This window comes from Drosophila erecta, unplaced genomic scaffold (genome assembly GCF_003286155.1).
Source record: "Drosophila erecta strain 14021-0224.00,06,07 unplaced genomic scaffold, DereRS2 tig00000055-arrow-pilon, whole genome shotgun sequence".
In the NCBI taxonomy this organism is placed as follows: domain Eukaryota; kingdom Metazoa; phylum Arthropoda; class Insecta; order Diptera; family Drosophilidae; genus Drosophila; species Drosophila erecta.
In genome coordinates, this window is record NW_020825200.1 from 15,587,903 (window position 1) to 15,829,359 (window position 241,457).

At 45.8% G+C, this 241,457-nt stretch overlaps 37 protein-coding genes across 50 annotated transcripts; 15 read left to right on the forward strand and 22 right to left on the reverse strand.

Annotated features, from left to right (window-relative positions):
* Positions 1-402: 402 nt before the first annotated feature.
* Positions 403-2,871, reverse strand: LOC6541526. Its single transcript, XM_001969966.3, has 4 exons — positions 2,314-2,871; positions 1,614-2,241; positions 1,383-1,551; positions 403-1,319 (listed from the first exon to the last, which is right to left on the reverse strand). The coding sequence occupies exons 2-4, from the start codon at positions 1,985-1,987 to the stop codon at positions 588-590; spliced, it is 1,275 nt and encodes a 424-aa protein (XP_001970002.1). The 5' UTR covers positions 1,988-2,241; positions 2,314-2,871; the 3' UTR covers positions 403-587.
* A 569-nt stretch (positions 2,872-3,440) lies between these two features.
* LOC6542416 (pickpocket protein 19) lies at positions 3,441-5,491 on the reverse strand. The gene is made up of 5 exons (XM_001969967.1): positions 4,502-5,491; positions 4,305-4,437; positions 4,185-4,238; positions 3,891-4,133; positions 3,441-3,754 (listed from the first exon to the last, which is right to left on the reverse strand). Exons 1-5 carry the CDS (start codon positions 5,489-5,491, stop codon positions 3,441-3,443), a joined length of 1,734 nt encoding a protein of 577 aa, XP_001970003.1.
* Positions 5,492-6,111: 620 nt separating this feature from the next.
* LOC6542037 (pickpocket protein 19) lies at positions 6,112-7,762 on the forward strand. Its single transcript, XM_001969968.3, has 4 exons — positions 6,112-6,290; positions 6,344-6,932; positions 6,989-7,577; positions 7,629-7,762. Exons 1-4 carry the CDS (start codon positions 6,112-6,114, stop codon positions 7,760-7,762), a joined length of 1,491 nt encoding a protein of 496 aa, XP_001970004.3.
* Positions 7,763-8,380: 618 nt separating this feature from the next.
* Positions 8,381-9,311, reverse strand: LOC6543212 (techylectin-5B; the record flags this gene model as incomplete). Its single annotated transcript, XM_026978522.1, has 3 exons — positions 8,381-8,525; positions 8,576-9,204; positions 9,273-9,311. Coding segments are annotated over 3 exons (813 nt in total), but the record flags the coding sequence as incomplete, so codon positions are not given.
* Positions 9,312-16,291: 6,980 nt separating this feature from the next.
* Positions 16,292-18,606, forward strand: LOC6541517 (neprilysin-1). Its single transcript, XM_001969970.3, has one exon. The coding sequence runs from the start codon at positions 16,552-16,554 to the stop codon at positions 18,508-18,510; it is 1,959 nt and encodes a 652-aa protein (XP_001970006.1). The 5' UTR covers positions 16,292-16,551; the 3' UTR covers positions 18,511-18,606.
* Positions 18,607-20,778: 2,172 nt separating this feature from the next.
* On the forward strand, positions 20,779-25,567 carry LOC6541708. The gene is made up of 3 exons (XM_001969971.3): positions 20,779-20,944; positions 21,599-23,585; positions 23,652-25,567. Exons 2-3 carry the CDS (start codon positions 21,786-21,788, stop codon positions 25,446-25,448), a joined length of 3,597 nt encoding a protein of 1,198 aa, XP_001970007.2. The 5' UTR covers positions 20,779-20,944; positions 21,599-21,785; the 3' UTR covers positions 25,449-25,567.
* A 609-nt stretch (positions 25,568-26,176) lies between these two features.
* On the reverse strand, positions 26,177-60,019 carry LOC6540932 (neurotrimin). Its single transcript, XM_001969972.3, has 10 exons — positions 59,517-60,019; positions 56,793-57,098; positions 43,092-43,198; positions 39,366-39,582; positions 34,330-34,488; positions 34,144-34,272; positions 33,929-34,079; positions 28,895-29,037; positions 27,464-27,634; positions 26,177-27,378 (listed from the first exon to the last, which is right to left on the reverse strand). The coding sequence occupies exons 2-10, from the start codon at positions 56,929-56,931 to the stop codon at positions 27,182-27,184; spliced, it is 1,413 nt and encodes a 470-aa protein (XP_001970008.2). The 5' UTR covers positions 56,932-57,098; positions 59,517-60,019; the 3' UTR covers positions 26,177-27,181.
* On the forward strand, positions 29,514-31,718 carry LOC6541373 (membrane metallo-endopeptidase-like 1). Its single transcript, XM_001969973.3, has one exon. It carries the CDS (start codon positions 29,545-29,547, stop codon positions 31,621-31,623), a length of 2,079 nt encoding a protein of 692 aa, XP_001970009.1. The 5' UTR covers positions 29,514-29,544; the 3' UTR covers positions 31,624-31,718.
* LOC26526635 (membrane metallo-endopeptidase-like 1) lies at positions 31,722-33,783 on the reverse strand. Its single transcript, XM_015160056.2, has one exon. The coding sequence runs from the start codon at positions 33,763-33,765 to the stop codon at positions 31,798-31,800; it is 1,968 nt and encodes a 655-aa protein (XP_015015542.1). The 5' UTR covers positions 33,766-33,783; the 3' UTR covers positions 31,722-31,797.
* Positions 44,092-45,501, reverse strand: LOC6543448. Its single transcript, XM_001969974.3, has one exon. The coding sequence runs from the start codon at positions 45,355-45,357 to the stop codon at positions 44,152-44,154; it is 1,206 nt and encodes a 401-aa protein (XP_001970010.1). The 5' UTR covers positions 45,358-45,501; the 3' UTR covers positions 44,092-44,151.
* Positions 60,020-60,949: 930 nt separating the features above from the next.
* Positions 60,950-63,119, forward strand: LOC6541423. Its single transcript, XM_001969975.3, has 3 exons — positions 60,950-61,517; positions 61,862-62,047; positions 62,104-63,119. Exons 1-3 carry the CDS (start codon positions 61,363-61,365, stop codon positions 62,750-62,752), a joined length of 990 nt encoding a protein of 329 aa, XP_001970011.1. The 5' UTR covers positions 60,950-61,362; the 3' UTR covers positions 62,753-63,119.
* A 948-nt stretch (positions 63,120-64,067) lies between these two features.
* On the reverse strand, positions 64,068-72,201 carry LOC6542154 (tiggrin). The gene is made up of 6 exons (XM_026978795.1): positions 71,992-72,201; positions 71,123-71,390; positions 67,496-70,752; positions 66,463-67,422; positions 64,361-66,385; positions 64,068-64,302 (listed from the first exon to the last, which is right to left on the reverse strand). Exons 2-6 carry the CDS (start codon positions 71,370-71,372, stop codon positions 64,240-64,242), a joined length of 6,555 nt encoding a protein of 2,184 aa, XP_026834596.1. The 5' UTR covers positions 71,373-71,390; positions 71,992-72,201; the 3' UTR covers positions 64,068-64,239.
* A 1,269-nt stretch (positions 72,202-73,470) lies between these two features.
* On the forward strand, positions 73,471-75,862 carry LOC6541728 (adenosine monophosphate-protein transferase Fic). The gene is made up of 3 exons (XM_001969977.3): positions 73,471-74,548; positions 74,611-74,814; positions 74,872-75,862. The coding sequence occupies exons 1-3, from the start codon at positions 73,659-73,661 to the stop codon at positions 75,263-75,265; spliced, it is 1,488 nt and encodes a 495-aa protein (XP_001970013.1). The 5' UTR covers positions 73,471-73,658; the 3' UTR covers positions 75,266-75,862.
* Positions 75,863-75,915: 53 nt separating this feature from the next.
* LOC6541467 (peroxisomal acyl-coenzyme A oxidase 3) lies at positions 75,916-79,390 on the reverse strand. Of its 3 annotated transcripts, none has more exons than XM_026978958.1 (9): positions 79,163-79,390; positions 78,540-79,098; positions 78,249-78,383; positions 77,699-78,189; positions 77,144-77,621; positions 76,806-77,076; positions 76,587-76,741; positions 76,230-76,520; positions 75,916-76,171 (listed from the first exon to the last, which is right to left on the reverse strand). In XM_026978958.1, the coding sequence occupies exons 2-9, from the start codon at positions 78,774-78,776 to the stop codon at positions 76,061-76,063; spliced, it is 2,169 nt and encodes a 722-aa protein (XP_026834759.1). In that variant the 5' UTR covers positions 78,777-79,098; positions 79,163-79,390; the 3' UTR covers positions 75,916-76,060. The 3 variants fall into 3 exon arrangements, with proteins under 3 accessions (XP_026834759.1, XP_001970014.1, XP_015014894.1); XM_001969978.3 differs by having other exon boundaries at positions 78,540-78,699; positions 78,880-79,390; XM_015159408.2 differs by having other exon boundaries at positions 78,540-79,390.
* Positions 79,391-79,558: 168 nt separating this feature from the next.
* Positions 79,559-86,783, reverse strand: LOC6541242 (protein real-time). Of its 3 annotated transcripts, XM_026978984.1 has the most exons (7): positions 86,358-86,783; positions 82,911-83,846; positions 82,588-82,846; positions 82,401-82,519; positions 82,149-82,229; positions 81,479-81,800; positions 79,559-80,892 (listed from the first exon to the last, which is right to left on the reverse strand). In XM_026978984.1, exons 1-7 carry the CDS (start codon positions 86,418-86,420, stop codon positions 80,612-80,614), a joined length of 2,061 nt encoding a protein of 686 aa, XP_026834785.1. In that variant the 5' UTR covers positions 86,421-86,783; the 3' UTR covers positions 79,559-80,611. The 3 variants fall into 3 exon arrangements, with proteins under 3 accessions (XP_026834785.1, XP_001970015.3, XP_026834786.1); XM_001969979.3 differs by lacking the exon at positions 82,149-82,229; XM_026978985.1 differs by lacking the exons at positions 79,559-80,892; positions 81,479-81,800 and having other exon boundaries at positions 81,832-82,229.
* A 73-nt stretch (positions 86,784-86,856) lies between these two features.
* On the forward strand, positions 86,857-89,830 carry LOC6540958 (lysophospholipid acyltransferase 7). The gene is made up of 6 exons (XM_001969980.3): positions 86,857-87,501; positions 87,561-87,681; positions 87,742-87,934; positions 88,155-88,306; positions 88,357-88,733; positions 88,990-89,830. The coding sequence occupies exons 1-6, from the start codon at positions 87,290-87,292 to the stop codon at positions 89,390-89,392; spliced, it is 1,458 nt and encodes a 485-aa protein (XP_001970016.1). The 5' UTR covers positions 86,857-87,289; the 3' UTR covers positions 89,393-89,830.
* Positions 89,822-96,636, reverse strand: LOC6540952 (RING finger and CHY zinc finger domain-containing protein 1). 2 transcript variants are annotated; one of them, XM_026978390.1, is made up of 6 exons: positions 96,463-96,636; positions 93,999-94,918; positions 91,354-91,515; positions 91,115-91,273; positions 90,488-90,766; positions 89,822-90,430 (listed from the first exon to the last, which is right to left on the reverse strand). In XM_026978390.1, the coding sequence occupies exons 2-6, from the start codon at positions 94,617-94,619 to the stop codon at positions 90,311-90,313; spliced, it is 1,341 nt and encodes a 446-aa protein (XP_026834191.1). In that variant the 5' UTR covers positions 94,620-94,918; positions 96,463-96,636; the 3' UTR covers positions 89,822-90,310. The 2 variants fall into 2 exon arrangements, with proteins under 2 accessions (XP_026834191.1, XP_001970017.1); XM_001969981.3 differs by having other exon boundaries at positions 96,378-96,565.
* Positions 96,637-97,212: 576 nt separating this feature from the next.
* Positions 97,213-98,596, reverse strand: LOC6541641 (hemK methyltransferase family member 1). The gene is made up of 3 exons (XM_001969982.3): positions 98,256-98,596; positions 97,676-98,196; positions 97,213-97,620 (listed from the first exon to the last, which is right to left on the reverse strand). Exons 1-3 carry the CDS (start codon positions 98,463-98,465, stop codon positions 97,380-97,382), a joined length of 972 nt encoding a protein of 323 aa, XP_001970018.1. The 5' UTR covers positions 98,466-98,596; the 3' UTR covers positions 97,213-97,379.
* Positions 98,597-99,351: 755 nt separating this feature from the next.
* On the reverse strand, positions 99,352-105,105 carry LOC6542455 (UDP-N-acetylhexosamine pyrophosphorylase). 3 transcript variants are annotated; one of them, XM_001969983.3, is made up of 3 exons: positions 104,758-105,105; positions 102,191-102,577; positions 99,352-100,765 (listed from the first exon to the last, which is right to left on the reverse strand). In XM_001969983.3, the coding sequence occupies exons 1-3, from the start codon at positions 104,816-104,818 to the stop codon at positions 99,651-99,653; spliced, it is 1,563 nt and encodes a 520-aa protein (XP_001970019.1). In that variant the 5' UTR covers positions 104,819-105,105; the 3' UTR covers positions 99,352-99,650. The 3 variants fall into 3 exon arrangements, with proteins under 3 accessions (XP_001970019.1, XP_015014893.1, XP_026834767.1); XM_015159407.2 differs by lacking the exon at positions 104,758-105,105 and adding an exon at positions 102,918-103,160; XM_026978966.1 differs by lacking the exon at positions 104,758-105,105 and adding an exon at positions 102,688-102,706.
* Positions 105,106-105,311: 206 nt separating this feature from the next.
* On the reverse strand, positions 105,312-108,221 carry LOC6540950 (transmembrane protein 115). Of its 2 annotated transcripts, XR_001448633.2 has the most exons (4): positions 107,432-108,221; positions 106,645-107,001; positions 105,871-106,424; positions 105,312-105,816 (listed from the first exon to the last, which is right to left on the reverse strand). XR_001448633.2 is itself a non-coding variant. In XM_001969984.3 (3 exons), exons 1-3 carry the CDS (start codon positions 107,953-107,955, stop codon positions 105,962-105,964), a joined length of 1,344 nt encoding a protein of 447 aa, XP_001970020.1. In that variant the 5' UTR covers positions 107,956-108,221; the 3' UTR covers positions 105,312-105,961. The 2 variants fall into 2 exon arrangements, 1 of the variants encoding a protein (XP_001970020.1); XM_001969984.3 differs by having other exon boundaries at positions 105,312-106,424.
* A 198-nt stretch (positions 108,222-108,419) lies between these two features.
* Positions 108,420-111,847, reverse strand: LOC6540948 (protein transport protein Sec61 subunit alpha). Its single transcript, XM_001969985.3, has 4 exons — positions 111,601-111,847; positions 111,315-111,382; positions 109,206-110,297; positions 108,420-109,136 (listed from the first exon to the last, which is right to left on the reverse strand). Exons 1-4 carry the CDS (start codon positions 111,605-111,607, stop codon positions 108,873-108,875), a joined length of 1,431 nt encoding a protein of 476 aa, XP_001970021.1. The 5' UTR covers positions 111,608-111,847; the 3' UTR covers positions 108,420-108,872.
* Positions 111,848-112,151: 304 nt separating this feature from the next.
* Positions 112,152-118,602, forward strand: LOC6540936 (histone-lysine N-methyltransferase 2D). 2 transcript variants are annotated; one of them, XM_001969986.3, is made up of 4 exons: positions 112,152-112,561; positions 113,233-117,100; positions 117,159-117,339; positions 117,481-118,602. In XM_001969986.3, the coding sequence occupies exons 1-4, from the start codon at positions 112,511-112,513 to the stop codon at positions 118,091-118,093; spliced, it is 4,713 nt and encodes a 1,570-aa protein (XP_001970022.1). In that variant the 5' UTR covers positions 112,152-112,510; the 3' UTR covers positions 118,094-118,602. The 2 variants fall into 2 exon arrangements, with proteins under 2 accessions (XP_001970022.1, XP_026835250.1); XM_026979449.1 differs by lacking the exon at positions 112,152-112,561 and adding an exon at positions 112,623-112,914.
* LOC6540930 (kynurenine formamidase) lies at positions 118,421-119,790 on the reverse strand. The gene is made up of 2 exons (XM_026979450.1): positions 119,447-119,790; positions 118,421-119,394 (listed from the first exon to the last, which is right to left on the reverse strand). The coding sequence occupies exons 1-2, from the start codon at positions 119,571-119,573 to the stop codon at positions 118,619-118,621; spliced, it is 903 nt and encodes a 300-aa protein (XP_026835251.1). The 5' UTR covers positions 119,574-119,790; the 3' UTR covers positions 118,421-118,618.
* A 264-nt stretch (positions 119,791-120,054) lies between these two features.
* LOC6540927 (coatomer subunit epsilon) lies at positions 120,055-121,188 on the forward strand. The gene has a single exon (XM_001969988.3). It carries the CDS (start codon positions 120,185-120,187, stop codon positions 121,103-121,105), a length of 921 nt encoding a protein of 306 aa, XP_001970024.1. The 5' UTR covers positions 120,055-120,184; the 3' UTR covers positions 121,106-121,188.
* On the reverse strand, positions 121,128-121,846 carry LOC6542284 (PHD finger-like domain-containing protein 5A). Its single transcript, XM_001969989.3, has 4 exons — positions 121,694-121,846; positions 121,426-121,616; positions 121,278-121,363; positions 121,128-121,214 (listed from the first exon to the last, which is right to left on the reverse strand). Exons 1-4 carry the CDS (start codon positions 121,743-121,745, stop codon positions 121,208-121,210), a joined length of 336 nt encoding a protein of 111 aa, XP_001970025.1. The 5' UTR covers positions 121,746-121,846; the 3' UTR covers positions 121,128-121,207.
* A 184-nt stretch (positions 121,847-122,030) lies between these two features.
* LOC6540916 (coiled-coil domain-containing protein 102A) lies at positions 122,031-127,962 on the forward strand. Of its 2 annotated transcripts, XM_001969990.3 has the most exons (9): positions 122,031-122,359; positions 122,428-122,498; positions 122,560-122,599; positions 122,676-123,196; positions 123,260-123,463; positions 123,518-123,854; positions 125,931-126,097; positions 126,232-126,856; positions 127,033-127,962. In XM_001969990.3, exons 1-9 carry the CDS (start codon positions 122,219-122,221, stop codon positions 127,039-127,041), a joined length of 2,115 nt encoding a protein of 704 aa, XP_001970026.2. In that variant the 5' UTR covers positions 122,031-122,218; the 3' UTR covers positions 127,042-127,962. The 2 variants fall into 2 exon arrangements, with proteins under 2 accessions (XP_001970026.2, XP_015014489.1); XM_015159003.2 differs by lacking the exon at positions 126,232-126,856.
* On the reverse strand, positions 123,965-125,792 carry LOC6540908 (glutaryl-CoA dehydrogenase, mitochondrial). Its single transcript, XM_001969991.3, has 2 exons — positions 124,972-125,792; positions 123,965-124,847 (listed from the first exon to the last, which is right to left on the reverse strand). The coding sequence occupies exons 1-2, from the start codon at positions 125,435-125,437 to the stop codon at positions 124,054-124,056; spliced, it is 1,260 nt and encodes a 419-aa protein (XP_001970027.1). The 5' UTR covers positions 125,438-125,792; the 3' UTR covers positions 123,965-124,053.
* A 44-nt stretch (positions 127,963-128,006) lies between the features above and the next one.
* On the forward strand, positions 128,007-129,321 carry LOC6540899 (carbohydrate sulfotransferase 5). Its single transcript, XM_001969992.3, has 3 exons — positions 128,007-128,695; positions 128,756-128,932; positions 128,988-129,321. The coding sequence occupies exons 1-3, from the start codon at positions 128,106-128,108 to the stop codon at positions 129,307-129,309; spliced, it is 1,089 nt and encodes a 362-aa protein (XP_001970028.3). The 5' UTR covers positions 128,007-128,105; the 3' UTR covers positions 129,310-129,321.
* A 271-nt stretch (positions 129,322-129,592) lies between these two features.
* LOC6540894 (carbohydrate sulfotransferase 4) lies at positions 129,593-156,454 on the forward strand. 2 transcript variants are annotated; one of them, XM_001969993.3, is made up of 4 exons: positions 129,595-130,797; positions 154,830-155,012; positions 155,081-155,282; positions 155,347-156,454. In XM_001969993.3, exons 1-4 carry the CDS (start codon positions 129,848-129,850, stop codon positions 155,476-155,478), a joined length of 1,467 nt encoding a protein of 488 aa, XP_001970029.1. In that variant the 5' UTR covers positions 129,595-129,847; the 3' UTR covers positions 155,479-156,454. The 2 variants fall into 2 exon arrangements, with proteins under 2 accessions (XP_026835253.1, XP_001970029.1); XM_026979452.1 differs by lacking the exons at positions 154,830-155,012; positions 155,081-155,282; positions 155,347-156,454 and adding an exon at positions 146,115-146,154 and having other exon boundaries at positions 129,593-130,797.
* A 652-nt stretch (positions 156,455-157,106) lies between these two features.
* On the reverse strand, positions 157,107-177,192 carry LOC6540880 (developmental protein eyes absent). Of its 2 annotated transcripts, none has more exons than XM_015159405.2 (5): positions 176,670-177,192; positions 162,630-162,676; positions 158,296-160,035; positions 157,919-158,163; positions 157,107-157,837 (listed from the first exon to the last, which is right to left on the reverse strand). In XM_015159405.2, exons 1-5 carry the CDS (start codon positions 176,721-176,723, stop codon positions 157,656-157,658), a joined length of 2,268 nt encoding a protein of 755 aa, XP_015014891.1. In that variant the 5' UTR covers positions 176,724-177,192; the 3' UTR covers positions 157,107-157,655. The 2 variants fall into 2 exon arrangements, with proteins under 2 accessions (XP_015014891.1, XP_001970030.1); XM_001969994.3 differs by lacking the exon at positions 176,670-177,192 and adding an exon at positions 165,470-165,905.
* Positions 177,193-186,095: 8,903 nt separating this feature from the next.
* On the reverse strand, positions 186,096-187,786 carry LOC6540879 (intraflagellar transport protein 52 homolog). The gene is made up of 3 exons (XM_001969995.3): positions 187,656-187,786; positions 186,755-187,400; positions 186,096-186,697 (listed from the first exon to the last, which is right to left on the reverse strand). The coding sequence occupies exons 1-3, from the start codon at positions 187,766-187,768 to the stop codon at positions 186,152-186,154; spliced, it is 1,305 nt and encodes a 434-aa protein (XP_001970031.2). The 5' UTR covers positions 187,769-187,786; the 3' UTR covers positions 186,096-186,151.
* A 76-nt stretch (positions 187,787-187,862) lies between these two features.
* Positions 187,863-192,061, reverse strand: LOC6540860 (tRNA (adenine(58)-N(1))-methyltransferase non-catalytic subunit TRM6). The gene is made up of 3 exons (XM_001969998.3): positions 190,948-192,061; positions 190,520-190,887; positions 187,863-187,924 (listed from the first exon to the last, which is right to left on the reverse strand). The coding sequence occupies exons 1-2, from the start codon at positions 191,936-191,938 to the stop codon at positions 190,544-190,546; spliced, it is 1,335 nt and encodes a 444-aa protein (XP_001970034.1). The 5' UTR covers positions 191,939-192,061; the 3' UTR covers positions 187,863-187,924; positions 190,520-190,543.
* On the forward strand, positions 188,118-189,522 carry LOC6540878 (cytochrome c oxidase subunit 5B, mitochondrial). Its single transcript, XM_001969996.3, has 3 exons — positions 188,118-188,321; positions 188,755-188,928; positions 189,306-189,522. Exons 1-3 carry the CDS (start codon positions 188,240-188,242, stop codon positions 189,410-189,412), a joined length of 363 nt encoding a protein of 120 aa, XP_001970032.1. The 5' UTR covers positions 188,118-188,239; the 3' UTR covers positions 189,413-189,522.
* Positions 189,740-190,512, forward strand: LOC6540867 (cytochrome c oxidase subunit 5B, mitochondrial). The gene is made up of 2 exons (XM_001969997.3): positions 189,740-190,082; positions 190,139-190,512. The coding sequence occupies exons 1-2, from the start codon at positions 189,899-189,901 to the stop codon at positions 190,420-190,422; spliced, it is 468 nt and encodes a 155-aa protein (XP_001970033.1). The 5' UTR covers positions 189,740-189,898; the 3' UTR covers positions 190,423-190,512.
* An 884-nt stretch (positions 192,062-192,945) lies between the features above and the next one.
* On the forward strand, positions 192,946-195,128 carry LOC6540859 (equilibrative nucleoside transporter 1). Its single transcript, XM_001969999.3, has one exon. It carries the CDS (start codon positions 193,349-193,351, stop codon positions 194,720-194,722), a length of 1,374 nt encoding a protein of 457 aa, XP_001970035.1. The 5' UTR covers positions 192,946-193,348; the 3' UTR covers positions 194,723-195,128.
* A 71-nt stretch (positions 195,129-195,199) lies between these two features.
* Positions 195,200-196,888, reverse strand: LOC6540851. The gene has a single exon (XM_001970000.3). The coding sequence runs from the start codon at positions 196,821-196,823 to the stop codon at positions 195,870-195,872; it is 954 nt and encodes a 317-aa protein (XP_001970036.1). The 5' UTR covers positions 196,824-196,888; the 3' UTR covers positions 195,200-195,869.
* A 5,760-nt stretch (positions 196,889-202,648) lies between these two features.
* On the reverse strand, positions 202,649-232,497 carry LOC6540848. Of its 2 annotated transcripts, XM_026979307.1 has the most exons (16): positions 231,931-232,497; positions 217,288-217,996; positions 210,995-211,090; positions 209,834-209,948; positions 209,475-209,569; positions 208,277-208,404; positions 208,002-208,213; positions 207,433-207,676; positions 206,843-206,956; positions 206,618-206,741; positions 206,439-206,553; positions 206,237-206,351; positions 204,998-206,055; positions 204,546-204,850; positions 204,237-204,343; positions 203,024-203,108 (listed from the first exon to the last, which is right to left on the reverse strand). In XM_026979307.1, exons 2-15 carry the CDS (start codon positions 217,315-217,317, stop codon positions 204,272-204,274), a joined length of 2,823 nt encoding a protein of 940 aa, XP_026835108.1. In that variant the 5' UTR covers positions 217,318-217,996; positions 231,931-232,497; the 3' UTR covers positions 203,024-203,108; positions 204,237-204,271. The 2 variants fall into 2 exon arrangements, with proteins under 2 accessions (XP_026835109.1, XP_026835108.1); XM_026979308.1 differs by lacking the exon at positions 204,237-204,343 and having other exon boundaries at positions 202,649-203,108.
* Positions 232,498-241,457: the final 8,960 nt, after the last annotated feature.

Genomic DNA, 241,457 nt, shown 5'->3' on the forward strand with positions numbered 1-241,457 from the left:
TATCTAACAAAATGTTCCCAGGCTGCAGAAACTGACTGAGAATGTTTAGGGGAAACAACCATGAAATCATCAAATTCTGAATGCACTTGAAGGCTTACGCTACTATTATCTAATACGTACGTTGTCATTGAAGATGATTGTACTCTCTAGTAGGAGTGCGTAATATATAATGTGCAATTTTCCAATCCGAGCTGCCTGTGCTTTCCTCCCCCTCCGTGTCCATCCTAAACTCTATTGTTTTACTGGCACTTTCGGAACTCAAACCATTCGACGGATACGTTCCTAGTTGCACGCGACAATGTAATCTTAATATTTAATTTTCTGAAGCATCAGATATCAGCGTACACTTATCGAATAATTGATACTAAATCGACTATGAATAGATATTTTCCAAATAAAACATAAATTGCGATAGCCCAACACTTTCAGGCTAAGTACTTTAATCAATTAAAAAGCCCACCATTTGCACTTTACATTCTCAGGCGAGAAGCTAATATAGCTGTATTAAGGATGTGTGCCTTGGAAGAGCCTCCATTTTTATCACAAAGGCAGAGGAACCCCAACCTCCAGAATACTCATGCCACTTTTCAGTAGTCCCCGAAGACGCCAAGGGCATCCGCCCGCTGCAGTGCCCACTTTTGGTGGTCGTTCAGGAACTTTTGCGAGAAGATGGCATCCATCTTGCGCTGCTTGAAAGCCTCGTCCTGCATGTTCTCAATGCTGTTGTCCTGGGCCAGCTCCTTGGGCATGGTGATCATGGGCAGGAAGGCGAACATGCCGAAGAGCCCATAGGTTTCGCGGCTGCGCAGCTCGTACAGCAGGTCCTCGTAGGTGGGAATGTCCTCGAAGCGGGCGTACTCCAGGGCGTCCTTGAAGGCCGCGTAGTACACCTTGATGAGCTCCTCGCGGCGCTCCTGCAGCAGCTGCAACTTGATGCTGGTGTTTAGGAAGAAGTTCAGGTCGCACGCCGGACTGCCATAGAAGCTCAGCTGGAAGTCCACGAAGATGGCGCGCGTGGGAACGTCCGGCTGGGCAGCGTTATCGTATCCGTACATGAAGTTGTTGGTCCACATGTCTCCGTGGTTGAGCACCACGTAGCGATCCCCCTTCCTTGGCTTGCACGCATCCACGCACACGGTCCGAAAGTTGTCCATGAGCCGCTGCAGGTGCTTGTTAATCTTCTCGTAGCCGGGCCAGCCCGCAGAGCTCTTGATGAGGCCCTTCAGGAAGCCGCCGAACATGTGCTCGAAGGTGTCGCTCTTCATCAGGATGTCCTCGCTGAGCATGCCACGTGTGTACTGCTTCACAATGGCGGGATCCTGTGGAAGTGCCAAATGGAGGTCAGCACGAGGTGCCAGGATCGTACAGAGAATCACTGTTACCTTCTTGGCCAGCACCATGGAGGTGGCATGGAACTTTCCCAGCTGCTGAAGAATGAGGGAGGCGTGGTTCCAGTCCAGGCCAGCTTCCCGCGAGGCCACTTTGAATCCCTCCACCTTGAGGTCGCTGAACACGATCGTCTGCACCGGAGTCTTCACGGAGTGATAGTATCTGATGTGGGATTGAGATGCTAGTAGCACTGTGTAGTTCGCCAAAAGCTTTCAGCCACTTACTTTGCTCCGAATGTGTCGCCATGGCTGAGGATGTCCAGTCGCGGCAAGACATCGGTGTAGGTCTGCTTCTCCTTGATGAACACGCAGACGTCATCCAGAAACTGGGTGGCCTCGGTGATCGGGATGGTCTTCACAATCAGCGAAAGCTGCTCCGTCGCCGGGGATTCCCCACCATCGACCCACCTGGCGAACGTGACTCCGACTTGATAGATAGCCGAGCAGTAGTTGTCGCCCGGATTGCTGCCCCACGCAAAGTGGATCTCCTTCAGGGTCACCTTCGACTCCCGCAGACCCTCCTCGAGGGTCTCTGTGAAGAACTGCTCGTTGAGATACGCGGGCACCGAGATATTCTGCTCGTTCCTTATAACCACCATGTCGAAATCCAACTAAACAGGGCAACTTGCGATCGAAACCTTTACGCGTGCCTTTCGCAACCAACTGATTTTGCGGCCGTGTAGAACTCAGCGTTTTATATTTGCCGCAATGGTGTTAGTTTTTGGGGAAATGTTTAACGACAATTGCGAGCTTTTCATATGAATGTGGTGTCATCGTAAAACTAAACTAATTGGGTGGTAAAGGTACAGTGGGTTGCAGTGTATTTCTATTTTAAAGGCTGTTCTATTAGCTACTTTAATAGTGAATAATAAATAGATAGATAGATTAGTTACCGCAGCTTCCCTGCACTATCTGGTTGACTTACCCTATATATTCTCAAATAAATTTTTATAGTATTTTCCACTTGGCCAACTCAACTGCGACCCACTGTCCCAGCGTAATAGACCGCTCGCCTTGAGCTTTCTTAGAGCCAAAAGCCTCAGTCTAGTGTCACTCTAAGCGTTTTGCACAGTCATCCACATTCAACGAAATACACACGCTTGTGGGTTGATGAAACCCTAATTAATTTTCAGCTCTTGTGCTTCGTTTTGTTTTGATAGAACCAACCTGTTGAACGCAGTCATTCGACCACGTCACAGGTGCTCTGTGCAGAGATTGAGATTCGATGCTTGATAGCAGGCGGTGCTTCGCTGCTGGAACAACACCCGTCAGTGGGTCAACACACCTGGTATTTGCTCCGGGTGTTATCAACTCTGCTTGAGGTGTCCGCATCGGAATATACGAGAAACGAGAATCGTAGAAACGTGCCGGCCAGTTCAGATCGCTGTGCTCATGTAGGTGAGCTTTTTACTCTCGTCAACGGGTTCAGGGAAGGATTTGGACAGCGCGGGGTTTTGGACCACCTACTTTGCCACTTCGTGCTGGGAATGATCTCTCAATACGATCAATATTTTATATTACATACGAATTAACCAACTCTAAAAGGAATTATGTGATTGAATCACTTTTTTATGTCTAGATTTCTGCCTCTCTACATTTAAAATATACGAGTCAAATAACCTGCATTGCATTATAACTACGAACTTAATTGTAAAGAAATCAAAGGCTTATTTAATGCAAGCTGTTCTTAAACATCTTTCACTGCTAATGAAAATTGCCTCAGAAATAGAAGCCCAGCCCATCACCTTATCATGCACACGCTTACAATAAACTAAATCATTTGCCAGAGCTTTTGTGTTATCACAAGTATTCAGTGTGATTCAAAACACTTTAAAACACTACAAAAAATACTACAAAACTAAGCTAAATAATAAAGTTTTGAATGAATTTATAAAGTCCAATATATGTGTGCCAACAATTTTATAAATGCACTTTATTAGCTAGCGTGAAAGTGAAATTCCCTCGAATTTATTGGCGAGTCGAATTTGATAGATTTTCCACTGATTGTCAAGCAATCATTTATTAAATACGTATTTAATTCGTTCATACGATTCACTTGCCAATAAAAGGCTTTTGCGCAAACGTTAGGCGGTGCCAGTTTTGAAAGTTAGCCTTCTGCTGTTGCGCCCTTTCGGCCTTAAGTTGCATGATGTAGTTCTCCATCAGCTGACTGGGCGTGGTTTGTCGGAAGTTCAAGGTGGGCGTGGTCGCGGTTACGCCCAGATCCATCTGCCGCCGAGCCTTCCACCTCCGACGCAGTCCATCCACTCCAAAGGCCGGCACTTCAATGCACAGGAAGTAGGCCAATTCCATGCCACTTATTAAGGAGCAGCCCAGAAACAGACCGGCAATTCCGCCAAAACTAACTGGAAGAAGGGCAATGATATCATCTTTATAGGATTAATACATCGGAAAGGAACTAAGGCAAGCAACTTAGTCAGGTGGGGATGTAAAAGAGCTGTGTCTCGGAGCTCCATAGAGCCTCTGTGATTCTGTACTGACCCATTAAGTCCACCCAGCCGAAGACGAGGCTGGTGCGATAGACCATAATAGTCTCGAAGCGGAAGTGCACATCCAGATCCACGTAGGAGTTGTTCGCGTAGACATCCGGGGGCAGGAAGGCGGGCCGGACATCGTTGATGTAGTTGAGGGAGTAGCAGTTGCGGAAGCACTTGCAGGACATGCCCTTGAACTGGTTGCGCACAAAGTCCTTCTCGCCGGGATTATGGGAGTAGACGAGCAGGTCTGCGGGTGAGGGTTTGGGTTTATAAAAGGATTGGATAGGCTCCTACTAACCATTGTGCTCAGCGAGGCACAGCAAATCCTGCGCCCGACACGACCGATATTGACCTGGCCAATGGAACCAATGAAACCAATGAACCGTTGGTTGGGAAACGTTTCTGATGCCGTGCTTACCCGGTGGAAACAGCAGGTCCATTGTGCAGTTACAGTAGCGCACCAAGTACTCCTGTTGGCACTCGGACTGGCAGTTCTCAATCATGTAAACATATCCTTGCAGCGACTTGAAGTCCTTGCTGTTGTGCTCATCCTTGGGGCATCCAAGTGCAGGATTAGTAATAACCTTGTGGGAACTTAAATAGATAGCCACTCACATCGAAAACGCACTCCCGCTGGTCGGAGCGAACGCCCCGGGTGTCGTTGTCATAGAAGTAGATGACGGGCTCGATCTCCAGGGTCGTCTCCGTGTTCGCGGGAACGAAGAACGGATTGTTGTGCCACACGAAGGGCTCGGTTACCATGACATCGATGCCCTTCATGGCACCCGTCTCCCTGCTGCCCGGCCAGTGCATCGACGGCTGGATGAGGACCCGCACGGAGAGGGCGCTCATGGGACCTGCCGACCCTGTGCGCCAGGGCCACATGGGATCGAGCAGCTGCATCCGCCTGCCCTCTTCCGTCTCCAGCGAGTTGAACGCCCAGCACAGGCCGTTCTTGCTGCGCCGCTTCGAGAAGATCTCGCAGCAGTTGTAGCTGTGGTGCCGCCACAGGCAGTCCGAGAGCAGCTCGTTGCAGCGCCAGGTCATGAAGTCCACCACCTGGCTGAAGTTGACGTAGTTGAGCAGCTCCGTCGGCCGGTTGCGCAACCGCTCGAAGGACTGAAAGTGCCCAAAGTAGACGTCGTCGTAGCTGCCCACAATCAGCTCGAAGAGCTCCAGCTGGGCGGCGTCGCTGCCATTGGCCAGGAACCTGGACTTCGCCTGCGCCAGGCGCTGCCAGTTGAGGCGATTCCGGTTGCAGATGGTTATGACCGGAAAGGGTATGCGGTAAACCGGAAACCGCGTGCTATCCACCACGGTCTGGAAGTGGGCGGCGTTGTAGCGCGCCGAGAGGATCAGGCACACGTACACCGCCCCCAGGAAGGCACTCACAAAGGTGCACAGCCAGACGAACCGCTCCCACCGGCTGGCCTTGGCACTGAGCAGCCTGTCCAGGCCGTGGATGGTGGTGCGTGTGCCGAAGCGCAGGGCCAGCTGCCAGGCGGACTGGGCCAACTGCTGGGCCAGGCGACTGGATCTCAGTGGCTGTTGCTGCTGCTGCTGCTGCGGCTGCAGCTTTGGCGGCGGAAAGTAAACCAGTGTCATGTCGGCCAGGACTCACTGAGCCTGGTTGAACGGCACGCCAGGTTTTTATACCGCCAATGTGCCGTGAAGGGAATGCGTGCTGAACTGCAGTGGTAATTATATGCCGTTTAGCGCGTTGACAACTCACAAAATGCGGCTGACATGCCGGCGCCTTATTAGCCCAATAGCTGACTAACCCGGCTGTCACCCAAAGGTCGGGTCAATCGATTGCCTGCTCCCATGAGATCTGACCTGATTCGCAGCCAATGGTCATGGCTAGGGCTAATGAGCATCGAAATAAATTCAATTGAATGCAATCAATCGCAATTGATTTGCAAACAGTGATAAAAAATCCACCGCAACGGATTACTGTGGAGGTGCGACCTTTGAATACCCTATAGAACAGTTCAGTCTGGTTTATCTAAGCTTGGTCTATGAGCAAAGAAACTTTAGAATCGTTACTTACCTGTCACTCGAAGTTAAAGTCGATCTTTTGCACTGCATAGCTAATTGGCATCGAAATCAGAGGGAATGGATTATTTTATGCGCAAACTGACTGACATATTCCATACCCTACAATAATCAAAACTTTTCGAGCTCGCTTATAAATACCATGATGCGGCAAAAGGACCCATATCAAAATGTTCGTTCGCTCAGCTGGAAAGGAATCGCGAGCTGTGGCGGCTGGGATTAGGCGACGGGACCAAAATCCTTGGACGCCAGCCAATGCCTGGACTTCACTGCTCGATAGCTACATATCCAGATCGCACATCCATGGCTTGTACTTGCTCTTCTTACCCTCGATGCGACGCCGCATGCGGTGAGATTGGCAAGTCCACATGGAACTCGGAAATAACAATATTTCTTTGGTAGAGTCTTGTGGGCCCTGGCCTTGATCTGCGCCTGCACCGTGCTGTTCCACGTGAGCTATTTGTTGGGGGAGCGATACCACAACAAGCAGTTCCAGACCATCGTAGCCCACTCGCATGCCTCGATCCACCACATCGCCTTTCCAGTGGTCATCATCTGCAACAAGAACCGACTGAACTGGTCCCGACTGCCCGAGACCAAGTCGCTATACAACATCACGCCGGCGCAGGAGGAACTCTTCGAGCGCATCCTCACTGCCTACGATGGCTTCAGTTTCCACAACTTCAACGTGTTCGATACGCTCCTGGGAGAGTCCTTGGATGAACTCAATCACCTGAACTTCACGCAAATCGCGATTGAGATGTCCTGGAGATGCGACGAAATCCTGAAGGACTGTTACTGGCAGACAGCTCGAAGAGATTGCTGTAAGCTCTTCCGACCCCGCCGCCTGCCACTCGGCTATTGCCTGGCCTTCAACGAGCTGGAAAAGCGACGCGGCACGGAGACGGGCATCAACACGGGGCTACTGCTGAGGCTACTGCTACGGCAGGCGCATCATGCTCCGGGGAATCCAGGGCTGAAGGGCTTCTGGGTGGGTAAAAGTCGCAGCTTTGGAAGGCTAAATCGGGAACTTCGCTTATTTTCCAGCTGACAGTGGTAGAGTCTTCCGTGTGGTTCGGTTTTCCCATCGACGTGTTGCCCCACAGCCGCACCAATGTGGCCGTCACAGCGGTGTACCACTACTACGACGAGAGCACCTTGAGCCTGCCCTCCAGCTGGCGGCACTGCGTCATGGACTACGAGAAGCAGAGCGAGCACTTTCACACCCTGGAGGGCCAGAAGTATATGCTGGAGAACTGCCAGGCGGAGTGCCAGCAGCGCTACCTGCTGCGCTACTGCAACTGCACCGTGGACCTGTTCTACCCGCCATCCGGCTACCCCGCCTGCCGGCTGAAGGATCTGCCCTGCCTGGCCTCCCACAACCACTTGCTCCAAAACTTCGAGCAGCCCGAGGAGCATCCCTATGTGCACCGGGAGGAGTCCGGCCTGGTCTGCGAGTGCCTGCACAACTGCAAGTCCCTCACCCTGCTCACCGACATGCGGAAGAGTGTCCTGCAACCCTGGCTGCAGCCCAATGCCAGCGCGGTCGAGAGCATGTGGCTCAACGTGTTCTTCAAGAAACCATCCATGCTGGTCTACAAGACCAACCTGATTTACACCTGGGTGGACCTGATTGGTATGCTATTATGATGAGTCCATGTGTATATTTCCCATCCATCCATTTCAGTTTCATTTGGAGGCATTTGTCAGCTTTGCTTGGGCTGTTCCATTATCAGCCTCATCGAGTTCGCATTCTTTGCGCTGTACAAAGTACCCCAATTTTATTGGAAGCGCTTGATGAACGGAAAACGAATTATGTGAATTTATTTATTAAGTTCACTTACATTGCCACTGGCGTCTCTTGAAATTTATATTTATTTATACTATTAGATGTTTTCAGCACGAATCCAGGAATAAATTTTTCATAATATTCCCAAAGGTCGTTGTTTCAAAATTTACTTATTTTATTTATATTTTACATTACACGTGTGTTTTGTGTCAGCAAAGACTCGAACCTCGTTTAGTTGCACAACATTTGGAAAATATCATAGAACATCGATGACTACATTATTCTTCGAAATTAATTTCGATGTTATTTATTTTACTTACATCATGGATACTGACATAATTTACTTATATTCTACGAGTATTCTACATTGCACATTAGAACCGTTCACTGTTCATACAAACATAGAATCTCAGAGCACTTCGACATCGAAATGATGTTTCGACAGTATTTTCGAAGTGCGTTATTTTACTTATATCATAAGTGAAATGCAAATACATACTATGTAGAATTCTTCCAAGTTTGCTATAAAGTTATTTTAAGCTACCAGAAGGCAGATGGACCTTTGGTGCCACTGAATCTGACCATTTATTTATTAAACATTACAATTAGTCGCTGGAACATCCAGTATAATTACAAAATGTAACCCTTTCCTATCTGGAGCAATAGCATTTGGGTCGAACCATCATTTGCATCACTTTGTAGGAATAACTCTCAGAGCGCCAAGATTGCCAGACGATCCCCTTCCACTGAAAGTACTGGCCGTCATGTCCTTTCACATAAACGCCGAACAGATTACTGGAATTATAAAATGCTTGAGATCTGCAATGGCCGTACAAGAGAATTACCTTAGAGTGCAGTTCACATGCCACCAAGCACCCATATACTCCTCGGCACAGTTTTTGTGCCACCCATCATTGTCCCTATCGAAAGTGGAAAAGTTCTGGTTCCTGTTGTGCATCATGGAATCCCCTGCGTCGCCGGTAAACCCGCCCAGCTTGGTCAATGCATAGAACTTGTTTTCGCTTTCGACAAAGAATTCGTCGTAGTGCGCATATCGTGTCTGTCCTTCAAAGTCCTCAAGGTGTATGTATAACTCATGGGGCTGTGACTTAGTAATGACGTGCAGTTTGTCCAAGCCAATGAAAAAGTCTCCATTCAGCTGCCCGAAGCCCTTTTTGTACTCCTTCCAGCTGCGGACGAAATTCAACTTGTTGCTGGTGCGCCGGGCAATCACAGTCCATCCAGATCCGGCAATCTCGGCATCGCAGGACACCTGAAAGGGTTCCAGTCCCAACACCTGAATGGTGTAGATTCCGCGAGCAGCCGGATAGGTGGGGCAGTGGGAGCGATGTCTTCCCGACCATCCGGTGCTATTCAAATCTGAACTAATCTCTTGCACGCTTTCGGTACTGGCACTATGCTGGTTCTCCTCGAGCAGGGCCAGTACCACTTTGTACAACGCTTCTAGTGCAGGCTTACTTCTGCAAAATGGATGCTTGTTTCATATAACATGGAAGTGGAACTCCAAACTTACCGGATTGCTTCACTATGGATGGCGGTAGCATTTCGAAAACTCTGTGGGTGGATTTAAATGTTAGGTAATTAAGAGGTAGCAGCTCAAAGGCAACTGACTTACCTCAATATCCATGGACTCGGTTGGGTGAGAGAAGAGACCCAAAAGCGCCGCATATATCCACACTGATCGCATCGCAGCGCGTTCATAACTGAATCAACTTTACCGTCACTCCATTTATTTTATTACTAATTGCGACTCCTAATCACATAGCCAATTATCATAAATATTACTAATCAAATCACATGGCCACATTCACAGGTCACAGTATTGCAGTCAGTGTGGCTAAATAAATCATTGATGGTGTAAATAGTTCGATTGGCTGACAAAAATGCTCTTATCAATGCTGCTGGTGTATTGCACATGTTTCTTAACTTTAGGACCGTCATTTTTGTTCTCCTACCACTTGCTCATTAGCCTAAAACCAAACACAAGTTCCCGGAATTCCCTTGCCGTATTTTAATCACTGAGTTGATGATCACACATTGATTGAGGAGAGTCCAGGAAAAAGCTAATTTGAAAATTTCCAATAATTTTTAAAGCACTTGCAGACGTATGGCACTAAAGTGGCTGAGCAGACTTCCAAATATATCTGTTTGGGGTCTTCCATCCTAGTGAGTTTTTAACGGCTTATTGAATGCCGGCGGGCGGTGTCTTAACTGCTGCAATGTCGTGTTCGCCGCTTAACAAGCGTCCTCCGGATGCGAATGTGGATGGGAATGGGGATGGGGATGGGGATGGGGCCATGCCCGATGCTCCGTGCAGCTGGGGGCGATTGCGGCTCCGTCTGGCGGATCGGGTCGGGTCGGGATTGGAAGGGGTCTTGTCGAAATTACGCTCATAAACGTGACTTGACATAATAATCTGGCTGGAGCGCTCTGACTTCGTTCGCTTTGTCTTTGGCACTTGCCTTCCGACTCCCGACTCCCGACCCTTTGCAGTGGCCATCTTCGCCTCGGATTTCTTTACCTTGCCCGCTCTCAAGGTGGCGTCGGTTTTTTGCGTTCTCCTTTTAATTTTTTGCGGTCAGATTTTATGTTTTTATGCTTTGGGGTCAGCCACCGCCCGGCGAATATGGCAAAAATTTCATTAGTTTTGCAAACAAGCAACCAAACAAACCCAGAAACAAATATTTGTGCCTGCATTTTTTAACAGTTTAGTGCCAGTGGTTGTTCTTATTGTAGGCGCCCCACCAGCTTTTTTTTTTTATCTTGAACTGGAGAAAAGGAGCTGCTAGCAGCACCAGCTGGGGTTATGTTCAGGTGAAGGCGCTTTCCTCCGGGGATATCAACTGAACAAACAGCGTAGGTATCAGAGAAATGGCATTTCTTGGATTCCTTTTAAAATAAACATTTTATGAACTTTGTTTGTTCCTACCCTCGTAGATAGCCAGTTAAAATAAAGCCGAATGTGTCTAACGGAGGCAGCTGACTGCACCTAAAACTTTCAACACTTAACATGTTTGATGTATGATTTGGGCACATTCATCAAATCAATCCCAACAGAACCCCTAAGCTAGGGATTCCCCAATCACACGCCTACAGGGGTGCGCTTCGTCACTACGTGCATGGTCATTGCTTGCTCACTAGTAGAAACAAGGAAAGCTAAGAAACGCATTAAAATAAGTAACTTTTTGAACGAGCCAAATTATTAAATGCAAATTAAATGAAGAATGCGCCAATTTAGAGCAACCAATCTCTTTCTTGGCTGAAAGAGATTTCTGTGACACCGTCGGTTCTGACTGCTTTTGCTTTCTAGCTACCTGCAATGGCTTTCAATGGTAACTTACGGACTAGCTTGCCTTAAACGGACAGACTGGCGGGCAAATGGGTGGGGGAAAAATGCATGTACATACATATGTACATATATTCTCCATAGGGTCCAATGTGAACCAGGACTACGGTTGTGCCGGGCGGCGGCAGGTCCAACCAGACCTGGACTCGCCTCACCCTATCACCTTGCCACATAAATTATGGCAAGGTTACTTTGTAATCAGCAAATTAACTTTATCGCCGAAAGCGCTGTGTGCACACACGTGTGTGCGTGGGGCGCCACCTCCAATGTACGAAGGGTTGACTCGGTTCAGATTTTGAGTGGACATGGCCTGACCTCTGTCCATAGAATAATGAGTGATTTTATGCTCGACTTTTTTATAGGCAGCTATCAAAAATTAAATCGGGGGGCGTTATTTTTCCGCGATAATCAAAATGCAATATTTGCACTGTGTGTGGAGCGCCTAACTCACGAGCTCCCCTTCGTGGGCGACTTTGGCGGTGTGTCGCGGTTTTCGTGGTCCTGGCTGCAAATACGGGCGAGTTATGGGATCCGTGCTCTCGGTGGGGTAACCGCCGAGCGCTGTAAATTATCTAATTTTCAATGTCGGTTCCCAGCCGCCCCCATTGGGGTGCTGATTGGATTTCAGTACTGTTCCTAATCTCCGCCCCACGCGGTATGCGCACGAGTTAATCGAATCCGCCTTTTATGTTAACGCATTTTCATATCGGAGCAGCCTGCCACCCAATTTGGTTGTTTGCATTCGATTTGTTTCCCGCCAGGGTGTTTCGTTATCTCTTATTATACTAATTTCTGGCCATATTGCAAACAGTTTTCAGGCTAAAGGTAATTTTGTTTAATTTAAGCCACGAGCTAAGTACTGTGGGCATCGTAAACCCAAGAAAATGACACATCCGTCTTGCAGGGCCCAAAAAGTGGACACTTTACGTGAGCCAAGGATGCCTGATAAGCAAAAGGTAAGAAATTGAAAATCTAACGCCTGTCAACGCGTCGCAGCAATAGATTTACATTAAGTTCTGGGCCCACAGACCCATTGGAGCACATGTGTGAGCCCATATCCCAGACACCTGCCAGACCCAAATCCTGCAGTGACTGAGGAGCCGATGTGAGGAGCGTTTAATAAGGCACGGATTATCGCCCGGCATTATTTCAATCACATACCAAGTGTCGAGTATTTAGCAGACAAGGAGCACGCGCTCGCCTCCACTGCCCGCTCCTTTTCCAGGACCATCCCTGTCAGGCTGAGGCGTCAGTTGACGTTGGACGGGCGCAGGGCTTCCTAAAAAGCCAATAAAAATACTTTGTTTGACAAATAAAAGCCACAGTGAGAGGGGCTTTTGCGATAAAGCGCTCCAAGATATCGGAGGTTCGTTCGCCACCGCCTGCCAGCTCGCACATGTGTTGGGCTCTGGGATCTGGGCTCTGCAGTTTGTGCAGGCTCTTCACATCGTTTGGCTTTAAGGGCCCGTTAAAGTGCCCGTGACCGTTCTGCGTCTGTCTCTGCTCCGGCGGCTCATCCGGACAGCAGGAACGTATGCCACATTCGGGGGTATCTAGAAAATCAGCTGCCATATGGGCGAGTAGGGTCCAGCACACCTGCAGCTCACTGAGAGTAGTAATGTTGCTGATACCCAGCAGAGTGGTTAACCGCTTCTCTATTTAATTCTATTCAAAGTTTTTTTAGAAAGCAAAAGGCTGTTCTCGCTAGCATCTGATTTCCACCTGATGCATTCCATTTCAAGCCTGTACAGGGTATTGTCTAGCCCGCAGCTGGCGCCCTTTGACTTTTGGACACCAAGACTAGCGACCCAAGCAGATCTTGTTGTTGATGCTGTCGACAACTGTCCTTCGTTTTTCTTCGCCCTCTGTTTGACAATAATCAACGCTGACGACGTAGCCGTTTCACATGTTTGCCCACATGGAGCGGCCATCACGGATATGTTTATGCCTGGGCGTTGGGTTTGTGCTGCCGAGTATTGGCCGAGTATTGGTTCATGTTGTTTTTCCTGCACATATTTGCCCTGAGATAGACGACCCCGTGGCACGGCGCCTTCGATGCCCCTGATGGCACTGATGCCACTGATGCCACTGATTCCTCCGGCATTCGACATCCAACATCCAACATCCGACATCCGCCATGCGGCCCTCAGCGGAATTTTAAAGTTGTGCGTCGAGACATTATCATCAGCAGGCTGCGTGACTTTGGTCGCTGCTGTCGGCTTCTTTTATTTTTGGCGCTGGTTAAAACTAATTAAAATTGTGGCGCGTTATTTGGGCCCAGAGAAAATATGCAAACGAGCAGAAGGCGAGTGCCGAGAATAAAAAATATCCCGGGACAGCCTTTTGGGCGGCAATTAAAACGGCTGCAGCTTGAGCTGCTCTCGAGCACGCTCCGAAATATTGAAATATTTGCCACGCATCCAGTCTGGCTTGCCACTGATGTTTGCTCATATCCTGCAATCAGTGCACACAAGCGCAGCCTAGTCAATCGCAGGCACCCACACACCCACGCACCCACACACCCACGCACACACACACACTCAGAGGAGTCCTGATTACAGCTGCCATATTAATCAACTGACCAAAACAAACAAATCGCCGATAGCACATCGTTTATGAATCGCCACAGCACTGCGTTCGAAAATTGTCATGCCCAACGTTTGCGTGTGTGGGTTAATTGCAGATCCTCGTCCTTACAGGACTATTGCGTTTGCCAGCCAAAATCGTCGCTTGACTGCTACAAATTTCAATAAATGATTGCTTACTTTCGGATGCTGACTTATTTGTGTCACTCTAGTCGGAAAATTTCGATTTCGATTCCGATTTCTTGATGTGCGCTGATTTCCAAAGCAATATAATATTATACTCTATTTTTCACAAAACGCTGAGCTTCCTGCAAAATATATATGCAATCTTTCCTTACAAACAGCAATGTTTGATTTATAAATATATATACACTGTAAGTCATATGTAAAAAACATTTTAGTAAGATATTAATAAGATAAGACAATAATATAGTAATATAATCAGTAAGATAATAATATAGTAATATAATCAGTAAGATATAGCAAGTAAGATAATTTAGACATTTAGTAAATTGATCGATGAGTTTAATAAATTATAACCATTGACTATAAATTAAATGAAATTATATTAAATTCCCTATAAAAGTGACAAACTCCAAGATCAAAGGAAGCCTTTTTAAAAAATTCTGACTCTTATCTCCACAAAGAGCGATACGAGTATATGTAAATACAGCTTTTCTGGCCAGCGCTCTTGAAAAATGAAACCTGTAATTCATCGAGGCGCCACTGTGGTCCGTCCTCCGACTTTTGCGGCGATGCAGTGAAGCGGTCACAGCCGCCACTGGGATTCTGGGGGGATGGGGCTGCAGTTGGAAGTGGGATGCGGATGGGGATGTGTGTGCCGTTGGAGCTGCGGAAGTGCTGCGTTGCCATTGAACCGTTAACGACTGGCATTCTTTTCGAGTCTCTTTGGCGTGGAGGAGGGGTGTGGCGGGGGACGGAGAGATTAATTTTCGTTTGGCGCGCTTGTTAATAAATTAATAAATTAAATTGCATATTTCGCTTTATACTTTATGACGCTTTGGCCGCACTCTCTCTTGTTTTCGTAGGTTTGCCATATGCGTATGTATGTAGGAGTATGTGTGCCAAAAACGTAAAATTTTTAATATAAATAATTTCGCCTGATTTTCGCTTTGACACACACGCCCTGCCAACGACCGATACCTCCTCTCAATATCATTATCTTTGGCGCTAGCTGCATAAACAAATTTAAAGCATTTCCAATAAATTTGCATTCGGTCGCCCGATTAATAACAAGCGTTTTCACCTGTTTAAGTGTGGCAGGCATTAAATTTATTAATCAATTTTGTGAAATTTTTACTGAGCCGCTAATGGATTTATAAACGAGCGTTCCATCGTTCCTTTATGCCTAATTAAAATTTAATTATTTTTAATTAATCAATACAAAGTGAGTGAGGGATTTCAATGCAGTGATTAGGTATGTGCAACACAAGTACTAAATACAAACATATGTATTAAATTAGGTAATCACTTTAAAAGCTTAAAAAAAAAAAACAAAAATGCGATACAAATTAAATGATGTTTTATTAACACCAATTTAAACAAAGGGCCCGAAAAAAGGCAATTGTTGCCAAACAAAAAGCGCAGCATACTTTTAGGGTTGCCATGCCATTTTGGCAGGAAAGAAACTTAGAACCGAAATCGGTAAACGAAATTAACCGGTTCAGTACTTGTAAACGAACCGGTACGGAAATAAACATACGCGTTAGTTCCTTTACCGAATCAGTAAACCGGACCGGTTCGAACCCATTTATTTACATTTTTAGCAATACAATTACATACGTCTTGCTCGGTCACGCCTATTTCTTCTATTTCCTGTTTCTTTACGAAAGTCCGCTACTTACCGTTTCAAGTTCCTATACGAAAATCGGAAACATAATTAGGTTCTTAATATGTACGTGAAATTTGCGGCACAGCTTCCCAAAAGATAACAATTTTTGCGAAAAATTTTGCCGCCTCTTTTTAACGGGCCTATAGACTCGACTTGATTAGGATCCCCGAATTCCGTCTGCCTGTTAGACTTTGATCAGGTCGGAAGCGTTTTCTTCAACCAATTAGATGCTTCTCAAAGATTACAATGTTACTGATGTAAGCATGTGCTTCATTTGATTAAACTGTGTTGCGTTAAGGAATCAATCATGCTTTTTCGTTGTAGTAGATATAAATATGGCCGGATTTTTGCTAATAAATCTAAGTCATGGTAAACCATATATTATTGTGGTGATAAGCGTATAAGCAACACCTATTGAAATTATCTTTGCTTATGCCGAAAACGGGACTACGAAATTAAGTTTACAAAATGAATTAGTATACTTCGTTTGAACTTTGTAGATTTCGCTGTAGACTTTGTAGATAAGCCCCACTCAAAAGCCGAAAAGAAAATACGTATTTAGCCGCTGATAAGCTAACCAAGCAAAAAGAGCCGAGCTGCAAGAATTCTACAAGCACAGTCGTCGGAAGAAACCCCGCAAGTGAGGTAGTGTGGGTAATATTCGGTGTAGTGGCGGTGAGAGCGCACAAATGCAAATACGGCAAACGGCATACGGCATACGGAATATATGTACATAAAATCGAAACCGCGTGAAACGAGATTTTAGTTGAATTTGAGCAAGCGGCAAACGCGCAACAGCCGTCCTGAAGCATCGATAAATCGGATTCGGAATCGCCAAACTCGTCGGGTTAGAATACAATCAGCAGCTTTACTTTGAAATGATCGTATCTAAGCAGCAGAGAAAAGAACTTCTTAAAGCGCCGCAGTACAGGTGCAGCTTATGAATCTCGGCGAAGTGAAACAAACGCGCGGAAAGATCACCCATCATCCATTGACCGATAGAAATCCAAAGGAGCAATGGTGCGAAATCTGTGGACTGCCCTCCTCCTGCTGGGCAGTGCCAGCTGCGGTTCAAGTGTGCCGTTCAAGGCAAATGATCCCGATCAGAGTTGTCCGTACCTCGGAGAGTGCAACTCCACAATCAATGAGCAGCACATCGATACCCTGATGTCCTACGTGGACAGCGAAAAGAATCCCTGCGAGGATTTCTATGCCTACGCCTGCGGAAAGTGGAGTGCGAAGCACGGAAGCCACATCACAGCCACGATGATCAGCGAATCGCAGATCAACCGGCAGTACGAGGACCTGTTCCTCCAACTGCTGAGGAATCCCAGTGCCCCGGAGTACGGGCACCCCATGTACGCCAAGGTGCTGGCCCATTACCAGTCATGCATCGGCCTGGAACAGCCCGACCTGAGGCGTTACATCGACCTACTGGACCGCGATCTGCTCGCGTCCTTGAACTCCACGCACTGGATGCACCTGCTGGCGGCTCTTGGCCGGTACGGCTACCACGGCCACTTCGTCCAACTGGAGGTACGTTGGTACAACGCCACCCATCACATGATCTTCCTGCTGCCGCACAACCGCCACTCGAGCCTTAATCTCACGGAGGCCATATATGATGCGCTGAGCCAGGATGGCTCCTCCTGGCCCACGCTCCACCAGCTGCAGGAGCAGTTCAAAAGGCTGGAGCAGCACTTGGTCCGACTGGCCAAGTCCCATTCGGCGGACGATACCTTCCGGAACTACAGTCTGGAGCAGATTCGGACGGAGGTGCCGGGTCTGCAGTGGGACGAGGCGCTGAGGACGCAGCTGGGCAGAACGGTGGCTGCGGATCACGCCTTCCAGGTGGACGACTTGGAGGCCATCGGGGCGCTCGTGGAGTACCTCAATACGGCAGACGCTCTGCTGCTCAATCGGTACAGTCTGGCCAGGTTCCTCAGCCACCTGCTGGAGCTCCCGCACAACCCGCTGGCCACCTGGGAGAACGGCCAGAGTTCCCGGGGAAGGAGCTGCATTCGTCACATGCGCCGCTCCGTTTACCTGCCGATGAACTACGTTTACGAGAGAAGTTTCTACTCCCGGCGGCGTCACGCGGACGAGCTGGTCATCCACAGCGTCTTCCATCAGCTGCAGAGTCAGCTGGAGCTGCGGGTGCAGCACAACGCTTTCAATCTGAGCCCGGAGCTGGTGAAATCACTGCAGGCGAAAGTGCACCAGATGCGCATCAACGTCGGCAACCTGCCGCCCAATGTCTCGGAGCAGTTCTACTGGGACATCGACCGGCGGTGGAGCGTGGGTCGCGACTTCTACGTGAACCACCTGAACAGCCTGCTGTACTACTACACGCTCGTCGCCGATCTGGAAGGCAGCTCGGACCAGGAGGACCGGGGCATCTGGTACAGCTTCAATATGCACACGCCCGAGTTTCCCGACAACATCGATGCCACGCCGTACTTCTACTGCCTGGGCAACATCATCTTCGTGCCGTACTCCTACGTGAAGCGCCCCTTCTTCGACGCCAACTTCTGGCCAGCGCTGCTCTACGGCGACCTGGCCAACACCCTGGGCCACGAGATTATGCACGCCCTCGACACGGACCTGGTGGACTACGATGCCCAGGGTAATCTGCGTAACTTCAGTGACCAGTTGGGCCAAGTGGAGCTCTACAACGAGGCGGTGGGATGCCTGAACAGCAGCGCCGTAATACTGAACGAGCGCACCTCGGACGTCAGCGGCTCCCGGCTGGCCCTGCAGACCTACGGCGGCGACTGGCTGACCCGGTCCGGCAACGGGCGGCTCTACTTCCTCCAGTTCGCCCACTTCTTCTGCGGCGATGAGGGCGACCAGTACCACGACTCCGGCAGGCTGCGGCTGAACTACGCCCTCGGCCAGGTGCCGCAGTTCGCAGAGGTGTTCCGGTGCCACGTGGGCTCTGGAATGACCAGCGCGGAGCAGTGCCTCTTCTGGTGAGGGATGAGCGATACCACAGAGCCAGGGTCGGAGGGATACCACTGCTAGTCGGTGTATAGCTTTAATTAGGAACCCAAGTATTGTGAATAAACTTCTATGCTTAGCAATTGCGTATGCGGCTCACATCTGCCGGGCGGATTTTCCGACACGGACTGAGTTAATTTTCAATTACGTGTGCAACGTGATAGACTAGACATCGGAGGGCAGTAGATGCCCTTCCAGGATGTTTCGCTGTCAGGCAGCGATACCTACCCCCACACGGAGAAAAACAAAGCTTTCTAAATTGGACGCTTCAGTTCAAATACACAACAGTGTGTGCCAAATCCTTTTGGAAGGTACAAAATGTTTCCAACTTGTGCTGCTTTCCTCTGTAGAGCAGCTCACGTGTGCTTTTGCTTGCTAGCCCACGGTGCGTATGCGTTACCCGGCGTGCTCTTATTTATTTGCTAATTAACACCCATCCTGCCGGGGAGGGAAGCCAAGACTGAGTCCACAATCCGACTTCGACTGCGATTCCCAGGCCCAGGAGCAGACCAAGTCGGTCGCCGCAAGTTGTTGCACTGTGCAACTTGTTGAAGGTCGTCGCGCAAATCGCTCATACGCCGCGTGGGTCTAGAAGGCGCGTGGCAAGCAGTCGGGTTCGCCCGGCAACCGCATTAATGGGCCATTAGCAACCTGCCGGGCAGATAGTGCGTGAGCCGCGTGTCAAGCAGCGGTCAGCCCCGAATCGTGGCTTTTCCGATGAATGACCGACCATCCGCTTGGCTTTGCCTGGAATCGGGGGCTTGAATTGATTCCGCGATAGAGAATCTGCGAATGCCTCGAGGCGCAAACTACTACTACGCAAATACAAATAGGGTATGTCATGGATCCGAATAGGAATGATGCCTCTTCAGACATCGCCTTCAATATGCTGCCGTTCTAATTGCGTATGTTTCAGATTATTTTATCGTTTTTCCCCAGTCAGCACAATGGATGGGAAGACACATTGTTAGCAGTCTGGATGCCAGAGCTCATCCAACTGAGTTGCATTATGCTGAGTGCGGCATACTGCGATATAGTCGGCCCAGGCCGTCTTTCCATCGGCAGGCTTATCAGTGCCGGGTTTCATTCATTCATGTAATTCCAAGCGACTGTGCATTATATTTGGTGTGCCTTATAATTAGTTTTAAAATAAACCGCTTGGCCAGCGGAACGCGGAACGCGGAAAGCCGAGTGACGCAATCGGAGCGCGAATTGCGCATGTTGTGGTGTGGGTCGGAAGCCAGCAACAAACTCGCTGGTTCTGATCGCCACGCTGCGCTCGGCTCGGCTGAGGTCCGTTCCTTGACCCCCGGAATCCGGCGGTCTCGGCCGGCACTCGGGGTTCCATGTCACGTGTGCCGGCTCGGCGGAGCAAGTATGTGGGTCTGCGGAATTGATTGATTCGCCAGCGAAGGTGGCGCACTGGAACCAGACAGCGGGACAGACCGATTGGGCTGATGAAATTACAAGTCGCGCACCGTCATTCAGGGCGATTGTGGGCATGTTTTGCGAGTAAACGGATTTCGCGGCTATGAAATAATTGCCAGCATAACAGAACTGGCAGTGTCTAATTAACCCGCACTGATAAAGCCATGCCCCCCGCTCAGATTTCCAAAATTGCATGCCCCGAATCGAGTGCCCCAATACCTGAAACCAAATATTCGCGTTCCGGTGTCGCCGACAGATGCGGTGGCTACTTAGCAAGTGGAACCGCTGTGTCCGTCCATCCCAGTTGGCCATGGACGCCCTGGACCGCCAGCCACATGAGTTTATCATAAAGCACCCACCGAATTTTTGCCGCTGCCGGCGACCACAATGTTTGTAAATGTTTTTCCACGCCGAGCGGAATTTCGGGCTCGCTTTGTTTGTCATTTGGGGTATTTGCCAGCTGACCAACTACTGTCTGTCTGAATGATTTTGTTGTGCCTCTTTTGGCGTAAATAGCCTATATATATTCGGACACCAAAAAGGTACATCTGATCCATTTGTTGTTATCGAAATAAGTCCGTGGGCCATTGAGCTGCAGGCAATATACTCATCAGTTCAGTAACATTTCATACTTTCTTGTCTTAGCCTACTTACCTCTAATCAATTTTCTTCGCCCATCTTCTTAGCCCATTAAGTCAAGATTATGTGTTTACGGTTTAAGAAGCACTGAGCTTTGATGCTGAACTCCTGAATTCCCAGCTGATTCCGGATTCGTGGTGATTGGCGCTACTATCAGCTGTGGAATTCCGTAAAGCCGGCCAGAACTGATCTAAATGTATTTTATTTGGCGCAAATAACCACGCTCTTCCGTGGTCGTTCTTTACAAAAATAATTTGTAGTTTGTTGTGCATGCTAAACTCTGTCTCATGTGTGCAGTTCTGCCTAAACTTAATTGTAATCCTATATGGAAAGCCCTAACTAAGTAAGTGTATTGCTGCTGTATATGTATATATCCATAAGGCATAAAAAAGGGTTAGGAAACGGTGTTGTCTCGCTAATTCTGCAATTTGGGAAGTTGCCCTTTGCCAGGGCAAGTGAAAACTGTGAATTAAAGGAAAAATCGTTCGATATGCTGCAGTTCCTTCAAGGATCTCATCATCTAGTTGAGCACCTCATCAGCTCCACTCGGCCACCTGAGCCCCACAAATCGGAGCCCCTGATTTCATTTTACTGCTCCGTCGGTGTGAAAGTCACCTTGTGGCAAACTGCAGGCAAAGTTGTGCTTATCCCCGGGGTCCTGCACTCGGTTCGTTTTTGCCTCCAAATTTTGGCAATAGTCAGATGAAGAATTTTCAGTGTGTGATTTTTATTGTGGCTGCAACTCGCCTGGGTCTTGTTAACATTCGCATTTTCCGGGGAAATTCGTTCGGCTGCAGCATGATGATGATGCTGGGAGTTGATTTCGCTGAGTTACTGCACTAATAATTGGAATTTAAATTTTAAGGACTTTCTGCCAGCTGTCGTTCGAGTGAATCCTGGGCTAGACCTTTTTTCTAGAACTTTACATTTCCCAAGTCAAGAGGGAGAGGAATCTATTGCACAGCCCTAATATTACCTACCTGTTTTTCTTGCTCAGGTCACCTGGATATATTTATAGTGGAAAAGTTCGCGAAAATAATTAAATAACGGTTAGCGCGAGGAAAATCCACCGATCCGACAGCTGTGGCTGTTAATCCTACCTGATCGCTGGTGGGCGGATTAAGGAAAATCTGAGGCACCCAGTCCATATTTTACCTGATCATTGTATATAAACCATTAGCCAGATGCCAGAAAACCACAGTTACAAACTGAAACGTCTAACGTCAACAACCAGACAGCGAACTAATCCAGAAATGGTCCTGAGCAATTCCACGCCAAACAACACATCCAAGCACAGCCAGATGGTGGTGGACACGGCGGCCATGAACAGTGAGGATCTCAGCGAGCTGCTGCAGCTGAACGCGGAGATCGAGGAACGTCGTCGCTCCTGCCGCTACGGAGACGCCAGCAACGCCTGTGGCCTGCTCCGGGCTACGATGACCAGGGAGGAGCTCTTCGAGATTTCCTCGCTGGACGACGATCGCTTCCTGACAGCCCTGGAGCACCAGAACTCGTTTGCGACGCCGCGCCGAGTGCAGGTTACCGACCTGGACCTGTCCAGCATCGAGAATCTGATGAAGTACTTCGACGAAGACGTACCTGTGACGCCGACAAAGACACTGGGCAACACCAAGGCAGGCGCAACAACGGGTAAGGTGGCCAGCACCATCGCCAAGTTGGCCCTCCAGACGGATCCGGTCACGCCGCCCAAGCCAAAGGTTGGTGGCGGCCACCTGAAGATCAGCGAGCTCAAGCAGAAGTACGAGCAGCTGCCGGAGATGGAGACGCCACGCTCTGCTTACCTGGCTTCCAGAAAGGCATCCGCCTCGCTGCCCATGAAGGTCAAGGAGATGGCTCAGCTGTTTAACTCGAAGATCAGCCAGGTAATGCGACGCACAGAGGAACCGCAGTATGTTCAGCTGCAAAATGAGATGTCGCCGGAGGCTAGGGTCCCGAACCGCCTGGTGTCGCCCATGGAGTCCCCAGCTCAAGGACCCTGCCTGGTGGCCGAGGAAGTGTTCCGTGAGCTGAGCGTCAAGGACAAGGCGCTGCTGTTCAACAAGTTCATCGGCGACATGGCAGCCAAGCATCCCAAGTTCAACGCACATGCCGCGGATCTCAAGGAGAAGGTGAACAAGCAGGTGGCCCGAGGCGAGGTGGTGGCCGAAAGGCAGGCAAGCGTCAAGCATCTCGCCCAGGAACTGGAGGCGAAGTGTATCCTGGAGCCGGGATCGCCACCGCGGCCAGGTGCGGGCTCTCCCCCAAAGACGGCTGGGAGCAAAACGGAGGCATGCACCTCCCAGCTCCATGTGAGCACACTGACTGTGATCCTCAAGCCAAGTCCGGAGCGCAGAGCTCCACAGGCACGGCCCCGCCGTTGCCTGGACCGCCAGAGCGATGAGCATGCCCGGGAGCCATCCCAAAAGCGGAACCTCGCCGCGATTCGCACCCTTATGCCAACGGAGGCCTATGCGCCACCCAAGAAGATTCGACGCACTCGTCAGGAGCGCACCGGCGCGGATAACCAAATGTTTTTTCAGAACGAGCACCTCGAGACCCTTTTCTACAGTTGGCTCAGCTCGGAGAACGGTGTCCAGTTCGACATTACGAGTGTGTCTAACGGTCAGCAGACCATTGAGATAGCCACCGAGGAGGGTGAGCTTCTGGAGCAGCCGCTGCTCGAGCCGAGCACCGCGGCGCTGGAGGATGTGAGCCAAAAGTCGGCGGTCGAGCGGCTTCTGGAGGAGGCCATAGCCAAATTGGAGCTGGATAACGAGTTCAAGAAGGAGGCACAAGTCGAGGAAAGCAAGGAGATTGTTACGGCTGAGGATCCGGTCGTCCAAGTCACTCCGAGACGCATCAAGCGCCAGGCACCGCCAGTGCCGGCCCCACGACCCAGTCTAAGTCAGATTCCATCCAGTGCATCCAGCTGCAAGCAATCCGAGGCTGAGGAAAGTGAATCCGGGTTATCTACTCTGCCCAAGGTAAGTGATATCTCTAGTAAGTGGACACCAGAATGTGGACTCATTGGTCTAAACTCTCCATCACAGATAACCAGCGACGAGTCCCAGCCGGAGACGCCCAAGGATGACTTGCAGACGTGTGAGTTTGATTTCGCCAAGCCCCAGCGTCCGCCGCGCAAGAAGAAGATGCGCCGCACTCTCACCTGGAAGAAGGAGAACTCCATTGTCGAGGCAACTGCAGTAACGTCAACGGACTCAGACTCCGACTACAAGCCGCCGCTCTCAGGGGCAGGCAAAAAGAAGTCCGGAGCTACCAGTAACCCACTTCCACACCCACTGCCCGAGCAAAGTTTCATTGAGCTGGACAAGTCACTGATGCGCCACTTGAACTCGCCCCGGAAGATCAAGTCGGCATACACCCTCACAGTGATGTCATCGCCCTCGCCGAATGCAGACAGCGATCAGTCTCCTAGTCAGACACCCAGGCAGTCCCTGGTGCAAGCCATGCGGGACAGCTTCGTGGATCAGGGCTTCGAGACGTGCTCGAACGATCCCATGGACAACAGTCCGATACGCCGATCCTCGGTAGGAGGCACGGCTTCAAAGCCATCCGGTTTTTCCACGCCCGTTAAAGGACGCCACGCCTCCAGTCCGGCGCAACAGCAGCTGTTCAGTCCGATTCTCATCCAGGAGCGCCCTCGCCGCAGTTCCCTGGCCATGCAAGTCATTCGGGAGGATCATCCGCTTGACCTGGACGCCACCTCCAGCTCACCCTCCACGCCGTGCAGCGAGCGGGAGTTCTTCGCCAATGCACCGACAGTCGAGATTGACAACTCCCAGGATGAAAGTCCGACCAGCAAGCCGCACTCAGTGTTCTGGATCACCGCGGGCGACTTCACTGTCTCGCTGGAAATCTTCAAGAACAGCCCGGAACGCCTGCGCCTGCTTTACGAGATCTTCACGCAGAAAAGCTGGGAGACTCGTGACCTGGCCTTCGGAATCGACGGCCACAAGTTCATTCGCGGAGCTGCTGGCTCCGAGTCCCTCCGTCAGTCGCTGCCCGAGCGTCCGCCCAGTGTGAAGGGCTGCTCCCACTACTGGTTCGCCAGCGGAGATCTCGCAGTGCCCTTCAGCGGAAAGCTGATGCCCGGCGAGAAGATCGAGCGGCTGTTCGCGTTCCTCAACGAAGAGCAGTCGGAGTTGCGCTTCGGCGTGGACCACATCGAATTCAGCAGCGTGCCGGAGTTCTGGCCCACCACCCAGAAGTATTCGATCGAGAGCAGCTACAGCATGCTGGTGGGTCTGCAGACGGGTGCCAGCAATGGCCTGGAGGGGCGCAGCAAGTACTCCTGGCCCAACAGCAGCCTCAGTGCCAACCAGGCGATCAAGACCAGCGACCTGGACCAGACGGAGTTCGAGTCGGATAGCTTCGGCAACAACAGTGGCAGGCTGTCCTTCTCGCCTGACCTCTTCTCCCTGGACTACGAGGCTGTTCCCCTGGACGAGCTGTTCGCCAAGGCTCCTCCGTCCTCCGCCGCACCAGTCATGTCCGTGCCGCAAATGATGCAGACGCTCAAGCAGCAGCAGTCCAAACTTCGCAGTGTGGAGCAGCGCATTCGCGGCTACGCCAAGCCCGCCAATCTGGCCGACTCCTCGCTGGAGCACTGCCGCAATACGCCGCAGTATGTCCACAAGCTGCGCTCCGTCATCCGGGCCATCGACAACATCGGACGGGAGGATGGCTTCCGCGGCTGCTCGATGGAGCAGCTCGAGAGCTTCATGTACTTCCTCAGCGAGTATGCGGATGTGTGCCTGGCCAACTGCAGCGAGCACATGGACAAGATTCTCGACACACTGATGGACCGGAGGGCCGTGGAGGTCTGAGCGAGCTACCTCATCAGGATCTGATGTTACTTTAAGATTTTATAACCAATTAGTTCCTAGACATTAACATATAATGTTACAAAGATATTAGATAATAAACTTTAAAGAGAAAAGTTAAAGCCATTCACTATTTTTCTTTGGGCACTGTGGCAATGCATAGCCCAACAAATCTGGAGTCCTGGAAGGCATAGCTCCTTGCTATCCTGCAGACACGTACGAGTCTGGCAAGCATCACGTTTCCGACAAGCTCATGAGTCCTTCTCCTTGCTCTCATCAAGCAAATGCTCCTGTTGCATCAACTTCAGACGTTCCTGGCCAAGGAAACCATGTGCATTTCCAGTGGCCAAGGGAATCCGTTTAGGGCCAAAAGGCGGAACTGAGTCGGGTTCCATAACAATTTCATGTGCAAAAGTGCTGTGCCAGCTCGGTATCAAATAAAACTGCTAACTATTAATGCAATAAATGGTTACTTGTTCTCCGCAAGATTAAATTCCTTTGGACAGCCCTTCATCCTTCATTGCCAATCTCGTATCAAGCTAACGTTTTATCCTGGGAATAATAGCCATACTTGTGCAGTAGTCATATTTATTCATTTGATTTTAGAGCTCAGAAAGTTATATCCACTGTTCAGGAACCACTGCAGCAAATTAAAATTTTTCCAATGTGCAGTGAATTGTTTAATTATCGAGAATCATAATGAGATCACTGAAATAAAAGGCGTCTTGCACTTAAGAAGCAATCCCAAATACATAGATATTTTATTTGTTTCTTTCGCAGTGCCTGTTTGTTCCACTCGGGGAGCAAGTTAATAAATATACATTATCACTCTTATCGTTAAGAAACACAAACTAAGGCCTATGATATATGTAGGTATTTAAATATATATTTCTGTATGAATAGTTTAGAACTTACATATTTGGATTGGCTTTATGGCAACTCGATTATTTCTCAAATGTAAACCCTGCCTAACTGATCAGCTAACTAAATTATGTATCAACAGTTGTCGCTTCAATCGTGAATATTCATAATTCATATTATCTTATTTACTTATTTAGGTTAATGGTTTTGATTAATGCATTTTAGGTGCCTGTTTTCAGAGTATTTAAGCCTTTTTTCCTGTTAAATATCTACTTTTGAAATGGTTTGATGCCTAATCTCGTACAAATGAACGTCCATTTCTAATGCCTATAACGAGTACATAATTTACAATTGCATATGGGGCTTGTATATTTACAGTTTGCTTGGGGTGAGTGCTCTCTTTTCAACAATTTGGCATCATTTGAGGGGTATATTTTTCCACTTGCTTATGTAAATTAATTGATTTTTTAGCTAACTAACCAGGATTTATGTGCTTTGGTTTGCTTCGGGCCTGCCAACATTATTCGCATACCCTCACCGATAGGGTTACACTGAGACTCGCAGTAGTTTTGAACCAAATGTGTGGAAATATTTAAGAGTGCTTCCGAACGGGTTGTAAACAAAAAAGGTTAATTAGTGCGGTGACTTTGTTTGCCTAAAAACGTGCTGTGGCTTTCGGCACCGAACGCAATCAAATATTAATGGGCAGAGGGAGTTTAGGTGAAACCAAAGCCTGGCTTCGTTAACGTTTGCAAATGGCAATTCGCTTAATTAATTACACAGTTGTTATGGCTAATCGTATGCATCGGCTTCGTACAACTTTCCCTTCGACTGTTCGTAATGGCACTTTATTAAAATGGAGTCGCGCATAATTCTCAAGCACAGCAGTGCGTCGCCAGCAGCGCGAGGAGCGCCAGGATCCAGCAGGTGTGGGGCCAACTGGACGCCACCAGGATGCCATGACTGCCACTGCTCTTGCCCTTGGACCAGTCGAATCCCTTGGGGCTGCTGCCCGTCAGCTTCTGCTTCGACTTGTCAATCTCGTTCAGATTCGATAGGTATTTAATGCTCGCTGCAACAGATAACCAAAAGGTGCAACGTTTTCATTCCGCATGCATCAACCTCCTCTGCATCCTCTGCATTGGGGCACTACTCACATTTGCCGGACGCAATCACCGAATTGGTGGGTCCTTCGCCCACAATGCCAATGCCAATCCCATTCAGCGGCGTGTTGATGTAGCCGTCCAGCGCGATTTCCGCCGCGGTTGTTGTTGTCCGCCGCAGCGTTGTGGTTGTGGGTGGCGGTTGTGTGGTCGGCGGACTGGACACTACACGGAGAGAAATGTGGGGCACATAGGCGTTAGAAATTAGAAGCTGTCCATTAGCAGAAACGAAAATAAAAAAAGAAACTGAAAACTGAAACTTCGAAAAGCTTAAACTAAATAAGCGCACTATATTCTGAATGGCAGCATTTGAGCAGATTTCTGCCAGTGTAGTAATTAAAATATGGGGTAAAAGCTCCCGGACAAAAGTGGATTGCTCAATCGGAAACAATCCATAAACAACTTAAATTAACAGTGAGTTATAAGCCAGTCCTGCCCCATCAGTGCCGAAGTCCTGCTCGATTTCTAAGCAGATATTTTCGGTTTCCCAGCCGAATTGTCTTCACTTATCAGCCATCGTAAATTCAGTGGAATCCCTTGCCCCTACCCCGCCCGACTCTTTTCAATTTCTTGGCCTTCTCCCCGGGGAATCCCGGCTCTCGCTTCTTTTCTCGGCTGGCTGCCCTCCGCTGGCATTATTGAAGACAATTTGTAGGGCAAATTTATTGGGCTTGACACTTGGCCTTGCCTCGGCTGGGAATCACGAAACTATACCCCACTATACCCCACTATACCGCCTGGTTGACGGCGCCTTTCTGCGACTGTATCTGCTCCTGACCACTCAATAAAATTGTCACAGGTTCATTGTTCTCATTGTGGGAGCTGCCCCTTCTATTATCGATGCGGCCATTGTTACCTTTAATTGGTAGAACGACGCCCACTTTTCGCTGGGCTCCAGCCCATTGTTGTGGCAGCAGAATGAAAACCGTGTATATATAAATTAAGTTGTCTTTTCACATTCGCCAGTCTTGGTGGCAGTGGGCTTTTGTGTCCTCACCACCAACGGGCGGGCATTTTATTTTGTTTTATGAACTGTTGTAATCGGAATCGCCGCTGCCGAGCTGGGCTTTAATGGCCCAAACAGTGACTGGGGAGTAATTTAGCAAATTGACACAATATTGACACTTTATTGACCCTGCATGGGCTCTAATTGCCGGTTGTGCGGATTGCGCATACGCCCCGTTAACGGCAGCAAGGACAAGAAGAAAAACGCCTGTGAAAAAAATAGAGGCGTCATTTCCTAATCCTGCTATGTTTCAAAGAGTATTTGGCAATTATAATTACGTACGGCTCCAAAAAACGTGCCATTTAACCTTACGAACTGAGTTTCAACTGTCGGAGTTTCGAGATTTAAGGTTCCCCCAAAAAACTGCTGCCCATACAATATCAAAGGGCATAAATAACGCATGTAGCCTAGTCACTTACTGTAGAGCTTTATGTTGCCGTCCATGTCGCCCCGAGGATTTTTGGCGACGCACTTGTAGTTGCCGTAATCGCTGCTCTGCACGTTGGTAATCGTGAGCCGCATGGTCGCCTTGTACGATGGATGACCGGGAATGGTTTCGGTTCTGAAAGTGGAGAGGCGGAGGCATCAGCGTGAGGCAAGTTCAATGACAGCCATTGTGCTCATTGTGGGTTGCTCCCACAACAGCCCACAATCGGGTATCAAGGCCAAGGTGAAACTGATAAGCGCGCACTTATGTCTAATCAAAATGCGACCTAGCCGACACAGTACAGTGGCTTCAGGTGCTGAAGATCCCACCGAAAGTTTAGTAATATTATATCCTATGTGCTTTTAAAACCCCACAGAATGTGCCACCAAGTGGTACAAAGTGCTCTTTAGGATCTCATCCATCGCACTTCGGAAACCTTTTTAAATGCATTTCAGTTAGTTATCAGGAAAACGAGGCGAGCGAGGAAAGGTCCAGTGCTGGTTAGCTATGTACATATAGCTAGGAGCCACTGCTCCTCCCACGATGATGACTGACAGGCGATGGCCTGCTCTAGTCCGCAGTCTCCGCGATCCGGGCGAATCGTAGTCCGGCCAGTTGCAATTTGTCACAGTCGAAACCATCATGCTGAAGCTCAGCCTGGTGGCCTGGCTCATATTTTCGCTAGCCTGGCGGACCACGCCCACCGCCTGCCGCCAGACCAACGCGCCCCAGAGCGTCCAGGAAATGCTGGCCGAGCTGCTGCAGAGCTACATGGACACGAAGGCGCGTCCCTGCGAGAACTTCTACCAGTACGCCTGCGGCAACTGGCAGATCCAGCAGCAGGAACAGCAGGAGCAGCAGGAGCAGCACTCCCTGCGCGACAGGGATTGGACCAGGGATCGGCAGCGGTACCAGGGCCAGCTGCTGCCTACCGATACCCTGGGACTGATAGACCACTCCGTGAACCGGAAGCTGGAGCTGCTGCTGCGGCGAAGGAACGAGAGCTCCTCCGAGTGGGACTCCTCTGGGACTATTCTGGAGCAGATGCGACTCTACTACCGTTCGTGCAAGCGCCTTAAGCCATACAACCTGAAGAAGTACCTGCAGCTCCTGCCGCCCAGCAACTCCACACAGTGGCCCTCGGTGGGTCGGGGCTGGCGTCCGGAGCGGTTCGACTGGATAACGACCCTGGGGCGACTGCGTCTGCACGGACTGAACGGAGTGCTGGTGAGGGAGGAGGTCCTGCCCCGATGGGATGACTCGCGCAACTACAGCATCTATGTGAACAAGCCGAGTCGCCAGGAGACGCAGCCCACGGGAGAAGGAGCCATGATCGAACTGCTTCTGGACATCGGGCAGACCAAGCGCACGGCCAACGCCTTGGCGCGCCAGGTGGACGACTTCGAGCGGAAACTGCACCGCCTGCAGGAGCTGGAGGACGACGAGGGACCGCGCGAAATGCAGCTGGGCTACTTGGACTCGTACCTGCCTCAGCTACGGTGGCTGTCCTTTATGCGCCAGGTGCGCATCGACTCCGAGCTGGACCTGCGCTCCACATTGATCATCGAGAATATTCCGTACCTCAGGGCCCTCAGCGACCTGGTGGAATCGGAGAGCCCGGACACCGTCTGCAGCTACATCATGCTCAAGTGGTTGGCCTTCCTCAAGCAACAGGGTCCCGCGGACATCTCACGGGGTGAGTGCGTGGCCGCCCTCAGGAGGTCCATGCCGCTGGCCAGTAGCTGGTTGGTGGGCCAGCAGTTCTCCGACCCGGAATCCGAAGCCTACGTCCGCTCACTGTTCCAGCGCTTGAAGGTGCGATTTGGCCAGATCTTGGCTGAGAACCGCATGAGACTATCGCCGCCTCTGGTGCACATCCTGCAGCAGAAGCTTCGGGCAGCGCATCTGCAGATGGGCTTCTTGCAGCCGGACGCAGTGGAGGACGTCGAGCAGTACTACGTCCGCGTCGACCTGAGCGGGCACTCCTTCTATGGCAACCAGCTGGTCCTGCTGCGCCAACGAGTAGAGGCGAACCACGATCTGCTCTACATGAACGCGACAAGCTTCCCAAACTCCACGGGCAGCAACTTGAGCTACCTGTCAGAGAGCTGGGAGGCCAGCAACTCGTCGCCCCTGTATGTGAGACCCCGCAATCTGGTCCTGGTGCCGCACGGTCTGCTCCAGCTGCCCATCTGGCACCGAAACATCAGCGCCCTGCAGCAGCACGCCGTTATGGGATTCGTCCTGGCCCACGAACTGGCGCACGGATTCGACATGTCGGGAATGGACTACGACGCCCTGGGCAATATCATGGGGCCTGTGGAGGAGATCGGCGCTAGCCGTCAGTTCCGCCAGGGGCTGCAGTGTCTGCAGCAGCAGATGGCCACCGGCTCCAAGTGGATCGACGAAAAGCTGGCCGACTTTGTGGCCCTGCGGCTGGCGTATGAGACCTTCTTCGGGGTGCGGGACAAGCGGGAGCCGCGGGATCCGCTGATGCCGCAATTCAGCCAGCGGCAGCTGTTCTTCATCAGCTTCGCCCAGTTCTTCTGCGGCCGGACGCCCGTGCTCAGTCCGCGGTCCCAGTCGGAGGCACATTTGAAGCACGCCGCGGATGAGTTGCGTGTGATGCAGACGCTGGCCAACTTTGAGGAGTTCTCTAGGGAGTTCGGGTGCGATAAGAAGGCCAAGATGCAGGCCAGCCAGCGGTGCCGCATCTGGTAATGGTTCTCTTTGTATCTCTCTCTTTCTCAGGACATCGCAGCATCCAGTTATGAACAAATAAAGTCTCACCTAACCAAGTGGGTTTTGAATTTCGATTCGATTTATTCGATTTTAATATTCAAATTCAGATTGCCTGCCATGTCCAACGGCTATAAGGAGATCCGCTCGGATGCGTTACCACAGCTGACACTTTTCGGGCTGATTGCCCATTGCCGGACAGCCAAAAGCCTGGTGGAACGGAGCGAACCCATTGAGCATTTGCTGCAGACGCATTTGGTCGTTGTCGTGCTCAACAAAGTTCATTGGATCAACATTTCCGCAGAAGAACTGTGCCAGATTGAGGAAGAAGATCTGTTGGGGCGTAATGGTGGTGAAATCGGTTTGACTCCGCTGCGAGTTGTTCTGGAAATAGGTGGAGTAGGCCAGGTCCAGTCCTGCAATGTCTGCAATGCGCTCGTTCAGAAACTCAGTAGTGTTCCGGTTCAGGCACTGCACTCCCGCCTCGAACCGCGGCGAACTGGAGATCTGCTGGTCGTTTTCGAGTAGGTTACCGTGTCTGTCAAACTGAAGACCTGTGGTGTCGACTGAGTGCATCAACTCATGGGCAAGGACGAATCCCAGCAGGCTGTACTTGAATATGTCGTGACTATCCGCTGCAAATAATGGCTCCTGCAGAAATCCGTGTGGCACAACGATGACGTTTTGTCGGATTAAGTAGTAGGGACTGGAGCTCATAGCCGAATTAGGATCCGCCATGTAAAAGAACTCCTCGGGACTCAGAGCACCTTGGTCAAGTTGTACCACCTTCTTCCTGGTGCGGAACTCCAGCAGGGTAAGATGTTCCCGTGCGTAGTCAAAATCAGCGAGCGGAAAGACAAGATCCTCATAGTGCTGGCTGACGAAGCTACGATGATCACGTCCTCTTGGCATGTTTCCAATGTTGAGGACGACATGCTGAACCTTTGTGGCCACCATTCTTTTCTCTTCACTGGTCAGCCCAAGGCGATTCTTGCCGATTTGCAATAGAAATTGGCGGCGCAACTGATTAAAGACTTCCGTAACTTCCTGGGTGTAGTTCTGCAGTGTCGCCGGGTCCAGGAAGCGCTCCTCGTAGAGCAGATTCGTTGCCAGGTGCATGGTGCGGCGCACATCCTTGGCGCAATCGATGGGCTCACTGCTGTCCATGGAGTCCTCCATGAGGTAGAGCACGAATCGGGCCATGATGTAGTTGGCCACCACCTCGGGATCTGTGGAGTCCATCAGCCGCTTAAGGACCGTGAAGTACTTTGCATGTTGGGCCTGCACCACGTACTGATGTGAGAGACTGTGGCCAACTATGGACTCGGCGAAATCCTGCCATGCGTAGCCGGTTTTGTACTCCCACTGGCGCAGAGTCCAAGTCTCGCTATTATCATCGTCGTACCCTTCGGTTAGGACCTTTACGGCGGCCTCCAGCCTTCTGATCTTCCGCGCAAGGGGTAATACGCTTTTCTTCGGCACACCCATGGAATGTAGAATGGCGAGGGTATTTAGAAAGTTGCCCAAGCGCTGCGAGTCTTCTTTAAAACTGGGCATGCTGAGATACAGTAGGAGGTGGTTCTTGTTCTCAAAGCTCTCCAAGACCAACACGTTCACCAGAACATTGGTAAAGCCGTAGCGGTATAGGTGCCCCAAGGCCTTCATCCACTTGAAGTTAGCCTTGGGCCAGGGCACACCACGTGGCTTGAACTGGGGCCATGTGATTCCTTCGCCGGGAGAAGTTAGTCTAAGGTAGTGCACCATCTTGCGTGTACTCTGCGGACCTTCGAGGCAGGTTCGGTAAAAACGCAGGGCCTTGGCCTCCACACTGGACTCGTTGAAGCCAGATGACTGGGAGCGCTGCTGCAGTTCGTCCATCAGTTGGACGAGGTGTTCGTTCACCTTGTGGTCCAACATTTGGGTGATCTCCGTGAAGGGATCGTCGATGTGGCGCATCGAGTACTTGCCGCAGGCATGTTGGAAGTAGTTGTCGCACGCACTGGAATCCTCCGCCACGTAGCTGAGGATGTTGCTCATCAGCCGTGAGTTGGGCAGCGCCTCGGCATTCTGGGCTGTGGCAGCAGCGCAAATAGGAACAGTCAGCAGGCAAGCAATCCAAAACATCGCAGTTCGCAAACTGAGCCGAGATCGAAGATTGCTGGGAGCGACTGCCCCTTAATGTCGGCAAATCAGCGGACTATATTGTGCATAAAGCTAACCCAAGAGATAACCCACAAGTTCCTCAATCGAGAGCTGAATATGTGACAGCACGATGACTTAAACTTACTTGTACTTTGATGACTCAGTGATCATTTGTTCGTTTTCACGCGTCCAGTAGTTGAGCGAGGTCGGATTCGCCTCGATGAAGCACTCCAGGGTAATGTTGAATCCAATGGGAATGCCCACCAACTGATGTGGTATCCAGACCATTGGCGAAACTGGGGGGAAATAGAAATGCCATTATAATCAAGCCTAATTAGGCCCGGATGTTAAGGGACTCACAGTCCACGCTGACTTTAATCCGCTTGGACACACTGGGCGGCACTCCATTCGAGGCGATGCACAGATAGGCGCCCATGTGCAGTCGCGAAATCCGCTCCAGCTCCAGGGAGTCCGTCTCCAAGTCGTGCACTGCAAGAACTTCAGGATTACTGGCATCCCAGAGGCTGGCCTAAGGCCTGGACTCACCCTCGAGCGTCTTGTTGACAACGATTTTATTGCCGTCATCGCGTTTCCACTTGATGGTCGGCTCCGGACTACCTTTCGCTTTGCATCGCAGGGTAACGTTATCTCCCTCGCGCACGATGATGTCACTGGAGGTCAGGGCGTCGTCTATATTGGGCGGCACTGTGGAGAGCGAGAGGCGGACATTATGGGTGTGTTTTACCCAAAAGTACATGGAACCGTGCAAAGCTCGATTTAAATGCAAAGGACAGCAGTGAAAAGTTCCGCTTTCATGGAAATGTCGTTGCCAAGAAAGCGGAAACCGATGGAACAGACTCGTAGCACTACAGAGACCTGGGAATACCCTTTCAACGAGCAGCACTCGCAATGCGCATAAGTGGGTGGTGGAAGATGCCCAGACATGTCGGACTTCCCCAAGGTAGTAGGAAAGTGGAAAAAGGAACATTTCACGCATTGTTGACTCCAATGCGCTCACTCCCCAGTGAGTTCTTGTTCTTGTTCTACTCACAGTCAGTGCGTAACTTTAAGCCTAATTAGCTTTGCATCCAGATTCAGAGTCGAAATCCATTGCTGCTGGCGCAATAAGGAGTCATTCTGTTAATTCAAAAATCGATGCGGCAACCTTCATCAAGTTGTCATCAGTTTCACTTCCCTTGCCATTCACTTTGTTTGCGGGATTTTTTCAATCGCCCGAGAAACTCTTTTGTATTTGTTCGAAAATCCCTGAAAATCTTTAATGAAAAATCTATGCAAATCAGAACGAAGCGTGGAAAGGGTCGTGGAATGCTGTCCATTCCACCGTAGTGGCTTAATATCTGGCAATGCACACTGATTAGCTTTGACAGTGATTGAAACTTCAAATTCTACATTTCTGAGGCTGCCCAAAATGTTTGAATTTTTCCATTTTCCTTTCGAGCCATACATTTGATGCGCCGCCAGTAATTCGAACTGCAGAGCTGTTTACCGGGGGTCAAGGCCAGGTTTTCAATGGGAGGTCACGTATTTGCAGTGACCTGTCGCCATTCATTCTAAATGCGACAGCTGATCAATGCCAATCCGTCAGCAAATGACTGGTTTTCGACACACGTTTTTAATTGATGGAACTGGAGGCCGTGGGGCAATAAATATATATTGTCCGCGTATCATTGCATCGTCGGGATTAACATTAATAGCCAGGTTATCTGGTCGACATAAAAAGTTGCCCGCCATAAGAAATACCCCTGTTTCAACTTTTCTCATCCGAGAACTATGGTAACCGTAGGGGAAAAAGCGTAATTAAAAGAAGAAACTTTTCAAAAGTTTCGCCCTTTTACCTTTCTTTTCTTATGCCCAATAATGACCAAAAACTTTTTGCCCAAGCTTTATTTCATGCTATTAATAAGCGCTTGATGTGCTAATCGCCGGACAAACCAGGACAGAACCAGGATGAAAAAAGTGGCCCAACTTGGTGACCCAGCAGATGTTGTTCCCTTGTTTTTGACATATTAGTTTCTTATTGATATTTTTAGCAGCTGCCGACATTGCGGAAACTTTGGACCCTAAACCAAGAAAGTTTTTCCTCGAGATACATAAGTGCATGTGAAATTTAATTAGTATTGCAATAGTGTACATCGCAGTGTGGACACGAATTTCTTTCGCTTATTACATAATGCGTCAATTGGTGTTTTTGGCTTAGCACTTTGACGACCATCACATGCTGCAAAATCTTTACAAACTTTTTAATTGATGTGTTCGGCTTAAAAGTTTTTATCTATGTGTTTTTGCTGGTTTTAAACAGTAATGACATTAGTAGCAATATTTATTGTTCATTTACGTTTTTTATCTGGAATTGTAAAGCTTTATTGTAGTAATTAGTATATTGTTTCATTTTCACTTTGCTACTTTTATTTCAGTTTTTAACTAACAAGTGTCGCGGTAATTGTTTTTAACCATTGGAATGTGAAGTTAACACATCTTTGGAGAGCACTGTACAGTGCAACTTCAAATAGACACCGCATGTGCTTATGACCAGGTTAAGTCAATGTCCATTAGAGACCGTTGCCTCTTTTTTGACGCACAATTTAGCGGCTATTCCCATTATTTGTTGCCTTAGCACATTGTATTATTGCTTCCGTACCGCAGGCACACAATGTCAACAAAATAATTGAATTTAATAAATGGCCTCATTATGTGAACATAAATGAGAATATATGTATGCGGCAGCCGCGCAGAGCACACCCAGTATCCCCATCCCCATCCCCATCCTCGTCCACGTCCACATCCTCGTCCTCATTCTCGTGCAGCTCGTAATTGTTGGTGTTTGTTATTTCGCTTCGGTTACAAGCTGCATTTGCTGCTACTTTCGCAACGTGCGGTAATTTGGCGGGCAAAAGGGGAGCAGCCATGGTGTCCTGGTTCTGGTCCTGGTCCTGGAACTGGACCTGGTCCTGGTGCTGCTCCTTCTCCCGCTGCTCCGTGCCCAGCTTGCACCAGGCGGCACAGCATCAGAGGATGGACAACAGCAGGCTGCCATCGGCATCGCCATCGCCATCGCCATTGCCGGCGCATTTAAATGCATTCTGTGTGCATGGGCCATAAATTCGGACGCATTTAATGTTTGTTTTTGCATGCTCAAGCCACAAATTTCTGCGTAGCCTCCATGATGTCTGTGGATTTTATTCCGCGCATTGCATTCGAGTCAGCAAATTAAATTCACAAATGTTGCGCTACCAAAAATAAATTTATTTATTTACTCATTTGCCCGGCAACGTTTTCAGGTTTGTTTCCCATCTACGCACGACAAATGCAACATTTTAATTTCGTTTTATGTTTGTCGCTAAATGTAATTAAGAGTATGTTATGTTTTTATGGTGTTTTTCTTTCGCATTTGTACCTGTTACTAGCGGGAGTATGTTGCATTTTTACATGGCCAAACAAGCTTTTCCAAATCAATACAATAAAGCGTTTAAAAGAAGTTGCCAAAGTCACAGAACAACACGGAAATTCGGTTAATAATTGGATCTGAAACAAAAACAAATTCCTACGAACGCAGTTTGTAGAGTAGCAGGTATCTGGTAGTCGAGCTGCTGAAACCAACACGTTCCCCTTGTTTAGTGTTGTTAAATCGAGGTGCGCTCTGTGCTATTTCCGATTTTTCCTATTTTTATTTAGACCAGTGCGCACCATTTAGTTTTGTAGCAATTAATTCGATTTGTTATGTAAATTAAAATTGTTTGATTTCATTTGAATGGCGCAATATGAGATCTTTTATGGGCGCATTTTTAGGCAATTGGCGGCATAATATTGGCCCCATTTAAGCTGGCTTCAGGAAGTACGGCTTATAAAGCAAAAGGCCCAAACCTGTATATTAAACTGGCCTGAAAAGCTCTGAAATGACAATTGTTTCTGCTATACTTGCGGTTTTATGCCCTATGCCTTTTAAAAAGTCGTTAAGCAGGCGTCGGTGCTGCAAAATGCTCATATAACACGCAGCACGCGTCTTGGCCATTTGATGCGGCGTGACCAGAGCGACTGTAACTGTTAACAATTTTTTCCGGTTAACCCTTTTCGGCCAACGCTGTCGTTGTCGCAATTTTGTGTGCCTTTTTTCCGCACTCACACTCACGCACGTTATCGTCCACACAGATACAGGCACACACATATGTATCCTTGCCACACGCTGATGTGGCAAAAGTTCTGGGCCGGCAAAAATGCAAGGCAAATTTACCAGGACCAAAAAACACACACACACACACACAAAAATGCAACTATGACAGCTCTGGTCGCTCTGGACAGAGCCAACAAAACGAGCCACAAATGTGTAAGGCATGAGAAAAAAATGCTTGAAATATGCCGCAGCCATTTTTATACCTGCAAAAGTTTAAGGACGTACGCCGCATGAACTCCAATATGCGATTTAAATTGGCCTGGGAAATTAGGCTTAACAAAGTTTCATTACTTTGCCCATGCAAAAAGTGCGATCAACTGGAATGTGGCCTCTACCCGCTGCTGCGCTTTTAATTTGTCAACGCGATTCAGCAAAATTGAAAAAGTATTACTGTCTTACGTGTTTTTAAAAAAGGGAACTCTTTGGTAACATTTTTATAGCTCTTAATTAATGGCTGAACAGATAAATATCTATAATAATGGTTCATTTTTGACGGCGGGTATACTATATAAAATAAAAGAAAAAAAATACTACAAATATGATATTTACTTAGGGTCACCTAATGGGCTCCTACTTAATCATTTTAAAGGGCAGTCCTTCTGTTTAGCTGTGAAAATTTGGAGTAGCAGAACGTACTGCATACGGTTAATAGAATGATACCTCTTTTACGTTAAGGGAATAAATACAAAGAGGAATCAGAAGCATTCATTAAGTTTCAGTCTTCTCCTTCGAAAAGGACCTAAGCCCAAATCCTACTATGTGCAGCATATGTGTCCTTGCATTTCCATGCGATGTCTGTGTCGCTTGTGTCAGTGTGTGTTGCCACTGTGGCACTCTGGGCCCAAACTGTTGCACGGACTGCCTGCTGAGCTGATTCTCCCCGTCCATTTCACTTCATCGTCCGTTGCCATTTGTTTGCGCACATATTTTTCAAGTTTTGCCACAAAAACTGATTTATGCGAATGGACCGAGGCACGCCCAGTTCCCATTGCCCACCGCCCATGCCCATTCGACCCTGCAGGAGGCAATGAAGGCTTCTGTGGAATAGGATGTGGATGTGGACGTGGACTGTGCCAGTGCCAGTGCCGTTCGGTAGCCGGATGATGTTGATTTGTCAGCTTGAAAGGCGGAACTTGTTCGAAAATTCCAGCACTTCCTTGTAGTTTGTCCATTCTTTCCAAAGATCTCAATTTCTTTATTGGTTTTAAATAATAGTTGTTAAGTAATTGTTTACTACTACTGCGAGTCATGGATGCAAGCATCATAAATCAGCATATCCATGTAGTTCTCAAAAGTAGCGTGGGTTCGGAATGAGACAGGTAAACTAATATCCTCCGACAGATTGGGCAAATGAAATGAAGAATGCAAGGGACGTGGCCAGTCAAAGACTTACCCACTACTTTGACAAATCCATACTGGGTCTTGGCCGTAACCGTATTGATTTGGCACATGTATCGGCCCCTGTCCTCCTCCTGGACATTGTTGATATGCAGGAACCAGGTGCGGTGCTTGTCGTGCTTATCGTGGGTGACACTAATCCTCGGATTACGCGTTATCACGTGGTTGTGAACTGTGAGGATGGCCGACTGCTCGAAGTGCATCCACGCGACCTGGAAAACAGAATACCTCAATTATTCAAGGCGTTGATATCGGCCAAGTTATGATGGATGTCAGCCAACTGCGGCATCCTTATGTGTGGGTCATTTGACGACAAGCTGTCAGCGCTTTTATTGGCCAAACTTTGGGCCATCATCATCAATTTCAATGAAGGATTAACGACCGCATTCGGTTCTAAGCTTTTTCCACATGTCACAGCCGCTGCGAGACCATCGTGAACCTCTAGCGAGGGATGCTAGGCTAAGCATCCCCCACCTTCACCCACACGCTTATGCAACACCAATAGTTTGCCTTTCCGTCCAACAGATGGCGGGGCAGGAGCCGAGAACAACAAGCAATTTATGCAAATATAAGCACCCAACGCATTGGCTGAGACATGCCGAGCGCGGGTAACAAAGAAGGTCGATGCCATTTCAATGATAAATTCCGAGGAAGTGTCAGGGAATCCATGGTAATGGTGGGCGCTGCTCGCCCAGTGGCGTCGCCGAAAGGGGATTGCATGAAATATCCCGAAACGCTGCACTACTATCAACATCCCCCGCAGGCGCCGCAGCAGGAGCCAAGAAGGATTGTGACTGGCAAACGTGGACTGATATCGGTTAATTTTTCAACGTCTGCTAGGGAAACGTGCAGCCCGGCCCGATAGACGATGAGCAGGATTCGGAGCGGAGACAAGGCGGCGAGGCGGCAGGGCGGCGCGGCGACGAGGAAGTCGCCATCAAATTTGCTTATTTTACATTTCGGCGCCGTTGACTTTGGCATATTAAAAGTCAGGACTGCAAATGCTAGTTTTGCGATGCTGTTGCTCAAAGTAGAATCGAATGGAAGAATTAATGTAGCCACGTTTATCAGCCGGGCGGTAAGATAGTGGACTTAAAATCAATAGAAATGAATTGCTGAGTAGATTTAAGTTATTAGAAAGTTTGCTTTAAGTTGCAGCCAGCCAAAGCTGCTTGAGTTTGCAAGTATATCCAAAATTTTGCTTATGCTTAAAGGCCATTTCAACAAATTTAATTAGACGCCATGTTAGGCCATCAAAAGTTCCCTTCCATCCTCCAAGAGGAAGGCGCTGCCACAGTGCGACTCTTGACCAAATTATTTTACGATTTTCGACTAAAAGTCAAGGCAATGTAGACTCTTGGTCGGTTGTGTAACAGTGCGACTTTTAAAAGTCTTCCCCGCAGGCCGAGCACCAGCTGCCATTAAAATTTCACGCATATTTTAGTCCATTTATGGCTACCAAATGGCATGAGCTGTGCCCAGAAGATTACCATTAGTGGCACCACCACTTATGCTGCTCCCAATTTGTAAGTTTTGCTAATTTGACTTACACGGTCATTGCCATATGTATGCAAAATAGTGCAAGTGAGATTAAAGATGATGAGTACTAAAGATTCGTACACCTGCGTGTGTTGGCATCACTTGAGTATTCCATATACGGACGTGCTAACAGACTTGCGGACAGACGGACGGACAGCTTACGGACAAGCTTACGGACAAGCTTGCGGACAAGCTTACGGACAAGCTTGCGGACAGAAAGACGGACAGTCAGACGGGCGGACAAACGGACATTTTAGGAAACTAAAATACCCTCCACCCTTTGTGAAAGGTGATAGTTTGGGAAAGGTATATTTGGCTTACTCAGCAAGCCCGTCTTAAGTGAATCTTCGCAGCCACTGTGAAACCACATGTTTCACTTAAAGCAGAGCGAGCTTCATTAAAGCAGTTTTTATTTCGGAAAGAGCTGCAAGCTCTTTAGTGTTTATCTTCATTTTCAGGGAGCAGGAGCTTCCACTTGTCCCAGACACATGCTGATGGCTCGATTCGATAGAAGCCGACAAACAAAATGACCAATTTGCAATTTGCGTAATGGCACAACTCTTGCCAGCCCCCCAAAGTTCCGGGCCGCTGGCCGACGACGGCTGCCATAGAAAATACTAAATGAAGTCATAAAATTTTAAGTAAAAACTAAAAAAGAAAACGAGTAGAAAAACTTGTAGCCGAAGCAAAAATAAACAAACTTTATTATGCCTGAAAATGTTTATGTTCTGTGGGGGCGGAGTGGGCGTATCGGGTGGAAAGTGGGGCCAAGCAGCAACATAAACAAAGTAAACTTATGCTCATGTTACTGGCATTGTTGTTAGTTCGGCTCTGTGTGCGAGTTTTCGACTGTTTGTGTAGGCGTTTAAAATTGAAATGCAAACAAGGACAATACGGAGTGCTGTGGGTAGTGGGAAAATGGGAAAATGGGGAAATGGGTGGCTAAAGGGTTTCAGCTAATAAAAACCTACTTGCTCGACATTAACAATTTGGGAGTAAACGTGTGAAAAAAGAGCTTATGAACTACGCGAGTTAATTTCCACGCAGCTCAAATATTTGGCAGCACAAGAAGCACTGAAAGTTTGTGAAACACGAGGGACAACGAAGTGCGTATGCCCTTTCCGATATGCTGCTGAAATTCCAAATGAAATATGTAAAATAATTCTGTGCAGCACAATTACAAACAACTACACAAAAACTGCGACTTTGAGCCAATATTGAAGCACTGAAAACTATAATTAATGCACTTTCTTTGCTGCACACCTGAATTATTCCGAAAGCCACTTGCACAACCATATTTTTTCACTGCATCGATGAACAACTTCCATCGGAACATTAAACTGCTTGTTTGCAGTTAATACATGTTCTTTTTTGGTTGGACACATATGTGGAGAAGCGGTTATACCCGCCAAGGGCGTAAAATCAATTCCCGGCAACCTGTCTGTTTGTGCTAAAGCCAATGTGCCGTTGCGAGGGGCGGAAGGGTGGGTGGCACCCAACCCACGGCTAGGCAACTATTTTGCATGCAAAGTCACGTTTTATTGCAGCTACAAGCGGTCCTCGCTGGTTAACTTTTGAGCTTACCTGAGGCCAATGAGGATAGCACCTGGAGATGAATGGCTGGGCGGGGCCGGGTGGTTGTGGGTGGTTAGGGTGACTAGGGTGGTTAGGGGCGGCGGGAACGAGGGTCGCACATGCCGAACTTAAGAGACATCAAAATTATTACAAGCCGAGTGTCGAGCGAAAGTCGAGAATGAAATTTATGCACGTTTTGGTCGCACGCACATTATGGAAATTCAATTGGATGCAAATTTAAATTGTCGCCTGAGCCACCAGACAGAGCGATGCGATGCGCTGCGCTGGATTCTTCTAGGCACGCCGAGCGCCGCCCAAAAGTGTGCACCACACAATGAATATTGATCAGTTGGACGGAGCGGTGTCCACTTCGCATTAGTCCCACAACCACAACCTCGTCCGCACCCACGCCCACGCCCACCGCTCCAATCGATTGGCGGTGGAGCATTTAATTCAGCTCAAACGAAGAGTCGCTGCAAAAGTTAACTTCGTTCCCTGTCCTTCTTGGCCAGAAAGTTGGCTCCCTGCATTTTGGTTGGCAAAGCCAAGTGCTACATTTTTATTTAAGCTGACATACACTAGGAATCTTCACAGCTGTGCGTCTTACCTTATAGGATCCCAGGTTCTTGACCGAGCAAGCCAATTTTACGTTACGCCCCGCGGGCACAGTAATGTTTTCGATCACATCCGTGAACTCGGGATCTTCGCTGATGACTGCAAGTAAAGTGAAATAGTGGGTTTATATAATAGCAAATATATTAAATTACAGTATAGATGAACATAAAGTTGTATATGTTCAGGAAATACCAAACTGTATTCTTTCTGTCTTCATTATATCTTAATTATGGCCAGAAATGTATTAATTTTGGCTCGATGCAAGCAGAAGTATGAGTTTGATGACTTTCTGGTTACCAGCAACACAGATTGGACTTGACATTGTGTTCCAACACTAACAGAATATCGAGTTTCGCACTTGGTTTTGTCGAATAAGAGCTACTGTATGACCACCAAACAGCTGCATTACACAGCAATTTGGGACGACTGTCCTCCCATGTCGTCCCTCTTTTGACGGCTACTGTGCCACGGAAACTTCTGCTGCACCGGCAACTCATTTAAGTTCTAATCACCTGCAACGACGACAATTAATTAGCTGGCTTTGGCCAACGACAGCGGCAGCAGCAGTCATTAGTCGGAAGGCCCATCGGTACCACAAGGGCCCACCGGTACCATGGAGCTGCAGCTTCGGCTGGATCAGGAGCGGGAGCGGGAGCGGGAGCTGCAGGCTGGGAGCCCTGGCAGCATCAGATAAACAACGGGCAGTGGCAGGAGAAGCAACACTAACGGCAGCATCTGCATAATGCGGCAGAAGGAAGTTTCTGTCCGCTCACCCTGAAGATGAGGAAAGGTGTTCCTGGACGATACTTAAGCGAAATCAGATGCGGCAGACGGATATTAAAAGCAGCCGACAACCGCAGGAACTGGGAAAATGTAATTATGTTGCGAAACTTGTCCTTTCAAACGCTGTCAACTGCAGCCCAGGCGCTTCAATAAAATACATTCGTATTTGGAACTACAAGTATATGGCAAAAGGCATGGAACTCCAAGCATTTAAGTAGCAGATATGGGTTTATTATAATGTTAAAGGATTGATTGTCAGCAGCACCGGCTCATCTTAGCTCATTGCACTTGGCCCGGATCATGTTGAAGGTGACCGTGCCGACGCTTTGGGCGGCGTTGTGGAGCAGCTCAAAGATGTGCCGATTGCGCTGGCCCTGCTCCACGGTCCGCTCGTGCAATCGACGCAGTGCGTCCGAGTAGGCCGTGTACTTGGCCTCGCACTCCGTGTCCAGCTTAAAGGCCAGGTACAGCTGCTGCAGATCGTACAGTTGGCGGGCGGTCTCGTCGTAGAGCAGACTAGGTGACTGTGGAAGCAGTTGCTCCCAGTGCTCGTGCACCAGGTCTAGGAACTCAAAGTTGCTGAACAGAAAGATGACGAACAGGTCCAGTCCCTTGGCCTGCAGCTGGGCGAGCAGGTGTTCGGTGATGTGTTCGCTGCTCGACGAGTCCCGCATATCCTCGTAATCGGTACGCAAGTGGAGCTCCAGGTACGCGTACACCCGCTGCCGCTTGTCGAAGAAGTCCTTTGTGGCAAGCATGACGTCCAGCTGCTGCAGCATCTTGTCCAGCTTGGCACTGCTCCCGGCCAGATCCGCATGGTCGGCGTCGATGATGTCCTGCAGCAGGGAGCGCAGGATGTGCAGGTAGTTGTCGATGATTTCGGAGCCGGACAACTTGACTCGCTCGTACAGCTGCGCCCCAAACTCATTGAGATCCAAGCCGGTGGCGTTGCCCTCCTTTTTGGTCAGGTTCAGCTGCTCCAATGCGGCGCCGACTGTCTCTTCGTTGATCAGGCGACTCCCGTGTTGAGGAGCCGGGCGGTCCAGTTGCTGGCAGAGGCGGTGCATGCGCATCATCCGAATCTCCTGCGTGCTGGTCTCCTCGGCAGCCCTCAGCGTGGATCTCAGTCGGTTCAGAAAGACCAGGTTCCGCAGCACGATGGTGTACTCCATATCCGTGTCCAGGTGGGGTCGCACATCGAGCAGCTGCTTGATGAGCGTCACCTTCAGTTGAATCTTCGGCGTGGCACGGGCTGCACTCAGCTTTTCCGTATAGTTGGCGTTCCTGGGAATGCGTCCCAGGCGATCCAGGTACTCGTTGAGACTCGGCTCGGTCCGCTGTTGCACCAGGTCGCTTAACTCGCGCAGCAGCTCCAGCTGGAAGTCCTTCACACCCAGATCCAGCTGGGGAGCAACAGGATCCGCCTGCACGAGCGGCAAGAGGCACACCCATGGCAGCCACCACTCGATCATCATCTTTGAGGGCACGGGCTCCAACTGATTGATTGAAGGAACTGCGTTGTTGTCGCCGCCAGCTGGCTGATTAGACAGACGAAGGGGCTTAGATTGGGGTCAGTCGGTGATGCGGTTAGTCCGTCTGATACTCCAAGCAGACTACTCACGATTAACCAGTGCCATAGCGAACTGCGCTCGTTGGGCTGCCTTATCGCCACGGAGCTGGCACTGAGAGAAATAATGGGCAATATACTCCTATAGTTGTTTAATTTTACTTTCACCTTATAAAAAATAAGTTGAGCGCTGATTACAATACCGCTGACAAAAAACCGCCATTTAATGCATAACTTTTTATTTGATAGTTGTGCTTTTTTATACTTTCGCCATTCACCAGTTACTGGCTGCTACTAATGCCCTTTCGCCGAACAATGCTATTGAATGAATCGATTCGCTGGAACCTGGTGTCCGTGCGAAAGTGCCACCAGTTTCCACTGCAAATGGCCAGGACATGGGCCCTACAATGTATCAAATAGTCAGTGCTCCTGCCCAATTTGTCTATGTGGGCAATTGTTGACCGAACTCAAACTGAGCGCGTGTGCGGGATACGTATCACAAGTTAGCTTAAAGTTGCAGACTGCTGCCATTTGACGACAGAACTTCAGCGGAATCCCAAATGCGATGTGGCATGAATCCACGTGGATTCGGAATCAGTGATGCTCGCTCGTTCTTCATTCTTTGGCGCAGCTTGATTGAAGTTCGTCGGCACTTCCTCTTATTGACTTTTGACGAAAGCATTTAACTTTCAATTCTTTTTGACGATTTAATATTCAATCAAAGGGTATCTGCAGCCGCTTAATGGCCAACACCTTTTAAGACGCGATCCAAAAGGCTACAAAAACTGAGGAGACGGTTTGGCAAAGAGCGTAAAAGAGGGGAAAAAGGCTGAAAAAAATGAAAGGCGCACCGATAAAGTTTTTGGAAAAAATGAGAGCAAAAAGAAAAGATACCAAAAACCTGAAGGAGAAATTTTCCAACAATTGCACAATTGGCATGGGCTACGCATTCGCTTCAATGGCGAACGACCAAGACACTTTGATTCAAACTGTGGCCAAGGACAAAGGATTTCTGGAGGACGAACGCCGAGGAGTCACAAGGAAAGGCTGCCCTCCACATTTCTGGCACTTAAGTGACAAAATCTATTCACAGGAAAGCCATCTGGGTAGGGTATCTGCTAGCCCATGGCGCTTTGCTCCGGTCACTCCTGGTCATTTTATTCTTATACTTGGCCATCGCCAGTGATGCCTTTGAGGAAAACTTTGCCACTTTTTCCATCATCGCCGTCAGTTTTTTTGTGTTTTTTCGGTAACAAAGCCGAAGCAAAACTTTCCAGCGCTTTGGCGGACGGGTGGAAATTCTAGGTGGCCAGGGGGCGTGAAAAGCGCTAAAAGCGTTTTAATGATTTTAAAAGAGTTAAACTTTTGTTTTTTTCCAAACATTTCTCCTGCGTTTCCTCTTTGTCCGAAAAATTTCCTCATCTTTTTGTACAATTGTTTAGCTATACTGTGCTTTGATTTTATAGCGCATCCGCGTGCCATTCTAAGTTACATTCTAAGTCGTCTACTTTTATTTGAATATATACACGCTACTCCTGGGGTCAAAGGGTATGCACAAAATGATGTGTTCTTTTCGATTTCCTCAGTGCATTTATCTGTTCTTCTATTTTGCTACATTGTTTACTCAACTGACAGATTAAGTAAGGCTGAGGAGCCAATAGAGAGCATCGCACATATATTTATCAAGTGCGCATTTTCCATCTCAGAATTAAAGTATGAACTTTAAAGTACAGGCGCAGTGTGGAAAAAATAAGTTTGTCTGCAGCATTCAACCGAAAGAGGCACTCTATCAACTCCAGTGAGTTTCAGCACACGGAGGGTAATAGTGTTAATACATTTAGAGACATGTCGACCAGGTAAAAGGAGCAAGTACGAGTATCTTGGTATCTGACATGGCTGCTGCATCTCGGTTGGAGGCTGCATTGTTTCGCAACTGAGGTCTCCTCTAGCCTGCGTTTCGCAGTCCAAGTAGAGTACAGTCCGAGAAAAGCGGGGAAAAGCTATGAGGAGGAGGAGTCTTGTGGCTCGGGGGCTCGGGGGAAGTTCAATCAAGCAAATGTAATTCTGCCCCGGCTGCCAATTGCAGGCAAGAGCACAAACAACAAAGATTGAATGGAGCACTGACAGTTTGACTGGGTGAATGAGTGGCATGGGTATGTGTTCTTAAAGCCGCTTCTGTTGTTTTTGTCATCACACATGTTGTTTGGGTAGGAGTGCGCTTGCACCCAAGAAAAAACTGGAAAGTGGACTATATAAACAAGGTGCAAATATGTGCCAAGCCAACGCTAGTCCCAATATTTGTCTATGTACAACCCCTAACTATGATCAATGTCGCAAGCAGTAAAAGGGTATACTGCATTCGTTGAATAATAGAGTGGACTCGAAGGTAAGGAAAGCCTATACCTGTGCCTGCACACTGTGGGTAAGCAAAGTCAGGAACTGCTCATGCAGAAATGCGCATAACTGCCTAGCAGACAGAGATTCACCTTCACACAAATGCGAAAGTTTAAGTAGCCCCCAGCCATTCTGGGGCGCCGAAGAATGAGCCCCTGCCATCGGACTCCATCAGGCACTAAGTACTGCTCTATTAACCAAGAATCAACAACAACAGCAGACTGCCATTCTACGGTTCGACAGCAAGGACTCTGGAAACAGGACGAGTGCAAACAGGCCGCCTCGCAGGACCTCCTCTTAATTATGCACTTTGTGCCGCACTCCATACCCACACAGAATTGATTGGTCTGTGTGTACTCGATAATAATTATAGGCCCTAAGTAGCTTTAGACCAGCTGGTGGCCAATGTCTCTGCTGTTTGCTTAGTATGCACATATGCTAAACATTCTGGCCAAATCATTCAACTATTAGAGTACATTTTGGTGGATATTTGTGCCATTTTGTGCCGCACTGGCAATTGATTGGTTGTCTTTTCTTACGACTTTCAAACGCATTTCGTTGTTAACTTCTAAATCAATTGAACTGTACAAATGAGAAATATTACAAGTACTGCTTTTCTGGTAAGCGGAACCACCAAAACACCAAGGATACCCCTTTCTTAGGGATCTTTTGGTGCAACACTCCCACCACTCTAATTGCCAATTTCCGAGAAACACAAATAATAATTCTCTGAATGTTGCTTGCGTTGTTGCGTGTTACAAAGTTTGGCAGAGGAAGCCGCGAGTTGCAAATTGGTTTTGTAGCGAGAAGAGCAGATGCAACACCTCCTAACGAGTCACTTTCCCAATCGCCACGTGCCACCTGAAAACCCCTTTGCAAATGACTGCATGCCGAAGTTCAAAAGAAAGATTGTCTTAAAACACAAGCACCCTCAAGGATATACAACATTTAATGACTGCCGCGTGGCAGGATTTTTTTTTTTTTTTTGAACCAAAAGCATTGACAGAATCTTTGCTTATTTTTTCAGATGTTTTATTTATAATTAATAGGACAGGCGCACACACTTCCATTTGGCCGTGTAAGCAATTTTGTCGATAAACAGAAGATTTATCAAGATATGCAACTTGATAAAATAAATAATCTGGACACAAAGCTCATCAAGTTACACAAAATGCATTTTGCTTGCAATATGCTGACAGAAAAGTTTACGCATTTTAAGACCAAATGTGCCCAATATGTTGAATGAGCCTTGTAAAAAATTAATCGTTCTCCATCTTTAAAACCTATATAAGCTTCAATTCATTACAACTAAAACGCAAAGTTAAATGAGTTCGAAGACCAATCAATATATGCTTTTATTGGGCTCGTTTGAGCATGCCAGAGTGTGGCAAAGAAAACCAACATCTGGGATAAACAAGTACAACTCTGGAAGGAAATACAAGCTAAAATGGCAATGGAATCAAATCAAATAAAGTGAAATAGAAGTTGAAATAAAATGTGATTATATACTTGGTGCCTTTTTGGCATTCTCGTTCTTTTGCAATGATTTTCCCCGTATTTACCAGGAGTTCCTTCCATGCTTAGTTGAACGTGCTCAGATAAATAGCACAAACGTAAACAGTCGATAAAATCTAAGAACACAGCGAGATGCAGCTGCAGCAGCAGCAGCAGCAGAAGCAGCAGCAGCCTAACACAATGGATGAAGTGAAAATTGGAAAATTCATTTTCACCAGCCCGCAGACGGAAGAGAAAAGATCCAGACTGAAACGCCCGGGGCAGAAACGCATATGAACAGGAAAAAATAGCGATAACTCAAATTGAATGCCAATAAAGTAACATATGCGCCCCCCAGGCATCCGCGCCGCTCCACCGGAAAAGTCAAACAGAGCCAGATCTGGACAGTTCAGTGCGTCAGCGCACTAACAAGGCGCCTTCGTGAAGGACACTCTCCTGGCCCCAACTCCAGCCCCACCCCCATCCACGCCGCCACCTCACCAGCCACTCCGGACCCGGAAACGAAGCGAATCGAACTGCCAAAAGCAAAACTAACTAGCTTCTTTTATTCCGTTGATGCCGCGGCGGCCCCAAAAGTAATGCCAATCTGACATAATACCACATGGTGGGCCACTTGGCGAGCTGGTGTGTGGAAGGTGAAGTTGGCCAGGTGGGTTGGGGGACCTCTCAAGAGGGTTTTGATGACAACTATTGCCACCATGCATATCTAAAACAGCAAACGCTTTTAAATTACAGATACCCAATACCTCAATTTTCAAAAAACATTTGGATCTTCAGTAAGAAATTTGTAATAGTTGATTTAGCTCAGTTAGTCTGTCTATGAACTTTGTTTTAAATCTTTTTATACCCGTTTCTAGTAGAGTATACTAGATTCGTTGAAAAGTATGTAACAGGCAGGAGGAAGCGTTTCCGACCATATAAAGTATATATAATATATTCTTGATCAGGATCAATAGCCGAGTCGCTCTGGCCATGTCCGTCTGTCCGTCCGTCCGTCCGTCTGTCCGTATGAACGCCTCGATCTCAGGAACTACAAAACCTGAAGCTCTAGACTCCATAACTCAACTTATATTAATCGGATTTTGAAGTGGCATACCTCTAAATGTTTCTGGTGTAATTCTCTACAAATTTGCATTTAAATTTAGGAATTCATTCTTTTTTAATTTTTTTGAAAAAAAATTCTAAAGTTTTTTTCATTTTATTATTAGTTTCCCAATTTCTACCGATATTCCAAAATATGTTACATTTTCTCGTTTGCACTTGCACTAGCTGAGTAACGGGTATCTGATAGTCGGGGAACTCGACTATCTTGTTTCGCATTATATGGCTTACCATTTCAAGATATGTTAGCTTCCATATTGACAAAGCAAAACTCATTCCCATGGCATGTCATGTATAACCCATTGGTGCCTTGCTTTCTGAGATGACGTAGAAAACTGCAACTGCACACCCATACGAATGCACGAATGTGCGAATGTGTGGCAGGTGCATGCCACTAAATGATACTGAGTGCACATTGCCACAATTCTTCGAGTGCGCCTCTTGCGGCTCCTGGGTGGCATAATTTACATAGCTCGGGCACTTGAGGCAACCATTGTATACATGCCCACGTACACTGCGACGCACAACGAGCAGGGAAAGCGAAATGCTGATGCAGTGGGGGCGCCGTGTGATTAGCGCGATTTAGCGTGCGGACTTGAAGATGCCCGACTACGCGGCGTATACGTAATGCCTAATTAGCGTTAGAGCTAAAAACTTTTTATTGCAATGGCTAACCGCGGGCAATGCAAGCAAACAAGCCAACAAACAGACAGTCAGACAGTCAGACAAGCCGGCAAGCAAACAGACACAAGGCCAACTCAATGGGCCAACTTTAAGCAACAAATTTGGTTCGGCCCTCGGCAGTGCCCACCACTGCATCCATATCCATGGTGCACGCACCCAGGAAAAGGGGCAACCAACTGGGGGAGGGCGGAGGGGGCGGTAACTATGGATAGAGATGGATGATGGACGACAACTGTTCGGGGCATGCAAAGCGCGATAATTGACCCGCGAGCGAGTGAGAGGGATCTCTCTTTCAGGGCGTGAGCTCCTGTGTATGTAAGCCATGCAACTGTGCAACAACTTTCGCTTTGATAAAGGACCTTGGCGTCGAGTCAAGTCGAGTCCTTTAAGCGGCAGCCGGGCGTGCTCCCAGTTACATGGCGCACAAAACCCACAAAAGTAGCACAGAGTGCGCGGAATACGAACCCGCATTCGCTTTCGCATCCGCATTCGAATTCACATCCGCATCCGCATGCCGCCCTCTATTCTCGACTTTAAGCCCTACTTATAGAAAAATTTAAAAATATATTTGAGCCTAGCTTCTGAATTAGACGAATTACGGGGCTTTTAGGAACAAAATCGAACTCAATATTACTATATTACATCGCCCCATTATAAAACTAAAAAAAGAGTCGTATTTGATGGATATTTATTTATGAAGCCTGACGAGTTTTGAGCATATTTTTGATAAATCCATAATCCGATCAAGAGCAAACATACAGTTTCCTTCTTAGTATTACAAACATCTTGTAAAAATTATAAAAAGTTTCAACTCGGCCAGTTTGTCGGTCGATAAATACCAAAGCACTTTAAGAAGTTTCTTTTTATTGTATGAAGCCATTTTATTAGGCGTAAAAAACAACATTTAAATGTTAACACACCATTTAAGCACAAATTTACACCAAACGATTGTGAAAGTCAGTCGCCGCCTTCCAAATGGAAAGCAAAGGGGAAAGCCGGAAAAATGCGGCGTGCCAAGCGCCCGGAGTGTGGTTTTTCCGGCTGATGGCTGGCCACTGCGGCAACTGAGGCGGGCAGGCGTAAAAGGTGGTAAAAAATTCAAGGAAATTGTCGGGAAAAAACTTGTTCGAAATTTATTGACGAAAACAAAGTCAAGTGCTGAGCACCCAGGACCCCAAAAGGACTAGCAGACTCCCAGCCGGCTCTGATTGCATAGATCCGTGGGTCCATGTGGGAACTAGCCCATCTCCATGTGTTTACGAGCTGAGATAAGCCCAAGCCACCAGGCCACCAATCCGCCTGGCCCTGGCCCAACCAAGAAATTAAGTATGCCACACGTTGCCCACTGAAATGTCGCCGAGGAGAATCCGAGCATCCGAGCATCCGACCATCCAAGCATCCAAGCATCCGAGCATCCAGCCATCCGACCGCAGAAGCAGAGCCAACTATAAATCTATCATGTTTACGCCGGGCTTGACGAGCGTGAGGAAACCCCACTCCGATTTCCAGTACACTTGAGCACAATTTGTTTATGCAAGTCGAGTGAGGCTGCTAGCGGCAAAACGTTTCTTGAATTATGGCTTTGTTTATCCCAAGTTGCAAAAGGACGCAAATACAACTGCTGCTGCCCCAGAAGGGTTCAAAGTTTTCGCCATTGCAGACAAAACAAAGTCGAGCAGAGAACTCCCAACGCACTGCATCGGGGGATGACTCAGTCGTTATCTGGCCCAATGGAGGCGTGATATGTTATGGCACCATAACAATGGGTTTTATTTTCGCCGCTTATTGATATCGTGAGTTGCTCTGATTTTATTGCAGGAAACTCCTAACCCAAACGAAAGGAACACCGCTTTGCCCTTCTGACACACACTGATAGCATTTGGAACAGGCGGTCCCGAAAATAATGAAACTTCCTTATCATCTGCCGTTTGCTTTGTGGATTTCTACTTCACTTTTATTAGTCCTCGTCATGTGAGTGCTCAACCGCATGAAGTGGGATTTTGCCGAAATATAAGCACAACATTTATCGGTGGACAAATCAAAAATGTGGCTGAGACAAAGACAAACAAATATGGTCCGAATTTCTTGTGCAGCATTTGTAAGGATTGGTCCTTCGAAAATAACACTGAAAATGGGAAATGGAAATTGGGCCGCAAAATGCATCACCTATTAGAAGTCCGTTGGTAATTTTTTATGCTCTGTAGACTTCGTGGGATACATTTGATGATTGTAATAAAACATATTTTAAGTGCGGTATGGACGGACAATCGACGTAGATACACGGAATCTCTAATCCAGATGAAGGATTCATGTATATATTCTTTAAGGGAACCACAAGAAGTTAACCTGTCAGGGGCCAGAGCAAAGCCAGAACATTTGAGGCAGCGTGAAGCACCAGAAATAATTTTGATGAACCAGCACAACATTTCCGAAGCGCTCCTCTCTTAACGAACAGTTTGCCAATTACCCAGGTTGGCCTGCCCCCTCTGGAGTCCACTTCCCAGCTTTGGTTAATTAACAGGTCTTCTGGCCACACTGCTACTGGCACCATAGCCGACCTTTCTCAACCGGCTAGGCCGAAAGATGGGTGTTTGCCTTGCTCACTTGACGGCCGCGAAGCGAAATGTTTTCTCGGAAATCGCTCCCGAAAACGCCTGCCATGCACAGGAGTGGCCTTGTCAAGGCCTCCGCGACCACAACCGCCGACTTTAATTAAATTAACAACACGAATTGTCAAACGCAGCCAGAGCATCCAGCAGCAGGCAACAGCAGCTAGCAACGAAATGCGAAGTTTGGGGAAACAAACCTTATTAAAAACGTGTCAGAAACATTTTCATAAATATTTCAGGTGCAACTTTTTTCCGACGTGGCTTGTCAAAGTGCCAAAACCAAAGTGTCAAACTGTTTACGGAGAGGCTATGGAATCAATAAGGTGCTGAAGCTCGTTTCGTGGAGTCTAGTCCAAAGTCCTTCCAAAGTGAGCAACAAGTGAAAATAGGTGAAACAAACTTTCCAATTCGCAATATCAATTATTAAACAACAAATTCGAACATCACTTTCAACATACGAGTATACTGCATGCGGTTATTTCATATTTGAAATTTCAAGCTTAAGCAACCATGTGAAAGTGATTCGACTGGACCTTAAAATACATTTATTATTAGTCCTTATCCAAATCTTCAACCATCAACAAACTTACAGCTCTACTGTTGCTACACTCTAAATTAAAGTCTTCTTATAATTCAAGTGGCGACACAACCACATCACACTCGTAACGTAATCCTCATTGACCCAGAAGATGGCAACAAAACAATAAAACCACATGGAAAGCCCTCCGAGCTAAGTGTCGTGTATCTTTATGTAATATCACATTTAAACAAAGGGCCTGCGAGTGTGAATGTACATGAGTCATTTGATGACGTGTGAAAAAAGGCAGCTCTGAGGGATGATCCAAATCAATGTCAGAGCAAAGGAAACATAAGAAATTACTCAAAGTCAAGAGGTTGTTGAAACTATGTTTAGCAGCCTACTGCTCCGAAACATTTCCGGGCTTCTATAGGTGAGTTGGGGGAAGCGACGTAGAACCCATTATAACGCCAGATGACAGATAAAGCACAAGCCACACTAAGCAGGAGATCATTTGTCAGCTGGACGGACATTATCCGACACATAGTACATTCAAAGGATGCATCCCCACCACCAAACACCTCATAATCCCAGGCAAATTGGGGCTGCCTTTACGGCTTGTTAGGGTAAAAAATAAATTAAAGCCGACTATCACAATAGAAAATGCATTAATCAAACTAACAAATATGTTTTACATATGGGGTTATCTTATTTCTTACGCATTTTAGGAACAGAACCATGAAGAGTCTGGAATGGAAAGCGCTTACCGTCAACAAATTAGGCTTACGAAATAATAGTTTAGATAGGCTGGAAATATGTCCTTCAAGTGCTCCCATCCCTTGTTCCACCGCAAAGCAATATAAGCAGAATGATTTTTACATTCCCTCATAATGGCTGATGCTGGTAGGACGTGGTCTGTGGTCATTGCCGGCGCTTATCCGCCTTGATTAGCAATTAGCACGCGTTCTTGTCTTCTGTGGGCCGCCGAGCATTGAGTTATTGGACGAAGGTCAGCCGATCCGGGCCAACCTTCAATGTCTGCTGCCCAGTGGGCCAACGACCCAATGGGCCAAAGGGGTAGCAGTAGCATCCCGCATGGGCGGTATGCGGAGATTAATGATGTTGCCTGTACGCCGTGGTGGCCCAGTAATGATTATCGCCCTTGGCACTCACATAAATCACGCTGATTATCAGGTAGCGATAGTTGGCTTCGCAGATTGCAATATGGAATTTGGTTTTTCCCATAAAAAGAAAGAGCAATTAGTAAAATGTAAAATGTAAAATGTCCCCGAAACGCAAAGATTTGGTTTCATTGTGCTTAGAACAATAATATACACTTACTGCTGCTGTCATCCCTTTGGCTAACTTCATTACTCCAACACTCCCCGCATCGCAGGACTTCATCGTCTCTGCTCCAAACGAAAATGATTTAAGTTGATTTGTTCGCTGGAAGCTAAATCAGAATCACACCAGGAAACTTTTCAAGCTAATAAATGGCGTACAAAAGTTTTGGGTTCGCTCGTTTGTCATTTTCCTGGTCAACTACTGAACAAGAGAGGGGGGCTGGGGAACAGGTCACGGTATAATTGTCAATTTAATTTGTGTGGCGCCCAACGCGGGGCGTAGAAGTTCAAGTAGGCGTCGTTGAACAAATAAAAGCAGACAGCAATGAAATTTATTTAAGTGCCCTCATAATTGTTAACAACAATAACAACAAATATAATAAAATCCAAACAAAAGGCAGCTGCAAGTGAAATGAGCAATTATTAAGCCATGAACATTTTAAGCCAACAACAGCACGCGTCATAATAAAGTTATTATTCCAATAAAAGTCCCACCAGCGGGGGGTTCTGAGGCATTTAAAGTGGAAAAGGGATGCTACGTAAAATACTGAGCAATGAAAATATTAATAACGTTAATGAAAATTACATTTGCAGGCCGCAAACTCGAGGAGCAGCTTGCCGAGGGATTCGACTATTTGTTCTTTTAAATTATTTCCGCGCTCCTCTTAAGAGCTTTTCGAATCAAACGAGGCGGTTAATTTTCATTATATTTTTCATAGTTAAATATAGTTGGATTCAGCCAAATCACACAATCCGCGACTAAAATTAATATTCATTAGAAGTTAAGCATATGTATGTAAATATGTAAATATTTTTACCATTATACCCTCATTTTTATAGCCCAGAATATCCAATTATGATGAAATTCCAATTGTTTGCATCATTAAATATAACAATCATTATTTACCAGTAATTTAATAAAGTTTAGTGCGCCGTTTTTTTACTTGACCAGATAAATTACAAAAGGAAAAGAAATTGATGATTGTAAATATAGAGTTCATTTATTCGATTAATACAAATAATTATTATTTCCGTTCCCTTCATTAAAATAACCCAAAAAAAATAGACATCGGAACGTACCTTTTAACTTTGTAGTTTGAATTATAATTTTAAGCAAGTATTTAAAGTATTCCCTATAGAATAAGTTAGAACCAAATTCGTAAACACTAGTTTTACTCACCATTATTTAGTGTTGAGCCACCGACGTTACCGGCGTTGCCTTCACTTCCGGTATCCGTACTTAGTGCCACAGATGAGGCAATCAGGCACCCAAGGCCCACATACAGAAACGAAGAAATAGCTTCGAGGTGGTATGCCATTTTGCTGGGAGTTTGGTGGCACTTTTTTACCGTTGCTTAGCTTTTCAATTGGGAGATCTTAATTATTTAAAGCGTACAAATATTATGTTGCATTACTGTATATTCAGGTTCATGTTTTGTTTGCTTTCGGAATCGCTCGACGTTTAATTGCGATTGGCACGCTTCCCCTGAAATATAATGAAATGTGAGAGGAAATTATAGGTTGCCATTATGAAGCAAAATGTAGGTCACAAATTTCAAAAGAGTGAAATTATACACGGCTACATGTGTTTAGGCTACGTGTAGATTCAGTTTGCCATTGCTCAATTTTCCATTTACCGCACAGAATGAGCCCTTTGTGGAGTTGCACACCTATCAGATACCCGGAACACAGCTAATTGATTATATAGCTAATTGCATTGGTTAAAAAGTTAAGCCCTAGAATCAAATTCCATTAGCTTCATAGATCATGTTATTTATACGGACAGATAAGCGAACAACGCTTTTTTAAGTTCAAGAAGTTTTTTTAAACGCTTCAAACTGAATCGACATCTCGCTTACATTGTTTTTCAGGGTGTAAAGGGGTTTCAATGAACCAGGATCAGCATTAGGAAGACATCAGAGCAGAGGTCAGCCCTGAACTCCGCCCCACCTCAAATCCCTTCAAATGCCGGGGACAACGTTATCGTCATCATCAGAATTATCAGCTTCCTTTCCGTGGTTATTTTGCTGCATGCATGGATAGAAGAATTTTTTCCTTGTTTTTAATTCCTGCTCGTGTCATAAGCGAAAAGCAATTTGCTCTGTCAGCTGTTGTTTTACACCCGGCTACGGCTACACAGTGAAGTAAACCCATGGAGGTCCTTCCAGTCTCGTCAATTTCTTCATTCTATTGCAATATGAATGCATTTCAATTAGAATGCCTCCTTGGGGACAGCTGTTGTGGATTTTCCATTAAGTAAGGGTTATTGAAACCGAATTGCAAAACTTAATTGATTTCTAAGCCAGCGACCTAACCTTCGTTTTGGGTGTGATATCTAAACAAAGATTTTGAACGTTGTGCAGAGAAGGATTTAGTAAGCCACTTACAACTCATAGGAGGCAAAAAATGTGTTTGACGGATGTGCTACTTCAAGGGAATTATCAAATTCCATTTTTATCAAATTCCTCATATTGTAATTCTTTTGAAACTTAATCATTTAAGACCCAAACTTCTCCGTTTCGAATCTCCTTTGAAACGTAAAAAAAACGTAAAAACTACGGTATCAATTCATATTGCAAGACACCAACCAATGGCCACAAAGATGTGATTTTGTAAAATGTTAAATATGTGATTGTTAGTTTGGTATACCAAAATGTATTGTCGGGTGTATTTTCACGCGGCGACCATTGTTCGATCCATGGAACTAACCGCTAAATGTAAATGGACCGTGAATACGTAATGCATTTAAATCATTGTAAACAGCGATGTTTGTGCCCCGCAGACAGAAAGGATATTTCGCACATCTTCGAAGTGGTGTAGCCGCCTGATGAAAAGGAGCCAGCGGTGAATGCTCGCCGGTCTGACTTCTGCTCTGTCTTTCCGTCTCCTAGGGAGCATTTACTCGCTTTTGCATAATAAATCAATTTACATTTCCATTCACACGCAATAATGAATAACGAATAATGGCAGCAAGCCCGTGGCGGAGGAATCTCCTTACGTATTCTTTGGGTACAAGTGTATATGCAGGAGTAGCTCGAGAAACCTCTTCTTGCTGCACTAAAATCACACCGAGCGGACTCAATCAATCAAACAGAAATTAAGTTATTTAATTAAACTATTATTTCTTTTCTGGCGATTTTGACAATGCAAGACGAATTTTTGTACATCATCAAATTTAACCAATGTGTTTGTTCCACCTAAAAGATTCAATCTTCATAGCCTTTCTTCATTAGTACAATTATTTACTGAAGTGAACATAAAACCTAAATAAAGATGAACATAAAACACCAGCCGCAGACGCAGCATCGTAAACTCGTGCTACCTCTTAAAATGATTTTATTCCATGGCATATTAATCTCTTCGATCGGACAATCATGGCAGATTCTGCACGTTTGTTTACATATACGTGTATAGTAGCCGGCTTTCGCACTTCGGTGCACATTGCCACCACGTAGACGGCCGGCAGAAAGATATATAAATATCTGAGTCAGACTGTGCCGCGGGAGTTGGAAACGCACAATTTAAGATGGAAGTAAATGCAGAGGGTGGCTTCATTTAAAGATGTAGATATCGGTATTTTAAGGTTGCAACGCATTTGGTGCTTTGAAACGCACTTAGTGTCATACATGAAGCATAAAGAGCATTAAGCTAGAAGTCAGAATTGCATGCAATTCGGATTACTTTGAGAGCCGCCTAATAAAACATTCAAAGTGCAATCAATTGCCGACACAGCTGCTCAAGCAGAGGTAAACCAATTCGGAAGGATCCTTTGTGGAAGGTGCAGCTCCATAAACGGGGCATCCTGTGAACTCACTATTGTGCCGACAATGGTGCCCATCTGCAACTGCATCTTCATTCCCCATCCGATCCGATGTCGCCCTGCTTCCAGAAACTAATAACTCACCGTGGCAGAGTCTGGCTGCTGGATGGGGCGTCAGATGTCGGCAGGAATCAGCAAATCAATTTATAAATAGAGCAGCGAGACAACATAACAACGGATTTTCATGTTTCCCTCTGCCGTTCTCCGTTTTTGCAACATAACTAAATTAGGGGACCACGCGGCAGACACACAGACGCCGTCACAAAACCAGCAGCTCCTCCGGTGGGCAGCGGAGGTGCATAAATGGCATGGATGGGATATGGGATAAAGCACTCACAGCAGTTGATTTACAACAACCATTCGCCACTAATGCCAATCGAGAATACTATTTTTAACTATTTGGCCAGCGCAAACAGGACCACCACGTACGCGCGTCTAAGGAATCCGAATTTGGTTCTGATACCGTTACCGATTCGGGTTCGGGATTCAAAAGCGATTGCGATTGCGACTGCGGATGCGGATGTGGATGCTCTCGCGCGGACTGACGACAACCGAACGAAACGACAGCCGAGTTCACACTGACAGCAGCATCCCGTCGTGCGAGTCACTTCGGCTGCGGCATGTTAAAAAGATAAACAAATGTTGCGGTTGGCCGTGATTTATGTTAGCTTACATATGTTTATGGCCCTGGGTACAGAGCCAACAGCACATTCTGCTGTTAACAGCCCCGAAAACAGCGAACTACCCAACGATTCGGGTGTGTTAATGGACTAGCCGTTCCACCAGCTAATGCGGCGGGTTAAATTTTATGTTTATCATGTGAGAGATAAAGTGTGAGAAAAGTTAAAGGTCGCAGAATTTCCAGTACTGGTATGAGCACATGTGAGCTAAGTAAAGAAACATATTATTCCTTTCTGAGCTAAATAGAGCAGGGCGTATCACTTGTGTAAGCATTTTCGTCTAGTGCCTTAAACTCCCTTATCTTTCTTACAATGAAAACATGTTTTTCATCTTCGCTAATCATTAAGCATTTGTTACTTGGTCTTTGAGCGAGCATAATGGAACAATGTCTTAGCACTTCAACACATTTGAAGCCAGGGACTGTGAGCATTTTCAAGTTCTGTGACCATAAATGTCAGAGTTCAGTAAGCAAGACTTCTTTAGCTTGCTGTTAACTCGCTATCTTGAGATGCGGATGCTGTAACACAATCAAAGAGAAATTTGAAAAAACCTTAGTTCTTGTTTGTGCTCTACATTTCCCTTTATCACCCCAACAATGCTTCCCCAATTTGGTCCTGCAAGCCTTAACATTTCCCACCGGACTTACCAAGCAAAGCTTCAGCATGTTGGTAATTCGAGCGTTAACATTTCCCGTTATTACCCCTGATAAAGCTCCTGGTAGTAGAAAGCACTTAAAGTCATTAACTTTGAGCGTCCGTTAAGCTTTAAGTGGTGACGAAAGCTGCTGTCACAAGACGCTTTCCTTTCCTGTTGACTTTGGCAACTTGACAGCGCAAAAAGCGAAAGCCACAACACTCAGTCGGAACAGCTGACTCTCAAAGGTGGCCGCACCACCGCCACCCACCACCCAACTGCTGCAGGGCCAAACAGAAACTCCGTCACTAGGCTTACGGAGCATTTCGCCAAGAAAGCGTGGGGGCGTCACCGTCGCCCACTGACGTCGACGCACTCGGCACAAGCAAAACAGTTACGCGCTGTCCCACGGAGTGTGTGGAGTTGCGTTGAAAGGGGCTCCGGAGTCCAAACGGCAATCGAAAAGAGCACGGGAAGGGGCCAGCACAGCGGAGCCTTGACCCGAGAGTAGTGAAATGTGGCGCCTTGCAGGCGAAAAAGTGACGTGAAATGCCAAGTGCAGCCACATCGAAGCCACCAAGGATCTTGTAGCAGCGGCAGGAGCAGCCCCTTCTCCATGGGTTCATGCCTTGGCAGCTGTGCCACAGCTGCCGCCGCACCCGCCCACTCCGCCTGCACCTCAACATCCGACTCCACCACCCACTCGACGTCCTCGACGTCGTCTTCCCTGACAACGCCCCCCGCGTCCTGGGTGGGCAACAGCTGGCTCTGGTGAGTGGGGCCAATTAGTTGAAGCTCAACTCCGCTGACTTTCGTTCGCGCGCAAATCCCCTGACCAATCAATACTGGCTAAGCTCGGGGTGGAATTGGCTAGTTGGGGGTCAACAGCCTAAAACTATGCAACGCCCGCCACAAAACAATGTGCCACAAAACAATGTGCCACAGGCGGGCTTCCCGCCCAATTGGGTGGTTATTGCAACTAGAACTGTAAACAGCAGATATACGAGTATATGATTTCCTTTAAGAAGTAACAGGAGCTTCTTGTAAATAAAAAATAACTAAATAATAACTATTAAACACATCGCTTATAACAGACTTTACCTTTCGTCTTCCAGGCGCAAGAACAGATCCGCAGCACGACAAGATCCAGAAGCAGAGCTTTTATCGAGGACCACCAGGCAGCGCTGCCAGCGAAGCGGATTCATCTACCGCATCCTGCGGCTTAAGAGGAGACAGCAGTGCCCCAGCTTTTTGGACAAGTACTGGGAGCAGCAGCCCAGCTACGCCAAGCTGCCGACCACGTATGTTAAGTGTCGTAAGGTGTTTCCTAGAAATGAAACCAACTGAATCCTTGCAGCGCCATGGCGGACATTCAGATGCAGAACCTCGACGCCGCCAAGTTGCTCAACGCCCAGACCACGTCCAGCAGGGAGACGGAGATGGGACTTGGAGGATACCAGCGCATGGCCAACTCGCGGGCCAGTTCCTCCTTGGACCTCGAGTGGGAGCACGAGTACTCGCAACTGCGGCAGTATCAGCTCCAGTGCCAGCAGGTGCCCAAGGATCTGCCGCCAACGCCACCAAAGCCGCGCTATGCATCCCTGGACCAGCTGGCGGCAGCCAATGCGATGGCCACCAGCCAAGGACGACACATGGCGCGGCAGGCCAGGCTGAGTTGCCAGCGCCACGGAGGTTCGCTGACGCGGAACTCGTGCTGCTCGTCCACGCAAAACTCCTGGTCCCACATATCCACGCCAGAGTCGCTTGAATGGGACGTGGACGAGGAGCGGGAGCAGCAGCGTCAGCTCCGCCTGGAGGATGACAATCTGGATGACAGAACGCTCAAGCTGCTGCATCAGATCGAGCAATTAAAGCACCATGTGCTGCAGGAGACTGGCGATGGACTCAGCATGGAATCAGCTGCGGTCGAGGAGCTCACCGAGGGCCTTCAGTTCCGAGCAACGCACTTCGCTGGCGACTCCCAGCTGGAGGCCCATGTAAGTTGATTGGAATCACTTTAAAACCTATCATGCACATAGTATTAGGGTAAGAGGTGTACATAGCAGATGTAAGGAGCAGTTAAATTATCCTGTAGAGAGCAGTTCGTTGCCAGATACATTGAAACCCGTTTCCGTTTTAACTGGCCAGGAACACTGGCCATTTTTACTGCCTGACTTTTTCGCTATCTTAAAGTCTTTATCTGTAAACCAAAGTTCCAGTCTATACTTATGCACTCATACAAATTCTTGTTAATTAGGGCTAAGCCGTAGTTCGTTAAAAACATTTTGAAATGCTTTTAAATTGAGGGATCAAAGTTTGAAATCAGACAATGTCTAAAGTAAACATGTTTGATTTGAATTGCTTTTTGTTTGATTTTTTAATTTTCTGCCCATTACTACTTCTACTACTATATTAAACCAGAAGTCAGTTGTACCGCTTGCCTTGTAACAATATTCGCAACAATCTATTTTAAATCTGTATTAATACATATTTGGTTTGATGTGGGATCTGAAATGTTGCGGTTGAAAATTGTGTATTATTATTATCGAAGTTATTAGTGAGGATCTGCAATAGACATACATAAGAACTACAGAGTTTGGAGTCAACCTTATTTCATTACACATTGCACCTGGTATAACATATAAATGGAAATAAGTTATGAAATTTAAGTGCCTAGCCTAAGTCCGATCCGAGTTCAAATGTTAAATTACTCAAATAAAGATGAAATGTAATATCCTGAACTCAAAACCAGTCCTATAAAACAGCAGTATATCAAGCAAATAGTTTGCATTATTAGCCACGCAGATATCTCAATTGTCTATTCTATAACTATTTATATGTGTGTACGGTAAAGGCTTGAAAACGATTTTTATTGCAGAGATTTATACCGAAACATTTAGGTGTAGTAAAAAATGCAATATATTTTGCTCCAAAATTGTGCTTTTTGGATTAAATCCGAATCAGAAATGTAAATGCGTTCGTTAAAGTAAGACCTTGTCAGAGCACTACATAAGTGACTTCGTTACTAGTCTAAAGAATCGCAGCTACTTGAAAATTATAGTACTTTAGGTACTTAATAGACCAGATGCCCTTTGTCCTTTTCAATTAGTAAATAACACAAAAACTGTATTTTTTATTAGAGTAATATATGCTGTATTGTGTTAGGTTTTCGTTGGAAGTTTCTTGGAAAACGAATAAAAAAGATTTTGTAAAGTCTGCGCCGAGATTTGATCGAGTTCGTTAATTAAACAGTTACCTAAGATTTATTTGCAACTCGAATGTTACTTTCCATAGACTACAAACTAGTATTTAAGTTCACTATTTTCGCTGCACAGTAAATGTCATTTATTTGTGTCTTAAACTAAGAGGATTAAAGAAAGATTTGTAGAACATATTAAGATTTGTATTAGTTGAGAATTCCTTCTCGGGTAGTAACTTCTTAGTTCGGACTAACAACAGTCCGTTGGTAAATGGCAGTTATTTGGTTTGCCCTCTAGCCGAGCTTCCCCTTGAGCTTCTCCCAGAACGACGGTTCTGCAGTGGCTTCCACCTCCACCTGTTGGAAGATACCAATCGTTAAGTCTCTGATATTCAATCGTCTCTTAATCACCTACCTTTGTTGCTTGCTGCAGGGGTTGACTCCTGCTACTGCTGCTGGGACCCTGCGTCTGGTCGAAGTGGAGGTCATCCTCGACCTGAACCTGCTGCTGACCGAGATCCTCTGCCTGCTGGTTCCAGTCCGTGTCCTCGACTTGCGTCTGCTGCCCAAGGTCCTCCAGCCTTTCGTTCCATCCCAGCTCCTCCATTTGCTGCTGCTGGCCGAGATCCACCTGCTGCTGCTGCTGCACTGGCTCGTCCCCAGAGGCCCGGTTCCACTTTCCTAAGCTTGCACTTGCACTAGCCGAGGATCCAGTGGGTCCGCCGCTGGCCGAGGCGGAGGCAGTGCCCACTGGCACGTTGAAGGTGTAGTCCTGGCGTCGGTACTCGAACCCTCCAGAAGGTCCACCACGGGAATAGGGAATTGGAGGCGTTGGTGTGGACAGAATGGGTGCAGGACTAGGTGGCCTGGGACGGACCGTCTCGCCCTCCAGTCCCGGCTCGTCACCCTCGACAAAGGATTCTTCGTAAGTGTGGGGCGGCTGGTCACCGCGATCCTTGGAGAATATTGGCTTGTAGACAGCAGTGGCATTGGTGCTTCCTGAATCCACCACATATCCGCCATTGGAGCCGCTGTCCGCGGGAAGGTCGATGAGTCCCTGGCTCAGCAGGTAGAGCGTGCGGCGCCAGGCGACCAGCTCTTGGCCAAACTTGCCATAGCGACTCTGGAGACGACTCAGAGTCCACTGATGCCGCTTCTCCCACTTCTGGGCCTCGGCAGCGGACAGTAGCTGGCGGTGATTGATGTACGCCAGCTGGCGAAGCTCGCCCTCGCGGAATTGCTGCAGATCACTCTGGGACATGCCGTAGTACCGGGCCAACTGGTTGATGCGGGCGAGCTCCTGCTTCTGCCAATCCGACAGCTGCTGCACCGAGATTTCGTACCTCTGCGCGAATTCCGCCAGCAATTTGGAGTCCTGGATCTGCCAGCTCTTCAGCTCAGTCTGCGTCATGTTTTGATTGCCGATGAATTCGTACAGGCGGTCACGTTCCCGCTGCTGCCAGGTGGTCAGGTGGTTCAGGCGGCGCTGCTCCAGCAACTGCTCGCGTGCCAAGTTGCCGATGAAGATGCGTTGCACGGGCGCCAGCTGCTCGAGGCCCACCTGGTAGGACTGGGCCAGTTGCGTTTGGAAGCTCGTGTCCTGCGAGATGAATTCGAGAAGCTCCTGCTCGGTGATCACCACTCCTTTGACCACTTCGCGCAGGCGCTTTCGCTCCTGGTCGTGCCAGTTGTTAGCCTGTCGTCCATTGTCCACGATCAGGCCCCTGTCCGAGAATCGACGCAGCTGGCTGAGAATGAACTGCTGCAGCTCCTCGACGGTGATTTGGTACTGCGAGGCTCGGACGTGGACGTCACGGAATAGTCGGTTCTCCAGAGCCTGCCTACTGATGCCCGGATGGTTCACAATCGCCAGGTAGATCCGTTGCGATTCAGTGTTCTGCCAGGAGACACCTGAACCACGGTCGATCCTGCGCTGCTCCAGCAGTCGGTTAAGCTCGTCCTTGTACCACAGCTTCAGCTCTTCCACGGTGACATGGTACTGGGCCACTAGCTCCTGTAAGTGCTTCTGGTCGTTGTTCAGCCGGAGCTGCAGCTCCTCGATGGTCCACTGCTGCTGCTTGCGCTGCTGCTCGTTGATCAGGTTGTCGATGTGCAGCCGTTCCTTGGCCTGCCACTCTGAGGTGACCAGGCCCTCGTTCTTGGCGCTCTGGTCCAGCCACAAGTGGATGTCTTCGATGGTCACATGGTACTGGCGTGCGATCTGCTCGAAGATCGGCTTGTTGCGGATCAGGTAGCTCTCGAATTCCTGCCGGGTGAAGGGTCGCTGACGGGTCACGCTTCGCAGACGCGTCACCAACTCGTTCTTCCAGGCGTCAGTCTGGTCGCCAACCCATATGTTGCTAATATCCTCGTACTTCACGTTGTTCTCCGGTCGTTCAATCACTCCGATGAGCGAAAGTCGTGCGGCTTCTTTTTGAACCTAAAATGTAAAATATACAATATTAAATGTTGAATGCAGTTGAATTTGTGGCGAATTGGATGGTTGTCTAGCCTTACCCATTTCTCCACCTGTTCCACAGTGACATGGTAGTCGGTGGCGATGCCATCCATGCGCTGCTTGTCGCGCTTGAGGAAGTCCATGAAGTCCTGGTAGCTGGCGCCATTGCGCTGTTGCTCCAGCCAGTGGTTGAATCCGTTGCTGATCTTCTGCTGCCACTGGGTCTGCTGCTCGATCTGGACGAGGCCAGAGCTCTGCAGACGACGCAGCTCCTCCCGCAGCCAGTGGTCCACGTGGTCGATGTCCACGTGATGCGTTTGGGAGAGGCTCTGAAGGCGGGCGTGATCCTGGGTCAGCTCTCGCTCCACCTGCTCGTAGGGCATCTCTTGTTGCTTCTTCAAGAGCATCTCTATCAGGCGCTGCTGCTCCTCCACCTGCCACTTGCTCAGGTTCTCGACCTTAGCCTGACCGGTGGTGCGCAGATTGATCAGCTGCTGGCGAAGCCACTCCTCGATCTCCACAACGTTGACGGAATACTGGTTGGCCAGTTTCTGCAGACGGTCTCGTTCCTGGTTCAGCTCCATCTCGAACTCCACAAAGGTCAGATGGTTCTGCTGCTTGACCAAGTTCTGCAGACGCTCTAACTCGGACACCTGCCAGGCGCTGAGGCTCTTTAAGGTTTCCTCAGTGCTGCCGCGCAGCCGCTTCAGCTCCGCAATCATCCATTCCTCGATCTGCTCGACGTTTATGCGGTACTGATCGGCAAGGTGCTTCAGATGGGCACGGTCTGCCAACAGTTTCTCCTCGTACTCGGCCGTGGACAGGCTGTTCTTGTACTCCGAAATCAGGCTCTTGATGTAGTCCCGCTCCACTCTCTGCCATGTTTGCAGTTGCTCCATCTCGAACTGCCCGTTCTTGCGTAGATCCTCGATCACCTGCTTCACGTAGCTGTCGACCTCCTCGATGTGGACGTGGTGCTGTTCGGCAAGGTTCATCAGGAAACGTCGATCGTTGTTGACCTGCAATTGCAAAGTAATGAATTTCATGGCTGTTTGTCTACGAATACATGTAACATATAAGATTGATTCCAACCTTGGCCTGGAACTGCTCCAAGGTGATGTTGGAGTGCTGCTGGAGCAGCGACAGGATTCGCTGCTGCTCGGTGCGCTGCCAGGCGGTGAGCTGCTCGATGTTGAGCTTGCCCTGCTGCTTCAGTCGCTCGATTTCGCTCTGGAGCCACTTCTCGATCTCCTCCACCGACGTGTGGTACTGGAAGGCCATGGTCTGCATGTGCTCGCGATCCTTCTCCAGCTCGGCCCTCAGTTCCTCGGCGCTCCACTGCTTGTTCTGCTTGATGAGGGCCTCCAGGCGCTCGCGCTCGGCCAGCTGCCAGGAGGTCAGGTTGTCGATTTGAAGCTGACCCTCGTCACGCATGCGGGCCAGCTCCTGCTTCATCCAGCTCTCAATCTCCTCCACCTGCACGCTGTACTGGCGGGCCAGGCGCTCGAGAAGCTCCCGATCCTGCCTGAGACGAGCCTCCAGTTGCTCTGTGGACTTGTACTGCTGCTGGGCCAGGTTCTTCAGATGCAGTCGCTCCACCTCCTGCCAGTTGGTCAGTTTCTCGCTGGGCTTCAGCAGCCCCATTCCGATGAAGCGCTGCTCCTCTTTCTTGACAAACTGCTCGATCTCCTCGATCTGCACGTTGTGCTGCATGGCCAGGCTCTGCAGCTGCTCACGATCCTTGAGCAGCCACTTGTGGAACTCCTCGACGGTAAAGTCGCGATCCTGCACCATGTTGGTAAGATTGCCGCGCCACTCCAGCTGCCAGTTCTTTAGCTTCTGCATCTCAATCAGGCCCTGGTCCTGCAGCTTCTGGATCTGCTGCCTTATCCACTGCTCGATCTCCTCGACGCGCACCTGGTGCTGTTGGGCCAAGCTGTAGAGGTGGGTCTGATCCTTGCTGATCTTGGACACGATCTCCTCGATAGACAGGTTGTTCTTGTTGATCAGATCGAGTAGGCGTTGGCGCTCGATCTTCTGCCAGTTGTTCAGCTGGGACTCCATTCTCAGCTGTCCCTCGTGCTGTAGTCGATCGCCCTCGGACTTTATCCACTGCTCTATCTCGGACACCTTTACATTATAGGTCTTGGAGAGCTCCTGGAGGCGTGCCCGGTCGGCCAGCATCTTGCGCTCGAACTCATCCAGCGAGTACTTGTTCTGTTGCACCAGCAACGAGATTTGGGCGCGCTCCTGCTGTTGCCACTCCTTAAGGGTTTCCGCCTTGACCAGACCCTCGCTCTGGAGGCGCAGCAGCTCCTTCTTCAGCCAGTCCTGTATGTCCTCGACGCTGATCTTGTACTTGTCGGCCAGCTTGAAGAAGTGGTCCTGGTCGTTCTTGATCCTCACCTCCAGCTGTTCCACCGTCAACGAGTTCTGCTGCACAATGGCCTGGAGACGTTCGCGTTCCTTCTGCTGCCACAGGATCAACTCCTGCTCCACTCCCTTAAGCAAGCCCTCCGACTGGAACTTCTTCAGCTCGCTCTTGATCCACTGCTCGATCTCCTCCACCTTCACCTTATACAGGCGCGCCATCTCCTCCAGGTGGCTGCGGTCGTTGATAATGTAGTTCTGGAACTCCTCAATGGTCAGCTGGTTCTGGGTCGCGATGTCGCGCAGGTTGCTGCTCACGCTGATCTGCCAGTCCTTGATATGGTCCTCCAGCTGCTGCTGTCCGCGCACCTGAAGGCGCTGCAGCTCCTCCTTCTGCCACTTCTCCAGCTCCTCAACGGTCACCTGGTACTTGGTAGCTAGGTTCTGCAGGTAGTTACGGTCCATGTTTATCCGCTGCTGCACTTCCTCCACGGAGCCGCGGTGCTGCAGCAGAATGTTCTCGAGGCGGGATCGCTCCGAGCTCTGCCATGCGGTGATCTTGGAGACCTGCTCGTTCTGCTCCTTAATCAGGTCACCGATACGGGCCACCTCGCCGCGAAGCCACTGCGTTTGGCTTTGCATGTCACCCTGGTACTTGATCGAAAGGTTCTTCAGGCGCTGTTGGTCCGTTTTGATGGAGTTCTGGAGGGCGGCGATGGTGGCGTTGTGCTGACGAATCAGCTCCTCCAGACGCTGTTGCTCCTTGGTGTCGTCCTCGGTCAGGGAGCTCGACGAGGGGTAGTTGTAGTTGGTTTGGGGCACCAAAGGCACCTGCGGAGCCAGAGACTCGTTCACCTGGTTGAAGTGGACGTACAGGCGCTGCAACTCCTCGCGTTGGAACTGCTGCAGTTGGTTCTGGCTGATACCATGCTGTTGTGCCGCCTCAGCCAGCTTACGTGCGTTCTCGTTCTGCCACCGCTCGATGTCCTGGGCGGTGAATCCGTTCTGGTGAATCAGCCAGTCCAGGCGGCCACGCTCCTGGCTCTGCCAGCTACTCAAGTCCTGGGCACGCGACTGATACTGACCCAACAGTGCTTGGTAGCGGGCCAGTTCGCGGCGGTGGAACTCCTTGAGCACGGGAAGACTAACGTGGTACCGCTGCATCACGCTCAGTAGACGCTCCTCCTGCTGCTGCTGCCAGTCGTCCAGTCGCTGCGGCGTGGTCAAATACCAGAAGAGCCTCTCGCGCTCCTCGCGCTTCCACTGCTCGTCCAGCGGGATCGTGGACTGGCCAAAGGGCTGCTGCTGATCGAACACCAGCTTGCCGTCCTGCCAGCGCTGCTGTGACTCCGATCCGTCCACCCAGTTGGTTCCGTCCGGATTCGTGGTGATCGTTTTGTTGTATCGGTGTATCACCACGGTGGCTCCCGGCGACACTGGGCCCATCTGGTTCATGGCACTGTTCCTCACCTGGCCATCCATATTGACCACCGAGTTGTAGCCAACCACACTCGGCTCCCTCAGCCAGTCATGGGTAGTCTTCTTGCGCGTGATGGTGGTGGTGGTGCTGCTAAGTGGGAGCGACGCCTGCTGTTGGCCAAGGTAACCCGAGTTTAGCTGCGCAGAGCCTTCGTATCCCGACAGCTTTGTGGCCTCGGTGCAGTTGCGGTGCACCACGTAGGTCTTGCCATCGATGACCTTCACCTCAGCGGGATAGGCGTAGTTCTTCACCTCGTCGAAGCCGCTCAAGTCCACGGGTTGATAGGGACCCAGACCCACTGTCTGCTGCAGGCTGGCGCTCTCGGCTCCGGAGAATCGCTCGAGCAGCTCGGCGGCCTTTGCCTCAAAGAAATTGGGCTGCGCAATGGTATGATAGGTGGTTATGCCTTGGCGCATATCCGCCACCAGCTGCTGGCTGATCTCAGAGCTCAAGTGGTCCAGCTGGGCGCTGCTCTTTCCACTAAGGTCTAAAATAGAAGCTGAGAACCAGGATCGGTTAGAGGCTTTGCAAAGATAAGGAGTTCAAAGCATTAAATTAAGAATTAAATATTTCCAACCCTTTTTTGCAGTTAAGCAAAAATATTATGAGTATCATATGAAAATTGGTTGAATTTTCTGCTTGCAGATATAGATGGCGTTAGTTCATATTCTACATAGGATTCTCCTACTTAAAATGACGTCATGCGGTGATTTTAAGGCCAAATTTGCCCTGCAGCTTTCAAAAAAAAAATAAGATATACTTGGATTTGTATATTAGCTTCTAGGGATTTTCCCTTACACCTTATACAACACGTTGTTTCTCTCTCTCTTTTTTAAGTCTGTTATACTCTTGAATTCATTGCCACTTACCACTCCAGGGATTTGTGTAGCCCAAGTTGGTGGATCCCTGCGACAGGACGTTGAATTTCTGCTTCAGTTGGTTGGCCAGCTCCCGCACCTCATTGAAGTGGGCGGAGGCAAAGGAACTGAGTTGTGGCACCGTATGCCCGCCTCCATAGGACGACGACGAGCTGGATCTGAAACTGGAGCGCTGATAGGTCTCGTAGCCCTGACAGATGGCCACCGCCAGAAGCAGCGTGAGCCCTCCCAGAGCCCTCATCCTGCAGACTGTGATGCGCTGCAAACGAGCAGAAAAAAAAAGCATGTCATTCACAAATACCATATACTCCGAAAGAACATAGGGCTTTCTCAGGGATTTCAGGTCACTTTTTAAGCCCAAGTAGTCGTATTTTCGGCGTTGATAAGGGGAGGATGTCGAATCTAGTTCAGACCGTAACTCAAGATTATCGCATCGCTCCGGACTTGTGGGTCGAAAAGGTTAATCGGGCGATAATGTGCGCACTGCCCGGTATCAGCCCATGAAAAAATCACTCTTATTTGAAGCTCACTGAACACTTTGGGGCTTATTTTTCTATTATTTTTGTGACAACAATTAGACTATTGTATGTGGCCCCGAATTTCCTTTTCATCCGGTTTAGGTTGATAAGTCCCATGGACTTGGCGACGTGTAACTTTCGGTTTCAGGGCCCCTCAGAAGATGTCTCCCCAAATGGGTCACACATGCATTTTCCCAATTTAGTATTGCTTATTTCTGGAACACATTTCTTGGGCCCCTGCAGGCTGTCGCTATTTATTTTTAAATGTTTTCCCAAGTTCCTTCTATTTTCATCTAACGAATGGATGGTAATCAGACAAATTATGCTGCTGTAATGACTTACAGTTCTAATCACTTTTCGGTGCAATCTCGGCCAACACTTTGAGTACTTTTCACAATAATCTTTCGATTGGATTCAGGACACTTTATGGGGTGCACCCTATCTATCACTGGCACTACCGAAATCTTTCCGAGTCGTGGGGAAACCGCTGCGCCTTGTGGCGCTGTCGAACAGCAACTGACAGCTGAGTTCCCAGCACGAAGCTTTTATGGAAAGATCGCTTGGCGCGAGAGTCTGCGATATGCGGAGCAACACTATCAGCAGGAGAGAGCATTTAAGTCGGGCTATCAATGGGACGACATAATCTATGGGTATGGACCCACCGGCGCAAAGTTAATATCAGAAGAATAGATTACGACGTCATCGCTCGCGGCGAGAAGAATTAATGAATGAATCCCCCCATGACCTCATACACATGATTCACAAGCCGGTCATCTGCTCTCCGAGCACTTTTATTTTGCTTGCATCCATCCGATCGCATTAGATCGAAATAGCCAGCAAATGCGTGATCTCATGAGGTGCTCTTTACATGTCTCGAGGGGAGAACACGGATTTGAGTACTCCAAGTGATTCAAGGCAGTTAGGTAGAAATATGCAAATACGGTGACCTTAGGCTCTATTTCAGTCTAATTTGGCAACGCGATTGGGAGCCAGATATCAATCCTGTCTGCTGATTAGAATGATTCTGTTTATTGGACTGTTAGGAAATTGGACCACAATGACTTGACGGATTTGGTGGGACTCCCCACTCGAAGAACAAGAGTGGTTCCAGAGAATGGGAGGTAGGAGCACAACTATGCTTTACAGAACCCGCACTTCATAGTTTCTAAAAAAGAAGAGGGCATTTTTTAATGAGCTCTCTTCATGACATTGTGTTCACAACAACAATAAATATATGTATCAAATATGCTTCTGTCGATTTTGTTCAAATTTATTTCGGTTTAGTTGGTGGGATAGATAGGTGGCATCAGTTGCCGCAACAGTTTTTAAGGTAGCAAACCTAAATCACTATTTAATCGAATAGTTAATTATTACAAAATAAGTGGTGACGGCACTTATTTGTATGAAACGTTTCCATAGACAAATCAATTTGCCTTTAAATATATGTAAGGTATACATTTTTATTAATCGGGCTTTTAAACTATACGCATACAATTTTTAATTACTCTAAAATTTTCAATTTAATTTCAAGTTCAAATTAAGAACACTTTGAAGTAAAAAATGTTCGTATAATATCTAAATAGATTATTCTATATTTCTATATTATAAAATCTGTTAATATTTGTACTGCTAATACATACTGCATAGAACATACTTTTTATAACCTCGCTAAGTAGATATTTAAATAATTCCTATGTAAGGTTTTTGAATTTCCTTAAAAGACGTTTTGTTTTCAAATTGAAGTCCAAATAATATACTCTACGTTTTCGTATCCACCGTTCCAGTGCGGAACATGTGGGTTTCAGGCGGATTTTTTCAGAAACGGTCACACCTATAAACGAAGAAGAAGCAAGTACGTGGTGCTAGAAGTCAGTCCGCAATAACTGCAATATTGCAGATAAATAATTTTGGGCCCACGTCTTCCAGCGATTGGACTTAACGTAACATGTACCTGGCGTGCCAAGTATTCAAAATTCGCGTGAAACACAAAAGAACATAGAGCACTGGCCATGGGCACGGAAGCAGAGCCACCGAGTCCACCTTCTCCGCCTGCTCAGCAGCAAGAACAGGCGAATCCGCCAGTCTGGAATGCACAGAATCAGAAACCAGCACGTCTGTACCGCCTAGTACTGTTCTTCATCGCTGGCAGCCTGACGGCCTGGATGTTTCATGCCTTCAGCTCCTCGAATCTGGCCTGGAAACTGCGGCAGCTCCATCATCTGCCCACCGCCCACTACCTGCAGACGCGGGACGAGTTCGCACTGTACTCCGTGGAGGAGCTGAATGCCTTCAAGGAGTTCTACGACAAGAGCGTCAGCGACAGTGTCGGCGCGAGCTTCACGGAGGCGGAGCAGACGAGCATCAATGAGGCGCTGGTGTCACTTCGAATGGCCCAGGACATGTACCTGACGGGAAAGGATGACAAGGCGGCGCGACTATTCGAACACGCCCTTGCTCTAGCGCCCCGACACCCGGAAGTGCTTCTGCGCTATGGCGAGTTCCTAGAACACAACCAGCGCAACATTGTCCTGGCGGATCAGTACTACTTTCAAGCTCTGACCATCAGCCCGAGCAACTCCGAGGCACTTGCCAACCGACAGCGTACTGCAGACGTAGTACAGAATCTGGACCAACGCCGGCTGGAATCGTTAGACTCCAAACGAGACGCCCTCTCCGCCATCCACGAGTCCAACGCAGCTCTGCGGCGGGCAAAGAAAGAAGCCTACTTCCAGCACATCTACCATTCAGTAGGCATTGAGGGCAACACCATGACGCTGGCCCAGACGCGGTCTATCCTAGAGACTCGCATGGCCGTAGACGGCAAATCCATTGACGAGCACAACGAAATCTTGGGCATGGATCTGGCTATGAAATACATAAACGCTAGTCTGGTGCAAAAGTAAGTTGAAAATTTGATTACTTACGCAGCATTTTTAGTATAACCATATGAATTGTGCACAGAATCGAAATCACTATTAAGGACATCCTCGAACTGCATCGGAGGGTTATGGGCCATGTGGACCCAATTGAAGGTGGCGAGTTTAGGCGTAACCAAGTGTATGTGGGCGGTCACATACCGCCTGGTCCGGGCGATCTCGCGCTGTTAATGCAGCGTTTTGAACGATGGCTAAACTCTGAGCATATTAGTACTTTACATCCCGTCAAGTGAGTGTTAAACAGCTCCCCAATTTCTAAATCTTAAAGATTTCTGCCTCCTTTCAGCTATGCAGCCCTTGCCCACTACAAGTTGGTTCACATTCACCCATTCATCGATGGAAACGGACGCACCTCACGTCTGCTGATGAACACCCTGTTGATGCGAGCAGGTTACCCACCGGTGATTATTCCAAAGCAGCAGCGTAGCAAGTACTACCACTTCCTCAAGCTAGCCAACGAGGGCGACATTCGCCCCTTTGTGCGGTTCATTGCTGACTGCACGGAGAAGACGCTAGACCTTTATCTATGGGCCACCAGCGATCTGCCACAGCAGATCCCTATGCTCATCCAGACAGAAAGCGAGGCGGGAGAGCGTCTGGCTCAAATGCAGTCTCCCAACGTGGCACAAAGGTCATCAATATTAGAATTCTACGAATCCGGGTCTGGAGCTCTACCGTGACCCAACTAGATGCATCGATACTAGCCAATTATTTAATTTATTACTTATCTGTTTTGCTTTCTTCTGTAAATTACTGTAAATGCCGATTTATTTTAATAGCGATGTAATACTGTGATCATATTTAAGCTAAAAGACAACCAAAAATTGTACATATTCACAATTTAACTAACGTGTTCTAGTATTTAGTACGATTTGTATACATTACATGTCCTATAATGCAAATACGTCCTTGAATATTTCTACCTTTTAATTTTTAGACTAGAAGGCTAAAGGTTTGATTGTAGAGGTTACTCGAAATGGGGTCTACTTTTTTTCTCTAAAAAATGTTTGCTATCACAAACAGTATATATTTAAATTAACTACTCCCACAAATTGTAAGTCCTACGCATGACGTCGCTGCTAGAAAACGTATTCGTATCGCAGGCGTACGAAATTGGACAATCAATTATATTATCAGCTTATCATAAGCCAATTTAATATTATTAAATAGTTTTCGTCATCGACGCGACGCTTTTAAGACCACGTCGTGGCACATAACTAAGCATTTAAAGTGCGATCAACTTTTTCCCACCTTTGGCGAGGTGACATAATGTGATAATCCCTTATTACATGCCAAAATATACTTTAACAAAAGTCAACGTAATCAGAAGTCATTTTAAGCACATAAGAGTATATTTCTTGACAACACCGTAATAGGCAGAGCTGTGTGTAACAAATATCATACTGTGATTGCTCAGAATAACTTTGAAAACTTAACATTAATAATGCACTTTCCGAATGTGAATGTTTTTGTGACTACAATTTAGCGCGTTTAAGGTAATCTTTGTAGGTAACGTCACGCCACCAATGAGGACGCTCGTAGACACCTGGAGTAGAAACAATAGTGCGCTGCAGATGCTGGTAGACCTGCAGAAGAAATAAGTTCCTTAGTAAGAGTTGCAGCTGCTTATAGGAGACCACTTACGTTTCCATCGCTCATGCCCAGTGGAGAGTTTAGAATAAAGTCTGTGGGAGCAATGGCATCCACCAGAGCAATGGCTTCGTTCTTCAGCAGGGGAAGCAGAGCCAAGATGCCCTGCTCGTACAGCTCCAGCTGGTTTGAGTTCTGCCGGAAGTAGCCCCCGCGGTAGAAAGAAGCGGAGTACTTTGTGACCAAGTGGGCGCCATAGAAGGAGAGCACCTGCTGCAGCACCTTCTTCTCAGCAGAGTCGGGCAGTCCAATTACAAACTTATAAAACACGTAGTATATGGTACGCTGAAAGAAAGGCAATCTCGATTAATTGACTGTTTAGTTTGGGGGTTTGGAGGGTTGGCATCTCACCTCGCCGTATATAACAGAGAGCTTCTGGGCGGCAAAGACCTGAATATTGTTTCGCGTCTCAAACGCATCCTTTCCTTCGCGGTGCTGCTCCTCAACTCGTTTCACCGTCGTATCCAGTGTCCAGACGGTAAGCCAGTTGAGGGCATTAAGTAGATCTGAAAAAGCGCAAAAAAAACATGTTATCCCTTTGTTTAATTGTGATAAATAAGAAATACTCACTGTGCGGATCTAAAACTTCGGCAGGAGTTCGCTCCTGGCCCTTGGTTTGAAGAATTGCGTCCATATCCTTCAGGAAGGAGACTGTCTCCAATGGGGACACTGCCACGAAGTCGGCATTGTTGCGTCGCAGACTGATCAGCCAATTGGACGCTTGCTGGATGAGCGTGTTGTTCTCGCCCTCATAGGTGCAGTTAGCATCGTTGTCGTTCCGAAGCTCGCCCAAGCCTGAAGATTTAAGGTAGCCATGACCGCCACAGGCCTCGCGACACTCCTGAGAGTAAAACATACAAACCAATAAGTTAAAGTGTTTAAACTTATAAAGCATTTGACATTCTTACCTGAATGCCATCCCTGGCTGCCCAAGTGGCCACTGGCTTGAGTGCCGAAGAGATCGCATGGATCTCCATGCCCGCCTGCGAGGTGTCCTCGCCAGTAAAGCCCTTCATGGTCAAATCCATGTTCTCTTTGCCTATCCAGAGTGTAGCAACCCGCAAGGCGATTGTGGTGGCCAAATGAGGGATAAGTCGGTATTGCTGCGACTGATACTCGATCACAGGCCACTCCGCCGGGCTATTCGTAGGGCCGAACTGGCGTCTGCTGGCCGCATAGCGAGTGGCAATTGTCACAGCCTTGCTCAGAGCCACGTAGGTGATAGCAGTGATATTGACGCGGCCCACAGAGAGAGCGCCCAAGGAGGCGCCAAGGCGCTTTCGCTCGTCCTTAATTTGACTGGTGTAGTTGCCCTGCGCATCGATGTCACCGGTCTTGGACAGCAGATTCGCCTTAGGGATACGATACTGGTTGAACATCACAAATCTGCAATGCAAAAACAAATCGAAATAATTGCTGTCGTCGTTGATAAGTTTTATCAACTGATAGAAGAAAGTACTTGCCCGTTATCAATGCCATTGAGACCGATCTTCTCGCCCATATCGCCAACGGTTACGCCGGGGAAGGGCAGCAAGGTACGCTCGTCCCGAATGGGAACAAGGAAGGCCTGTAGGCCCTGGTGCTTCTCATCGGGCACGTACAGCTGGGCGTAGACGATTGCGTGGGTGCAGGTCTTGCCGAGATTGCCGACCCAACACTTGGCCGCCTCAAAGTCTGGCGTGTGGATGATAAACTCCTGCCTTTTTACATCGTAAGTGGCTCGGGTGCGCATGCCGAGCGCGTTGGTGCCGTGAGAAATCTCCGTGAGAGCGTAGGCTCCCAGAATACGGTTGTCCGCGATCTTGGCCACATACTTGCCCAGGCGACCAGATCCGTTGGAGACCAGGGTGCTGGGGAACATGCCAGTTGACAAACCGAACTTGACCGAAGTGCTAAAGTCGTAGCTGAAGATGGCCTGCCCGAAGGCAAGCAGGAGATGCGGGGTTCCCAAATACTGAAAGAAAGACAGACATTTAAGCAGCCGCTTTTTCAAAAGTACGTGACGCATCCCACCTCGTTGACACCGTAGAACTGTTGCTCCCACAGAAGATGCTGCCGCTTGTTGGCCATTTCACGTGTGCGTTCCAGGTCGGTTCCTGACTCCCGCTGGTAGTCGGGGTGCTGCTCCATCCATTGCCACACCTTGTGCTAAAGACGATCGACATGTAAACGAATTACTCAATTTTGCAGATAAGGGCGCTCGACGATTAGACAGCTGGCGGCCTGCAGTTCCGATAGAAGCTATCGAAGCAGTCTGCACTTCGACCCCGCTGACCGTGTTACAAACTGGAAATGGCAACGAACCTTCAGCCGAATGTGATCCTCACCCTCGAGCACCACGTTCATGCGCTTGTAGCAGAAACTAGCCCGCTGGCGGTACTCGTCCAAAGGTCCTCCACGGAAGTCCGGAAAGATCCGTTTGTCATCGTAGATGTTGGCTACAGCCTTCTCCTCCCGGCGGCCGCTGTAATAGTCGCCCAGTGCAGTTAGTAGTGAGTTCAGACCGTTGTGGTCACCTTCGCCGCCATCTCCGCTCGCCATTGTCCAGCGAACTGGCTCTTGGTGGATTGGTGGTTGGAATGATGGGATTGTGGACGTTGTGGTCGTGAGTAGGGGCGGTGGGCGGTGGGGCCGGGGTACTTACTGTGTGCTCAATGCAACCATGTTGGAGTTCGTTTCTAGCGACTGGTCTGCCTGCTGCGAGTGCTAGGCGCGAAATGCTTGAAAGTCCAGCCACTCGTAACTATTATTGGTAAAATAGCCAATGTCCAATGGCCAGCGATAAGAAGGAATCCGCTTATCCGCACTTCATGGCCAAGTCGCCTTTTAGTGGTTTGCATCCGCCACGGATAAGATACGGGCCCTAAGGGAACGGGGGATTAGGGCGGGCTGTGCGGATTTCGGAATTTTGTTGCCGAAAACATTACCTTAATTTCCTATCAGCCAACAACAAGCGCGATAAACATAAACAATTTTAAGCCAGTTCTTCGCCGCGGGAGATAACTTTGATTGACGTGACTTATGCCGTGAGGGAGAATCATGTTATATAAATACAAAAATGAATATTGTTCGATTTAGCTTGTCTTTTGTTCAAGTTTACAATAAAATTCTACGTTTTCGACAATATGTTATCATGCGGCGTTGCCAGACTTGTTTGATGTATCCAGGGCTGGCAAGCTAGTTATGAGCGAAGGCGCAAAATTTGAATAGTCTTTCAAAAGGCGGGAAGCCTAATGGATTTTATATATATTTAGAAAATATGTTAAACGTGAAATTTCCCTTACAGCTTCGAAACATCCAATAAAATGAAAATGACATGTACATGTAATTGATCTAATAGCGTTTATTTGATTACGTTCTTAATACAACTTACACACTTAGTTAACATGCACTCTTTTTTCCTTCGTTATTGGCTTGTCAGTTTATTCTTACAATACACGTCAGACTATTGATAAAACTAAATTGTAGACATTCGCATAGTATGAACTATTTAATGGAGTAAATAAAAGCCAAAAAGATAAATTTAAGTTGCTTTTTTGATTAAAAACCCGTTGCAGATTGATTGATATTAGCATTAAAAATATACAAATTGGGGGACAATTAGTGTGCAATCAAAAACGGTTTGAAATCAAATGTTCAGAATACAATTTCACATATATTATTATAATCTGACGTCTAACTATAACTAACATGTGTAGCTCTCATTTTTTCTCTGCTAATTTCGAGTTCAAACCCTACATTTCACTCTATTGTATAAGTTCTGGCTAAAATCCTTGCAATAAGCCTATTCGGCAATTTTTCAATTATTCTAATTAGGTAACACGTAGTTATTGATTACAAATTTCAATTTTCCTATTTTCGTTTCAGTGGCTGCAATCGCGAAAAGTTCCTTAATTATTGCTAAAAATGTTCCATTAGAAAAAGCTATCAAAATTACATCGCTTTTACATATATGCATTAAAACTTCACTTATAGACCTTTAAAAAAGTAAAATTGACGATTCGAAATAAAACGTTGCGTGATATTTTGGTGTTGCTCATCTAAGCCGCTGATATTTCTAGTTTTCTTAAGATTATCATATGAATGATTGTATATATTGAATGAATATAATAAATTTATAGAAAATAAATGGCCTATTTGAGCTAAATACACGTTAAGATCAAACTAACATTTTGCTAAAAAACTAAAGAAAACTAACCCACAAGATATTACCACTTTTGGTCTTAAAAGAATACGTCCGGCGTTTCGAAAAGATTCAGGCTCTTCTCCATCAGGGTGCCTGTGAGAATGTCCTCCCCCATCGCCGCTATGGGCTCCTCCAAAGCCGGGGATCTCCATTCGGCGCCATTCGTACCGCCCTCCCCGGCTTTTTCATATCATCGACTCTGCACCGAGCTGGCCGCCGACGAGTTCGATGAGAAGGCCGACTGAAGGCTGGTCATGGAGCCCTTGTAGTTGGCCGAGCTGAGCACCTCGTAGAAGACATTTAACTGGGCACCTGAGGGACTAAACCAGTGCATAAGATAGCTGTCGTTGTGATGCATCACGTGCGAGCCCTGGACGCTCTCCTTGTGCCGGCAAATCAGTGTGGGCTCCTCCCGGAAGTAATTGACGCCCTCGACGAAGTCCTGCAGATCAAAGTACGAGACGGCGGAGTCTGTTGGAGGAAGGCATTTAATGATATGTTAGTTAATCAGAAGTAAAACTGTCACGCAGGCTGTACATTGTTTATATAGTTCAAAGTACAAAGATCTTTATAACTTAGGGTTGGACTCTTTTGAATTTTACTACATTATCGCTCCACATATAAAAAGCATTCCCTATCATTAAACCGGAACGAGAATTGGTGCGCTTCTTCGTTATCAGTATAATTGAACCCTAGCAACAGATACCTTTGAAATTATACAAAAATTTGCTTACGTATGACTAAATATATGTGTATGTATGAATATGTACTAAATTGTAATAGTTAACTATTCGATTCCAGCTAAATTTTTAATTTAGTTTTTCTTATTCGAAGGGTATATACATAGGTTTCAATTTTCCGAATTCTTGGCTCTTTATTGTTCATTGTGTTTTTATAGAAGTGTTAAGTAAAAATAAGCCTTCTAATGAGGCACGAACCTCGTGATATTCGCACCTTTACCAAGCAACAACACTTATATAGCAACAAAAACCAGTTCTCAGAACAAAAGTTGACAAAACAAGTATGAAAACCTTTCGTTCGTGGATTATAAACTCACCATTCTTCTCCGGAAGCTCCTGGGTGACCCGGTAGAGCGTGAAGTGCAGATCGCTGCGCATTACATCAAAGTCCCAGGTGAGCACACTTTTGGGATCCTCGTTCCGGATGAGCAGCTCGTGCGTGAATCCAGCCTTGAGATCCACACTCTTGTACAGGTTGCGATGGTCGTGCTGGTGGTTGGCGGAAAGGCGCTTGGCTGGAACCAGAGCCTGTGCAGCGGCAGTGGTGGGCAGCTCGGCGGCCACTTCGTCGTCGTGATCCTCCAGGGAGTTCATCTTGTAAAGCGTCTTGGGCACAAGTCCGCCCTCGTGAATCATGGTCTTTTGGGAAAAGGACAATACGTTAGAGCATTTTCCGGAGGCAAGGGTCCGTGGCTGTTGGCTTGGACTGGGCACATGTATGACAGCCGCCGGGTGAACAGAGATTAAGTGACGTGGACATGGACGCTGGGGCACAATGGAGGAAATATTACAGCAGGAATGTCATGGCTAAGCTGCGCACATGGGCTTGACACAGTTTGCAACAGAACCGCACAACGAACAAAGTGTGAGAAACAAAAACGAGGAAGTAAGACAAAGGCGGACGAATACAGTACAATTTGTCGTTGTGGATGGTGACAAACGAAATCGAGAGGCAGGAGCAAAAGAACAAGAGAGTAGGATGCTTACACAATCGCATTTGGTTAAATAACAATGGCTAAAGTATTTCTGACTGACTTGCTCCACATGCGAGACTAGCTGGTTCTCTGTCTGAGCAGCCCCAGCAAGCCGGAATCAAGGCCGGAACCAGAGGGAAAGAGAGGTTACGCACAGATACAATAATAACAGAATATAGTCAGTACGTAGCTACAGATGCAGCAGTAATGGGCTCCCAACCGAAGACGCGCTACCGGAAGTCGTGGCTGCCGCCAGCTTGCTTACCTTGCAGGGTCCCCCTAGGAAGTCCGGCACTATCTCCTCGTCGAGGTACTGGGCCAGGCCATCCTTCATGTGTGCGCAGTCGGGGCCGTAAAATAGGAACTTGGATCGGGTGTGCTCATCTGTAGGATTTCAAAGCGTTTGTAAAGGTTATTTAAAGCATTTTTTATGGAGCCAAGTTCGGACTCACCGATAAAAGCGCTAACGATTGTCCATGCAATGGGAAACACTCTGGGCGCTCGCACCACTAGGACACGGCCCATGGTCTCTGGGTAATTGCGCTCCACAGTCTCGATGATGTTGAGCAGGGCTTTGATGCCGGGACGCCAGAGGTGCCGCATGGAAAGACCCTCCAGATCTACAAGCAGCGACCAGTTAAGGACAGGCTTCTCCAGGCGTTCGGCAGATTCATTGATCTTCTGAATGCCTTCCTCACAGATGTGCAAAGCCTATAGCCAATTAACATATCGTTTAAAAGGTAATCTTGGCGAAAAGATACGCAGGCTTGCTTACCAATCGCAGTAGGCCGTCCATTCCCAGCGACTTCAGCAGACCCTTGACGTCCATGTGTCCCAGGCGCAGAATATAGACGGGTCGACCGTCCTTGTCGAGGTGGTGCCAGCCGCCCGGAAAGTGTTCCACCACCACGGCCGGCTTGGAGTACTCCTCCAACAGTGCATCTATGCGGTGTTCCCGACGCCAGCGAAGCGAGTCGCACAGCATGGCGTAGGCCTGGCTCACATGCCAGTCCCTGGCTGCCAAGAAACGCAGGATGGTCTGATAACTGGGCACACGCTCCAAGTCATCGACACCATCCAGCATTTTTCGCAGCTCCAGCAGCTTGGACTCCTGCATGGGGGACAGCTGGCCCAGGCTGCGGGCGATAAAGTCGCCGTCCAGCAAGATGCTGTGCTGCTGATCCGGAGCCTGGTCCAGGGTAGGCGATTTGGGTGCGTCACTGGGTGATGTCCAACGCTCCACGTGCGTGACGCCTTCCTCGCGCAGCTGCCCGATAAAGAACTCAATGATTTCCTTGCCCTTCAGCGTCGTCTGGGTGTACTGCTTCATGCCCATCTTTTCCATGGAGTGCTCAAATCCGAAGAAGTTCTTAATGTCCAGCGTGGCCGACTGGTCAAAGCACGTCCACTCGGAGTTGTCTGGGTGGGCGTAGTAGCGACACCGCTCGAAGATCTCGATGCGGGACGAGAAGCTCTCGTTGACCGCCTCGATGCTCAGCGTGCGGTTGGCCATGTCCAGGAAGTTGTGCTGCAGGAAGTACACATGGTCCACGCCAATCAGCTTCTTGAAGATGTACGGCGCGTCCACCGCCAACTTGCAGCGCCGGCTCGTGTTCCGCTTGGCCCCGTTCTCCAGGGACTCGTCCTTAATGACCTCACAGTCCAGGACGATGGGCATCTGCGGGCATGTGGGAAACCGCCGCTCGTAGGCCTGCAATAGCGACAAGGATAGCAATATACATATATATATATTTAAGGACTCTCCATCCTAGCTAGGTTCGGTTGGTTAGTGATTTCAAACTGCTAGCAACAGTTTTGGTAAGTGTATTTATTTTCTATATTCCGGTTCCCTGCCAAGCGACCTTGAACGCTGGCCAATTTATAACTTGGCCCTGCAGCCATCTACATGCATCCCATCCCGCCCCGTTTTGCTCATCCTCCGCCAGAGATGGCAGCCAACGTCTCAGAAGCCTTTAACAATTTCGAAGGTCTATTTTTGGCCAATGGTGCCTGGGTTTTCGAAGAAAAAGGTCGAATTATTAGGGCGGCTACGAAATGTTGTTTCCTATATCTTGATATATACATATTTATATATGCTAAATTGGTAATTATGAATTAATCTTAATGAAAGCCCGAGCCATAAAATAAGTGTTTGGTTAAAGCCAACAGCGCGTGGAACATGAAGTCCATTCGCAGGCGCTAACTCATTTAACTCATTTATTTTATTATTATATACGCCATATACAAAACCGCACTATTTAAACAGGTGAGAGCAGTATCTCAAAATGTTGTTTACAAAATAGGATTCCCAATACTCGTGCTTTCTTCAATAAATAATGAATGCATATTCGCCAAAATACTAAATAAATTCCTCATATCGTATAGGCCAAAAAATTGCATTTAATTGTGCTCATATATAGGACCAAAGACAACGATCGATTAAAACTGGAAAATTATCGCTGTTTCAGCAAAAAATTATCGCAGATGAAAAGCAATCAACTTAGAAATAGCAATTTAAGCAATACGACCTAATCGCTGCACAAGTTCTAGCTGATTGGACAAATCAATATAATTCAAATAATATATTCAAATACGCCCACATGTTGTTTTTCATTTAATATTTCGCATTTTTCATGGGTTTTTCTGATGGCTTTACAAATTTCTAATTCTGCGGCCAGTGAAAAAATATGTTTTTATTGTTCAAGATTTTATTTATTCGCTTGGCTTGCCGTAGCCAATATTTCTTTATATTTTTATTGGTGTGATCAACTTTCATACCTTGTTCAGGAAGCAATAAGCTATGAAAATCCAAAATAGATTTTCCATATCGATAATTGTGCAATCCAGGGGGAAATACTACAGTATTGGAGCACTGATCACAAATCTATCCTGTGGGTGCGAGTCCTTGATGCTATTGCAAAGGTCGTAATCCGGTGTATGGATATTCATGTGGATATTCGTGTGGATATTCACACGTTGAATTATTCAGTGTGAGGTGGGAGCCATCCACCACGTGGCGACTCCTTGCGGACATGGACTTGTTTTCCAATATCCATATTTTTCCCAGAGCAAGCCAACCAATTGTGTAAATTATTCAAATAGGCTGTCCTAATTGGTCTGGTCGGTAATGGTCTAAAATGCTAAACCTTGCCTGCATCTTTGGGGACATGCGAGCGGACAGGTGTCCTTTCGTAAGGCTCATGTTGCTTCAATTTCAAGTTTTTATAGATTTACCCCTGTTGGTGACTTACGTCAAATAAATGTTCGACCTTTGACATTGGGGACTTTAAGGTGTTTGTCACGAAAAGCGGTTTTTTACTTTTGCCTACAGGAGAAAGCATAATAAACACCCAAATTTATATTTTATGTGATTTGTGTTTGGGCTAAATTTAGTCATTGGTTTTAAAGTTGTTCAATAAATAGCAGAAAGTCAAAATATGACGTAAATACATATGACAATAACATTACAATTACGTTACTTTTCAAGTACCAAAGAATGTGTTTTAAGCAACAGATTAAAAAAACTTTTAAATTCAACTTTTAATTTTTACCAGGCATGGCCAAGTTTGTTTTGTTATCAGTCAGCAGCAAAAAATAAAAAGATTTAAAAAGGAAACAGAGGGAACAGAGGAAACGCTTTAATAAAAAAGATAAATATTTTGTATCTTATAGATGTAGTACCGCAATTTTAAAGCTCTATCACTCAAAAGTCGCATCATGTAACTTATAAGTATTACAAATAGACAAATTGAGCCTAAAACGCAAAGCTAGACGCAATCAGTAGATTAATAAAAATAAATGGAAAATTCACAAACAAGCAGTTTCAACCGATCCGCCTCCCTCTCTTCCACAAACCATTCATACCCACACACACACTCACTGTACATGCAGTGTGTATTATTCAATTGGATAAAGAATAGTCCATCTCTCTCTTCGAGCGCAACTGGGTGAGAGCGCGGTGGGCGGGGGTGTTAGGGGAGGAATTGCTGTCCAAGGTTAATTTTATTTATCTGCAGCTTGGATTTGAATAAATGAAGCAACTAACCGAACGGAAACGATCCACAAAGAGCCCTTGCGAGGCGCACTGAATTAGGGGCTTTGCCATCGCATAATGCACCATTTAAATTGATAGGTACGTGTAAACAGGCAGTGGGACACGCCTATAAGGCCGCCCACTCCACACGGAATTGAGACGGGAGACGGGAAAATGCAATGTACACACCTTCATCACCAGCTCAAAAGGATATTTGTAGACGCGAACGGGGGACTGGAATTTTTGCACCATCTTGTTGCCTTTCTATCGTCCGTTGCGAGTTTTTTAATTCTAATTCTTGTTGCACTGATTGTAGAGTTCGCACTGTTTTAAAAATCAATTTTCACTCTGCGCTTTTCCGTTGCAGTCGCGGGGGCGGCGGGGAGGCAACCAAACTTGGGCACTAAATTCCGAGCTGTATTTCTGTTTTGCTCGTGACAGTTCACGCCACTGCTATCTATTTCACTGAATTGTGTCTGGTATCCGTTGGCTCCTAGCGTAGGAGTCCTAGAGAACCGCCTGGCCGTGGAAAACAGAGAAAGCCTTTCTCCCAGTTTGATTAACAGACGCCAATGGTGTGACCGCTTTCGGTTAGGTGGCATTCGCCCAGAGAAAATAGCCGATGAATACCAAAGATGGTTCTGATTACACTGCACTTGCGATATGCCGCATACACACCGCCGTTTGAAAGTGCTGATGCGAAACTTTCACACCGAACGTAATTGACCAATGCAAATAAAACAAACCGCAGAAGAAAGAAAATGGATTGGTGCTGAAAGTTGAGTAGATTGCGTAGAAAACAGCCGACTTCATTTTCGATAGCTATTTAATCAAATTTACATGCGACCTCCTTCGGAAAGTCTAAACAAATCTTAACACTTTTAAAAGCGACACCTGTGGTAGTTTTCATGAAGTTTAGTTGCTGTACTGCTGTTCGGGACTTAAATGTTTACAAATAAATGCTTTTAAATTCATTTTAAATGAATTTATTAAATATGAGTAGTAAATAATATCGCTTTAAGCGATATGTAACCGTCATAGGAGTGGCAACACTGGCTGCGGAAAGGGCAAAAGAAATCAAAAATCAATAGCCGGGGGATCGAGTACCAATCCCCTGCAGGATGAGCATCGACGACGTTATCTACGTGATCTGCCTGCTGGCCTGCATCGGAGCTGGCAGCTATGTGAGGAAGATCGCGGACGAGGGCCAGCGCAAGCTGGTGTCCACTGCGCTGGGCGTTGTTGTGGTTGTCATTGTCTCGGGGCTCCACAGCCTGCACTGCTTTGTTTCCCTGGCACTGGGAACGGCTTCCGTGCTGCTGGTGCACCCGAGGTGAGCTGGGGTTCCAGAACCTCTGGAAACGGCCAATAACCAATATCTCCCTCTTTCAGCAAGGGTCACCTGGTCACCTTTGCGGTCATGTTTGGCTACCTGGTGTTCTTCCGCATGTTCGACTTCTACCAAGGCATTCCCGGGCACACCAACATGATACAAATGCTACTGACACTGAAGGTGGGTTGCATAACCATCTAATCATTGTCATTACTTGATTAGCCATTCTTGTACCCGTAGGTTTCGGGTATTGCCTTCGAGAGGACGGCCGCCTGGAAGAGGCTGCTGGCACACGGGGATCAGAAGAAGAGATCCCACGAAGATGTGAATGAGGAGATTGTAACCGAGATCACCGATTACGATGTCAAATTGCAGAACCTGAGTGCCGCTGAGATCCTCCACTACAGCTTCAACTACATCGGAGTTCTTACAGGTGAAGATCGAGCCAGGTTCAACGTAAATAGTTTCCTATCCACAATCAGTAAAACAGTCTGTCTAGTCGCATTGCAAGTAGATACCAAAGTCCATGTCAATTGCTGATTGTTAAACGTTACTTACACATGCTTATAATCGAATTCAATAAGTATTGTATAATCGATTTGTTCTTGTAAATCTGCATTTAAAGCGGAATCACTCATGTAAATTAATTGCAGGTCCCTATTATCGGTATCGCACATACATGGACTACTTTGAGATGCCGTTCAAGACCCACGCTCCATGCGTTGAAGCCACCCTGAAGAAACTCAAATACGCTGCTTTCTATTGCGCACTATACCTGGCAACGAACTACATGTGGCCACTGGATGTGAGTGCTTAAGCACACGACAAAACATAACTAAATTGATTACATTTCAGTATGCGTTGAGTGATGAGTTCTTCAACGATCGCTCCTTTGTGTACCGCTTGCTGTACGTGTGGCCCACGTTCTTCACATTCCGAGCTCGCATCTACACCGGCTTGACCCTCAGCGAATGTGTCTGCACAATGGCCGGCTTCGGAGCCTATCCGGACACGTCGGATCCCAACAATGGCGAGGGGCCGCGGCAGCGCTACCAGCACCTCAAGCACGACGCCGAGAAGCACACCTACAACTTCAGAACTATCGTAAACACCAGGGTTCTGGAGGTGGAAAGATGCTGGACCTTCCGCGAGGGCATGAAGCACTGGAATGTCTGCGTCCAGTATTGGTTGGCTGTCAATGTGTACAAGCTCTTCCCCAGCAAGAAGTACAGGTGCGTTTTTATACCCAATCTATTATTCCTTTTTATACCTATTATATATTATTTCTATTATACCAAATTGGTCAATTAGTCCACGTCGGGGTTTAAATGTTAAGATATTTCATAGAATCGTAGTTATTGTTGTTCTACTGCTTGGTGCTCGTATTACTTTTGTCGTTGTTCTTTTCCTTTGCAACTGATCGCAGGGTTGACAGGTATTCCTAGTAGTTACCTAACCCTTACTAATTGGCTTTTGTCATATTCCTAGGACTGGCGCCACTTTGCTATGCTCTGCCTACTGGCACGGATTCCGGCCGGGACACTACTTCTGCATCATGGGCGCACCCTTCTACGTTTCCTTGGAGGACATGTGGGACAAGCTGGTGCGCAAGAATGCCACCGGCACTAGCCGCCGGGTAATCGATGTTATCTTCTGGATCTTCAAGTGGTTCGCCTTCAGCTACTTGGGCGAGGCCTTCCTGCTCTCCTCCTTTGGCAAAATCTGGAGATTCTATGGCTCGGTCTATCACATTGGATACATCAGTTGGGCGGTGATGACTGCGTTGGGATTTTACCTCACCAGTCAGAAACGTAGAAAGTATAAAGCTGCAGAGAAAGAATCTGGCGGAGACGGAATCGCGGATTCAGTAGAGAAGGAGAAGGCGCAGTAAAGTGCACAGTTTGTCGGCAGCAGCGCTCCTAATTGGTAATTTCAATTTAAACACATCTTCCTTTTAGTTTTCCAATGGGTATTCTGTGGGAGGAAATCGAAAAGATCTTCCTGAAAAGTGTATATTACGATGATCAAAAGAATTTTCTTCAGTGATGTAATTTTCTACATAAGCCACCAAATTAATTATGTACAAAGTGTTCTTGTTACGCCTGCTACCCTCTTCCATCCAAACTTCTTCTGGGGAAGGTGATGATATTAATATGAGCAAAATCTAGATAAAGATGCTAAACAGTTGCTAGTGAAAGATAAAATAGTTATATATTTTAACCGAAGCCAATGAAAACGGAGTCAAAAGTTATGAAATTATTAAATCCCGATATGATCATTCAATTCTTAATTATATGAAACGAAATGCAATAAAGATTTCTTTTTGTAAGTTTACTTTTTATTCGTGGTAACGGAGTTTTCAATGTGTACAGAAAAATTCGAGACTTACACAAAATAATTTTTGCAAAATTAGAATACTTAAAATTCGAGTGAAATTTACCAATGTGTGTTGTATATAAAATACTGGTGTGCTGGAATCCCACAGAGATTTAAAAAGACAATTAGGGTATAATGTTTTTTGAACGCCTATTACGATTGAAACTAACTATGTCCATTAAGCCCAATTAATATTTTCAAATCTACAGTGGTTTCGGAGCACGTCCAAATCATTTAGGGAGCCTTTTGTTTGTGTTTTTATGGTTTATATTCGATACCAGCTCGAATTTGATCTAAATTCAATGCGTTTCGATTTCAGTTGTGTTGTCTTCGGCTAACAAATCAGTGTCTTCAGATGTGGGTAGCATGGCAAGAGGTTTCCTGTTGCTGATGCGAATATGGATGCGGATGATGTGGCTTGAATCGGTGAATATCACGCCGAGGATGGCTCATCGGTGACCAGGGACAGGCGGCGCTTCACATCCTGCGTTGTGTTGTAGGCGCCGCACTGGACGCACTTGAGTCCGATGAAATGGAATTTGGTTTTTGAAGTCTGTGATGGAGGGGAAAGGTTAAACGAGCTTGTGGACATATGTACGTATAGTCGCACCTTGTGACAATCGTTGCAGAATATGTGCACCCGCTGATTCTCGTACTTCAGGGGCACCGGCATGCGCTCCGCCTGGTCGTCCAGGTACACCCACAGCGCCGTCATGTCGATCAGCGAGGTCTGGCAGGTGGGACAGGTGTAGTGGCCGGAGGCCAGCAGCTGGTCGAAGCACATCCTGTGGAGCAGGTGGCCGCAGTCGGGAATGTGGCAAGGTATGCGCGAGGTGTGGATGTCACCCAGGCACACGGGACAGTGGGATCGCGAGATGTTCTCCACGCACTGCAGAGAAAAGGGAATAGACAGGCAATGGGATGCCAATTAATTGGGATTTACCCATCAGCCATGCCAATCTTTGGCCCATTTCGGTGCCTGATATGTGTAAAAATGAGCTGCCAATTAACGAAGCTATTCCTTCAACGCATTTGACATTCATATTCACTCAACTGGATCGCAGATAGCCGATCACAGATCGCTACATATAGCAATTAGGCAACCGGTTTCGGTAATGAATTGACAAAAAGTTAATGTGCCAGCCAGCTGGCTGTTTCTTTGATTTGCTTTCGAATCGCGGAGGCCACCATTCCCATTTACAGGCCCAATGCAGTGCCAAATCAAGCTCCAACTCACCCGGTGGCCATCGATCTTCAGCTGGATTGGCAGGCACATGTTGCACACCTCGCAGTGGAAGAAGTTCTCGGCGCCCCCAATGCGACAAATCCCACATCCATGACAGTGGTACTGCTGCTTGTCCGCATCGTCGAAGAGGTTGCAGATCAGGCAGGTGTACTGTAAAGACATCAGCATCATATTACTAGGGTTGGATAAACAGTTTCAGTGATTTTTGAACTCCTAGATAGATATCTTACCTTGCCAAATCGCACTCCGCAGTTCACGCAACGCTCCCGCACCGTTTGCCGCGTATTGCACTCGGAGCATATTAGCTCGGTGAGCGTTTTGCGATCGAAGTGGTGCGTCTCGTTCTCGTCGTGGCAAAAGCGGCACTTGTAGAACTTGTTGCAGCAGGGGGTCTAGATGGGATGTAGATGCGAAGCAGTCAGAATCGGTGTTTGAAAAAATTCCACTTTAAATGGAGCCAAGATTGCTGCCCGCCGCCTGCTGTTGGACTACTCCCCCAGTCAAGGACTACCGAACCCATTATCTAGGGGCAATTAGCACGACTGCGCACTCCCAAATCGAGTTGCTAATTTGGGAATTCTGCCTGGAAACCGACTTAAAAACAAATGGTTGTTTAAACTGAGTAGTGACGTCTCTCTGCCAAAGGCAATAACTTAGCATTATCATAAACATTGCACTTGATACTGGCTTGAGTTTTGAATCCAAAGACGACTGTAAAGATGCCTAAGACACTCGTGTTGGTTAATTAGGTGGCTGCTAATTGGTTCCCTGTCGATATATGTAGCTCGAACTATAAACATTCGGCTATGGAAGACCTACAGAAACAGGGTTTCATGGTTATTTTGTGCCCTTTATTATCTTGTGTAATGTAGTTTCCCTCGAGTTCGGCTTAGTTACAGCCAACACCCAGATATTTATATCGCCCAGCCTCGCACACATCTATCTCCACTATCTTTGAGAATTATTTATAACTGAACAACAGTTTTTCGTATGCAAGTATTTATTTCAACTCAGCTGCGGTGATGATAACACTTGAAGTACAGAACCGGAGAGGAGTCTTCGAATCCGGTTTCTTTGTGTTTCCCCTGCTTTCACGGCTTTTTTGCCGTGCTTCACTAATGATCGCATTATAACGCGTTTGCATCTGCAATTGGCCAGCTCCAGACACCTCAAATTTATTTAGCCAGCCCGAAACAAAGCCGCACAGGCGAGTACAGTCTTCTAAGACAAATTGATACAAGATCAGCTGGAACAGACGATATCCAGGGGCATTGCTCCACTTGGGATTGCACATACTGCTCTTAGCATTGAGCTTAAGTCCACAGACATGTATACATTAATTTCACGCACTGTCGGGCGAAAATAAATATTTGAGTACAAAATAACCCACCTGATTCAACAGTTAATGGGCACCTCATTAGTGCACTAACCGCCACTTATCCGAATTTCTCGCGGTGTAGGACGTGTACACACAACAGCGAAAACATCAAAAGACTTCGGATTTTTAAAAATGTGGGACAGATTGAAGCGTGTACGGATTTACGTGACATTTTTTGGAAAGTATTTCAAAGCAATGGCTCACAAGAATGAATATTTGGGCAATTAATAATTCAAATCGCGCAATTGTAATGTTTCCGCCTGAAAGTTATTTAAACGGGTTGCTTTCCAATAACAAATAAATATGCCAAGCTGCAGGAATTGTAAATATTTCAATACGTATGTATATCGCGCCACTTTCTTTGCATTAAGTTCCATTAAGTTCGAAATCCAGCTGCAGCTAGAAATGGCTTTAGAACCATATAATAAAACTTTCCCCAGCATTGAGTTACTGTTCCCACCTTTAAACTTCTGTACTTATCACCTCTGGATAATTATGTCTGCTGGCTCCTAATTGTTAAAGTAAAGACCTGGAAATAGATTGGGTTATATGCACACACCATTTTCAGATACCCCATAATTTCTTAGCCAAAGCCGAGCGATGAAGACAATCGCATTGTTTGCCCAGATGAATGCAGAATGGAGGTGTTAACTGGCCACCGAGAATTCCTGGTCCGCGGTTCGGAATCGGAGCAGTCGGTCCAGTTAGGTTTCGGATTTGTGGCGCCACGCATTCCGGACACACGCAAGCCAAACAATTGGCGTGCAAATGGCGATGCCCTCCAATTGAATGCGAATTACACCGCACACAAAGAATCTTTGCCAAAGGTGTCTGTTTAGAGTTCAGGCACTTTATTTGGGCTGCTTGTTTAGAAACGAATAAATAATGGTTAAATGGCCATTTTCGGGAAGGCAGCAGCCTTGGATAGACACACTTCGTGAAATTAGACGACGACGAACAGCACACAAATGCCTTTCTAAGGCGCCATCATAATCTTCTTGAAAATTCCCAAATGGTTGGAAATTTTAACAGCTTCTCACTGTTTTCATAGGATCATTTCATTTCATCTGACAAACGATGAATGATTGGTAATCCGCTTTCTAATTATGCCATAGGGGTTCCAATTACACAGTTCCTTATCTGATGACCCAGAAATTGAACTGCACCCGTATCATATATAAATGTTCATAACAAAGAAGTTTCGAGTTTGGTTCCAAATTCGGGGTTTGAATAAATTCAACTTTATGCAGCTAATACTGCTACATACTCGATTCCGTCTAGTCTTTCCAAGAAATCCACCTCTAAACTTAAGAATGCTGGCAGATAATAAATTTACTTTAGTACGAAATGGTTTTTGTCTATCTGCTCGGAAAAACTGGTTATTGAAATCACAGTACATAACACTGCCTGTGGCTTTTCCTATCATGCAATGTACGGAAAAACCTCCGTAGAGCCCATAGGTGATACGCATGTATTAAGACTCCTTGTTGCACTTACCACGAACATGGCCCGCCGCTTGTAGTGAGCGCATCCGAAGCGCAATGAGTCCGCTGTGGTGGGCTGCGCACCGCTGATGTTGCTGCTGCACTTGTTGCAGTTGCTGTTGCAGCTGCCGTCGCTGCTACTGATACTGATGCGCGATGGTTGGGCATGCTGCTGCGCTAGCTGCTTCTGCTGAGCCTCCGAGGCTGCGTTACGTGAGCATGGGTGCTCGTCCTCCTCCATGGGCTCCGCCATGCCATCGCAATTGAGACTCGGTGTCGATTTGCATCTTCGCAGCTTGGCGTGCGCGGCATGATACTTGCCCGTCATCGTTGAGGGCGGCATAATCAGCTGGTGTTGCTGGTGAAGATGGGGATTGGGTTGGGGATGGGGATGGAGATGGGCATGTGGCTGCTGCGCTATCTGAGCAAGTGGAAGCGGAGCGGGCAGAGCAGCCTCCGCTGAGGTCGTCGCTGCTGTAGTCGCCAGCAGCTTTGACGATGAATTTAAATTGACTTGATTGGGCTCTTTTGTATTGGTAGCTATTTGCACATCGATGCTGCCGCTGCCGCTGTCCATGTACTTGTTGTGGTTTTCATTTAGCGATATTCGGCGCGTTCGCTGGCGGTTCTTCATTTTGCTGCAGGAGCTGTGTAACTATACGCGTATATAAGTGATTCTCCACTGTGCCTCGCCGCTGCAGTGGTCTTTGTTAATTGCTGGAGCTTCAATTGCCGCCGCGGAGCATTTAAATTACTGGCCGATGCTGTCGTCGTGCCCCATGCGCCATAGACTTTGTATCCAAGCCCCCGACGTGAGCAGCACTCGAATCTGACTGGCTGGATTCCCTTTCCACGCGATCGCAACTAACTTTCGTTTGTCCAGCTCATCCTTGTGTATTCCTATTCATGGGCTCGCTTACGTTACACACTCGGCTGAAGCGATTGAAAAGTGTGGGAAAGTGGTTAGTTTACCATTTGCAGGCAGGCCATGGCTCACACTCCGATCGATCAGATTAGGGTCTAAGCCGGGCTGTCCCCCACGATGTTGACACACAGAGCAACTACTTAGGCGGCGTATTTGCATTTCAATGCTTCCCAGTCCCCGGCTGCGAAAGGCCATCTAAACTAGATAACGACTATCTTGATTCTCACTCCGTTTTGTTGGGCGTCTCGCACTGTACACATCGTACAATGGGGCGCAAGAAACTAGCACTAAGAACGGGTTGGATTCGTACAGTAATAGCAAGTTAGTCGGACATAAAATAGTGACTGCAGCACTGAAATAGAATATCACTTATGATCTGTTTAGTTTTGGCTCAAATATGGCAACTATGTAACATGTACCCACTGCAACTAAAATTATTTATATCAAATACGAGCTCATTCGTATGAAACTGAATTTTTATCTGAATGCTACTACGCCCATGCTGAGTAGGCCCTACTATCTTGGCCGCTGCTGTCCGCGTTTGGGGCCTTGTGCCATGTGAGCGGTAGCATCTAAATCGCTTGCTTAGCCTGCAGGTCGCCAGCAGACGGAATCGCAGTGCCTTGGCACACGGTGCGGATGATCAATGAAAATGCGCGGAGGAACGCCAGTCACACTTGTTAACATAACCGGCGTGCGACTTGGCCAGACTTTCGCTCATCGGCTGCTGCTGTTGCAAGTCGGTGTGGCATGTTGCTGCGCCAAAGGAGGAACTACCAACTATGCATGTACATATATATACACAAGTATGTAAGTACATTTATGTGTTGTCACTATCGTTTCGTGGTTCCTTTTATTGGCACCGCGCCAAGCGAGCTGAATAATCGTTGCCGAATCTTGTTTGCTCAAAATGTTTTCGCATTTTTTGCGAGGGAGAGGGGGGCGACAATAAATATTGAAAGTGTGCTGAAATTACGAACGCAAGCCGATAAAAGCAGCCTCGCCGGAAAACTGAAAACCAGTCGTCGAAAAGAACGCAAGTTTGAACTCGATTCGGCGGTATTCAATGTATTCAATGCAGTATTCATGTTTACGCACGCACGCACTCACGCACACACTTGCACAAGTGCATTAAGTAATGTCACGATCTGGCTAATCGGTTTCTAAAAGTTTCCAATCCAAATCCAAACCGCCTTCGAATCGCAGTTTGGGTGTAAGTATGTAGTACATATGTGCATTCATTCATTCACCCGAATTTGCTCACATATAGCCAAATTTATACATATATGTATGTTTTTTAAACCAATTTCTTGTTTAACGTGTTTATCGGTTTTGTTTGGTTTTGGCACTTTTCGAGCTCACTGCTCATAGTGATCTTTATCAAAACGTAGCCCTTAATTATGATTTAGCCATTTGTTAATTATATTATACATATGCATGCACACTTGAAAGTAAAACAACACACACCATCCACACGAAGGAGATCGCAGCGCGGAATCGTCAATTGAATTAAAGAGCCACGACAATCTAAATCCGCGTTCCACTCACGCACCCGGATTCCGCAGACTCGTCCGGCGCGAGTTTCGACTTCCAACTGAGCGGATGGATGGCCGATGGGCCACTTGTTGCTCCCAGCCAGTGTGCCGGAGCTTTCATTCGTTCCGCAGCTTAAAGCTTTCCACGATTCGGATGCGAAGTATGGTGATTATTGCGCTTGGGTGCATAATTGTGGTAATCCCAGTGGACGTGTATCCTTATTTTCATAATCAGCAACTTTAAGTTGTATCTATCTAGTCAGCGTGGACATATTCTTAAGTATCCCGATTTCTCTATTCCACGCAGATGCATATGCTGAAATATGTACGAGTATATATCTGCTATCTTAGAAAAGTGGTTAGCATATTCCTTACATAGGCAATACATCAAGTTGCTTAAACAGCGTTATACTCGGTCCGCGCCGCTCATGAAACTCCATAAAATGGTTTATAAGCCCACCAATTATCGCAGTAAGCCTCTGGTTATAAATCACACCGTAATAGCTAAAATCTGTGACTTGTTATTATAGGCACACTTAACTTTTAGCCTATTGATCTTCATAACTCTGTAACCATGGTATGCTCCTAGTATTACTATAAGATCAAAAATTGGGTGGAAAACCTTAGGGAAAAGCCGCTTTGGCTGGTCATAAATCAAGCAGCCAAATTCACGACCAGCGATACCGGTAATTGTCTCGTGTTTTATACAGGCATATTTGTGAAGTAATACCGCCTGCGGCAGTTGCTAAAAGATTCAGAGACGAAACTTAAGGATTAATAGCGCTATATATTCTGTTTATATAGGTGTGAGTCTCTGGGCAGCATGCAGGTATTGTGGTCTTAAATCAAATCACAGCTAAATGCATGGGCAACGTAATAGCTAATTGCATTGTCTAAGTCATATCATCCCGTCCTCTTTATGGGGTAACACCGCCTACACCTTCTCGATCTGTACGAATCTCTCGCGCTGATACTGGTCATTGTAGCTGGCAACGAACTTGAGCCGGCCCTCGTACTTCAGATTCATGATGGTCTTGACCAGCGGCGGGTGTTCGTTGCCCAGTTCCAGCCAGAGCTTACCACCGGGCCGCAGGTGCCGGCAAGCCAAGTCGAAGACCAGTCGAGCCACCCTCAATCCATCGGAGCCACCGTCCAGGGCATTTAGGTTCTCGTAACTGCGAAGTACAAGATGATCAGTGCACTGTGTTCATCTGGTATAACTTCACTTACACCACCACTTCGGGATGGAGAAACTGAAACTCTTCCGTTTTCACATAGGGAGGATTGGAGATTATCAAGTCGTACTTCTTGTCCTTCAGCACCTCCGGCATGTACTTGTCCTCCTCCATGGTGTGGTTGTGTACCTCGAAACGGTTCAGCAGTCCCAGCATCTTGGCATTCTCAGCCGCCAGCACGGTGGCCGCCTTGCTACGCTCGATGGCAGTGGCCTCCACCTGCGGCAGACTGTGCAGCATAGACAAGGACATGGCGCCCGAGCCACAGCCCACTTCCAGAAGGTCAACGTGTTTTGCGTTCTTATAATTTTCGATCACCAGGCGCACAAACTCCTCCGTTTCGGGGCGTGGAATAAAGACCGATGGCGACGTCTTCAGGGTGAGGTCCATGAAGTCCCACTCGCCAATGATGTGCTGCAGCGGCATGCGGGCACATCGGGCCTCCAGGAATCGCTCGAAGTCCGCCAGCTGTCCGGGATTCAACTGCAGTTGGTCATACGAGTCCGGAACCAAATTCTTGGGGGATTAAACGTGGTTAGTCGGACTGATGGCCAGCTCTTCTAACAGATACTTACGAATTTCCGCTTCAGGACATGCGACACGATGCACTTCACGTTGAACTTCGTGTCCTCGACGCCGGCGGCCTTGAGCTTCTCCTCCCACTGCCCAATCTCCAGGGCTTTGGTCACGGGAATGTGGGTGCCAGCTGGGGCATTTGTGCCGTAGTTGACCTGCCTGAGCAGCCGCGAGGTCAGGCCCATTGACCGTGTCAGTTGTCTGAGCATATTCCACTTATTATCTAATTGCTATTGATTAACAACAAAATTTTGACGACCCACTGCCTGCAGTTCGTTCCAGCGTGACCGTTTCACGTCCGCGACGATATGCCACCAGCGGCGATTTGAAAGGTGTCACGCTTCAAGTGTTGCCGTAGTGCGGAATAGTGTGACTGAGTTCTCGAGTTCTTTGGCGGGCAATTTAAACGTGCGACATAATTATGTTGCTCTTATTAGCTAGAAAATCCCCTAGTAATTGTTCACGGTCTGATTGCAGTTGACCCTTTTTGAGTACTGTTGTCTATTAAAATACAACATGAAAGGGGTGGAGTTAAATAATAATTTGTACCTCATTATGTTTTAAACTTGTATGGAAAGTAGCTAAGCGAGTAAAGCTTTTTCTAGAATGTCACTAATATTAATGTTAAATGATTATTATAGTCCGCCAACCTACCCAAAAATTACAACTGGTCCATCGGCAATCAATGCAAATTAGAACTGGTTTTTAGCATGCAAGTATTGGCGGCGTAAAATCTAGCTAATTTATAAAAACCAGAATATAACACAATCATATAGATTATATAATCTAAGCCTGTCTACGAAATCCAAAATCAAATTCAAATTTTGAGCATCAGAACTTCTAACTAAGTGGGTTTATATGGTTTCCTGCAAAACTGCGTACTCGAGTTGCCAAGAAAATGAGGTTTGTTTGCTCAGCAATTGGTTTTATGCCCAGTCCATCTGCAGGTAAATAAAATCAATAGAACTGTTTAGTGTCAATAAGACATTTCCTGATACCTATTGAACAGCCTTGTAAATAGGGAACGACACCTGCTCACACATGGGAGTGGTCTAGGGTTTATTGATTTGCCAAGAAGTGAAAATCAAGTTGCTTGGCCGTACTAATAATTTTTGTATTTTACAACATATTAAAATATTCATATCATTACAGGTTCTATATATTGTATATATTCACATTACGATTGCACAATTATCTTCAAAACGAAAAAAACAACGGACACAATAGGTAACAAATTTTTACAAGTCTCCTTTAAGTACTGAAATCTATGGAATTTCCGTGCACTAACTATAGCTTGGGAATCATAACGTTCAGAAACGATATACGAAAAATGTACAAATAACCGAAACGACTACCATCCGTCCATCAGTCTATGCATCGATACTGCCCGCCGATTAAAGGTGTCCGTGCAAGGGATCGCGGTTGTCCCGCAAGTAGACGGGACTGGTGAACGACTTGCCCTCTACATGCGAGGCGAGATTCTCCCCGGCGTAGGTGACGAAGGGCGAGATCTCGCAGACTTCACCATGCACGATGCCACCGGCACCTTCAATATACTTCTTGTGCAGGCGATGGAGGTCCGATCGGGCAGTGCTGGGGCAATCCTTGCCAGCTGTATCGGAGTTCTTCAGGGCGCTGAACTCTTCGTCGCGTGGCACTTCCATGGCCACGAACTTCTGGGCGAACTCGAAGACGTCAAAAACAAACTTCTCTATCTTGATGCCGTTCGGCTTGTCGGGTGTTAGCCGCTTGCCGGCGTTGTCCACGAACGGAATCTTCTTCTTGGCCACGTGCAGCTTCAGCTCCTGCTCGAATGTGCTGCCAATCTTCTGCAGAAAGTTCGAGCTGAAGAAGTGGTTGCAGATATTTCCAGCACTGAACGTCAGCCTGCCGTCCGAATTGCGCATCTCGGCAGTTTTGGCAGAGATTTCGCTGTACTCCACCACCTGATATTTGCCATCGACAATGGCCACCACGCCCACAGCTTCGTTGGGAGCCGCCTTCTCTACGACCTTAGCGGCGCAGTCAGCCTTCTCCTGCACGCAGTAGCCGATGAAAACGGGATCGGCCACCTTGATCAGGATATTGTCCACGCTGTGGGCGTGCAGATATAATACACCCCGCTTCTGCATGTCGTCCAGTATTCCTTGGCGCTTCATAGCCCGATAGATGCCCCCGTTGCCGTCCGGTGCGCGCGCCACCCGGTGCTTCTCGTCCAGAATGATGCGTCCATCGTATTCAAAGCACGGCAGTGATCCCTGCTCGAACAGCAGCACGTTCTCCGCCTTCAGGCCAAAGAAGTTGTTGGCCACAAAGTAGTCGTATGTGGGTTGCACCGTGTGCTCCGACGTCATTATGTACCAAGTGATGTGGCCATGCTTGCCAGTCGCCTCCTGGGCGAGCTCCTCAAGCTTCAGGATCCGCTCGGCCTGAATGCGAAACAGCGTCTTCCGGGACTGCAGTCCCACATCGTACATTCCCTTGGGATGATCGAAACCAAGTCGTGTGCCTGCAAAAGGAGAGGGCCAGTTATAAGTGGTGTGGAAAGCTCATGCATTACTAAGGCTTCCAATGAAGTTCTCCAATATGATAATTATTTTACGGTATATATAGCAATTCCTGAATGTATTAATCACCCTTTAACAACAAGAACTGCTGCATTTTTATATCTCACCCGGCTGACCTTAAAAACAAGTTTATTTTTCGAACATCGGTTCGCTCTTAACGTTGTCTTTTGTCTGCGCCTTTTTAACATATATAAGCGGCTTGTTTAAGGTCAGTTCCACTACCGGTTTTAAAATGCTCGACTACACTTAATCTATGGCTTATCGGTACGGCAAACTGAACATCCACTCCTGACGTCTCATAAAAATTCTCAGAACTCCAATCGTTATCTGGGTCCACCATTTGTGAAAATTCTTCAATTCGAACGTGCAAGAAATAATGTTTCCATTGCCCTGCCCCAACTGCAAACAACTCCGTTTTCTTGGTCTCTCAAATGACAATTACGTGATTGGACTCCATCGTTTGCTCGAGAAACTGGTAAGGAAATGTCAAATGCCGCCCACATTTCAATGTTTCGAGTCGAAAGAGCACTGGCCCCAGCAATAATCAAATGAGAAAGGCAAGTCTGGCTTTAAGAATGGCTTCAAATTGTTGCTGGCCTGGCGTGTTTTAAGTTTTACACGCTTTTTGTCTTGCAAACGGAATTACAATTGCAATTACAATGCCCATGCAGCTGCATGAGTGGGCAGCTGATTGAGATTGCGTGTATTTGTGAGCGCTATGGAGCACTTTTATATCAAGTTAATTAGCTTTTATAAAGCACACACACTCTGCTAATGATGAAGTTGTTGTTTTAGTTCAGTTTACACCATGTTCACTGCTCGTAAACGCGCAATTTTTGGTGGGTGGCTGATTGGGGGCATGATAAAAATATCTCAACTTGTTTGGTATCCGAGGAAGTATCTTTCATAGAAGATACAAGCAACTGTGCTCTGAAAGATTCGCTATCAGTGCGGCAGAATAAAAAATTGTTTACTTGTAGTAACTGATTTGTGTACTATGATTTCAGTGCTGAGTGTATTCTTAAAATGATTCAAAACTTCATTTTTCTTCTAATAATAAATATCGTCTAATATCAAAACAAAACTCATTCGTTTCCGAATGATTCGTTTTCGCTATCAATGATTGAAGAGCCAAACCCATTGTTATCTCAAGTATACATATATACATATGTACATAAATGTCATTTAACATTACCAACTGGACCCACCGAGGTCTGTCCCACTTCAGGTGCTTTAAATGGCTCCATAAAAACCCTATTGACTAAAATATGCTGCCAACTAAACACAGGTGCGCTAATTCCCCAGTTATCTGGATATTCTGTTTTCGGTTAACTCCCTATTAACTCCCTTAGGGAACTCCAGCTCACCTTGTCCGCCTGCCATTAGCAACACAGCGACATGTCCGTTGCTGATCTGGAGGAGACCCTCATCCCGGTAGGCGGCCAACTTCTCCAGCGGCGCCCTAGCAATGGAGATCAGCTTGCCCTCGGGCAGCGGCTGCAGGCGATCGTCCAGCTTGATGCCATTCTCGTTCATTGAGACCGTGGCCCGGTCGAAGTACAGCTTGATCTCGTCCAGATTCAGCTCCTCGATGTCCCGCACCAGGTCGATGCGTTCGTCATTCGATAGCTCCGGCCAGAACTTGAGCAGGTGCTCCTGGCCCACCTGGGCGAGTCGCGAGTGCAGCGACAGGTAGTCCGTCATTGTTGGCAAAGGTTTGGCTGCTTTTGCGGATTTTGCTGTGGTGCCGCCAGCTGCAAGAACCAAGAGACCAGATATAAGCTACTTGTATCGAAAAAGATTCGTACGCATGATCAATGTGAATTTGATTAACAGATATTATCAAATTGACTATCAAACGTACTTAATGTAGCAAATTAAAAACAATATAGATAAGATATTGTTACGGGCAATCCTACTTAATACGTGGTATTCTTCACCGAGTTAGTGCATCAATTGGCACTTATTTAATGCGAAACACAGTTAAAAATAAGATGATAACTTTGAAGATCACATTGAAACCATATATTAACTGCTGCTGTCTGTTTATTGATTCAGCTAATGGAACGGGCTCTCCGGAAGGTGTATATTTACTTTTCTCTCCGCTGGCTGACTAATTATTTGGCGAATGCGATAAAAAGACAGTGGTCGGGTTGTCCGAGCTTCGTTGCGGTCCGTTATACGTGGTAACCAAAGCGCAACTGAGCGCCAAGCGATCGCCCTCAGTGGTTTTTCTTGCTCGAAGTGGAGCCGTCACTCCGCCAGCGCCACCGCCACCGCCACCACCATCGCCATCGGCATCGCCTTCGCCTCCAACTGGCTGTGTCTGTGGGACCGCCTGAATATCTGAATGGCAGTAGCTCGTGTGCAGGTTATATTGGTATCTGGTATTTGGGCGCGAATGTGTGCGAACGTGTGTCTCTTAACGTATTTGCAGCCGCGTTTTAACATGGCCATGCCAGTTGTTTGGCTATACCCTGTAAAAACTTGATGGGCAGGTCGCGATCATGTTGAAGAATGGGCCCCCCATCAACCATGGTCCCTTTGGTAGTAGGTGCTACACAATCTTGATCTAACATTATAAACTCCATCTTTAGGGCTTTGGGTCCTGTTTTACAGCGGAAGAGGAGCATAGAGAATCCGCTTTTAGATATACTGGTAATATATGGTAATATTTGCTTCGTATTCATATGTAACAAATTTATATATGAATACATCTGTTAAGTGATCTTAATGACCACAACCTTGTTGTAATTAAAGTTGAGTACGAATAATTATCAACTGGCTATTCCCTATTTCGGTTAAAAAACACCTAGAAATAACATGTAACATTCAAGAGAGGGTATCAACTGGTCGAGGGTATTTATTACACGGCTTTGTTGTTAGCGATACGGCTACTGGAGCTGCAGCAATCCCAATCGGATTTTCGCTGCTGGGCCAATTTGCCAAGCAGCGTGTTGCAAATGCAAAGCGAAATATCAGAAACCGAAATCGAATTCGAAACCAAATGGCCCTGAACACGGGCTTTAGTTTTAGTGAAAGTAAGAGGTGCCACAGTCCAAGCAACGCCAGCCACAAGGAAACACCTAAGGGCGACACATATCTGCAGTTCATATAGTTCAGTTCCTGATCAACGGGTTACAAACTAGTTGGGTGGGCTATCGGGAGTTGTGGGAAAGGTTATGGCATAAAGGCGAGCCAAGAACTGACGAAAACATGGCAAGACAAAGTCGGTGCTGGCCGGTTTATTCGGTTTTAATACCCATTAATTTACCTGCAGTGGTGTATATAATATATTATGGCATAGAAATGCTAAAGAAAGATTAATATTTATGATCTGCACTATCAGACCTGGTTTTACTATTCAAGCCTATAAAAGCTTGAAAATTGGGCTAAAATCCTAACAAAAAATAGCTCAATTTTTTTAAATAGATGACTCCAACGGGTTTAAAATGGTAATTTGAGGCGATATGGTATTACAAGTATAATAAATTGTAATTACTCAAGACATGATTTGTAATTTGGAAACATGTATGCACATATGTAACATTTTGAAAGGGTTATACTCCACAAAACTCAGAAAGTTATTTACAAACGATTTACGAAAATGTTTCATGTAGGCAGTGATTAGAGGGTATTCTACACTCGCTACAGCGATTCATATTGTTGTTTTTGCCACGAAGCAAAACACTTGTCTGAATGTGTGCGTGCGCATAAAAAACAGAAAAAGCTGCAGCAACAAAAACACTCCACACACACAAGCTCCCAAAAACGAAACGAAACAGCGATAGCAAATAAGTTGTTTACATACACCCGCTGCAGTGTGTGTGTGTGATTGTGGGCTTTCCGCTTTTTTGTTATCGCAGCTCTTGGCTCCAACTATTGCTCTACCATTATCAGTTGACGTTTTCGAGTGGGGTTTGTACCAACTAACCATTGCGGTGGCGCCTCACATGAGTCTGCTGGTGCTGCGTACTGAAGTTGTTGCGACCCATTTTGGCAGGGAGCACCCTGTGCAACTCTGGCTCTGGCTCCACTCCACTCGGTGCGAATTGTACTTGCAGTGACTGTGCCTTGTCCGCCGTGGATTCTATGGCATCGTGCTAGTCCTGACGTGGTTTAATTCACACCCCGTGCGGCCGTTAGGTACATAGGCAAACGGAAAATGCACAATCCGAACGCAAACACCGTGTATTTCTTTTGGCCCCAAAAACTGGGCGGAGAATCGATATCGATTACAAGCGGAGCCATCAGGGCGACAGTGTGACCGCTGTGCACTACGGTGGGAGGCTCTGAAAAAATACTAAGTACATAGCTGCATATGCAGTTAAATTCGAAAAATATATCTAAATACAATTTTTTTATTTTTACCACCATCATATAATCATTTTAATCTATTTCATAGTGTGATCTTTAACTCACCATTTGTTAAAATTACAACAGTGAATGTACATATTTAAAACGTATTAATCTGTTCATTTAAATGGGTTATAATAATATTTACACTTTATTTATAGTTTCGTTCTTTAAAGTTATGTTCGGTAAAACCACTGAAGTACTTAACTCGTAATCTTCGCTTATGCGCGTATCATGAATATGAAATAATCATTCGAAAATGTTTGCTTAAAAAAGATAGTAAAATAACACAAACTCTGCATTTAAAAACTTATTTAAAAATGAGTAATAGGCAGTGATGGGTTTCTTCATACGACCAACACGACTACAATTGCTGTATATTTATGTTTTTAGCAGTCATAAAGTGAAAAACAACATTATTTTTTGAGTTTTAAATATATTTACAGTTATTAACTAAATAAAGCATCATTTTCAATTACATGTAAGGACTACAACAGAAAGTATGCATCTATGTAAAGGCTCTAGTATTATCATATTGCCTGGAAGGTATTTGTTTATGCTGATCTCATATTACTTCACTGCTCCTAGTAGCATGGCCGGCGGTGTGCGCAGCAAGCAAGCGTAAGTCTACAGGACACTACGAAACACACGAATGGTAATTACAAAATGGGAACACTGATGGGGTACGTACTTGATGTAGAATCATACAAAACATGGGCGTAAATCATTAGATCATTCGTTTAAATATCAAAAATTCATTAATGTTTGCACAGAATCACTGTCTAGGCCATCGAAGACGTGGTTGGTACATCGTCCAGGTTGATAAGTGTCGCCTCGCCTCCGGTTGAGGATTCAGCACCTTGACCCGGAATATTCCCTTCCTTGGGCGGTGGCGCCGGCATTGGTATTGCGATCGGGCTCATGGTGCTGATCATGCGCGGCTCCGCCCGCGACGTTGTAATGGGCAGCTGGCTGGAGCTGCTGGTGGGCTTTAGGAAGTCGGGCTGCGGCATCTGAGCGGGACCGGGGCCATGACTGTGTCCCGCCCTATGGCTATGACTATGACCCGCTCCATGGCTGTGACTGTGCCCACCGCCGTGACTGTGATGCTTTTGCTGCTGGTGCGGCGCATGCTGGTGATGATGTTGCATCTGCTGCTGCTGCGGGAACGATTTGGGCAGCTGGGCGTGGCGGCTGGAGTCCGTGGCCTTTAGGCGCTCACTTAGCGCCTTTAAGGCAATTTGTCTGAAATTGAAGAAATGTATTCATAATGTATACATAATAACAAACTAATTATTCAAGTTAATGCAAGTACCCTTATCTAATGAACAATTATTAGCCTGTTGTGATTAAATGGTTAGTGGCTCTTTAGATAAGCGTACTTACATTGATATCAAGACAATCAAGTTAAACCCCAAAATACGACTAAGTAAACATAACATTTACCCCATGATATCTAACTTACCGCCTTCTTTCAATGTCATGCGGATCCACTCCCGGCATTTGCACCGATACCGACGTCAGGCTGGCCGTAGATATCGTCCGCAGCGGCGTGGGCGTCTTGACCACGCCCGCTCGCAAACAGCAGTTGTAAATGGGATTAACCAATGCGCTTATAAAGGGCTGCGTTACGTTTGGGAAGAAGCTGACGAAAGTGAAGCTCTCCGAGCTGTCGCCACGCCCATTGGGATGGTGTTGGTAAAAGCGAAGATAAATCCAGGATACCAGCGATCCGGAGGCAAACATAGCCGGATAAGTGCCATCTAGTAGCCCTATGGCCCACAAGATGATGGCCATGATGAGGACAGTGAGGGGAACGTTCCTGAGTAGTAAAGAGTACAATTTTATATTTAAGTGCCAGTTATGATTCAGAATTTCATTTAAGAAGAACAATATAGAATCTCTACAATGATGTGTTTCTAATTATTTGAAAGTATAATTTCAAACAATTCACGGCAGTATTTACTTGTGCGTCAGTGATCCAAAAATTTATTGAACTTTGACCCAACGCTAAAAGGTTGATAAACTGCCAACTTATATTCAATTTATTGAGCTTGTAGCCATTTAAATCGAGATATAGAAGGGACACCCTAAGAAAATGTATGCCTCCTTAAATCCGTCAATGCATCATTTTCGATTCAAAGACATATTTGGAAATAATCAAAGAATTTCTAAAACTGTTTTAACTTTCTAAAGTAAGCCCTTAGCTACAGCAAAACTCTAAAATGGCAACATATCAGCAACTATCTCACCTATTGGTCAAACGTCCGTAGCGCGTCTTGAAGATCAGGTGATCGGGCATTATCTGGCGCACGGCTACGCAGATGCCGGCCACGTATCCGGCCAGGCCGTGGATGTGGACCTCGAAGAGAATGGTTGGGTTTTTGGTGACCATGTAGTAAAACAGGTAGTAGACAGTGGTCAGCAGCGAGACGCCGAAGTTGCTCAGGGCGAAGAACTTGAACATCTCCAGCTGACCCCAGAGGGGCTCCAGCATCTTGCCGCACAGGCCCACGGTGACTACGTCGACGGCCACCTCCCACCAGTGCAGCTCGATGAAGCAGAACGTGAAGGCGGTCCATATCCAAAACTTGCCGTTGGGCAGGATGTATCCGGGTGTGACGCTGAGCAGCAGGATGGCCGTCTCCGAGAAGGACAACAGGTAGCCGAAAGTGGTCACCACGCAGATGAGGGTGATGACCGGCGAGGTGTTGTGCAGCAGGGCGTTCAGCTGCTGCCAGATGTACGGCCAGTTTCTGGCCAGTTGAGCTGACATGGCACCGATCGCTTCTCCTGGAGTTCGCACGCGTTTTTGGGTGGCCTCGCAGCTCCTGGTCGGCGGACTGGAACCAGGAGGACTTAAATGCTCTGCGGTGCTTGTCTGCCTCGCAACTCAACACGTTCGAGGGGCGTAGAAGTGGTTCATTTGCTAATATTTACGATTTTGCTTCACAATTACAATAACAAGACTGTCATCGATGTGGGGAGGCGTATCTATCGTTTATCGATTGTTTTGATACAGCATGACCAGACAATAAGCCAAGATAAATCCTTTGAATCGTTTTGGCTAGGCCACACTAGCAAGGAAATAGGGTAAGCAATTAAAAATGTACTTTTAAATTTTAGGCGCCATTTCCAAAGCTGAGCTTAAAAATTTTATTTGTAAAGAAATCTGCTATAGTGTGAGAATAACTTTGCTGCGTTTTTCCCAAGATCCCATCACAATAGAACTCAACGAAATCGTTTAAAAAAGTTATCTAATTTACGTTTTATTATGACAATTTGTATGTATGTGTTCGTTTGATGTACATCTTTGCTTTAATAATTTCAATGTCTCCATATCATGCTGTATTTAAAGTATAATTCAATTGATTTAATATTAAAACAAGTAATTGCATTGGAATTCAATTAATTCGCAGAAATATTGAACTCAAGCAATGTAGTCTCACATTTGAATACAACTAAAAACTATTCAAAATAAAGGTTCTCATCCGCTTTATGTACGCTTCTATTGGTTGGGAAGATGAAAATAGCAGCCAAAGGCCTTACAATTTACGCTTACTGTGGGTGTTTGACAGAATACGAAAAAAACAAAGCAGGTAATTAAGTTTGTTTTAATGGGAGCGAGCGTGTGGGAAGTATGATGAAGTATTAGTTGCTGTTGATTGGATCGCAGATGATCTTTTAGGCTGCTTAGAACAGCAGCGTGCCCATGCCGCCCATCTCGGACTGCTCCTTAACGAAAATCTCAAAGTATTGGTAGATGATGGTCACCGCCAACAGGATACCCGTACCAGAGCCGATGGCTCCCAGGAAGTCGGCCATCACAGACAGAGCTCCGATGCAGAGACCACCAAAAGCAGCTGCCGTTGGGATGTAGCGGTTGAGCTCGTGGATCATCGAGTTCTCGCGATGGCCACGCATCACCATGTGTTGCTCTTTCAGCTGCTTGGCAACCTGCAAGAAGGGAAGTCAAAAAGGATCGGTAAGTTTATGCTGATTGAGGTTTACTACACCGGTACTTACATCCTTGGCTGAGCTGCCGGACACATCGATCCAGGTCTTGGAGAAGAAAGCGCAGGAGCCCAACATGAACACAATGTAGAGCAACGCGTGAATGGGGTCGGTCAGGATGTGGCCCACGCTCTCAGGGGGCGAAAGATAGTAGCACAGACCACCGATGGGATAGGAGCGGGCCGGGCCGCCGCCTCCAACATCAGCCCACACACCCAAAAGGTTAATGAAGAAGTTGCCCTGGAACTTGACAGCCAGCATCTGGGAGATGACGTACAAGTTGGACACGAGCGCAGACTGCAGGATGATGGGAATGTTGGAGGTGTAGAACAGCTTGATGGGGTAGCTGCTGTACTGGCCGCGGTAACGGGCGCTCTTGATGGGTAGGTCCACGCGGAAGCCTTGGAAGTATATGACCACGGCGAACACCAGCACGGTGGCCAGCAGGTTCATCAGGTTGGGCAGGTTCTGGCGATAGAAGGCCTCACGCAGAGCGCGCACCTTATCGTTCCTGGTGGCCATCAAGTGGAACAGGGCAATTACAGCGCCCTCGAACTCGGTGCCGCGTCCCGTGGTCACGGTGGTGGGGCTGAACGCCTTCCACACGATCGTCTCGCAAATGTTGGTGGCAATGAAAAGGGAAATACCCGATCCCAGTCCATAGCCCTTCTGGAGGAGCTCGTCGAGCAGCAGCACAATCAGACCAGCGGCGAACAGCTGGATGATGATCAGCAAGCAGACACCGGCTCCAATCTCCGACGGATCGCCGTACATGCCAGTCATCACATAGACGATGGCCTGGCCAATGGTGATCACCATGCCGAAAAGTTTCTGAGCGCCGTTGAACAGAGCACGATCCTTGGGCGTATCACCGACCTCAATGATCTTTGCTCCGGCCAGCAGCTGCATGATCAGGCCAGAGGTCACAATGGGCGAGATACCCAGCTCCATGAGCGTTCCACGGTTGGAGGCCAGGATCACACGGATCCAGTAGAAGGGATCCGCCGAGTCTGAGCTCATAATACCGAAAAGCGGGATCTGGCAGCATACCAGGAAAATGAACAGCGTGATCGCAGTCCATAGAACTTTCTCCCTGAATTGGATCTGAAAACGAAAAGAGCCAACAATTGCAAATGAGTCATATTGCGGTGTAAGGGATAAAATGAGTATTTATGTTAATTACAATGTATAATAGCAATGGAAGCTTAAAACAAAGCAGATGATTACACTATTACTATTTTATTTTACATACACGGCCTGAGCTCAAGAGCCTTTTACTCTTGAAACTGTTGAAACCCTAGGCTGTACAAATAAGACTACCGTTACGTTGACCTACAAGGCTGCCCTCCCATGTGTGTACGTGTGTGAATTGTTTAAACAAAATCAGGTAAGCTTCATTTTACCGTAGTCGTCAGCGCTTGTTACCCGCGAGCAACAAAAACAAACGAAGCTGACGTCGACAGTGCTTCGGCGGTGCGCTTCGAGCGAGCCGAAGTTTGACATTTCCACGTAGCGTTTATTTGTCAGCGAGCGAGTAGTGTGCGTTTGTGTGTGTGTGTAAAATAGAAGTATGGCAACAAGTAGCCAGGTGATAAGAAAAGTAGCAGCAGCAATGAGGTGGAAATAAGGACATTTATGAATGAAAACGCCTAGGAATCATATAAAAACTTAAAAATATGTGCACTTCATGTGGTGTACGACTAAATAAATAATTAAATCAGGGCTGAACCCTTGAATTGGATATATATTTTGACTAAATAAATGGACACAAAAGGCACAACTGAAAGAAACTGAGTGCTTAAATGTGTATATTTCTATTTCGTCACATAAAAGTCTCAGTTTGTTTCATATCAGGGTGGTTTTGCTGCCGCTTGCCTGCTACTAAATGAAGAGCAAACTGTTTGCGTGGCGATGTTCAATTTTTTGACAAGTGAAAGCAACCACAAAACGCGTGCGCTGGCAACACTGGCAGAGAGCAAGGCGAGATTAGCTCGGTAAAACACACGTAAAAGCAGAGAAAAAGCCGCTAATTGTTGGGAAAATTCGAACTTTACATGGCACAGCACAAATTGGGGCAATAATCTGGCCTTTGATTACATCTAATTACGGTTTTATACACACCTTGCGCTCCGGTTTTGCGATTTCCGGCAGTATACTGCAGAACGGTTTGATAACTTCCAGGAACTTGACTGCAAATAGTGAATTAAGGCAGCCGAATTAGTTGCGTCAGGGTATTTTCAATTAATTGCGATTTTTGGACACAACGAGCGCCGCACGCCGAATCTTTTTTGTATACGTAAGCAATGAGCAACGGGGGTGCGAGCGGCATTGCAAGGGCGGCACTTCACACAAAAACCGCTGCACTCCCCGATTTTGGGGAAGATGTCTGACGATGACGGTTACTTACTTCCCATTTTGCCGGACTTGTGTAGCTAGCCTGGGAACTGTGTGGGTGGCTTGGTTATTGCACTTTCTACACGAACAGTAGAAGGTCTCACTTCTCACGGCACAGCGAACGCCTCAAATTTCAAAAACCGAATGAACGATGCGAACGAATAGACGACGTCGACGTGTCACTCAGTGTGACCGTTGGCGAAACGTCAAAATACACCGCCCTGTCACTTTGCGCTGAACGGTCACACTAATTCTGTTAAGCATTAACATTTGGAGTCGAACGATGGAAAATCTTTATTTGCGGGCAATGTATTGTTAAGCGGCTATTAGGAGCTGCGATTAGGAGTTACACATAAATAAAAACAGCAGCAACAGGATTTAGGATTCAACTTATTAAGAGACCATGCTTATAGTTTCTTTTATCTAAGCTAGGCTATCATATTTTATTGTTTTGTAATGTTAGTTACTTGTATATGTATATTATTGTATATTATAATGTGTTCACTGCGCTTTGGCTTTAGAGGGTTAAAAAACAAAGGCATCGATATTAGATGGCGATAGTCGTGAGGCCATCGCTGGCACCGGCTGACACCTAGTGAACGATATTATCGGCAGAGCAAGCGATGTTTTGGCAGCTATAAAACTCTCCAATTTGACAATTGTGAGGCATGAATACAAACAAACACTCACGCAGTGCATTCAGTAGGCGAGCGTAATAAATATGTGGGAGAATTCCCACATATATATAGTATTCAGTGCCAGTGCCGAGAACTCGGACCGAAAACGGACGCGTCGTGCACATATGCGTGAAAAACTAGCTGGCAACAACGGTGGCGAGTCCAAATGCGAAGAAAAGCCAGTAAATCGCGCGGCGAGTAAAGTGAATAAATTCGGTGCGGACCATTGCCGTTTCGGGGCGAATAATGTCTGCGTCTGTGATATGTGTTGACTTGAGCTCGGAGTCTGATGAAGAGGTAATATCCCGATTTCCCAGCGGACTCGCATGTGTTTGTGTGTGTGAAAAAGTACAGTTGGATTTAAATAGGCTCGGTGCATGAGTGTGAGTGCGTGTTACACATAGTGTGGAATTAATTTTTTTTCGCGCTGCTTTTTTATTGAGAGCGAGCAGACACGAACGTGCAGAACAACACTCACACAGTTGCAAAGTGTAACAGTGCTGCCAGACTGTGCGATTGGAGACCTGGCGAGTCTTGCAATTGCAGTGGCGAATATCGGACTTTAATTACGTTAGGCGTGGAAAAGAGCGAGTAAGGGTGCGGTGAGTCTCCGTTCCTGGAGAGTATTTGGTTAAGACGCAATTCGCCTGGTAAAGTTCGGAAAGTCGTCTCTGCTGATACGGCACTAAATCAAATCAACTCTCCACAGCGCGCGCTCGCAACTCTCCAAAGCTCTCGCGTACACCGACGAGCGCATACCCATACACTGACGTCTTTCGTTTGTTTATATTTTCATTCAAATTTAAAATGCACCAGAGAGCCAACAGGTCGCCTGCAGTTTGGAATTAAAATAAATGCTGCTCATTATAAAGCGCACTTAAAAGTGCCCATGCAGTGCCACTGTGCTCTCTGTGCTCTTCTTATCCATTGAACATGAATTGAATTTTAATTGCAAATTATATTTGCAGTCGCCAGCGAAACGACGACTCGAGGATCCTTTGGGACTACTAACGCCATCCCGTAGGCAAAGTTTGCCTGCCAAACTTCTGAACATACCAAAGGCCTCCCTGGAATCCCCGATGGGAGTGCCACTTGCAGGAACAGGAGCAAGGGCGACTCCGGTCATAGCGGATCCACTTCGATCCATGCACATCCCCAGTGGAATCACCGTTACTAAGCACCAGAAGAACGTCCTCACCACAAACGGAAACCTGACCATCTCCCTGGCAGAGAACAACAACAACACCACCAGCTTCAACAACAATGTGACCCCGAAGCAGATCAAGATTGGCACCGGCCAGAGAGTGGCCTGGTCGGTGAGCAACAAGGCGCCCAGTCCGAATGCCGTGATAACCTCCGTGCCCAGCCACCAGGTGAGGGTGACGCCGTGTAACCAGATACGGCTCGCACCCGGGTCAAAAATCATCCCGGTGTCAAAAGCAACGCCTGCAAAGATTCAACCCGTTCTTGGGATAGGTCAGCCTCAACAACAGCCACAAGCCCAGCAACCGAAGGCCATAATACTGGGTGTTACGAAGCCCAAAACTGTAGTAGGTCAAATGGCGCCGCAGCAGCAGCAGAAGGCGCTATCACTCCAGGTCCATCAGAAATTAGTTTCAGGACAGCAGCAACATATAACTTCCCTGAGTCAATTGCAACTTAGACCGGTGGGTATTCAGCTTCAGCAGCAACAGAAGCCACTGGCTGGCCAAGCGCCTACGCAGCAAAAACCACTGGCAGCACAACTGCTAACGCAGCAAAAACCACTGGGAGGACAACTGCTAACGCCGCAAAAACCACCACCTGTGGGATCGCTACAACAGCCTGTTAAACAGAATACGGCGATTGGAGTACAGATTCAGCAAATACCAAAGGTTTTCGTGGGACAACAGCAGCAGAAGGTGTTCCTTGGGCAGCTGCAACAGCAGCAACAGAATACGTTCCTGGGGCAACTACAGCAGGAGCAACAGAAGACGTTCGTGGGTCAACTGCAACAGGAGCAACAGAAATTATTCCTGGGGCAACTACAAAAACAGCAGCAGCAACTCCAACAGAAGATCGTCGGGCAATCACAACAGCCAAAATTTCCTTCGGGGCAACTACAACCACAGCACAAACCACCACAGCTGAAGAATTCACTGGTGCAACTAAAACAGCAACAGCCATCACCACAGCAACAGAAAACTTCAGTAAGCCAACAACAACAACAGCAACCCCACCAGAAGAATTCACTGGTGCAACTTCAACAGCAATTACAACTGCAACAGAAAACTTCAGTAAGCCAACAGCAACAGAAGACATCAGTGGATCAACTCCAGCAACAGCAGCAGCAGCAGAAATTACTGCAAAAGAATTCACTGGTGCAACTACAAATGCAATTACAGCTGCAACAGAAAACTGCAGCAAGCCAACAGCAACAGAAAACATCAATGGGCCAACTCCAGCAACAGCAGCAGCAGAAACCACAGCAGAAGAATTCACAAGTGCAACTACAACAGCAACCACAACAGCAACAGAAGACTTCAGCGGGGCAACTGCAGCAGCAGTCTCAACAGCAACAGAAGACTTCAGCGGGGCAACTCCCACAGCAACAGAAGACTTCAGCGGGGCAACTTCAACAGCAGCAAATTACACCAAAAGGGGCCGTAGGGCAAAAGGCAACACCCCAAAAGCTACTAGTGGCCCCAGGGCAACAGCATAAGTTACCTGTCGAACAAGGCCAGTCGCAGCAGAGAACAAATGTAGGACTACTTCAACAGCAACAGGTGTCACAGAAGAAAATCGTGGGGCCTATACAACACCAAATTAAGAATCCTTTGGCCCAACCGCAGCTTCCAAAAACATCGGTGGTCCTGCCGCGGCAACAACCTCTCCCGCAAAGTCCCTTGCTGGTGGCCCAACAGCAATCACCAAAGACACAAATGGCTATACAATTGCTAAACTCTGTGATGGGCACACAGTTTCCGCCGCAGCAACCTTCGCTACCCGTTGTCAATCAAATCACACACAAATCGATGACAATTCAGAGACTTCCCATGTTGCAGGCACCGCTAACGGGGCAAAAAATTCAGCCAAAAATGATAACTTCGCAGCAGACGCCACCACCCGCTCACATAGTACAAAAGCAAACAATGCCAAACGCGGCAATGAACAATCCTCCGGTTGCACATCGTCCACCGATAGTGAGGCCCATGACTGTAGCCAAGATCACGCCTGTGCCTACAAACAGCAAAGTCTGCTTCCCAATGAAGCCGCAGGTGGCTAGAGCTGACAGTCCCACATCCCCAACTATGACTGCAGCTCGTACTTTGCCCTTTAGAAGCTCGCAGCATAAGGCATCCAAATCACCAATGACTTCGACGCATGCCCAGGGATTCACAGCGAGTGCCACTCTTCCGCAGCGCCTTCTGGCCACTCCACCGCTTTGTGCCGCGGCTTTAAATGAGCCGCTGTTGTTAAACTTGCCGCCCACCACTAGCATTACGCCGCAACTAACGCCTACAACAACTCCACCGCCCGCTGGACCGTCGACTGGGGTTCAGCAACAGCAGCTTGCCAAGGCGGCAGCCTTTAAATTGAATTCCTTGCCCGGAGCGAGCATATCTCCAGTGAACAGGACTCCAACTGCAAGCGTCAAACGCATCCAGCCCATTACCGTGCTCAAGAAATCCGACGAGGAATGGCGAAGGCATCTCGAGCAGCAAAAGCAGCGCGCGCCATTGCAGTCCTCCTCGACGCCAACAATTGTCGTAGTCGAATCACCGCCCACTACGCCGCCCACGGACAAGTCCGAGACGGAGCGTAGGCCAATAACCGTGGAAAAAACGTCGATCAACCCGATTCCAACAGATAGAAAACCCAGTACATTGAAAAGACCTGCAGTGGTAATTCCCTCCCCAAAAAAATCAATTGGTTTTGTCACAGAAATAGTGGATTTAGATGAAATACCAGAGACCCCGCCAGAGAAGCGAAGGAAAGAATGTTATACTCCCACTAAGAATGCAAACGAGGCACCACTAACAAATGCCCCTTTTACAACTGAGTACGCGGCACTTTTGAGGCTGTGCCGCGAGGTGGACAATTCGGATGACATGGAGAGACTGGTAAGGGGGAAGTTGACCCAGTATTATTACAGTGCGCCCGAAAGTTTCGTGATGTCATGTGGCTTTCGTAAGCTGGTCACAGTGGCCATAGCGAGCATCAAAAACGAGTCGGACCTGGTGTACGTACACCTAGAGTACGTGGTTAATGAGCTAGCAGCGCGGAGGGTGCCCAAAATATTTCCCACAGTACGGGTTACGCCGCCAGTTAGCCAGTTCCCACTTCCAATATCATTCACACCCAAGCAGCCGGAGATGCTAAAGGCGCTGGAGCGGACTGGCATAGTGGGAAAAGAGCAGGACGATGATGTAGAGGAGGTGACAGTAGTGCATTTCGAGCCCGTTTCTCGCGAAGATAAAAGGAGGGATGAGCGCATACGCCACTTGAACCGCACGCTGCATGCTATTACTAAGCGAATCAAGATGTTGGAGGAAGCCGAAGTGGATTTTAACGACGAGGACTCCAGCTATCTTCAGGTAGAGCGCTTCAAAAAGCGCGCCTGCCAAATCTATGAGAAAATCTGTGATCTAACCGGCGAGAGCAAGAGGGTTCGTCGTCAGCTAAAGAAGCCCATCCAATTCAAGGATACGGACTATCCACACTTCAACCGCAAGCTCTCGGCCTTTGTCAACAAGATGCACGAGTTTCCCGATTACCACGATGTGATACAAATTCTGGAACATTGCAACAATGAAAAAGAACTTGGACTAGCCAAGTTCGAGATGAAGAAAATCGGTATGCCGTGGACTTCAACTATCAAAAATATTATTGAACACACACTATTATTTTGCAGCCCACGATGCCTTTTACAAAGTCGGTCAAATGTTGCAGTCACGCCGAAAAAATGATCTTTACGAAACTGTCACACATTTCACGGCAAATGGAAAAGATCCAGCGTCCAGTGATCCTGAGCTGCTGGCCAAGCTGAAGGAAAACAACAAAAAGCAAACCAAAATAAGTGATGTCTTAGAAAAGTGAGCACAAATCAAAGATTTCAGAAGTGCGCTGTTCAATATTTGTATGATTATATGTCGTTAGCGTCGAGAACAGCAGCACTGACTGAATTTAGAACTCAAACTACTGTTTCAATCTTATACTTAAATTCATTATTTTAGGTTTGCCCTCGAGCAGGATCTCAATGCGGAGGAGCGGCAGGAGGCGCGGCTCAAGGAGAAAAAGTTGAAGCAAGTAAAAGCGGATGAAGAGGCAGCCAAGCTGGCTGCATTGGCGGAAGACGACGACCAGCCATGCACAAGTGCTCAGGCAGCAGCTAAGGCGGCCGCTCTCGCCGCTTTAAAGAAGAGTCCAGCAGCTCGTGGAAAGGTGATTGGGAAAAGGCGCCCCATTAATGGACGGATCTTTAAAATCGACGACGGAGATGACTCGGAGGAGGAATCGGACACGGAGGACGACGATGTTGACGAATTTGTTAATAACTTCCAAGCGAACGGTGATGTGAGTGGTGCCGACTCCGAAGTGGAAGCAGTAACATCACCAAAGAGAGATGCCTTGCCGCTTGTCGAGGAGGATGTGATAGATATAACGAGAGACGAGACTGGCAAAAAGAATGACGAAGCCACGCCCAACGGCAGGCTTAAGATAATGTCCGTCTCTAGTCTGAACGCCAATTTCGTCCATGGGCAGGATCCGCACAGAAAACCCTATCCCATGCCGAGTGCTAAGTCTGTCATTACCGACCAGATTGTCATTTCGGATGAGGAGTCATAGAAACAGTTTTACCCCCCCCCTATTTAAGTTATTTATTTAATATGTTCAGTTTGTTCCTGAATACGATCGGTTCACTAATTGTAATTTTTTCTACTCTCCTGACTAACAAAAATGCGGTGGGGTTGAATAGGTTTTTTGAACATCAATCATCAAAATTAATAAGTAAAACTTTATACAAAAGACAGATCATTTTATAAAGTCAGTGCGTCAAAGAATTTACGACTATTTGCAAAGTGTATATATTTAAAGTAAATTCAAATAATTTGTTCAAGTAAATCTCGTTTATTCAAATTTAAGTATCAAAATGAAAACATGTAAATTAAGTTGTTCAAAGATAACTTTCGCCCTTACATTTTTCTGGTTGCTATAATGGTTACCGATTCCACCACGCTTATTTTTTTAAAGTCCCTACCTTTGGGTACAAGCCACAAAACTACGGTAGTGTATATACGGAATACTACTAGTCTAAGTTAGTCGTAGAAAATAAACAGTGAGATGATGACAGAAAACGAAACTGTGCCTAGTTTATTCAATTTGAATGTTGCGCAGGAAACGGGATACATCTGATTCGTCGATGGCCGTGTCCTCGATGATGTCGAAGTGGTCGTACCCTTTGAAGAGCGTGAAGTTCGCCTTGTAGCCCTTCTTGCTCAGCACTTCAGCATAGTGGCGGCTCTGCTCGATGAAGGTGGTACTGTCATGCTCTGCAGCCACCACATAGATATTGGTAGAATTCCAAACGGAAACATCGGTGTATTCCCACAACATGGGCGAGACGGACTCAAGATTCCGCTCGTTGAGCCCCAGAATATTTTTGGGATTAACCGATTCCAAGTTCCAGAGCTCCCTCAGATCGTAGACGCCGCACAGGAAGACCAAAGCCCACACCATCTTACTCCTCTGTGGTGAAATCACATTCTGGCGAATGAGTATCTGGGCCAGCAAGTGGGCACCGGCCGAGTGTCCGGCCAAGGTGATCTCCTGCACATTGGTCATTTCGGCGTAGTCAAAGATCCAGTTTAGGAAGCTGGTGAACTGGGACATCAGCTGCTCGAGGGTGACTTCCGGGCACAGGTTGTAGTCCATGACGGCCACGCGGTATCCATGCCGCACCAGGGGACCCACAATCGAGCAGGACGTGCTCATGTCCATCTCCTGCCAGTAGCCCCCGTGCACGAAGACGAACAGCGGTGCGTGGTTGGAGGTCTTTTCGTTGTAGAACACATCCACCAACTGACGCCCTGATCCGTAGCGCAAGTGGTCCACAGTGATGCCCTGCTTCTCGGTCAGGTCCCTTTCATCTAAAAGTGGACTTTTAAATGGAGCTCTGCCGTGGGGAAAAGCAATTCTTACGCTGCTTGGTCACCCGAATGAAGTGCTCTAGCACGGCCAAATTCGGTTCCGGCTGCTCCTGAAACCTGACCGTGTGATAGCTGGGAAAATAGTCCCGATCAAGGTCTTTGCACCTCGGATTGTACATTACAGATAAGAGACAGTAAATCACTCAGACTTTGAAACAGATTAGAAAGGCAAAGTAGGTAGTGCGTAGGCTTAATTATTGTTACTGTTTGCGGTCTAGTGTAATGCAATATTAGAGCTTCAAGTCAAACCGGATTGCCAAAGCTGGACAGAACGTAAAATTAAGCTTTCGCATTAATTACCGGATCTGGAATGAATGAATGAAATCGAGTTTTGCAGCACTAAACACCAGGGAGGTTTGAAATCTGTTTACAAGTTAAAATCTGAAGAACAAAACCCCTAATTTTTGACATTTTATTATTGGTAGTCATTAAATAAAAAATTGTATATACAAAATGTTAGACGCTGAAATATAGTTTATTGGAAATAAATCAGTTCAAAAATTACCCAAATGAATTCATTGAAAAAAGTTTTTTTTTTTTAAAAAAGCGTTGCCACATGCGATTTGTGTCAGTTGTATTAAGCTTTGATGCAACGGTCACACTGTGACAACTCGACGATAACAACGCCTTCTAATATCGATGCTCGATAGTCACCGATAAGTTTGGACAAATAAGCCAACTCAGCCGAAAGAATTCTGTTTTTCTAGCAAATTTTAAAATATTCACGAGAATGAGCCGACAACAGAACGATGAGGACACCAACTCGGTGTTATTCGATGCCCGCAACGAGTACTACATCGGCAACTTCATGGGCTCGATCAACTTCGTGCTGCCAGAGCAAGGCACTGCGGGACCGGAGCTCCTGTCGTACATGTACCTCTCTTACTTGGCCATTGATTCCGGGCGTATCGTGGCATCGGATATCAAGGAGGGAAACTCCACGCCCCTGCAGGCCTTGCGACTTGTGCATGAAGCCTTTGAGCAGCCTTCGAGAACTGAGGAGCTACTGGAGAAACTCACGGACAAGGTGGCCGGAGAGGAGGATGAGACCAACATCTGGCACCTCGCCACCGCCATCGTCTACTGCCACGACGGGCAGTTCGAGAACGCACTGAAGATCCTGCATGGCTCCACCAATCTAGAGTCCATGGCTCTGTCGGTCCAGTGCCTGCTGCGCCTGCAGCGCGTGGATCTGGCCAAGCAGCTGGTGGCCAAGATGCAGGAGATCAGCGACGACGCTACGCTGACTCAGCTCGCTCAGGCGTGGGTGGCCCTCGCCCAGGGCACAGAACAGATGCAGGATGCCTTTCACATATACCAGGAGTTCTGTGAAAAGTTCAAGCCAACTCCGGCGCTGCTGAATGGCCAAGCGGTCGTTCATTTGGGTCTGGAGCGATATGAGGAGGCTGATTCCGTGCTGCGTGAATCTCTGCTGAAGAAGCACAACGATTACGACACCCTGATCAATCTGATGGTTCATGCCCACCTTACGGGCAAACCGACAGAGGCTATCACCCGGAATCTAGAGCAGCTGAGGCAGTTCTATCCCAAGAGCGACTTTGTTACCGATCTGGACAAGAAGTCAGCGGAGTTCGACCGTCTGTGCCTGCAGTACGATGTCGAGGGTGGGGAAAAACTGCTCGCCATCTAGACTTACGAAGGAATTCCAAATATTCATTTATCAAAACCTTTTGTTTATGTATTAAACTACAATAAAAATTTATTAGAAATGTATGAGGTAGCGGAGAGCACATCAGTAGCTGTAAAGGGAAAACAAGGTATTAGGGTAGAATTTAAATGTTCGGTTTGTTCTGGGTACTCACTTCTGTTTGAAGCCATATTTCTTGCGTTCATAGAACAGGTCAGTCTTGGAGCTTCCCAGATTTACGATTTTGGGGCATCCGTCGCGCTACAAGAACCAAGGTACCAATTAATGGCACAGAATGCACCAAGAATGACTGGCTAACTCACGTCTTTTTCCTGAATGGTGCAGGACTTGCAGTAGTAGGCATCGGAAACTCCAGGTCCGCCGCAGATGACGCACCTGCCCTGGTAAGATCCGTAGTTGCACTCGTCGCAGATCCGCACCAAGGTGCAAGGCCGCACGTAGGAGTCGCAGATCACACACTTTCCGTCGTCCTTTTCGCACAGGCGTCCAATGGCTGCCGCATGGGATGGTGAAAATGATCAAATTATTGAATTGCCGTGTGTTTTCATAGGGTTTTATTTGAGAACTCACCCACGCCGGGTTGCTTGCGGCAGAAAATCAAATCCGGATGATGTTTGGCCATGATTTAATGGTACTTTTCAGTCAGCAAATATAAAAACAATTGCAGAAAAAGCGGCGACTTTCTTAGTGTGACCTTAACGCACTCTAGCCTTCAGGGCTGTCTAGTATTCAAAATATTCATTTAGGGCGTTCATCAAAACCTATGCTGGTTAGGATATAAGAAAGCAAAATGAACTGGTATATTGTGAATTTTATATGATGAAATTATAAATTTGAAAAAATCTATTTTCAAACCACTTTATGAAACCAAATAATCCTTAAAAGCACTTGGCAGCCCTACACCATTGCAGTTTGGACATTCACAGCGACTAGTAAACAACAACAGCTGTTGGCATTCTCGAATTTTATTTTCTGTATTCGCATTCAGCTTTGGTACAAAATATTGCAAAAACACGCCCACAATGCAACAGCTCAGTTAGGACATTGTAGGGCACTAAACATAGAAACCAGGACTTCAGAAAGGCCACCAGCGAAATGTCGCAGGCTGCATCAACGACGCAAAGTGCAACCGCTGCACCGGTGGGCGGCAGCAGACGCAATGAAGTGGGCGGCGTGGGCGTCATAGGGACCACCATGTCGGCTAGATATGGAGAAACGGAATGGGAGGCTCGAGAGGTGCGTATTGGAGTGTGATGCTTACCCATCTCAATTACCCAGCAATTAATCTCTTATTTTCTATTCAGTCCCAGCGACAAAGGGAACTGCACGAAGCTCGAGCACGGGCAGCGCAAATGGAGAAAACCATGAAGTGGTGGTAAGTGGAGTAGCTCTTCCTGGTCAAAACAATCTGGTAATCGAAACATCAACCATTCCAGGTCAGACTGCACCGCCAACTGGCGGGAGAAGTGGAGTAAGGTAATTCGGTTACCATGGCTTTCAAGTTGGGTCAATACCACCGGTATCCAATAACAAAACTTTTCACTTTTCGCAGGTCCGCAACGAGCGGAATAAGGCCAGAGAGGAGTCCAAGCAGCTGAGCCTCAAACTGGACGGCGCCATGAAGGAAGCCCACTCCCTGAAGCGGGAGAAGAACGATCTCGAGTTGCAGATCACGCAGCTGAAGAAGGAGATGGAGAAAGTACACACGCTGATGATGAAGCACGCCGGTCAGTTTCATCGGGCCGACACTAGCGAGGATGCGGAGGCCAACGGGCGGGATGCCAACTGCTCGCCGGACATATCCTCGGATGGCTTGAAGAACATCAATAGCGAGGACGGCTTGGTTACCAAGCTGACCAATGATGTGAAGGATCTAGACATTGAGGAGTTTGCTATGAAGGGGGCTATGCCCAAGCATCTGACCGAATTGGATGAAGCGGCGGCTGCCGAGGAGAAACGCCTGATTCAGCAATTGTCCAAGGATGACTTTGACGAGGACTACTTGCTGCAAAAAATATCCATGCTGCAATTGCGTCTGGACGAGGCTCAGAAAACTCTTCAAGCGGAAAGGGAGTGAGTAATCTATATTTCAATAACGTACGAATATCGTTAAACGTTAACTGATTTATTTCGCAGTGAAAAGCTGGAGCTGCACAAGAGCATTGAGAAATTGACGCTGGAGATCCAGGATGTGCGCGGACGTCAAGAGGAGATGCGATCGGCCAAACAGGAGGCAGTGCGCGAACTCTTAACTCTTCAAGAACAACATCGTGCTGAGATGCGTATAGTGAACAACTCCCTGCAGGAGGAGATTGCCGCCCGTGAGAATCTCGAGCGCCGGTAAGCAAAAATGCCTTCTATACTTTGGCTATAGTAACTATGGCTTCATTTTAGCCTTACGGAACTTCGCACTGAGTTGGAGCACCTTCAGGCGGAGAACGCCTCCGAATGGGGCAAGCGCGAGCGACTGGAGTCCGAGAAATTGGCCATGGAGCGTGACAACAAGAAACTGCGCGCAGAACTGCGGGATTACCAGGAACGTTCTGATCGTAAGTGCCGACCCATGCAAGCTAATGACGTGGAGCTGCGAGCATTGCAGCAGGAACTTTCGGAGCGCAACAAGGAGATCAGCGAGGTGAAGATGTCGCACGCCAAGCTAAAGAAGTTGCTGGCCGAAACAAACACGGAGCTGGGACACGCTGTGCGGCGCGCCGAGCAGTACGAGGCGGAGGTAAGTAAATCCACACCCAAAAATCTTATCGGATGATATATGGATCAGATTAGGCATATCAGCTTATCAGCCTAGGAAAACTTAGAGATGTAGCAGCCTTCCTTGCCGAATTCACTTTCGTTAACATTTATTCTCATTGACACTTGGACGTAAAACAAATTAGTAAATGCAGTACTTATGGATTATTGAAAGAAGTACATTAGTTAGCGAATGCCGCCAGTCCTGTGATGGCTCGGCCCAGGATCAAGGCGTGTATATCGTGTGTGCCCTCATAGGTGTTAACCGACTCCAGGTTGATTACATGCCTGATCACATGGTATTCGTCGCTGATTCCATTAGCACCCAGCATGTCCCTCATTTGGCGCGCAATATCTAGCGATTTGCCAGTATTGTTTCGCTTAAGAAGGGAAATCATGTCGGGCGTATGGAGCTTCTGATCCTTAAGGCGACCCACATGCAGACAAGCCTGCAGGCCCAAAGCAATCTCCGTGATGGCATCGGCCAGCTTCTTTTGGATCAACTGATTGGCAGCCAAAGGACGGCCGAATTGCTTGCGATCCAGTGTATACTGGCGAGCAATCTCCACACAGGTTTCGGCTGCTCCCAGGGCTCCCCACGCGATTCCATAGCGAGCGTTGTTAAGACAGCTGAAGGGTCCGCTAAAGCCTGCCACATTGGGTAGCAATTGCTCCTCTGGCACACGTACCTCGTCCATCAGGATCATACCCGTGGGCGAAGCTCGCAGCGAGAACTTGCCCTCGATCTTTGGCGTCTCCAATCCCTTGCCGGATATCTTGCGGTCCACCAGGAAGCCGCGCACCTTGCCATCCTCGCATTTGGCCCATACGACTATGACGTCCGCGATGGGCGCACTGGTAATCCAGGTCTTAGATCCGTTCAGGATGTATGTCTTGCTTTTGCTGTCGTATTTGGCACGGGTCTCCATGCCAGCGGGGTCACTACCGTGGTTGGGCTCCGTTAGGCCAAAGGCTCCTGGATAAGTATGAGAAAAAGTTGAGATTCGCTTAGGAGCATCTGAACTATACTACGGTACCTTTATTCACTCCAGATTAAAATTTTTTTTAAATTAAAATCATTACATTCATTTGGGACTCACCAATCAGTTTGCCCTCCGCCATGCTGGGCAAATAGCGTTGCTTCTGCTCCTCGGATCCAAAGTCGTAAATGGCGCCCATGGCCAGCGAGCTCTGGACACTGACGGCGGACCGATAAGCGGAGTCCACGCGCTCCACCTCGCGGGTCAGCAGTCCGTAGGCAACGCTAGAGACTCCGGCGCAACCGTATCCCTTGATGGTGCAGCCCAAAACACCCAGGCTGCCGATCTCTTCCATAATCTTCTTGTCGAACGTCTCCAGGCGATTGGCCATCTTGACGCGCGGTTGTAGTTCCGCCTGGCAGTATCCACGGAACGCATCCCGAATGGCCACCTCCTCCTCGGTCAGCTGGCTCTCCAGATTCAGCGGGTCCTGCCAGTTGAACTTGGGAGCTGCGGCTTTGGAGCTCGTGCTGGCCAAGCGACGGGCGCACGGTCGCAGTTTGCTGATTACACTTTGCGCAATCATAATTCCTATTCGGTTCTGTCTTTTGTGTTGGAAGTGCCCAGCCGGTTCTCCACGGAACAGCTGCTCGATTTGACGTTCGGCGAGAGACTGAAGAAAGCTCAAATCTACAGCGAGAGCTTTTGTCTGCCTGTTCTTCGCGCGGTCTCTTTGCCTTCGCCTCTTTCTTCGCCACTTTGTTTACCTCGATTTAATATTGTTGTTATGCCCGATCTTAATCTGGGGGTTCTAAATTTTTCGCACTATCGCGCTTATTTTTGACTTGACGATAGAAACCAAGAGTGATAGAAACGCGAGTGGAAGGAAATTTTTTCCCATTTCAAGCGTTATCACCACTTTGCGGGGGTCGTTTGATTATCAGTTGTGTTTGAATACTGTTAGACACGCCCCTTTTGATCGTTGTGTTTTGAGTACAGATGCAACATTTGGGATTTGAATAAAAACCATTGTTGGTACATCTAAATATGTAGCTACTAATTTCCCTATTTAACTGCAGGTGAAGCGCCTTCGCCAGCGCGTTGAGGAGCTGAAACGGGAGCTAGCTGGTGCTGAGGACGAACTGGATTCGGCAGTTAACCAAGTGCGTCGCTTGCAGCGCTCCAACGATGAGCTAGTGGGTCAGACGGAAGGGATGCAGGTGCAGATTCAGCATCTCCAGAATAGGTAAGATCAACAGAAATATTTCAATTTGCATACGGATAAGTCTTTTGATTAACTCCGATAACCACTAACTTTTCCACTGGTGCTGGCTTGACTAATAACCTAACTCCTAACCCACACTTAACCCATCGCAAAAGACGTGCTCCGAGTCCCCAGCTGCGGGGAATGGGCGGGGTGCAGCTGAGGAATAAGATTGCCGTGGAGCTGCCCAACGACTGTCTGCCAAACATCAACGATCTTCGCCAGATCTTCGATGACTCGCAGGCAGGTTTAAGGAGCTCCCACAATGGCAGTGACGCAGCTGTGCATCATGCAGCTTCCGTAAAGAGATCTAGTCACACGGAACGTACGCTCCTGCAGCAACAGCAGAGTAGCGCTGCGGCATCTGCAGCGGCGGCGGCAGCGGCAGCAGCTGCTTTTTTTGATGCCAAGCCCACGCATCTTGAGGAGAACATATTTGAGTCAAAGTCGCGAAACCTGGAGTTCGAGCGGGCCAAGCAGAAATTCGATAATCCACACGGACAGCACCATCACCATCACCAGAGACAGAGATCCGGAAACGGACGTTATGGGAGCGCAGGAAGCAATGCCAGTCGTGCGAATCTTGCGCTGCCCTTGAAGGGAACGACCAATGGAGGCGGCAGCTCCGCTTCCAGTAAGGATGAGCTGAACCGCCAGCTGTACGAGAAGGAGCAGTCTGCAGGCGCAGGATATGCGAGAAACAGCATTAATCTAGACGGCCTCAAGGTGTCCGACGATGAGGTGAGATTGGAGGAAGAGAAACGATTGCTATCAGTAACCACTTTTTTGTTAGTTATTATGAGGAACATCATTAGTTTGAGTTCTTATAGCATGACTAATCCTTACTGCACGTATTGTTCTACTAATCAATGCACTATTCCCATCCAATATAAAACTATTGTTATTTTGAATTTCAGACTCCGTAGCTATGGTTCGACAAGCTTGCTGCTGGACGACGAGACGGAGGGTAACAGCGATTAGGATAACCGGACAAAAGACATTTGAGAGACAGTAATGGTATTAACCTTAAGTATTAATTCGCAAGTACTTCAATGTTGGTAGGACAACGGTCCCAAATATAATCCGCATTCCTAGTTTATATTTGGGGCTACTACCAACCGGTGCCCCAGGTTTTTATAAGAAAAACTATTGCAGAACGATAGTTCATGAACAAATACTTATTTATAACTAAGATATTCTTAATTTCGCGACTAATTCCAATCATCAGATCACCAGCTAGCCACGTTCATATCTTCAATATTCCAAGTAATTTAAGGATAACGTTTGAAACTCATTTTGCTGGCCATATTCTTATGAGCTTAACTCGCAGATAAGACGGTTGTTAGGAGGATTCTCCTTCACATCCTTTCACCCTCATTGGAAACCCTTGCCTTTACTAAAAATGAACAGACTTAATAACAGATATATCGACATATATACGTATGGAAGCATAATACAGGTTCGATGTTTGCGGAATAGCATTTAGTGCCAGAAATCTAAAGAAATTGTATGAGTTTTAAGAAAGCATGGGAGAAATGCTGCTATTTATTAATCGACATTAACTGAAATTATACACGTAATTCTCACTACAGATTTAGACATTTTTGCAGTTGCCTAGTCCGAAATTCTTTTATTTTTTCAAAAGTTTATCGATATTCAGCAGCATAGTTGATCTTTTACAAAATATATATACACATTAACAAACCAGAATTCAAAATATTTACGTATTATAACATAGCAATATTAGTATTTTAGCTATTGATAAATAACAATTTATTATTAACTATTAAAAGTATATAAATACAAATGATATGCCAATAAAGGTAGCATGTTACAAGATAAACCCACCCGTACTTGTAGTTTTTTTTGCGAATCCTGTCCTGCCCTTTCGTCGTCTACATAGAAACACAGTGCCTTCTGTCAGATCAACATTTCAGCCATACAGATTTTGTAAAAAATTAAGAGTTGGGAAAAACCTAAAATTTCAGTCATGGTTCAACTTTCGCGGACTTCAAAATTAACCATCGTTTGTGTGGCCGTCTATATGATCTATGTCCTGTTCACATTCTTTCTTTTGCCCATACTTATGCCGGACCCGGTGACTCTGCAGCGATCATTGCTGTCCTACAGCACCAGCCACCTGGGCGATCTGAGCAACTTGACTATGGAAACCGGCGGCCAGCCGATCCGCTCAATGCTCGTCACGTTCCGGGGATCGGGTGCCCTGACCCTGCTGGACAACCTGGCGCATCAGCCGGGTTGCTATCAGCACTACGCTCCACTGATCGCCTACGAAAGCCGTCCCATTGCCGCAAAGGAGCACGATCGGGCCTTGGAGGAGCTGGTGGCGCTGTACAACTGCAACTACAACATGTCTGCGGAGATGATCCAATGGGGAATGCGATCGCCGGTGTTCCGACGCTTCTACGGCGCACAGGCCAAGATCTGTCGCACTTACAGCCAGGTGACGTGCTGGGATCCCGAGACTATGGCCGCCGTCTGCAAGCTGCACCCATTCATCAACATGGCGGTGTACAACTTGCGTCTGAGTCTCCTCGCTTCCCTATTGGAACGCAAAGAGTGAGTAGTGGTAGCAAATTTGTCAATTTAATCACTTTACATCAAATTCCTCATTTCTAGACTGCATTTGAGCATCCTACTGCTTGTCCGCGATCCTCGAGGCACCATTTATTCCCGAATGAATAACAAGTGGTGCTTGAATGAAAGGGATTGCGACGCACAGGCCCTTTGCAGCGACATGGTCAGTGATTATCAGATGGTCGAGACCCTCATCCAATCGTATCCCCAGCGTTTCAGGTATGGTCTATTTGTCCATTTCTTATTTCTCTTTATGTATATGCGTATTCCACAGCATTATACGTTACGAGGACTTGGCCCTGCAGCCCGAGGAGAGTATCAAACAGGTATTCGCCTTCTACGGGTTGCCCCTGGAACGAGCCAAGCCCAGGACTCAGAAAATTCATCCGCGCAGTGGCTATTTCGCAGAGTCCTCCCACTGGGAGGAGCTGTTCAACCAGCCCGCCTTCGAGTGGATCAGCGAAATGACGGTGGACGACATTGCGGCCGTACAGGACGTGTGCGGCCAGGCCATGGACCTATGGGGGTATCGCTCGATTCAGGACTTCCAGCACTTTTCACCGGAATCTTTTCAACCTGTTTTGGGCAAAGCCTAGGTATTCGTGGGCAGGGGATGGAGGTAGTGGGCAGCGGTTTGATATGAACGCTTTACTTTAGGTATAGACTGTAGTATAGACTGCGAGTAAATATGTGCATTTGATTTATTCCTACGCCAACTTCATTCACATTAATTTAAAGATTTGGGTTCTTAAAAAACAATTTTGGTGGGAGTCCGCACTACACGACTGGCCAAGTTTCCCACCGCCACCAGTAACTGCTTCACTGTGATTTCATGGAATATTTAGGGCATTCGTTTTCCGCGATTTCGTTGCTCGCCGCGGCATGTTTCCACCTGCCCGCAACGGTCACTTTGTTGTTGTCAATCGTTCCGTTCGCATCGCGTCGCGTCACGGAAAATCGAGACGTAAATACGGAAAACAAAGATATAACTCAGACGCGACGTCTTCCGCAGGGAACGGCCATGCGCTCGAGTTGAGGGCGCGCCGATAACTATGTGCGTGTGGAAGCGAGTGCGAGTATAGCACAAAAGTGGATTACGCCAGAAATCAGCCTCCAGTAATTAGCGAGTGACCAATGAGCACGGGCATTGGCAGCAGCAGTACGGAGGAGCAGCACCTGGATCTGAGCGCGGACTTGGAGGCGTGCTCCCTGCTTGGCCAGCAGGACCCGTCGAACGTCGATACCGGCAGGACACGCGCTAAGCAGCGCCTCAGCTTGAACGGGAAGCGGCGCCGCAGCCGGATGTCGCGCAGGGCCAATCTGATAGGCATCTGCGGCGTGAGCAGCCTGTGCATCCTGCTGCTGATCGCCACCACCCAGCACCGTCCGCTGTCCACACCGTTTAATCAGGCGGCTGGGCGGGATCAGGGCGCGGGCGGTGGAGGTGCGGCGTCCGTAGATGGCGGACCATCCAATTCGCTGGCGCGCAGCGCCTTCTATGATCGCTTCCAGCAGCAACTGCAGCAGCAGCAGCCGTCGCAGACGGCCGTCTACAATCTGACAGCTACTATAGTGGATGTCCTGTCGGCTCAACGGTCGCGCATCCTCGCCGAAATGGAGAACTTCGAGTACCCGCGCGGCGGAGCCGAGCGTCTGGCGGACATGACGCCGGAGACGAACGGCACCCCGGTGCGCAGTGTGGTGGTCACCTCCTGGCGCTCCGGCTCCACCTTCCTGGGCGACATCCTCAACTCTATTCCGGGCAACTTCTATCACTATGAGCCGCTGCTTGACTTTGGCATCAAGCAGATCCGCGATCCCGATGACCAGGAGCTGGCCGTGCAGAACCTGAAGAACCTGCTCAACTGCGACTACGCCGACATGATCGACTACCTGAACTTCGGCAAGACGCACACCTATCTGTTCGAGCACAACACCCGACTGTGGGACGTCTGCCGGGAGTTCCCGCGCTTCTGCTGGCGTCCAGCCTTCCTCTCGCGCTTCTGCCGCCTCTTCCCCATCCAGAGCATGAAGACCGTCCGCCTGCGACTCGCCCAGGCCGAAAAGCTGCTCGAGGACCAAAGGTGAGTGGGCCCAGACATCCGGGTAGAAAGTGAAAGCCAACTGGCATGGGATATGCAACGCATCTCGGGCGGATTGTTTATTCGGGGACCCTGGAGTGTGATGTCTTAGGAGAAAGCTATTTACCGCATTGACTCGTGCCGTCTTTAAACCTTTATAGGCTGCTTTAACCATACCCCATAATAACCTTCGCACCCGGAACCGTGAATACTAATTAACTATCTAATATTTGAGCGATTGAAATTTTGCTCTCTTGATTATGTTCCTTCAGTTCACATATTACAGTCACTGGTTGCTTCTGCGTGGCACATCAAACTCAAGAAACGCAGTGACTTCATTATGAAATTTTGGATTTATCAGTTTTCAGCATGCATGCAGCATGTCATTATCGTTAATGCTTTGTTATATTCTCCACTCCGAGTCAGTCAGTATTTCATTTATTTGCCCCAACAATGGCTTAATCTTACTCTGTGCATCCCATTTTTATCTTTCGAGCAGGCCAAGGCCTTCTTTTCGTGATAAGTTTCGAGAAGCAAATGCTAAAGTATTTTCTTAGTCTTGCCAGCTAAGCTTCCTCGGCCAGTCAACTTATTCGTTTTATCTATATCGAAATGTGGTTTATTTTAAATTCAAAGTCTGCGTCTTTAGTATGTGTTTTGAAAGAAATATACGAACAGTAATCAGTCTTGTATATAAAAGGTTCATTTGGAATTTTTCGTAATTACCTTCAACTAATGCTCGCTTACTTTTCAACAATAGAAAATAATTATCTGTATTTTATTTATTTTCCGAGTGCAAGCACGTTATCGTTCTGGTTTGTTACCCCAATTACTTGTTGGGCTTCCGAAGTTTTTGAACGCGACGGTGATATGATAGATATGGCGTGGATATGAAGGCTTGGTGGCTGGGTAATCGTTCCGCTTCCACTTTTTCGAGATTAGACTGTATCACATGAAATGGGAATGTAGTGAAGATAAGCATTTCAAGGTATTTACTTTCGGCTAAGTGAAAACATTTTCACGTCAGAGTAAATCCTTGGATCGATTTATTTCAATACAATCGATTTGAAATCTCGTTGGGGCATTCCCCAAACCCCGCAAACAAAGATTCATTTACATAATTTCCCATTTAAAATGTAAGCCGGCCAACAATAGCAGAAATCGATAAAATTAGTGTACAGCAATCTCTAGCTAAACAAACCAGCGACAAGTAAACAGAAACCGAAAATGTATTTGATTGATGTGGGGTTCTGGTTCTTTGGCCACCCCAAACCCAAATCCTCCTCAACTGGCTTTTGTGGTTTCGATTACATGCTCCGATCATTTCTTTTGTAAGGACATTCTGGATATGTATAAGATTCGGCTTTTGTGTGGGCTGAGTTGTGTCAATGTTATGCAAAGGATATCCAAAAACAATTTCAATCAATGAGAGCGAATCTGACATTTGTGCACAGATTTCTGTTCAATAAATAAACGAATTGGTAGAGATAAAATGTCTGAGTGGAAAATGTCATTTATAGTCCACTTCTTGTGGCGCATAAATGTCAGAAGAAATGTTTAATGGCTTCTAGTGAATAGCACTTTTAGCATAGGAGGGTCATCTTCCTCCTCTGAAAAGCGGAAAACAATTAACACACTAAATCATGAGCTGAATGTACTCAGTTACGACTTTGCACCACAAAACTTACAAACTCTTTAGCTTGCTTAGGTTTAGCTTGCTGAATTTCTCTTTTGGCCTGCTAACTTTGTTTTCCTAGTTCCACTACTCCTAATCTATTTTCTTCTATTTTGGTGCTGTTTATATGCTCTTATCTCAACTTGTTTATTTAAATTAAATGAGTTACTTTGTATTCTTATATGTTGTGTTTTTAGAAGTAACCAATTCTTATAGATAATAGTTCACTTAATCATAAAAAAGTAGCTATGTTGGGACTTTAATTCTAGGCTGCCACAATAGAGATTATTCTTTAATATCTGGTCAGCGTTTGCATGATTCTTGTTTACGATAACTTTAAGCTTCACTTCAAATAGAAAAGTGCCTCATACAATTAGCTTTGTATAAGCACTTTTCACTTAAGTTCCGCCTCTTACTCAGTTCTTTGTACTCTCTTTTACGGACTGCAGTAAAAATTCTTTCACACTCTATTAACTTGGCCCGCTGGCCGCTGGGAAATGCATCAAAATTCCGGAAATGCTGACCAGCACTTGGATTTATGTTGCCTGCGGTCCAACATCATCCCAGCCACACACTTAGCCACAATTTGGGTCAGTGCGAGTATTGTGGGGCGAAAAGCCGTGTTTGGTGAGTCACTAAGCGACCGCTAACTTGGCTTCTAATTGTCGATTGTCCGATTCTCGCCGGCTGGGTGTGTCTAGAATTTTTGGGGGAACTGGGCGAAGCTTTCCCACAATTATCGCGTATACGCCGTGGTGGTCGACGGTCTCTTAAATTTAATGCCCAGTGAGCATTTCATTTATAAATCACACATTATTTTTATGTGATATTTCATGGTCTCCTTCCCGCCACTCAGGTGCGATAAGGAAGAAATTGTGGCTAATGAAATGAATTACCAAATGGGGCAGTTGTATTTTTATTCGTCAATGAGTCACGAGCTTTATTGCAAACTTTATTATTACTACTTCCATTGAGCACTAAACGTATAGAACCAATCACGGAATGTAAATTGCATTGTGATATTTTGTTTATTCCAACAAAAGGTCGGGCTTTATAAAATTTCTTCACGCTGCTAGTAAAGCCTTTCAGTAAGCTTTTCATTTAATTTGGCTCGGCGCGCTACGGTTTTGTGGCCGCTAACTTTGAGAGGCTTTTGGCATCAAGTAGATTAAAATTGTGAGCATTGAATGCGCCCACAGGCCGCATGGAAGATGGCGAAAAAAGTTGCATTCAAATAGTTGCCAACAGAACCAAAAGAACCGAAAGAGCCGAAAGAACCGCAGAAACCACAAAGAGTTTGAGCCCAGTCAGTTTCAGTTGGCTTATAATGAGCAAAGTGGCCATTAACTCAAAAACTTTTCCGCGCTGCGTTTTAAAGCGGCCCAAACTGCCAACAAACAATGAGAACGAGACGGAAGAAGAAGCCGCTAGACGTCAAGAGCCCGCAGTTTTGGGCTGCTGTAAGACCCGGTTCTCGGAAGCCTATTGCGCCATAGACCCCATTCTGGGCCGTTTAGCATTTTTCTCGTTTTGAACCTTTGACTTGACAGTTTTGTCAAAAGAGTCAGCAATTGGTTGGCGGTGGAGAGAGACGGCTATAGACGGTGCGAAAGAGACCGATCGTGGGTTCAGTGAACGTTCAAGTAGAATAGTTTTCATGCCCAATGCGGGTGTATGGATTTCTTTATAGAGGCACAGATACATATTCATATGCATGACAACGTAGGATTACTAACTACAAGAAAAGATGTATTATTCACATTAAGCAAAGATAGTAGTTCATTAGGTGGGCAATTGAAATTGTATGTAGAGTATGTAGAGCAAGTGTAACTCGGCTATCTTACACGAACTTTCTTTTCGGAAACAGCTGACATGTTATCAATTCGCATTTGACCGAAATATGTATAACTAGTCTGTCAGGCAGTCGAAAGAGCATTGAGTCTGCTAGTTTATATATTTTTTTGTGTGTGTCCCAAACTTTGTATGTTATTGCATTTGCCAAAAGCGAAACGGGTTTCGTTGCTGGCTTAGCCAAACCTTTTTCTTATTTTCGTTTATTTTTTACCGACTACTAGTGCTGTTTTGGTACGTGTAGAGATCGGCTTGGCGTAAATGGGTGAAAAGCAGCAATAAAAATTGTCGGGGCCAATCCGAAGATCCGAAGACGGAAGGGGAGAGACCCCGGACCAGACCCGACCAGAAATGTGACTATGACAAACTCTGTTGGCCGGCAGTGAAAGTGATTGATTTTTTTTACCCACTTCTCTGCCTGCCACATGCACTGCAAGTTTCGCTTTTTTTTTTCGGTGTTTGGGCGTAGAAATAATTTCTAAAATCGTAGCTTGATTGCTCATATTGCTCGGTTTTGTAGCTTATTTATTTTTCTTCTTTAGTGGAACTTGATGAGGCGTTGAATGATGATAATAATGGCAAATAATAAGTATAGAAATTTTTGAAAAAAAACCAGTTAAGCCAGTTGGGGCAAGCGGCATGAACAGCGTGCGAAAAATGATGGCAATAATAGTTTTTATAAGTGATTGACTATGAAAGAGTGATTAAAATCCTTATGCTCGAGTGTCCTAAATAGGCGCTGCCCATCCAAGATGGTCAAGTTGATAACCCGGTAGCAGGAAGAACATATTTTGAATGCAAAAAATACACTTTTCTGTTAGCAATTTCCACTTATAAAAACCACAATAAATGGTGCAATCGCTCCGGGGGGTCGCTAATAACTCGTGGTTCTTTTTCTGCTCTTGACAGAGCTGGAAAAGCGTGTGAAAATTACAATGATTTAGTGGCTGAAAGCAGCCCATCGATCATTGGAATCGATCAGTTGGATGCAGCTAACGATGCCGCAAACGGATTCCGCAGCATCTGCTGCCCCGAAACGCGCCAGAAAATTGATGAACCATGCTGGAGGAAGTTCTGTGTGCCTGTGGCCCCGCGATTTCCCCTTTTGGCCCGGCAACTGGCCCAAACCACGACCAAAACTAATGTCATAAAGTTGCAGTTGAGGTTGGGGCCAGAGCGCGGAAAGGGGGCCAAATCGCATTAGGCGATGCGAGCCTTGTCTATGGCTACTTAAAGATTTACAACGCGACGTTGCGGCCATAAATTCCGCCTGGTAATTGTTTGGGCCAGCTGAACAGAAGAACAGAAACGGAGTCTGAAAAACTAGAAACCGAAAAGCTCTCCTCAAGGCTGGGTATTGCTGATTGGAGTTCCTCATACAGCTGACAGAGTGAGTAAAGAACACAGACGTTCCTGCTTCTTGGCCACTTTTTTCACTTTGCAGTTTGGCTAGTCTGTCTGTCAGCGTTTAAAAATAAACAAATAAGCGCAGATGGTGTTTGGTAATGCCCACAATGTTGGCACATTACCTAATGAGTTTGCTTTTGGTTAAAACAAAAAAAAAAACTAGATTTTGTCGACGATTAATGGTTACGAAAGGTGTTAAAAATATATGCACCTTTGTAAATGGGATTTCTACAAGCTTATCAAAAATAAAGCTTAAGGAATTCGTCTCACTAAATAACAGGGATACTTAGACATTAATAAATGACAGAGCTTTGTTTTAAACAGATTCAACTAAAAGTTAAAGCAATAAGCCAAAATACTAATTAATTACTCCTTAATGGTGTTGTATCATAAACTCAAGATCTTTACTTATATACATTGTTTTTTGTTTTTAAATGCATATAGTTCCGTGCTTTCTGCTATTATTTATTAAAAGGCAATGTATATTTTGACCTCATGATTAAGAAATTACTTATGTTACTTCTACAGTAGTTAGGAACGCGATTAATGTCTAATTTCATGATGCGGATTGTATACGGTTATTCATTGGGAATCGGTTGAAAAAAACACTAAAACCCATTTTTATTTCATTATTTAAGCTTCAGCTGGCTACACTGATTTGCTTAGATTTTCTTTTTCTTTCCTCGGTTTTTGGCAAAAGTTTTTGCGCCGGTGGACGTTTTCGTAGTTGGAGCAAACTTTGATTTGGACGCGTAAATCCGCATGGAGCTTGTTCTTGTTTAAGTAGAAAAAGTATTTTATTTTACTTTTAATGACCGGGAAAAGTTGCAGTTTTTGCTCTTGCTCTCACCTTAGTCACTTTTAATTGCAGCCATAGAATGGATGGTGTAGTCGTCGTCGTAGAAAGTCTTCAATTTCTTTTCTGTGAAAACTTTTTGCGCGAAAATGCAGTCGTCAATGTCATTGTGTCTAACCTCACCTTGCCATTTGTGAACGTGTTTTTCTCTTTGTTTGGCTGTTTTCCGCCTCTTTCCTTTTAATAATTATGTGAATTTTTTAGAGCAGTAATGTTGAGTCTTCTGTTTTTGGCTGGTATCCAGCCGGAACTTTTCTGCGGCTGCTCCAACAATTTTCACTCTCTAAAAGCTGGCTTGCATCGTTTCTCATTTTCCGATCTTTGTGCAATTGATTGTTTTCTCTCGTTTCTGGAATTGCTTAAGTGTGGCCTGTGGGAAAGTTGTTGCCTTACCTTTGGTTAGGTAAGCGTTTATGGACTCATAAAATCATTAGAATATTGCTTTATTTATGTTTGATGATGCTGTTAAAGTTAATTGGTTGAACTACAGAAAATACTGCTTCCTGTTTTATAAGTTGGTTAAAAACCCTAAAACCTTGTTTCCTATAAGCTACACATAATTTATCAGCACAAACATTGCGCTCCGCTCTGAACGAAAACTTTTTGGCGCAAGTTTTTTGCCCAACGCTCCATAATCCCCATCGCATCTTTTTCATATTTCCGTAACATTTTCGCTAAGCTCGTTTTTGTTTTATGCTTTCTATTTCTTTTTTTCTTATTTTTAAGGAGCCCATCCAACGCGAAACAAATTTCCTGTCTTCAGTTTGGTAGTTTCGCTCTGCAGCGAGGTTTGTTTTAGTAACTAAAGCTCGTTGTTTTTGTAGGTGGGTGGGGTGTTGGCCATGTCGGAAATCCGATGCAGTTGGCTGTTCCACCCGCAGTTACGCCCCTTTTCCTCCAGTCCGGACCATTCCAAGTCGAGTCTGTGGCCATTTATTTATGCATGTGGAGCAAGTTTTTTCCTCATTCACTTCGCTTTTTAAATGATCCTTGCTGGGAAAAGCGAAAAATTCCAATAGACGTTGTCTGAGTGGAAATGCTGGGTGCGGGTTGCGGGGTATGGGGCATGGCATCTTGTCCGACATGTGGGCGTCTTTCTCTGGACTGCATTTTACGTAAGTGAGCCGTACCCATCGAACCGAGGAGCTATCGAGCCAAGGGAAGCGAAGTGAAGTGTTCTGATTGCATAAGAACATTCATGTTTGGCCCCGGGCAAAGTGCTCCGTTCGCCGGTCATGCCAAAGGACCATTCCTCCAATCCTCAATCTCTCCATTCCTCCCGCGCCGAGAAGGTCGAGCAAGTTGCTCAACGATTTATGGCCACTGGCGGCGCTCGACAAAATTCTACTTACCTCGGCATAAACGAAATGAAATAATTGAAGGATGTGTGTGTGCACTGCAGGTGCTCCAAGGGTCTTAGATTATGGATAAGGCCGGCTGCCAGGACGGCCCAGAACAAAAGGTGTTGGCCAACTCCCTTCGAGGCTGCCACGTTTTGATGGGGAAAAGATGTTGGGGCTGATGATGCAGATACTACAGAATTTATAAGCCAACTCCGTTGGAAACCTGATTTGGGAATACATATGCTGAACTATTTTATGTATATATAATATTTATACACAGAGCGCTTTAAAACATTTATCTCTCGCTGATTATAAGCATATCGCCGCTCATAGTTTAATGCACTTTTCTGCATGCTTCTTAATATCGACTCTTTTCTGCAGCTTAACATTGTATTTCTGGACAGATTAAATTTTAGCCGGAGTGCACGTCCACACTTGCCAGTGACCTCGATAGCTCTTTAATCTGGAAAAATTCGTTGGATTAGCAGAAGTGCTCTAGCATCGACCCCAATGGGCCACCAATCTAAATTGCCACAAAGTCCCAGCCGCTCCGGCAACCTTCCTGGGCACACCTCCACTCCACCACCTGGAACATCCACCTGGGTCGACAGCTTTGTGGCTATCATTAGCACAAGGCACAGATCCTGACCTCCCTCGCTGCTAAACACTGTAATCTCCGGACTGCACTATTTTCGCCGCTCTACCTTTTGGGCACAGATATATTAGCCTAATTTATGCGCGAAAGTTTTCTGTCCACCGCGGAGGAGCCGGCAATCTAAGCCTGAATGGCTGAGCAATTTGCGTCCATGACTGTTAATGATTGAGTGGAGTTTGAGTTGCAGCTAGTATTAAAGTCGGTGAATCGGTGAAGGGAAGAGAAAAGTGTCGGGAGGAGGAGACAGAGGCCCAGTTTCCATTTGGAGTCGAGACAAGCAGCTGCAGGCCGCATTATAAATTGTTTCTAGTCATGGCACGCATTTCAGTTAACCGGAGTAGTCCGGAGTCGTACCTTCGTACAACTTCGATGCAGTGGTTCCCTTGGCCAGGCGGAGCAGAGGGGGACTTTCTCTTTTGGCCGTGCTCATTATATTCCGTTCACACCACTGTTGTGGGTTGTGTGTTGTTTGTTGTATGTTGTGTGTTGTATGCTGTTTGCCTTTTGGACGACTTCTGAGTGCCTTGTCTTTGGCAGTTAATCACAATTTAACTCGCTTTAACTGGGTTACTGTGATGGCAGATGGGAGATCTTCCCAACCAACAGTCTTTGTTTTAATTTTGCCTGCTCAGCGCGGTGTGGTGTGTGGTCTGGTTCGAATCGTTTAGCTTCGTTACGTTACATTTCGTTTTGTTTCGTTACGTTTTGGCCGCTTTTTCCGTCCAATAGTACATGGTAGTCAACTCTACTAGCGAACTTTATAAACATTGTCATGCCGGGCTCGTTTTCCTTTGTTGTTGCCTAATGTTTTTGCAGTCGTCGTGTATCCGCTTACATCAAAAGGCAAGAACAACTTCAGCTACAAAAGCATCTTAGAGATTGCAAAGGCAAAAAATAAAGAAAAAAGACAAAAAAAAAACACAACAGATACATTAGAAAACTTCCGTTGTAACGGCTCTAGATATTTTCATGCCCATTCCCCTTTGTGCTTGCTGTTAATTTTTTGCCTCCCGACTTTTGCATATATACTCATAAATGCATCTACATACATGGTTCAAGCACCGAGAGAAATGTATAGTCTCTCAATTCAATTGTTAATCCATTGGAAATATGTTGAGATGGTTTCTGTACTGGTAATCAATTACTGTTATTTTTATATATTTCATTATATAATATATAATGCTGAACTAAAATGCTTTCAGTATCTTAAAGAACATTTAAACGCATAATCCGTGTATAACACTTGTAGCCTCTGTTCTAAATGCAGTTGCTATGCACATTGAAGTATGGAATTTTTTGCAGTGCACTGTATTTGTATTCGCTCTCCTCCTCGTCACTCGATGAAACACACAAAGAGACAAAACTGTGTCGCCCTGTTCATTAAAAAGCAAATGGCCAGCACTTGTTAAATTAATAAACGACAAAAGAAGTGGAGGAAAAAGCACGATACTATGGCAACAGAGTTCCCGGAAGTGGGCGGGGGTCAGTGGGAATTGGGTGAGCTGAAATGCCTTCAAAGACTGGGAATGTTCTTTATGTTGGTTGCCCCGCGTTTCAAATTCCTTTGGCTCAGGCATTTCTAATGCTTTGTGAATTACAAAGCTGCCGGAATATTTCGCAACCACAGTAATTTAATGAATTCCCTAGTACTTTGAATAATTTTCACATCTCAAACGCCACATTAGGTGCGATAATCGTGGCTTTTCTATTATAGAAATTGCAAAATTAACCTGCGCAAAAATTTAGAAATTTGCTTACCCAATCCTTGACCTCAATTCGCAAAAAAATTTGGCGATAAATTGATTTTTGTGCCGGACCTTACTGCCTGTTAGTTCCATTTTACTGTCGGATTTACTAAACAGATTGTCAACATTTAACCTCCGGCCTTGGAATGGTTACCTGCTCGGCTTCCTGCTCCTTCTGCTCTTCCTGCTCAGCTTTCTCAGGTTTCCTGATCCCGGCGAGAATCAAAAGCGTAACATCCTCCGCTTGACTTTGCTTGGTATTTGGCCTGCCAACGGAGGCGGTAGGTGATATATTTTTATAAAAGAATAAAAATGCCAGGCTACGGCTTATTCTTTGCCGGATGGTGTCTGTGTCGCCTCCTCCTCCTCTTGCTTCTCGCGGTGACCCGATGTCCTGGCCTTTATTTTATCTCGTTTCCTTGGCTCTTGGCCAAAAAAAAGTTCGGTGTCTTGCCTTCGCCACACGTTCTCGAGGCTTAGCTTTTCCGTTTTTCCGCTTTTCCTTTCGCACGGCATTGTGTGAGTGTGGCCAGCAAGGACTTTCATTTGCGTTACCCGTTACCCACTTGAACTGCCTAAATTCCATGCCCGCAACGTACTCCGCCACATACATATTTCATTCCGTTTGTGCCTCAGTTTTTCCATTTTTCCGTTTTGGCAACACGCAAAGCAGGCAGATTTGGGGCCTGGGGGAGTGTGGAGTGCGATGCCTACTCCAACAACTAATTCCCATAACCATAAGTTGGCATATGTGCGTACGCCGAGTACATCTGTCGATCGCACGTGTGACCCCAAGGTCAGAGGTCCTTTTCTCACGGGCAACTGAGTTACCACCCTGCTCGTTCGTAAATTAATTCAGTTCAGATGGTATGGCTTATATCTGCAGAGTGTAAATATATTTCTGATGTAGTTAAAAGTTGGAATTACCCGTGAGTATTTCTATTGCATGGAAACTATAATGGTAATTGGCTTAAACGCATGTATAGTCGAGTGTTATTTCATGCTAACAAAACTTTTTAAAAAACTTTCTTTGTCACAGAAGCACGATGCATATTTACGATTTTTACTTTTTTAATGAGATTTTGGTTTTTGTCAGTATCTGAAGAGTAGATTAAATAGTTCATTCAGAAAAGTATCTTTAAAAAAAGGTTTTATTAATTTAGTTCAGTGCTATATAATAACTTAATTGAAGTACTCTTGAATATCCGCCATTCTCTATATAACTTCAAAATTATCTCAAAAATGTTGTCAATTACAAATGAATTGGTTCAACTTCGCTATATGTATTATCTTTTCAGATAGTGTTTTTATGAAATTTCCCCATAGAACCCACCGCAGCCTACTTTTATTTACACAAAATTAATTTGTTGAGGCCTGGGTTCAGCTGCGGTTATTGGATGGTAGTTTATCTGGCCACATTGTAGTGAGCTAAGTGCATAAATACTAGGAATACTGGGGGAACTATTCAGTAAATGGGTCAGTGAGAGGTTTCATTTGGCGGGGCACGTCGTAAACGTCTTACTTCTCTCACTCATTTCGCCCAGTAATCTTCTGCTGACAACCTCTGACAAGGCGGCTCCCCAACTATTTTTCATATGCCCCATGCCGCACTCATTATATAAGCCTTCCACATGCCATTGCATAATGACGCAGTCCCAAATTTTCCCCCACCCTGCTCCCCGCCCCGAATCTCCGAGAGCTCAGTCTTTGTTGCCTCAAATTAAGTTTTAAGCATCGTCGAGCGGGACGATGACGCTCTCTACGAGCTGTCAGGCGTCGCTCGTTAGTACGTGTCAGTGTCCCCACTAGTCAGCTCCTTTTCCCCAATTTTGGAGGGTCTGCCCCCCCCCCACTGCGACCCCTCGGTGCCCCAAGTCACGTCCTTTTGTTGCAGGCCAAAGACTTTGCCACTGCAGCAATTGGTGGAAAGGCAGGCCAGAGGGGTCTCTCTTGTCTCAAGATTTCTAGTTGAAATTATTTTTCCAGCTATCTTTTACTGTATTGCATTAGAAAAACACCTCAGAAACGTTGCTATTCGGTTTGAAAATAAAAATCCATTGTCCGTAGCAAATAAAAGCTTTTAATATCCCTTTCATTGCCTTCCGATTAACACGCTATTTGTTTAAATATTAAATGCCACTTTTTAAAGTTTTATAAATGGGTTGTCAACAGTAGAAGTGCAAAAATATCAATTTTTCAGTGGAACTTTCTAGACACGTTTGTCTTACCTTAACAACGTTTCATTTCATTTGTTTTGGCCAACATTCTGCTGCTGTTTCCGCTATCAAACACATAACGGACACATTGAGTTTGGATTCTATTATCGAAAAGTCCGTGTTGCAATTTTCTCCGATAAGTTCCGCTCAAGTGCCTGGCTTACTGACAGAAGATTCAAAAGCACGTGTTGGCCCAGAACCAAAGAAAGATTGCTCGCAGAGAAGAGTAGGTAACTGAAGAATACGATCTGCAATTTAAATTCTAAACAAATGGAAAAGTCTATTATAGCTAGCAAGATTATATAGAAATAGAAATGCTCATTAGGTGGGATAATCCATTAAAATCGATCGATATTGTATTCCCCGCCTGAAGACACCAACTGGCCTCGTTTAATTGTTGTAGATCGCCGATCGAAGCTTCACTTTGCCTCTATCCACAGCTCACTTCCCGTATCGAATTTCAGCCACATCTATGTAGTTTGAATGGATAGCGGAGAACAAGGTTGTCATGTCACTGGGTCCGTTGCTCAACTCTATCGCCGCTCGTCGGCATTATTGGCTCATTATAATTATCAGGTTGCAATTTCTGGCCGCCGCTCTCCAGACAATTCATTCCGCTCTAAATTATTTCTGCAACACTGAAGCACTCCGCACCTCGCCGCCTCTTTAACTGCTGTGGCAGTAGCATTCGCAAACTGTAAATTGCTGCCACAATAATCGCAATAATTAAAAGCGAGCTCGGCCACAAATCATGGAAACTGCCGGCAGACGCAGCGTGAAAAGCGGCAGCGGAAAAGCGCTCTGTAATGGAGGAAAATCTAGAACAATCTTGAGATGATGGTGTCCGTGGCAGGGGCCGTCGGATCACTGGGATCGTGGGGCATTTTGTGAAAGGGTTCTTGATAAGTAATGGCAATTAAAAAATAAAATTAGCTGGCATGTGGATCCAGCTATCTCCTAATGCCACTTTTGGCTGTGGATTACGTCGATTGCTGCGGATGTGGCAGAAATTAGGAATTTATTAGTTGTGGGTTCTGCAGAAAGAAGTTGTAAAATAGGTATATTTTTATACCTATAGCCTCCTACTCCGCAGGATATATTATATAAAAAATATTATAAAAAGTGACAAAATGAGGGTTCTATGCTGTCGTATATCTATAAAATATGCCTTCTAAAAAGAAATGGTCATTGCCCAATCAGTTGAGCCACATTATAAAAATGAGCATTCCGTGGAAGTTTTTAATCTCGTTCGTTTCAACAAATAAGTGGCATCTGTGTGATAAACAGATACCTGGCGTCTTGTGTGTGTAAATGTATGTACCAGTATAAAAATATTTCTCGTCTCGGTTTATCTCGCTGGCTTTGTTTGCTGTTGCGGCTTTTTGCCACTTAACCTTGAGGTTGGTGCCCAACGTGACTTTGGCTAAACAGGCTGAACGGAGACGGGGCTCCTCTCCTCCAGGACGCAACAAAATACCCAAGCCCCGTGTCAACGCGTTCGGACCAAAGCCAGTTAGGTGGGGGGTCAGGTGTTACTGTGCCACTGTGGCCGTATATAAAGATACGCAGCTCACTTTTACTTTTCCCGTTTCGAGGGTAATTTGTTTGCATATGTCACCAAGGGGGGGCGGTGAATGAGAGGCTGGGCGTGGCAGCTGCTTCGCAGTGTGTCACCGAGTGGTCGTTCCGATGGCTCCGTGTTGTTTAATTAAAGCACAAAGTCAAGGATTTGCATGCATGAATAACGAGGCAGAAAGACCAGAAACGCTGCAGGCAGAAAGTGAACGGATTAAAAGTTTCATTTTTCGGTTTCCCTTGGCCGATTCGATTCCAGGAAATACAATTAAACGAATACGACTATTTTTAATGGCCAGCAGTCATTTAAGAGCAGCCAGATGTTATTCCAACCTTGTAGCTTTTACCTGGCCTCATCATGTATCTGCTTTTCTGTGTGCCAATAAGACCGTCAATATTGTCTCCCGGCGCAGGAGAATGCAATTATCTTAATGTTTACACATAGTGGAAAACTCTTTCAAAAGAGGTTTAGGCTTTTTTCGACTCATTGTGTAGGAAAAATTGTTCATTTCAATCGACCTGAAAGTTCTACACATCGCCTACGTCAATCAACTGCTGACTGCAGGCAAGAGTATCTATCAGATACAATCTATCGCATCGCACATGAGCACAATGCAATTGAAAGGAACCGACAGACAAACGTGTATCTCCCATATTGATATTGCGACGGGGGGCTGGTGCAGATTTTATTGTATAATTTCTATTACCTTTTCAGGGGGTCGAGCGGGTTGGATGAGGTCTTCGGGAACGGGGCGTAACAACCTTGGTCCGCATATCTGCAAGTTCTTTAAATTAGTTCTATTCTTGTGCAATTTTCTACGTGGCACCTTTTGTGCCGCCTCGCCGTGGATGCTGCAGTCGCATTCTTCTCTTCGCCGGCTCCGTTGTATTGTTAGCCACGCTTCCCAGCCGCACAGCCCCGCCCACCCATCTGCCGCCTCTTTTTCCCCGCGGACCATTGCAGTCGGCAGTACGTTTTGTATCTGTGCATCTGTATCTTTAGCTGCAAAGCGTTCGCACCATGACTGCGCCTATGCTCGTGAATCCATGTAATTTGCGCACATTTCGCTGGCTGTAATAAACGCAAAATTAGTCTCAACTCTTTCCACTCTGTCCAAGAATTTTCCTCTTCTTTAGTGAACTCCAAATTGATTTTATTATGTGGAGATTTGATCCATGCTGTTGCACTTTCAAGAAAGCGATTCTATCAAGGAAGTTTAGTTTAGTCCTATACTATTATTATGAGGTTTAGATCATATGATATTATACTAATTTAGTTACTAAATTACTTACCTAATTAATTACTTAATTTAACTGCATTTTCCTTAAGTTTTTGTGGTTATAGAGCTCAGTTTCCCCAGGGTTTTAAATTTTATACTTGTGACATTTAACTTAAATGTTTTTTTAAATTAATAATACCCTAAAGAGCTTGGTAAACTGGTGGTTTTTACTTCACGAAGGCAACAGCAGTTGCATTCCTGGCTTGCAGTTCCCTGTTCTCGTGTTCTCCTGTGCTCATGTTGCAGTTTTCCTTCGCTTTTTCGCCTTTCACGTGGTCGGGGCTATTTGTCACAGATCTGCTGCAATTTATCGCACTCGCTTGCTCCGAATAATGGCGACGTCCACACGGGTTACCCTTTCAAGCTCCATAAACAAGCGCGGGGCTGCAGCTCCCGTCGCCTCCTTGCCCTCCAAAGGTAGTTACCTTCTCCTCCTGAAAACTCTGGGTTTGCGCCAGATGCAGATGGGTGTCTCTGTGTGGGCAGTGGAATCTGAAATCTGGAGCTGGGAGCTTGGAGCTGGCAACTTGGCCAAACGTGCTCGGCATTGATTTTGGGAAATTTCAGCCAGACCTTGGTTCGCTTATTTATGATTGCCTTAATTCGTTTCCGTGGGCGGTTCCTTTGTGTGCGCCTTGTAATTGCCTGTTTCTTAAAATCTCCGGAATTGAATCTGACTGTATTAACTTTATTTTTCTGTCTCTACTTCACTTGCAGGTATGAAAACACTGTGAAGACATAGAAACTATCTCAAGATAATATAGAAAACAATTTAACCGAGCAAACAACATTTACGTAAGTACTTAGTACAGATACGTAAACGATGCTAAGATACCTGTTATCTGTTGGATACATTTTCATTTGTTATGCCATCGTAAGTGCTATGGAAAAGGAAAAACTGTAGAGTACTGCAACTTACACGTGAAGTTCATTAAAAAATCAGAGAGGACTATAGCTAAAAGAGGGCGTGGCCAGTTGCACAGCAATAACCCAAGCCCACACACATTTACAGGCCACAGATAAGGGAAAATAAGTGGAAAATTGTAACTGCAATGAAATGAAGTGTCAAAATGTTCGGAGTTGTAAGGCCCTGCCACAGCCACGCCCATCTGGAGCCCACCACTTCCTGGTCGCAAGTGGAGCAATTTATTTAAGAGTCATGAGATGGAAAAAATGTACATTTACATGACAATCAGAAGGGGCGGCACTGGCAGTCCAGCGGAAAAAAAGAGTCACCCAGTTGAGAGCAGGTCCATGTAGATGTTGCCAGTGGAATTCCCTTGTGGTAGGTCGGATCGTGTGATGTTTCCGTATGCATCGAACACTTTACTGTCTGCCAGGTGACCACCACATGTCCAATGAACCTGCACAAGGAATTCTCGGGGGATGAATGCTTAAGCTCCATAAATGATGTCCTTTTTATTTCAACTTAAATAAGTGGTTGGTTCAAAGGACATTTAATAAGTGGGAGCAATGTCTTTTAACAAATCCTATATTATATTCTAATGATTATTCATAAGTTTTGAATTAAAACTGCATACCACATAGCCATAACGGAGCACGAGGACTCATCTCGAGCTTGTTAGTGCATTCGCGTTTCGACTCCTTTCATAATAATATCCCTACTGTGGGAGCACTCCGCTGCTTAAACTTAATATCATTCAAGCCGTGGGCAAAGTGAAAGGAAGCTGAATTTATGTGGGTGATGTGTAGTTCTTGAATAAGCTGCCCGATGGGCCCCACTTCGAACTCTTTCTTCCAGCGGAATCATCTCCGCCGAATATGAGTCGCTTGGCTTAGTAACTTGGCAACACGGCCGCACTTGGCTGGCATCTCGTAGCCTCTCGAGCTTCTTTCACTTTACGCTTTCTTGGCTTTAGCTGCAGCCCAAAAGTCACTTTGAATCGCACAGCCAGCGAGGCATAATGACGGCGATAAGTCATTAAGTAGCTCAACGCTCAACGCGCCACAGCGTTCACTTCAGATGACGTCGTTAAGAGGTAGTGCAAAGTCAATAGATCTTGGATAGAGGGGGTTTTATGGGGGCGGCAATGCTCCATTCATATTATTCAAGCGTTCCACTCTGTTTTCACTGGAAACTGAGGGCGCAAGTGCCCCGGGGTATATGTATTCTAAACCAGGGCAGAGGAAGTTGCCAAGGAGACTGTAAGGAACTTTTTAAGAAAGCAATAAAAAGATGGGAGCGGTTTCTAGTTAATTGAAACTCTAGTGTACGCAAGTGAAGTTTTACAAAAATATTTTGCTAGATTCCCAACGAACAAGAAAACCAATCAAAGTGAGCACAAGTATTTGTTTCTTAGAATAGCTTTTAAAACAACTTCCTGGTTGGAAAAGTCTGTGAAAACCATTTTGCATGAATCCTTTAATAGAACTTAGTTCAATGCTATAAAAGTGTTAAAATGTGGTGCCAAAGAGCGATTCAACAAAATCCTCTGCACCATTGAAAATCTTATGGCTCTCCCCGTTCGATTGCGATGCATAAGTCACCTCACTTCATTTCATTTCTCGTAGGTTTCTATCTTTTTGTCCGTGCGCCCCATTTTAATTAAAAGTTTCTAGTGACTCCCATAAATTTCAATCAAGGTTTTAGTGTCCCCATTGATTTTACTTTGCCCAGGAGCAGTTCCCAGGCGTGCGAAATTCAATTAGATCAGAAGTCAATCAACTGAAAGGGGGTGGTCGAAATCACGTGAAAGGACGTTGTGTATGCATTTGGAATTTGTCAAGAATTGTTGCTGTAATTGCACAAGTTTCGGGTAATTAGATTGATAATCGACTAAATTACTGACAGACATACTGTGGCTGATCAATGAGTAATTAGGGAACGTTATTAAAACCACATGTCGTTTCTATTTTGGGCTTTCTATTGTCATTTAACATATCAAACCTCGCCTCGTATGGGTCCTTTCCCCAACCAACTTCCCTAGTCGCCTCTACCACCACCGTCATCATCTCCATCAGCAGCTCACATGGTTATATGGATTTCTGTGGTTGCCTATCAAAGGCATTGCCCCAAGGCTTCATGTCAAATGCACGAACCCAATAAATTTCATACTTCAGTCGGCTGAAAAACAATGGGAGCTTGAGCATACTCTGTTGCACAGTATCGAGAAAGACACTTCTAAGCCCATGGCTTTGAGATTTCAACAACTCATTTAACATTGAAATGATTACTAGACTTTAGAAATTAGCTTACATTATTACCATATTACTATTCCTTAAACTCTTTTATTTACGTCTTTTCTTAGAGTTCGGTACATTACTATTTGAATCTGTCAAGATGTACTGAATTCCATATTAGGTCCATAAAATCCATTGAACAGGCAAAAGGATCGGGATCCTTTCCTTGTATGAACGTCGAGATCTCAGAAACTTTTAGAAGTATGCCACTTCAAAATCCGATCAAGATAAATTAAGTTATGGACTTTAGAACTTCAGTCTTTGGACATTTATGAATTTCTAATACATCATAACAATTGCTCCAGAAATATTTAGAGAAATAATCAGATTTTAAGCATTTTTGAAAAATGTTATATTTTTTTACTTTTTTATTAGTCTTGTAAGTTTCTATCGATTTGCCACAAATCGTTTTACTACGCATACTCGACCGCCCATAATTCGACCAAAACCACGCGTTTGAAAAATTTAAAATTGTCTTGTATTTTACGCACAGCAAATGATGAAACCTATTATTCCGGCCGATATTAAATTCTAACGGTGTGCTTCGTCACAACGTCATCCCGTGGGTATACGTTTCCTTTCGACACTGTGCCCCAGTTCGTTCCTATTCACTTGTTGTAACTCCACAGTGTTAGTGGTTTGTTTGTCGAGACCTTCAGACAACTTCCTGTCATATGTGTGGATAGGTTCTGTTGGAACGTGCATATATCCATGGCATATTCGCAAGAGCCGTCCCTTAGTTTGTTATTAATGAAGTTTCCAAGAGGATTTTGCACCTAGGCTCTTTCAACTATGTCAGTTTCCATGGCGAAGGACAAAGCGAAAAACCAATGCGAACAGCAGATAGTTAAAATGTTCCCCTGTTACGCCTCAGACCGCCCACTTGGTCTTCTCTAATTCTATTCTCTGCTGGCCACCTCCTGACTTCCAACTCCCAACTCCCAACTCCAAGCTCCCAACTCCCAGCTCACAACCCCGTTTCTTTGCTGTCAACTGCTACTCTGGGCCTTTCTCTTTTGCCACTCTACTTGGCCGCATCCCAGTTGACTTTGATTGACATTTGCTGTTGTTTGCATTTGCCGGAACAATTTCAGCGTTTTTTATTTTTCATTGCTGGTACTTCGCCATGATTTCATTTCGCATTTTGGGTGGCCCATTGGCTGGATTTTGCCACGTTACTGCTGCTATTGGAAATTTATCTGTTGTTTCTCCTTTGGGTTTTGACCCAGTTGCGGATCGCAGAGCGCATTATCCTTAGAATTCGTTTGTGTTGACTCGTTAGTCACGCAATTTCGAACTTTGTTTAGAAGTCATATAGAGCGATGGACAGCAGTTGGGTCTATAGTTGGTCTAAGTCAAGTTCAAGGTCTGGTTTCTATGATTAAATTGCTACATTATCTGTAATGACATGACATCGACGAAAATGTGGCTTATCGCAGCAATGGATCTGGTAGTTAATGGCCAATTGTGGCGTAAGTAAGCAATCAGTTGATTTATGTGGCGGTATAGAAGCGTTTAATGGCGTTTAATAGTAATCGTCAAATCTAATAAATGATATTAAACTCTCTTAAAGCTGCCTAGAAACTTTCAATTTATGATTGTAACACTTTCCTTTCTAACTTACTTGCCCAACTTTTCAGCTCTTTACGAGAATTAAAGCTCTTAAGTTGCCCAACTTTTCTGTGGCCCGGAAATGCACACCCCTTGACCCCAATTAAATCGCTGCTAGATCTCCAGTTAAACAATATAATAATGCTTTTAACGATTTTAACGAGGTTAGGTAGCGTCAACATGTCCTAATTGCGTGTTGAATGTTGCTTTCCTTTCTCTCATGGCATGTATTATTTAAATTATTACAATCCAAAAGGGAGGGTGAAGAGCCATGCACTTGCATTCTAAAATCAGTTTAGTTTATTTTCTAGCTTTCCCTGTTTTCAATGGAACGCATTTTCCGAGTTGACTGCATACAAAGTCATCGTTTTTAGCGCTTTGCATGTTTTCCGTGTTTTCCGAGTTTTCCCAGTTCTGTTTGTGTTCTCGGTTGCAACACAAGAATTTTGCGCCACTGGGGACAGTATTTTTGCATATTTTCGACTGGGCATAAATGAAAATTACCAGTCGGCTCTGATAAATGGGCCAAGTATGGTGTTGTTGGGTGGGAGTTCTACCTCCCGCCTTCATGTGACTGGTGTTCTGCGATTGTTGGGCAATTGTTAAATCGATAAATTTACTCCACTTTTAATTCGCGTTTTTCCCTAAAACGTCATACTCAGTAGTGCTGTTTTAGTTTTGCCCCTTGTTGCTTCCGCTTTTGTGGCGCTGCCGTTCTATATTTCACTGTATTTTTGGGGCATGTTTGTGGCACTAATGCCGAGCATTGGAGGATTTATGTGGCTTAGTATACTGTTGTAGGGATTCTTATATGTTTCGGGCATTACTGTGGTTCTTAAATCTAAAATATTATCAAATTACGCTAGAAGTCTTGTCCAAAATGTGGTATCTGCTTTTTTCATTTTACTTGTGCCATGCCACCGTAATTTGGTTAACCAACTCTTAAACTATTGTTATGCGTTTTAATAATAAAATTATTAATGAGAGCTTAATATACTTTAGTGCTCTCTTTTTCTGTATTTTAAATCTTTTTTTTTGCACTTATAATTTTAGTCTTTTTCTCAACGTTGTTCCCCTTTTTTCGTTTCGTTCTCAACAGTTTTTTAACCCGCACGCGACAATTATGCATATTTTTATAAATAAACACTGCCACAAGCGAGCACACACAAACGCCAGCATATATTTACAAGCCTTTGGCCAACGGAGCGTATGCGTAATAATTTTTCAGCACTAGCGAAGTGGCCAGGGCGGAAAATTCAGCCCATCGTGCCGCAATGGAAAGCATAAATAAATGTGAAAAAATTCTTAAAAGCACTCTACAGACAAAAAATACAAAATTTACCAAATGCAGCAGCAAAATAAGTTAAGACGGCCTAATTGAATGTTAAAGTTGTTAAATTTATTGCGTAGATTCTGGTAAAAAGGCCAAGAAAAGCTGTTGGCTTTTCTTTCAGAGATCTTTTCGACTTGATCGCTGTGGAAAGCCATTCCCAATTTTCCGCTCTCCCAGCATTTGACTTTCCCAGTTGCCATTAATCAACATTATCAGCTTATGTCGGGCTTAAACTGGCGAACCCCTGAAAATAATTACCCTGTACTTAGTGCGACTATGAGTTTACCAGTTTATAAGGCGAGACATCTGCACACGCATGAGAAGCCAGCCGAAAGCCAAACCATCCGAATGGTACTTGGCCATGCCAAAAGTGGGACGTAGTATCTATGATGTGGTTTCCCGCCAGAGATGTGGCCAAATCGCTTTGTGGGTCAGCCTTCGGGGGAGCACTTCGGCATGGGTCTATTAATGTATGGAAATCTGTGACGCCGCCACTGCCGCCTGACTAATGGTGCAGGTTGTTTCGAAAAGTTCACCTGGCCGGCATTTGGGGTTCAAGGCCTCGAGCAACACGTGAGGGACTTTTACTTTTGTTCGCCTCTTCCTGGTAAAAGTTATGTAAATACTTCTGGTTGTGTATCGGTTCGTTCGAATCGGTAATACTCGTTGGCTATGGACGCGGTGTCCGTGCCCATTATATTGATTAATCGCTCGAGGTTCGCCTGGGCCCAGTGTGACCCCGAATCGGTCAACAAAAGAGCAACTAACTGTGAACGAATCTGTCCATCATGTGTGCCACATAGCAGACCATTTCTATTGGTGTCCCCGGGTATTGATTGCGCTTCTCCCGTATCATTTTGCGTATATCTCTTTTGCAAATTTTCGGCTTTTGATCTTTGAAAGTGTGTCAGAATGCCGCACTGCGATTGAAATAAAAACACAAAACGCCAAAGTATGAGCACTAAAAAGTCTGAGTCAGTGAGTCAGAAGTGGTGGAGATGCTTAGAAGCTTTTTGTTTTGGGGGCCAATGAGTTGCCAAAAGCCAGAGCCAGTGGGTCAAAGTGGCGAGGAATGGCATGCGAATCGAGGTGGCTTCTGCCGTACAAAAATAATATGTCCGCAATGCTGTTTTTCCAATTATTTTATGTGTTTCAGAAGCAATATTTTCAGGGCTAAGTGCATTTAACAAGCATTTAATGCCTGCTGGCCATTCGGCCATGAAAATTAAATTAAAAGCCAACTTGAGTTATGGCCAGCAAGTGCTGAAATACCCCATAAAAAACGGACACCAGAGCATATACAAATCCCAAGAGTTGACATAGTTAACATCCAATTAGCAGCTGGCCGAAACACCATAAAATATATTAATATACTTTTCAGCCAAATTGATAATTTATTCAAATGTAATATGTAATATAAAACATATACTCTAGGCGGTTTCTTGGGTGCTTCCAATGTCAAAAACTTTTGAAAGCCCACTTGAGAATTCCTCGACAGGCCATTTGGATCAACAATTTTGGTTTATGCGAAAACACTATGCATATTTATAGCCGCAAGTGGCTCTTTTTTGCACAATTACACAATACAAACGGAAAGAAAACATCTCGAATTACTCAGCCAAAACGAAAGTGAAATTCATGCCGGCCTTCAACAGTTTTGTATTGTGTCTTTGGCCCCATAAATAAGTGTACTTCATCATAAATTATTTTCCTAATTATTCAACTTAAAACGTTACAAAAGATTTGGTTACGGATCTACATTTACAAAAATGTAGTAAACTACTATTTAAACAACTGCTTATATTCAAATCACACAAATTAAAATCCTTAAGTCGTTGAATGATATGCAAGTATTTTACATAAAAGCCATTTTTGTGATTGTATATCTGCGAATTTATCAATTCATATGTTATTTAAAAGCTTGGGCCAATTCCGTTCAAGCCCTTTAGCTTTAAACAATTGGGATGCTTTTGCAGCATTTAAATGAATTCTGCAAATATCCCTTTCACGTTCCATTGATTTTCCTCGTTATTTTGAATAAATTTAATGTTGTGCAATTTTTACAATCCGCATTTTTTCATACAATTTCCATTGTCTTTTTCGGTTTTCGGCTTTGGAAAAGTTTTCGTTATTGGTATTTTTGCAGCTGTTGCGGTTGCCAGCAGCCAAGCACAGTGGACCCTTTTTGCAGATGTAGGAGATACAGTAAAGCTCTGCCAAAACTACCATTATTTGTTATTGTTTCTGTTTTTACTCTATACAGCGCTCTCAACTTAACAACAATGGCAGCTGTTGGAAATGCCATTTAATTTGTTCGACAGAAACTCGTATTTAAAGTTACGTTCCGAAACATTCATATACGATATATTTATCGACTAGAACTCAAATTAAATTTTGTGGGGATTCATTTCTATTTATCGCACTTTGTGCTGACGACATTTAAATCTATAAATAGGCTGTGTGCACATATACTCGTACAAACTTGTATATGACACAATTTGCATGCAGTTGCAGCTTTGGATGTTTACATTGTCTCAATTCGCCACAAACTCATTAGCATTGTGGTTAAGTGGGTGTTGAAGCTCCATGATGCCCCAGCATGTGGTTATATCTCCGATGTTGATGATGCGCTTCTGTGGCATTAGGTTTTTGCTACAATGAGCCAAGAACTAATTAGGTCGCGAATGTTTTTAGCTTGTTTGCAATAGGAAAGATGATCAAAATTGGCTTTCAATTACAAATTTCCAAATGTTTTATCTCCCTAAAGGGAAAATAGGGTTTCCTTATCTGCTACCCTGTATATTGATTGAAGCTTTCCCCAAATTTTTCCAACCGCTCCCATTGACACCAAAAACACTGTTTCCGCTTATGCCATTTTATCAACTTTTTGTTGTTTCCGCTTGGGCAAAACATTTTCGTGAAATAAATTAGCAATTGCAATGAGTGTTGAGCTGCGAGGATGGGAGTGGAGCTGAAACAGGGCTAAATTTAAGTGTTGTAATTAAAAACAATTTTCAGTTGGTCGATTGGCATGGAGTTCAGCCCGAAACTAATTCGTGCTGAGCTGCATGAAAATGCTAACTATGCTTCATTATAGAAGTTTTAAACCGATTTAATTGAAAGCCAATTCCAGGCTGGTTCCCTCCCGTCCATTGTTATGGCAAAGTGAACTTCACGGCTCGGCGCTCAACTATTACGCCAGCAATTATATATCATTCGTCACATATATATAGACATATGATAATCTCTATTCGAGTATTCTAACAAGTTCCTCCTCCCACCCGCAGTCTCTCCAGCGTGCGGATCGTTCTGCTGGTGCGGGATCCACGAGGAACGATGCAGTCGAGGAGACATCGAGTGTGGTGCGGCGGCAACGAGGACTGCGAGGATCCGCGACTGGTGTGCCAGGATCTGCAGGATGACTACAAGACAGCGGAGGTGCTGTTACTGAAATATCCGTCTCGTTTTAGGTGAGTTATCTCATTTGATGTCTTAACTCCTACGGTGTCCTAAATATAACAATTTACTTGCCTTCCAGGACTGTGCGCTACGAGGACCTATCCCTAAGCCCCAGTGAGATGACCCAGGATATTTTGCAGTTCTATGGCTTGCCATTTGATCCTGCAGTGGAGGAGTTTTTGGACACGCACACCAAGGTCAATATGGGAGGTGTCAGTTCCACATATCGTGATTCCAGATCAGCACCATTCCATTGGATGCAGGATCTAAAACCGGAAGAGGTAGCGTATTCAGCATATTATTATTTATATCGAGTTAATTAATAATGATACTATCCCACTTAAGATTAAGCAAATCCAGGATGTCTGTACTGAAGCGATGGATTTGTGGGGCTATCGCCGCATTGAGAACTTCAACAACTTCTCCACCACCCAGCAGACCTTCGATCCAATGGTGATGCCGCCACCGTTCACGTGAAGCGGTCCTAGTGTTAGCTGATCGTTTACGATAACTGATATGGATAACTAATTCTTCTACTTGGTACATTTTGTTGTGATATCGTCGTGTTGAGCGAGCAAAAAGAAATATGAAAAGAACGGAAGCAAGCAGCGAGATATAGACCGATTGGATGGAGCAAGTGGGTGCATTGTGAAAACTCATTCATAGCGGGCACATTTTTGCTAAACACGCAAACACACTTAACTGAGCAATAGTTCAGAATATATGTAAACTGAATATACAATATGAAATGCATAATTTTAGTAATTGGCGAATTTTGTGTAGAGAGTAAAGCGGTACGAAAACCAGTCGAATATCAGATTTACATTTAGGCCTAGAACTTAAGCAAACAATAACTGAAAACTTAGTCTATTTAGGGCTGCGTATAGTGGAATGTTTACTTGGCTTTTTGATGTAAATTATTTAGGCAAACAACTTTTGTAATTCGGCTTAACAATGCAATCAAGTGATTTAGCATATAACAACCAAAACGTATCACAGAGAAATTAATAAAACACAACGTTTGAAATTAATCGAGATGCAATTATACAACCACGTTTGGCAAACCAAAAATTGTGCAATATTATCAAATTGGAAAAACAATTAAATTTACCCTAGTATCAATTTAGACACAAATTTTCTTATGAAAATAAAAACTATAAAAATGTATTAAGAAGAGCAGTGGGCACTCAATTTCTACTCATAAGTTTCCTTAGGCATAAATTATTTGTATGGTTATTTAGTTGTAATTGTAATTAAATTGTACTATACTTTATGTCCTTATTATATAAATGAGTTATATTCGTTTTCTTTTTCCAAAACGAAACCCAATTTGTCAATAGATACGTTAAAAAAGTAAATGGATGTTTAATAAACTGAAGAATCCAGCAATATTTGCATAATTACACTTATTAAGCAAGATACCAACTGAATAAACAATGAATTATAAAAATAACATGATTGGTTTCTCTAAAAAGTGAATTCCCAAATCTCAAGCATTATTAGTTCTCGAGATTTTGACTAACGTACTAAGACATTACCATAGTTATCCTTTGCAGCGCGTTATCTTGTCACATTTTGTGGGTAAAAAATCAGTAGTTCAAAGGATGCAACTTATTTTAAATTCAAAAGGATTTAAAACTAAAGGTGTAATCAAGTTTTGAGCACCAGTAACAAGCATAGTTTTAGGAATCAAAAAGTATGTAGAATACATGTATGTTATGTTGAATTCTACGTGTGTAGAAACATAAAGGGCGCCATCTGGAGTTCGTATGATATACTATCGTGTTTGTACATACTATGCTTATTCTACAAAATGGTTTTTACTTTGTAAATTTACAAAATTACAAATCATTGCGACACACCCTAACGCTTTTTTATATTTATTAAAAATTTTACGTAACGTTTGGTGTAAAAAAAGTTCTCAAGATGGAATAAAGAACCAAACGCCAGACCTTTCAAAATTGGAAATGTTACAAAACTTCAAAATAAACTATATAAGCTGTTTTAAACCCATTTTTCAATGTTTACTCAAGGGTTCACATAGATAGACCATTCTTAGAATGATTTTCGACCCCCAATAATAAATGCTTAGGGTTTTGCTTTAATAGAGTGCGTTGCTGTTGGATTTGCTCTTTTATTACTTGGTTTTATATTTTAAATATAGTTTAATATATGCAGCTATATAATAGTTATTTAAAATTTGAATACTACGGCTTTGTCGAATTATGTATAATCATTATAATTATGCTTCGGCTTTTAAACTAAGAACTTTAAACTAATTTTTGTTGTGTTTGCTCCGCTTCTTCTGCCAGGATGCTAATTTTTTCTGTTATTATTTGCTACTCTAGGGTGCTAGATACGTATATCGTTAATTTATAAATTACACACTTGAACAACTTCGTGCGAGAATTGTTACGATCGTGGATTAGGTGTTTAAAAACTATATAATACAAAAAGTCTTGGCGTTAAATGATAATTGTTTAAACAAAATAATTAAATTATTTTGCGCTGGTTTACAGTTTCCATTTGTTGCTTGTCTCACACGCACACGTACACGCACACGCACACACACAGACACACACATAATAATAAATTAATTAAACATTTTGCTGTTTGTACTCAAAACCGCTTCGAATCCCTTACAGTTTGGCCTTTCATAAGAAGCCCATGTCGAGGGCAGTGTAGAGGGCGCGAATGTCGCTGTGGGCGGAGATGCGCCAGAAGGGGAAGTTCATGGCCTTGGCGGCGGTCTCCTCCTCGTTCCCATCCCCAATCACCACGTAGGTGCTCTTGCGGCCAAAGCGAGTCACGATCCGCTCATAGCAGGTCTCATGGCCTGCGGAAAAAGGGAAATGCAAGGGAAAAACTGGTTATACTCGGATTGATCCACCGCCGCCAACCTTCCGTCCTCACTCACCGATTTTGTGCGCACTGTAAATGTTCTCGATGTTGAAGATGCCGCCCAGCCCGAACAGCAGGACCTTGGCCAGCGCCGGGGCCAGTTGCGTGGAGGTGACCAGCACGTTGACGCAGTTCTCCCGCTGTGAGATCATGCTCAGGCACTTGAGCGCCAGCGTGGCCCAGTTGTCGGTCGCCACCTCGATTTCCGAGCGGATCTGCAGCCAGGCCTCGCGTTTTCCGGGTCCCAGAAGGGTGCCGACACTGGGAAGTAGAGGAAAGTTTCTATCAGTAAGGGTGAAAATTGATTGAAGTTAGAAAATGAAAGTTAGGGCTTCCATTTTATTTGAACCAGAGCACACAAGCACAAAAGAACAAGGAGTAATCTATACTCACTTTCCGCGATAGCTGTTGTAGATGTCCTTGATCTTGCGGTAGCGGAAGGCCAGCTTGCGCATCCAGTCGACGCCGCCCCTCACGCCGGTGGGCAGGCAGAGATTGGGCGGGGCGCCTGGAGGAGTGTTCGTGTGGAAGCCGTCCGTGGCGAAGTTGTAGGCGCTCAGGTCCTGGCCATTGTCGTCCGAGCTGACGTCGTCGATGTGCACCTGGTCGCACTCCTCGATCTCGTTGAAGAAGAAGTGCGTGTCGGCCATGTTGAAGACCATTTCCTCCATGCGGAAGGCGATGGTCATCAGGGAGCTGTGGTCTTTGGTGTATCGGTTGGCATAGCTGCCCGACAGCAGCGTGTGGAAGATGATGAGGGTCTCGTCCAAGTCCCAGACGAACACCCGCTCCGGTGGCTTCACGGCCTCACTGTTTCCAGTGTCCGAGGCAGTGCTTCTGGTGGGACTTGGCTGCTGATGGCGCCTGCCGCGCGCCCGTCCCGTCTTGCCCGTGGGCGTGGTCTTGCTGGCCGCCACGCCTCCCGATCCGGCGGTGCCCACACTGGAGCCTCCGCTGGAGTTGAGAGCAGCGGCCGCAGCAGCCGCGGACACGTTGCCCAGCGGGCCAATACCGGAGCCGGTGCTCGGCGAGATTGGGAGCGGGGAGTGCGGCGAGTGGGTGGTCTGGTGCACCGGCGTCGTCGAGTGGGTGTCCGTGGGACTCTCGGAGAGATTTGAGGAGGCCGCCACATGGAAGCCGTGCCCATGACTCGCACTGGAGCTGGGCGAGCTGACCGCGTACGGAGAGTAGTTGGCCGGACTGTAGTAGTTGCCGTACTGCTCGTTGTAGTAACCGCCGTAGTCCTGCTGCCCGAAGTTGTTGTAGCCGGCGTACGGACTGCTGTACAGCTGCGAGTTGTTGTTGCCGCTGGCGCCATAGCTGGGCGTCAGGTAGGCCGCCGCCGCAGCCGCCGCTCCGGGCTCCATCTTGGCCTGACGGGCCGCCGTGGCCGCCGCGTAAGTAGTTCCGTATCCGGAGTAGAACGGCGGCGGCGTGTACTGCTGCATGCTGTTGTAGTAGTAGTAGTCATGTTTGCCGTCGTAGACCGCTGCTGCTGCTGCTGCCACCGCCGAGGAGTTGACCGCCACTGCTCCTCCGTCCAGCGGATTGCTGGCCGAGCTGCAGCCGTACAAATTGGAGCCGGCCACCGAGCCGTTGTCCAGGGAAGCGTGCACTTGGCCTGGGCTGCGGGACTCCGACTTGACCGCTGCACTGGAGCCAGTGCCATCGTGCGTCCAGTGCGACATCACAGTTGCTCCGCCCACCACACCATCCTCGCCAGAGACTCCTCCGCTGGCGCCACCCGCCTGTTGATATGTGGAGAAGCTGCTGCCGGCGGACTGCGCGAAACTGGAGGCTGTGGCCAGGCTGCAGCTGCTCGAGTTCACATTCGGATTGGCATTTCCGTTCGAGTAGTGACCGCTCAGCGAGGCCAGCGATCCTATTGTCGGCTGGAGCGGCTGGCTCTGCGGCGGCAGTCCCAGCGGACTGCACTGGCCAACTCCACCTCCTCCTCCGCCTCCGCCCACACCGACACCCATGCCGGCACCGGCGCTACTGGGTCCATTGCTGGCCAACACGGTGCTGGGATGGGTTTGCTGATGGGATTGCTGCTGCTGTTGCTGCTGCTGCTGATGCGTCTGCTGCTGCTGGGGTTGCTGTTGCTGCTGCTGCTGTGACAGATTGCAGAGGCTGCAAGGAGATAAGGTGAGAGGCGTCATGAGTGGGGGAGCTAATTAATGGGGTGGTGTAAAGTTTACACTTAAAGTAAATCCTTAAACTACACTTAACTACAATGCACCATTAACAAAAGCACAATTACCTAAAGTGGAATGACCCCATTGATATTTAGAATCAAACATGACCATTAGATCTTTAATGTATGCTTATTAAGATTATGAATATTTTAAACCCGTTCTTGAAAAATTCAATATATCCTTAGGCGGCAAACATGACCAATGTAATAAACGAGCAACTGAGACTGCATTACACCAATCGAGGTGTTTTTATTAAAACCGGTTGCTTTAAATTTATTTTTGCCAATAAAATGGTGGCGGCTCAATCAAAGTATTTATTTTAGGATCATGTGTTTATTAAAATGTGTACTTACAGCTTAATTATACACATAATTAGCTTAAGCCCGAAGCAAGCTAGTTATTAAATTACAAACTTTCAAATTGAAACTCTCTATTTACAATCAATTTTATACCAAGATTCGTTTCTAATTCTCTAAACTGAAATATGTAAGTATATTATTTAATTGTTTTATTGGAAACTAAAGAACTGATGGATTTCAAGACGGATTGTAATGGATTTAGGAATGAACGACTCCATACTGAGTACAAAACACACATGAGGAATTTCTTTGTGTGGCAGAGCATCGAAACACAGAACCTTTTGCTCGTTAAGGAAACACATAAAATAGTTTCCAATAATCTTTAAACAGTCATTAAATAAACGGCACGTAGTCGTTCGCCTTTCGGTTCTCGGTTGCCCAGTCCCCGATCCCTTTGGCCACGGAGACCAAGTCAAGTGCTTCCCAGTTGAAGACCCGGGCGAAGAGGTCTTCCAAATCTTGTCAAGTGTTATAAATATTTTTCTACGATCTGGCCGTTCCCCCTTCCTGTCGCTGGATATTTCGGGTTGTTTACTGGGATCTCGAAGGGCAATCGCCTGGAATCGGTGCGGGGCACTTGAGCGGATCGCTGGGTTCGCATTTTGGTGGCATGTGCGGAGTGTCCCGGACAAGTCCTGACCTTCCCCATCCATCCCCTTGCTGGCCATGTGTGCAGCAAATGTTGAACTCTCTTAGAGCGGCGACAAATATTTTTTATATGTTTTACGATTTGTGTTTTGATGTTGCTTTCTGTTCTTTTGGTGTTATTGCTTTTCGAGTAGGACATCATTAAGTGGACAAATTGGGAATTGGAAAATCTTAAAGGGCTCACTAAAAATCAAATAAAACTGAGTAAATAAATCACAGCAACGGAAAATGCAAACAATGAAAAGGCTTTTGGTTATTTTTGGGGAGAAATTCAATCCATTTCGATGCAATTAGTTTCCTTTGCTCCATAAAATTAAGCGTTTTGCAATCAGCTAGCACAGAAGATATATATAATAGTAACATCAGAAAATATGGTTTGCCTTGATTTTCATATGCTCAAACTTAAAGTAGCCAGATAGATATAAACTCATTGAAACACGGGGTTTTCCCATGGAGGATAATTATTTTAAATTACTCTCTAGTCTAATATATTTCCACATTTTCCGCCTTCGGCTTTCCGCATACGGCTTGGAAAATATTCAACAATTTTTCATAATTTTAATAGGATGGTAAATTAAGTGCCCAATTTCCAAAGGAATCCGACACCTTGAGATTCTTTCCCCCGGCTGCAAAGGGGGGACATTTATCTTGCTGGCAGCCACAACAAGGGGAATATGTAAAAAGGGAGCAGCTGGTGAGCTGGTAAAAGGGGGAAAAGCGTTTTCCCAGCGCAGAACGACGCGTGCGCCAAACAGAGGGGAAAAACCAACCAAACTTTGGCTTGGCTATCTGCGCTCCGCACAATATAACATAATGTGGTGGCCAATGGGAGATTTACGAATATTATAATGGCAGTTATTGAGGAGGAGGTAGGAGGTAGAGGTCTTTAGGACTAAGCCGCAACTGTTGCCGCCTCTAAGCCCCTTTTAAGTAGTTGGGCCTGGACCGCCTCGGGTCCCTACGATGTCCTCCTGCCCCTCGGCAAGTGTTAAGTGCTCTGACACTTTTCGGTTCTTTTTGTTTTTCGGATTTCGGATTTCGGATTTTGTCTTGGGTGCTCTTCAGTGTCGCAGCTGAAGCGTGCACCGAATTCCTTGAATTTCTGCCGGGGCATGTGTCAAATTGTGAGTGCCACATGCAAAATATGCACTTCCCTTCCGCCGACGACCCTGGCCGCTTTTCAATCGAAACCAATTGAAGATGGTGCGCCTCCTGTCAAGTGCGAGGGTCTCCTCTCCGTTCTGCTACAAATTGTCTACGCTTACACAGACGGAAACCAGGAACCTTAGGATCCTGGGAAGCCGTTTGGTAGGAACCCAAATCTTTAGGTCTAATACCAAAATTATGTTTCCCTTCAATGTTTTACGTTTCGAGAGCTTTCCTTACCTAAAATTTGCAGCACATTCGTGAGCTATATTAATTTCATAGTAAGCTATTTCAAGAAATCTTGCTCATACTACTATTTGATGAGCAGATGTTTGAATATAAGACAAATCAAATATTTTATTTTAATGCGACCTACCGGTTGCGTTCATGTGTATCCGTGTGCTCTGTCTTGGGACGTTTAACCTGAAAAAATGCGAGGAAAAGCACATTAGTATATGTATTTATATTGTGTGTTAATTTAAGCGTGTGTTTGGTGAGTTTTGCATTTTCGCCGGCCCTGGCAAGAATTTGTTTATAAACAACGCGGCGCACTCACACCTCAGCGTCTGGCGTGGAATCGCCCTGCTGAGCTCGGCACTTCCACCGCCTGAAACTCTATTTGGGTTATCCAGTGCGAGTGGCGAAAGAAAACAGCCAATTTTACATAATTCGCAATCGCCATTTGCTGCTGCGCCAAGCGAATTTTGGGCTCCGAGCTGTGCGTGGGAAAAACTTTTACTGAACTGTTTCTCGGATGTGCGGCGCCATTCGGGGCAAGTCGAAGAAGGGGCTCGGAAAAGCAGCAGGTGGCGGCGCATTTCGATAAGGATGCGACGAGGCTAGATGGGGCTTATTGGTATGCATCTCGAATGAAGCCTATGTGATTCCCTTGACATTTAAGTATTCAGAAGATCAAGGAAACTACTACGGAATTGTAAAAATATCAGGAAGAATAGTTAAGAATTGTTCTGATGTCCTACCAAAATTTGCTGGACAAATGGCGAGCAGCGAACCGAAGGAAGACATACATGCAAATCGAACGGAAGCCAGATAAATGGAAGGCAAGCCCAGGTGCTGGAATTCGTGCGCCCCTCCGCCCCTGAAGAAGTGCCTCAAAAAAGGGAGCAGCGGGAAGGGAGCGAAAGCTGAGCGGCTTGGGTTGACAGCCTCTGCCGTCCGGCGAGATGACCACACGCACGCACTGTCCATCATCCGGCGATCCTGAGGGGGGCGGAGCTGGGGCGGGGTGCTCAGATTTGTCGACGGAGCAGGGCAACACGCGCATGCGCAGCGGCGGACAAGCGGACAAGCGGACAGATTGGCGAACGGTAGCGTTTCGACGCGCTGCGCATGGAGTTGCGATCTGGGGACGCGAATTCTGCAGGATTGCGTGCTGCACGAGCAGCCGAATTCGAGTCCGGATTTGTATGCAAAAGTGAGATAGTGAGATGGTGAGATGGTGAGGGGGGAAAGAGCCAAATGCAACCTTTTACTAAACTAATTTATGGCACAAGCTGACAACGTAAACATTAACACAGACAACACTCGAATCGGGGGGTTTGGATGGGGCGTACTGGATGGGTCCAGCTGCGGAAAAGAGTGGGAGATATGTGGTGTGGTATGAAGACCTGTTTCTGGGCATCTTTAACGAAATTCCTGTGATCGTAATCTCTTTGTCTCTTCTGCTGCTTTAGAAGAAGATTAAAACACACACACACACACCACACTCGGCCACCAAAAGCAGGCAAACAAAAGACAAGACAAGAAGACGGCGACAAATTTTTTATTAACCCGGCCCTAAGACCCCTGCAACCCCTTGCGCCCCCCTGCGCCCCCGCGGGTCCCGCGATAAAAATCAAAATAAACAAGAGGAAAATTTGTATCTTCTCGTGGACGCAGTGGAATGGGCTGCGATGGCCTGGGACCTATCCCATGCACCTTAACACTTTGGCACGTTAATTACGTTTGGACCACGATCCTGGTCGTATAATCAACAATCGCCAAGTGTCAATCGCAGTGGCCATAATCAATATTTCGACTGCCCCCCGCCCCCACACTCACACTCGCACACACACGCACACACACATGGGCACACTCTTTGTCATAAATTACATGCAGCGCGTATTGTCGCAGTTGAATTATGGCGTGTTAATTTTTACGATTACGGCTTAAACTTAATTAAAATGTGATTAATGCCGCTGGTCGGCCAAAGCCCAGCTCCGGCTTTTGTGGGCCAGGCTCTTTAAATTCCCATAAAGCCAGCACCCAGACCCACTGGAGCTGTAATTTATGCTCTATTAATATTTCGCCTTAACCACCCGGCCACTCCAAGTTCGTCACGTTTCCTTCGATCCGACTTTGTCTTAGCCGTGGCTCAGGAACTCATAAACTCGAAAGGGCTAACTTTGGTATGCCGTTCCATTAAATCGCCCAGCGACGAACTTTACGCTAATCTGGGCCAGAATGAAGAGGCTTGCTAATTGGTGGGAGAAATGCACATTATGCGCGGAGTGCAACGGATTGGAATTTGGACGAAGGGAAACGTTTGTCACTATTTCGTCACTTTATTAAGCGTTTTAATGACCTCTGGGACTGGAGTTTGCTTCATTACCCACAGCCAGAGTTAAGCCGATTAATGCGCTGTAATAAAATTGTGGTCAGGTGCCCATAATCTTAATCCCCATTAACGATTTCCCAACAATGAACAATCGTTGGGGTCTTTAAGGCGCTTTTCTTCCCGGGATGGGTCTATAAAAAAGTAATCCTCGCTTAATGAGGAACATTCCACACATTTCCACACTGACTACAGGAACTCTTTTTTCGAGTGTATTAGCGAGACCTATTTGCTTAGATTTATGAAATCGAATAACATCTTAACACGACTTAGTTGTCAAGCTCGACCAGATTTATATGTGAAGTGTGCTATGATATCACGCCGCCCAATAGATCACCTTAAGGCATCCTAAACTGTTGTTCGTACATATATTAGACTCCAGATTTAATAAATGGGGACAAGCGATATCGCGCCGTGGAGTTTCACTTTTTCGATGCTACTCCCGGCCGGGGAAGCCCCACAAGGCAACCACCAAGGAAGCTACCGCCGACATCTACGAGCCATAACACTAGCAATAACCATAACCGACGGCACCGCCGTCAACCAGGCTCAACCACATCACTTTTAAAGCTTCGCGAGGAGCACTACGACTATGTGATTACCTTTGGCTCGATCATTTTGTCAATTAATCCGCATCGCGGGGCGGCGTAGTTGTATGGCATTAGGGTGACCATTCTGTGCGATTCGGATTGCGATTGCGATTGCGATTGCAATTGCTATTGCTAATGACTTTCACTAGGAGCACACAGGCACACGCGGGGAGTGAACTCGACCGATCCAGGTATAGTAATACTTGTAAATGGGCGATGTTTTGAAACCGAATATAGCAGCGTTTCAGAACGAACGAAGTGTATCTGGTATCTGGTATTTGGTATGTTGTATCTTGTATCTTGTATCTGCGACTTCGGGCGGATCGACCGTTCCCGTAGCGCTCGCTTTGAGTGGCTCGAATCGACTGAACCACCGAGCCACCGAACCACCCGACTTTTGTGGCAGAGGCGCGGCAGCGCTGCTTGAGTGGAAATCCCTGGCTCGCATTCGGATTCGTATGGCTATTTGTATCTGGTGTGGTGTCGTCTCGGCACTCGAAACGAGTTCGTGCGAGCGGTGCGCACTCGGAGCAGCCTCTCTCGCTCCCGCCGCCGGCCACAGAGCGCTCCTAGACTCCGCCCATTCCCATTCCCATTCCCAGTACCCAAGTCGAAGGGCCCATCGAACCAGAATATCGCACAGGGGTGGGTCGAAAACCACTTTTCCTCGGAGCCACAAGCCCAAAGTTTGCTGCTTCTTTCTCTGTATAATTTTTGGTAAGTATCTCTCGGATGCGGGCGAACAATGCCCATTGTGGATGAGATTTTGCCGCTGGGCGAACGCCAACTGAAAAGTGGGTTTCCTATGCGCATAAATTAATAAATTAATGCCAACCAACTCCGCCACCATTCGAGCGCATTACACAAATTAATAAGCTAATCAGATGAAGCTGCTCGGACTGTTCAATGGAAACCGCCGGCAATTTTATGGCACTCGTAAAACGCCTAAAACTTATTGGGTCCGGCGGATCCGTAACGCATCAGAGAAGGAGCTCCAAAAATCGAAATGCTCATGTAAGACGAGCCGAAGTGTGCTGGGCATAATCTAACCGATACGCGATATGGCATATGGGACATCCGATCTCTGGACGGACTAGCGAGTGCCATAAACAAATTGGCATCTAATCAAAATCACAGGGCTCTTTTCATCCGTGCAGACGTGAATCACTTTCGTTGGTAATTGGGCACCATAAACACGATGGTTTAGAGCCATTAATGAGCTCGATTTAATGAAGTAGAATGCTCAAGCGGGATGGAAGCCAATTGATGTTGATTGGGGGCATCTCTGGGAAATTACTGAGCACATGAATTTTAAATTGTGTTGCAACTTCAGCCGAATTGAGTGCCACACTCTGATGAAATTCTATTAAGACTGTTGAGCTCCTAGGTATTTGGTATTGTCTATCACAATGCAAGTTGTGGTGACTTGAATTTGTCATTAAAGTTGAGACCACCAGCTTAAAGTTGTATAAAATAATAAAAACTGCGTTTTCCAAAATAACTATTAAGTAATTAGTAGTAAGTTCCTTATTAAATCGAGCAGAGCGATATGACTAAGTCATGAAATAGCAAAAAGTTGTTGAATGTTCATTTCGAATAAATATGCTTTTCCTAGACGTTTCGTATTTATTTGTGTTTGAATGCCGTCGCCCGTCACCGAGACCAAACAATTGAATCGTGTGGTAAACAATTTGTATTGATTCAACACTTGATTTTTGGCCCAGCAGAGACTGACGTAAAAGCCTGGATGCAATTTCAAGTAACCGAAACAAGTGCAGTTAAGAAAATAGGCGACTTGTATACAATGGAATTCCGGCAATAAGCCCATTCGATCAAATCCAGTCACAAGAAAGAGCATAGGGGAAGCTAGAAATTTTATTGTGGCATTTCGGGAGGGAGGAGGCATTTCCAAGCTGCAAGTTGAGCATGACCCCAAAGTGGGGGAGTGGACCGAGCACAGGGAACGCAGGACGACCTCTTGGTGGATACATTTTGGGGGCACTGAATCGCCGAGCCTCGGCGGGCATTAAATTAGCTTTAATCGCTTTAGCACGATCGTGAGACAACATGTCGTCAATTATATCTACGATGATCATGGTGCCCTCGATGCTCGTCCTTCCCCCAGTTGGCCACTCGGAGAGTCTTCTGTAAACAAATCTGCGCACAATTCGCTGCATTTGCAGATATTTCTGCGGCTGGGCTTGTTGCTGAGACTGGCACATTTGTCGTGGACCGGTTGCCGGTTGCCGATCGTCGACCATCCACCATCCAGTATCCAGCACCCCAGTTCCCCTTGGAGCAGCAGATCCCCTCGGAACCTCGGAACGTGCTGATCGTGCGACTGCAAAAGCCTGCTGCACAATGGAGAATCGGAGAATCGGAGAGTCAGAGTATCGGGGAATAGCTGGAGAGTGTTTAAGATTTACGTTCGGTTTTGATCGGCCCGGACCTCCCCGAGTGTAGTATTAATTTTACACAGCCAAAGGAAGTGGGGGCCACATGGTTGGGATCGAGAGGTGCCTGTGCCTGTGCCCGTTGCGCGTTCCGCGTTGGGCGCCATTTTAATGCAAAAGTTTTAACACCTGAGTCGAGCACATTTGGTGCCATGTTCGCATTCTTACAACTTGATCTGGGCCTGGGACAGGCCTGCTCGCCGGACATCTAGATAAGGACTTGGATCTGGCCACGGCACCAGGGACATTGGATTGCTTGTCCGTTGTCATTCGGTCGGATGGCCAGGCTGCCCTGCCCCCCGCGCAACTGCGGGTTCTCCGGTTCAAAAGTCGTCGAGGAATGCGTCACTCGATTGGCGAGCCCGCGAATTGGGTCAGTTTTTCCATGCTATGCTGATTAGGGAAGTTTCACATTGGTCAGCACATGCCAAGCGTCTGAGGCATTCGTCCGTCTTTCTCGTACCCTCGCAAAAAATGTTGCTGAGCCATGGAGATCTGACCGCATTTATAAAATAGAGAACCAAACGAGGAATAGCGCAGTTTAGGGAGCTGGAAATTGCCACGATATCTGCACAAAGTAGTGCCTAGAAGAGTTTGGTATGCAGATTTCTGGATTGGGGTTTTTTCGTTTTGTAGCCGAGTTTCCGAGGGGGAACTGCACATGGGATTGCAATTCCGAAAATCTTGAATGAAACGGTTTGGTAATAAAACTGCTTCATAGACAAAACCGCACTGAACTTTCCTTGGTCCGCTTGTCACTCATTTATTTCCACAGAAACTTGCTAAATAAATGGAAAAGTCAACAGCAAATCTGAAGGTATTGCATTTCCTATGGAAAACACATTTCCCACTTGTACAAATATTTATAGGGTAACTCCAGACGATCAGCTGTTCCAGGGATCCCATGTCAATCGAAACCAATCGAATCGATCGTAAATCATACAAAAATCGTGGTTTTTATCCCACCGAGCAGCCGAATATATAATTTGAGGGGCCATTTTATGGGTCGAAGATCATTAAAGCGCGCATAGCCAACTACTGTGCGGGTTCCATAAAAAATATGAACATAAACTTGGATTTTCTAAATCAACAAGGCGGAGGGAGCCGACGAGGGTGCTCCAACACACAATCGGATAGCAAAGCTAAACAAAGACATGGTCAGTGGTCTATGTGGGCGTTTGGCTGGGTCTTGATTCCCCCGATAAGAAAACAAAAAACGAGGAATACGAAAATAAACCGAGTCGCGAATTGCACTTGCAGTTCATTATGATTGAGCCCATTATTATGGCCACCAGGGTCGGCGAGAAACGGTTCGTTTATGCTTTCATTCTTGGGAAAAATTATGCGGAACCTGTGTTTCAGTTCCAGGCACGTGCCGATCCGCGACTGATACGTATGTATGCACATCCGATGGGGTCAGGCGGTGGCGGTGGCGGTGGCGGTGTAGAACGGAATGGCACGGAACGGGCGGGAGGAGGTGAATCGCCATGGTGACCCAGGCGAAGCAAACATTGGCCAGGAATTTCATTAAAAGGTAAAGCCGAAGCCCAAAGCCGAGCAGCTACTACGTGTGTGTTCTCCTGGCAACCGGCGCACACCCACCCACCCACTGCACCACCCCACCACTCCACCACCCATCAACCTGCCGCTGACTGGGCCACCCACCGAGCGAAGTGTGTCGCCTGTCACTGCGAATGAGCATCAAAACTGCCGCAGAACGGCAGAACGGCAGAACTCCAGAATGCCAGGATGGCGGAATGGATTGGGTTGGATTGGACCGGAGCGAATCGAGGGGATGGGGGTGGGCAGGGGCTTACCTGTGGGAACGGCTCTCTAATTAATTTAATTACGTGCTCTCGACTAGCGCGTGTCAAAACGCAACAACGAACAACAAAATTAAATACTCACGCCTCGGTGGGCTCTAATCAAATGCGCCCTCAAGTATGCAATGGAAACATATGCTTTTACCGGGTGGGTAGCACAGGGTATTGGGTAAGAGGGTGAGCTCGACTAGGGGTGGCTTTGGTTCACCAGCGCTTAGCACTTTCAAAATCGTTAGCATCTTACAAAATTTTACGCAGAACTGCGGCAAATACAGAGAACCTGTATAAAGAGAACCATTACTTTCTGTTGAAATACAAGTTAGCTAAAGTTTTAAAGTTGGGATTAGAAACTAAAAAGTAAACTAAAAAACTAAACTCAAGGAGATAACGTTATCTATTTTACCTTTCGAATCGAGTCGATTGCGTTCTTAACTCTTTTATTATTTTGGTGTAGCTGTAATTAGGGATCACAGGAGCCAGCTTACTGGGTATGCTTCAGTCGATACCCCTCGCATGTTCCGCCAATTTGGCTGCGTTGTTCCTTGGGTTAACCGTTGCCAAGCCTATGAAATGGTGCTTGCAACCACTCTCCCCGTCCGGAAACAACAACATTGAGGCATCGCTGACAAATTGAATTTGTAAACTTGTCCACGAGCAACAACAAATCATTGGAGACCCCCAGGGATGCTGTTTCGGTTGCTGATCCGTCCGTTGCCATAACCGTCCGGGTTCCGGAGTCAGGAGGAGGAGGAAGGGGAGGAGGTGGATGCGAATGCGAATGCCATGGGACGCTGGTAATCCAATACCCATGCCCTATCCATGTTACGCTCCTCTGGACGGACTTTCTAACTCGGTCTCAGTTCGCCGGCTCGGTTCTGTCAACCCAACCGCCCAGCACTCCCCCACAAAAACAGTGGCGAAAGTGATGTGAAATTATAGACCCGCTCGGGGGCGGTCGGGGGCGTGTCCACGCAGTTGGCAAGAAAAACACACTCGCATACGCACAATTATTAACACTTATTAATGTTGAGGTTTCCATATATATGGCACCCCAGGGCTTAAATTAAAGTCATCCCGAGTGCCAAACAGCTGCCTCAAGTGCCGCACTTGAGCCGATCTGGGTCCGGAACAGGGGGTTGCAACCCGGGGGTTGTGTGGGGTTGGGCGTTGGCTTTGTCGCTGTTTAAGTAGTCATTAAGATCGAGTGTGGATAAGATTTTTTCACAGCTGGCTGTCCTGCCGGGAGTGCCACCGGTCCATCCGCCAACCCCTCCCGAAAATAAGGAACCCCGCCTTGCAATTAGCCAACAACCTTTGACTCCGGCCCAACTCACAACATGGCTCACTGGGGTCCAGACTGTCCGGGGTAAGCTATTGACAGCTATTGTCTGCTAATTAAACAACAATGTTGACCTATTCTCAAGATGTCACGGATCAGGTTCAGCGAAAACTTCCTTTTCGATTAAAAAATCATTGCAATTTATTTACACTATTTTTTCGGAAAATCGGTTTCATTGTTTGTTAATTAAAAACTTTTGATTGCTAAGCGCAGAACTACCCTCGCAGAAGTTCGCCTTCGTAACCCTTTGAGTTTATCTCCTGAAGAAGTTGCTTGTTAACCCTTTGAGCTGGGCTTCAACCCTTTTCTTGTAACAATTAGGTTGAAGGGAAGACAGTATTGTAGATTATAAAGCTGACACGGGATCGAGTGAGCACTAACGATGTCTTTCGCATTACAGGGTACTTTTGCAAAATAAATTACAACCTTTTGTTGCTACATACTCGTAGTTCGAAAGCTTGCAGTTGAACATTAAAAAGCGAGCAATGCATTGTTTTCACTTGGCAAAATTCACTCAAAAACTCTTCTTTTCGCTGAATAGTAAGCCTTCCTAGTTCACCCTATAATAAATGAATCTTTAAATTAATTTCTTCGATGAATCTCCCCAGCTTAGGGCAGAGATTCCACTCTGCGGCTGAGGGCGAACCGCAAACTGTGCCAACTGTGCAACACTTGGACTTGGGCAACTGGTATCTGGTAAATGGTAAATGGTAACTGGTAACTGGTAAATGGTAGACGGCAACCGAATACCCTGCTGAACTATCGGTTACACTTACACCATATGTGGCAGCCCTAAAGTTGCCGCGTATCATTTTCATCACTCAGACCTTGGCCACATTTAACTTTTGCGCGGCAGCCGGTCGACAATTGTGCAAATTCTAACTATTAAAATGGGTATAAATGCGGCAAATATGTTACTTGATTATTTCCGTTAAACTTAAGTACGGCAAAAACTGACGACAAGGCCGAGCCGAAAAGAGGGAAGTACGTATAGTATTACCAGTTCGGAGGGAAGAGCCTAAAGCCGAATTGCGACCAACTGTTGATGGGACAACTTTCGAGGCGGGAAACAGGTGCACTTGGCACTGGGAATTGGTGCGGAATCGGTGCGGAATCGGTGCGGAATCGGTGCGGAAACCCTATCGAAATCGGAGGATGGTGGACCGGGATCTAAGCCCCTGGACCCTTGCCACTCCATCCCTGCCAGCACTTTCATCTACCACCTCTCCTCCAGACGATCCCGAATATCGAATATCGAATTTCGCTTTACCGCCTCGCCAATCAATGGACGAAATGTGAATGATTTGTTTGTTGGCATTTTGGCTGCCAATTGTCCGGATTTCGGAGGCTGCTACTGCTGCAACTGCTGCTGCACTTTCCCAAGCCCCGAAGAATGGATGGAAAAATGTGCAACGAGGAAATCTGATATTTTTTTTGTGAGACAGCCTGGAAAATTGGTGGGACGAGGCCAGGCCAGGCCAGGCCAGGAAAAAATTCGTGGTAAAATTATGAAAAAATCTAAGAAAAACTGTCACGACTGCTAACGAGTAATGCTATCCCCGCTCCTCTCATTTCGCCCCGTAAAGTCAAAGGTCGCACAAATTTGTCTCGGAAAAAACCGCTTAATTGGTAGGGGCTTTCGGTGGGGTGGGATGGGTTGTTATGGGATGGTATGGGATTGCTTGGGATGAGATGGAATGGGATGGGGTTACAAGGAGGGCAGCTGCCTGTCTGCGCCTTTGACTGACAACAGCCACACCTAAGTAAACCGGGTGCGGAGTCCCAGTCGCCGGCAGGAGTCTTATCATGCTCCAAGCTGTCTGCCACTTGATTGAACCGGAAATGAGGCGCAAGTTTTGTTTTCACAGGCTGCGACCACTTGACCCCGCAACCCGCTGGCAGTGACACCGAAAAGAGGAATCAAAGTGAACTGAATCCGATGCCGATGCCGATGCCAAACGGAACCGCACCTACCCCTTTCCCCATCGGCAAAATGTTTTACATCAATTTTTGGTTAATGTGCCGCTGGCAGAGGCAGCATCCCACTTACCCCGACTGTCAAATAATTATGACAAGTTCATTTCGTCGCACTTTCGCTCATTTGTTTGGCTCCCATTCGCATCTATTTTCCCTCCCTCCGGTTTTACCAAGAATTCCTGCAAAGACTCAGACCCGGATCCGGCCCCACCAATTACCGGAGCGTTGTAAGATGCTCGGGGCTTTTGATGTGACAGATGCGTGTCCATGTCGCTTCTGAGGTGTTTTGCTCCATCACATGGTGGTTCCACGAATAATACTCCTCGATTTAGCCACAAATGGGCTGAAAATCGTTTTTAGCAGCTGCTCAAAAGTATGCTGCGATTTTAATGTTTCTATCTGAATGTATCTATCTATCTATATGCAATATATCTTCACCCTAGAAAGGTATTCCCAAGTGTGTTTCGCAATCTTCAAACTTAAACATTCATGTTTTCAAAGTAGTGAAATACACAGTTTCGAATGGCGAATCGCTGTAAATCATTGTACTTATTCAACAATTATGTTCGGCTTAATTGACAACCATTAGACATCGGTGATCTACTCCAAATTATTCACCAAAAAGGTGCCCAGGAAAGAGTTGGGCACTATATTTAGTGCAGAGATGGCTATCTATAGACGCATGTGGGCTCAAAATATGCTGTCGAAAGTGACAGTTGATTGCGTACAGACGTTTTGTATTTGACTGGGCTATTTCGGTATCTGCCACCATTCAAATTTGGACCAGAAGACAACAATGAGTCACGAGGCTGGAGAGCAGACAAAGCAAATCCCTCTTAAAATGGCCACAGCAAGGTACAAATATTTGCAATCATTAGAGGGCATTAGGATCGGAATCCAGCGGAAAGGACGGGACAACCATCCATCCATCCATCCATCAGGCAGGTTGCTCTAATTTTCCGTTCCACATCTTCATCTGCTGACAGGCGACATAAAACAGGATAAAGGGACTAAGCAGCGTCGCCAGTTGAGCGGATTATGCGAGCCTCTGGCGAAACTGGAACAAAAAGCAGGTCCTCGGCGAAGGAACCTAAGGATAAACCTCCTCCTACCCTCTCCATTCCTCGCCCTTTTCCAATGCTGTAATTCAAGCATGATGCATGCAAATTTATGCCATGCGTTCTGTGGTTTAGCCCTCGGATATGACGTCACAGAAAGGACTCGGGCCGATTTCAGCGGAATTATGTCAGGCGAAGGACGAGCGATAAGCTTCTTGGCATGAGGAAGTTTTGGAATGAATTTTAAATAGTTCTTTAGGTTGATTTGAAATGCCCTAAAATGCATGTAAATATGAAAGTGGCCACGCTGATTTGAAGAAACAAAATGATATTAAAAGCGGAATTCTTTTACTTTGTTTTCACATAATTTAGTTTCGATTTCATATCATCTATATTCAATAAAAGTAGCTGTATGTGCTTGATTTCCGATTTGTATCAGCATAAGCCATCGAAAGATACTCACAGTAAATCAAAGTGATCATCAAATCGAAAACTCGTGCCAGTCTCCAAGGAAGAGTTTCCAATTCGAGCTCCAAGTTTGTTTATTGACTCCGTCTCGACCATGGCTACTGAAATCGCGCCCAACTCAGCGCTGGCGAAACTTTCGAGTAAACAAACAAACAAGTTCATTTGTCGAAGTGGCAGAAACCCAGATAAATGCCTCGACTTCGGACGGGAACAGGTAGGTTTATATATAAATCCCTTCCAGACAGAGATGCATGCACTTCCTGTGCCACGCCCCAGACAAACATTTGCCATTTAAGCCGAAGGACAATGCGGATTAAGAGCTGGGAGATGGGAGATGAGAGATGGAATGCCTGGACTCACTGATTCACTGATTCACAGATTATGTTGTAAAAATGTCGCCGGGCATTGAGCCTGGGGGAATAATGAGATGAGCTTCAAGCGAATAGGCCACCCCCCTGCATTTAATTTTAATTTTTGGGACATTCCCAGGGCGTGGCTGAAATGGAGCAGCCGGGCCACAAACGAAACGAGAAGCGAATTGAAATGCTCGCTATCGCTGGAAACCCGCAGAGCGCAAGGTCCTGCGGGCAGCGCAAATGCCAAGACGATGGTGAGGGGGATGAGGGGCTGAAGGACCCCCAGCCGAAACCCCTGATCCTGTCCCGCTCCTGCCTGCATTGTTTGTTGTTTTAATGGCAAAACGAAAAGCGCAAGGCATCTGCACGGCGTTGTCCTTTTGTACATTCTCTGCTGCTCCTTTCTGACTACTCAAATTTCAATGAAATTATCCTCACGGCATTTGCCTGCCCTCTTCCCCTCTCACTCACTCTCTAGCCATCTCCTTCCCTCCAGCTCGCCCAACAATGCCGAATAAAATGTTTTTCGCTGAAATTATTTGCTAATGGCTCGTCCTTTTTTGCATTCCCATTTATGAGATTTTCGTGTTGTCTCCGATGCTGTCAAATAGATACCCGGGAAAAAAATGGCGGCAGTTGACGCTTTTGTATCTCTGACGTTTTTGGCTTTCTGCCTTCTTCTGCTTCTTCCTTCCGGCCGCCATCGATGGCAGCCATTTTGGATGGCCACTGTCAGGAAAAAGCCGTGTTCTGTTTGCCTTGGCAACGAGACAAACACATCGCAAATTGCTTTGCCCGAAAACTTTGCTCAAGTTACGCCGGAGTTGTGAGAGGGAGCTGCCTGGGCAACGACGCATTTATGTGGAATGGAACTCACTTAGAAGCAAAGCAAATCGGCGTGCAACTGTCAATCAAAGTGGGATTCGGCAGAAATTCCGATCTAAAGATCTCTGCTTTCCGTCGAGCTACAGCCCTTGACCTAGTGCCTTCTCGAACTGATCCTTTTTGCGGTTTTATTTCTGGTCAAATGATTCCCTCTCGATCGACAGGATATCTGGCTGTGGCCCTTTGTGCGCACTTAAGCTGAAAATTCCCTTTTGACTACTGTCTGCATTGTGTCCTGCGTTTAAAGGATCAGCACTGGGCAAATGCGCAGTAGCATCTTTGATTTCTTACAGCTCACTGTACAGTGGGCCTATCTCTCACGATCAACTGCTACCATTTGGGCCACTCCGAGCGGGAAGGCCGCATTAAAGGATCGTAATTATGCGCACTTGATGCGGAAAATATGATTGGGAGCACCAGGAGTCAGGTCTGAACAGCCCTATAAATTGACTGGACTTGCTGTATTCCTTCGGTTTTTAATTTGAGTTGAAATACTTGGTGCGAGTTGTGCAATATGCGTGTGGTCTAGGATTTTAGCAAGTCAAGAAATAGGTTGGGAATATATTATGTAGCTAGAGTCAGTGTAATTATATATGATATACAATACTTTAAACAGAGCACGAATATCCACAGCCACAGTTTCCATCTATTATATTCTCTTATTTTTCAAAGACCGAAGCACTCACAAAAGGTATGTATGTGTTCAGGGACCATTATCTACTATAGTACTCAAGCAGTTAATACTGAAGTACACTATCTGGACTGGAGAACATTTAGAATTTTGATCTGAGTTAATCCTTGAAAACCCCTCGTACTAAAACTTCCACAGATATTCAGTTAGCTTTCCACTTACTTTGTAGTAATCCAGCGTTGAGAAGTTTTGATAGCACGGCACATTATACAACATATTCCAAGTGTTGTGGCTGCCCCTGCGGCACTGGAAGCCTGGAACTGCGGATCCTGGCACAGTGGAAATGTCAAAGGGCCCACTGGAAGGGATGCCTTTCCATGGCAGATACGCTTTGAGTGGACTACAAAGAAGTTATACACACTCGAAATGCACACACAAGTCGGTATATTAAGTGTTGAGATGCTGTTTGATAATTAATTGAGCCTATTGCGTTATTTTTATCACGATGCGCGCAACAGCGACGGACAATTCCGCACTAGAGCATTAAATTGCGTTAAGTGAGCAGTTCCGTTTCGCCAATTAATTTGTGCCAAATTGATCTGAAAGATGTGAATTGTATCTCGCTGCGTTTAGTTCAGCTTAAGCGCTGGGCCGACGGGCGAAAAGATCCGGATTGGTTTATTGGTTTGGTGGTCCGCTCTCGCCACGAATGTCACATAAAGCTGCGTGTCAACTGATTCGGATTCGACTTGGCTGAAAAGCGCTCATCGCTGGCTTCTCCTCGATCGCAAAGCTGACGTCGTCGCCATGCGAGTTTTGAGTGAGTTTCCTCTGCCGGAACAGCCAATCGCAATCGGCGTGCCAGCAGCGCAGCCCTCTCGCTCGCACCTCCGGGCAGCGTCTGGCTGCGGCAGGGAAACCACCGCATTGGCCACGTTCTCCAGCTGCTGCCTCTTGCGCTCGAGTCGCTCCTTGGGCAGCGGCGTGCTCCGCCGAGTCGGAATGGAATGGCAGTTGCAGCGCGGAAAGCTCACTTAGCGCCGCTTCCAGGATTTCTGGACTTGTATCGCTGGGATCGGCTTTGTGCAGACTGGGGATTCCTAGTTCTTCGGGAGGCGTCTTGGCTGCTCTTATTGCTTCTCTTCTGTTTAAAAAAAAAATATAAAATTTTTTTAAATATTTAAAATTTTGAAAATTAGAATTTATAATAGAGTTAGTAATGAAAACTGACCTGAGCAAATATTATTTCTCCTAATGCGTTTTTAAAGGATGTTAGCTTAGTTCGACGAAGAACATTTTCGAATATTTTCGATACGACGTATGCAGTTTTTAAGACTTCCACAGCAGGTTGGCAGCGCCGAGCGTTTGGTGCTAGGGCTTCCTGGAAGCCTCATTTCGGGACTCTTCCACGAACGGTTCTGGGTCTGGGTCTGGGTCTCCCCTTTTTTTCTTGGACCCTCGGCTAACCCAATTTGGCAACACTTGATTGGGCGCCAGGCGAAATGTCGACTCGCATTAGTCCGACCAATTTCGGGATTTTGCGGACAGCTCCAAGCCGCTGGTCTTTAGCCAAAAATCACGGTGCAGACTAGGAGACATACGGCCGGTTTCGTCTCCTCTTTTGCTGCCTCGTTCATGGCGAAGCATTTTCACTTTTTTTTCTTGCTGAACTGGCGTCTGGACGACGACGACAACGATCTTGGAGCAAGTTATCCCTGCACGGCTCAGCGCATCGCGACAGTTGTTAACGTGTTTAATTAGCCCTGCAAATTCAATGAATTGCGACAGTAACAGTTAGGCTTAACAACACACCAGCCCCCGCAGCAGAGCCCCCCAGCCCCCCCAGGCACTCCCTTTCAACATATCCAAATATTTGTGCAGCCATTTTGAATCGTCCTGGTGCTCCGAGGACGCGGAATCCTCCCCCGTCGGCAGGCGATGATTTTCGAACGCATGCGCGCGGAAAAGCACTCAATGTTGGCTCTTGGAGGTGTGGACTTGGGGGATGGCATGGAATGGTGCTGCAATGGTGCTGGAATGGAGTGGGCAAGTGGAGGAGGGCGTTTTCCTAATTCCATCCGACTTTAAGCGGTAAACTACGGAGTGGCTTTAAATTGGTTTCCTGGTTCGGCGGGGCGGCGGCATAGCTTCCTTTAATGAGTCAGATAGAATGGAAACGGCACGGTTTGCCAGTCATATCATAGGAAATCATTAGTATAATTCTCGAACATATACATATATTTATACTTCAGTATGAAGTATACAATGTGTAATGTGTAATTATCACTTGAAATGTGATAATTGGACTATGATAGTCGTTTTGGGCAGCTGATTGGCATCGGGGATTTTAATAACTAGCTCGAAAAGTAGCTACTTTCATGGAAATCAATCGCGTAACTCATAAACTGTGCTTCGACTGAAGGTAGAAAGTAGTCCAAGCCCATCCCATGGGATTTGCCTATCAACCTGTCCAACTCCCGTACTGCGTCGATTGCCTTCAATTGGATTTACTCTTATTTTTCAACAGCCATTTGTTTGCCAGCTGCGGTCGTAGGAATATTTTCATTCATAAAACTCGAGCGACGTCTGCTGGGTAATAGGATTATGCCAGAAGCACACACGTGCTCAGTGTCAGAGGCGACTCCATCCGAGTCCAGCTTGAGATGGGAGCTCGGCTGGGAGTTGACCGACTCAAGTTAAGTGCAGAAATGCATCGGCAGTCGCTGAGCGCTGGGTCTCAAATGCTCGCTGCCTCTTTATGGCCCTGGCTCTTATTATTAGTGACGGATTTCCGAGTCATTAGACAAAGTTATGTCGCGGACCACCGCGTCTGCTTAAGCTACTTAAGTGCGCCGCCCACAGTCCGCTGTCCACGGCCCAAAGATCGGCAGTCGAGCAACGAAGCTGGGCTGGACTGGACTGGACTGGACCGCAGTGGTGGTGGACAGCGATTGCTCGAGGGGAGTGACTTGCTCATGTCGCAATTGACAGGCGTCAGCTTGGGACCTTAAACAGCTCAGCTCAGCTCAGCGTTTAATAAAGCAAATACGCTTTATAAGATAAATGCCAGCGTTTGTTGCCCGAATGCGACGCATTAATCTGCAGGGGAAAGGCTTTCTTCTCCAGGCCCCGATCGCCGTTGGGCTTCCAAGCGGGTCACCCACGGCACTTAAACACAAATCAATAACTTTATTATACACAAACAAACAGCCAGCCAGCTTGTTTTACGAGCTGAAAAGCGTCTTGTTTAACTGCCCGGACAATGAGCGCCCGCTGGGCGCGCTAAGAAAAAATCACTTGGCATCGGAGCTGGCGACAGTGAGCTGGCGGAGGAGCTGGAGGAGGAGCTGGAGGCGGAGTAGGTGCCCAATTGGGATGCGCAGGCGAAGGGTCCTGCTGTCGGATAATTTATGACCAACCAGTTCGGCCCAAGCGCCAGTTGACAGTAAGTAACCAGCGGGAAGAGCCCGCGGCCAGCTGCCCGGATGAGTCAGCGCTGGAAGGTGGTGGGTTTTCAAGCCTTCGCCCGCCGGGTGGAGGGAACTGCTCAGTGGAAAACCTCAGGCAAAGTTTAAGGCATGGATTTGGAACACATTGTTCTTGTCTCATGGAAACAGCAGCAGATACCCAACTCATTTTCATGACTAATCCTGGGCGCTGACAGGCTGGCAATGCCAAGTTTACTATTCATGCGGCTTTTTGTTAGGTAACTTTTGTAGTTGCTATAAGATCGAAAGATAGATATTGACACCCGCACACCCTAATTGATTTTATTCCGCTTGTGGGTACAATAAAATATGATTACATATAGTATTCATGTGTATTGCATTGCACCTGTTGACGCGATGGGACACCCCTTTGCTGATCTCTTCAAGACGCTGCGCCCCCCGTTGGCGTGACCATTGTTGATTTTGCTGCCCTTGTGATTGTGACTGTCGTCCACATACCTAGCGCACTGAAGTTTATTGACTTTTGTATAGACATTCTCAATTGTGGATTTGGCTGATGTTTCTTTTTTGTTTAGCCGCTGGCAGTGTAAACGGCGCCAGATTTCGATTTCGAGACAGTCACCAACAGTCACCAACATACACCAACATACTCCAACATACACCAACAACTGGTTATTTTCCAAAAGGGTCAAGTGTCAGCCAGCAGAGAAGCAGGGCCCACAAAGGAGAGGTAGAAAAATAACAAATTACACAATGTAAATAAATAAATAAACGCTGTCTAAAGGAATAAAGGCTAGGGTTGACTTATGTCCATTATAGGTATGTAATTAAAGGTATTAATGGAGCTGTAATCGTTGCATACATTTTCAGTTTAGACTAGCAAAACGTTCCTCGGAAATTACTTGCCCCTTTCATAAAACCCAATCAAATATGTAAACTTTGACATTCCGCCACTTGGACACAACGCCACCCCCTCGAATCGCATATCAGGCACATTCCGAGATGAAGCGATAACGCCAAGTGTTTGATGACCCTGCCGGAGACCCAACACTCGACCCATCATCATCTTGATGGGCCTCATCAGTGTCAGGGAGTCAGGAGTGAAGTGGAGTGGAGTGGCGTCGGGAGATCTTGGCACGTGTAAACGACACCCAAATTAGAGGCAGATTATTTAATGTGCGTCTGGGCCACTCGGCTTATCTGCGGCTCTTCCGAGAATCGGGTACGAGGTGGAGTCGTGGTCGTGGCTGATTCCGGAGGAGCTGCAGCTACCAGTGGGGCCTTGATGAGCTTATCACAACCAAATCGGGCCGAGACAACCCAGCCTCCCCAGCAGCTTTGTCATGTAAATGCGGCCAAAATCAATCTCCAACTTGGCGCCAGCCTAATGAGAAAAAAGCGAGAAACACAGCAGGTGCCCGATCCCACTTCCCCGCAAAGCTCAGTTAATTAAGTTATAAAAATTATACTTTATGCATACAATTTGCATTTTTATGCGCCTCAAATGTAACGTGCACCGATTTGATTTATGGAACAAGTCTCGATCTCCGATGCCCCATTCCCCATGCCCCATGCCCATTGCTTTGCCCCGTGGGCGGCTGGAAATGTGACAAATGGCTAGGTGTGACTTATAGCATTTAAGGTGACGATCATGCGGATCGCGATAAGCCCAGGCTTTCCTCTCTCACACATCTATGGTTTCAGAAGGGATTCGGGTGATTTCGAAATGTCAGCATCATGGCATCTTGGCATTATGGCATCATGGCAGATTCGCGTGCGGCTCCTCGCCGAAAAATAAGCAAAACTGCCACGAAAATGCCTTTAATGCGATATAAAACCAGCAAAACCGCAAGATCAGCGCCGTATCAACCTGGAAACACGCCGGGGGAACTTTTTTGTCAATTACACATCCAGTGAGATAAGGGCGGTGATGGGGAAAGATATCGTTCTGCACGAACTATTAATGCCCTGAAATCTCATAAAGTTTAAATGTATATTATTAACTTTATTTACTGAGTTAGCAATAACTTACAAGCGTGGCAACCAAGTAATAAATAGATAATATATTTCTTACCAGCATGAACAGTTTGTGTGTAGTTTGTATGCAAATCTGGTGCTGGTGCTTTCAAGTAGCCTAAGAACAACGAGGGGCTCCTAACAAACCTACCCAAAGGTACAGTATGCACTCGTGTTATCCGATTTCAAGAAAGCAAGCTACCCCAGCACTTTTATAGAGAACAAGCCGCAGACGACTTGACGAGCTGAATGACGCGCTTTTATTTTGCATGATTTCTGCTCCCGCTAGATTTCTTTATAATTCTGCCATTATTTGTTGCATGTTTTGACATTTTTATAGCTTCAGCGACGACATTGCGCATTTCTGCTTAGCTGCACATAGAAACCGAATCTTAACACCTTCAAAATGGCGAACTGGGCCATAAAACGTTGACGGGCATGCGTCAAACTGATGGCCAGGGCCCATCGTCTTGGCCAGCTGCCTTATCGGGCCAACACGTTTTGTCCTTAAACGTTTTGCAGCTACCAACTGTCGAACTGGGGTCCGCTCCTCCACGGAGCCACGCAGCCACGGAGCTGGGCATGGCATCCACCGAAAGGCTGCTGGAAGGAACACCCATTTAACAAGTCAGCCCGTGCGGGCAAGACCATAAATATTGGCAATTTAACAGAGTCAACAGTATGGCACTCGGCCCAACTCCGACTGGGGTACATTGGGCATTTGGCTGCCGAACGGTGGGGGGGGCCACATTGGAGGGGGACTCTGGATTGGGGGTCCATAATACACCTTGTCGTACACGATCCTTATCTCTTGGAATTTCTCGTGCGTGTCTGGCGTGCCAAAAAGTATAAAAATAAAGCACCAGAAACCTACAGCAGCTCGTTGAAGATCGTCGAATGCTGGATGAACTACACGCCCTGAAAAAGTTAGGATGATTACAATTAGTAGCTATGTCCAATATGAAAAACAGTGAAACTGGTTAATAATTCGCGGCTTTACTGACCAAAGCTCGAAAACTGAAACTGCTATGAAGCTGTCCAATGTATTTTCGATTCCATGCCTTGGCCATTCATTAAATGCCCGTTGAATTAGTTTTCCATTGGGAAACGCCATTTTCATCATTGAATGCCGTATAACTAACGCCCATTCAAAACAGGACCAGTGCAGCACAAAGCCCTCGGAATAGCAATGATACCCTTGCTGCAACTGCGGCAAGTGATAGCCTGGTCAGGAGCTGTCGCTGTCGGTTGCCGACTTGGGCAACGGGAATGGAGCTGGCGTTGGAGCTGGATGGAGCTGGGCTGGAGCAGGGATTGAGCAGGGATGGAGCTGCAGTCGGAGTGCGCGTGAAAAATTAGCCGTGGAAATGCGTGTTGCGCCTGTTGTTGTTTCCGTCCTGGTTGTTCCCATTGGCGTTGTTGGTGATGCTGGTGATGTTGTGGCCTGTCGCCGTTCCTCGTGAGGCGACTAATAAGCACAACAAGCTCATAAAATTTCGAAAGCGGCGCAGTCTGATTTTATTTCATTTTAAATTGTACACGCGCTTCGAGCACACTCGAATTTGCCCCGTTTCGCTGCGAGATACTCCACTTGGATTGGTATTTCTGGGCGGAGTGTGTGATTTGTTTAGCATTTACACGCATCATTAGAGCTTGTTGTACGACGCGACCTAATGATAGATTAATAACAATGCCGCAGCATAAAAGACAAGCTTTCTATTCCGTTGATGGCCATGCAGACATTGACATTGGGCCCCACAGCGACGGCCACAACAACCACATGGCCCCCGCCGACAACAACACCAGTGGGGCGACATCCACGGCGACAAGACAAAGACAACGACAGCGAGTCCAGCGGACGCAGAAGCGTGCCAAGCCAATCTTGGGTCAACGGTCCAACAGCCGGAGCGCTTTAACCCTCGCGCGGCTAAGAGGGTTCCCATCGCCCCAGTCACTCATTCCGCTAATATGCTGAAAAAACAGACAAGAAGTCATAGAATATAACCTCTCGTATGCAGCCAAAGAAACTGCATGGATTGAAAATAGATTACATGTTATTTTATACACTCAAATCCGCATGATCCAGAGACCCATAGCTGGCTGTAGAAACCACTTGAAAGGGGACAAAGAGTGAGGCTGCCCAAGGGTTAACTGGAATCTCCGATCCGAGCCTATCTGGCCTGTTAATTGATTGTTACATTCGGCTTGTGTGAGCGAGTGTCTGTTTATGTTGGTGGCTGTGTCTGGACAGGGGGAGCTGTCTTCAATCCGTGGGATTAGCCCCACCAGGCACTAACACAGAACTACACCTCTGGCAGCTGCGATGCAGACGTGTTGTTTTTTATGATTGCCCATTTTTGACAATGAATAAAAATTATTATAGTGTCGCACGTTTTGGTGGCTGTAATTTAATTAAAGCGATGTCGCCACGACCCGCATCACGATCACGGCATGCTCCATGAGGGTTTTCCCGGAATTTCCCCGCGACCCGGGGGAAGCGAGCTTCATACAGGTGACAAATGCCGGACAGTGCGGGAAGGTAACTGATTTATAAAGACCGATTTGGGATTTGGGTGCGAGAAAATCGCAGCTGGGAAAAGGGATGCGGATGGGAAAACAGACGCAGCACTTGAGAAGTCAGGACTTTTTCGAATATTTGCGCTTGCCATTGGGAGAACGGAAGTGCGGCAAATACAGCTGGATTCGTTCGGCAAACAAAATCGAAATAAAATCATTTTCCCTTCGTTTAATGGAACTGCCCTCGCTGGCCAGATGGCTGAGGAAAAGTATAAGGTGGATGAGGACGTGGATGAGGATGAGCAGCCGGGAAAAACTTGTGCGGCTTCTGTGCCGTGAGCCTGTGAACCTGTTTGCACTAAACACGAAAGAGAAGAAAAAAAAACGAACCGATGAAACCATGAATGAACTGCAACTTGGACTTGGGCGGGCATTGTCACTGTCGATACAGATATATTGAAATGCACTCAAGGTAACTTCCTACTCGGCCGGTATCCGATTTCATCCCAACCTCTTTTCCCCTCACAGATTATTGCACCCCCGACCGCGCCTCCTCACCTCCGCGGCTTAGCCGTCCAACGTTATATTTAGCGGTCAGCCCAAGAAAAAGCCAAACAGAAATAGCAAACAAAATGGCCAACACACAGGCGAGGGATCGGGGAACCCATGGAGTTCCAGTGCCCCGCCTGCGGTGTGGGAACCTTCAATATTGATTGATTGAGCAGCCGTTGTCCGGCGGTCGGGGTCACCACCACCACTCTGGGCCGCTCGAAGGCGGATTTGGGGTGGAATGGCTTCAAAGTAGCAACATTTGGAAAATAAACCATAATATAGATTAATTTGTAGGAGAAAACCATATGCTTTTTTTTACAGTTCTGGCTTTGAGTTTCTGCAACTTGTTAGTTTACTGCGTTATGTAAAATCTACTTGAAATTATGTACAATCCATGGAAATGAATTGAAATAGAAGCCCCTTCACATAAACTTTTATTTTGTTGATGTCAACAACTGTCTTCGGGTATAACTCCTATTCCCAAACTTAGCCTAAGTATCCACATACTCCAGGGAAACATTTTATCTCTAAAAGAAAATCTAAAAAATTTACAACCGCCAGTTGCGCATAGGTATTTTTTAAAGGACTCCACTCCCTGGAATTACATCCCCCTGGGAGCCCAGATTGATGACACTATTTGTTGTGACAAGCATTAACTAGTGGTTTCTCACACACTGGATCCTCCCGCACCCGCATCTCATCCCAATTAGCAGGGAGGGAGGTGTCGCCCCTCCGGAAAAGCGGAAACAAATTGTTGACACCTAAAAGCAAACTGCTCCTCGGAAATTCCTTTGGGAGATCTGCGTGGTGAGGAGGTTCCCCTTGGCGTACGGGGAAATATTAATACAAATAATTAATTGTGTTAAGTAACCAATTTTCGTAATAAACGATGGCAGAGCCTCGCATAAGTGCAGCTATATAGCTTTACTTCCCACAGGTCTTGTGTTTCCCGCACTCCAAAAATTGCCTTCGGTGTAATTCAATTCGGGAGCCCTGCGCAGAACGGAGGAGCGTTCTTTCGCTGTCTTGCCGGCCATGTTTGAATTCGAGTCGCCAACATGTTTACATAAAACAGACTAGGTTTTCAATTTTAAATGATATATATTCACATAATTCGAGTTTTGCTGATTGGCCCGAAAAAGTTGCAAGGAATGTAGTAATCGGAGCGTTCTAATCCTCCGCATAAGGTCGGTAGCTGACGATTTGCCGTGCCACGATGTTGAGTATCTCGCGGGCGGCCATATCCTGGCGGTCGTCCACAATGGCCGTAATCCTGGCGCACTCCTTTATGTAGTTCTCCAGCTCCCGCTGGTTTAGAGCCCTCCTCTGCGGCTCCTTGGACTGCAGCGCCTGGAGCACCTGGCCGGTCATGTGCGCCAGCTGGGAACGAGCTCCGCTGAATGTCTCGTCGAGATCGTACAGCTCCAGCGGTGGAGCCGAGGGCTCGCTAAAGATGGGCGGAAAGGTGGCCAACTGGACGTTGGGCAGCGGAATCTCGAACTGCGGCTTGATGATCTTCAGCGGCTCGTACTTGACGTGCAGTTGCTCGTAGGTATCCATGACGTCCTTGAGCAGGCGGTTGCTCAGCCTGCAGAGCCTCATGTCGAACATCTGCTTGAAGTCCGTGGGTATATCGGTTCCAATCGAGTCGATCAGGCAAGCCTTGGGCATATCGGCTAGGAACCCAATATCGGTGAAGTGCTTGTTGTCGCTCAACTGTGGAACATAATTTAAGAAGTCTCAGCGCTTACTTTCTATTGGTAATGTATCTACCTCCACATCATTGAAGTCCAAGTGACTGTAGGTAATCTCATCTCCTCCAAGCAGCTTTATCAAGTACTCAAACATGGCATCGTTGGTCTTGTCCTGCAGATACTTGTCATGCCAAATGTATCCAGATCCCACCGCCAGGATTTTACCACCTTTCCCGTTTGTAAAGTAGCCGGCTAGGGGACGATTGAAGGGGTACACTACTGGACCCGTGGTGAGCAGGACATTCGCAGGCTCAGATACATTCAGCGTGGCCCCATAGGGGTATTGAAAGTGTATCTTGTACTTCTCGTCACTGAAATCGTAGTCCACCTTCTCGATGTCCAGCTTGAGAAGGTGTCGCCACATGGATTCGCAAACAACGCCGCCACCCACGATACATTCCTTGGGATGGAAATTCTTGTAGTAGTGCGGTCGCACCACATTGTCGCCGTTGATGTAGATCCCGTACTGCTCCAGGAAGAAGTTTACGTTGGTATTGAACTCCGGCTCCCCACCTTCACCTAGGAGCACCACCAGACTTCCTCCTTGCACCTCCACGTAGTGCTTCAGTACTTCGAATTCGTCCTCCGTGAATTTATCCTGTGGTCCGGCGAGAACGAAAACCTTTACCCGAGCAAGACGCTCCTTTCTGAGTTCCGCATCATTTCTGTGTATTATTAAATATATTTAGATTTAATATAATGTTAGTTTATTCGAGTATTTTGGTGTATCCCTGGACTACATTTAAAAAAAAGTTTTATTGTGAGGAAAACGTACTTGAGACTCAGAAAAATCTATAAAAGAATACATATTTTGTAGAAATTAGTAAGTGCTGATTGATTACATTGATGAAAAACTTTTGTTTTCTTATTTTTAATTGTAAGGCACCCTTATAATAATGTATAATTTTTTGGATACTGACTGTTCCACATTCCAATTGACCTTCAGCTTGCGGTGCATCATTTTGTAGTTGTCCGATATTTGAAAGCGTTCATTTTTTGATATATCAAAGCAAATTACCGGCTTGCTGGACATTTTTCATGCAGTTTCAATAAACTTAATATATTTTTTGTTTTTACATTTGGTTGCCCGGCAACGCGGTGGCGCCCTCTCGTGGATCCGATAACAGTGTTCCGCCGGTGTTTTTAAGCACTTAAGATCGCGTAATTGTTGCACACTGCAGAGTGACCGCTGCAAAATATTTTTAAAGTTTTAATATATTGGTCGATAATTAAAATAAACGGTGCTTATTATCTTAAGAACCCTACTGCTACAGAGTTTTTTTTATATACATTAATTTTGTTAATTATATGTATTGCCATGTAACATGATTATTTTGATTGGTTTAAACAAGCATTTAAGCGTTTAATATCATATTTTCTAGAGCCTGCGGTATTTTTTTCTTACTTTTCCGCGGTCACACTGGTCCTTAGCTGTGTGAAAAATTACGAAAGAATTTTTGGTGTTCACCACTTAAGACCGACCGAAATTTTCGCAAAACGAACAATGGCATCGATCTGTGGACGCATGGCGCTCCGTGCCGCCGCACGCCAGAATGTAACCTACACGCCCGTGCGCTTCTGCAAAAGTAAGTGGTGAAAACCGAGAAGGAAATCCCACGGCCAGCTGCTTTTCGGTCACGTTCGCCGATTTGGCGGAGGTTGTTGCCTGGAATTGCATAATATTGGAGTGTAGGTGGTAAAACACCAGGGCACTGTGCTCCACTCTCCTGGAAAGCTGCAGATTTGGACCCACAGAAAAGTGTCTATGAAGAGTGCGAGGTTATGTAATAACTATGCGCTGGGAAATGTGCGACTTGTGGACGGAGAGGGGGAGCGGTGACAACCCAGTGCGGAGTTAGCACATCGACTGAAGCTGGCCGGGATTACCCCGCCGAAGACCTCTACTTGTGACGGAGCCTCTGGATTCGGGGCGTCTGCTGTTTATGTAACCAGTGGCCCACTCGCTTATCAATTTATGAGCTAATTCCTAATTGCGTTTCCCACTTCTCCGCATTGCAGTGATGAACGATCCTTTGGAGCACGCCACTGGTATCGAGAAGCGTGAGCTGCTGCTCAAAGCCGCCGGCAACGATAATCCCTTCGACATGAAGGTCTTCAAGCGGGGCGCCGGCACCAAGGAGAACCCCAACCTTATTCCATCGGCCTTCGATGCCCGCATTGTGGGCTGCATCTGTAAGTATTCCGAGATCACTAGCTGCGGTCAGGATAATGACACTATTCGGAGTATTCTATCAAACGTACAATTTGCACGATTTTATTCTGCTTATATGCATTTCTATGAAGTTTTTGTGCGAATCAAACTTTAATCGTAAGATATATTTTTGCCGCGTAAATGTATTTATTTATTACATTGTTTAATCGTTTTATGAATGTTTTTATCTCAAATTAAGGATTGTTTTGAATAATTTGTTGCTCAGAATTATTAATACTGACTTCAAGTCAATGAACAAGTCAAATGCGAAGAAAACCCTGAGTGCCTTTATCCTGACCAAAACTATAGCTCTAAATGCCAGTAGAGTCCTTTTAACATACTTTTTATTCCAACTCAGGCGAAGAGGATCAGACCTACGTGCAATGGATGTGGCTGCAGAAGGGCAACCAGAAGCGTTGTGAGTGCGGCCACTGGTTCAAGCTGGTGGAGAAGGCAGCTGTTTAAAGTTATTATTAATTAATTCAATAAACCAATTAATAACAAAAACACAACTACTAAGCTAAAAGTCAACCCACTTAGCTGTCCAAATAAACAAACATCAATCCAAAAAAACACGAAACTGTGAACAGTGAGGAGAGAAAGGGCGGCGCAGCTTCCATTTTCAGATCTGCCATCGTATTTTCAAACGCACCCAAGGAAAATACTTTATTGTCCACAAGAAGCGAACAATAAAGTCTAAAGAGATTTTGAGTGAAAATCAAAGGATTTCATTTGCGAAATGTGCATTAGTGCATTTATAGGATGTGGCTAAAAAAAGGAGGAAGGTTAATTTCGTTTAAAATCGAAGACCTATTTTCAATTTTTATAAACTAGTAGGCGTATTAACAGGCAATCAAACATTTTCAAAGGCTTTGGTTCACACTCACAAGTCACTCAAAGTAAGAATTCCCCTTGCGATAATCGAACAGTCCTATATAAACTCTTGTAAAAATGTCGTCATACATTTCGCGTCTACTTAAGGCTCAATCCGCCTCCAAGCGCCTTATCTCGAATTTAACACGACGCGACGGAAAGCTGAGCTCTTTGCTTCGGGGACTAGGATTGAAGCGGCCGGGAGGAGCAGCGGCTGCTCCTGGACAGCGTCCCATATCCACAACTCAGGTGCAAAAGTCTGGTAAGCAGTGGTTGTAGCTTTCGAAGATTCCCAGTTCAGTTCTCATGCCTCATTAGCGCTAATTGAGGACGAACAACTGGTCACCGGTATTCAGAAGCGCGAAATGCTGCTGGCGAAGCAGGGCTGCGAGGACCCTTGGGGCTTCACCAAGATGATAAGGCGCGGATCAGGAAGAGAGAACGATCCCACAGTCGTGCCATCGGCCTTCGATGCCCGCCTCGTGGGCTGTCTGTGCCTGGACGACCGCATGCCCAAGTGGATGTGGATTGAGAAGGACGAGGGACCCAAGCGTTGCGAGTGCGGCCATTTCTTCGTCCTGAAGAACGTCCCACCCGTTTAGATCGATGTCACAGAGCGCTGTACTTAACACGAACACACTTGGCATGATCCCTACCTGGTATTAAACATTGCATGATATTATCAAAACAAAGGCTTACATGTATTTGTTAGTCGCACAACAACTATCTTAGCGTATAGCCCGTCAAAAGGTAGCCACTATTTCCGCTCATATTCACTTCCGGATGGGTGCGGTTGGGCAGGATCTGGTAGGTGCGCAGCCAGTTCGAGGTCAAGTGCAGACCCGTCACCTTGCCTGTGGTTTTCAGCTCCATGAACGTCTCTTGCAGCAGCTCCTTGCAGGTGCTGAATACCACCACTGGACTTGATGGTTTAACAAGCGGCAGCAGGGCCTGCAGAATGCTGGACGGGTGCTCCTTGGCAGCGACCACCAGGCTGTCAAACTCAGCGTGCATTAGGGCTGTGGCCCGCTTGTTTTCCAAATGCCACCGCGGAGGTCCCTTTGCTCCTATAACAACAGAAATTATATTTTCACTTATCTTGATTGGATTATTATTGTAAGCAATACCTTCTCTACCGCTCTTCGACTCATCTAGCTTGGGTTTCTTTGTGATCGGTTCTATCGCCTCCGGTTGTTCCTCCGTTGGCGTCTCCGGCTGGGTTTCCTGGGGCTCATCTTCACTGGGGCCCACTACCGGGATATCTGTTACCTTCGCCTCTCCTCCTTGGTAGAACTCCCTCAAAACGGAATAGAGATTAACGGAAACACATCGCTGCTGCTGCTCCAGGGGTAGTTTCAAAGCTAACAGCGCCTGCTTCTGGGGCACATTTCCCGGATGCATGTGCACCAAGGTGCCCTCCGTGCCTGCGCCTATGGAGTTGAGCATGGCCGCCGGCAGTAGACCATTGGTGCCACTCTCGTACAACAGATAGCTGCCGAAACCGCAGACGCCCGAGTATGAAATAATCTGCGATAAAGTGTCAACGCGAATGCCCATAACCTTCTCCGAGTCCTGTCGGTAAAAGATGTCTAGCATCAGCCGGATCGTCGGCTGGCGGATCTGAACGAACTCGAAATACTTTTTCTCCTTCTTTAGCAAGTACTTCTCCTGGGAGTACTCGGTTCGGTTGTGGAAGGTCTTTGAATTCTCCACAAGCTTCTCGATGATTTTGCTAGAGTCGTTGCACTCCTCTCGGAGTTGGGCAATGTCCTCTGGTTTCAGGGTCTGCGCTTCGCCATCATCGCAGATGTCACGGTTATCCGCTCCACTGCTGGAGATTCCCAGAACCTCCCGGGTGCTTCTCAGCTCTGTTTCGCTACACAGCTCCAGGGTGTGTTGTCTCTGCGCACCCCTTTTGCCTGGCTTTGTCTCCTTGACGCACATCTTGAACGTGGACCCATAGGGTTGGTCCAAAAGGGACTTTAACTCCAGTGTTTCTTTGCCCAAAGTGGCCGTGGTGTCCAGGCTGCCGAATTTTTGTAGCTTCGTATACTTCTGCCGCTGGATGACGATGTAGTCACCCAATTGGATTCTAGGAATGGCCTCTTCAGTGGCCATTATTGCTACTCTATGTTATAATTCCTATAAACAACGTGTTTGTCGAAAACAAACCAAAAGCCGCAAATGGAAGAGAGAGGGAATAGAAGAGGAAGAAAGTTCAGTGCTGGATAACGGACAATAACTGGTAATCTAGTCACCTGTTGCAGGTATTTAGTAGCACAGTTTTACAAGCTTTAATTAAGAAATTAAATTTTTGTTTTGGCCATTGAAAAACACTTATGGAACGGAGAACAATTTTTAATTTCCTTTATATGTTTTCATAATTTAACGGATCTGGCAGCTCCATTACCTGTTGCTTGGCAAAATGTTTTAAAATTCTAATTACGGCCTAGTATTCGAGCCACGAAACTGAAGTCCAAAATATATAAAAAGCAGCACAACATTTTTGTTATGAATAATCCAAACGTATATTCAGATTTGATTCAATGTAAACAAAACGCGGCGGTCTATCGAGAGTTCTTGATAGCTCAATAAATATATAAAATTATATGAATCTTGGACGGTATTTAGTATTTTTTTTTTTTTGTCCGCCTGAATACTGCTTTCCAAAGACACCATGGCTGAGCATAATGGTAATAAAAATAATATTGGGACAGTTTCTGTTCGCCTGAGTACTGGGCCTAAGAAATAAACATGATTGCTTAAATATGCCAAAAATTACATTTAATTTAATTAATTAAATTTCTTTCCTGCAATCAGAACAAGAATTTAGATTACATTGAATCTGGAACGCAATCTAAATACTCCTAGTAAAATACACACAAAAAGAACATACAACAAGTAAGCATATATTACGTATTAAGCAGTTGGTTGCTATGACGGTTAAGTGTAACATGGCTGTAGCTAACAGGGGTTGTAAGTAACTAATGCAAAATGTACCTTGAGTTACTACGATTAAGTAATACTCGCAGCCAAGAAAACATTATTTACTGTCTATACTGTTGGCGACTCCGAAAGAAAAAGACTGCGCCCTTGGGTAACGGCCCCCTCAAATCGCGTGCAACTACGCTCATAAATCATATTTTCCAACGGCGTGGCAACTCCGTTCGATCGAGTACAGCTGATACAACGCGGCGATAATCTTGTAGTGCGGTTATAACCTTTGATTGATGCGATCTGTGCTGTAATCAGTGTTCTTCGGGCACTGCAGTTAGCTCTCCACGTGTCCGCTAGTTTCAGGCGAACCTCCCGCCACGAGGATAAACCTAATCCCGAAATCAGAGAGGTGCCTTAGCCGAAGGTGAAAATCAAACCTTCCCGCCCTCTTACCGGTTTTGTGGGCCCCCCGGAGAATAACTGACCGCGCAAGTTTTCGGGTTTCAAGCATACGCCCCAATAACTGCTGTCGCCCGCATTAGCAGAACCAGAAAGAAATCCGAGCCAGAGCAGAACAGAAGTTGCGCAGATATGGCGGAGGCTAAATCGGAGAAGTCGCCTTTTATTGGCAAACAGCAGGCGCCGGTTACGCTGAATCCCTCGTGGGAATCCAAGCTGCCTCCCCACGATTCTAACGGCAAGGGATCTTCATCGGTGTTGGCAAAACTGGGTCTGCCAGCGCCAAATGATAAATTTCTTGTCGTGTTCTTTATATTCCTGCTGCACGGCGTGGGCACCCTGATGCCGTGGAACATGTTCATTACGGCCAAGTCGTATTTTGAGGACTTCAAACTTGGAACGAACAACACGTTGGCCCCCGAAAGGAGTTACCGCACCCATTTCATGCAGGATATGGGCTTCGCCTCGCAGATCCCCAACCTGGTCTTCAACTGGCTGAACATCTTTGTCAACTTGGGCGGCGACCTGACCACCCGAATCGTCTACAGCATCATATTCGAGATAGTCATTTTGCTGGTAACCATTGTTCTGGCCATGCTGGACACCTCCCAGTATCCGGGCATGTTCTTCTGGGCCACTATGGTGTCCATTGTGCTGCTGAACGTGTGCAACGGCATCTACCAGAACACCATCTACGGCATTGTGGCATCGTTGCCAATCAAGTACACCGGCGCCGTCGTCTTGGGCTCCAACATCAGCGGCTGCTTCACCACCGTCATGTCCTTTATGTGCGGAGAGATCTTCTTGTCCAAGAGGACCTCGGCCATCTACTACTTCGTGACCGCCATCCTAGTGCTGCTACTCTGCTTCGACACCTACTTTGCGCTACCGCTGAACAAGTTCTTCCGCCACTACGAGACCATAAGCCGGAGCAGCGAAAGGAAATCGGACTCTAAGGTGCAGCTCAACGTGCCTTACTGGCAGATTTTCAAGAAAGCATCGCCGCAACTATTCAACATCTTCCTCACGTTTTTCGTGACTTTGTCGGTTTTCCCGGCAGTTCAGTCGAACGTCCAACGCTCCGATCCAGATTTTGTAATAGGCAAAGATCACTTTACACTGGTCACTTGCTTCGCGACCTTCAACGTGTTCGCCATGCTGGGCAGTTTGACCACATCGTGGGTGAAATGGCCGGGACCAAGGTTCCTCTGGGTGCCAGTGGTATTGCGCCTGGCGTTCATCCCACTTTTTGTTATGTGCAACTACGTTCCGCCGGACTCGAAGCGCACACTGACGGTATTCATCGACAATGATTGGGTGTTCTGGGGCATCGGCATCGTGATGGCCTACAGCTCCGGGTATCTCAGCTCTCTGGGAATGATGTACGCCCCGCAGACGGTGCACACCAAGTACCAGACCACTGCCGGAATGTACGGAGCTGCCATGCTGATTACGGGCATCTTCTGTGGAGTGCTCTTCTCGTATCTGGGACCATATGTCGTATAACACTAACAATTTTCATACTTAATAGCTTGCACTTATTTGACCCGTATTAAATTTAGTTTTGTGCTCAATAACAGTTTTGGGACCTGGCCATTTGGTTTCGTCTCAAGCAATTATTTACATTCGTTTTAATTTAATAATGGTTTTTTAATTAGCATTTTAATACATCATCGAAATTTTTAAAAGTACTGCTTCATTATGGACACATTTTCTTGTATTTCGTGGTGCCTTACATTTATTTCATTGCTCACTGCTTTCCTTGTATTTGACACATATTTAATGTAGTTTTGCGCCCAATTCTAGTTCTAGGACTAACCAATCATTTTAACCCGTTTTATTTAATAAAGTTTTTCAATTTGTATTTTATTACATCAACGAAATAATACAAAGTTAGTGATACAAATTTAAACAACAATATACCTCGTATCTATGGGAAAATTTGCCGACAAAAGAGGAAAGAGAACTTGCGGAGTATGACAATTGGGTCCTAATTGATGTACATATATGTATGTATCAATTAGGAGGGGGTCTAACAAGTCAATGGAATATTTGGTTCGTTTTATCACAGCTTCATCTGATTAAATGAAATAACAAAGTGGCACAAATGTGCACGAGCAAAGCATTTAATCAATGCATTCTTTTGGTGCCCACCGAAACCACTGAAATTGTATTGATAAATAAAACTTTTAACAGAAAACGTAAAAATAAAATAAAATTAAAGATTTTGTCAAATGTTCCGCTTAATGTTCCAATTAATAAATGTGCCCAAAACGTCCTTATACAACATTTTTAAATTAATTTCAAAATGACAGAAATGTTACAAAAACTGGATCATACACTTTTAGGCATGTTGGTCAATATAATCTCGAAAATACTTAATATTGCATCTTCCAGGGTAGCGTACGCGTATATTCGGTGTACCTTCCAAAACCGATAGAAGTGTTTGGACATGGCGCCATAAAATCATTGGTAAACAAAAAAAATAACCAAACAAACGAGCCTTATCTGAGAAGAAACATAATTACCATCGGGAGCAGCTGTAGCAGATAAACATATCAGTTCCAATTGTCTCTTGGGTGACGTCTAGTACCTATTTATGTATTTACAAGGCAAATGAGGGGGGCAGCTACGAGGAAGATTCATGGCCACCTCAAGGTGATTTCTTATCTCCGCCCTGCGGATTCGACAAGAAGTACATGATCTTTAAAAGCTCATTGAACTTTGGCGTATCCCTGGGATGGCGTTTCTCAAGGCCTGCAATCTGCTCGAGCGCCACTTCCACGTCCACCACATTGCACAAGATCGATTGCAGGCGCTGGGGAAATTTCCTAGAGGCTCGCTCCACACGCTTGCGCGTTGTCTCTAGCATGGCTAGTTGTTCCTGGGTGCTTACTTTGTGGTAGCTCACCACCAGCGTATTCAGTTGAGGCAGACTATCAGCCAGTGGGAAGCCGTAATCTTGGGCATCAGATAGGCCAAGTCGCTCTAGTCGTTTGCTTCCCTCCGACTGCAGAATAGTCGCCTCTACGGGATACCGATTTGAGGTGAGGTCCAGATGCTTCAGTGGAATTTGTTCCAGCAACTCTGTAAGATGGGGCAGCTCCACGGAGCATTCGGGTGCCACTAGGGTCTCTAAATTGGAGAGTCCAGTGAGGTACTTTCCCGTGATGTACGCACTGGAAACGCTTAGGCTACGCAACTGGCGACAGCTCTTAGCTATAGTGCTTATCATGCTATTGTTCATGTTCTCATCCGCAATGCAGAGCTCCCGCAGATTGCTGTAATCCCTGCGCAGATAGAAGGCCAATTCGGGTCGCATCAGATGGCGACCCAAGTACGAGTCGAACGCCTTCTTGTGCACGTTCCAAATGTACAGCTCCTCCATTGCAGGGCTCGTCAGCTCGAAGAAATATATGTAGTCCTCCTTACTCAGAGGTTCCAGCATGGAATCGGACACGGAAACCTTCCGGTAGCGCGGCTTTCGCCACACAATTAGGCAGAGGAGCTCTTGGAACCGCTGCGCCAGCCTGGCCATCTTGATCTGCTCCACGAGCGGCAGGAACTCCAGTATATTACACACGCAGTCATCGTTTAGCCTCTCCATGTTAAATTAGTTAGCGGCAGTATAAATAAGTAAATATTATGCTTTTGGGTAAAACAATGTGACCAGGCGCTGCACGGCGAAATATACGGTGCACTGTAAACACGAAAATACTGAATGTTACGGAACTCGTTAGCTGTATAAATTTTTAAGTTCTTTTGGATAGTACAGGGTATCTGTTAACAGTGTCCCAAAACTTTTAGTAGCTGATAAGCAGCGGAAAACTGTCAAACTGAATTTTGTTCCCATGCAAAGAAGTATAAATATACATATACTAATGTCAATTCTGTTGGATTTAAGTTACGAATTACATCATTCATTGAAAGTTTCTGCAATCGGCACAACAGCCAACGGAAAAACTTTTTGAGTGCCCGCGGGCCGTAAATCGCATTGCATACATATCAATTAACATTTTGAGTGGGTTTCCATGTTGAACTGTCACTTTGATGCGCTTCGTGCGGCATTCGGCGTCCCCAGGATGCCCCACCAAATTCGAAAAGCCCCAAACCAAATTCCAATATCCCAGTCTGACTGTTGCCGCTCTGTGGCTCGCATGATTTGTGCGTGACCATGCGAAATGTAAATTATTTATGTATTGTAAGGGCATTATCCTGCAGCAGTATTGAGTTCTGCTTTCCCTGACAGGCGGCCGGCATCTCCAGCGTCCGGAGTCCGGGCATGAGTCCTTCGTAGTCTGCGTCTCGGCTTCACAATAGCGCAAAAATAGCCAACTGTCGGAGGAACCCTTGTCAGGACATCGGACGCCAAATGATTGGCATTAGCGGCAGGATGGTGAGAATAGCTGGTGTGCCCGGAATAACGTATCAGAGCAAAAAATTAAAGCAAACACTTAACATTTACATTCCAGCTATCGTAGATGCCATAAATTGGAATGGTGCAGAATTAGGTCACTGAACCTACATCATGTTTGGTGCTAAGGTGACACCTTCCTTGATTACATACGAACGTGTTAGTATACCCTATAATTTATAGCTTATATAAGAGAAAAAACACATTTGGGCTGTAGTAGAATAAGGTGTACCTTCAACATATGCATCAATCATATTTCTTAAGTTGTGCTTATGTGCTTCTTTAACTAAACGAAAAACTGTGCTGAATAAATTTATGTTAGTGGCTATGTGTTGAATTGTTATATAATGGCAATGGCTAAGGATACTTCCTCCTATTTGCCGGCCATTGAAATTGGATAATGGCTGTAGTGACATACGTGAGTCATGGCCGTAACTACGAATCCTTCTCCCCCACCGATACAGATACTTCTCGGCCGCTTCGGGTTTCCCGATTTAAGTGGCCGGCAATTTGTGCCGGACATTTTCATCGTGGCGGCTCAATTATGGCCGTGATTAGAGTGGGCGACCATGCCATCCATGCCATCCGTACATTATACACCATATTTTCATATTTGTTCCTGAGTGGCAATTAGACGCTAGCTGAAATCGCTGAAATCGCGTCGATAAATTATTAGCTGCCAAAACGATGGCGCTTAAAACTTGCCACCTCTTTCGCTGCGGATCGTTGCTCTGCACCTACGGAGGAGAAAGAAATGTGTAAAAGGGCATCAAATATGCAACACTTTTTCTTGTTCAGCGCCTTGGCAAACAATTGGCCAATTAAGTCGAAAGTTCGCCTGCTGGCGGCAGCAAGACCTCCTCCGCAAACCCCCAGCTCCACTTGGCCCGCGTCCATTGGCCCCAAAGCTGATGGCCATTGCATGCCAGTCCAACATTTTGTGGCCATTTGCGTGCCGCCTTTTAGCCCTTTTAGCCCTTTTACTCCGTGCTTCGTGGCCAACAAAGGGGCGTTGGAGGAAAGTCCGGAGGGGCGGGGCACTGCAACCCGTTACGTGTTTTATGCAGATTGCCAAGCCGGACTTTTCCACGGTTTACATTTTCGATTTTTCGAGAATCCCTTTTGCAGCTTGAGTGCAATATTTCATTTTTAATTCGGACTCCAGAGGTGAGGATTTGATTTAGTTGGCCAACGAACCACGAAATCCATCCACATCTTTTGGCATTTGGGATGTGGAAATGGATAATGTGGCATTGGGGACTACTTGACTGATTTGATTCATGTTTAAAGGGACAAGCTGATATAAATATATATTCAAATGAACTTACCGCACTTCTTTTCTTGTCGGTATTTCCTAATTTGCAAAATTTTATGTCACTGTCCCAAAAAATGCGATAAATAAGACTACATTGTTTTCCAGTTTGCTTTTTGGCTTCATGCTTTCATATATTTTAGGTATTTCCGCTTTTCACGATTTCCATTACTAAATGCCAGGCGAAATTATTGAACGTCTCAGCTAATTAAGTCAATGTAATTACATATTAATTTTAAATTCATATTATTATATTGGTTAGTTTGGTTTTGCTTCATGGAAGAGAAGAAACTTGTTGGATCACAAAGGTTTGTTTTCGCTAACGGCTTAAGTAATTCTCAAACACTCTTTAACGAAAGGAGTAAACAAAGTAATTGAATTGAGCTAGCCACCTTAAAGCTTATTTACATCAAACAACATAACTAACAACTTGTATTCGATTTCGTTGGTTAGGATAGATTTCCATCTCTGCACATTGGCCATCTGAGCTCTCTAGGAGTTATTGAGATACTATGTTCTTTCTTAGAATTTCCCATTTAGTTTACGGTAAGGCTGAAGATAGAGTATTAAAATGGTTTTCGTTTAAGAGTAAAAGTTGTTTATAAAATATATATGTATCATATATCAAAGTATAGTTATTTAGTTATGTATAGGCGTATATTACAGTTTTCCCTTTTTTACAGAGCCGCTTCGAGCTTTCATTTGAGCTAATAGTATTTCAACAATACAGAGTGGTTTTCCTTTGGTTTTCCTTTGGTTTTCATAGGTTGTAACTCGAATAATGCAAACGCTTGATCCACTAGATGAACTAAACTACCATATTCGCATGTGTATACATATTAATTTGATTTCTTGTGTATATCGTTAGGTATATATATGCTTGTATAATTACTAAATGGTATTGGAGTCAATATTCATCATGTCGAATGTGTGCCTCTATGTATATATTGCAAATTTTGTTAATCGTCTACAGCGCGTTGCTACATTTCCGTAATTTGTGTATATATATTTATTTTTAATTACTCCACACTCCCCGTCGGTAATTGGTCCTTAGTACACTACATAGAAAGCATTTAAATGTTTTTGTTTCCGGGTTTCCCTTTGTCTTCGAGTCCTTTTCAATTTCCATAGCTCGCTGACACAGCATCGCACTTATGGCTTCATCTCGGATTGTTAAGGCAAACACCTGTATCCTCTATTTTGTGTTTGTGTGCGTGTGGGACAGGTGGATCGGAATGGGAATGGTAGTGGTGGTGGTGCTGGTAGTGGGAGTGGGTGGAGCAGCAGCTGGCCTTTTACAGTCCCTCTCACAGGCGACCTTTCGGTCTAAAAATAAGCGCCTTCACACAGACACAGCTCCCCTGCCACGCCCACTGGCCAGGGGGGCGGCGGCAGCTGTGTGCGTTAATTGCGGACAGGAAAACCTGCGGCTTAGCCAAACATTGGCATGCGTTCTGCTGGCGTCTAAAAACGCGGCGTAAAAAGCTGAAACCACCAGCGAGGCACATAAAAGTGTCAGGCAGACATAAATTTATGTTGGCTTGCAATTTTCCAACACCAGCACACATCACTGCCTACCTGCCAGTGCTCCGGTGAGGGGGGAGTGGAAGTGGGCATGGAAGTGGAAAGGGGTGTGGCGCAAGGACGAGCTTGTATTTTGTGGAGCATACTTGGCGGCCAACGCGGCTTTATTATTAAAATTGCCCCCAAAGTTGGGGGAAACTCTATCCAGCTGGGATTTGCTTGTGCTACACGCCGCAAAGAGTGCTAAAGCATATACACATTTATATTTATAGGAATTAAGCGCGAAATAAAGTAGCGATTATATGCGAAATACTTGTTTGCCAATTAGCTGTCGCATAAAAAGAGTTCGCAAGATCTTGTGGGAGTTTGAGAAGGTAGTTCCTTACAAGATAGTTAGGATGGGAATATAGATTTTACAAGTGTAATGACTAATTAAATAAAGACTTTACGCTACTCAAAGTAACCCTGTTTCTCAAAAATGTTGTGTGATTTTTACGCTAATGATATTCATAAGTGAATCACCCCAGTGTTCCACACCTCTCGGGAAAACATCCTGTTCAGCCATCAGAAGTAAGAGCCGCAGTTTGGCGGCGGTTGCTAATTAACTGCCGCTCTCAAAAAAGTGTGCCAAATGTCTAATTAAGGATAATCCTTTTTTGCATACTGCTACTTCAGGGGGAAAGGACTTGGGATTAATAGAGATTTTTGCGGAATATGCGATGCGGTGTCATTTGCTTTCTTCTTCCAGTTTATTTTTGTGTTTCATACATTTTGAGCATTGCTTTTGTGCCTTCTTTAATCTTTATGTTTAATGTGTATCGCAGCTATTTTTGACCTTTTTCTCATTTCTGTATATCGTTTTAGTTCACGTTGGCTTAATTAACTAGTTTTACTTGGTTTTAGTTTGGATACCGACTAATGCTACTCTACTGCCACTAAACTCGAGTTGTTTAGCTAATGAAATTGAACAAAAAGTCGTAAATTTATATTAAATAGTATTGCGCTACTTACATGCAGTTATTCTATTTAATTGGTGTGTTTGATTTATAATTTGTTCATTTTCACATTGAACCCTCCGTTCGAGTAATCAATTTACTTTGGCCATTTGGTAATTTTACTTTTTTGCTTTCTGGAAATTCAATTGCATTCGTTCGAAAACACTTTTATGCAATTGTTTGAGTCGCTGGTTTGTTTCATTTATATCAATTCAAATATTTATGCTTTGTTTATGGCTGCGTTTTTATTTCGTTTGATTTAATTAAACTTTCCAGCTGAGGCTTCCCTCATCGCTCGGACATTATTCAGTTTTATTTCCTTTCTGTTTGGGCAGTAAATTTGATGATCAAATTTATGAGTAACCAAAATCAAATTAAGAACGTAATTCAATCTATGCAAACAGAGACTAATGTTATTCAAATTGAATTCGCATTTAAGCTCGGAATAAGTTTAGTACACAAATTCTCACTTCAATCATGCGTTCTGTCAACGGCTTGCAAATCCAGACTCAATTATGAGCCAAGTCCGTAAATTCAGTCGCAATTTATGGGTCACTATTCGCCCCACCCAGTGAGAAATTACACATTTTGGAAAACTTTCCCTTGGCAAGCGATAAAACCGTTCGACTATCAGAAAATGTCATTTAGAATGTTGTCAGATTTGATTTATGCTGGCCATTTCCGTTCAAGCAGAGCGGCACGAAGCTCAGCTGCTGTACGTGTAGCGTTTTCAATAAATTTGCTTTTCAATTTTATTTCTGTTTGCTCTTCATTGGGAATTTATGCAAAATATGCATAAATTACAACGAAATGAAAAAGTAATTCAAACCGAAAGTGTTGCCTTGATAAGCCGACTGACTAAATACCAGCTCTGAAGCATGTTTTATGCTCATACTTGCAACTCAAGTGAAAATATTTTGTATTGATATTGATGTTACTCAAAAACATAATGTCACAGGCGTAGCGCAGAAATTGAAAAATACCCAAAATGCTGACTAATTGAGAAATAATATAGAGAGAATTCGGCAGAGTGATTGCCGTAATGAAGGGACCTTTTGCGAGGGCATTGAAATGTCACACCTGTCACAGGAGAAAAGCCGCATGTGTAAATTTTTATTGCCTACCTTTGTGCGCGCTCTCTCTCTCTGCGTGCTTGTGTGTGTGTGTGAGTGTGTGTCTGTTTGAGTCGGGGTCTGTGTGCGCGTGTGTGTGTGAGTTATGTTTTCACAACCATGTTGATTTTGTCCGCTTTGTCCGCATACATATACATTTGTTTGTTTATGCTCCTTTTTGGGCACACTTACTTGGCATTTCGCGTTTCGTATTTCACATTTTGCAGTTGCTGCTGCCGCTTTGCTTATTAATTTTACACAAAATGCCATTTAACTAAGTTGTTTTTATGCGTTGCCGCCGCCGTTTGGCTATTTGAGTTGCCATTTAGCCGCTTTATGTGTGTAGGTGTCGTGGGTGTGTTCATGATAAATCACATAGAATGCAATTTACAGAAAAACATTTCGTTCGCACGTTCCGGTTGAAGTTTGTTGTGTTCCATACTTTTGTTATCAGAATTCCTGCTGCCATAATTCAAGTTTATTGCTGTTGCATATCGCCGCCACTGCCCAGACCAGCTTTCGATTCCGGCGGCACCTGTTGTTGGACAGAAAGATAGCCATTATTCAAAAATATCAAATACAATTATTTTCTACATTAATTGACAGACGGCGTCAGAGAAAATGAAAGTGGAAAGGAGTGAGGTTTAAGCACAATCAAGGCATTAGCAAACATTTAGGTAAAGTAGCCATTTTGGGTGTGCGTGTTTCTAGTGTCTCTGGGTGTGAGTGTGTGTGTATCTAGCCTGCTTAAAAGGAAAACACATCGAGCAACAACAAGTCCCACACACAAACATACGCCAAAGGATACAAATGTTGGACAGCCAAAACAATTTGTTCGAATCAAACGAGGAACCAACGAAAATTCGGGGCAAACGAAAAAGTATTCAAGGCGAAACTTTCAGAATAATGAAGGAAAAAGCTGCAAAAAATTAGGAATATGCTGGAACGCATAGAAAAAACTAGCATCAAACAAGGAAAACAAATAATCCAAAGAATGGAGCAGCCGAAAACTAAAGCAAACAAAACTAAACCAAAAGGAAAGCCACAATACTCGCCTATAGCCAAGGCCCAGAAAAAGGGCAACAAACCAACGGCAAACACATACGATTATGACTGGGACTTAGGACCAAAATAAAGTTTGGCTGGTAAACCATATTAAGCCCCAAGTGTAACAAGTGTAATGCAGACTCAACGCGTTCAATATTAAATTAAGAAGGAACCGAACCGGAAAAGTTTTTTGGAAGATAAAGGAAAAGGAAAACAACATTGCTTATGCAGGATGCCAAAGGGGCTGAATGGCTTATGCTCAAAATCAAAACAAATTTTAAAATTGTATGGCTAATAATTATGAAAAATGTAGATTTGTTCACATATTATTATTCCAGATAGAATACACTGCCTTTTGAAAATAAAATGATATAGAAAGAGGATAATAGGCTTATGCATATTCAAACATCAAACATCAATATCTATCTTAACTTTAAACGATATGAAAGAATGTAAACATTTAGGTCCGCATTAAAAGTTGGCAGTTAGACAGCGAATAGTTGATAATAGATTGGGATATCCTTCAAGTAATGACAACATCGACAATGAAAACGACACTTAACAACTTGACAACGATGAGAAACCAATAAAAGATAACTGACAACCGCGACTGTACCTAGTATCTGAAGGATGTGGGATATGGAATCAAACTTAGCGGCCATAGAAACTATGAAAGTCCAGGAAATCCATGGAATCTGTTTGATTTTGTTGTTGCTGATCGATCTACACCAGGACGATAGGCATAAAAAACCAATAATGAACAAAACAGGAATGGCAATAGTGGTTTTATTTTGGCGGTGATTTGGTGGGTTTGTTTTTAATTTGGAGAGCAGGAGAAATAGAGAGAGTTATATATATATATACTTGTGGTAGGAGAGTGGAATATAATACAAAGTAAGGGCTAGGGTATGCACAGTTCCCTTACCAGTTTCTTGAAACAATCCTCAAAGAAGGCGGTCATCGATCGATACAAGTGCCGCTTAACCCCCGAAAGGGTGTGGCCCTCATCCGGATATATCTGCTGCTTGTAGAGCACTCCCTTGCTGGTCAGAGATCGGGCCAGGACCATCGATTGCTGCACATGCACATTGTCGTCGGCGGTTCCGTGGACCAGCAGGAACTGGCGATCGCGCAGGTTGTCCACGTACTTGGACAGGTCACTCTCCTCGTAGCCCTTGTAGTTGTCCGTCACGTTGGGGAAACTCAGATAGCGTTCCGCATACGTGGAGTCTAGAACAAAAGAATAAAGGCTGATTTGACAAAAGAGCTGTATACGAGTTGCACTCTTTCCAACTGTATTTCAGTCCGAGGCACCTTGGTAAGGTGCATTGATTTGTATGTCATTCTCTAAAACCCTCAAGAAAAAGTGGAACTCACCATATAACTTCCAGTTGGTAACCGGCGACACGCTGATCCCGCACTGGAAAATCGACTGCTGTCCTGCCAGGGCCAATGCAGCTGTGTATCCTCCATAACTCCAGCCCCAGACGCCCATTCTGCGTGAGTCGATGAAGTGCAGGTTATCCCTGAGGTACTCGCTGACCTCCAGTTGATCGGAAACCTCCACGCTGCCCAGACGCTTGTAGACCTCGTGGAGCAGCTGGTAGCCCTGCCCGGCGGATCCCCGTCCGTCGATCTCCACAACAATGTAATCCTTGCTGCCGGCCAGATAGGTGTTCCAATCGACGTGCCAGAGATCGGTGACCAACTGGCTGCCCGGTCCCGAGTAAACATGCAGTATGGTGGGATACCGTGTTATCTCGTCCTCGCGCAGCACCGGCGGAAGGTATAGTCGGACCTGGGCATGATAGCCGCCGGAGATCATCACGGGGAAGGTCTTGATCTGCGGCATGGCGGTCTTGGCCATCTTCTCCTTCAACCGGGTGTTGTTCTGCACGATGACCAGGAGCTCCAGGAACTGAGACTTGGGCTCCTCCTCTGCTTTATCATCACCACCCTCCGTGGGTGGTTCCTCCTGCTGGGTGCTGTGTCGTTTCGTTTTGGCACTGTCCGCAGCGGCGGACTTGAAGCCGTAAAGTATGGAAGTGGGTACCACTGGTCCCAGGCAATCGATCAGTACGTACTTCGCTTGCCGCGAGATTGGAAACTTCGCCTCGTGGTACAGGCAGTCACTGGGGGGCGGTGGCAGAGGAGCACTTTGACCCCGCCCCGGCGGCTGTTGCTCCACGGGCAGAGCTGACTGCGGCGCTTGCGCCTCCGCCTCCTCGGAGTCCTCCCAGTCATCGTCCCAGGCGGTCACCAGCTTGGGCGGCGACTTGGTGTGACCTTCGTCGTAGCCCTCGGACCACTGCGACACCGCCGGACACGTCAGACAGTCGGGAGAGCGCAGGGCCTGACCTTGGCGGGCCGGCAGGGCGGATACGCGATACAGATGCTGTTGCGACGGAAGACGCTCTGGAGTTCCCAGGAAGTAACTGGAGGGATAACCAAATGGTGATTGTACTCTTTAATGTAGTACGTAACATATTTAAAGCACTTAAATGATTGCATACACGCTTTCATTATAATCACATCCACTACACTACGTCTTATACACACAATTTTGCACCGAACGCACGGAAGTACGCTCGGTTTGATGTGTGCGCAATCACTTACATCCAATTATCCAGCTGATCCCAGTGCAGCAGTCGATTCACTTCGTACGGACCATGGGTGAGGGGCAGCACCCGGTTCTTGTCGATGTCCACGTGCACGATGTGCCGGAAATAGCCTGTGATTAAGAGGTATTGGTTTCGGGCGCAAGAGGAAAGGCGGAAGGAGGCGAAACAAAGGCCAATTTGACAACTCAGTGACTTACCAAACAGTCCATCTCGCAGCGGGGATATGGCCACGTAGATGCTGGCATTGGCGGCAAACAATGGCACTGCGACAGTGTCCACCCAGCCACGTCCGTCTCCGCTCACCCGGTGGGTCTGCAATGATGGACGGCGTAGAGGGTTCATTAGGAGATTGGTGACTCGCTGCCATCAAACTCACCTCGATGCACTGGAACGAAGGAGCCTTGCACACACTGACCACCGAGATGTTTTGCGGACGATTGAGCCACACCACTGCGATTTTCGAGTGACTCACCCAGCTGGCGCTGCTGAAGTAGTGATCCCTGTGGGTCACAACGAATCCGATAATGCACGAAAATTAGTCAAATCATGCATGCAATTATACCCACATTGGTATATTTCCAAAAAGGTCAAGCAAACTTACTCATTAGCTATTATTTGCGGGGGATGCAGGTCTGTGATGTGAACTTTCAGCGGGTCCTTCAGGTCTGCCACTCGTAGGGTTACCGTGGGATTCTGGGTGCCGGGCTTGGGGTAGCTATCACAATGGGAAAACAGAACCGTTTGAATTAGGAGTAAAGCTTTAATCCCATTTCCTAATTCTAGAAGACGGCCCAAGCACCCAAACGAGACAGCACTGACATCTCGCATTGACCTTTCCAGATCCCTTCTAGCAATTTATCAAACGCAATTGACAGGGGATCAACCTCCAGCGTCACAACTTGCTTAGACACCCCGAAGGTGTTTTGTCTAACGCATAGCAACCCATTCTGACACCCCAACTATCAGCACATCCGTATCGGAGTTGGAAAGGGCATGGCACCCGAAAAAGGATGAAGCCAGTGCCCAAATCCACCTGTGAAAAGGTTTCGCCACTGTCACTTCATGAATTTTAAGCGTGGCACTAGGAGCCCATTAGACGTTACGAGGGGCACGACAACGATGGGGCATCATTAACACATAATCGAAAAGCGATTTAGCCAGCGCTCCGCACCTAATGGGGTCACGACTTACCGTAAGGACCTGATTTCCGGGTACAGGCTGGCATGCGGATTGCTGCCGGCCGCTCCTGCGCTCCCGGTTCCGGCTCCTCCAGCTGCGACTGCCGCTGCAGCTGCTGCCTCTCCGCCGGACGGACCCGTCGTGCCGTACCAGGCGAAGTGCTGCTCCTGGACGTGCGTGTCGTTGAAGGTGGCGTACAGCATCAGTTGGCCGTTGTCGGACATCCAAATCGCATTATTTGCGTGAAGTATCTCCTCTGCGAAGTGCGAATCAGAACGGAAAATGGAAATAAGTGGCAGTTGAGCAGAATATCGTGCAGCATGCGCCTCCGGTTTGCAAGTAATGCAGTTCGCAGGCTTACGAATTTCCGCATTTCACACAGGGCATGTATATTATTTACTAAAGTCTTGCAAACTGTACGGCCACCAATAAGGCAGCTTAGGAAGATTAAACAACAGATCGGATTTGCATAGTTTTATGCATATTTTCACTAAGGATTTCACTAAAGATTTAAGTGGTTTCTGGGTCCGATTTTATTCGTCCCGATTATTTCCAGAAAATGAATTCCGTGTGCCACTCACCTTCGTACAGCCAATCGGGAATGCCGTTGTACACCACGCCGGGCACCGCATCGTGGGTAATCCGATGCACGGACGCACTGCGGACCTCCTCCCGGTAATAGATATCGTAGCTCTGGACCCAGACAACTGCGTTTCCAGATGGCGTAAATCGCGCGTAGTGCAGGTAGGGCCATTCATCCTGGTGCGGACTGTGGCGCAGCTTGATGCTCTCGCTGTCGGGGATTAGGGGCACAGTGCTGAGGTGTGGACAGCTGTGGAATTATGCCGGAACTCACCTGGTCTGAATATCGTAGAGCGTGTACTGGGCCAAGTACGAGTGGCGGAACAGTTTCACAACATTCTGGGCCAGGAGCAGATAGCGCTTGTCCGCCGATATGGTGAAGGTGAAGGGTGACAGCGTTTTCTGTGGGGCAAATGGATCCGTGAGTGGTTGCAAATGATGCGGAATGCTGTGGAGGGGCGCATGCCACCGCGAAAGCGGCTGTGGCAATGCGAACACATTGCGTATACGCAATTTTAATTAAAATTGTAATGGTCTTTTCTGATTTGCACGCAAAATGGCGGAAGTTTGGCTTGGTGGCTGGCTGGAAATTTGTGAAATTTGCGGCATTGTTTACGGCCCAACGAGTTGCCGCCTTAATTTGCCTGGGAAAACAATCTGAAAATTGTTCTCTGCAGCTCAACTTAATCAAGAGCCAAGTTGAAGTCTAGTATTTTGCCATTCATTGCTCATTTCGTGTTTGAGTTTGACGGCGAAGTAACTTTATGCCAGATCCTTAGCCGACTATGAATATGTATGGCCATTTTGCCAGTCGAGTTTCTTTGGATTCGGCTGCACATTAATTATTTCCCACTCAACTGTTTCGACTGGCAACTGTTGACTTGCAGTGGCTGCACTTGTTGCACTCCCTGTCTGCATTTTTGGGCCCTCGAGGCACTCAGAATGTTCGTTTGCCAAGTTGGCAAGGAAAAGCTACTGGTTACCACCCCTTGTCCCCCCATTCCATCGGCTGGCATTCATTTTACTTGCCTTCAGTTTTCCTTATTTGTTTGTTTTTCAATTCCATTCGCGCATTATTCATTAGAAAGCGTTTTACCTCCCGCGATTTCCCCGCGCTTTTCCACATGTGTGTTTACCCAGTCATTGACATAAAAATCTTTTTGCCTTTTATCGCTATCGCTGTATTGGGGCGAAAGTCGCCGCACTCAGTTAACGATAACTTGGCCCATTTGTTTCGCCCACATTTGTGCGCGCCATAATATCAGTTAACATTGCCAAGTCGAGTGTGTACACTTGAGATATCTGCCTTGGGGCCGCCCCTGCCAACTAACTATACTTTCTAGGACTCCGACAACTTCCCTAGTCGTAAATAAGATGGGGCAAATATTTATTCAGCTCAGAGAGATAAGCAATAGGCAAACAAACAGTCCAGAAGGGGGAAAGAGTCACGGAATTCAACGAAATGTACTTACAAATGTCACATTGGACATGAGGACACGTTCCGAGCGATTGGCTGCATTCAGCAGACAGATGCGACCCAAATGGTCCTGGTACAGAAACTCCTCGCCTGCAAAAAATGAAATGAAAGCGGAAATTAAAAGCGATTTGCCACATACAACTGCCACCGAGGGGCACTCATCGCATACACGCAGAGAAAATAGCTAATACTCTGATAAAATCAACGCGCAACTGAAGCATACATTTACCAATTTGATACTAAATCCACTTGTGCCCAAAAGTATGCAACGAAAAGGTAACGTTCTTTTGCAGCTTGTTGTTGCATACTCTTAAGCATCTTCACTGGGCATTTTCACCAAAGTGTAGCACTCACCATCGATCCATGTGCCGTTGGAGTGCTGCGGCACGAAGAGGCCATCGACGATGTCCTGCAGCTTGATGCGCTGCCCCTTGACCCGCGGTCCCTCATCGGGGGGCGTGAGCAGCACCTTTTTTGATAAATGTAGAAATTTTATATGTTGTCTTCTGCACACTCACACAGACAGACAGGCAGGCAGGCACGCACACGTGAACAACACACACACAACATCAACAGCAACAACGAATGGAGGGAAAAATGGTCGGTTTGGTGGTGTGGGGGGTTAAATTTATCAGGCAGCCACAAAATTTCAAAAGAGTAAACAAACAGACAAAAGACAAAAATGAGCGTAACGTATTTACACAAATATTTATCGCAGTTTTTTTATATAAGTACATACATATAAATATACACATAAATATTAATGGTCGCTTTAGTTTCCTTTTTTTAGCATTGTTGAAATATTTACGTAGCCGCCCAAAAGCAGGCCACAAAAAATATCGTTGGTGTCCGACACAGTTTTGCCAATTAAAAGAGAAAAAGTTCATGATCCAATAACGCACGAGGATTTGTGTTTCGTGTGGAGATTTCAAATTGAGCAGAGTAACACTTTACAATTGCACAAAACTGTGTAGGACCCGAATGAAAGTAACATTGTGGTGTTTAGTTTGTGCGAGGCTTGCCATTTATTCATAAGCGATGTCAGTTTGAATACTCTTGCTAATCGACACGTAAATAATGGAAATAATTGCATTCCTTTTTGGAGAGGTATCACTGTACCTATTCAAAAATGGAAGCTTAAAATGCCATCGACATGTCTTTTGGTTAGTGAAAGTGCTTTTAGCAGAGTGTTTAACAATCGCTGTTAAAAGTGGATTTACTTTTGGTGATTTCGTGTGGGTGAAGTATATGTGCTTTTGTTTTGACTGTATTTTTGTTATTGCTTAGGACCTATTTTCGAAAACAAACGTAATTGCAATTGAATCAATTCCGAGAATGCGGTTAGGTGATTGTCCATGGGAGCCACGAGCCACCCAAAATGGAAATTCATTTAATTGTCCATAAATATATTCGTAACACCGATGTCGACAATTAAGCCGCCCAGTTAGTGCCTAATTATATCGCCAGGGACAATAACCAAACATCATGCTGTACTATTTGTGGACTCAGACTTACCACCGATGTAACAATCAGGGCCAGGACAATGATGATGACCAGCAGCGCGATGAGGATTCCGCGCCAGTTCCGTTGGTTGGGATTGCTGGAGACCAACTGTGGGAAATAAGAAGGAAATAGTCACAAATAGCTGCGAAACAGTAGGAAAATTAATTGGTAAACACTGGAATGCAAATGCTGCACATAAAGAGCACGTGCGACTCATTACACCGAAAGTTATGAAGGCCGAGCATGGCCATAATAAACCGGTCAGTGCCGCAAATAATTGGTTGGCCAAGATGCAATTAGTAAACTGATGATTCAGTTTTCCCTTTCCGCGAGGGCTGATACGGGCTTTCCTTCCAATTTATGTCTGCCCTTATACAAACAGACCAGTCCCCATATTGCTAGCATGTTGAACACAGACCCGGCCAAAACCCCTTGGAAATCAAGGCTCTTAATGCATATTTAATGTTGTCAAGCAACAAAGGAAAACAGAAACCCAAATTAAACACGGCCGAAACTTAGCTCACGCAGCCCGCACAAGTTGATACCGATTTTTACGAGCAGGAGGGGTTTTTGCGTGGAAGTCTGCTTGATTTCCTTCCATTCAGTCCATCATGTCGCACATATAACTACATTCCGCTTAGCCGAATAATTAATTAAGGGCTCATAAAACTACGCTCCTCGCAAGATAATAATGAAATGACAATGTATTAATCAAGAGTAGCGTGCCTGAATGCCTGGCCTTATCGAACTAATTGGACAGAAATATATGTTGGATTTAATTATTTAAGCAGAGTTTTTAATAGGATGCTTAAGATTCCCCTATTTAACTATGGAATACTTGAATGACACAGAAGCACTGATAAATACCTGATCGATTTTCCCACCAAGTTTCCCACCAAGCAGGGTTGCTTGAAAAGGGGGAATGCCCAATTAAAATAGCATAAATATGTTCAGCCTGCAAAGCTCCCCTTTTGGCCATCAGTGCAGGCAGGTAAGTCGCGGGCTTTAATTAATAACACGTCGCACATACAAATGGGGCACAAATTGCGAGGGAACACGTGTACCTGGGCACACGCATCCTTGCCAGCATGTTTATTTATAAGGGTCCGATCCCCGAGCTGCCCCTATATGTATGTGCGGCTCCATTTCGAATTCGAATCGTAAGCCAGGTGTATTTATTACTTAACCCGGAGTTGCGCCGCAAATAAGGGGAAATGAACGTAAACCAAACTATCAAACAACAATAGAGAGCTCAAGCTTTGGGAACTTTCGCTAAACTTTGTTTCAACGCCTCAGTGCTTGAAAATATTTTCGTGAAAGCAATCATAATCATAGTAAAAACAATTTCTTGGGGGCGCACGCGTCGTATACTTAATATGTCCTAATTGAATTGCATTTATTCACGGCAGGAGGGTCAGTTCACATAGAGTCCTCAGGACACTTGCTTAGCACACAGCAGAGCTCAAAACACTCATCTTGATTGCCATGGAGGAAAATGCGTACACACAAGCCCAAGAAAATATGCAAAAATACGACCATAAATGAAATTTAAACACTCAACTTGATGAGTTGCTGTTAACGCTAAAGGAATTAAAAATAATGGCAGTCATCAATTTGAACAAAGGCCTTGCTGCCGCACAATTCAATGAGTTTACTTCTGACGTTCCCAGTGGGTGGTGGAATTTGAAGGATACCAGGATGAACGGAGCACATGAGCAGCGTATCCTGTTAATTTCCATCTATTTTTAATGCCTTCCCATTAGGCATAACTCAAAGAAGAAAAATTGTTCTGCTACACCGAAGAAAATTAAGGATGGGGGAAATGAGTTGCCTTTTCATGTGGCTAAGAAAATTAGCCGACAGATTAGGTAAAAATGCATTTTTTAAGTCTCTTAAACTAATAAACTAATTTGGTAGCTTGTTGTTTAGTAGCGAACAGTGTAATAACTGCAATAAATCAGTAAATCAGACCATAAATAAACAAACTTTACCCATTGCAACTAAAGATTTTCAGATTGCCAGCGATCTCGGTGTCCCCAAACTGCAATAAATAAATTCGAAGGCCGTTTGTTTTATGGGCTTTTCCGGGGCCTGTAAACTATGCGGCCCAAATGGAAAAATATTGTATCCAAATGCCACACAATGCGACACTCGATGCATGCAAATGAAATGCACGACCGGAAATCGTAATGGAAATGGATTGCGTTTTAAGTGCACGGGAAAACAAAACACAAAAAAGAAAGTAAACCTCTTTCGCCGTTTAATGATGTTTGCTCGCAGGATTTTCATTTCTGCTGACTTTTGATTACCATGGGATTTTGGATCAGCATTGTTATCATTCCATCTTCATTGAGTCCGCAAACAGGAAACCCAGTTTTCCACCGCAAAAAGCACAGAGAGTGCCGCTTGATTAAATTCTCGGTTACCTGAGATTCAGTCCGCCCGGAATCCGAACTGCTGAAACATTCTTTTTCAGACATCGTTCAGAGTTTAAGTTTAAGCTGGAAAACTTATCCTGACCGAGCTTAAAAGCAGAGAATAACCAAATTAAGAACTGCCCGCCCCACCCGCTTTCACCTGCGCCTTGCCCAAGCTGTCCAGGGATAATGCGAATAGCCACACACTCACGCTCACACTCAACACCATCCCCACCCCCACCCTCATCTCCACTCACACACACACAAGCACCTACAATCCCGGGCAGTGCATTAGCTGCCTTTTGCGGTTGAGCTGGGCAAACTCGGGCTGCTCCTCGAGAGCAGAAAGTTGAAGGAGCCAGCTGGTTGGGGGCTTCTAGGAGGTGGTGTGCAGGACGATGGTGCTGGAGAGCCGCCAGTTATTTGCATAAGTTGTCATAGTTATTAAGCTCTGAGCGTTAAAATTCTTTCCTGCATACTCTTAAGCGCATTAAAAATGGATGCCAGCTGTAGTATTTGTCGAACGAAAGGGGAAAATGAGCTTGCCGTGGGAGGGAGGGAAAGGCGTAGGGGCGTGGTCACATCCCGCTGGCAGGGAAAGTGTCGTTTTCAATTAACTTTCGAGTTGGCTCAACAGCTCTGGAGATGGCCCAGTTAATCGCATTAGGAACCATCTGTTTGACACACAAAAGAAGGTCAGCTACGGTCTTCCAATATGGATTTTGGGTCTTTTCATTTTTAAATTAAATTCGCACTTGCAGTTATGATGAAAAATAATAAGGACTTGGGCTTGACGCAGAGATGATGTCGGACTGAAAACCTGAACTAAAAATCTTATTTAATTTAAGGTACTCTAAAGATACGTGCAGTTCTATATATAACTCATTTCGAAAAATTATGTATATAAATGAATATAAAAATAATCAAGCACTCAAAATGTACAGGCAATTAGCTATAATACATTTACTTAATTTTGCAGTCCCTTTCAAGCTGCTAGTTGCTATACAGCAAACGTGGCTAAAATTAAAGATCCGTAGTGTGTATTCAAATTTGAGCTGACCTCCAACCTTTGCCGAATAAAAGTTTATCTTGCACTGTTTGCGTTTCACTCAAAGTCAATGTGTGCAAAACTTCTGAGCCAATGAAGCTGACTTATTGCATTTTTCGCCGGATCCTCTTTTCCAAGTTCGTGGGTATTGGAAACCTTGGAGGTCCTGTGCCTCCTGAGGCCGGAGGGCACATTCCGCTCAAACGATATTGCCCTTCGCATTGGGAGGGCGACATTAGTAAGCAATCTTTATGGCCCGCTGCCTTCCTGCCAAACATGAAATCCATAAACAGTCCTTCGGCGTTCGCGGCGATTGTGGAAATGAAAAGGATGCAGTAACACCATGGTGCATCCTTGCACGCGACTTGCACTCAAGGGTGGGTGTGTGTGTCTGGCTTTCCGGCATGCCAGCCCCATTGTCTACCTGAACACCTGCCCACCTGTCCTCCCTCCATCGCGTTTGGCGCTGTTGTCAACAGCAGTTTAGCCCAAGGCCATAACGGCATGGCATTTGCTATATCTGTCACGTGGTTCCCCATTTCCCCAGTTCTTCGGTTCCTTCGTGTGTGCGGGTTTTCCCCCATGTCAACACATACTTGAGCTTCCATTACACGGCCATGATTGCTTATTTTTCTTACAGTGCTCTGCTTTTCCGATCTGCTCCGGCAGGTGGCGCGCCTGTCGGCGGTCGTTAAGTTGCCTGAATTTGTCAAAATAAAATGTAATATGCCAACGCTGACACAATTGAATGCGATGTGCAGTGGCTGACTTTGGATGGCTGTTCGAGCAAGAGTCATTATTTTGAACCATTTCGCCCCCGGCAGTTTCAATTTTATGATTTTAAGGTTGACTTAACTTGATTTATTGGCAAGTAAACACGCTTCGAAAGTGGGTAAGGACGCAAAACAAGCGATGAAGGAAATAAGCTTCGGAAATCGAAACAAGAAATTCGCACTTTACTATTTACCCTCCACTGTCTTGTTTTGAATAAAGCTATATTGTTCATACATCTAAGCTGCTCGTAAACATTTTCTTTCCCACAAATCTACAAAGGAACCTTCCTTTAAATCGTAGCCAGAAATTAATATGTACCCATTAAATCTTTGAACTTCAAGCAAATATTGATTCTAGCTCTTGAAGGCCTTGCACAGCAACACCTGTCAACACCGAAATTAGCATAGTCAAAACAGTTAATATGGATGGCGTGCACTGGCCAACTCGATTGCTACCAAAATATATGGCCAACACTGTGGGCTGCCAAAGGCACACCGATGCGTCGGTGGGTGGAAATCGTAGTGGAAACTCCGGCTAATTGATTTCCGCTCGAATGGCTGATTGCGACTAGCCAATCGTTTATCCCGGCAGCGATTGACACTCCCACTTGGGCGGGAAAGTCTTTCCCCGACGACTTGGTATGCGGAGCACACACACACAGTCACAGACACGGACACGCGGTGCATAGCTAATTCAATTTCGCAATTGTAGTCAGCTCTGTCAGCGTTTTGCATTTGAATAACATGCGGAGTTTATTTCAATTAGCATCGCAGCCACAGAGATGATGCCATGGCACAGCAGAGAATCCAGCGAAGCGGCAAGAGCTGACCATCAAAGTCCGGAAAAGGCGGAAAAGCGAAAGCGAAAGTGGATAGTGGATAGTGGAAAAGCCGGGAGGAAACTCAAGTAGTCGGCGAACTTTCCTGCCTCCACAAAGTACTTCTCCAAGTTGAAATCAGAGTGAGTCGCGATTGAAGTGGCGATGTAAGTGCTAAGTCAGCTCGTCGGACAAGTGGAGCTGATAATAAATTCAATCGCGGAAGGTAATCTCTGGATAAGCCAATCAGGGATTTCCCCAAGTGCCACTGCTGTTCGCTCAGCAACATTTTTGCATTAAAGCTAGGTTTATTTAAATTTTTGAAGTAAGTACTGTTGGTTGGTCCTGCTGTAAAAACAGAGCAGTTTATTGATTTATAACAGCTAATGATTGACACTTCATCTTTATTTATTAAAACGAATTGTGCACTTTTTATTCAACATCACACAAATTAACCTATTTAAACGCGCATAAATGCATACCTAACAAGATAGAATGCTATAGTCGAGTTCCCCGACTATCAGATATCCGTTACTCAGCTAATGCAAGTGAAAACGAGAAATTGGAACATTTTCTGGAATTTTTCGGAAGCTTTACATACTTTTTTACATACTTTTCAACAAATCTAGTATACCCTTTTACTATACGAGTAACGGGTATAATTATAGCCAATTTCACGATTTGGTAAATATTATAGTTTCATAAAAAGAGAGAATAATGAGCGCTTTGTGTTTTACATTTAGTTACGTATTTCATTACATAAATTACCGACAATACTTCTATAGACCCAGTTGCACTGCCTTCAAGGCAAATTCAAATGAAATTGCCCTATTTACATAAAAGTGCCGTGATGTCGCTAGAGATCCCAACTTTAAAGTGAGTTAATTAGATTGCATAACAATAACCCTTATATTTTGCTTACGTCAGCTAGCCAAAATTTCTAATACCAAGCCATCCTTATGTATTCTCCTGGCGCTTTCCAATTTTCCCAGCCATTAAACAATTTGAAATTTTAATCCCAACCAGAAGTTTGGGTTTCCTTGACTTTCGAATGTGCTCCACGAATTCCGGAAATTTAGGATGGAAAAAAAACTTATCCGTGTAACCCGGCACACGCACACACGTCCCGGGAAATATTTGTTTTTAAAATTAATTATGCCTAATTATATTTGGGCTCAAAACATATTCTTTTTTCTGCTTTCCGCCGCCTGCCGGCTGCGTACGCAAAATGTGTAACAAAAGAAATTACCTCATCATCGTAATTATCCTGCTCCGGCATGACTCGATGTTTGTGGGCTTACGGCGATGGATTTAGCGGAAGTCCGATGGGCGGTGGGCGGTGGGCGGTGTCTGTTGGCTGGTGGGTGGTGCTAGGTGGTTGCTGGTTGGTGTTTGGTTGACAAATTAAAGAAGCCGCCGGCTGTTGTCTCTGTGGTCCGCTGGCTTTATGCTTTTTAGACTGCTAATCGAATCTATCAGTTTGCCCGGCGATAAATTGCGAGCTCTGCCAATTTGTCTAGTTTTGAAAGTCACGAAAATCACCTCGCTGCGTCCGCTTTGGGCGTCTTGTGGGGCTCGAGATAACTGGAGTTACTACCCATGGCCATGCCTTCGCGAATTATGCTGGAGCTCGTCCTTGACTTTTGCCAGCTGTCCTTCCGCTTTCCGTTGCCTTTCCCCAAGTTTCCCTGTATTTCTGTCGCTGCTAATTATGGCAGGGCGTTGTTTTTTCGGCGTTGGCGTTTGACTTAGGAACTCGCAATGCGCTTTTGCTGTTGGCTTTTCCCGCTCGGCGCGTCTGTCCCTTCTAATGAGCGTGCATTTTCAGTTTTCCCAGCTGCAGCCAGCCCAGTTCATCCTTTGTCTCGTTGGTGTAGTTGTAGTCGTAGGCGTTGGCGTTGGTATAGTTGTGCCCGTTGTTGAGACACTAATGATGCAGCATACTTTTAGGCCAAGCGCTAAATTGGAATAGAGTGGGTTCGGAGTGGGGAGAAAAAACACACACGATATTTTAAAATGCAGTTCTTGCTTAAACATTTTCTTGTTGCTCTGGTGTTGGTGTTGGTGGTGGTGTTGCTGTTGTTGGTTGCTGTTCATATGCACTGTGTGTTGTTGTTGGTGCCAATTTGTTGTGTTGTGCTTTTAGCCTTGGTTGTGTGTGTGTGCGTGTGTTAGGGGGTGCTTATATAACATGACACATGCTGCATACTTTCGGGCTGCTGAGCGCTTGTGTGTGTGTTGCGCTTTGCTGGCATTTGGATGTGGGTTAAGTAGTCTAGTGCTTAAATATTTGCATAAACAAAGGCCGCTGCCCAAAATCAGGCAATGTTAGTTCTAATTACATGTACTGCGACTATGTTTCCAGTCGTGTACTTTTCGATTGGGGCTAGAAACATGCAGGTAACCCAAAAAACTAATCTGTTTATTATGCGAAATGTCGCAGGCGGTGGAGAATGGGGCGTGGTTGCAGCACTTTAAACACGACTGCCTTGTTATATGCAAATTGAATCCATGGGGCGGGGTGCAGTGGCTGAGAGCAGTGTTAATAGCATTACATTTTCAATTTAAGTTATGGCAAGTTTTTCTTCACTCCTTCCCTTTTTTCTTGGTACCGCTTATAAGTAGCTTATTATGCAAAATGCATGCACAGTTAACAATGACTACAGGGTATGTGGAGATGTGGAGATTCATAGTTGGGTGGAACTTGTGCTAAAGTCAGTTTCATTTATTCGTGGTGGTAATGAGGAATTCAAGTAATCGGTATGCCGCAAATCGTACGGTTCGTGTTAAGTAATCTTATAGACTATGAAAATGATTAAGTTTATGTTTAAATATTAGGTGATGAACGATTTTCTGCTGCTTCAATCATAATGACTTAGCAGCTTTTGGAGCCACAAGAGGATCAAGCGAGTATTATCTCCGTAATCCAAAGGCTATCAAAGCTATTTTCTATATGTATACTATAATTACCCTGAATGCCAGCTTTATAGCTCCACGACATGAGGAAGACGAATGACACCACACCCAAGTAAAAGCAGCATACATATTCCTGTTGGAAAAGCGTTAAAACTTGTGCTTCGCCCCAAGAGAAGCTTTGGCTTAAATAGCCAATGACACTCAAATAATCTACAATAGCCCCATGAGGGACTAGGGAAGAGAAGGTTCGGAAGGGAAGAGAGTTTATCATTCGCCTGAGTCATCTTTAGGGAGCATTCACTGTGCACTCCTCTTCCTCGAAGCGCATTACAATGCATAAACTTTGGTCATTGTGGGGTTTGTGCCCGCCTTTCACCTTAACCGAAGAGCACAACTATAAATTTAAGCAAAATGTATGAAAGAAAACACAAACCTCGCCCTAAACGTTACTTTTGGGAACAATGGAAATGTTTGATATATGTAGCTGCTAACATAAATTTCATTAATTCTTACGTAGCCAAATTGTTTGCGACCTTTGTTATGTTCTTTTGCTGTACTGTTTTGTATTATTTCTTACGCAGCCAAGCGCAAATGGTATTGTTTTCATAAAAATGATTTTCATTTTTACCTCGAACAATGTACCATTGAAATACTCCTCGCAACCAAGTAAAACAAAACATTTTTCATATTTGTGGGGGCTCCGAATGACGGAGTTGGCTAACGAGAAACTTCTGCTGACCAAGAGAGTATCCTTTACGGATCCTATTAAGGATACCAGAAACTATATAGGCATATTCAAAGATAAATTAAATAGGTTCCACAAGGATCTACAGTAGAATAACGCTAGACAATCTGTTTAAAAATCGTAAAAATGACTTGAACAAACAATAATAGTTGCAACTTTTTATGGAAAATGCGCTGCGTGGTAAATTCCACTTCACTTACTCACGGTTCGTATTTTCCATTTTGATACTTTGAAAAGTTTTTGAGCTCTCTTTGCAACTTGGTTTCATGTGTTTTGTTATCAGCATGTTGACATTCACTCGAATGGGGGACCCCATTGCCCACCCTACTTTTATTGTTCTATCTCGCTCTGCGAACGACTTCCGGCATAATGCAACCGTGCGTAAGTCGCTTCCGGTTGAAGGACGAGTGCCGCTTCATAAAGTGGCGCGCACACAATCACAGAACTGCCAGCACACTCGAATGTACGAGTATATCATTCGTATCGGGCTAGTGGCATTTTGCAAAATTTTAAATTTATTGCTTCAATGAAGCGACAAAACATCGTACAGCCAAATCTACATTCGTGCAATATGAATTGTTGATTATTTTAAAAGAAACCCCCGTCAAAAGTATACAGATGAGTGTATGGTTGAAGGGAAAAATCAATTGCAACTGCTGCAAACGTGTTGCAGCTGGCCAATTTGAGAGGACACTTTTGTGGCTTCTGCCGTCGCTTTCCCACGTGCCACTTATCGGTTGGCCCACTGCCCATGTTGCACGTATAGTGCAGCCGTAAACGTTTTTAGGAACTGTCTGACTAGAACGGCCATTATGTCTCATTAGTGGTCGGTTCGGTGCTTCTTGGCAGCAAGTATAGGTGGATCGAAGGGGATGCTATATGGGTGACAACTATGAGACTCTTTAAAGCTGCAACTGCTGTTCAAAATAATCCACAACTGGGCTTCCTGTATTACACAGAACTTTCTGCTATTATTCACTATGAACGCTATATTCCTTGTATAGAAGCGTAAGCGGAAAATATCGTCATTAAAGAAACAAAAGCAATCAGCCATGTGTAATCGCGTAAACAAATGATCGAATTCAGTTGCAGCCAGCTTAATTTGATTAATTTATGCTGTCGCCCCGCCCATTTGCCGCCCCCATTTCAGCAGCACTTGCCCAGCAAAATATTGCGTAGCATAAAATTAGGCTGGCATCATTAAACGGGACGGCAAAGGGGGCACCCAGTGGGACACAAGTGGCAAGGCCATCTGCCCCACCGCCACCCCTTTTGTTGACTATTGCGACGGCGACGGCGAAGAGGCTTGCACATTAGTTTTAATGCATGTTTCATGCGCCATTAGGCTTAATTAGTGGCATTCGCTTCCCCCAGCGAGCTCAACTTAAATGGGTTTCAATGTTGCTGCAGAGGTCAAGGGTTGGGGGTTCGGGGATCGGGGCTTGGGGTTCGAGGTGCGGGGTTGGGCGTGGAATCTCGACCAGACTGCAATCTGCAGCCTGTAGACCGACATTATGGCTCTTAACTCCGCTCATGTGTCCCCATTAAGCGCAGCGGTCGCCGTCATTCATCAGCCGTTCATTTGGCTTAAAGCCCCCCACACGTACGCTGCACAAAAATGAAGATTTAATTAAGAAAAATAATAAATGCTTTCGGCCATGGACGGCGGAAAGGAGGCCTGAAGCGGCTTTAAGCAGGACCAAACAAATTGTCTCTTATGGCCCGGCATGAGCCTTTCGGCCTTGGGGGAAACGAGATTTCCATCTCGACAGCCAACTCAGCTCCCATTTCAAAATTGCCAGCAACAATGTAGTGACTACCAAATTTAGATGACTGCCTCTGGCCAACAGCATTTGAACATTTGATTTGTCTCGGGACTGAAGTGCTTTTTAGGCAGTGATGCGGATATTTTCGGATGCCACAAAACTGGAGAACTGAATAAGAAATCATTAATAGTTCATCTCACAATTCCAGGACTTTATTACCGATTACCGTCGGTTTTCCTTTGCAAAATACATGTTATTGGTTCGAGAAGTCACCTCATAGCCAGCGGCGTGAAAATTCCGGTTTACAAGCTACTTCTAGGCCATTGAATTATAGCTTAAGTTCCAGCTGATTTGGCCAGCATCGCAGTTGATTTCAGATACTTCCGCCGAATGGCGCCAACACTTTATGGCCAGCAAAGAAAGCGGTGGCTTATAGGCCATAAACAGGCTAGTCGCCTGGCCAGTGGAGCGAACAAAATGCTCGACATGTTTGCACAGACAGAAACTCTGGGCGAGAATAGGAATAAATTTGGGCAAAGACAACTGAAAGTGGCCCCCAGAAACGAGACTAGTTAACTTGGTTGGAAGCGGGGCATAAAAGCCAAATTAGGAGGGAAGTCGGCCAAAGTAAATAAACAAATAAAGACGACGACAAATGACAAGGAATAAGAGACAAGTTCATGTCCATGTCACTGTCTCCTCGTTTCATTTCGTTTCGGTTTGGCTCGTTCCGTGTTTGCTTTATTTCGATTTTTCTTCTTTGAGGCAATTTCACTGTAAATTTATGGCCCACATTTCCAAAGAACATTTTTCACCTTGTAAAAGTCAAGACCGCGAAAAAAAACAAAATTACATAAAAGCCCGAGAGAAGAAGCAAAATTTGCAGCGAGCGCGTTCTAAAAATTATCAAAACAAGCACGACCGCCTTAAAATTGTAAAAATCGGCAACAATAAACAGGCCCAAAAATGTTTAAACATCTCTGGGATAACTGGAGACAAAGGGAGAAATATACAAATATTTACAAGAAAAAGAAGGATAAGCCAACTCGTAAGGCAAAAGTTCATCGCGGTCCATTAACAAAGTGCATTTCTTTGATTTCAGAAAACGTACGAATCGAATCAAAGATATTTACTTGTATGTGCTGTGTTATCATTAAAGTGCTGATGACCTATTGGGAAAAAGCGATCGAAAGGTCAGTTCAATACTCCCCGAATTTACTCTAATTTATTCGAAATTTGTTTTCTTTAATTGAGAGATATACTACAGATAAACGCCCTAGTCTTGGGCAAATATATTTGTTTTCATAGTCATCAATAGGTCCATTGTATGGGTTTTAAATAAATAAAGAGGGGAATTTTTTAAATTATATTTACTCAGGACTGAACGTCTACTTGAGCATATGGAATTATCGTTGAAAACTTCTACAAATATTGCCTTTTATAGATAAACTTTTATAGATATCGATTTTAATAGACCCTGTTTAAATATACACCCTGGCAATATATTCAACAACATTACCCCTTCCACAGCTTACGTAAGAAAAGTAACTAAAAATAACATGCAAATGTTTTGATTATTGCGGCAAAAAGCTTTTAATGTACAACCTGTCGTATACACAATATTTTACGCTAAGCCAACAAACAAAGCCGAAGAATTGTGAGACTGCAAGCAAATGCGAAGATTTTCCCATCGCTTGACTGTCTGCTTGTGTCAGAGGAAAGCTGAAAATGATTTTAGCATCTTTTCTGAGGTCAGTCAAAAGACGTTTCCTCTGCTCTGACAGATTGACAGATATCAGGGGTATTGAGGGTATCAAGTGTCTCGAAGATCTCAAGAAATTTTTCAATTTTTCTGGTGAAATCGGACAATAACCAAGTCTTTCAATTAAATTGCTCTACTTATTTATGCGGGCACCCTCTGTGTGAGGCACATTAATTAAAATGGAAAACCAGAGGGAAATTATTTATGGCATAATTGAAAATCGTTTTCACAAAAGCAAAAAAGAACTATTGTAAAGTAAACAAGTGCAGATTGACCACTGTGTTTAATACACTACAATTCTTATAAACTATAAATGGGTACCTGTAAAAGCGACTTTACTTCTAAATACTCTACAGCTGCAAACAGTCCTAAAAGCTATTTGCAAAAATAATTAATTTTCCTGCTTATTTTCATGCATTTAATAGGGAAAACGATGATAAAACACCAATAAACCGATCTAGCTGATGTTAATAACTTGATCAAGCATTCTTTTGTGTATAAACACGAATATAATTTGGATTTCAATTGAAAATACGCCATTAGTTGGCTATTCAAGAATTCAATTCCTATCGAACGAAGATGCTCCGCTGATTGATGTTTATGGAGCGTAATTTGTTCTGGCCGCTTGAAAGAATCTTACTTGGGTACATATATCGAAAATCCGTACGAGGTGAGTCAGATTGATTGCTAGCAGTTGAGTAATGGTTGCAGGTAAATGTCCAAATACAGAGTGTTTAAAGAACAATGTGGGCAAAGGATTTGTATACACGATTAAACAATAAAGCAACCGCATAAAAATCATAAACCATAATCATAAAATAAAATGTGTGGTCCTGCAGATGTTCATTTTGGTCATTACCATTGGCTTCTTAGAAGGCACAAGTATTAAAAAGCCATTTTAATTGGCCACAAATATGCTCTCCGTATATTTGCAGCATTCTAAGTGGAAATCCATAGACTGCAGTTAGTCCTGCTATAAATAAATATTTATCGAACTGCCCGCACTTTGAAAGCGACTAAATAAGCCACAAAAACTCATTACAATTGGCAATTCAGTGGAATTGGAAAGACGCAGAGGTGAAATCGACAACGAAAACTATTTGGAAAGGCTCTTTAGCAAATGGAATGCGGCATGGAAAAGTTTTGCGAACGTCCTTGCCACATGCGATACAGTGCCGTGCTGCAGGATCTGGTTTAATTCGGCACCGCAACCGAGCCGCAGTGCAACTACCCAGGGCACTCGGTTCACCCACCGGCAGCCATAATTTTCAATTGCAATACCAATTGATGGATAATCTTTTTTTTCCAATTTCTGCAGCTCATGTCTTATAAATTATTCATAGTTACGAGTTGGCTTCAAATGACCGGAAAACTGCATTATAGACATACCGATGGCACAGGAAAGGTAGAAATGACAGGCGGGCACGTCGGATGCTTTCCACTCGAACATGTCATTGGTGCATTAAGGTCACCCGAACCATGTCAGTTGTGTCCTGTTCGTCCTGCCTGTCCTGGCTGTCCTGCTGTCCTGCTGCTGGCTGTCTTGTGTGCCATTGACCAGCGGCAACAATACATAAAATATACATGCCATGGCCGCTCAGTATGGAAAAGTGTCACGAAAACTGTTAAAAAGCGCTTCAGCAACTTTCACAATCAACAAACATGACAAAAACTGTATGTTCCCATGTTCCCATACTCCCATGCCCCCATGCCCCCATGCCCCCATGCCCCCATGCCCCCATGCCCCCTCCCCACAGCCCCACATTCCCATTGTCCGCAGCGCCCTCTGTGGAACCAAAACAAAAACAAGTGTCAAACACAAACGCAAATACAACAAAAGTGAAATGGCAAAAACTTGCTGCATAAGTTTGAAGGAGGGCAATGGGTGGGGCGACTAGTGGGTGTCCAGTTAGTAAGCACAAAATGCTGTTGGCTAAAAGAATAAACAATGGCCGAAATGTCCTGCACACAATAGCAGCAGCTTATGTGCTCTTCTGCGACAACTATTTCGCGTGTTTGCTTCAATGATAGACTTTATATAATGCCCTGTTCAGCTTAATTACTACAGTTGTGGTGTTGAAATTATAACTATCAGCCAAATTATTTTTAATGCTAGTGCAAGGTGTAGTGATCACCCATAGTTGAGTTATAATTTCTGTTGTTAAAAACTTCAAGTTGAAATTTTATTGGGTATAAATACCTATTATCTCATTTTAAAAATATATAAATGATTTCTATTTCTATTTTAAAGAGGCATTCCTTTCATTCAAGACGTCATACATTTAGGTTACACAAAATAAATACCATACGTTATCATATTTTGCTCAATATACAAGTGAAATGAATTCTGTACATAAGATATAATAGGTTATTAATTACAAGCCATAATATTCTAATCTCTAAGAAAGTTGTGCACCTCTACAATCCCCCAGTCGTACATGCAACTCATTCCAATTTACAAGCCAACTATGATGCCCATTTAAAGAGTATGACGAGAGCTGAAATAGCTGCTGAAATGGAATTTTCACCGCATGGACATGAGTCAGCGGCAGGATGCATAGCATACGTTGAGGCGCAAATGACAATGGAAAGTGCTTTGTGCTCGTGTGTGCATGTGTGTGCGGCCCTTCTGCGTGTGCGTGTGTGTGTGGTGCGAGACTTGCGTGAGTTAAACGCAAATAATGAAAGTGGATGGGCTGCAGCAAAGAGAGCGAAACGTGAGATGGAAGCAGTCAACAAGCGAGCGCAAAGTGAAAGTGGAAAGTGCACTCAACACGAGGTGCAGCTGTGTGTGTGCGAGCCCTGCTTCTCCATATGTGTGTGTGTGCGTGTGAGTGTACTTGTGTTGCATACTCTGGGGGAGCTCGCGTTTAAGATAAATAGCTGTGGGTGCCAGAAAAACAAATCTGAACACCGAGTCCACTCCCTCCAGCTCCTTGAATTCTGCCCTTCTTTCTTTCTCGCAGGCGCAGCTCCCAAAACTGAAAATGGTGGCGAACTTTGCCAAAAAAGATGAGGTGAGCTTTCGAAACTCCCCAAGCTTCTGGTCATAATTATGTTAATTAAGGCAAGGGAACGCAAAGTTTTCCATATGCCAGGTAGCCGAGTAATTTGCGCCGCTCAAATGAAGCCCACCATTTAAATTTGAATTTAAGTAGCCCTTCTTTCCCATTCGCCTGTGGGATTTCACTTTCTCCTCGCCATTTCTTTTCACACGTGGATGGGGGCTCTTCACGTACCTGAGCCACGTTTTTATTTGCATATCATTTAGTGTTCGTAACGGCTGAGGAAGGTTTCCTAAAAAAGAACAAAACCACCTAAGACAAACTACCTAACTTCAGAGTATAAAAGTGCACAGAGCAAAAATCAGAGCAAAAGAGCGGCCTATACAATTCAAAATACCTAATGATTACTTTAATGCTATTAGAGATTATAGCAAAAAACAGAACAAAAAGTATTCTCTTCATCTAAATAAAATTCTAAATATATTTGATACAAACTTATATACAAAACATTTCTGCTGCTCAAAGGCTCCATTTATTTTCAGTGGGGCGGGCAACTCAGTCAGCAATTTGCTTTAATATTAAATGGGTAACGAACCGTAAGAAATATGAACGTGTTATATAGTTTGATGCGAACGCATTTCGGCCAGAACGTAATGTCGGGGATCATTGGGGAGATGAAGATTGGGGAGATGGCAGTGGGTGGCAGGGGGTGGGGAAGTGACTGCAAGGTTGAATGGACATGGCATTGAGCGACTAAGTGTATGAGTGGGTAGGTAATGCCAACGGGTGGTTACCAGTTTTGTCCAAGCACAAACTTGCCTCAAACTTTGATAAAGTTTTTCACTCTGCAGGAGTAAGTTTTCAGAATCATTTGCCTAGGAAAATGTGTTTGTCAGAGAAATCTTATGATTTTGCCAGATTAATTGCTCAATCTCGAAAGTTTTCAGTAAATTAAATGAAAATTTTCCCTCCGATTGCCAAAGATATTTTATTTATCATTGGCTTATTCCGCAAAAGTTTGAATGCAGTTAGTGGAAAATAATTATTATTATTTATATATTTTAATTTATTTTTTACTAGATTAAATAACTTGCATCTTCGACGTATTCTAGAATGTACATATTGACAATTTCCTCAACTGAAGAAGCAAATCTTCCGTCAATGAGGTCACCTCTTGCACCATCTAAATCTGTTTGATTTCTTCCGCTGCTTACGAAACTTTTGAGGCCAACCTTGTAAACAAGGATCCTGGTAAAAGTGAAAATTGTTGCTTCCTTTGTGTGGCTGTGTGTGTGTGTTGTATATATATTTCTATAAGTACTTCTGCAACTGTCTGGGAATACACTTGTGTGTGTGTGTGCAAGGTGAAGCGCTCTGGTGGCAGACATTCAAATTTAGATACAAATGTTGCACGTGCCCTCGGAGGTGTTTCAGTACAATCCTGCGATTGTACATACACACGTGTGTGTGCCTCCTTTTCTGGGTGTTCGTGTATGTGTGTGTGTGTGGGTGTGGGTGCGCTCATTTCGGTGATTGCGCTGCTAAGGTTTAATAAAGCAACACCAAGACGACGTCGAGGAGGACGATTACGTGGAATTGCGTGAAGCAATGGCAGAAATGGCAGCCGTTCCCAAGAATCGAGGAGCAGTGCGCCGTGGCCCTCGTACAATAAAGCAACTTACCGGCATAATTGGCAGCCGCAGCCAGATAAAAAAAGTAAAAGTACAGAAAGCGTGGCATAAGCAAAAGGCCCACACAAAACTTCAAATTGAAATGAAATGAAGCATGAGGCAGCATTATGCGCATAGAATCCCACCTCAATTTGCTCTTTTATATGGCACGGGGTGTTCCAGGAAAGTGTATGTAGTTGCTTTCGGTGTGCTTGTTTAGCTTAATTAAAATGCCCCGTGCAAACACTAAAGTGTTTCAGACCTGGCCATAAAAGTACACGGAAATTATACTTTTATTTTATCATCTTTTTGCACTCGCAGTCCTATTTCATCTTTTTGTGCCTCTTATATTGCCTGGAGCTGACCACGTGATGGGTCATTCTGAAAAGTCAGTTCCCAAAACGACGAGGCTTCGAGGTGTTGAACAATAAACAAAAGCTGTTATAACATACTACATTATTAAATTCTAAAACAGAATTGCTTTCTGTAGGCTACAGTTCTGTATGTATCTTTATGTGTCACACATATTAGTTTATTTGGGAAATACACAATTTCTGAGGTGAATAATTTCCGTTCTCCTACTGAATGCACAAATTTTGTGCACCTGTGTATGGCGAAATAATTATCTTATTCGCATCATCATTAAATGCATATAAGTAATTGGCATCACATTAGGAGGACGTAAAACAATTAGTTTGCTGTGGCAATATTCTAAACTGATGTGGTTACAACCTGCAAACCAGTTGATTTAGAGCTACATTCCTATTGCACAAATGAGAGACGTAGAATTGGGATTTAGGAAAATAAAATATTAAGCTTGGATAAATAGAGTATACAGAACATAGAACATAGAAATATTAGGCGTGAAACTTGTATAATATTTCTGCACGACTCTGGGGCATCTCTACTCTGCCACCTGCTGGCTTTCCAGGATTCCGTTGACGGGCGGCTGGTGCCTTTGGTGTTGCCGTTGATGTTGCCGCCGCTGTTTACTCGGTTTATATACAGCAAAAAGCAATTTGGTATGCCAGCGAGTGGGCTCTGGTCCGCCTCCTCGTCTCTGACAGCCTTTTGTGCTGTCTGCTGTCTGCTGGCTGATGTCCTGATGTCCTGATGTCCTGCCGCTCCTTCGCCATCATCCCTTCGCCGCAAACAAGCCGTATTATGCTGCGTCCATTGCCGTTGTTCTCGTGGCTCCCGCACTGCGGTGTTGACAGCCCGCTGGCTTGGCACTTCAATTTCGGACCGAAGGCATATACTCGTTCATTCCCTCATTGCAGACTCCCTCACCTGCCTAATGGTCTGTGGCCGGACATGGGCGCCCATAACTCTAATGGACGCGAAGACATGACTCTTTCATTCACTTTTTTAGTGCATAATCAAGGCTATTAAACTTCAGTGTCGGGGATGACAGTGCGTATACGTAATGCGGCGAGATTGGCCCAAATTGGGTACACAAGGCGGGCTGACGATGCCTCCAAGCGAAATTTCACATTAAAGTGCCCTTTTCATGGCATCACAATTTTAAGGAGTTCCGCAAGACGGAATTTAGAATTTTTAATTCAAACCCCAGCCAGCAGGTTAATCCGTTCGTTTGCTCTGGAGTTCCTCAAGACACAGCTGGCTGAGAAGCCGCGGGAACCGCATTCATCATCCATCATCCGCCAGCTGAACCAGCGCTCCATCAACTACACAGCGTTCTGCTAATGATGGTGTGCCAGAGGACTTCACCTCATCCTTAATCAGGCTGCAGAAAAATAAAACGTTTTGCTAGCTGCGAGCGCTTCACAGCCATTCGGAAAAATAATATTTTGAAAGAGTGTGTGCGTGCCGACGCGTCGGCCTTGGCGGAAAACTTGTGTCGAGCGTAGCATAGTTTTCCGCGCTTTTCCGAGACGCCCCCCAAGCCGGCGCTTTAATTAAAACGGCGAACAAACACAAACACGAGGCGGGTATGTCGGCTTATGGCCATCAATCAAAATGACAAAATAAAATGTTTGTTCGCCCGACGAGGGGCGGTGCTCTGCAGATAATAATGTGCATTGACAAAGCCTCGTCAAGTATGCAAAGGCATTTGGATTCGACTGCTTTGCAGCTGTCGAAAATGAAGAGACCATAAAATGTTGTAGCAAGGCGAATGAAATTTATTGCCCTGTTGTGATAAACGTGACACGCTGTGCCAAGGGCCACGCCCTCCGCAGGGGGCGGGCGGGAGCAGGACATTTTACAAGTGCCTGTTACGTTTGATTTGTGTGACGCCGCTGTGCGTGTGTGTGGGTGTGTGCGAGTGTGGGTGTGGCCGCCAAGGAAAAGCTGGCATTTTCCGAGGCCTACGAATAGCTGACAACAGGTTAATTCGAGCCAAAAGGTTGCGGGGAGGAGCATTGTGAATAATGAGGCCAGATTGATGATCTTTAATGGGCGAGCTTGGGCACAAGTTGGACAAATTAAGTTGCTAGTCATTGTTCAGAAAGAAGGATTTTATCTTCCTAAATTAAATGTTGAAAACTACGCTCTTATTTATGGCGGAATCATATAGACTGTATTGGCCAAATTCATTGAATTCAAATTGATTCCATTCTATATAAGCACGTTCAAGCCCATAATGTTGCAATAAATATAATCGCAGCAATAAATTACCTATGCTGCTCTACATTTCCACCAAAATAGCGGACGGAACACACTGTTTATTTGAAAACAAACGCCGAATTAAATTTTATCAAATTTCCCAAAACCGGACGGAAACGGGGATGACTGCATTCGTTATTTAAATCCACCTGGAGGCCAAAGCCAAATCCAAATCCAAATCCAAAGTTCAAATGCAAGTAAAGGCCCTAACCGGATAACTGATAACCTAGAAAAGCTGCCATGACTGCGGAAAAGTTTACGTTCAAGGTTCAATCAACTTAGCCCGGAATATTTGCCCAAATTCGTGTCCAACGTGGCGTACGCTTGACATTGGCTCTCACCATGTTTCACTTAGTGCTTCAGTGGCCTGTTTTGACATTTTCCCAGCGCCATTTTTCGGCTTTATTTCCAACATTTTTGGGACCGCGTTTTTGCGCTGGATTTTCATACCTTTGCTTCACACTGCCCGAAATAAGCCTAAAAGGTTGAAGACTTACGCTAGAAAAAAACGAATTCCACGAGAGTTCCGCCAACTGCATTTGCATTTCCCCCCTTCCGTACTTTTTTGTTGGAATTTTTTCTGTTCTTTTATCAGTTTGGCTGCCAAAATCAAAGAGCCAGTTGGCCAGTTTACAGGCTTAGATAGGGACTCTTGGAAATTAATGCGCGATTTCTTTTGCTCAATGGGTGTCTGTTTTTGGCAGCCAACTTGAATTGGCGATAAGGTTTAGCTTTTCTGTGTGCTGCTTAAATTTAACCTCACGATTGTGGGGCACAGAACGCATAAAAATGTAGCAAAGCCGCACGGACATACGGGGCGTATACGTCACGTGAATGTAGCTGCCCACTTTTCTGCTTTTCCACGCAGCCATAATCGTAAAATATAAAATTCGTTTATCGGCAGAAGGTGACCCAGTCGATGGCTTAAGATACCCTCACCCGATTGGGCATATTGGTTAGAGCATTCGGCAGTAAATTAATCAAATACGAGTATGTAAGGACTATTCCCTGTTTGCTGTCAACTAAACTTAACCACCCCCCAAAAATATCCTGCAGCCAAGAGTATTGAGTATTAGCCGTTGATGAATGATGGCCAAAGTTCAAAGAGCGCGAGATTCGATGGGAAATGAAAATAAATATAAAATTAGCAGTAAAAGTTGGGGGAGGTGCCCGCGCAAGTCGGCATGCAAACGCGTTAAAATGGGAAATTCAATTTGCTGGCGCTGAAACAGGCAAAGAGCAAAAATGGCAGCCGCAAAAATTCGGTCGGTGGAAAATGTGTGTCGGTGGGTGAGTGAGAGTGCGATTAAAGTGTGCCGCTTTAAAGGCGGGAATTCCGCTGCCTGGGGCAGCAGCCAGCTGAAAGGAAGGACGAGCCTTTCTCGGGACTCAGGACTCACCACAATGCGCCTGACACGTGTCATTTTGCGGTAATCGCCCAGCTTGAGGCCTGGCAGGCGGACAATTTCCCGGGATTCGGATACGGATGCGGATTTTGGATTTGGACGAAGTGCGAGGCAGGAGAAGCGTAACCGGCGGCAGGAGCAAAAGTTTTTCCTTCCTGATTGCCGCCTGTCAGCTGCACAATTAGCGACGGCAAATGCAAGACTCCGCCACCGCAGGACACTTTCAGTTTCTTCCCCAGAGCACCACAACACTTGGCTTGGTCCTTTCGGAATCACTTTTCACAATTCACTCTTGTTCACTCTTCAGCTTTTCAACCGGGAAAAAGTTCATTAGCAACTTCAGGTATTCTTAGTTCGAAACTAGGGTTTTGCTATTGGAATTTTTGAGGTTTTCGCCTTCTTCCTTCCTTGTTCGTATATATTTCACAGCGTTTGGCCTGATTCACTGTGGTATCGACCGCTGCGCCAAACGTCTCAGATGAAACTGAACGCTGCCCGAGATTCGCAGCCAGATGAAGTACCCCTGGAATATTCGTGTGGCCAGGCCAGGAGCAACAACAAAACTGCGGCAAAGAGCGCAACTGCCGCTCTCCTGCTCCGGCTCCGGCTCTCTGGCCCGACTTCTGCTCTCAGCGCCGCTCTCGCAAGGCACCCACTGCGTACATGTAACGTCACGACGAGAAGCAGCTGTGAGCGCAGTGGGTTGAATACTGCTGGAAAGGTTTCGGAATGCTTGGACTGCACAGGATTGGATGGAGTTTGATAAAATGCAATTTCATTTCAACTTTTTAACAATACTATTTACACATTTATTTGTGTATTGTTTGGTTGTTCTTCGAACGAATGTTGTAAGCCAATATAATACTACATTCTTATGAATACCAAAAAAAGTTCAATGAATAAAACTATTTTGTTTCGCAACTATTGTTATTTGAAATAGCAACAATAAAATAATGATGCAGCCATTTAATTTCAGTCTTCTAATATGGGGATATTCGCCTATTTTTCCCCCTCCAATCATTCTCAGCCCACTGTGTGTGGGAATTCTCCTCGCGCCTGGCTGTCTCTCAGTGTCTGAGAACAGGGAAAGAGAAATGTTCTGTTTCCTCTGAGAGAGTGCTGCCTTTTTGCTTGATACAACTTTCTCCAAACAAATTGCAGAGACAAAAAGTAAGGCACGCGGACAGCCTGAAGCAGGGAGTTCTTGGGATCGGAAGGGCAGGACAGGCTTCAGCTGGAGTGGAAGTTTTGGCGGCTGGAAGAAATGGGGCGGGGCGTGGCGGGGGGAGGGGGGCTTATTGGGCTGCGTGTGTAAGCGTGTGTTTATCTGTTTGTTTGGTTACATTTTCTGTGAATTTCACTGTTCCCTTGTGTTTGTGCTCTTGGAGCGTCCCGAAGTCGAGAAATTGTAAAATCAAGCACTGCAAACTTGTTGATGAAAAGCCCGGGCTTCAGTGTGTGTGTGTGTGCGAGGTGTGTGTGTGCTTGAGAGTGCGGAAACTCTCAGCATGGCTTTAAAGCGAGGAGAGATAGTTTCCTTGCGGATTCGGTCGGTGGAAGTGCAGGTAGGTGGGCTATTTACATATGACAAGAAACAACATGTTGATCTTACACGTGTTCAACTGGGGCAAACAAGTGCACATGCTCACCATCCAAATGGAAGATGGTGTCCTTCTGTCTAGCAACTGCTCACGTGTGTGATTCAAAAATGCAATTACTTAACTGCACGCTAATTGCCATTTAATTCTGAGCGTCGGAAAGGCCCAAGCTGAATGAGCTACATTGTTTTTGCCCCCTTTTCTGCTACCGGAAATTGTTCGCAAATGGAGCACAGATTTCATGGGTTAAGGGTGCTTTTTGGGGTTGCGAGTAAGCCTAATTCTTACAGGCTCACTCAGTTGTAAGCGATTAAATAAGGGAAATATGACGGCTTTTCCGATTTAACTTCTTAGGCTGTACTTTTTCTTTATTTGGTAAGCGAACACCGGAAGGGATTACAAAAAAAGGACTACAAGTATTGTATTCCAAATACCAACAAAATATATTTTATTCAAAAAATAGTAATTTTGCTGACTCTTTTTTGATACTTTACTCAAACTGAATATGTAATGCAAAATGAGGTTTGAACATTTTAAATATGTTTTTAGGGACCCATGTACATGCTGAAACCCAAATATAACTTGAATCGAAATCCAAATCCAAATCGATGGCAGAACGAACAAATTCCATCGGAAATCAAGCCTAACATGCATGATTCGGTGTCTTTTTCCAGCTTTGATTTTTCCTTGGCTTTTTTGCCTTTGCTTTCCCAAGTCGCAAGTTACCCACTTTTCTGCTGCCGTCCGGATTGTTTTGCCATTGTCTTTTGCTTGGCAGCTTTGCCAGTGCGGCAGTTCCGGTGAAGGAGCCACAGCAGCGTGCCCAAGTGGCCCCAAAGGGGATTTCCCACTACGCCGTGCCACGTGTAATCCTTTCTGCCACATGACCCCATCGGTCGCCATTCCTGTGCCACTCGCTGCCCATCGGCAGGCCTCGCATTCCCTTGGTATTTTTAGGCCTTCGCTTGCGAGCTTTCCATTGTTGGGGTTTCTTGTTTTGTTTGGGCCTTGATTACTTGAAGTTTTGGTCTTCGAATGATTGGCCCAGCTGTGTGGAGGCGGCACTGATAGGTCTTTGATGTAAATGATAGCATGGGGGGAATCCAGCTGGGATATTGGAGCTTTGAATTTACATTTGAGCCGAGCTCAAGCGGAAGCTCCCTGGATTTGCAATCTGCCCGCAGGCCTGGTCGATAATTCATTTCATAATTACACATTTGCTCTAATTGGCGGAGTTGGACCGTGAATTGTGGCCGGGCATTCAATTTGAATATTATGCGGAATTAGTTTCCCCTCCTGCACAATGGTTTATCATAATTTCATAGAGTAGCCACACAGAGTGCAACGCAACTGCATTTTCATGGACGCAACTATTTCAATGATGCTCGCCCAAATGAATTGATGATAAAACCGAATTTATGGGGAATGCTTAGTGCCAGCATTAAATTCCCAGCGCTCTGGAATGTGTCGTCAAAGCAAATGAAACTGCGGAATCAGAGGAGCGACTATACCCTGCAAAATGGCTGCAATCATTTCAGATAACTTTATGTACGAGTTGCTATAGAGTAATTGTTGTCTAATTTTCCGATGGTACTTATCCCTCGGAACTGCTTTTTAATATATATTTTGTTCTAGTAACTTATTAGAACAGTTTTGAATACTCTCTGAAAACAATTTAGAGTGCACAAGTGCGTCGGTTCGAGCCGAAAGTTACGATCCGCTTTTATGGCCAAGCTGCAGTGCTATTTGCTGACAATTAACATTTTATGCGTTCTATTTTTTGCGCTTTTTTGTGTCGTCCATTGCAGAAGTGACTAACTGCCTAATCAAGAGTTAATCCCCACTCTTCCCTCGACCCCTGAGTGAAGTCATAGTTTTGGAGCTCTGGACCGAGACATAATAATTAGCAGCCCGCGTAATTTGGCTCAATTTATGCGCATAGTTTCAGCAAAGGGCCACTCCTTTTGTACAATTTATGCAGAACACGCTGCGATTGTAAATGCTCAAGCGATGGAAAAACCGGAGGCAAATGTTTGAGCCCAATTTGGCATCCGGTTTTAATTGTGGCCAAGCACAATGGATGGCCAGGATGGGAGCTAAATCTACATCTATATCTGTATCCCCATCTCAAGCCCTATCTGTGGGGAATCTGCTCCTCCATTGGATTGCCTTGGACGAAAGTGACAGCCTGTGTGCTAAGTGAATGTGGTCGACGCTTTCTATTTGCCATTTCAATTGCAAATTAACTTTGCTGTCCCATGTCTGACAATGCCAAGTTCTTCCTCGACATGTGTGCAAATGCTGTACAAATAGACGCGTATGTGGAAGTGTATATAGTTGTAGAGTATGCATATGTATTAACACCACATGGCAGCCACAAAAATAAACTCAACTGCTGCTGTCGAGTGGAAAATGCAATGTTCCTCGCTTCGTTGGGCGCCACAATTTCCCTGTTCCTTCAATTTGCAATTAATGCTTAATTGCATCAAGCTTGTAAGTGGGGCAAATAAAAATCATATCAGGAAATTAGATATTCTCAGATCTTCCAGTTAGTCGCCTCCTTGATAAGTGGACCAAACTACATAATGCTAGTTGCCAGTGCTCTAAACTCTCGGCCGGCTTAAATTGAATGGCAATTGCTTTGAGCTAGGCTTACACAATTTTAGGGGATTTTTCAACTAGCCAACTTCGGTTATTTATGCCCGTACGTGCATCAATGTTGCTGCAGCTGCCACAGCCAGCAGCCAGCAACAAATTGCGGCAGACAAAACAAACCACTGGGCCCGAATGTGGGGTGGCAAGGCAAATTTACATAAAGACTTAAGCCAGAAAGCCAGGAATCGTGGTCGAGTCACGTTTATTGGCCACAGGCTGGTTGGACACACAAGCAGCACAAATCATGCAAAATTAAACTGAAGAGCCGAGGCGGCGACTCCAACATCCCATCAGCAACCCGCCCCCCGCCCACCGCCAAGTTCGTGCCTGGAGCTCACCCATTCGATTATTGATCAAAAGCACATTTTTCCGAGCTTATCCAGTATCTCACGGAATGCAATTCTCCGACTCCACCCCATTCGGTTCAAGTGGTTGCCCAAACAAGGGTACATGTGTCTCCTGGCCAGCCGGAACGATATTGCTCGGCAACCACCAGTCCACCATGGATAAATGGAGCAGGACAGCCCCACAAGATCCATGGCAGCGCAAAGTGCGTACTCGATGCAAACCGAAACTGCGAGACGCAAACACATGTTTTGGCTTTTCAGAAGCTGCAGGCAAACTTGCTGATACAGAAAACATATTTCGATGGGATGATTGCATGTGAAAGAGAATGGGATGTATCCCTTTTCAATGGGGTTAACAATAAAGAGGGTTGTAGGCTTTTGTGGGGTTCCAGAACTAACAATCTTGTAACTGGGTTCCATCTATTAAGACTTCAGTGCTTTGTTAGGCCTTTTTTACATTTTTGTAGTAAAAAGTAGTATGTTAGCCTAATTCTGAAGCCAAAGTTTCAGTGCAACAAGTTTGGGAAAATATTTGCATCTTTGACGGAGTTTTAATTAGAATTGCTCCATTTGTTTGACCACATCACGCATACGCCCCGTGGTGCGCTATTCAACTTATTTATGGCTTTGTGTTTTGGTTCAACAAATTTAATTAAAGTTCATTTTACGGCCATTCATCAAAAGCGTATGTGAGGGTGTATCCAAGGGTACATGTTAGGATATACGAAATAAATGCGCATACTACACTGCACAATTATGTGTCGACATTTAAATATTATTCTTTCTGTCCAAGACAAATTACACCATATTTTTGAGGCAGTTGCACGGGGAGTTTAGTCCACTTTGCGTTTCCATTACTTATCCAGCTTATGTTGGTTTTAGGTCAGCAAAGTTAGTAGTGGGAAGCTCAAGGGTACGCTCTTAAAGTTGAACTACTCTGCATTGCATGAATGTATGGACAACTCATCGATCCAACCTCCTAACTTGGTCAAACATGGTCCCCCGCAGTGACAGCGACTCCTTTGATTTTTGTTTGTTGCCGTTTTACTCATTTCTGCCGCTCCGCCTGCTGTGACCGAAGAAAAACTTCTAACGAGTTCCATTTTCGGGTTTTCTTCGCTGCTGATTGTGGGCTCTGGGTGGTTGGCTGGCTGGGTGGTGGGTCAGTTTGGACCAAGGAGGCGGAGCTGGAGGTGTAGGTGGTTCCGCCTGTCAGTTGCCAACAAGGAGCCTTTTTGTGCGCCTCCGGTGGCTCCTCTGGAGCTCCGCAACTGTGTGATTTATATCACAATTTACTCGCATTCGAAGCTCGCATTCTGCTGGCCATTGTCCCATTGCCGAACTACTTGGCTGCCGAACTTGCGGATCTCCCCTCGCCAGGGCCACCATTTAGTTGGTGGCGCACTGTCGATGATAAATCAACGTGCTAACGAATCTTTCGTTTGCTTTCGCTTTTTCGGCTTTTGTTTCGTTCGGCTGCAGAAAGGTGATTTCTTTTGGGCCAACAATACCTTAAGCCTTCCGCATTTGCCAGGCTGATGGGATGGGATGGAATGGGTTGGGTGGTGGTCCTCCTCCGGGCAGGAGCTTCATAAATTGCAAGCAGCCTTTGTTTCTCAAGATTTTTGCTTGAGTTATTTTTAATTTCGTGGCTCTTGCAATTTCTCAGTGTCAGTTGAAGGGCCTGAAAACATGCCTCAGACAGAGATGAAGAGTGCCTCTTACGCCTTTGTTGTGGCCAAAACAGCAGAAAAGGAATGCAATTTTTTCATTCAACTTGATGCCACTGATAATCAGTTCCATTTGTTGATGGGCCGTGTTTAATTAAATTAGCAACACTCGAGTAATTAAAGAGCGTTCCTCAACGCCCCCGAAAGCCTCGGAAAACCCTTCTTGCTGTTTTCCCTGCGGGGCAACATCAATCATATGCCAAAACACAAATACGAAGCTTGACGAAAAATAGAAAGAGAATTTCTAACTTTTTGCTTTCTGTGTCAGGCTCAAGAAGATTTATGGCCAAAACGGGGATGGGACACATGTGAGTTGGCCAACCAGGCGGCCAAAAAGGGGGCAAAAATGAAAAGAAACGCCTGCTTAAACGGGGCTAACAAATGTAGTTTTTAGTCACATTTGGCTCAGCTTCCGACTGATTGTTTAAATAAATGAGTCAGTGCTGCCCCGTTTTCATCGATTTTGCAGTGCAACTTGTCGCTTCCTGCACACAACTTACCCACCAAATTGACAAGCCACTGATTGATGGTTCTGGCGGTTGGGTCAAGGCATCTCCCCAATTCTTCCCGGCACATTAAGTAGCTAAAAAATTGCAATTTATTTAGTTCTTATGGCCCGCATATTTGGGCACCCATGAAACCTTTTCATTTCAGTGGATGCTAACTAATAGTTTGCCATTATCCCATCGGCAGGAATGGCAATTGGGCAGGATTCCATTCCGAAACCCACTCCGAGCACTCCGGATACTCCCCGACATTTCGGGGAATTTGATTGAACGGCCCCACAACCATTTCAACGCCCATTCCCCACATACGTACAGTGCGCACCGGGAGTGTAAGGCATTCTGAAGGAGCTCAGCCTTAACAGCATATTATTTTCTGCATTTGTTTGTTCGTATATATTTCGTATTTCTTTGTATGAAGAAAGCAGTTTTTATTGTATTTCAAATAGTTTTTGAATGAATCATTAACAGAATGTCTTGGGTCTTTTGACTGAAAACTGTTCGCATTCTTTATGTTTATGGGTCTACTGTATCATAAAAACACTGTATCAATGGAAAGAACTGCCAAGCGTTCCGAATAATCGATAATCATAAACATTAGTGCTTTAAATTTAATATCGCTGATGGTCTGACAAGTCGAATGGGTAAGAATGAATGATCCATTGCACATGGAGCAGAGAAAAACCCAACAGCCAAGTAAGCACAGTACAATATACAAGACATTAGAGGGAAAACCCCCAGGAAGGTCATAAATGTATTGCAGGCTAGTCCCTTTAATAAGCCTCAAATTATAAGACAAACAGCAACTTGTTTTCTTCTTGCCTCTCATGGCCACAACTTTTTTGCCTGCACCAATTTGATTTTGTCATTAAAAAGTTTTTAGCGAAATAATAAAGTTTGTCGGCGCGGAATCTGAGTTCCCACCGAAAGCAAGGAGATCCGGAAAGAAAAAAGCGAAAAGGAAATCACAGTCCAAAAGTGGCCAATGAAAGTTTTAATTTTTGATGTAGCATGGTGGTGGCGGGGTGGAAAGCAGCTGGCCAAGAGCAAACTGCAGACTTTTGGCGGAACGCAGCCCAAAAGCTTATCTTCACAGAGTTCGAGATGTGTCCAAACTCGGTTGGTATACGAGTATACGAGAATGTCAGGAGTTTAAGCGCATTCTGCTTGTGCAAAAAGCGATAATAAATGACCTGCAGTCATCGCTTTTTGCCAGAGAAAGTTTAATTAAATTGGCAAAATCAATAAGTAAATTGATTACTTTTTAAATGACTCTGTGCGCCAATGCTCGTCAATGTTAATAAAATGATTGTGATTTTAAGTGTAAAATTGCCATATTCGCGCTATTCAATTACTTCTCATTGGTTGAGTTAAAAACTTGCTGACAAGTCGTTTATTATATTGGCCCATACTAATAATTAAAGTTGGCTTTTATGTGCGTTTATGTGCGTTTCTGGTGTCAAAAGTTCACAGCACAGCAATGAGAAATATTCATACCAAATCAAGTAAGTAATGCTAGTTTCTTTCTCACCATCGACATGGAATGCTGACTGAATGACGAGGTTGCAATTTGCATCACTCCCCCACTGCGCTTATTGAATTAAATGCAGCTCTGGCCGATGCATAATTCAATTAGCATATGGAAGCCAGCGAGCAGTCCCTGCAGGCACTTCCTGTGTCCAACATGACGTATGCGCAATCCGACGCAAGGATGGTCTTGGGACTGGGACCGGGACATGCTGCTCAGTTATGAATTACATTTCAATATGCTTCAGCGTGTTCATCATTTATTAAGCCAGCTGGGCAGGCTGCGAAATGCCTATCGAGGAGCGGAGGATCCATGAGCCCGACCTGTGACCTGGTACCTGGGACCTGGGACCTGGGACCTGGGACCTGGGACCGGAAACTGGAATCCTGCTGAGCGACTGGCGACGAGTGCTTAGCTCCGCTTGCAATTTCCGTTTTGTCACATTTGTCTAAGTGAATGGAAATTTATGCAGCCGCTCGGGCTAAATTATGCTGCCTGGATGTTGGTTGGGTTAATGCTTTATTCACGGTCCAGCGCTTAATGAAAGAGTCATTACACTCATTCATTCAATCGCTGATTCATTCATGAGCAGACGAGAGCGCGTGTCCTTTGTTTTCCACTTCCCATCGCTTCCTATCGCTTCCCATCGATTCCTGCCTCTGCCAGCTCCTGTTGTTGTCGTTAATTAATTGATTTTCATTGATGCTTGGGTAGCATTAATCATACGCCGCGTTGGCCCAGCAACCGTGGCCAACTATTGTTATTCTAGCCTTAGTGCCTGTCCTCCAACTTCATCGCTATTTCTCCTGTCGTTCAGCGAAGTCTTTCAATTTCCCTGCCGGAATGCAGTTTTCAGACAAAGTTTTTCATTAACGCTTCACTTGCCAGTTACGCAGCAGTCTAAGGAAAAGGATGAAAAGTTGCAGCTGCAGAAATTGAAAATTTTTGGTAAGAACCTCAAAGGGATTCAGTTCAAGTCCAAGAGACATTACAAAACTAATCATCATTCTTACATATTTAAAACGCAAAAGTAAGACCTTAGACTACAAGAATAAGTTTATAATATAAAGGCATGCATTTATCAAGGATATATATATATTCTATTCAAGCTGCTCTGTTCTGTTCCAACTTTTTGCTCCAACTTTTTCTAATGCCATTGT

Excerpts from the sequence above, each read along its gene's own strand:
- LOC6540860 (XM_001969998.3), bottom strand. The coding sequence starts at position 191,938 with ATGGCCACTGAAGAGGCCATTCCTAGAATCCAATTGGGTGACTACATC. Across the intron at positions 190,888-190,947 it reads GTCGAAGAGCGGTAGAGAAG|GAGCAAAGGGACCTCCGCGG; the intron begins GTATTGCTTACA and ends CTGTTGTTATAG.
- LOC6541728 (XM_001969977.3), top strand. The coding sequence starts at position 73,659 with ATGGGCACGGAAGCAGAGCCACCGAGTCCACCTTCTCCGCCTGCTCAG. Across the intron at positions 74,549-74,610 it reads AACGCTAGTCTGGTGCAAAA|AATCGAAATCACTATTAAGG; the intron begins GTAAGTTGAAAA and ends AATTGTGCACAG. Across the intron at positions 74,815-74,871 it reads AGTACTTTACATCCCGTCAA|CTATGCAGCCCTTGCCCACT; the intron begins GTGAGTGTTAAA and ends GCCTCCTTTCAG.
- LOC6540880 (XM_001969994.3), bottom strand. The coding sequence starts at position 165,541 with ATGGTCACCCTAATGCCATACAACTACGCCGCCCCGCGATGCGGATTA. Across the intron at positions 160,036-162,629 it reads GATACACATGAACGCAACCG|CCTCTGCAATCTGTCACAGC; the intron begins GTAGGTCGCATT and ends ATCTCCTTGCAG. Across the intron at positions 157,838-157,918 it reads TTACAGTGCGCACAAAATCG|GCCATGAGACCTGCTATGAG; the intron begins GTGAGTGAGGAC and ends CTTTTTCCGCAG.
- LOC6540948 (XM_001969985.3), bottom strand. Across the intron at positions 110,298-111,314 it reads TCGCAAAACCGGAGCGCAAG|ATCCAATTCAGGGAGAAAGT; the intron begins GTGTGTATAAAA and ends TTTCGTTTTCAG. Across the intron at positions 109,137-109,205 it reads CCGGCAGCTCAGCCAAGGAT|GTTGCCAAGCAGCTGAAAGA; the intron begins GTAAGTACCGGT and ends CCCTTCTTGCAG.
- LOC6542416 (XM_001969967.1), bottom strand. The coding sequence starts at position 5,491 with ATGACACTGGTTTACTTTCCGCCGCCAAAGCTGCAGCCGCAGCAGCAG. Across the intron at positions 4,438-4,501 it reads AGCGGGAGTGCGTTTTCGAT|GATGAGCACAACAGCAAGGA; the intron begins GTGAGTGGCTAT and ends GGATGCCCCAAG. Across the intron at positions 4,239-4,304 it reads GGACCTGCTGTTTCCACCGG|GTCAATATCGGTCGTGTCGG; the intron begins GTAAGCACGGCA and ends TCCATTGGCCAG.
- LOC26526635 (XM_015160056.2), bottom strand. The coding sequence starts at position 33,765 with ATGTTTTGGATTGCTTGCCTGCTGACTGTTCCTATTTGCGCTGCTGCC.
- LOC6540952 (XM_026978390.1), bottom strand. The coding sequence starts at position 94,619 with ATGAAGAACCGCCAGCGAACGCGCCGAATATCGCTAAATGAAAACCAC. Across the intron at positions 91,516-93,998 it reads AGCGGCGGGCCATGTTCGTG|ACCCCCTGCTGCAACAAGTT; the intron begins GTAAGTGCAACA and ends CATCCCATCTAG. Across the intron at positions 90,431-90,487 it reads TCTGCAACGATTGTCACAAG|ACTTCAAAAACCAAATTCCA; the intron begins GTGCGACTATAC and ends CCTCCATCACAG.
- LOC6540899 (XM_001969992.3), top strand. The coding sequence starts at position 128,106 with ATGGTTCAACTTTCGCGGACTTCAAAATTAACCATCGTTTGTGTGGCC. Across the intron at positions 128,696-128,755 it reads TCCCTATTGGAACGCAAAGA|ACTGCATTTGAGCATCCTAC; the intron begins GTGAGTAGTGGT and ends CCTCATTTCTAG. Across the intron at positions 128,933-128,987 it reads TCGTATCCCCAGCGTTTCAG|CATTATACGTTACGAGGACT; the intron begins GTATGGTCTATT and ends CGTATTCCACAG.
- LOC6540930 (XM_026979450.1), bottom strand. The coding sequence starts at position 119,573 with ATGTACAATCCGAGGTGCAAAGACCTTGATCGGGACTATTTTCCCAGC. Across the intron at positions 119,395-119,446 it reads CATTCGGGTGACCAAGCAGC|ATGAAAGGGACCTGACCGAG; the intron begins GTAAGAATTGCT and ends GTCCACTTTTAG.
- LOC6540894 (XM_001969993.3), top strand. The coding sequence starts at position 129,848 with ATGAGCACGGGCATTGGCAGCAGCAGTACGGAGGAGCAGCACCTGGAT. Across the intron at positions 130,798-154,829 it reads AAGCTGCTCGAGGACCAAAG|TCTCTCCAGCGTGCGGATCG; the intron begins GTGAGTGGGCCC and ends TCCCACCCGCAG. Across the intron at positions 155,283-155,346 it reads AGGATCTAAAACCGGAAGAG|ATTAAGCAAATCCAGGATGT; the intron begins GTAGCGTATTCA and ends ATCCCACTTAAG.
- LOC6540936 (XM_001969986.3), top strand. The coding sequence starts at position 112,511 with ATGTCTGCGTCTGTGATATGTGTTGACTTGAGCTCGGAGTCTGATGAA. Across the intron at positions 112,562-113,232 it reads GCTCGGAGTCTGATGAAGAG|TCGCCAGCGAAACGACGACT; the intron begins GTAATATCCCGA and ends TTATATTTGCAG. Across the intron at positions 117,340-117,480 it reads ATAAGTGATGTCTTAGAAAA|GTTTGCCCTCGAGCAGGATC; the intron begins GTGAGCACAAAT and ends TCATTATTTTAG.
- LOC6540932 (XM_001969972.3), bottom strand. The coding sequence starts at position 56,931 with ATGGCATACCACCTCGAAGCTATTTCTTCGTTTCTGTATGTGGGCCTT. Across the intron at positions 34,489-39,365 it reads TGGATTTGTCAAAGTAGTGG|TGCCGCCCAATATAGACGAC; the intron begins GTAAGTCTTTGA and ends CGCTCTCCACAG. Across the intron at positions 27,379-27,463 it reads GGTGATTGCGTCCGGCAAAT|CGAGCATTAAATACCTATCG; the intron begins GTGAGTAGTGCC and ends TATCTGTTGCAG.
- LOC6540867 (XM_001969997.3), top strand. The coding sequence starts at position 189,899 with ATGTCGTCATACATTTCGCGTCTACTTAAGGCTCAATCCGCCTCCAAG. Across the intron at positions 190,083-190,138 it reads AACTCAGGTGCAAAAGTCTG|CGCTAATTGAGGACGAACAA; the intron begins GTAAGCAGTGGT and ends ATGCCTCATTAG.
- LOC6542037 (XM_001969968.3), top strand. The coding sequence starts at position 6,112 with ATGTTCGTTCGCTCAGCTGGAAAGGAATCGCGAGCTGTGGCGGCTGGG. Across the intron at positions 6,291-6,343 it reads TCGATGCGACGCCGCATGCG|AGTCTTGTGGGCCCTGGCCT; the intron begins GTGAGATTGGCA and ends TTTCTTTGGTAG. Across the intron at positions 6,933-6,988 it reads CAGGGCTGAAGGGCTTCTGG|CTGACAGTGGTAGAGTCTTC; the intron begins GTGGGTAAAAGT and ends CTTATTTTCCAG.
- LOC6540908 (XM_001969991.3), bottom strand. The coding sequence starts at position 125,437 with ATGATTGCGCAAAGTGTAATCAGCAAACTGCGACCGTGCGCCCGTCGC. Across the intron at positions 124,848-124,971 it reads GGCGGAGGGCAAACTGATTG|GAGCCTTTGGCCTAACGGAG; the intron begins GTGAGTCCCAAA and ends ATACTTATCCAG.
- LOC6540916 (XM_001969990.3), top strand. The coding sequence starts at position 122,219 with ATGTCGCAGGCTGCATCAACGACGCAAAGTGCAACCGCTGCACCGGTG. Across the intron at positions 122,360-122,427 it reads CGGAATGGGAGGCTCGAGAG|TCCCAGCGACAAAGGGAACT; the intron begins GTGCGTATTGGA and ends TTTTCTATTCAG. Across the intron at positions 126,098-126,231 it reads ATTCAGCATCTCCAGAATAG|ACGTGCTCCGAGTCCCCAGC; the intron begins GTAAGATCAACA and ends CCATCGCAAAAG.
- LOC6541467 (XM_026978958.1), bottom strand. The coding sequence starts at position 78,776 with ATGGCGAGCGGAGATGGCGGCGAAGGTGACCACAACGGTCTGAACTCA. Across the intron at positions 77,622-77,698 it reads CTCAATGGCATTGATAACGG|ATTTGTGATGTTCAACCAGT; the intron begins GCAAGTACTTTC and ends TTTGCATTGCAG. Across the intron at positions 77,077-77,143 it reads CAGCCAGGGATGGCATTCAG|GAGTGTCGCGAGGCCTGTGG; the intron begins GTAAGAATGTCA and ends TTTTACTCTCAG.
- LOC6540878 (XM_001969996.3), top strand. The coding sequence starts at position 188,240 with ATGGCATCGATCTGTGGACGCATGGCGCTCCGTGCCGCCGCACGCCAG. Across the intron at positions 188,322-188,754 it reads GCCCGTGCGCTTCTGCAAAA|TGATGAACGATCCTTTGGAG; the intron begins GTAAGTGGTGAA and ends TCCGCATTGCAG. Across the intron at positions 188,929-189,305 it reads CCGCATTGTGGGCTGCATCT|GCGAAGAGGATCAGACCTAC; the intron begins GTAAGTATTCCG and ends ATTCCAACTCAG.
- LOC6540851 (XM_001970000.3), bottom strand. The coding sequence starts at position 196,823 with ATGGAGAGGCTAAACGATGACTGCGTGTGTAATATACTGGAGTTCCTG.
- LOC6540859 (XM_001969999.3), top strand. The coding sequence starts at position 193,349 with ATGGCGGAGGCTAAATCGGAGAAGTCGCCTTTTATTGGCAAACAGCAG.
- LOC6541708 (XM_001969971.3), top strand. The coding sequence starts at position 21,786 with ATGCCAGAAAACCACAGTTACAAACTGAAACGTCTAACGTCAACAACC. Across the intron at positions 23,586-23,651 it reads GGTTATCTACTCTGCCCAAG|ATAACCAGCGACGAGTCCCA; the intron begins GTAAGTGATATC and ends TCTCCATCACAG.
- LOC6541423 (XM_001969975.3), top strand. The coding sequence starts at position 61,363 with ATGGGTTCATGCCTTGGCAGCTGTGCCACAGCTGCCGCCGCACCCGCC. Across the intron at positions 61,518-61,861 it reads GTGGGCAACAGCTGGCTCTG|GCGCAAGAACAGATCCGCAG; the intron begins GTGAGTGGGGCC and ends TTCGTCTTCCAG. Across the intron at positions 62,048-62,103 it reads TACGCCAAGCTGCCGACCAC|CGCCATGGCGGACATTCAGA; the intron begins GTATGTTAAGTG and ends GAATCCTTGCAG.
- LOC6542154 (XM_026978795.1), bottom strand. The coding sequence starts at position 71,372 with ATGAGGGCTCTGGGAGGGCTCACGCTGCTTCTGGCGGTGGCCATCTGT. Across the intron at positions 70,753-71,122 it reads CTACACAAATCCCTGGAGTG|CTTCTATTTTAGACCTTAGT; the intron begins GTAAGTGGCAAT and ends CCTGGTTCTCAG. Across the intron at positions 66,386-66,462 it reads TGGAACAGGTGGAGAAATGG|GTTCAAAAAGAAGCCGCACG; the intron begins GTAAGGCTAGAC and ends TTTACATTTTAG.
- LOC6541526 (XM_001969966.3), bottom strand. The coding sequence starts at position 1,987 with ATGGTGGTTATAAGGAACGAGCAGAATATCTCGGTGCCCGCGTATCTC. Across the intron at positions 1,552-1,613 it reads GGCGACACATTCGGAGCAAA|ATACTATCACTCCGTGAAGA; the intron begins GTAAGTGGCTGA and ends ATCCCACATCAG. Across the intron at positions 1,320-1,382 it reads CCATGGTGCTGGCCAAGAAG|GATCCCGCCATTGTGAAGCA; the intron begins GTAACAGTGATT and ends GCACTTCCACAG.
- LOC6540879 (XM_001969995.3), bottom strand. The coding sequence starts at position 187,768 with ATGTCCAGCAAGCCGGTAATTTGCTTTGATATATCAAAAAATGAACGC. Across the intron at positions 187,401-187,655 it reads GTCAATTGGAATGTGGAACA|AAATGATGCGGAACTCAGAA; the intron begins GTCAGTATCCAA and ends AATAATACACAG. Across the intron at positions 186,698-186,754 it reads TGGACTTCAATGATGTGGAG|TTGAGCGACAACAAGCACTT; the intron begins GTAGATACATTA and ends TATGTTCCACAG.
- LOC6541242 (XM_026978984.1), bottom strand. The coding sequence starts at position 86,420 with ATGGTGCAAAAATTCCAGTCCCCCGTTCGCGTCTACAAATATCCTTTT. Across the intron at positions 81,801-82,148 it reads ATTTAACCAAATGCGATTGT|ACCATGATTCACGAGGGCGG; the intron begins GTAAGCATCCTA and ends TTTTCCCAAAAG. Across the intron at positions 80,893-81,478 it reads GGAGCTTCCGGAGAAGAATG|ACTCCGCCGTCTCGTACTTT; the intron begins GTGAGTTTATAA and ends TTCCTCCAACAG.
- LOC6542284 (XM_001969989.3), bottom strand. The coding sequence starts at position 121,745 with ATGGCCAAACATCATCCGGATTTGATTTTCTGCCGCAAGCAACCCGGC. Across the intron at positions 121,617-121,693 it reads CCGCAAGCAACCCGGCGTGG|CCATTGGACGCCTGTGCGAA; the intron begins GTGAGTTCTCAA and ends CCCATGCGGCAG. Across the intron at positions 121,364-121,425 it reads GCACCATTCAGGAAAAAGAC|CGCGACGGATGCCCCAAAAT; the intron begins GTGAGTTAGCCA and ends TGGTTCTTGTAG.
- LOC6540950 (XM_001969984.3), bottom strand. The coding sequence starts at position 107,955 with ATGTCAGCTCAACTGGCCAGAAACTGGCCGTACATCTGGCAGCAGCTG. Across the intron at positions 107,002-107,431 it reads TACGGACGTTTGACCAATAG|GAACGTTCCCCTCACTGTCC; the intron begins GTGAGATAGTTG and ends TTTACTACTCAG. Across the intron at positions 106,425-106,644 it reads CATGACATTGAAAGAAGGCG|ACAAATTGCCTTAAAGGCGC; the intron begins GTAAGTTAGATA and ends CTTCAATTTCAG.
- LOC6540958 (XM_001969980.3), top strand. The coding sequence starts at position 87,290 with ATGAGCATCGACGACGTTATCTACGTGATCTGCCTGCTGGCCTGCATC. Across the intron at positions 87,935-88,154 it reads CTACATCGGAGTTCTTACAG|GTCCCTATTATCGGTATCGC; the intron begins GTGAAGATCGAG and ends AATTAATTGCAG. Across the intron at positions 88,734-88,989 it reads TTCCCCAGCAAGAAGTACAG|GACTGGCGCCACTTTGCTAT; the intron begins GTGCGTTTTTAT and ends TCATATTCCTAG.
- LOC6543448 (XM_001969974.3), bottom strand. The coding sequence starts at position 45,357 with ATGATGATCGAGTGGTGGCTGCCATGGGTGTGCCTCTTGCCGCTCGTG.
- LOC6541641 (XM_001969982.3), bottom strand. The coding sequence starts at position 98,465 with ATGCTCAGACAACTGACACGGTCAATGGGCCTGACCTCGCGGCTGCTC. Across the intron at positions 98,197-98,255 it reads ATGTCCTGAAGCGGAAATTC|AATTTGGTTCCGGACTCGTA; the intron begins GTAAGTATCTGT and ends TAATCCCCCAAG. Across the intron at positions 97,621-97,675 it reads CTCCATCCCGAAGTGGTGGT|TTACGAGAACCTAAATGCCC; the intron begins GTAAGTGAAGTT and ends TGTACTTCGCAG.
- LOC6541373 (XM_001969973.3), top strand. The coding sequence starts at position 29,545 with ATGCTGAAGCTCAGCCTGGTGGCCTGGCTCATATTTTCGCTAGCCTGG.
- LOC6540927 (XM_001969988.3), top strand. The coding sequence starts at position 120,185 with ATGAGCCGACAACAGAACGATGAGGACACCAACTCGGTGTTATTCGAT.
- LOC6542455 (XM_001969983.3), bottom strand. The coding sequence starts at position 104,818 with ATGGGTCGCAACAACTTCAGTACGCAGCACCAGCAGACTCATGTGAGG. Across the intron at positions 102,578-104,757 it reads TGTGAGGCGCCACCGCAATG|CTGGCGGCACCACAGCAAAA; the intron begins GTTAGTTGGTAC and ends TGGTTCTTGCAG. Across the intron at positions 100,766-102,190 it reads GCTAATGGCAGGCGGACAAG|GCACACGACTTGGTTTCGAT; the intron begins GTGAGCTGGAGT and ends CTCCTTTTGCAG.
- LOC6540848 (XM_026979307.1), bottom strand. The coding sequence starts at position 217,317 with ATGCCGGAGCAGGATAATTACGATGATGAG. Across the intron at positions 209,570-209,833 it reads CAACGGCACATGGATCGATG|GCGAGGAGTTTCTGTACCAG; the intron begins GTGAGTGCTACA and ends CATTTTTTGCAG. Across the intron at positions 206,957-207,432 it reads CCGGAAATCAGGTCCTTACG|CTACCCCAAGCCCGGCACCC; the intron begins GTAAGTCGTGAC and ends CCATTGTGATAG.
- LOC6541517 (XM_001969970.3), top strand. The coding sequence starts at position 16,552 with ATGGTGCGAAATCTGTGGACTGCCCTCCTCCTGCTGGGCAGTGCCAGC.